The sequence below is a fragment of the Felis catus genome, chromosome A2, assembly GCF_018350175.1.
Source record: "Felis catus isolate Fca126 chromosome A2, F.catus_Fca126_mat1.0, whole genome shotgun sequence".
NCBI lineage: Eukaryota > Metazoa > Chordata > Mammalia > Carnivora > Felidae > Felis > Felis catus.
In genome coordinates, this window is record NC_058369.1 from 87,808,813 (window position 1) to 88,097,170 (window position 288,358).

At 36.3% G+C, this 288,358-nt stretch overlaps 1 protein-coding gene across 3 annotated transcripts; it reads right to left on the reverse strand.

Moving 5' to 3' along the window:
- Positions 1-2,669: 2,669 nt before the first annotated feature.
- SEMA3E (semaphorin 3E) lies at positions 2,670-241,757 on the reverse strand. 3 transcript variants are annotated; one of them, XM_045052316.1, is made up of 18 exons: positions 241,037-241,757; positions 112,351-112,511; positions 91,105-91,164; positions 88,319-88,438; positions 56,918-57,011; positions 50,876-50,923; positions 46,530-46,649; positions 45,276-45,418; positions 43,938-44,052; positions 43,460-43,529; positions 40,363-40,507; positions 37,976-38,198; positions 35,383-35,474; positions 33,111-33,152; positions 31,061-31,227; positions 25,977-26,044; positions 24,279-24,418; positions 2,670-6,927 (listed from the first exon to the last, which is right to left on the reverse strand). In XM_045052316.1, exons 1-18 carry the CDS (start codon positions 241,149-241,151, stop codon positions 6,475-6,477), a joined length of 2,376 nt encoding a protein of 791 aa, XP_044908251.1. In that variant the 5' UTR covers positions 241,152-241,757; the 3' UTR covers positions 2,670-6,474. The 3 variants fall into 3 exon arrangements, with proteins under 3 accessions (XP_044908251.1, XP_044908252.1, XP_011278656.2); XM_045052317.1 differs by lacking the exon at positions 241,037-241,757 and adding an exon at positions 152,500-152,797; XM_011280354.4 differs by lacking the exon at positions 50,876-50,923 and having other exon boundaries at positions 241,037-241,756.
- Positions 241,758-288,358: the final 46,601 nt, after the last annotated feature.

The window sequence follows — 288,358 nt, forward strand, 5'->3', positions numbered from 1 at the left end:
GTCATAGCATATTCCTAGGCCTTGAAACCTAATATGGAGATTTCAAACCTAATCCTGCTGAATTATTAAACTACTTTGGATGGTGACTCCATTTTACCTACTCGTTTTCCCTGTTCGAACCAGAATATCTAGAAACTATTAACCTATGTCTGTCCCATCATTGTATGTTGGAATCAGATAACAAATTCCTTTAGTTTCAGAGAGCCACACAGAGAAAAAAATTGTGCCCTAGTGGGTATTTGATAGATTATACCAAGAGCCTCATCTGCACCTGATGTAGAAGACAGATGATGAGATTTGGGATTTTTCAGCTGATGCCATAACAGAATGAGAACTTTGGGGACCTCAAGATGGGATAAACATAATTTGCATTTGCGAAGAATGTAAATTTTGGGAGGCCAGGGTATGGATTGCGATGCTCCAAATATGGCCACATCCTAATCCCCAGAACCTGAAAATATGTTGTGTTGCATGGCAAAAGGGACTTTGCTGTTGTATTTAAGGTAATAAATCTTTAAAGAGAGAGATTAGTCTGGATTATCTGGGTGGGTCCAGTCTCATCACACAAACATGAAAAGCAGAGAAGTTTCTCCAGTTGGAGGCACAGAAATGTGGAGAAAGTCAGAGATGCCAAGCCTGAGAAGGACTCGACTGTCCATTGTTGATATTCAATATGGAGGGCAGGGCGCAGGGATCTCAGTCCTAGAACCACAAGAACCAGAATTTTCCCAATTACCTGGATTCTCTCCCAAGGCCCAGGCAGCTGGTGCATTGACATTGGTCTGCTGAGATCTTAAGCAGAGAATCCAGCTAAGACATGTGCCTTGACTTTGGACTTACAAAATTCACAACATGATAAACTTGAGTTGTTTTGTGCTGCTTAAAACAAACAAATGTGTAAAATAAGAAACTCTTTAACGATTCTTTCAAATTAGATCGAATTCATGGAATAATCTCCAAGAGATCATTTCACTTGTCACTAATTTTTTTTTTTTGGTTGATAATTGAGTTCATAATATTGTATTCTCCTTCCCCAGAAACCTAATTCTGATCCACAGAGAAGAAATCAGCTACAGTTTGGAAACACCTACAATTTGCAAACTGATATAAGCCAGCAGTCATCTTTGCTGAGAGGCCACCTTTCCCACATATCACTGTTTATTTAACTTGAGGTATTTTCAGATGTTTTGGAAATGTATCTATCGGCTTATTTTGCATGTTTCTGTGTATGCTTAACCTCTGCACCTTTCTTTCCTTTCCTTCAAGTATTAGTCTGCTAAGGCTGCTATAAGAATATACCATAGGGACGCCTGGGTGGCTCAGTCAGTTGAGCGTCTGACTTTGGCTCAGGTCATGGTTCCAAAGTTGGAGCCCTGCACTGGGCTCTGAGCTGACAGCTCAGAGCCTGGAGCCTGCTTTGGATTCTGTGACTCCCCCTCTCTCTGTGTGTCTCTCCCCTCATCTCTCTCTCAAAAATAAACATTAAAAAAAAATATTTATTTATTTTGAAAGAGACAGAGTGTGGGCGGAGGAAGAGCAGAGATAGAGGGAGACAGAGAATCCCAAGCAGGCTCTGTGAGATCCGGGCACAGAGCCCCGACACAGGGCTCCAACTCATAAAACCCTGAGATCATGACCTGAGCCGAAATCAAGAGGTGGAAGCTTAAGCAACTGAGCCACTCCGGCACCCCGAATGCATTTGAAAAGCTAAGCTCTTATAAGGTTTCAAGCTGCATCAAGTGAAAAATAGGATTTGGAATTTTTTTCAATAAAAGCTGTAGACACATTCTAAGAACAAATACAACTCAATTTTTCTTTATTGATCTAACTTAATGGCATTATTAACACTTCTACGCTTTAGGAAACACCTGGTCCAGTGCCTGGCATATAGTTTTTGAATAAAAAAAATGGGTGGATGTTCTGGTTCCCTTGAATAACAGGCAAGAAAGTACTATGACCATAACCGTTTCTCTACTTTCCCTGGACCGATGACTGTTTATCGAAACAGCAGTTTCCTTGGGTTCCTCAAATACTACAGAAGTAGGCCCTGTATTATAAATGAGTGCGAGCTTGAAACAAGTATAAACCGTTACCATTAATGGCGTCCTATCATAAAGCTGCCAGAAACACTGTCTGGAAGCTGCCGCCAGATTCTTGCTTTAAAGCTTTGTAACTAATTACTGACCAAAACAACAATTTTCCTTAAAAAGAGAACTCCCAAAGAGAGTTTCATTTAACACCAAATCTCATTTAAATGACCTCTCCAAGGTCTAATAAAAATAGCAGAGAAAATGGCAATTTACATACATTAAGGTAAATGTTGCAGCCTGCAAAAATTGTCAATATGCTACTTGTTACCATTTCAAAAGCATTCATTCCCCATATCTCTTATCTGGATGATGCAGCTTCGAAAGGAATTTCAGGCTGCTGGTTCTAGAAACAAGATGTGGCAGAAAGAGACCCACACACTTCAACGTAATGAGACCAATGGACTTTTTCCTTCTTAAGAAAGTTGACTGACATTTTCAAGGAAAGAGAAGTGAATTCTTTTCTAACTTCTTAAAGAAAACAAACACTAGTCTAGCACTGAATGTTTACATTTAGGCTTGACACGTTAGGAAACTTGAGTTTAACGGGCAAAAACTTAGGAAACATTCCTCAGACAGCACTTAAGGGTTCAGTAAATATTTATTTCTTTAGCATCTAAGTTGAGCTAAATACAAATTGTACATAATAGTACAGGCAAATGATGCAGTGCAGAGCGGCAAATCCATAGGATAGTCAAAGGGACACACTGTCCATGGTCTTTGCACCTTACCACTAGATGATAATAAGTCTCATGGCTTATAATCAGTGAAAGAAATAAGAAAGCACATGCTGTTACGGGCCCAGGCAAATAAAAGGAAGCCATATAGGCCAGAACACCCCAATACAGCACTCTAGCTATAAGCCACTTAAACACAAACAGAACACATTCAATTATAATGAGAGCCAAAATATAACGCTACCTTCCCGAGAAAAAATAAACATACCAGCTTAAATAACACACTCCAATCAAAACAGTGTTCGTGGAAAATCTACTATTTATACCTGATTCAAATGCAACAGGTGTTGGCCTGAAAAATGAGCACTGCTTTCGAAAAAGCAACTTGATGTGATGATACTCTGCTGTAAGAGCGAGAACACGGACTCCTTATTGTCATCATAACTGCAAGCACTTTCTCCCGGGATCTCAAGTTTCCACACGAGGCTAAGCAGTTCTCTTAATGTCCCTGTCAGGCTAAAGACAACTCACTTTTAAGGTCAACAGCTGTTGTGTTTGTTTCATGCTTAACACCAACAGGCAGAACTATGTATCATAGTTTACAAATTGTACAAATGCTCATAATCGCTACGAAGATTTACAAAGCCCTACACTTGCAAATATTAAACACTCAATAAAAACATCCTAACTGTTCAGCTAATTTGGGGAAACACAAAAACTCCAAAATATATACAGAATTGCCGCTTACTAAACAGGCAAAGACTTTCTGCTCCCTTTTATGTAGATTTCTTATTCGCTTTTATTTCTAGTTTAATCCCTGTTTCTCCAAGTTAATAGCTTTGCATTGAAATATTCAGTGATAAACACATAGGAAAAAAATTAGCAATGTAGAATGTTAGACATGGGAGAGACCTCACAGATCTTGGAGTTGTAATCCTACTTGCTAACAAATCTTCATCTCTGTATAGCTGACATACAACTGAACGAGGAGGTGTGCACGGCTTGACCTCAAGGCTCATCCTATACACCGGGCCTCTCTGCTTACAGAGAATGTCCTAGCATTGGTCTGAAAAAGCAGGAGACCGATCCTGCATGGAGGTGCCTCTTTGAACCTAGGATGGGCAGTTACGATTCTTTCTCAGCTTAATGTTTGTTCCTAGAGGGCATGATTTCTCTTCACCAGGTCTCTGGGGAAAATACGGTGAGTCAGGGCCGACTCTTAATTCCCCCAAGTCTTGTAGGTAGCTAAGTACATGCCCTTCCTGAGTTCAAGAAAAAGAGGATAAAGCTGATCAACACATTAGTGATTTTCTAAACCTGGACATTTCTCAAAGGAGACCCTGAATTTGAATTCTGACGCCAGACCGAATAAAAGACTGGGAAGGCGTTCTGTGGTAGGTTTCAGATTCTCAAGGACAGCCACATAGGTTGTTGGTTTGTCTTTTGAGAGGGCAATACAGCTTTATCTTAAAGTACATCGTGATGTGTTCCTGTGGTGCAATGCATCTGCACACGTTTGGGGGAAGAAATGGGGAGACAGTAAGAAAAGGGAAAAAAGTATGTATGTATGGAAATTTAGTGCTCTTACTCAATTGTGGACTTGAGTCGTCAACATTTTCTTATCAAGATGTTCTTAAATTAGCATTTTAAAATGCTCCCTCTCCTTAATGGTCATCTCATATTCCTTGAACAGCTTCAAAGTATATTTAATTCTTAAGACTTATTATCAAAGTTATTTTCCTCAGTCTTATCTCTTCAGTTATGAAATATTTTAGCTCATAAAGGACATTACTGTTATCCTTGTTAACAACTGCTTATATGCGCTATTGGGATTAAAATGTCAACTACGTAGGTGCTATATGCCTTACTTAAAAAAAAAAAAAAAAAACCTGAAGAGAAAATCCTGCTTTCCTTTTTCCTGTATTAATGGAAGAATATTTTCAATAAATCGTGCTTTACTGACTTATCTGTTCACTTCGAGTATTTCAGACATAAACTTTGCTAAGGACCCCTGTGATCTGTGGTTACGGTTCTACTTCTCCACACTGGGTGGGATTTTATTGAAATACACGCTGTTTCCAGTTAATACTGGTGGGCGGCAATGACCTCCGGTGGATTCTTGAGGAAACAGCAACTGGGTTTTTCAGAGAACGTTCTTTTTCAAAATATTTCTATCCTTCAGAACTTTTGGAGCTTCATGGCTTAACAAACGAACTTCTTAGACTTTCTTAAAACACTTTTGTATTTGTTAATTTTCAAATGAAAGTATAAGCTATTCCAAGTTCTCCACACCTTAACTTTCTTAATTATATACTCTGTAAGCTAGCTTTGAAAGTTGAAATGAATATCTAAATATTTAAATAAACATTCGTAATTGTTTTCACGTGTAATTCACTTGTTTTTAATTTTTATTTAAATGAAAAATCTCAACAAAACTTCCTATATTAGAAAGGTAATCACTACATTAAAAGGGGAAGGATGGACTTCAAGAAATAAGCATTCTCAAAAACTTTGGGTACTATTTATAAAAGTAAACGTGCTCTGGCTATCTCGGTAGTTAAGTGACCCCGTGAAACAATTTTGTTATTTGTTAACATCAAATAGCGAGGAAAATTAGATATCTGAGCACAAATTGCTTTAATATTTTAAAGACAATAAACATGTTTCTGGAATGTCCTTTATATTTGAGGGAAGATTATTTAGAAGGCATAAAATTTAAGTTTTAATAGAGCTTCAGGGCTATAATATCTTCATTTTTGGCCTGTGAGGTAATAAATTATTCATAAACACATTATTTCCATCTTAAAGCATGACATAAGCAGTGAGACATTTTTAAGTTTTTTTTTTTCTTCTGAAAATGGACAGGATGTATTAACAGAAACTGCTTTCAAATCTTTACTAGACAATCTTTAAAAAGAGAAAAAAGAGAATACACTTTTTCTACCACAAGAGGGTAGCAAAAACTTTTTCAGTTAGATTTCTAACTGTAACTTCATCTGTTTTTGGCATATTTTGCTATCTTTCTGAGAAGTTATCTTAATGTCATTCTTTCTGCACTGGAGTGAAATTCAAAGGATGTGTTTTCATCATGAAATGTAACTGTAGAGAATGTGGCTTATTGAATGTTTTATGAAGGGCACGAGCCTCAAGGTGACCATAATTTTTCTTTCATGGTTTACAATAATTTCAACACACCTGGCTTCATAAAACTCATGGTTTAGATACTAATACAAGTTTTGTTTTGTTTTGTTTTCCCACTAATACAATTCTTAAAAAGTACAGACAGTTCATGTGAGAATGATAAAGTATTTGGTATTCTTTACCTTTTACATCATAGTGGAAAGGTAGAATTCAGAAAGATTAAAATATATATTTAATTTTCACATGATTATTAACATCTCTAATTTTTCAATATTCCAATAACCGTAAGTCTTCCAAGAGAAAATAATAATTGCCATGGAAAAGCAGCCAGGTACTCAAAACTACAGACAAGGTCACTTTTTGATAAATATTGTTTAGAAAAGTTAGTTAACTTTATGTGATTTTTAACCAGTCAAATGAGTACGTATAATAATTTATCATAATACCTTCACAGTCATTTCTGTATTACAGAAATCTGTTAAGCGATACGAAGCTGGATGGTTTCTCATTTTGTTCGTTTTCGGTTCCAAACATAAACTCTTCAGAAGCCAGGAGACGGTGTCACGGCGTCAGGAATCCAGCGTGTGCCTGGGCAGGCGATAGTGCTCAGCTTTGGGACGAAGCTTCTTCTCCTGTGGGTTGGCGTACTTCCACTTGGAAGGTGACATTTTAAGCTTTTTCCTCTTCTTATCTGTGCACCAGACCTTTTCACAGTATTCTTCCACTCTCTGGAAGTTGCTATAACCAATCAGCTGTAAGAATTCCTTGTACCATGGTTTTGCCCCCTGTGGGATGATACTCTGGGCAGGACAAGGCATCTTTGGAGGCCCATCCTCTTCCAAGTCTTTGTGAAACATCTCCTCTACTCTCTCCTCTTCTACTACCTCCAGGGTAATTTTGCGGACGGTATGGACAAAACCATGCTCTACTGTCTGGCAAAAATAGGTCCCAGCATCCATTTTTCGTACCCTAAGGAAGAGTAAGCCGAGGTCCATCTTGACTACTCTGTCATCTGTCTTCACCTGCAAGAACAAGAAAATCAATGGCACTGGAGTATTATCTAGGAGAGAACACCAGCCTATAACCCTTTTACTATCATCAGATTTTTAATTTTTGTTATTACATGATGAAATCCTGAGAGTCATACATACATATGAGAGAGAGCAAGAGAATGAGAGTGACTGAGAGAGGCGGAATGACTAATTAAATCAGGTGTGTGTGTTGAACTTACTTGAGATCACTTCATATAATGATTTTTGACGTCATTTCACATCAATATTATTAAGAGGCGAATGAAAGAGCTTTCTCCCTAATGATTTCAATTAATCATTAGAAAAAAATATCTACTTCAGTACAGCACTCAAAGTTAGACTAAAATGAAGATCTATCAAATTTATTTTTTTTCTTAGTAGACAGCACAAATGCCATTTCTCCCATCAGTAGATCAAGGGTTCTTCCCTGATCATAAAGACCTGGGTCTTCCCCAGATCATAAAGACCAACATTTCCATAAGGATCTCTCTTAAGAGAGGTGAGAAACCTTCACTCTCTTTCTTTACCAAAAAAAAAAAAAAAAAAAAAAAAAATCATCCATTAAGTGAACATGCTTATATTTCTACAAGGCTTTCTACTTAACAGAGACTTAAAATCAAGCTAGAAACATCCATATTCTTCTCGGAAGAATTTCACACTCTAATAATTTTAAGTTTGCATATAACTTCAGGACTCAAATACCTTATGTTTGTGAAATAATAAGTTATGCACATTATTTCTATAAATTATTACAATTCAAGGTAAGAAGAGCCCAATAAAGCTTTTGATAAACAGCTCATATCTTATTACCGATAGTTGTACTAGTGAGTATATGATTTCACATTAGACAAATCTAAATTGAAATTTTGGCACTAACTGTGTGATCTGGGGCATTTATGTATATTCTCTTAGTTTTCTTTGTAAAAATGCAGATAATCCAAATGTCACTTGAATGTTGTGACGTTTCCATAAAATAATGTATAAGTGAGAACACTTTGTACAGGGCTATCAACACCGACCTCTACCTTTCCTGTATACATTCTTCTAGCTTAAAAACAAACTGGTTTTTGTTTTCAGATGACCCCAGATCATGCCATGATGGTATAAAGGTGACTCACACCTTACTGGCTGACTTCTCCCTTGAGAATACAAAACAAAAGCGATATTCTCCTTTGCCAGGATAAAAGGGGCATACGGACAACCAGAACCACTTTGGCAGCAAAGACCATTAAGACAAGCACACTTTTGCCCCAGTGACAGGTATTGGCAAGACCTGCTGGGCTCACCTTTCCTGAACCTTAATCAGTTCCGGCACGTCCAAAGTTGCAATGTAACTACTCATGTGGACTCATTTATATAATCTGTGAATAATGTGACAAAATGGCATTAGCAGTGTAGTAAGAGATGCATCTCAAATAGGAATGTTAAAGACAAATTATGAGACACTCAGAGGGTTTTTTTTTCTTCAGCCACGTAGGTAAATAAATTACTCAGCAGCTTTAGAGTGACACAGTTGGGTGAAGGGGCTCCATATATCCTTGATATAGGCTTCATTTAACTTGATAGGACTATGTCCAAGTAGGCAAAACGTTAGCTCCACTAACTCAGGAAGTTCTCCCGTGAGGGATCAGGAAGAGCTGTCATGCCATAAAACACACTACATACGTCACTACATAAAACAGTTGCTTACTTGGTGACAGGTTTTGCTGAGAAAGTATCCTTGGCAACTGCCACAGCCAATACCTCTCAAATGACTTGGAGTCACTGCTCACATTTACCCCTACTTAATCCATAAATTCACCACCATGCCTTGGATGCTTCTGACTCTGAAACACAACCTCCATTGTTTTTAAACTTATGGCTGCATTTGACATAGAGGGACCCGCCTTCTTAAACTTTTTTCTGTGTGGTACCTGCCATTTTACTATCTTGGCTCTCCTCTTGGTTCTTTCTTGGTCTCTTGGTGTGGATTTCTCATTCTCTCTGAGGCACAATCCTCTACCCTTCCCTGATCTCATGTTTTATTTGCATTCATTTGGTAAGTCTTCTGTTTCCTCATTTCAACCAGCTTCCCTAAGACAGATCTCACACACAGATTATCCACTGTTTTGTATTTCCTGTTAATTACAAAACACTGACCGAAACTTACACCATCCTTCATTATTTACAATCCAGTGTCTCTCCACACAAACTGCACCTCCCCATTTACTAACTTCCCTATTCCTGACAATTACATTATTCTTCTTCTAGTTCCTCTGTCCTCATGTGTTGTCATACTTCTTACTCATTATTATGCCTTCATAGCCAACACATCACAAATTCCTATCAACATCTCTTCTGTGGTGATGGTGGGAAACATTCATTCCATTTCACCATTTTCCCACGTTAGACTTTCCCATGTTAGGCTCTTCTATTTTGTGACTGATTCTTTGACTTTATCTCACGGTAGATTCCTCCCAAATCTTCCTGCTTTCTGTGTCTGCTGCTATGCCCAGCTTGATTCTGTTTCGGGACCTAGGCTGTTGTACCTGCCTGTAGGGACTTCCCCACTGCTGGTTCCTTATTGGAAAAGACTGAATGAAAATGTCATCTCTTCAAACAGACCTCCCTCACAGCACTGTAAGAGTGTACTCCTCCCCTTATTACCACCATGTCATCTGTCAACCTTTCTACAAGTGGGCATGCAAAATTACCTGCAAAAAAGAACAAGTCCTTCAAGTAAGTTTCTTTTGACTAATACCTTTCCCCTTTATTTCAACAAATGTGTATTATTTTACTCTGTTTCAAATTTCATTTCCTTTTATCATGCTCCTTATTCAGATTCTATTGCTTGCCCAAGCAAGTGAAAATTGTTCAGTTAACCAGATCTTGCCTTTTCTTTTTTTAGAGAGAGAGAGAGCAAGCAAGAGAAAGAGAAAGCAGGGCAGAGGTGCACAGGGAGAGAGAATCTTAAACAGGCTCCATGCTTAGCGTGGAACCTGACACGGGGCTCGATCCCATGACCCTGGGATCATGACATGAGCCGAAATCATGCGTTTGACACTCAACTGACTGAGCCACCAGGTGCTCCCAAATCCTGCCTTTCTAAATCCGTATTCCAAAACAGCTTACTGCCGTGTTTCTCATAGGTTTGGTGGAATAGGTACGTTTCTGGTGATCAATCAGTTTTATACAAAGACTTCAACTATTGTGTTTAGTTTTCATGATAATGTAAATTAATAAACTGTATTTGGGATCGTGGGGAAGATCAACTTCATTGTTAGTATTGGTGTTTGTCATAGATTCTGAACTATTTTCAAATCTTTAACAGTTTCCAGCTGCTGAGAACAAAGATGAATGTAGTATGTTAATGATACGTTCCAGCCAGATGAAAACCAAACAACATCCCGATGTAGTAACGTACATAAAAAGTTTTGAAGTCACTTGTATCAAGTGTTAGGGGGATTGAGTCATCACACAGCAAAAAGTGCTCCAGGCAGATGTTTTATACACTCATGGACACACACACACACACATATAGTTGTCTATGCCCCATGTTATGTTCATGGAGATGCCTTATTTCAGTGAAAAAAAAAAAAATAACACATTAGATAAAGATTAAAAAATGCAAGTATTTATATCTTATTTGTGAATTTGTTTCTACATTTGAATAAAAGTTACAAGCAAAAATATGCACTCGTTTTATTCTTGTGCATATTTAATAAACATTTTAATATAAATTCTGCCAGCAGCACAGGACGTTTTCATTCAATGGCACAAGGTGGGAACAACCTGTAGATACACCAGAGTCAAATCTTCCTCTTTGTAACTCCTGTACTCATTTCCTTGTAGTGCCCCTTTATCGCTTCCATGTCTTATTCTAGTCTTACCCTTGCTGTCTGATAGCGAACTCCCTTATACTGTCTACCAATCCACTTTTTAAAATTTCTTTCCAAGTTTACATTTTCATTTCTTAATGAATATTTTCTTTTCAGCCAGATAGGTCTCATTTCTTTTTGTAATTCACTAAGCATTCACATTTGTAGCACATAAGCTGGTATTTGCTCCTCTTCAAATAATTTTGTGATGCAAGTTTTTTCCCTTTAACCATATGACAAGTTTCATAAGAACAAAGGTCTATCTCTTAATTATTCTAAATAGTCCATAATGAGTAGTGTGCTCAGAATACAGAGCAATGACAACATACTGATTAGTCCAGAGTGTGCAAGAATGCAAGACAATGGGATACCCCAGTAACGATATATCCAGAAGTTATTCACTTGTGGATTTACTCCAGAAGTAAATCCAATAAGGATTTAGACAGGAAGGAAGCAAAGATGATTTGAGGAGCAGTTAGTAACTATTGAAAGGGCTATGCTTTGCAGATATAAATAGGAAAACCACTTGTAGGACACTGTTTTCACCTGAAAGGAATCTGCATACCAACACCCTCACTGAATACAATCCTTTATCTTCTCCCTACTCTATAATCCTGTGCGAATGCAAATATGAAAACAGGAAAGTCATCTATCCTAGTTTCTGGCATATACCAACCAGTTTATGAAAGTGTTCTAAAATAAAACAAAAAGCAGAAATGAAGATAAGTACAAATCCTTGACCACTGGATTAGGAGTGCTTATGTTTTCCAAGCATGTATTTCTTTCAAAATCAGAAACCCAACTTGAGAAACACCGCACTGTGTATATATAAAGTCCACACTGGTTCAAAGATGTGGAGGCATGACAATTACAATGGGAGCTGTCCTACATCATTTATTTGCACATTGGAGATAGTTCCTGTCTCAGAATGTAGGTCTCCCCTCTTGGTTATGGTGTTAGAAATTGAGAAATAAAAGACATTTCAATTCTGAAATCTGGACGGCTGTATGCTATATGGACGTTAAATCGCCTTGAAAGTTAAATGTATCTTCCATAGCCTATGGATACCCAAAAATAAAAAAATGAATTAGAAATTTGTATTTGAAGTCCTTCCATGATTTAATCTTTCCACTTGAGTCCACATGGGCACCTTCGACAGCAAATCTTGATTACACAATCGTTTTCATCAGCTGTGCTTTCTCTATGTCTGAAGACCTGATTTCCTTGTTCAAGAAGATGATACATAATACATCCCTTTATCAAATACTCCTATAGGCAATCTACAAAAATAAAGCATTTCTTACTCAAAGTGGTTTTAATATTCTGAGTTATAAAGATTGATTCAGTATGTTTCGTAATGTCTAACAAAAAAAAAGGTAATTGAACAAAGAACTCTGCACATCTGGTAGCTGGTCAGGAAGAAGGAGTGATTTCCATGTGTATCAACCATATGGTTCTACACTTTTCATAGGAAAAGAACATACACAGGCCTTGAATTGGTTTCTTTCGGAATATATTTAACAATGAAATTAGTTTTAGTCAAGAAATAAAGGCCAACAATTTATATAATTGTTTGCTTATCCGGCCTACCTTCAACACAAAAAAAATATTGGTTGACTTACAAAAAATGTCATAATACAGCATAAAAATTAAGCAAAACTTCTTTTATAAAAACACTTTCTAAATCTGCTTTATGATAGAGAGTATTACCCAACAGAAACAGAGTGAATTACTTGATGGCACATTTAGGGAAACCTATCACACCATATAAAGAAATAAAGTTGTAGGTATATACTTCAGATTAAAGACCCAAATGTGGAAAACCTATTTCTTTTAAGTTTATTCATTTATTTATTTAAAGAAAGAGCTTGAGTGAGAGAGAGAGAGAGAGAGAGAGAGAGAGAGAACGCATGCATATGTGTGAGTGGGGAAGGGGCAGAGAGAGGAGGCGAGAGAATCCCCATCAGGCTCCGTGCGGTCATGAACCATGAGATCATGACCTGAGCCAAAATCAAGAGCCAGACTCTTAACCACCCAGATGCCTCAATTAAAACGTATTTCTAATACAAAAAGATGCTGAGAGGTCATAAATATGAACTCAAAACCATACTGTAAAAACAATGTTACACTGAAAAACATCAACTATATCAGAGAAAAGCTTGAACATTTATATTCAAGAACTAATTAATGTACAGAAGATTCAAAGGACTCTAACGAGAAAAATAGGGAAAAAATATATAAACAGGCAAATCAGAGAAAAAACAACCCAAATGTTTAATAAGTATGCAAGTTAATGTTCAATCTTACTACTAATTTTAGAAATATGAATTTAAATAACACAGCACCTTATCCCAATAAGAGAGGCACAAACTAGAAAATACCAAAATTGGTGAGAGTGTGGGAAAATGAGAATCCACATAAACTGATTTGATGGTACAGATGATGCCAAAATTCTGGAAAGCAAGCTGACAAAACTGTAGAAATGAAGGCTGTCAGAAGGCAAGAATGCAGAGATTTGCACTCACATCTGTAGGAGGTTATGTGAAGAGATGATCCTTAAAGATGTCATAGTGGGAATTAATTGGTCCACTCTTAGGGGTGTTGATCAACTAAGAGCAATGAATGAATGCTATGGGATATGGGATATTGAGTTGCAGTCAGAAACAATGAAATAAAGACACACACGGCAACAGTGATAAACTATAAAAACACAGTGTTGAGTTATAAAGAGAAACAGAGTAAGATCTCTAACTCAATAGCTTTATTTTTATAGTTCATGAATACTCAAAATGCTATATTCTTGTTCAATATAGTACAAATGATGTAGTATTGGACTTAATCCAATCATTACAATGCATGCATATGGCAAAGCAAAGATGAAAGTGGAGAAGGGTGGTCCAGGAAAAATTAAGTCAAACAAGAAAGGAGATCTGTGTGAACCCATTACGACAATGTGCTATGAACTAAATAATATGACTATAGTGATTATCTTGGTTTGGCAACCAATAAACCAGGTCTATAAGATCTGTTCAAGCTACGGTATACTGTTCAAGCTATAGAAATCATATGATTTCAGAAATAATGCTAAAAAAATAAACAGCAGTGTAAGGGTAATGTTTTATTAAAAATTTCCAAAGATAAGAATAATCAGGACAATCAAGATGAAGGGAAAATAGGAGAGGATCAAAGAAAGATAATGTTTGGACACATAAATGCTTATCATAAGGCACTAAACAACTACCATATTTGGAGTAGAAAGTCAACACTAAATTACCTAGTGACCAAAGCAAAGGGGAGAGTATGATAAATTCTAAGACCTGAATGTCTATAAAGTATATTTTTGAAGTTATTCGTTATCATAGGGAATATAGTCAATGATATTGTAATAGCCTTGTATAGGGACAGATGGCAGCAAGCATAGCACAGCATATACAGAAGTTGAATCACTATGCTGTACATCTGAAGATAATGCGACATTGTGTGTCAACTATACTCAAATAAGAAAAATTATTATTAAAAAATAAAGGTACTCCTTACGTCAAGTACACCTTTCTCTGGCAATGAGGTCTGAGAAAAAAATCTCTTCTGTGTTTTCATAAAATGAGATATAGGTGTCCAAACAGGAGCACGACAGTAAACACAGTAAATGCAAGTACAGTTCAGTATAAGCTATTCTTTGGGACTAACACGATGTGGTATGGATACACAGTTCTATGCTCTTGTATCTTCATGCAGATGTACCCTTTTTATTATCTAGAAGACTATGTGAACTATAACTTTCACTAGAACAAAAGAAATTAAAAAGAGAATTCCTATGTTTGCTCTTTTTGAAGGTCTACCATGTGCTTGACACCGGCCTTGCTGCATTACCATGTTAGTGTAATCAGAAGCCTCGAGTCAGAGTAATCTTAGTGGGATAAAACATAGATCTGCATTTGATTCCAAAGATATGGGAATTTTAATTTTCAAAGATGTTAAGTATTCCCTTGGAAAATTAACCAGAGAGGGTTCTATCTAAACCACTAGATCAACTTCCATCCTTAAGACCACAAACTTGCTCTATGTTTTCCTTTTACAGGAACTGTGTCTTTACCACTGTGAAGGAAAAAATGAAACTAATGGGCTCTACTAATTATTTCAGAACTAAAATATGGAGCAAATGACATAAAAATATGCTTGTCAAGGCTGAAAATGTAAATTATGAATATCTACTTGTAAAGAATTGTTAGTTTAGAAAAGATGAACTGAGTTTTTTTTAAAAACTGAAATGGAAACACCAAAAAGGCTAAGCAGATGTTTCAAATGAGGCAGAGTTCATGCACTTTATGTTATGAAAACAAGAAAAACAAATAATATTCATGTATAACAAACCTCATGCTTTCAGTACATGTATATAAAGACAAAATCGCAAACTTATGGCTGTCATTGATCCCCTAGGCTTCCTGTCATGGGTTACCATTGGGAAGGTCAAGAAAATATGGGTCATCTAGCAAACAAGATAGAATAAGGATGAAATTTCACATCATATCTCTCTCAGTTTTGATGACATAATAAATGTGCAACATCAAGAGATGTAACTTGTATACTCCATTTTTCTTTGTTCTGTTTTTACAAGAGAAGCTGTCTCCACAATGCGCTGAATCATCAATAAAATTATGTTTTACTTAAAGCTGTACAAATTCTGTGTGGATGCAGTGAACTCTGGAAGGGACTGCTGGCGGATAAGGTAACCATGCCTCTTAGATTTCTCAGCAGTAATTAAATGACTCTGATGAATTTATCCTACTCAGTAGGTGGTCTGAAAGCAGAGTTCAAAGTGACAACTTGTGCCATCCAGTTAACAAACAGAATTGAGAGAGTGGGGTGAAACTGAAGTCTTGGGGTTTTGATGTCAACTTACATTCTCTCTTGGATTTTTTATAATAAACATGAACATGCGCATCTGTGCATTATTTAAGCAATCTGCACAATACATATAATCAGCTATTTTAAAGTGAGAGACTTTATTTTTAAGACACATAAGCACACACAAAAAATATTTTCCCTTAAATAAAGAATCTACAATGGAAAGATCAATGAGGATTAAGGGGAAAATGAAACTTCCATGCTTACCAAAGAATAGATTGTGATGCTGATCTTATGGGCCAGCAACTTTCTCGCGTGCCTTTTATCACTTTGGAGAATATTTTATATGTTTTGGGATTGCCCTCCCCCCCCCCCCCCCCCCAGTTTCTTCACTTGGAATTTACATACATTTATTCAATTTCTTCGTGGAACTCTACCTTGTTTACAGTGTCTTTGGGACACATTGGTTTTATCAGTAAAGGTCTAATGAACAAAGTCTGAAACAACACACTCCAAGAAACTATTCATATTGTTTGGTTTTAATGAAAACTCATTCCAATGACAATATAGTGCTCAGCACAAAATGGTGGCTTAGTTATTCGTGAAAATATTTTTTTTCTCCAAAATACAGAGATATTTTTCAGAATAATACTTATTTAATAAAGCTTCACTCTACCTCAAATCAGAGGCCAAAAAACTTCCTGTAAACAGCTATATAGTAAAGGTTTTTGGGCTTTGCAGGTCATATGGTCTCTGTTATAAGTACTCAACTTTGTGGTTATAGGATGGAAACATCCAAAGATTCTAGGTAAACACATGGGTGTGGCAGTTTTCAAATAAAATTTTATTTACAGAAGAGGTGGGAGACCAGATCTGGTCTCCAGACTGTAGTTTGCCAAACTTCTGCTTTAAATCGTCGTCAGGTTCAAAGACATACTCTATCTTCAGGTTAAGATCATACACTCCAAACTTACAACATTCAAAGTGAGTAATGTATTAAGGTAAAAAGTTATTTACTTATGTTACGAATAGCTTGAACAAACTAAGGTTTTCTTTATCATGATTACTGAGAAGTACACATACCGAATAAACATTTAAAACTAAGCAATAAATACATAAGTAAATTTTCCCTCATTTACTTAGTTTTAAAATGTAGTGTTTGTGCATTCTAGAGAAAGAGAAATGTACAGAGAAATACTTCAATTGTCCAACCAGTGTCGTAACAAGTATGAATTCCTTTCCTTTGGAATGTTACTCATGATGAATTTTTGCATTTTGGGAGCTTATAAATTCAAGTATATGGAACTGAGAATTCATAAACTAGCGTGTATTATTTCCAGTGCTTTAGTTATGTTTATAACAGTTTTGTCCTCTGAAATTACAAAAATATAATTTATATATCCTTATACATATAAAGAAGATTTGAACTGATATTCCAAACTTAAATAATTATGTAATGAATTTGGAACAGCTAAACTTGGATTTTGTGGACGAAATTATCTTCCTTATCCACATACATAAAATCTTTATTTTCTTTTTTCCCCCTTCAGAAAATGAGTGGTTTTTCTCTTCCTTCTTGAAACTCACTCCTTAACTTTTGTCTATATTGTCTCCCACAAACTCTTTATCTTGCTTCATCAATTAGCTTCACATTTTCTTCTTTATGGCTTCTTCCCTTCAACCTATAAACATGACTAAGTCACATTTTTTCTTAAGTCAAAAAAACCTGGAAGTTCTCTCTACTCTTGTCTCTCTCTGTTGACCTCTTTCTCACTCAAACCTTTAGGTAAAATACATGGCACTAGCTGCTTCTAATTCCCCACAGCCTCATTCATCAGCTAACCTATTGTTAGATGGCTCCTAGCTTAACCATTCCACTGAGCACATTCTCACTGGACACTAGGTACTTATGTTCTGAAAACTTCAAAGTTTTCACTTTGTCTTATAGAGTTTGTCTTCTAATTTTTCCTGGGATGTGGGTTTTTGCCTTGCTTCTAGGCTTTGCTCAAAATCACTTCTTATTTAGTCATTCTCCAAGGTAACCTACACAGTTGGAGGTACCATGACATTGTGACTAAGGGTCTAGAACTGAAAATAGAGTATCTGGTCTGAAACTCAAACTCATTTCACAGGCTATGTAATACTGTGAAAGTAACTCAATCTCTTTGTGCTTCAGTTTCTTCATCTATTAATTGGGGACAACAATACCAGGTATTTCATAAGACTCTTGCGAGGATTAAAAGTATTAAAATATGTAAAATTCACAGAACAGTCCCAGGAACACCGTAAGTGATACTGAAGAATGACTGCTGCTATATTATTCTTACTTTTATTACCTCCATGAATTTAATTACTACCTCTTTGCTGATGTCTCTCACATATCTCTTACCATTCCAAATCTTTTCTTTGAATTCTCTATTCCTGAACATACATACACCACAGGAAAGCTCTACCTAAATGCTTTACCGAAGACCTCGGTTCAACATGGCCAAAAATGAATTCAACATCTTCTAAACTTTCTATTCCTCCCTGTGTTCTTTAAATCATTGTTATTGCACCATCTACTACCAAAACATCCAAAGAACATGTCAATCATTATGACTGCTTCTCTTGTATCTCACAAATTAAATGCACAGCGTGTTCTCTTATAAAAATGAAAACCTTTTTTTTTTTTTTTTCCCATTCCTACTACCATTGTTCAGTTCTGGTCAAAAGTCTTCCATGTGACTACTGAAATACCTTCTTAAACAGTCTTCGTGACACCCACTTATCCTCAAAGCTTACAAACAAGATTCAAGAGTAATGTGTCTAAAAGGTTGTCTAAGGTGTTCTCATTGGCTTATAAATAAAGTGAAATGGTTCCTTGATCTGTGTACTCATTTGTGTATCCTCATTTCCAGCCACAGATCTACACATACCACATTGTTTCTCATCCCCATCACATATGCTCATCTTATTCTCTCTGGTAGTTAACTTCTACTCATCCATTAAGACCTAGCTCACATGTCACCTCTGCCTTGAATATTTTCCTGATTGTCTATCATGCAACCTCCATAGCCAACCTGTTGGTTGACAGTTTTTCTTTTCTCGTAGTTTCTTTTTTTTTAATGTTTATTTTATGATTTTGAGAGAGAGCGAGTGAGCAAGCAAGCAGGGGAGGGGCAGAGAGCAAGAGGGAGACACAGACTCTGAAACAGGCTCCAGGCTCTGGGCTATCAGCACAGAGCCCGATGTGGGTCTTGAAGTCACAAACTGTGAGATCATGACCTGAGCCAAAGTCAGACACTTAACCGACAGCCACCCAGGTACCCCATCTTTTCTCATATTCCAACATAACTTTTATTATATTTATTATAAATACAATATATTCAACAATATAATTATCAGTTTACATTCTTGTATTCACTTTAAGACTATAGGCTTCTAAAGGGCTAAGGCCTTTATTCATTACCAATAAGGTATCCTCTGTGTATTTTTTATTTAAAGTTGTTTTTCAATGTTTTATTTTATTCAATTTTTTTTAACATCTATTTATTTTTGAGAGCCAGAGAGAGACAAAGCATGACTGGGGAGGGGCAGAGAGAGAGGGAGACACAGAATCTGAAGCAGGCTCCAGGCTCTGAGCTGTCAGCACAGAGCCTGATGTTGGGCTCGAACCCACAAACTGTGAGATCACAACCTGAGCTGAAGTTGGACACTCAACCAACTAAGCCACCCAGGCACCCTTTCTCTGAGTATTTATTGAGCTCAAAACACTAATTGCAGACACTTTAAACAGCGAGGAGACCAGAAAGTTGAAAAAGTATTCATTCCACCTGAGAAGTTACATAGCCTTCAGGATTCTGAATAATAAGAGAGGGCATGTGAAAATCCCATTGCTATTATGTGTATGAGGCAGCCACATGTACATTATTTGACCTTGAATATAAAGGCACACTGAGAGTTAATGCTGCATCACATAATATGAAGGTTTATGTCCCTAACACCTCAATGATTACCAGCTCTGTCTTTCTCCCCACCTCCACATACTATATTCTCAATACAATAACTAAAACAATCATTTTAAAACCAAATTTTGATCATTTCATGGCTCCACTGAAAATGACCCAATGGCTATCTACTTAATTCAGAGCAAACACCACAGCCTTTAATAAGAGCCTAAAAGCCCTGCATGAGCGGGCCCTTTACCTTACTTTTTGACTCATAGTGTCTTATTCTCCCTACTGCTCATTTCTCTCTGGCCACACTGCCCTTCAGTCTGGTGTTCCTTGAATGTATCAGGTGCACCGCATCTCAAGGGCCTTTACACTTACTGTTCCTACTGTCTAGAAAGTTCTTCTCCAACACTGCCATATGGCCTACTACCTCAGTTCTTTCAAGTCCTTTTTCAAATGTCACTTAGTGAACTTCTTAGTAAGACTTTCTATGAACACCCTTTTAAAATTGCAACCTCCCCTTGCAGGTAATCTCTCTTGTATTTGTCTTCTTATCATCATCTGATACATTAAATATGGTTCTTATTTAGTTGTATTACTATTATTTTTATGATTCTCATTATCTTCCTCTGTTCTTCAGAATACCCATTCTATGAAAACAAGACATATTGGGTGCTCTTTAGATAAATTGCAAAATAATTAATGAGGCATTATTTTAGTCAAAAACCTAAGAAAATGAAGTAGAATGCTCTAGGTTTTCTATCTACATTGCTCAAATGATTGAGGACTCTTATTTTGATATAGTCCTTCTTCTACCAACAGGCATAGAGTAGAAGCCTTGAAGGGCAATTGACAATGAAAATACACTGATGCATATATTGTATAATAAGGATTCTCGGTATCCTTAATATATATATATATATATATATATATATATATATATATATATATATAAAACATATATTATAAAAATATATTTATATTTAATATATTTTTATATTTATATATTTTGTTATATATTTTTATAAAATAAAACTTTTATAAATTTTTTACATATTTTATATATTATGAGTATATTTTATATATTTTATATTTACATTTTATATTTATATTTAACATGTTATATTTATAATATATATCATAAAAATATATATTTACATATATATGTGTGTGTGTGTCTATATGTGTGTATATATATATATATATATATATATATCTCAAGCAGTATCAAGCGATATAAGGGTCGTTTTTCAGGTGTCATATTCTAGAATCTCTGCTATACAAGGGTTTCCATGTGCTCCATGTCCCAGGGCATCTGAAACTGTATTTAGCGTTCCAATTTCAGAAGGCTGTGTGGTTTAGTAGAAAGAACATAGACAGCTGGATTTGAGATGACTTTACTAGCAGTCAGTAACCAGAAAAGTTATTAAACATTCTGTGTTTCAATTATGTCACATGTAAATCATGTCAAATAAAATGGTACAATCTATAAAATGCACATAGCATATCGCTCGGTACTTAGACAAGGATTAAATGTGAAGCATCTCAGCTATGGAGTCAGGAATATCTGAGTCCAAACCTTGGGTCTGTCACAGATTTTGTTTATGGCCTATACCTCTCTCACATTCCACATTTTTAAGATCAGGTTGATTACTTCTAATGTGCATTTGTGAGATATAAAAACAAAAGGTAAGTCACCTACCCACTATTGTAGCTCCTGTGTTCAGTAGATGCACACAGAAGGGACTTACCTATAAAGCCTCTTCTATTAAATCTTTTCCCTCAGGATATTATAGTAACTGATGCACATCTTAACTGACTAGGTCATTGAGTCTAGGGAAAATACTTCCTTATGAAGTACCTACACAACAGGCTTTCAATAAACATTTATGGAATTCATAAAATGTACAGAGATTGTGTTTCTTGTGTGGAATTTAAGAAAGCAGGAGACCATAAAGTGCATCTTTGAGAAAACAGCAGTAATCCAGTCTGGAGCTAGGTAACTGAATTTCTAGATGCGTTCTAGAAATTTAGCTATGTAGCATTTCAAAAACTTCATCTGAGCAAAATTTTTATCTACTTCAATATGTGGTTTCCAGATAACTTGAGAGGGCTGAGTCTGAATTTGCAGACAGAAGTTCCAGACTCAAAAATTTTGGTTCCAGAAAAGGAATACACACACACACACACACACACACACACACACACACAGTTTTTTACAACCCAAATTTTTTACAAAGCTTATGGTCTGACTGCAAAGCAATGACTTATGGATTGTAGTGTCTGTGATGGATCTTGATGGCTACTGTCAGGTGTAGTCTAAAAGCACTTCCATATGAGGAAAGAAATGGAGTGGATAAACTTAAATATATTATACAATGGTCAAGATTTGATAATAAAATAACTACCTGTCCATAGTAACTACCATCTATACATAAATGGTCTTTAAAAAAATTCTAAAAGCTTCAAAAATAGACTCTAAAATTTAGGACTTTTAAAAAACCCTCAGAGGACACACAAAGTTATTCTGCTTTGTGTATTAAGCATACACATCCATCTTTTTAAGAAGGTAGCAATTTTGTGCTTTGTTCTAGATTGTGAATAAATCAATATATATTGCTATGTATACAGAAACCAAGTATTATATTATTATTACATCTAATGCAGAGTAAATTCAAAATTTCAAATATCACTAAATACATCAGTCATAGAAATTTGAAAAACAGGGACTAAAATTTGAGGAAAGGAGAAGCAGATTATATTAACAGTATGAGAAAGAAGCTTATAATTGAACATTGATGGATGCAGCATGTCAAAATGATTTGGAAAGGATTTCCAAATGAGGCAGATTATGGTGAGTTCCAAATTAGAAACAGAACATACTAAGGGAAGAAAACCACTGATGAAAGAATTACTTCTCTGTCTCCTGAAGCCATTCAACCAGAGGAGCTATAGAATATTCCCAGGTCCTCTCCTGCCAAGTGAGTTATGATGGAATTTAAAAATCAAGTTCACATCAGATTTGTGGAATGGAAAATATTTTAGTACCAAATCAACAGTGTATTTTAGAGCAAAAGGCTGTAACATTTTTGGACAGATGTTTATTCTTATGACGTCATGAAAATTTAGGGGAATTTTCCTGTCTCTGAATGCCTTACTATATTATCTCTAAAAGCCTTTGTTGAGTGTCTTCCTCTGTAATAACTATCCCAGGAAACTGGGATTTATAAATTTAATCATCTTCCAGGATGTATTATATAATTTTGGACCAAAAACATGTAATACTTTTAGTTTCACAGTAGACTAGAAAAAAAAAAGGCATCAAAAGTCAATGTGCTGTACATTTGGAATCTATAGTTGATGACTTCATTGATTCACTTTCTATCTACTATGCACGTATTAACTTCTCCCTGGGTCCAAAGACAGGTGTCTAACATTTATTTCCCTAATTCAATTTGCAACCTTCTTTTCACTATGGAACATTTTGCTAGAATTCACCAATATCTATTTCCTTTTAACCAAATTTCATTCTATTTTCATAGTTCCACTTTTGTGAAAATTGAGTTCAAAGCCCACATTAGCATCAACAATGCTTTATCTGCCTTCACTAATTGCTTCATGCCCTTGACTGTGCCAATATACAAGCAGATTTCTAGACTTGCATAAAAAGATTAGCCAGTAACTGCCCTTACAGTATTCCTTATGTGTAATTTAAATGCTAGGGTGCTGAGGTGGCTCAGTTGATTGGGCATCTGACTCTTGATTTCGGGTCAAGATCTCATGGTTCATGAGTTCGAGCCCCATATCAGGCTCTGTGCTGACAGTGAGGGGCCTGCTTGGAATTCTCTCTCTTCCTCTCTCTCTGCCCCTCCCCCATTCATGAGCATGCATGTTCTCTCAAAATAAACAAACTTAAAAAAAAAACAGATTTTAAATGCTTCCTATTCTTACATCTACAAAAGCAGCCCAACTGATTCCTCTCTCATTTAGATCATAATAAAAATATAATCTCTATCAGTCAATCCACCTAAAAGGACAAACAGATGCATTTCTTTTATTTCCAGTGGGCAATAATGGGACCCCTATGTTGAATTTTCATATGTGATTCAATTGCTTTATCAAACAAATGTTGCTGGTGTTGTTTTAATTCTATTATCCATATGTCTAAGATATACATGTTAACGGTGTTTGAATTTGTTATTTTTCTAGAACATTACCTTGGGTGATACAATTTAAGACTATCATTTTGACATGATACTAAAACCATGAAACTATGAGTACCTCCTGAATAAAAATCCAATTTTCAGAATCCAAGTTTATTTTATACACACACACACACACACACACACACACATATACACACATATATACATATATGTAATTTATTTACATGTGTAGGCACTTTATATTTGATATATATACATATGTATATATATTTACATGCTATTTATATACATATGAAAATTTTAAATATACACATAGGTTTTTATAGCATTTATAAATTGTATATACATAGAAATCAATGTTTGTATTTAAAAATTTTTATATGTATATAAATCACACATAATAAACAAATCCACTCTTTAAATAACACATGTATAGCATAATAGACTAATTCATTTTTAAATACCAATAAATCATCATCTATTTACTATCACACACCATATGCAAGACAGCATGGTGTGAATATGCAGCTATGAATTACCTCCTCTTTTCTTGTGTCACGTCCTTTCTGCACAAACCAGATAACTTTGGCTTGCAACGATCGTGGGGTACATTCCAGCAAAGTACTGTTGTTCTCTATGCCATAGGCCAGTCGCTCTTCAGTCTTATCCAAAGCATCCCCTACAATATAAATGTTAATATTAACCTTAAGACTTAAATTTTACCAGTAATATGTTTAAAAGATTATTTATATTTCTGCAGCAAAGTAAGTATCTTTCATTACTTACTGCTAATTTCTATGCACAGTCACTTAAAGTAGTTATTTAGAGACAATGGCATACCAAAATCTAGGCTTTAAAAAGGTAGTGCAGGCTATGGAGAGGACCAGAAGGAAGTAACTGGGAGTGTGGGTTCAAGGGACAGGCAGTCAGTCAGAAAGTACGTCAGTGTTAAATGCATGGAGAATCAGTGACAATATCCACTGATAAAGCAGGCAAGAGAAGGGGAGCACCAAACATTCATGTAAGACATAGGATAAACAAAATTCATGGTAACAAACAAAAATAGAAGGCAGAAATCGAGGTGATACAGCATTACATAATCACAAGCTTGAGTGAGATTTTGTCAAGGGATTGCACTTTATCTAGATATTGGGTTCCTGCATTAAGAAAACAGTACAAAACTGAACTACAGACTTCATGACCCACAGCTTCTTGATTATAATCTGTATCTTGGCCCAGAGAGGCTCTCACTGGACTTGAACTCTAATGTGCATATGGGCAAGTACACTTAACTGCAGTGGGGAATAAAACCAAGTGGATGTATTCACTGGTGTTTTAACCAGTATCAAATTTATTAACCACAACCTGGGATTTTTTTCCCTTATGCCTGAGTCCTCCTCACTTTCAAAACTGACCCCTAAGTCTTCCTAGATGAAGATCCTACCTTCCTCCAGCCAATGTTCTCAGAGGCTTACATTCTGAACCAAACCCTCAGTCAGCCTTGGGTCTAGCGAACTGAGGCTGTGTAACCCCTGCACTGTGCATAAGCACCGCTGGTCTCCCAGTCATGATTCTTCAACTCTCTGTCACCTCCTGGTAAAACTGGTGATGCAAATCGCAGCCTGTTCCAACCACCAACACGGTGTGAGGAGTCAAGAGCGTAGTTTTCTGTGTTGTCTGACTTCCTTACATTTGCTGGAGTTGCAATTTCTTCTCATCCTTTACTCATCAGACCACCTATTACCTTTCCTCAGAAACTCACATTTGCACCATCAGCCTGAGCTCTAGGCTCCCTTACTCTAGTGGAAGAGTTAAAGCTTTTCATTTTGTTTTATCCCAAAGCTTAGTGGTGACTTGATATAAGTTGGATCACTCTTGAAAAGATTATTGTAGGTTATGTAACATGGTAAAGATATTCCCAGGGTTGAGATGGAGACAGAGGTCCCACAAATCACTGTGGCAGAATCTTTTCTAAGATTCCCCTGTGGTGAGGTCCAACAGCAAGTGTTCGTGGTGGTATACAGAACTTACTTTCCTAACTAAAAGTTCTATGGCCACATATAGTTAAAAATTTTGTTTTAAAATTCCACTATGTGGAAGAAAAAAAGAATACTTGCAGTAACATTGTTCTAGTACATATAAATCACAAAGAAAGTAAAGACCCTTTAAAAGAGTTCCCAGTGTCTCTTCACTGTACACCCTGAGTAACCCATAGCAATTGATTTTCTATGGATTACCGACAAACTGCTGTCCAAAGCATTGCTGAGCTGCGTTGCCATGCCGAACATCTTGTCTGCGGAACCGCCTGGAAGAAAGTAAATGTGCTGAGGAGATGTTCAGATTTCAATTTTCCAGACTTGAAAATACAGCCAACCACATAAAAGATTCAAGTAGTATTCTGCTACTGAAAAAAATTGATCAGTCATACAAAACAAGGGTAAAATTCAAGTTTCATAGTTTCCCATATTTTCATTGAATGTTATTCAATGGATAAGATCTACATTCAACTTCTCTTTAAGTGTCCATGTAAGTTTGAATTCTGGATCCTGAAACAATTATTATTATTTTTTTTAAAGTTCGTTTCTTTTTTCAGAAAGAGAGAGCAGGGGAGAGGCAGAGAGAGAGAAAGGGAAAGAGAGAATCCCAAGCAGGCTCCATTGCTGTCAGCACAGAACCTGATGCAGGGTTCAAACTCATGAACCGTGAGATCATGACCTGAGCTGGAAACAAGAGTCAGATGCTTAACCAATTGAGCCACCCAGGAACCCCCTCCAACAATAATTAAAGAAAGCTCTCTTTACGTTTTATTAAAAATCTAGTGCAACAAGAATTCTTCGGTTTCAAATGGGTGTTTTGGGTGGTAGGGAAGGTATGCCAAAAAGACAATGGGATTTGAGGCAGACTATTTGAATAAAAAATCATAAAACTCCTTCATATAATGGAAATGCATACAAAAAAGGTAAGGGTATTTGAACCCAAATATTTTGTTCTATTCTCATCATAATCACATAGCAAAAATATACTTAATAAAAAGAGATACACTAATAATATATTCAACTTACTCTTTTATTCAGATATTGTGTGTAGAGATTATCTGCCTCTATTCAATGTGATTGTGTGTTATACATATTTAATAGGCTGTCTTTCAAAACTGCCTATTAGATTTAGGATCACTTCTGGTGTATTGTCATATTTTATAGATTGCTTATATATATAATAAAAAAATAACAACATTCTTTATCCCTAGGGAAAAAGTTTATAATACAGATCTTGTTTTAAATTTGCAAGCACCTTTCTGAGGGATTAAACAATAGAAATTATTATTAGTACTGAAATTCTAAACTCAAAATTCTCAGTATATTAATTTAGATTAGAGATAAAAATAGAAGTATTACATAAAGGCAGAAAATACCACTTGCTTTTCTAAATCATGGCATTTCTTCAAGATTGAGGGAAAAACAGAAGGCAAAGCAGAAGTTTCACCACAGAGGGAGATGGTGAGGCTTCCAAAGTGACAATGAGATGCTTTAACCATATGCAATGATGAAATTTGAAAAAGGAACCAGATTCAAATCCCAATGCCATCACTCACGTGTTGTTTGATCTTATACATATCTTGTCTGTTTCTTGGTTCTTTCTGTCCCCTTTGTAAAATGAAATTTATCTAAATGACATCTAAAATCTAGTCCAGTCTCATTTTTTTTTTTTTTTCATTCTAGGCTCTCCTCACTGCTCCAAATGATGATAATGGAACATCATTTCAAGAGATGGAGTGCTTTCTCACATATAAGTTCAGATCTTAGTTAACTTAAATAATAATAATACTTAAAAAATGGTTTAGGGGCACCTGAGTAGCTCAGTTGGTTAAGCGTCCAACTTTTGATTTTGGCTCAGGTCATGATCTCACAGTTTGTGGGATCTAGGTTTGAACCCTGTTGGGCTCTGCGCTAACAACGGGAAGCCTGCTTGGGATTCTTTCTCCCTCCTCCTCCTGCTCCTCCCCTATGAGCACGTGCATGTGCTCTCTCTTTCTCTCAAAATAAATAAACATTTAGAAAACAAAACAGAAAAACAATGGTTTAAGTATTTCCTTATATTATAAGCTAAAACAGATGAATATTTTCAATCAATTTTTAGAATTATGACCTGTGTGCAAAAGCATGCTGTTTCAAAATCGAGATTGTAGATTAGAAGAATTTATCTTAAAAACATTGTATTTTATAAAGATTAAAACTGCTGTATGAATCATTCTATTGATTTAAATTGAAAAAACAACTTGACAAAAAAGGAGCTAAAATTAAAAGTTTTACGCTTCTTTATCGTGTTACACTAGCATGTACACAGCTATGTATAACTGAGAGCAGATCTGGGTAAGAATTATACCACTGTTGTTGATCTCTCACTCCATTAAGTATTGTTTTGGTCCTGGGAATGTAAAGTCTACTGAGCATTAAAGAATAATGGAGCAGGGGTAAATCTGTGAAATGGGAAATAGTTTCTACTTTGAAGAAATGTTGTATCAGGTTTATTACACAAATGATGTGAGAGTGAGGGGAGATGGAATCGGATAGTTCTAGATAAGAGATGTGGATAAGAAGCATGCAAAAGTTTTGTTTAAATTCACTGAAAAAGAATGCATTTTAAAAAAAGGTATCACATCCCCCAACAAGGTTTCAGTTCATTTTATGCTATCTTAATATAACTGTCTTTTATTTCAGGGTTTTAAAAAGACTGTAAGTGTTCAGGACTTTTAGAAAGGTTAATCAAAGTGGCCTTTTATTCTCAAAGTCGCATATTTTTCTTATATCTCTTGCCACTTAGAAACTTTTTAAGAGAACACCGGAAATAGACAAAATGCAAGAGCAAGGGGAAGTAAAAGATTTAGCTCTATAACTTATAGTGTATTTTGGAAGACTATTTTAAACAAGTGGTTTGGATTGTGAATTAATGTTTTTTCTCTGTTGACTCATTTTCACTCTGTGAACAGAAAAGTATTTATTTTAATGACTAGTTTTCGATTTCTGCTGCTCGTCAGGTCTGAAGCAAAAACGACCTGCTATAAAAGCAAACTATTTTCCCTTAGTGTGCTGGAGCCTATCCAAAATGTTCTCCTCCAGGGGTGGATGATGGTTCAAAAGAATCTGACACCATGGAAAGATCTCCATTACATGTCACTGAACTGAACTAATTCATTTATGAGCACAGCTCCTGACTCAAACATTGTGCTCCTTCCTAAGATTTTGCCCCTTCATTTAACTTGTACTAAATAACTTTTTGTCCACCCTTTATAAATATATCATCAAGCTTGTGGATATCTACTCTAATAAGATGCACCATGTATCAAGAAATATTTAGCTTTGGAAACTGCTCAGTTAGAATTCATCACCCCTACTGCATGTTATTACAATAACAAAATACAATACTTGTAATTCATAAGTATTTGATTCAAGTCTTGCAAACATTGTTATTGTTGATAATAACAATAAAATAATTAATTGTATTATTTTTGGTGAAATGACCTTTCCACCCTTCAAACCAGCTACTTTACTCCTAACCTATGGAAATACATGGTTTTCCCTGACCATTCTATGCCTTTTATATAAATTCCCTTTAACTAGACTCATATTTCTAACTACAAGACTGAGCTCAAAGGTTGAGTTATTTTGAAAATCAAATACTATATAATGGATATTGCACTTAGTTCAGTACCTTATACGTGGTAAGTGCTCAGTAGTGACCTGCTATCATTCTTATTTCCAATTCCATTCTCCACTTTAGGTTCTGATCCTGCAGCCAAGGAGTACTGACCTCTTCTTCATACTCCTCGCACATGGTACAGTAGTTAGCATAATGGGTGAACAAATCATTGAACAGTATTTTTACATAGTAACATGGCTATATTCCTTAACAAGAGTTTTTAAATATTAATAAGCATTTGTACAAGATCAATTAATTTGCTCACTGTTTTTTTTTTAACTTTTACCTATTTTTGAGAGACAGAGAGCATGAATGAGGGAGGAACAGAGAGAGGGGAGACACAGAATCTGAAACAGGCTCCAGACTCTGAGCTGTCAGCACAGAGCCTGACACGGGGCTCGAACCCACGACCATGAGATCATGACCTGAGCTGAAGTCAGACGCTTAACCAACTAAGCCACCCAGGTGCTCCTTGCTCAGTTCTTTAAAATGGTTGGTAAGTTTAGTTTACAAATGTCCCCTCAAAGTTTCTTTTCACTATCTGTTTATTACGTACTTTCATTAAGTATATAATGATTTCATTAAGTATATAATATATAACATTGGAGTGAATGTTAATGTAACCAATGTCAAGTTAACAAAACTTCTGAATTAGTGGCTACATTTATTAAAAATGAGATTCTACTATATATGTGAACTTATAAAAATAACAACTATATTAAGGTGGGTTAGATTTTTAAAAAGGTTTGAAGTAACCCACAGTGGAAGAATCAAAATTACTGAAATTAATAAAAATTAATTTTCAGTAAGGAAACTATACACAGTCCTATGTTTTTGCTTTATACTGTCTTCTGTCACTTGACTAGGAGAAAAAAAATTGCTTATTCTATAATAAATAAAAATATCTTCCTTTATGTTGTCCCCCAAAGAATGAACAATTTCATACGGCTCAAGTGAGGGAAGATCTCCAACCTTCAAAATACTTTCTGGACTTCAAGATTTCCTGTTCAAAGTATACCAGGATTTACCTTCTCTTACAAGCGGCAATGACCTCGCTGAATTGTAGACATTAGAGTTTGGAAGTCTTTAAGTACCTTTCATTTGTGTTGACTTAAATCACACATTTCATTAATTATACAGGTCATGCATTTGCCTAGGAGTTAAAATATTCACTTTCAAAATGAAATAAATGAAGACCAGCTGGTTGAGAGGACACGGGGCGAATGCAGGATGTATTTTAGAATTTATTTATTTATTTTTCTTTTAAGTCTTTGAATCCCTCATGTGTGGTGCCTTGCCATTTCCACATTTTAAGTTTATCCAAACTGGTTTCATGTCTTGCAGGAAAACCGTCAGGAGGGAGAAGAGTAGATTCAAACATGAGTAAAGAAAAAGGACTCAGCAGCATGCTCCACTCCAATCTCCATACAGTAATTGACAGGAGTTATTTTCAGGGAAAACTCAACTTTCAAAGCTTGTATTATGAACAAAACATTACTATGACGGATTTTTTAAACAAAAATAATATGGGTATTTTCATGGAACGTGTGCAGAAAGAAAAATATTTTAAGAAATATTATGGGTTTTCTAAACAAGGTAAATATCCCCTCGAGGACTCTCTCACCTTTTTGCATGAGTGCCCGTTGGGTAATACCGGGAACAGGATATGCCATCCCAGGCACAGTATGGGTCTCGAGCCAGGCAGCAATCAGCACAAGCACTTCCATACATGTCGCACTGATGGAATCTCACTTGGGCCACGGCAGAAGCAGATCCGATATACAGCTGTTGCTAGAGACATCAAAGAACAGAGAGACCACTAGTAGAAACGGACAGAACTCTCAGTGATCTTCACCTCTGTGAATATTCATTTAAATTACTGCAGTTACTGAGGATGGATAATGGAACACCGATACTTCCATTTTTTCTAAGATGGGAAATACTCCTATAGACCTGGAAGCTCGAGCAACAAAACTGCTTAACTGAGCTTGACAAAATCTTAGGAAGCTGACTCTTCTTTTGTTATCTAAATAGAAAGACTCATCAATTAACGCTGTAGGTCTTTTTAAAAGACCTGGGGGAACGTCCAATAACAGACTGGATAAGTAAATGCTCTTTTGTTGTTGCATCTTTTTTTAAAAAATTTTTCTTAATGTTTTTTTAAATTTATTTTTGAGAGAGAGACAGAGAGAGAGAGAGAGAGAGAGAGAGAGAGAGAGAGAGAGAGAATGAGTGTGGGAGGGGCAGAGAGAGACAGTGCGACACAGAATCTGAACCAGGCTCCAGTCTCTGAGCTGTCAGCAGAGAGCCCGATGTGGGGCTTGAACTCACAAACTGCGAGATCATGACCTGAGCCGAAGGCAGATGCTCAACCGACTGAGCCACCAGGCACCCCTGTTGTTTCATATTTTAAACTGAGATGTAATTAACAAATAACATTATATTAGTTTCAGTGTATACATAATGATTCCATATTTGCATATTGGGAAATGATCAACATAATAAGTCTGGTTAACACTCTTCAACACGCAGGGAGAGTTGTTCTTGTGTGGTGAAAACTTTTCAAATAAGTATTAGGGTATTATTTAGTATAATCACCATGGCATACATTACATCCCCAGGTCTTCCTTTGTAACTGGAAGTCTGTACCTTAGGATCACCTGCACATTTTGCCCACTTCCCATCCCCTGCCTCTGGGAGCTGCCAAACTGTCCTATTCATGAATTCGTTTTCTGTTGTTGCTTTGTGTGTTTTAATTCCACATATCAGTAAGTTTGTATGGTTTTTGTATTTCTTCGACTTATTTCACTTAGCATAATGCCCTCAAGGTCCATTCACATTGTCACAAATGGAAGGATTTCCTTCTTTTTTGTGGCTGAATAATGTTCCAATATTCCACATATATACATCATTTTCTCTATCCATTCATCCATTGATGGCACTTAAGGTTGTTTCCATGTCTTGGCCATGGTAAATAATACTGCAATAAACATGGGTGCAGATGGCTTCCAGAGTGAGTACTTTGTTTCCTTTGGATAAATACCCAGAAATGACACTGCTTAATCATATGCTGGTTCTATTTTTAATAAATTGAGGAAACTGCACTGTTTTCCATATTGGCTGTAGCAATCTACACTCCAACCAATAGTGCACATTAACACTAAACATTTAAAAGAGTAACGAAGATACATACAGAGAGAATGACATGGAATCAACTGTAAGGTCTGTTGTGAAGTAAATACAAGTAGCAGAGCAATGAACGTTGCATGTTCTTGTTCGCCTAAACATAAATGGTTATTTATAGATAAATTTGAGGGAATATATGTACCAACTACTTCTGGAAAAAGTTTCACCAGTAACTGGTTCTAGTAAAGCGGAGAGGCGTTTGTGTTTCACTGCACATTCTTTTGTGTTACCATCATTACCGTTATTTTTGCCCTTAAAAATGTTAACAAAAAAATTACAGAATAACATCCTATCATGATTACAGAGGTAAATCTACTCTCATGTACTTTCCTCCAATAAGAGAAAATAAAGAAACCTATTACATGTAAACCACTATGTATTTTTACTAGAACACAACTGTAACTTGTTTATGTATAAACACATGTACTTACGCTCTTCATTCTTGCCTTTACTCACATATAAAACACAAACACATACACACAACTTACTCTCTTTGAAGAAATCTCCATAGAAATAATAGGAACTGGATCCTGCAAGACATTTTTTAAAGTTGTTATTAAAGAAACATAGGAATATACCTTAATATGGTTGCAATCATCTGAACTCCTATTAGGTATGTGAGTGGTTCTATGCTAGTCCATAGCTTTCATTTTAGCAAATCAAAAGGAAAACATAATTACATTAAAATATACCTTTCTTTAAAAAAAATCTTTTTAATGGAGTAGAACAGATATGTAAGATGAAAAAAGTAGTGGCTAATCTAAGTAGCTTACCATTTGTTTCTGAAATGTAATTTTTGTATTTGGGTTTGAATATTACTCTTGTTTGGGAAACCCAAATATCTCTAAATAAAATAATAAAGGCACAGCATTCTTTCTTACAATTTGAACCAGTAGAAGTGAAACAGTTATGTCTTTCAATTGGTGTTATTATTAGGAAACCATGTGATCTTTAATTGTTTTAATCCAAGTCTAATCAGAATACTTTTCTGTTGGGAGTTATTGTGGTCAAACACTATGAACCCAGGATGCTCTGAGAAAGATGAAGAACTTCACTGCCTTAGAAGTGCACCAGAGGAAAGAAAATCTATCACAACGTTTTGAGAGCCTGTGTGTTATTTTAGGGTTGGTGATTAAAACTAGAGGGTCTCTAATGAGTACCACAACTCAGAAGGATTCTGCAAGCAGACAAGCAAGAGGCAGGTGAGATCTACACGATGGCTGATTATCCTTCAAAAAATTATTTTTTGAAAGAGAAAATTTGATCCCGTGTCAATATTTTTTTCAATATTTTAAACTATAGAACACTTTATTCATGCATACATGTACTTATTTATTCATTCATTCAAGTGATAATGTTTTTTTAGTGTTGATATAAACAAGATACTGTGGGGGAAGGCTCCTAATATAGTAGCTATGGTCACTATTGTGAAATGAAATCTTACATAGAAATCCAATATGCAAGATAGACAAAAACATAGCTGCTCTGGTTGAGATAGGAACATGGTCAGCTTTGGGTGCAGCTATGGGGAATCTAATCTCCAGACAGCTAAGGTGAAATGAACTGTTTTTTATCAATAAAAATATTTTCATACATATTCATTACATACACATACAGTCAATCTTAATAATTTACAGACTGTTTTTTTTTTTTTTGCAAATTTTCTGAATTGCTTAAATTTATTTGTAATCCCTTCATTAATGCTTATGGTGTCCTGTGGTCATTCATGGACATGTGCAAGCACACAGAACCAATACATTTTAGTTGCCTTATAAGTATGACCCCAACAGAGGTCAATCATTGCAACACTCTGCCTTCTTGTTTCAGCTTTTGTATTGTAAACAAGTGTCCTTTCGATGGTCTATTTCGTGCTTTGTGTTGGCAATTTTGATGTTTAAAACAGCCTTTAAGCAAAGTGTTGAAGCACTGTACAGTGTTTCTAAGCTTCAAAAGGCTGTGATGTGCATTGTGGGAAAATACATGTGTTAAATAAGATTTGTTCAGGCATGAGTTATAGTGCTGTGGAACAAAGTTCAATGTTAGTTAATAAACTATATGTGAAATAAGGTGTCTTTAAATAAAAACACAAAAAGAACAACGCTGTATGTTGATCAGTTGACAAAACTGCTGTGACTAGAGGCCCACAGGAATGTAACCTTCTATTTCCCATAGGAGCATCAGTCAGTATTCACTAATTTAGTGTTCATGGTGATTCTAAAGACCATAACTGCCTTAAATATTGAGACTTGAGTCTGTGTGTGTGTGTGTGTGTGTGTGTGTGTATGCATGCATACAATTGCTTTTGTCATGTCTAATCCTTCCATTATCATTTTGCAGTTTTCTCTTTTTTAGTAAATTCTTTGTGTAATTGCTATGTTATAATAAAAGGCGATATGCTTATCATATCCCAACGTGCACTATATGAAACCTACTGCTTTGTCTGTGTTGACAGTACATTTGTAAAATGAGACTCTGCGATAATGATTCTGGAATTCGTATGTGGTATGTGTTATTTCTTTAAGTCACAGTTCATGCTAGCTAGGTTAATATTAGCATTTTCATTTGAATAGTCTACAATAATCAAACAGATGCATCAGGATTTTAAACCATTTCTCACTTCAGATTCACTCTGAATTCACAACATACCTGTTAGAAGAAAAAAAAAGTGAGCCAGCATCTTTAATATTTGCAACTCATTGGCAATTGTTAATACATAAATGTTGGCTATTTCATTTCATTTTATTTTTTTACTAAAAATACCTTGAATATCTGAAGTTCTTCTAGAATTACTTCTTCCATTGATTCTGTTTCTTGGTTATAAATCGTGATTACTTTCAGTACAATTCCATTATCTGTAAGAAAGCAAAAGAAGAGATAAACCAGAAGCTTATCACAATCTGGTTTTCAAACAATTAAAAACCATGCAGCACCTATGAATTTGAATAAGATTTGAGATCTAGATGTATGAAAATTTTACTCATTGTTAGTTAAAACAATATGACCACTCATACATTCATATTTTAAAATGGCAAAAAAATAAAAATAAAAAGGGCAAAAAATAACTGTATGTCTGGCTAAGAAATAAGACCAAATAATATGTAATTATTTTTCAAATAATGTGAATCAGAAACTCAATTAAAGACTGAGAAATCAAAATATATTAATATATATACAATTATATCTGGTACTATAATTACATATATATACACTTTTAATAAGAAAAATGTCAGTATATACTACTGAGAGAACAGCATAAGTCCTCCCGTACTAATCATTTAACTTCTGTAATTATCAATAATTTTATAAATTTAAATTCATAATTTAAAATTTCACCTAATTTTTATTATACTTGATATTCTGAGCTTGTTCTTTCCAATAAAAATTTTAATAAGACACTAATTTGCTTGTAAGAATAATGTGGTGTAGTGCTAAAAATAGCTCAGGAAAAATAAGCACTTTGAAGGTGCTGGTCTAAGAATTTCTATGGTATGTAAGCAGTTTGTTTAAAAATTACCAAATCATGAGGGTGGGTTAATAAAATTTGATTAAAATAAAATGAGTAAAAATTACCTATATAATACATGAAAAGGAATCCAAACTATAATTTTTAAGCCAAGAATACATAGCACCTTAAAATTATTATATCAAGCAAAACACAAAGATGAAACTCAAATTATTAATTTGCAACTAGTGACTTGCAATAAAGACCCTTCCTATATACAGTATTTTATACACACCCACACAATATTAAAGCACAGGGAAAAATCATTATCATTTGTGAGATTTTCCAATGTACTCACCACACATTCATCAAATATCTTCTTTTGTGTTGAAAAGCTGTGGCTCAATATGATGGTATCTTTGAGTTAAAAATCATTTACATGATAGCATAAATATTTATCTGATATTTCTGGAATTCTTTCAAATAGCTTTGGTCAATCTAACAAGAAACTATTTCTAAAAACAGTCTTGGACTGAAATACTGTTTATGACCGGTACTTTTCCAGGTCATAAATATGTTAAAAATAACATACCTTTTCCCATGGTTAATTTTTATCAAATATTTTTCTTACTTATGACTCTTGAAAAGAAAAAGCTCTATTAATGTCACTATGAGTGAATTCCTGGCCAAGTAATTTGAAGTCTGTTAAAGAAACGTGACACTTTGTTAATCTTGAATCTGCAGTGCAGAGAATATCATGAACATTAACCTCCTAAAATAAGGATAAAATACAGCCTACACCAGAGATAAATTTCTGCAAATGAGATGAAGGTTTCCTTACTGAAATCTTTGCTTTTTAAAAAAGTGTGAGTGGAGAAGCCCAAGCACCAATATTAGTATCATATTCTGGTTCCTGATCTAAGTATATGCAATGTCTCTGTAGAATTATGTCTGTGATTAAAGTTACGTATGGTAGGATGCTTACTCTTCTAAATACCAACTGCTATAGCAATGATTATAATGTATATAAAAAAAAATGAAACGATAATTTAAAAGATTTTTTTAAATGTCTATAGATTTTTAAAGTACTTGACAGAATTTTTATCTATTATCCAGATGCCAAAAGGTCCAAAAATTTCAAATTCTCTTCCACAAGCTATATGTATGGAATTGAAGTTATATATTTATTTGAAAATGTCCCTTTTCAGCATATTTCTTTGTTTTATTAATGCAGGATACTATAGCTTTGCTCTAAAAGTTTGCCTCCATTATGGGTAACAAAGGGCCCATTTTTGTACAAATGGATGATTCTGATGGGGCCTGATAAGCAGTGTTGTGATTATAGACTCAGGTGAAGTTACTGTCCCAAGCTGTTTAACAAATCTTGAGACCTTACTTAACAGCCAAAGGAGGGAAGGGATCTGGGGACTGAGTGCAGAACCATCCTTGCTATGGCAGCCTACTTCCTCTAGGAGAAGTTCTGTCTGGAACCAATGCTGTTTATGAAAATCAATTAATCCTAATCCATTTATTCAAGGATATTGACTGTGTATCAGGAATTATGGGCTGTAACCGCCTCAAATCCTCTCTTCCACTGCAGAGAAAAAGCAGTGTGCAGGGGCACTTGGGTGGCTCAGTTGGTTAAGTGTCTGACCTCCGCTGAGGTCATGATCTTGTGGTTTGTGAGTCTGAGCCCCATGTTGGGCTCTGTGCTGACAGCTCAGAGCCTGGAGCCTGCTTTAGATTCTGTGTCTTTCTCTCTCTCTCAAAAATAAATAAAAACATTTAAAAAAAGCAGTGTACAAATGGGCTAATGGATTAATAGATTTGTTGATAGGTTTTAAAAATATTAATAATGTTAATTATTTTAAGATTCAGTACATGCGTCTCAGTACTTTGTAATCTCTTTACCTGTCCCAATAAACAAGACATCATATTGGCCATCCTCAGCTTCCACTCGATCCACTGCTATTTGTTTCAGGTTATATCTTCCATCTGTTTTTACCAGGATTGGTTTTTTATGGGCAGGTTTTATGGGCTGGTACATAAGTGGATGGCTTCTTGCAAATCGGATGGCTTCATCAGGATAGTCTTTGGTGGTTCCGTACCTCCCACCATTAACTTTGCTGGCACACTGCAATACAAGTGGATAATATTTTTGTCTTACACATAAAGAGCAAATTTGCAATCAATTATGAAAACAATCAGAAAACTGGATGTGTTCAATGAATCAACTGCAGTTAGAAATACTTAGTAACCACATATCCTTCATTAGAGAAATAAAATCTGCATTAACAATTGCAAATAAAGACTGAATCATCCCAAACATGCAGCACTAGAAAAATACAGAAAGCAGTGATATCTTGGGAAAGTGAAGTATATTTAATACTGTACAATTTGAAGGTGGTAAAAATGAATATCATCATAAATACTGTTATTATTTCCCATTTTCTGAAATTTTTTAATTTTTTCACATTGTAATTTAAGTTTTGAAGATAAACCATGTATTGTTTATAACAGAGCAAAAGCCTCTTTGTTGTGCTAAATCCTCCTCCCGAATTAAGGATCACAACTGCACAAAATAGTTTTCCCATTATTGGGACTAAGATAATATGATTGGTGATGGTTTCAGCAGACTCACTGACTATACAATCTTGGTGCTGTAACAAAGAAAACTATTTAAATTCTGTCAGTGTTAATTAAGAAAAAAAAAACCCTCTCCATTCTACTGTAATCTGCATGAATTTATATTATTTCTGTATGGATTCAACACAATAAATTGAGAAAGTGAGAAATATTTGCAAAAACATGCTTAAATTCTTAATTTATTGACTCTAAAAATAAATGTTCAACAGCACCTAAGTAACTTCTTGGAATACCTTTAAGTGTGTTGATTCATGCTTGTTATTAAGCACTCCCTTATTTCGTATATTTCCCTCCAGAATCAGCAGCAATTGCAATGATTATGTTGATAAAGAATTTTCCACTTTAGAGTATAAATACAGTAGTGTAGTAATCAGATTCTGCAAAGAGGGCATTTTTAATGGTCTGTTTTAAAATTCAGGTCATATTTCTTAATTTGGCCTGAATTTTTCACTGGAGTGTACTTACATGATACATAATTGGAAACATTCTGGACCAGCCTGGAAGCAGTTCAGTAACCAGTCACTTCCTCCAAATCTCCTTTAATACCATGTGGTTTCAAGAAGCATTTCCAGCAAAGCCACAGGAGTGGGTTTTCTCCATTTAAATTGTAATTTCAATCAATAGAGTGAAATAAAGTATACTTTATGTCTTACTGGAAGTAATAATTTTAAGCTAGTGAGAATGATTGAAATGGTAAAGCTTTACACTTGTTAATGGAGGTAAGGTTTGTTTCCACTTTGAATTTTGGCTCTGCAAAAATGGTTTCTACTTGACTTGCAAGTACTTGTGGAATGAGCACAGCGATGGGTTTTCACCAGCTGCTCAAGAAAAAGTGTAGACTTTTGACTTGTATGACAAGTTAAATGTTTGTTCTCCGTGGTCTGTGAGCACATACAATGAGCTGACATTTTTCCAACATAGTTTTGCACAGGACACATGACACAAATTCATCATCATTGTCATCGGCATCATCGTTTTTAGATACACATGTAAGTAAAAGCACAAAAGCTTGGCTAATCAGGGAGAATGTCAGCAGCATGAGTTCACAGGTGAGTGGTGAAACTTCTGGAACTCTAGGAGCACTTTTGTATTGGCATTTTCCTTCTAAGAGCCAGGAAGGATGCTGAATGAGATGCTAAGTATACTGGTAAGGTAGAGAAAAAGCTTAATTCAGTGATGCTAAAGTGAGAAGAAAGGAGAAAGTGTGGCTGGGGGAACTTGGAGGCTGACTCAAATATTAGGATGTGAATACATGGTAACTTTCTCACGCTTGGAAATTCTATGTGGCACCAGTTCTTCTCAAGAAATGGAGGAATAGGATACTCTCTTTACTGGATGTTTCTGTGTTCACCAGTTATCTCAAAAATAAATTTTCTTTTGGGGCTACTTAGCCAAAATATCAATCACAATCTACAATTTATCAGGCTGCTTAGATGTTCTCAACTGTAGATTTTTTTTCCATTAAATAAAAAGCGTACAACCAGATACAAGAAGTGGTATTTCTTTACCATGCAAGTAATGAAGCACATTTTTAGATGTAGAATTTCTTAATTGTTTAATGCAAGTTTTGTAAAGCATCTGAAACACTGAATAAAATATTACTAAAAGAGCCTTTAAAACCTAAGAATACTTTGTTCAATGTCTAAACTTACAGAACCAGGTCTTGGGTAAGGGACTTTTCCTTCATAGACTGACCAGTGGTATTCAGGTCCTTCCTTATGTGCATATGGTCCATTAAAGGCTGCCCGGATGCTAGACATATGATAGACACATATTGCATGCCCCCTAAATATGTTACTGGAAAAAAAAAAGATAATTACTATACTGGAGCTGACTAGCAGTCATCTAATCAAATCCTTCAGACTACAGAAATAAGGATAAAGTCTTTTGGATAAAACAGTTGCAACATCTTAAGTATAGGATATTCTACAAATATGAACTACTGCAATATTTCAAGTACTGGAACTCTAAAACTTACCGTTTCTTTACCTTATTACAAGAAACTGAAAATGGCACTGTTAGACTAAAAAAAGTGACACTTGTCACCTCACTTTATTTCTAAATCTTACATTGTGTCTTTATATTTTTTATTAAGGAAAATATCGCCTGAATATTTAAAAAGATTCATTCCCAAGTTGAATTACTCATTTTTTTAAAGTTTATTTATTTTGAGACAGGGAGAGAGCATGAGCAGGGGAGGGGCAGAGGGAGAGGGAGAGAGAGAATCCCAAGCAGGCTCCGTGCTGTCAGCACAGAGCCCCATGCAGGGCTCCATCTCAGGAACCGTGAGATCATGACCTGAGCCAAAATCAAAAGTCAGATGCTTACGTGACTGAACCACCCAGGTGCCCCTGAATTATTCATTTTAAGCTTTATCTCCTTGTATGCTGTTTCATATTCTGAGTAGACAGTGCTCACCTAATCACTACGCTGTTAGTATTGCTAATTCCGTTCAAATTTTATTTGATTTCTCAATGTATATGATTAAATAACAAGTTAAAGTCTCATGAAACTTTGGGACTTTGTTCCATTCTTTATGTTAGGTCATACAGGCATTAATAAGCTTGCTGTATGTTCCCTTCTCCAGTGACTTCCAGGTCACTGAAACTGCACTAGAGTGGAAAGATGACTGGATTACACTAGATTAATTTTGGGAAAATGACTTAAATTGTATAAAACTCAGAATCTTTACCTCCAGAACTATCAGCAATTAGAATCATTTTTTTTTAATAAAAAGTTCTACTTATAAAGGATAAAGACACCAGTTGACTACAATGAGTTTTACTGGGGACATTTGTGATAAATTTCTGCAAAAAGGACATTTTTAAATAATTTGTTTTAAAAATCTGGCCATATTTCTTAATTTGGTATTATCTGATCAAATTCAAACATTTCCCCAGCCTCCTCACTGTGAGAAGCTAATAATTAATGTTTGTGAAAGTGCTTTCAACACATAGTTTCAACAACACATAGTTCTTTATAAACGTAAAAGTTCCTATACTCTGAGACACCTGTAGAGCAGCAGTTATGTTACTGTCTTAGGACATCAATTCACACATTTTATAACACACCTTGAAGCAATTGGAAATGCCTCCAATAGTGAGAAAACCAGAGATAGTCTCCCAACTAAAGTGGCAATAAACCTTTGATCACTATGCTACAAATATCAACCTTTAAGTCAGGTAACAGCTGGGACACCTTTTCCTCAGATTTATGTAAAAAATGAACAGTCAAAATTGAAATTATGGGAAAAAATAATGTGTTGTCTTTGAAATCTAGACAGTTCCATTATGCTATCATTTAGGAAAGTACCGTACAAAGTGATCATACTAACCTGTGGAAAAACTATTCTGGTTATCCCATAGCTTTTATTTATTATAAAACCATGGGATTAGAATGCAACGTCTAAATTCCTTACAGGCATGAAAGCGAAGATGAAGTTAAAAAAAAAAAGTGAGGACTGTGGACTGTGACAACTTCCAATCTACATTCACTAATTTTCTTTGCATCAAGGAAGAACTGATAGCAAAATTGTTTCCATATTTCTCTGCTGAAGAGAAGGTCTCCTTACAATTGCACAATATTTATCAAAAGAACTTTATTATTTTTTTTCAAAGTGACCATAAGAAATCACCTGCTGAAAAAAACAAACAACTTTGTGGAGAGATCGAGAACAAACAAGGTAACAATTACAACATAGCTGAAGACCAGTGCAGTGCAAAAGAGGAAGTGAGTTCTGGCATTCTATCTTTGTCTAGAGAATTGAGGGATATTCTTTACTTCTCATTTAGAATTGAGGGATATTCTTTACTTCTCATTCCAGTCATTTCGGCTCCAGTCTCTCCTATCTGGAAAGACACACTCAAGAAATTGTATGTGTAAACTTTCAACCAAAACTGATGCTAGTAATATTTTTTCATTCATGTACTGCCACACATGAAGTAGTATTTCATTTTTACCAACACTCCTCAATGGACATAAAATAAAACATGTTAAAGAGAAAAGTAATAGATTCTAGGCCCTAAACTTGAACATCTTATTTAAATTTAAAACATGGAAAGCAAATCATAAATACATGTTCTCTGTGAATCCACACAGGACTGGGACAGCCTGAGTAAGAGAGTGAGCATAAGAGAGAGTGCTCTATTTAAGAGCTCTTGATTAAGGAATCAAGGAGTATTTCTTATAGATGGCAACTGACAAGTACTGGTGAACTGATATAAACCAGTGTTGGAAGACAGTCATTTAAAGCAAGAGAGGTGGGTAAATAAAATCATAGTGATGGGACCCATGGATTCTGTCAAGGTATAATCTAAAAAGCGTAACATCAGAGAGCCAGAGGAAAAACTTCCAAAACTGAGTAACAGTTGACAAAGACATTTGAAAACCTGACTCGGAAAACTATATGACAATTAAAGTAATTATTCTACCCTCTATAACCCAAAACTCGGATCTTATAAACTATATGAGAAGAAAATCATTCTATTGTAGGTCAGAGAGGGAGGAAATTAGGATACTGAGCACAGAAGGATGCTGGGGTGCTTCAACAGACACGCAGATCTGAATTGAGATCATGGCTTTAAAAATGAAAGAAAACTTGCAAACATGAGAACAAAGAGAAACTGGTGACATAAAAAAGAGACAATGACAATGACAATGGGTCAAGAGTATTTCCAACTTACAGACAGCATGAAAGGGTAAGGCATATTTTGTTTCATAATGTTTTTATTGACCATATGCATTTCTCACCTGGTAGTGTTAAAGAGTCCAAATATCACTGGGTTCTTAGGATCTCTGGTATGTAGCAAGAAAATATCCTCTGAAAATTAAAGTCCATTACATTAGTATTTGTAGTCCTCTTTGCATGTAAAGAAAATATATTGACATAAAGTAGCTAAGAATCCATTACAGATATAAGATATCAATGTCTTTCCATACACGGTCATACGACCCTGACCAAATCACAAAAAAGCGAAATACTTGGCTATTCAGGATAACTCTGAGCTGGGCCTTACGGAAGAAACGAGGTGCTGACTGTAAGCTACACAGAGGGATCTCCTGTTCCTGCAACTCCTTTGACCCCACCATGTGGACCTGGCCAAAATGAGAAGAACGGAAACTTGCACACTGCAGGAAGCAAGTCTCCGTAAGTGAGATAGTGAGGGTTTATCGAGGGGAACAAACATCAAAGGGTAACATTTAATTCTTTCAATTCAGTAAGATTTACCTAATTCATCAAAATATGTGTCAATTCCATTCATTCCTGGTACTGAGCAAACGAGTCTTGCTTTGAGGAATGTGCTCCACTTATTGACCAGTATTCTCTGTCCTCCTACATCATTCTGTGACAAACAAAATCATGCAAATGAGTACCAAAAGAACTTTTTAACAACAAATTTTGCAATATTAAACAGGCAGATGGCAAGAGTTGTAGCTTTTTTATTTAATCTGGAAATTGGAGCCTAATACTCAAATAATACCACAGACGCATTTCCCCATAAACATTCTTTGAGATTTCCACCTTCCGCTTGGTTAGTATACTTTTACTCTGTCCATTAAATATACTTTCCAGGTGTTAAAGAATGCTAATAGACTGGTGTTTCCTATATAAAGCACTGGTAACGGTAACCTTCAATATTATTTTATTGATAAATACGGTATCATAATACAGTAACCTTCAATATTATTTTATTGATAAATAATCTGCTTATCTCAGAAAAAGCACCATTATTTTTTTCTTTTAGAAAAATCTTGAATTACATACACATACATATGCACACACCATACCTATATGTTTTCACACATATATACACACAAATGTACATCCATGGCTATACATATGTATTTATAACTTTCTTCTTCAATTTATTCTGAAATATCAAAGTAACTTAACAGCTGTAATATTATTAGCAATCTGTCAATATATATTGCTCCTTCAGTTGATTTTGAATGTCTCCCAACAGCCTATCTGTTGGTTAAGCGTCCAACTCTTGATTTCAGCTCAGGTCATGATCTCATGGTTTATGGGACTGAGCCCCACATCAGGCTCTGTGATGACAGTGCAGAACTTGCTTGGGATTCTCTCTCTCTCTCTCTCTCACCCCCCTCCCCTCAAAAATAAATGAATGTAAAAAAAAAAAAAACAATATCAAACCTTCAGGAGATGTGAAGTATAATTATTAGACAGCAAATACTGATTTTAGGCAGCCTACAGAATACTAGAAAGTATTTTATAGTAGAAAGCCTACTGGGACACCTAGGTGGCTCAGTCCATTAAACGTCTATCTCTGGATTTTGGCTCAAGTCATTATCTCGCAGTTCGTAAGTTCAAGTCCCGTGTCAAGCTCTGTGCTAACAGCGCAGAGCCTGCTTGGAATTCTCTCTCTCCCTCTCTCTGTGGCCCTCCCCTGCTCACACTCTCTCTCTCTTGCTCTATCAAGTAAATCAACTTACAAAACTTAAAAAGAAACTTAAAAAATAAAGAAAAAAAAAACAAACAAATGACCAAGGCCTGACCATAAATTGTGAGCTAAGCACACGGATGAGAGAGAAAGGCGGTCCTCACCACACAGAGTCTCCCCACTCTGGTGTAAATTGCATGGGCACTGTTTTCTGCCTCTAGGGCCTTCTCGGTAAAAAAGAAATACACTTTGTTGTCATCTCGGTCTTCATTGTCAGGAATCATATATGAACCTACAAATTTTGGTTCTACAGGTATAAAAAGGTAGAAGAAAAGTAAAACAGATATTACAAGAAAATGACAAGGTTATTCTAATATATTACATATCACACAAACACTTCAGCGTAACTTTCAACATTTCATGAATAAACTTATTTCCTTTAAATGTTGTATGCACACTAAAATCATGTAGATATCTCCATTCTCTTTGCAAACTAACATTTTGTTTGGAACTATTAGAGGCAATTTTAATAGGAAAATAAGAGTCACGAAAGGAAAAATCAGTTTGAAACAGCATACCTTAAAATTCATTCAAAGAACAGATTAGGGGCATGAGGGTGATCATCTGCATAAATTTCCTCCCAAATATATAAAAAGTCAACATAAATACCCAATAGAGAAGTTTTAATAGAGAAGTTTATCAGTTTTTTAAGTTCATAGATTATCTATCAGGGTAGCTCACAGAAGACCATTTTAAGGTAGCAAATGTATTTTAAGTCTTTCTGTTTGTAGTCTAAGGGATCTGAGTGAACCCCCTTGACTGATACGGTATGTCAAATATTTTAATGGTAACATGCTGCCAGTAATGACTAAAGGTTAATAAAAAGGCTAAAGATAACAAAAACACTCACTATTAAATGATACTTTAATCTCTGGATAGGTCAGGGTGCCCAAATATAAACATTATTCCTTATAAAGAATTCTATCAATGAATGGCTACTGATTTTCCTAGGGTTTAATTTGTCTCTAAACACAATGTGATCCTATTAAAACAAGTAAAACAATGGAATCAATTCATCCAAAATTATACCAACTGACAAGAGAAAACAAAGCTACTTACTAGATGAAAGGATTTTTTTGCTTTTCATGTATTTAGTTGGTTTTCTCCATTTAAATTCTGATTTCTACGTATTGTTATGGGGGTAACATGGTTTTATAATAATGTCAATCCATTTTGATATAAAATGTTATATGTATATTGCAGATTTTCAAGAACACTACTAATAAAAAATGCTGAAATTTGTAAAACACTATCAATGGCATTTGTATTATTACTATTATCAAAACATGGCAAGTTTCTCATGAGTTCTAGACTTGTTTTCAGTTCTGATTTACATACTCTTTTCTCCTCAACCCCACCTTTTAACAGGCGCTCGTCGTCATGCTCGGTGCGAATATGAGCCAATCGACCCATGCTCCGGAAGATCGCGGCATCTCTACCCCAGTAGTCACTGTAGAGGCCAGCAAACAATTCACTACCTACAGGGAAACGTCAGTTAAAAAGAAGTCAGTGTTTGTTTCTGGATCTGACGGCCATATATAAGCCACAATTACAGTAAACATATCCAGGTTTACTGCACATACAACCTATGGAATTAATATAAAAGCATGGATGGTATATTCATATTGCCAGGCTTGGAATCCTGATTCGACCACTTACTAGCTGTGTGAAATTGGGCTAGGTGCTTAACCTACCTGTGTCTCAGTTTCCTCACATACAAATAGGAATAGCACTCAAAAGTATTATAAAGAGTAAAGCACTTCAAAGAATAGCTGACATATACTAAGACCTATATGAGTATTTGATAAGTAATGTGATTCATCTTATTTTATTAAACTTCTTTTAGCCTTCATATGAAGGTATTATTATTATTATTGGTACTATATGCAAGTCAGCTCACTCGAATCCTTGGAACAAGAAATTGCTTCCATTAACATAATTTTATTTTTCAAATTTTTTTTTAATGTTTACTTATTTGTGAGAGACAGAGTGTGAGCAGGAGAGGGACAGAGATGGGGGAGACGCAGAATCCAAAGCAGGCTCCAGGTTCAGAGCTGTCAGCACAGAGTCTACCTGGGGCTCGAACTCCTGAACTGTGAGATCATGACCTGAGCTGAAGTTGGACACCTAATTGACTGAGCCACCCAGGTGCCCCTCTGTTAACATGATTTTAGTGTAGGAACCACAAAGTCTGACAAAGTCACGTACAATATGATTAGTTATCATTTAATTTTAAGTTTGTGGCTTAGATAGGAATGGCATAAAGAATTTATAACTTAATCAGTCAGAATGAATGAAGTTGGCTCTAACATGCGATGGAGGTCCCAGACTAAAATCAGACCAAGGAACCACAAATGTATGGTTCCTTGAAATGACAACGTGTCCTTGGTTTCAAGAAATGACAATGTGTCCTTGCAGACAGCCAGAAAGAAAGACATTAAAATAGCTTATGAGAAGGGAATAAAAATAACAAACAGAAAAATAACATAAAGATACAGGGAACTGAGAAAGACCAGCACGTATCAGGGACTTGGAGTTCTCTTTTGTCAAAGGGACAACAAAAGATAATCAGTGTGCCCATGAGTGATGCCAGAAGGATTGTCCCGGGCCTATGCCTGGCAAATAGCTCTGAAAAGAAGCAAATGAGAGTAGCAGAGAGAAGCAGTAACCTCAATTTAGGGTGGTAAAATTCTTATAAAGAATATCATATAACTCTGGTAAGGTTTAAAAATATATAACTGATGACTATACTGAACTCAACATACTAATGTTTTTCTGTTAAATAAGGAATGTGTACAGATATGTGTACACATGGTATTTAAAGTGCTTTACATGTAAGAGAATTGAAATGAATTGTATTTTTACTTAATGAATTTAATTGAATATTTAATTTTAGAATTAGAATTATTAAACTTACAGGTATAAAGATTTAACCAAGTATATAAACAGAATTTAAGAGAACTTGATATCATGTTTATACATTTTATTAATTCAATTTAAAAAATTATTTCAGCATTTATAAAGGGCTTTTTCTAAGTTAAGGCCTTTAAAAGTCTGAAAAATCTTGAGTAGACTATCTTTGTATGGTTGAAAATTTGAAAGAGCAATCAAATATGTTGTAAATAGGACACTTTACAAAGGAGTTTATTTTCAACTTGAGTTAACTGAATTTTTAAAAAGTGAAAATAATTTCTTTTGTTTTACCAGATTTAAAAAATAGAATAAGGAGATACAAATTGAATTTGAAGGCTTGAGAAAAATAAGTTTTCAGGTATGTTATAATTATAAATTAATTTTCATTTATACAGAGGCAAGGACATAGTTTTTTGTTGTTTTTGTTGTTGTTGGTTCACAAAATCCACTATGAATACTTAAATATAGGAAATACATAAATAAAATCCAGGTTTCCCACAAAGGAATTCACCTTTAAACTATACATAAATATAAAAAGAAAGAAGAGAGACAGAGGCAAATGCGGGAGAATATTAATAATTAATGAATCAAGGTAAATGGTATAAAGGTGTAAATTTTATTCCTCTTTCAATTCTTCTTTGTATTTGAAAATTTTCAAGATAACAAGTTTAAAGAAAGCTGTATTTACTGAGTTCATCTCATATACTCAAATGTATACTAAGTGAGAGGTGTGATAGAGAAAATAATAGAAACTGAAAAAACAAAGATGCTTTATATCTGGACTTAAAATATAATTGGATAGAGGAAAGTATTATCAGAACTCTTATTTAAACATAGTCTTTGGTAACAGGGAAAAAAACCCGACACAATTTATATCAAAGTCAGTTAGTGTTATATTCAGCCAAAAGTTATATCTGTATGTAGAGAAGGCATATTTTGAGATAAAATGGTATCAATAGTTAGGAATAGGAACCACAGGTGGGATGCATTCTGCACTACTTGAGCATGGACAAAATGTTAAATTCATTAAAAGGCCTTGGGGAACATTATGGCCTAAATGAATGAGTTGATCCATAAAAGGGTTAACTGATTACTGAACCACCAGAGTGAGGATTTTTCTGAAATATTTTTGTTGTTAATTATTAAACTTCATGATATTCCCCATATAAAATATAAAGTCCATTTTATATAGTTATTCTAAGCAAAACTTATTTTCCTAATATGGGCTTGGCTGAATGCTTTACGCGTAATGGGTACAAAAAATAGAATTCTTAAAAATCATGATCGTTTTCTATTCCTTAAGCTTTTAATATTTGATTTAACTTAGTTTCTCAAGCTATTTCTAGAACTCTGATATTTGAAAACGCTATTATATGAATATAATCTTATTATTTCACATCAATTTCATTGCACTCACCCAGTCTGAAACACTGTGTCAAAGTTTTACTTGTTTTAATCAGTTTTACCAACTTAACAAACACGTACCCCTTGGAGCCACTAGATGGCAACCTTAGGATAGCAAATACTACTATATCCAAGGCAGGTTATCTGCACAACGGAAAAGATGATAGATTACCAATTTTACCCAATTTCCCTTTTTGTATTCAGATAAAAGAAAACAGTTTGTGAGCAATTCAAATAACACAATATGAACTGTATGACCTGAACTTCAAAGAAACCAGACAGGTGCTAAAAAACTGTGCTGTGTAAAACTGAACCAAATGTGTTTCTGTTGGAAATGTTAGGTTTTCCTCAGAAGGGAAAGATTCTCCTTTCATAGCTTATTATCATTGTAAAGAACAAAATAAATCCAGAGCAATAGATAGTAATTATGCTTGATAAAATACTTTCCAAAGGAAAACACTTTAATGAAAAACCATAAAGTAGAATAAGGCTTTAGGCACAAATATTACCTAATAGTAGTTAAATGAGCCAAAATATTCAGCATCATTATAATTGATACTGTTTACAACAAATATGTCAACTACATATCACAATATTTTAATCGACAAGTTTACTTTAAAATTATAACCATTTTACATAATTAAGATAAATTTGTGAATCAATAGTTTGGTATTTTACAGAGTGCAAAAAATTTCTGGATAAATCATATTTTCATGGATTAAAAAGAAACATGTCTATAGAGACATGATATTCAATAAACACATTAACTTAGCCAGAAATTTAACTAGTATCTTATCTCTTGTGATATACTGAATATAAATAACCAACTTGATTTTTATGCCATACATTACTTTTCATTTGTTATAGCACTGACTTATATTGGAAACTGATGTTATGTTAATTTTAGATGGTCATGGGTGGTTATAATTAGACAATAGAACATCTGCAGGATATTTTGACAGGTGAATGAAACTTATTATTGTCATGCTCAATGTACTCTCTTTGTACAGATACAATAGTTCTGTCTGCACTGGAAATCTGTCATACTAAGTCTCCAGCTCGAAATCTGCTGTTTGGCTGTGGCCAAACTGTTCAATAGCTCATGGTCTTGGTTACCTGTAAAATCAGAGACCAACATGTAATTTCTTGAGCCTGCCAAGCTTTTATGTTCTCTTTGCCTGGGAATGTTTTGCCTGGAACTCTGCATCTCCTTTCCTGTTTTACCTCCCATACCCAGCGACTGCCCATTCCCTCCATGAAGCCTTCCTTGGCTAAACTTTTGTTAGTTGAGTGATTTCTAGTACCACCACAGCCCTGGTGCCTATTTCTATCATACTGCTCATCCTACTATATTTTAACTGCTTATATGTTTGGCATTATGTCTCACTAGAATGTAGGCTTCTTGATATGTCTTGTATATTCTCTTGCACAGCATCTTAAATACAGGAAATGCTCAATCAGCATTTGTTGAATCAGTGAAGAGCATAATGAATAAGTGAGCATATTTAAAAATTATTTTAGGTGTTTAAATTAAGCTATGAAAATACAATAAGAACACTGAGGACAAGATCCTGATTTCTCACAAATCTTCAGGAAAAAAAAATGATTAGGCATTTATATGAAAAACAGAGTTCCTTGAATTTCTGTTCCTTAAAAAGCTATATTTAATCATTTTAATTCATGAACACAGGACTCTATTTTCTTCCAGTATTTGTCCCTTATAGTTTCAGTCCCCAAAACTGTGTCTACACTAAATTGCTTATATGAAAGAAAATAAGACAATCATTTGACTCTTCGCAGGATACAAAGTAAATCCAGTGTAAATAATTCCAAGTTACAATGCATCATTCAAATAGTTTTCTACCTAATTCCTTTTTTTACAATACAAACTCTAATTGAAGTTTCAGTTAAACATATTGCATTGCCTTAGTATTTTATGAAAGTTATCAACAGCTTTGCTCATGGGCTGTATACTTACTAATTGATTCAAGATTTTATTCACCATGTTTGAAATACAGATTTTAATTATTCGGTAAGAAAAAATACACAGTTTATCTTCTTAAAATTTACTCAAGCATTTCTCCTATTTATGCTGGAAATGTCTACACATCTAAATAATGTAAAGTATATTTTATATTTGCCTTATGGATAGCACATGGCTGAAGACTGATTTAACTGCCTCATTTTATAACTGAATTCTATAATTCTTTTAGGAAATCATTCTGATATCAGATGCATCATTTTGCAGAATGACTAAAACAGGCATCACGGCAAACAGAAAACAAATGCACTTGAGGGGAGAGGAAGGATACGAATGATCCGTATGTTCCAACATCCACAACCCAGGTCCCACTCACTCTCTGCTTAGGATGCTAAAAGAAATCAGGCAGAAAGTATCCCCCTATTAGTTACAGTTGTTTGGACTTTTTTTTTTTCTTCTATCCTTATGATTTTTTTGTTTGTTTGTTTTGAGGAATCCATAAACAAAATATTCAAAGAGCCCCTTAGAAACTCGTAGTTACAGCCAGAAGCAACAGTAAGCAAGTGGATAATTGGCATTTTGCCAAATGTGAGAGAGCAACAGACTTGGATAAGAAATTATAGAAATTCTTGAGGTGCCTGGGTGGCTCAGTTGGTTGAGCGTCCAGCTTCGGCTTAGGTCACAACCTCATGGTTTGTGAGTTTGAGCCTCGCATTGGGCTCTGTGCTGACAGCTCAGAGCCTGGAGCCTGGTTCAGATTCTGTGTCTCCCTCTCTCTCTGCTCCTCTCCTGCTCATGCTCTGTCTCTGTCTCTCTCTCTCAAAAAAATAAACATTTTAAAAAATTAAAAAAAATTATATTCTTTAGGGACAGATGCTATATAAATGGAATGCCTTCAAGAAATAAGCCGATACACTTCACTTGCTATGTTTATAAAGGATGCAATTTTAAAGACATACATTTTACCTTCATTTAGATGGTTTCATTTATTTTTCTAATATTTATGAAGTCATATTTTGTGCCAGAACCATTCATTCATACCTCTGTCCTGAATACAATTAATTTAAAAGGAACATTTATTTAAAAAATTTTTTCATGCTATTAAGAGCTTGAAATAATCACTTAAATTTCCCCATGCATATATTCCAACCTCCTTTCATTCAGTCAGCACTGACCTCCAATTCACAGAATATACAATGAGGAAATATATTCACAAAGATCTCATTATTATGAATGAAAGTGCAGGAAGAAAATTTCAGTGGCTATAAACTTTTTAAATTTATTTGCTGAAAAAGGTAATATAGGACCAAAAAAAAAAGCATAGAAAGAAAATTTCAGTGAGTAAAATATCTTATTCATGGTTATTTGTTGAAATAAAATTTAGTCAGTCTTTAATTTCAGAAATATTCTAAAAATATCCTAACAACAAAGCGAACACTTTGAAAGCAAAGAAAAAGTACATGACAAATTAGAATGATACCCTCCAAATGCTAGTAACATGCATGCTAGCATACTTTAGTCGCATCAGGTATGGTAAATATTAAATGGCACCTGGGACTAGTGATACAAATCTGAATCAGAATGAAATGTTAAAAAAAATGGCAACAGAACTGAGAGGGCAAAATATAAGGAAAATCCTGCAGTTGCTGAAGGTGTTATCAATTTATTAAGAGTACTGCAATATTACACCCAACACAGATTATGAAAAAGAGTCAGCCAATATTTTCCTTCTGGGCCAAAATGATATATGACATAAAGAAAAGATTTCTTGCATTTTTTGGGTTATTTATTTTGAGAGAGAGACAAAGAGAGCAGGGGAGGGGCAGAGAGAGAGGGAGAGAGAGAGATTCCCAAGCAGGCTCCACACTGTGAGAGCAGAGCTTGATGTGGGGATTGAACCCGCGAAACGTGAGATCATTACCTGAGCTGAAGTCAAAAGTCGGACGCTTAACCGAATGAGCCACCCAGGTACCCCAAGAACCTTGACCTTTTATTTGGTAGCAAGGTAAGTACTAAGTATCTTTGGATGAAAGGTAGAGGCAAGTAATGTAGCAATTTATTTTACTAAACAATTCATTGTTTCAATAAAGTGTTTTTAAAATCAGGGTGTGATGTCTTATATTCTTCACACAGTTACTTAAGACCATTTAAAATACAATATTACTAATCACAGTGGGGGGGGGCTGGAAATGTGGCTAAACATGTAGAAATTTTGCACCTGCAATATGAATTTATATGCTACCAAGATAACATATTAATACCAAGTGGCATTTGAAGAGCAACCTAATTAATATAAGATTTGATATCAAATGATTTCTAAACATAGAGAACATAGCTTGCTTTACTCCTAAAAACCTGTTTCACATGGAATCACTGCACGATACAGCATTTCATTTCTACATCAGATTACAAAACATGGTCATCCTTTTACCTAGCAAATACTCTTTCTTTAGTTTTTCCATAAGATTTTACTTTATGTGATCTTCAGCTAACTGAATTTAAGTGACTGAAATGAAAACTGTATATAAAGTTGAGAAATTAAAGACGTTCTTTGATTTGCCAGCACATTAATTTTTTTTCCCTTTGGGGGCCTTGTTAGTTTTATGAGTATTGTTACAAATTTGAATTCCTTATCATGACAGCACATCTTAAGGTGAGCAGGCCCTAAACAGGTAGCGCGACCTATAATTAACAAGGAAACGAAGAAGTATCATGGCCTAAAGATGGTCATCATTTTGCTGAAGTCTTGTCCTAACCCATCAACAGAGAACACGTGTGGCCATAAAATACCACATTAACGCATTCTTTCCCTGTCAGTAAGTTACATCAAGCTTGCCAAACTCCAACTCAGGTAGCTCCATTTTTCCAGCCCAAATTCTTGCTGTGTTTTCAATTGGGTGAATTACTTCTACTTCCTCTCTTTTAGAGTTGCTGGCTCACACAGGTTATCAGGTTTCTATCTCAGTGGCTGCTTCATATCTACAGTGAGTGAGTGATCTTTCAGAGGTACTTGGGGATGAAAGCTAGTGGATAAATGTCAAGAATTATATTTTTATTTCTTCTCTTTGGAGGGATTATTCCTCTAACTTTTGTGTTTGGTTTGGAGGGCTCTTAGGATTTGATTTCTCTTCTGAATAAGCGAAACAGCCACCCAGATGGCAAGCACTTCACATTTCGGCACAGTGTAATTTGATTTGGAAGTTCAATGAAACTCACTTGGAAATGTCCCTCCAGTAATATTTCCCCTCTTAAAAAATTCAGTTTTAAGTTCCTGGTTTTATGCATAAATAAGCTCCAGGGAGGCTTAGTGGTGAGTGGCAGGGTGACTGAATAAAGTATTTCAACCTTTTAAATGAAATGTTAAAAATAAATGGAGTTCTAACCTTCTTGGGATTTCTCTACAGATGTAGTGTTCACTCTGTAATTTTCAACTTTCAATATCATTTATAACATTCTTATGAATATTCCAAAATTTGTTTTTGGTTTGTTTGTTGAAGGATATTGACTCTATTCAGTGAATATTTATAGAAGTCTCATTCTGTGCAAGATGTACAGAAAAAGGAGTAAGAAAATCTATTCCAAACATATTCCAATTTTCAATCTATGAACTTGCCCCCCACAAAGCACTGAAAGCATTAGAAACAAAAACTGTTTAACAAATACATGTATTTTAATTCATATGCTGCCATTTCTAACATTTATGGATCTGGCATTCATCAAAAGTATCACCCCCCCAAATTTTGATTCTTACTAAAGTTTAAACTTACTTAGCAATCTTATTTTCATATTTAAATTCTCCTTTCCTCATATCTTGTTCACACACACACACACAAAATACTACCTTAAAATACTATTTTTCTTTAAAATTTTATATTAAGAATATTACATATCTTTATTCAACCTTCTGAAGAACTTCACTACTATGTGAAATATCATCTCAGAACTGCACTGTATTTATTTTTAAAAAATCTGCATACACCTGGACCTGTTAAGTTCAAACCTATGTTGTTCAAGGGTCAACTGTATGTATCAACAAAGCTCTGCATGCTTGGACTTAAGTACCGTGACTGGGCTGGGGAAGCACAGAGAGGGGGATTGGGATCCAAGGCCCATCAAAATCAACTGTCTGGAATAAGTTCAGGGACTATAAAGTTCTTAGAATACACAGGAATATCTTTATTAACACAAAATCAGTGATATGGTATTTTGATTATTTCTCAGTGGGGAGTTTTAAGTGTTAACCCTTTAGTTTGAGTCTGATGTCCCTACATGTTATTTTACACTTTCCCATTTTCTGCAAACAGGATGACCTAATAACAGCATACAACTCTAAGCAGCGCACGTGTAATAATAGAAATTTGTATGTCTGTGCCATACCTATAACAGAACCTCACAACACTGTGGGGGAAAAAAAACAGATTTCTAATGGCACCCAGTTAAATGTCAGGGATAGCTCTCTTCAATTTTACACTCGGAAACTCCTCCACTGTATCTTCACAGTGCTGGAGTACTTTGACAAGTGGGCTATTTAAAATTTTTTTTTAATGTTTATTTTTGAGACAGAGAGAGAGAGACAGCATGAGTGGGGGAGGGCAGAGAGAGAGGGAGACAAAGAATCTGACACAGGCTCCAGGCTTTGAACTGTCAGCACAGAGCCCAACACGGGGCTCTAACCCACAAACCATGAGATCATGACCTGAGCTGAAGCCGGACGCTTAACTGACTCAGCCACCCAGGCACCCAACAAGCGTGCCATTTTTAAACCCCAAGAATATAAGAGAAAAAGAAAAAGAAGAAAGAGACAAAGATAAAAAGAAAGAAAAAAAAATTTCACTGTCTCTTAAGGGAGGTATCCAGGTACCTCATCTAATTAAATGGAATCAAATGGAAATCTAGATCAGACATGCCAGCTTTTTCTATTATTTCAATATGGACATTTAGTACAAGTTTAAACTGGTCAACCTCTGTAGTTTATATTCTAGATTAACAGGAGTTTAGATAAATAACATGAATTCTCAATTGAGATGACTTTCTACTGATACAGAGAAAGACACCAAGAAGAGAATCTAAGCTCCCCGGAAACCAGAGAGTAAAATATAAGTAACTAACCTATGTTAAAACAGTTCAGTTTCTCTAGCTGGCGATGTTTTTATAAAGTGTTACTATAACTGCATTTTTTGCACGATAAATGGCACACTGCAAGGTGTTTTATATCAGGTATTAAGTAGAAATTTGTGTTTTCAGAATGAGACACGCATACTTTATAGCAGCTGCACTTATTTTAGAGTTAAATTGGCTCACTTTAGCATGGTTTGAAATTTAACATTCTCGTTCTTAGAACCAATAAATAAATATGACAAGGCAGCACATATTAAGAAATGCCAAAAGAATCGGACTGACGTTTCAAAATCAATACGATGACCAACCGACTGTGGCGACAATAATTACCGATTAAGGTAGAGATGAAGGATGAGCTGGGATCAAAAGGGCACCTGCCCCTTCCTCTTTCTGACCTGTGTGGTTCCAGATGAAACAGGGGATCCTGGAAAGAAAACCAGACAAGCCGTTATGTATTTGCCAACTTTAATAAGAATCTAACTGCTCAGAGAAAACATAAACATCTTGACCTTGTACAGAACTGCTATCGGAAACAGGGCAACAGAGAGTAACATCAAGTTATTTAGGAGCAAACTCGGTTTTGTAAATAAATAGATGGGTTTTCAGGCCCACATGGATTCTCTCCCTCCTTCCTAGTAGGTATACAGGTGATGAAATGAAAGAAGTTATTAGCAGTTTTTATCACTTGAGCGGAGAGTATTAATTACTTTGAGATGTGTCAGTTAAATACTCCAAAGAAATGAAAACTTGCAGAAGAAAGGTTACTAAAAGGGAGGTTCAGCGATAAATACAGAAATGGTCTTTTATTCCAGAAAGGCCACTACTGATTTTTTTTGAAGCGTCCGTAAAAGAAAAAGATGAAATTTTCTATCAATTTTGATTATTTATTTCCATTTTAATTCTTCATCACATATTCTTCGTATAGACACTTAACTTTAATAATTTAGAGAATGATGGCTGCATAAATAATTACTGGAATATAGACGCATAAATAAATGTCACATTACGAGCAATATGTCAGACTCATGTCACATAAATGAAACTGGAAAATAAGTATTTCTGTGAAGAACCACTACTACATTGGTTCCTACTGCAAACCCATAACCACAGAATATTCTCTGAATATTCTCAGAATTCAAAACTCTCAGCACATTTTTGTAATTATTATTAAGTGTGCTATAAATGTTTTGGGTAAAAAAAAACGTACTTTGGAAAAGTGACAATAGGAATCAATATTGAAAATTTTGTAGGAAAAAAAAGCCCACTACTTTGCAATAGAATATTGTTGATACTGCCCATCGGTATCTATGAATAGCCCTGCGCATCTGTAAACTATGAACCTAAAAACAATCCTAATGTCCTGAATAACCTTTGAGAATTGCCAGCACTTTTTTCAAGCTTGATTTTGACTTTCTTAGCCACACTTCTTACTCCATGTTACCTGTTCTGTCCTTCTCTTGCATTGTTATTTGACACATTTTTCTTACTGTCTCTGATTTTCTAATATCACCATTCTGATCCTGTTGTTCTAAAACCTTTCCAGTAAACGCAGAGTTCACCTGACTTCTATAACCTTCCAGTCTTGTCCTTGGAATTGACCTGTGGGAATTGACAGCCTATAGAGCAAATGTACGCTCCTGACCCAGAGGTGGCTAAAAGCCATAAAAATTTTTCTAAGTCCAATTTTTTTCCCTACTCCTACATTTTACACAAATTAGCAGAGAGCAAGAATACCAATAAATAATTGGAGACATTTTTGTTTTTGCTCCTCAGAGGTGAGCAATTTGCAATGACATGAGAAAAAAAAAAAGTTTGTTAAAATGAGACCAAATTCTTGGTCCTCCCACCTAACAGCTGTGCTGAACAGTTTTCATCTATTTGCAAAACTGACCCACAGCACTATATGAAGGAGAAAGAGATCAAGTGTGTGAATGTAATACTCGTCTGACCTTTAGTCACACTGCCACTTTGTGGATTATTTGAGAAAAGTAGGCAGGACATACATTTTACATTTTTTCTAACACAGTCAAAAGTCCCAATATTTGGTTATAGAAAACCAGTAAAGAGACTGAAGTGCTTTCTTAAATCAAGTCTTTCTATAACTTCAAAATTCTGAAACTCAACTTTTTATCACTAATGACAGGTAAAGGTGATTTACCTAATGGATAAAATTAGATACCTTCAGCACTAAAATTGAAGAGAAAAACAAATATGTTGCTTATTTATTCAAGTCAGCACAATATATTAAGTTTAAACTGTCAAGTAGATGAAACATAGAAAATGCAAACGAAGAATTCTAAGATTGAGAGAATCTCAAACTTCAAAGAAGGGTAGTCAGGTGATGGGGATGAAGTCACAGTTTCTTAGAGATCACAGGTTTCTTAAGTATAAATCATGACTAGGTTCCTGAGGCTGTTGCTGACTGCTGAATTTCAGCACATGTCTGAGGTATCAATTACCTGGCATATCAGTGTTTCCAGCTTTGAAGAGAAGTAGACTGAATTGACAGAAACCTACATTCAAAAAGATGCCTACCACCCTAACATTTGGCAAACAACTAAGTGGAACCCAGGCTCATGTGGAATTTTTCATTCGATGTGAGTCTGTAAAAGGACATACTCTTTTACGAAACCTCAAATTTAAACCTGAGAACAAATGAGTGCCGGACACTCAAATATTTGTATGCCTTATGTCCAAACTTGGATGTACCTTGACAGATCGCTTCCTCTTTTATGCAGAAGATTCCAAATATGTATCTCATTTTATGATTAATGGCTAAGACTATCTCAACGTATAGTCATTGTAAAATAAGTTAAATTAAAACTTTTTTGCCTGCTTTTACATCACTATTAAAAATGCATATTTTTGAATAGTTTAAGGGACAGACGTATCATTTTAATTTAAAAAATGCATGTACTCTTTAGTTTCTAATTGTTTAGCCCACTAGTGAATAAAAAGAAAAAAAAAACGATATACTCCTGGAAGACCTTTGCTTTAGACAAACACCATTATCTTTATGTACAGAGAGAAGGAAGGTCCAAATCTTTAGAGGACATAGTCATTTCTTCCATACATAGCACTTGGTTAACAATACTCCAGGAGTCAAATAATGTAAAACTAAAAGACAATGACAAATTGGATTGTAGAGCACGATACTTCTTAAATTTTAAAACTACTGAAATGTGCATTTTGAAGACTATAATATTTGTAACAAGCGAATGAAGAGTTGTTTTGAACACTTGAAGGTTCTGTAACTGCTCTCACAGTGTGGGTACCTGCCATTCTGAACTACTGGCAGGTTTCTGAATATCTCTTTCCCAGGTTCCTCAATGTGTTCTGGGTAATAATGCCCATATAATATTAAAAATTCAGCAGAGACTTTATGACCCCTGGGAATCCTGATCTGATCTCTTTGCTGTCAAATCTCTTCCTTTTCCTTTTTGTGTCCTGGCAAGCATCATATGAATCCCTCTTTTATACCATGTATTTTTCTGTATTATAATTGTCTATGTGTTTAACTCTCCTTCCTACTGGTTTGCAGGGTTTTCTTGAGGAAATTGCTCATGTGATGTTAATCTCCAATCCTCTGTATCAAATAAATGAAAAACTGTTCATGATGTTTGAAAAAATACCACTTTTCTGGAAACATTTTTTTGCCCATGCTTATTTTCTTTTATATCTAAAAGAACTCACAGAACTGCTGTATATAGGTATATTGATTCAAAACTAGATAATATGTACAAGTTATTATGCTGTCCTATATTGTATATGGTTTCTGAGGGCTACTCATATAGAAACATCATGGTCCTATTTTTTTCACCGTATTTTGATTGCTATTGGTTTAGTAAAACTATTACATTGTTCAAAAAACTAAAGAAAAGATATATTCTTTATTTCCCCAGCTACTATTTAATGAAGATAATACACTTACATATATACCTTTATGATTTATGATGAATTCTTGCCAGTACTAATGTATTAAGGGTTAGGATAAATATAACATAATTGAATATTCCATTGCGTTTATTAAAAGTAAAATCAAATACTTAAGAATAATGGTATTTGTTTTATTCCCAATGACCCTATTATTATTTTTTATAATGTTGGTTTATTTTTGAGAAAGAGAGAGAGAACGAGCATGAGTAGAGCAGGGACAGGGTGGAGGGGAGACAGAGGATCAAAAGCGGGCTCTGTGCTGACAGCAGAGAGCCCGATGTGGGCTTTGAATTCAAGAAATGTGAGATCGTAACCTGAGCTGAACTGAGACCCTTAACCTACTGAGCCACTCAGGCACCCTCTCCACCATGACCTTATTAATGACAATATGTAATTTGAAGTAATAGGGAGGTGTGACATGAAGGTATAATCATTTTTTAGTTAAGGCTTCCCTGTCCCACATGACTGATTTATTTTTATTTTTATTTTTTACTGAATATCTTTTGATACTGCGGTGTGTGGTCATGAAACTGCAACACTGAGCTGGGAGTAAAGCCTGAGTTCTGAATTCTTTTCAAATAACTGACTTGACAGTAGTTTTTAATAATTTACCTGATATTTTGTTTCATGCTTTTAGAGCGGAGGCTTTCTTTACCTTGTTAAGCCACATATGACAGAACGATACATTGGTTCAATTCATCTTAGTTCCTCGGGACTCAATATATTATTTTTGCAATTTCATACAACAGAGATGTTGAAATTGTTGAGAAGAGTTAAAAAGAAAAAAATTATCCTAGACTGGATAATGCTGATGTTGTAACACAATGCAGGCAAATCCCAAACTTCTATAGCTTTGTTCTGCACAGATCAAGCTGACTTCAAATTAAGTAGTTCCTCCCATTATCTTGAGAGTTCACTATAATCTTAAATGCAGTGTTTAATTTAGTGCACAATCCAATAAAATACTAAAAAGTGAGTAATATCATTTTCTTCCATGAAGTGGAATTCAGCAACCAAATCAACCAGAAAACTTGAGGCACGGTGACACTGTCAATGACCCCAAAGCAACTGCGCTTATGGTTCAAGGAATACGTAACGTTGGTGTTTAACCTTATTGAGAATGTTGGCCAGTGCTTCCACTGGCTTTCCATTATCTGTGTTTTAACAGCTGGAATTTCTACATGAGTAATGTGGCTTAAATTTACAAGACATCACTAGCATTAGAAGTGTGAGCTACACGTTTTGTTTCAGTGTGGCAGGAAGTTTTTCAATGGGTTCTCTTGTGCTCGAGAGAAAGCAGGGCCTATAGTTTGCAAATGCGTGAGCAGATGCACATGCTATTCAAAAAACATTTGAAGAATAAACGGTTAAGTCTTTCCAGGACAGTTTTTCCCTTTAGGCCTTGAGGGGAGCGCTCAGGATCCAGCAAGCCTGCTGTACACTATTTTCAATATGTGAGTTACTGCACATATCACGTGTTAAATGTCATGCCCATTAAATGAAATGATTTTCCCATTAATAAGTCAGCTTGATGAACTATTTGTGCCCTTAGTGTCAATAGTATATTCTGAAAGATGTCAGAGAAAAAAAGAACATTATAAATACTCTAAAACAAATCAAATAATTCCCTATTTTATTAATTATTTCTAATGGTTAGAGAAAAAGTAGTAAAATACACAAGGCATACATACATGTACTCATCAACAATGAAAAATAAAAGATGCAGTTTGGATATGTAAATGTCTAGAATAACCATATCATGTAGTTTAATTCTTTACATAATAGTTATCTAATAATCTGCATCAAATTAACTTTAAATATGACTATATAATTTTTTCCTTTCTTCTGCCAATCAATAAAAACATGTATTAAAGTATATTGGAAACATTTCCCAAAGGCTCAATAAACTAGCAGAAAAAATATGAAAAGGGACTGAAATTTTAAGTAAATGTTTTGACACCAAGGCTAAAAGCTTTGCATTTTAATTTTTTTTTTTTTACATTTTTATATCTAAAAAAATAATGTCATATTTGTATAGTGCTTTAAAATTTAGGAACCATTTTTGCCTACATTATTTTGTTTCACCCTCAAAATAAGTCTATGAAGTATAAAAGCATCAATAATATTGTTCACAAATATTATTTTCCTTTTATAGATGAGAAATAAGAGGCAGGGTGGTGCTTTGCAAATCTAGAAGAGTATCTTCTAACTTCTAGTGCCATATTCATTCTACAATATTATCTACCCTACCTACCACTGGAGATGGAGAAGGCATTACAGATGTGCTGCGGGCATGGCTGAGTGTCTGTTACGAGGTAATTCATGCATAATCAAGGTTTGAATATGTATATGAAGAATTATTTAAAGAAAAAAATACCGTAATGTAGTTATTAAATTACATATTTAAATGTTTTGTTTCCTTTAACATTATTGGAATAGCTTGCAAACGTGACCAAACATTTTTAAAAGGCATATAATACATCTAAGGTAAAATTCTAACTCACTTTTCTTATGCTGAATTTGTAAATAAACATTTGTTTAACCTGTATTTTTAAGAAAAATAATCTTTCCCCCCCTTCTGTGTTTCCTTTAATTGTTACTTCATGATTCCATTCTCCTCACCCTCATCTTATTCCAACAGTCTCTTAAATTCCACACTATTAGGACAGTCTACCAGAAATGTATGCCTGGTGGAGTAAGAGTACTAGAAATAAATACTCTTCCAACTTTGATTATGTTGTCCTGAAGCCTACTTTTATTAGAAAACAGCGTCAACCTCTTCTTTATCACCCTCTCCAATACAGCCATGTTTCTCTCTTAGGTACCTCCTCACTGTTATAAAGTCTCATCTCCAGAATGGCAGTTCAGGATCTTCACGGGTTGATTTTAGTTTTTTTTCTCCCTCCAGAAACCCACCCTCCAATCAAAACTCTAGCATCACAAGCTGACTGACTTTCTTTAAAGTTGTAGGTATGATAATATCCACAGCTCTTCTATTACATTTTCCCTTGGGGAAAAAAGGAATTCAATTCTTCCTTTTCTCTACAACACAAAAACCCTGTGTAATGAGGAAATACTGTTGAAAGATGCCTTCTTGCTGATATTCTCCAAGACTTCTCTAAGCAAACCTTCTTCCACAGACTGTGCTACATATCTCTTGTAACATTATTTCCAATGTATTGTGATTATGCATACAAATGGGTAATTCAACCAACATTTAAGAAGCCTATGACAGCTCAAGCATTCAGTCAATATTCAATTTAGGAAACAGGATGCATGCTACTCCTTTAAACCCTATAAAATTAAGCAAAGCATCCTCTCTAATTGTAAATTTAACAAACAGAAATGCTAAAATGAACAGGTGACTACCACTAACATATTAATTTTTTATTAATATGTTAAATATAGTTCAATAACTAATAACTATATTTTAATACTTGAATCATATTAGGCAAATATACCACTTCAATGGCAGAAATAAAGTCTCTAATGTTATCTTATAAACTACTAGGAAAAAGAAGAAGGAAGAGAATGAAAATAGGAATAGGAATAAGAAGTCAAATAAGAGTCAAAAAATGTTTTTCCAAAGAGAGCTAATCTAACATGGAGATAAAAAAGCCTCTGATTTGATCTATGGCTCAAGTCCCATAACCCCATTCAACCTCAATTTCAACACTTGTGAAAAAGAAGAAATAATATTTCCATGCTGCTGTCTCCTATGACTGTTGTGAGAATCAGAGGAAGGAATTTAATATAAAAGAAACTAAAAAAATCAGAAAATCTGAACGTGAAATAACTATATATGGGAAGAAAACTGAGCCCTTACTATATCCAAGGGTTTGCAACCAGATTTCATATAAAACCTGATGGTGCATAATGCTGATTTCATTCAGTATTATTTTATTTTTGTTTTCTGATATTTTGCAGTTAACTTTAAAACCTTATTCTATCTTATGAGAAGCCGTAAGTGTAAGAATGCACATTAATATGGATAGTATTTCAAAGCACTGTGGATAAATGATGGATTATTCAATAAATGGTGTTTGGACAACTGGAGTGCCATATGGAAAAAAATAAAGTTTGATTACTACCTCATGTCCTATAGCCCTATAGCCAAATTCCAGATTGATCAACAATTTAAACATAGGAAATAGGATTATACAAAGGAATAGAAAAAGACATAAAAATTTGGTATGTATCCTTCAGTGTGGTGTGGGAAAGGCCTTTTAAAACAAGACACAAAATCCAGGAGGCATAAAAGAAAGATGGATAAATAATGTAACTTAATGATTTTGGGGAAAAAATCTTAAAATGGGAAAACCATAAACATTATTTCACTCAAATAAAAAAAGGGTTTCTTCTTTCCTTATTATATAATGAACTCATACATATCAATAAAGACCACAAAATAAATTTTAAAAAAATAGTCTGGTGCCATAAATGTACAAAGTGACCTTAGAATATCTTTTTATTCTACAAAGTGAAGAAGCTAAGAAAACTATTAGAGTTATATCACAAGGCTTAGAAGAGGGATGTCGACTTGAAGAGGTATCTACTGGACAAAGATGAAACAATTTATTTATCAATAAGGAGAATAACAGCAATAGACTGAAATAAACCTAAGAAAATAAAGATCTGGATGCTGACTATTTGCTGGACATATAAGGCCACATTAGGAAATGTCATATTACAATTAAATATCTAGTTCTGAGCTTAAGAAATTTGGTATTTTAATTACGTGAAAAATAAGCAGAGCCAGTCTTGTAATAAGGACATTACTGGTTGTAATTTGTTTCATTTATCTCAAGATCATCTGTGTTTGCTTTTGGAAAAAGTCAAATTTAATGTGATAGAAAATCTATCACAGTATGTCTAGCCAATCCTTGCCTGGACCACCCAGTCAATCTGCTCCTAAATTTACCACTCATACTGAAACTGAAGCACCATTCTGTAATAAACTACTAAGTCACTCACTTGGAATCTCTTTACATCAACAAATTATACAATGTTCAAAGCAGGTCTACATATAAAAAGGCTGAAGGAAATAGAGTTTTGCGGTAATGGGCATCATGACCTACTAGATTTCTTAATCTCAGCTGCTTAATAAAATGCCAAGAATTCTAGGGAATGTGAGTACAATCAGCTATCTTTTAAGCAAGTAGGGACTTCTATCCTGTGTAGATATTTTAGGGCAAATTTAGTAGGAAAAAAATCGTGGTAGTAAATATTTGTTCAGCATAAACAGGGTTTAACTTCTGATACTCTCTATACACTGTATAAAATAATTGCTATACCAGAAATGAGCAATTATAGTCTGTTTCTTAGAATACATGGTACATATATGATAATTTTTATATATGTTTATATAATAATCTACATATTTGACAATATAAGCAAGAATTTATATATTTTAATATGTAAAATATTAAGAGATATTAGTATTAAAATACTCCTTATTATAAACAACATTATTAATATCAACATGCAACAGAGAATGCTAGAAAAAAACCATGAAGAAAACTTCATGTATACTTTAAAAAATTTAACTGAAGGATGGAGGTAATTATTTAGACATTTACACATAAAAAGAAAAGATCCATCTTAACTCCAGTTAGCTTTAAGATCTGGATTTCTTTTCGACACTATTTTTCCTGTCCACCTCTGGATTTGACTACTCTCACTGTTATTCTGACCACACACAATGAAGCAAAAAGCAAGATTCTTTTTTGAGGACAAAGATGCTTTTTATAAAACTATGAATATCTACTTTTCATGGGAAGGAAGTCATAGTCCCTTTTTAGCATACAGACAGCCTTTGGAGCAAGTCCTGATTTCTGAATCCCTGTTCCCTTTCCCTTGGACACATTTGAAAACTCCTCAATCTTATGAGTTGTTCCTACTGCTGACTGAGTCATACATGATCACAAAGGATCACAGTCCTGTGTGGAGAAGAAAGAAAAGAATTGCTGGTAAAAGAAAAAAATAAATTCACCATCTGCACAGTAAGAGCAGGACAGCTGCAAGGGAAGGGACACTTTCTTTAACAGCTGATTTGTCACTCAGTCCTGGCTGGACCCATACAGCTCTTGGAGTTAATGGTGTCATCAAAGGCAATTCTGGAAAATAGAGTGAATGGGTAAAGTCTTCCATGGTTAGGAGAGTCTAGGTTAAGGGATTCCTGGCTTTCTCTTGGGGAAAGAGGAAATCTACATATGAGGAATTGATTCTCTACTGTAGAAATCTTATACAGTTAGAGAAGAGTATTCCAAAATCATTTTCAAAGGTGATAATATTAAAACCCTTTCTGATTTGATGATTCCCGGGCCACGGCCTACTTTGCCATATACTTGAAGTGGGAAGGCCTGTTCCATGACCTTGAGAGTGAGGGTGTATGTTCCACCCTTCTTCTGGCATCTCATCCCTCCCTTTATCAAACCACAAACATCAGCTTATTACACAAACATAAAAGGGATGTGAGCATATTCTTAACATATTTCTTGTTTTGAATGATTACTTTGGAGGTCCATGCTTGTAGATATAGAGGAGACAGAGATGTAATACAATTAAAAGAGACAACAAGCATGTTTCACTAAGATCACATCATCAGTGATAACGGAATGGAGAATAAACACGGTACCTAACATACGCTAAGATATCTTTTCAATGTATATTTCATTCAATGTGCACTTCACAACTCTGCAAAGCACTGTGCAAGGTGCTACAAAAGTAATAAAAGTTCACTTCTGCAGAGCACTTAAAATACAAACCACTTTCACCTAACTATTCTCCTGTATTGCTTATTACAAATCTCTAAGATAGGTATTTAAATGTATAGTGATTCTCCAAAAAACATCACAGGACAGGAGCTACATCTTTCAGGCTGTATAGAGGGGGAATATAATTACTATAATGAGTGCTTCAGTGTGAAAAGTCCTAGAACAAGGTACTAACTATGATGAGAACAAGAACTTGGAACCTAATTTTAGTACTGGAGGTAGAGTGGTCTAGGCTGAGGGAAGGAGGGGTGATACCCTGAAATGTTTTTCTCAGCGAAACAAAAAACAAAACAAAAAAACTAAAGTTAGTGAAGATTTCTATTAGGAACTCTCTACATGTCAGTTATTGTTTTAAGAACATAGCTTATTTGTGTATTTCATTGTTACTGCAACCTAATGAGACATATATATTAAGTTTTATTTTCATTATTTATTTTGAGAGAGAGAGAGAGAGAGAGCGAGCGCATGCGTGAGCTCAGGTACATGAGTTGGGGAGGGTTAGGGAGAGAGAAGGAGAGGGAGAATCCCATGCAAGAATCCATGAACTCTCACTATGGACCTTGATATGGGGCTTGATCTCATGAACGCTGAGATTATGGCCTGAGCCAAAATCAAGAGTCAGACACTTAACAGACTGAGCCATCCAAATGCCCATAATAACACTGCTTATTTGTTTATTCCACAGTTACTACAACCTGATAAGATAGATATCTGTATCCTATTTTATAAATAAAGTTCCTGAGGCTCAGAGATATAAAGAAACTTACCCAGATTTATATAGCTATTAACAGGAAGATCTAATTCCCAACCTTCCTAATCATTCTTCTAAAGGAAGATATTCTGGAAAGAGAAACAAAACAAAACAAAACAAAAAACATTTCATGATGAAGGGATGGGTAAGAAAGGAGTAAGGAGTCCTGATTGATGGTAACCAAACTTGTACAGGGAAAGTTTAATGAGCAAAAGAGAGAAGATAGAGTGTAGGTGAGAGACACAATGAAGAACACGGGCTGTCTGAGATAAGGCACTCAGACCTCCTTCACTCGATGTGCAATGGTAAATCATGAATGTTCTGAAAAGACTTATTGTTTAGGGAAGTTAATTTGACAGCAGAGATAAAGCCAGAGTGAAGAGCCAGTGAGACTGTAAGGAAACTCGTGGGAGCGGTTAGGGATAATAATAGTTCTGGCAGAAGGAACAGAAAGAGGAATGAATTGGAAAGGTACTTTAAAGATACAGCTATAAAAAAGCATTGCTCCTAATTCAACTTGGGGGAAAGCTAGGCTGACAACAAAACACTGAGGTTTTAAGCTTGAGTGAAAAAGAAAAGAGTAATATCTTACTCTTTTCAATTACTCTTTTCATAGTAGAAGAGAATGAAATAATTGATTTTTAAGGAAACATGGTAAATTTCATACTAGGAATGTGTCTGATTTACTGATTTTGATACTTTAAAAAATGTTTATTTATTTTGAGATTTTGAGAGAGAGAGAACATGAGCAAGGGAGGAGCAGAGAGAGAGAGGGAGAGGGAGAGAGAAACTTAAGCAGGTTCCACGTTTAGTGCAGAGCCTGGCACGGGGCTCTATTTCATGACCCTGGGATCATGACCTAGCTGAAATCAAGAGTCGGACGCCCAACTGACTGAGCCACACAGGTGCCCCAGATTTGGAAACTTTAAATGACAGGAAGTCATTTATAAGATATCAGATATAAAATATCAAAAGCTATGTGAGAGCTGGGAATTCAAATTTGTGAACGAACATGTGATGGCAATGACTGACACCAACCATTGAAGAGCGTAAAGGAATGAGATGCTCTGGCTGGTGGTGACCATGAGAGTTGGTGATCCCTGGCATTCACTATTTGTCCAGCACTATTCTAGGTGCTTTACTTACATTACTCCAATCCTCACAATGACTCTATACATGGAATACTATTATAAGCTCATTTTATGGAGGAGGACACTAAAGGACACTGACATTGCCTCGAGTTAGCCAAAAGGAGACTGGGATTTTAAGCCTACAGGCCTAGAATATAAACACATACACACACATTGAACCAGTATTATCAGTTTGGGTTGAGCACTTCCATAGAGAACATAAGAGGTGAGAGAGCCACAACCCAAATCAGGGGTGGTGGTTTCCTCTGGAGAAGGGAATGAGACTGAAGAGATGTTGAAAAACTGCTCTCAATTTGACTCAGTTCTTTAATTTCCTTAAAAGGAGTGGGCAGTGACTTGTAGGACTATAAAGGACTGAAACAATATCATTAATATTAAATCAATTTATAATTATGGAGGAAAATATAGAATATTAATAAACAAAGGCTGAAAATAATGATTCTTCATAATCCTAACTAGAGAACCAATGCTGAAGCTGTGTTCTACTTGTGTCCAGTCTTTATAGCATCTTTGATATCTTATTTCCTAGAGCTCACGTTTGGCTGAGTTTACCTGGAGGTCAGACAAAAACTACATTCTATCTCCATTCCTTTAATAAATACTTTTCGATCTCCAGTTCTACAATATTTTAGGTTCATAACTTTTCTTTAAGCCCCGCGGTTCATGGATTCTTATGCACACATCACTGGAGTGAAAAGGTGTCTACCAGCCTGGTAGGGCTTGAAACGAGGTGAGCGATTTCTCCATTTAACTATCTCAGGGTCCTCTTGACTCCTGTTACTTCTGTCCTCTCACATATTTAACTGGAGTATAAGTGTTGTATTATCTGATCAGTGATTCGGCCACCTGAGAGGAAGGGAATGCGAGTCCTGCGGGAAGTCCGGAAAGGGAGACAACCTGGGTGCAAGGTTCAATGACTTGTGTTTCTCCCTTCCTGCGTTTCCTACGGCTGTTAGCCTGTAGGCCAGTTGTGTGTGTTTGTGTTTTTGTTCTGTGTTATAGGCTTTCTGTATACAGCTTTATGTTTAGGCCAGTCTCTACTTCATGTAAGCAATGTGTTTCACCTAGCCCCTCTCCAGATGTTCCTAGCAAGGTCTGGAGAGTTTGCCCGAAAATCTCTCTGCTTCCCATAAGGAAGCACTGCTCTGTCAAGTAGTACTACTTGACCCTTAGTGCCTTCCTCCAATCTGGTTCTGCATCATAGCTAATAAAATGTCCTTGGACTTTCTAGCATATGGTAGCACTCACTCCTCCTTAGGAGCATAGGCTGATGCACGTTTTCTCCTTTGGTAAAGTCCTTTCAGTAATTTCAATAGAAAATCAGCAAATATGTGGTTCCTAAGTGGTAGAAAAAGTAGGCCATTTTTTGTATCAGTCTGGATCCAATCAAGGACAAAAAAAAAAAAGATACAGTGAGTTAAACAGGAGATGTTTAATGTAAACAATGATTAAGTGATGACAAGAGAGCAAGTATGATGAAAGGAAGGCTAAGGAAGGAAAAAAAACCTGGGAGGAGGCTCTCACACCTCACTAAAGAAGGTGTGGTTTCATGCCACTGGAGGGTGGAGTAGCTTGCACTATTTCCAGGGCTGACTGTCTTTGTCCCCAGGCAAGAGCAACAACTCCCAGGCACATAGAGGAAGTCCTGCGTGCAAAGGCCATTAGGGGAACCTGCAGTTGGAGAGGCCTCCCTCTGCAGAACCTAGCATGCTGGTGTGGTGTGAACTGGGTGGCTCCCCAGATGGCCATCCCCATGGGCCCACTGTGTGTAAATGGTGAGGAAAGGGAGCAGGAGAAGCAGCAATCTGCATGTGCTCTTGGGCTCCCATGCTGCCTCTGCTGGAATTGAGAACTGAAGCCAGGTACTGTAAGAGATGTGTACCCAGTGGACAGTTCACACTTAGAAAATCACCTGGTCTGGGGAGGGGAATAAAAAGAGCACTCTCTAGAAACCTGGTGAAGGAGCCATACCAGAACAAAGAGGACAGCCTCCGCCTTCTGGAATGTCTCTCAGTGCCATCTACTGACAATGTTTAGTAACTGCCAGCTTAAAGAAAATTAATTAGGGACTAATTACACCAGCATACTCCCTTCTCCTTTTTAATACAATACACCCTGATCATGGGTGTGATATCACATCACCTTTGCTATATTCGATTGGGTAGAAGCAAGTTACAAGTCCCCCTCACTCAAGAGGAGGGAATTAGACAAGGCATGACTCCCTAGGCTTATCTTAGAATTTGACCTACCATAAGCTGCATCATTCATAATCACCCAAAACTGGAAATGACCTCATTGCCGCTCACTATGTAAATGGATAAACAAACCATGATACATCCATGCTATGGAATATGCCTCAGTAATGTAAAGGAACAAATTACTGATATACACACTACTGGATACAATCTCAAATGCTTTACGCTAAGTGACAGAAGCCAATCTCAATGTCTGACTACTGTATGATTCCACTTAAATCACATTCTCAAAATTACCAAACTATTGGGGCAGATTACAGGTCAGTGGCTGCCAAGGGCTCAAGAGGGGCCAAAGAGTTCACCTCCAATCCTGTCAGTGGGGGTGATTTCTAGAAACAAACAAAAAAAGCACGTATATTTTGTTGTTTGCACCAGAAAGAAGACTTCCTGTTCCATGTTTTTAGTGAACGGTTTCAATGACTACTGCCAGGATTACGTTGGACCCTAAAGGAATAGAGATAGAAATGACAGTCTCTTCCCTAGACACACTCTAGCATTCATAGAGAAATCATAATTTATAATTAGGTTTGTCTTAAGTACAATGGAAATCCAAAGGAAAAGTAATTAACTTCACCAGGTGGAGGTCGAGATAAATATCACGGAGAAGGTGATGTATAAACTTAGACTTGAAAGAGGATTTAGGATTTTCAAAGGAGAGAAAAAAGATAAAAGTTGTTCAAGTAAAGAGATCAGCATGAACAAAGCCAGGAGCCAAGGGACTGAATGCACATGATGTTGTGATTGCCTCGTTGGTCTTTTAGGATAAGGTGAGTCTTAAAGGTGGTGTAGGATCCACCTCCTCCCTCATCAGGGAGATTCTCCATCCTTTTCAAACTGAATTTTCAGAGTTTTAGTATTAAAACAACTCTTTCCTTGCAATGTCTCTAGGACATTATTTCATGGGCATCTAGCAGGCATAGGAAATGCAGATTTAGAGTTCTGGACAGAGGTCAAGCTTGGGAGGTAATAATGAGAGCCAACAATAGATAATATAGCCATGTGAATTCATCAGGATGTCAAGGAAAGCCTGAAATACAGAAAAACATATACCAAGGACAGAGCTCCTACAGTCACCCGCATTTAAAGGACTAGGAAGCTAGAATATTCAGAATTTCACAACTATGAAAAAAAATTATGGTCCTCAAAACTACAAGAGGAAAGCTTTTATACAAAAATTATAAATGTTCTAGAATACAATAGAGAAGAAGCATAAAACAAGGTATTAAAGAGATACTTAGTTGACATCCAGAAGGTCATAAGTAACTAACAGAATCAGTTTTTAAAAAGTGATAAATGTAGCCTGGATTGAAGAACCAATGGAATTTGAGAAAGTAGAGATGGTAAATCCAGACTATAGGCAGTTTTTTTCCCCACATATGATCTCAGAAAATCCATACAATCTGTCAAGCAAGGTATTACAAGAGAGACTTATATTTACAGGTAAAGAAACCAAAGTTCAAACATGTTAAGTAGTGACCCAAAGTCATACAGGTAGTGAGGTGCAGAACCTAGATTTGAAATTTCATCTGTCTAGTCCAAAGTCAATATTCTTCTCGTGCTATCATTTTACCTCCATCTCACCTCCAGAACTGTAGAGACTGCACAACGCCAAGACAGTTAATTAAGGACTAATAATGACTGACTAGATGTACATGGGCTCATTTAAATAACAATGGTGATAACCAACATCCTCCAATTGTCTCTAATGATATTCAGAAGTTTCGGAGTCCCAGTGGAAAAAACAAAAGGTTCAAAAGAACCAGGATTAATAAAGAACAAAGAAACAAAGAACAAAGTCATCTGTGGTCGTGTTTTGTCACTTCAGTGAGGTCTACAGTGTTATCAAGAAGGTAGTAAAACCTGGAGATAAAGGATGAGAGAAAATGGAAAATGTCTACAGAAAGCAGATGATACAAGTCAAGAGTGTGGGAGAGCAGTGAGGAGCACAAATTCACACAGACGATGCCTGCTCACATACAATCATTACTACCATCACTGAACTCTTTATATGACACTTCATAGTTCACAAAATGCCTTCATGCAGTATGTCATGAAGGGAAGCAGCACAGCATAATGGCAAAAACTTGATCTTAGACCATGAAACCCAAGTTTGGCCACTTAACTGGGTCGTGTTAAGAAGCAACTTTACCCTCTTTTTACTTTCCTCATTTGTTATTTGAGAGCAATAACTCCACCCTTGTGAGAAGTTATGAGTATCAAAGCAAATGAACTAAAACATCTGTCACAAGCATGTAATCAATACATGATGATTACATTTATTAAGATTCTTAGTGGGATAATTTGATTCTCACAATAAGACTGTGAGCTGCACAGTGTTATTTCACTGATATGCAAATTTTAGATAACAAGATACCTTCTTATCTCATCTTACAAATGAGAAAATGAGGAATTAGAGAAGAAAGCAAACTTTCTTGAGGATGTGGTATTAGGATGAAACTGTACCTTGTCAGTGTTGCTCCAGAATTTAATTCAGGAAATAAAACTGAATCTACGTGTTGATCAATCAATCTACAGAGATGACCATAATCTGACAAATGTTTCAGGCATGAGAATATTGATGGACACATAAAAGCATATTTAACATTTTAATATTGGTTGAGTCTGTTACTTTTTTCTTCATTCTCTTGTTGGAAAACGATGGTGGTAAGCAACACGTCAAGAATCCTGTATTCCTATTGAACTCCACTTTTTCTTACCTTTCTCTGCCTACCTGTTTCATCTATACCAACAAGTCTTCAAGAAAATATATCCACGACATTAAAGAATTTTGAAAGTTAACACAATAAAGGGGTGCCTGGGTAGCTCTCGGTTAAATGTCTGACTCTTGATTTCATCTCAGGTCATGATCTCACAGTTTGTGGGATTGAGCCCTGCATTGGACTCTGTGCTGACAGTGCAGAACCTGCTCAGGATTCTCTCTCTCCCTCTTTCTCTGCCCCTCCTCTGCTCATGCATGTGCATTTTCACTCCCTCTCTTCCTCTCTCTCTCTCTCTCTCTCCCTCCCTCCCTCCCTCTCTCTCAAAAATAAAGATGAAAAAAAGTTAACACAATAAATGAGTAAAATTACTTACTTTAAATGTATCTCCCTTTGAGAAGTAAAACCTGACAAAATTCAGTTTGCCAGAATGGAATAAGCAAGTCATTTTAATTAAGCCAATATTTTAATGAGACTACCAAATTTAACTCTATGTACATCTGTTCTATATCATGTTCATGAATTAGCAATATAGAAAGTGATTGAATTTGTAACTAATTTAACTTGACTACACTAATAAAATTCAAGTTGGTTGTAAGGAGCCAACGTATCACTTAATCACCTAATGTTACTCAAACGTCTTAGTGAAAACATTCTTGAAAACAAGAAAAACCCACCACGTTAGCATGTTTTCCTCCTTACAGTTACTAAATTTTGATGAATATCAAATGTATCTTTAGAGTGAGATTATTTTATTAATATCCTAAGGTATACATTTTCAAAATTTCTTCAGATACTTTTAGGAGAATATTTAAAAACTGAATCCATTTCACATCACTGCCAACCGAGAGCTACTACAAAACATCTACCATTATTCAGTAGTCCACACAGAAGCATGGAAAGAGATCATCCGTCACGGTATGAGAAATGTGAAAAGGGATAAACTACGATAACATTAAGTTTTTGGCATGAGGTACAAAAGTCCACATCTAGAAAGTCTCTTTTTCTGTGTAAAAGACTTAGATTGTGGACATGGTTCATTATGTTGTTAATGTCCCCTATATAAATAATTATGTCATAATTATATCTCAAAGCTCAAATATGGAAAATGTGATATAAAGTAGCTACTTTCTGTTGAGTACTTACTTCACTATTGGCTGTATTTTTTATTTATATGTGACTTTTATTATAATTTTATACTTAAAATGTTTTTATGTTTAATTTTTAATGTATCTATTTAATTCTCACTACTGATGCTGAAGACAGTATAATTGATAAGCCTGTAAAATATCTAGTTAAGTTACAGGGAAAAAATGAGAACTCAGGTATTCTTGATTCCAAAGCTCATGCCATTAATCTCTCGACTGTTCCTTGTCATGAGAACTATGTAACTCTTTTTTCAAAGACTTGTCTTGATTGAAAAAAAAGTCAGTATCATAATAAGGAAACAGAAGTTTTACCTCCCTCTCTGTTCCTTCTTTCTCATCTCTTTATATATAATCTAACTGTTATCTTTCACCAATTCCCCCCAATTTTGTTTCTAACCCTTATTTTAAACTTTCTATCAGTTTTGAAAAGCAAAGGAGTTATACTAGAAATCATCATCAACAGTAGATAATTATTTTCCCCAAAACTGACCGGGATGCTTGATATTTGCTCCCTCACAAAATCCCCCAACAAACCTATGTGGCAAATGTCAAACACATCTTCAATGGACAATCAGAAACTTCAAGAGTGACTCAAAAATTCTAAGCCTCAATAAAAAGAAAAATGCTCAACTTTATTAGTCATCAGGAAAACAAAAACTGAAACCACTATGTGATACCACTACATACCCACCAAAATGGCTACAAAAGAGACATACAAAGCTAAGTACTGTCCGTGGAGTGTGGAGTAATTGAAACACTCTCATCGCTGGAGGGCATTCCAGTACAATGACTGGAAACCAGTTTGGTAGTATTTCCTCAAGTGAGGCAAATGCATCCTCCACAATACATGAATTCCACTCTCAGAAAATACTAAGCAAAAACATATGCATATGTTTACCAAAAGGCATGCACAAGACTGATCAGAGTAGCACAATAACAGCACAAAGCTATAAACAACTCAAACAGTCATTAAAAGGAGAATGGGTAAATAAATGGAGGTAAATGGAGGTATATCTATACAAAGCAATACTACCCAGCCATGAGAACACATGAACTACAACTACACGTGACACAGATTATCTTACAGCTTTTTAAGCGAAAAAAAAAAAAAATCTGGACACAACAAATACATGGCTATGTGATTCTATCTACATAAAATTCTAAAATCGCCAACACTAATCTCTGGTGACAGAAGTCAGAATAGTGGTTATTTGCAGGGAATATATATTCACTGGAAAAGTACACAGCAGAGATTTTGGGGAGCTGGTGATGTTTTATTTCTTGACCTGGATACTGGTTAGGCAGATGGGTTCAATTTGTAAAAACAAATCATGGGTACATTTTGTTTTTCAATCTATACACTTTTCTGTATGCATTTTATAAGTTAACAAAAAAAAGTATACCTAAAGAATGTCTCTGCTGTGTATATCACGCTGGCTAATTTATATTCTTAGGACCAGAAAAGTAAAAACATATACCTGTTATTATCATTTCATCATCAAACCTTTTCAAGAATGGACAAAATCTACATAATTAAAAGAAAAACAATGTGTCGGGGAGGGTACTCAAAAATTCTAACTTATAAAAAACTTCCACTAATTTCTCAAATTGGACTTCATAGTGCCTTAAACAAAGTTTTACATCAAAGTAGAAATGTAACAAAACCCATTCATTCATTAATTCACACGCATTCATTCACTCCAAAGTTATTTCAGTGACTACTAGATTCGAGCACTTGAGGATCTGGGGGAAATTCATAATTATTCTGGTGCTTGGGGAACAAAGGCAAATGCCTGTCAGCACCAGGTGGAGATGACAAACCAGAAAAGAGCCTGGTGTAAGTGAGAGGGATGGGGACCGTGCAACACTGTTAATAACATGCCCCTATGTAAAGGGTCCAGCAGCAACTACTCAGCACCAACAGATTCTTTTCATGTCACTTCAATGGCAATCACAATGTACAATGTGAAACCAACCAGTTTTCAAATGTAGGCTCTTGAAAAGAGAACAAACAAGAAACACTGTGACAAACAAAGCACATCTGTGAGCCCAATCCAGCATATGGCTGCCAGTTTGTAACATCTGATTAAACTCCAGAGACATGAATGCTTAACTGGTCGACAGCCATGAGGGGCTCATTTGCACGTTAGGTGCCCAACCCCTCAAGCATCATGCTCATTCTCTGCTTCACTGTAGGCTTAGGATTGACAGTTTAAAAATAAAATGCTTCATTACATACATTATGATTCGTTCTCACAATGAAATACTATGCAGCCATTTAAATGAATGAGACAGAATTACTGTGTCCTAACATATAATGCATTTCCATGAAATATTTTTGAGTTAAAACCAATGAAATCAGGACTTCAAGTGGAGTTTCACATTTTTTATTTTTATACAGACACGCATCCATGTTTAGAAAACTAAACATCAAACTCTAATCAGAGGAGTGCCACGGAAGAGGTGGGCAGAAGTTTGGGTGGCAACAATTTCACTTTTTATTTTATTTTCATTTCACTTTTATTTCATATTATCTTTTGACTTCTTCCATGTATTCATATGTTTTAGGTGAACAAAAGCCCTAGAGCAGAACTCCCAGTTCCCCGTGGATATGGCCTGCTACTTCTTTCATTAGTTCCAGTTCAGAACCAGTATCAGCCCCGCCTGATTCGGCCTCCAGGGGAAGTTGCTCTGCAACATGGCATCACCCAGTTTTTCTCGGTACCTTCCTCCTGCTCACAATACACAGAGCTGGAGAGAGGGGCTTCTTGTTAACTGCCTCACACTCAGCACGCAAAAGGGAGTCGTTAAGTCAAGTGTGTCAAACGGTTTCTATACGAAACCAAGAGGTTTCATACAGTCATTCTCAGACAAAGAATCCTGTTTTCCTGCTCACCAGATCACGTAACCTGCTTTCACTGTTAAAAGTGACAGGAGAGAGGACCTGAAGGAACAGTTCCTCTGTGGAGACATTTTAAAATAACCTTAGGGGTTTTAAAAACCACAAAAATAACAGACTGTGAGCTCCTGATTGAAAGCACCATACTCCCTTTTGATTTCCAGCAAAGAAGGCAGAAGAAACAATGCAGACAATGACTAAGGACCCAGTTGACAAACCATATAATTTCTTTTAAAATATTGGTTCTATTTAAATCTTCTAATGCTAATTTCTAAATCATAAGTCTTGATACAATGTAATATAAAATGTAAAAGAGCCTTGTTTTCCTTTTCACAACATTTTTGTCTTCTTTTTTAAAAGAACTATCAACATATTCTCTTTGGTTGCTACTGTGTTAGTATAAATAACTTCTCCTTCCACATTTAATTTTCAATATCCATTTTAATACATATTTCCATTCTCCTTGCTTAAAAATAATAAAAAAAAAAGTATTATTGTAAGGTAATGTCTATTTTCATTGCCCATAATTTCAATGACATTTTCAGTCAAAAATACATAAACAACACCTGGTCTACAGAATGAAAAATATATAGAGTGAGGCCAAAATGAAACCTAAACCTGATTTCATAGGGTGATACGTATTGCCTTTTAATCACTTGTTTTAAGGAGGATATAAAAAATTGCCATGATTTTTAAATCAGTAAGACATTTCTATACCCTTTCACATAAATGGATCAGGAAATTACAACCAGGGTTGCCCTATAAAACATGTGACCAATAAGATGGACATTTGTATTAACTAAAGGCTAGTTTAATTTATTAAAATTATCTGAAAGTATGCATGTTCCCAAATACTTGATGCAACCCTTCATATATCTATTCAATTCAACTGGGTAATGCACACCCTTGACTGTTACAAAATTATTTTAAAATTATCACCCTTACATTTTTTCACCTGTTATGATCATTGCAGTTAAACAAGTGGAAATAAACAGAGGCCTAACAGAAGCCCAGTGAAAGAACAAATTTAAAAATCTTTGTAATATTGTGGGTTTAGAAGCTGGGTGTGGCAAGAATGGGTATTAAACAAAATAATTTGTGAAATAAAAATATACAGATCTCTTTGTGAAAAGCACAAGGAATATTAAATGCATGGGTATACTGATCACAGCTGTGTAAAATAAAACACTAATATCAGTTACACAACTCTAATGGGTAACATTTTTAAGCCACAAGAAGCTGTTACTGGTTTTGTTGGCTATCCGATGGAATTTTACTCTGTACTTTAAACAGGAAAATTTAACTGACCAAGAAACCAATATTAATTAAGTACCTGTTAAAAACCATACTTCATTAAAAAATCCACATATTCATAACATGTATTTTGATCTCTTTTGAATATTTAAAAATTATTGCTTGAAATGATATTTTTAGTATTTACTGAAAATACAGAGTTCAAACTCTAAAGGGCCAATATGTAAAACATATGGCTCCAAAAGGCAAGAGTCCTGTTGTGTCTAAATTGTAACCTCTTACCGGCATATTATAAAATGTTTAACTACAGAATTAAAAATTTCCAGTCTATGAAATATAAACATGGGCTAATTGTTAGGATCATTACTTGAATACAGTTTCTGATGAAAGGGCAGGCCTACGCCAGCCGACTCCATCTTGTTCTGTGTCCACCACCTAGACCACGCCTCCTCCCTTTGAGTGACCTCCCGCTCACCCATTCAAGCTTCCTGATCAAAACACGCCACTTCCCCAGCCAATCGGCTGCCCCTAGACCCCTATAAAACCTTTGTGCTTTTGAAACTCGCTCTCTTTCCCTGGTATCTCACCGCTGCGTCGGTGCAGGTAGGGGATTGAGCTCGAGCTAGCTCGAATAAAGGCTCTTTGCTTTTGCATCGGACTCGGCTCCCTAGTGGTCTTTGGGGATCACGAATTCTGGGCATAACACTGACACACTTTCAAAGAGATTTATACTAGATCGAAGGATATGTATAACTCTTATGATTTTGAAGCTGATAATATCCCAACTTAAATAGCTGAGCTGCATTAGAGGAAATGTGTCAAAACCATACACTGAAAATCAAAAAGTGCATTATTGATTGTATTTGGAGCCAAGCATAGTTGCGTGACTAATTTAGTCTGCATACTTAAAAAGTGATATAAATAGGCTTAAAATAAAAATACACTGAGAAAATATACCTTACATTGATGAAATATGACAGCAATGTATATTCAAATGTTCATGCCTGCAAGAATAAACCTATTTTCCCATGTTTGGGAAGACAAATTTTGGAGATGGCCCACATATTCATCCCTTAATCCTATGGTTCTTGCAAAAAGGAATGCAGACTTCTTTTAAGAGGAGAGCCACAAAGTTTAGAAACAAATGACTCATTTCTCACCCTTTATCCTATGCCTTTGCTTTGTTTCCCCCCAGAAAGAGCCTGTGAAAAATCTGTGCTAATACAACCTTTCTTTCATATGTAAGACATGGTAGGCAGAGTGTTCAGGGCACCCAAGATTTCGAGCCCCGCACAAAGATGTCCTGGCTAATCCCGCCCCTTCAGTGTGGCCAGAAAGCACAAATATGGTGGCAACCACTCTCTACTCTATAGCACTTTCTATGTTTATGGATGGTACAGCAATTCTCATGACTAGATTATATTGTATCACCCCCTCTTCGTAAACTAAACAGGAATATTCTCCTGCTGGCCTTGAAGAAGTATGCTGCCAGGTTGTGATAGGGCCGCGTGGCAAGGAACTGCAGGTAGAATTCTGTGAGTTGAGAGCTGCCCCTGGGGGACAGACACCAAGAAAATGGACACTTGAGTCCCACAGCTCAGCAAGAACTAAATTCTGTCAACAATCACAAGAACCTAGAATATGACCTTGCACTCCAGAAAGATACGTGAAGTCTTGAAGACACCTCCAGCAGTGAGGCCAGCTGAGTAGCACCCTGGACTCCTATCCCACAGAAAATGTGAGATAATAAATGTATGTTATTTTAAGCTGCCCAATTTTTGATTTTTTTTTTTTTTGCATTATAGAAAACTAATACAAATAGTAACATGCTAATATGAATTGCTAAAGTCTTTGTGTTCTAAGAGAAACTTAGGTTGTGCAGTAACAAAAACACTTTTAATTTTGCGGCAGTTCAAGGCCTTTTCCAGTTCTCTAGAAACACATGTTTTATACCTGAACTGCTGGGTTTCTTTTTATCTGAACCTCTACATTTCAACACCTAACTTCCATTTTCTTTGGAAGGTGTGTAAAATTAGAAGTAAACACAAATACATAGTATTTCATGTAGTACTCTATATTTGTAGAGCAGTGTGCTATTTAAAAGGTCCTGTGAGTTTCTGCAACGATACCAGCAGAGGCATACATTCTACCCTCTATAAATTCTCCCAGAAAAAACAGATGGATCAACTAGGGATGCAAAACCAAAAGCTCACTGACAACACTTAGAGCAAAACTGGCTGTTGAGACATCTCCATAAGTAACCAAGTACAAGCTGGTGTGGATGAAACACCATGAGCTATAAACCTCACAGGGTATTCGTATATTTCAGGAAGAAGCAGACAGAAGCAACCAGGTTTTGATACACCACAGAAAAAAAGAACTCTCCAATTTCCAAGGGCTCACAGGGAGTGTAGCATTGCTTTAGAACATCAGTTGAACCTGGTGGGAATTTTTGTGGATTTGATCTCTGAGTGACTGCAAGAAGTCTGTGGGAAAAATGAAGCTCTGTGAACCCTCAGAATTCACCAGTGCACCCCCCCTTCCAAGAAGAAACTGCTGAAAGTAGAATATCATTTGTCCAAGAAAAAGAAGGCCAAAGAAAAAGCAATATCCTGATAAAAGATGAAAAGATGATAGTCCCGAGAAGATGTGTATACATAGCTCTCCATACTTCTTTTAACACTTCAATGAACAAAACAGAATGGTGAGTTCTAGAACGTGAAGGTACTAGACATCTATTCTGACCCACACTTCCCTTTTAAAAGCTTAGAAAGACTAATTCTATATAAAAATGGGCAACAGAGAAAGATCCAGCTAAATCTAGTACAATGTTCTTATAAGAAACAAGAATAAGGAACAGAGTAATATTTACCACAAACCATTAAGGTCTGTCAAAAAAAAAATGCACAAAACAGATAAGAACCCAACCATAACTTAGTATTTCAATGGAATTTAGAATTAAGAAGAAGAAATAAACATAAATCATCAATAAAAATTAGAAAAACTAAAAAATGAGGTGACAGTATTAAGGGTTTTGAAATTAAAAAAAAAAAAAACAATTTTAAGAATGAATACTACACTAGAAGGAGCATACGAGCAAAAAATATCCCCAAAGTTTATGATATATGAGGGGGGAAAAAGGTGAAAATAAAAACAAAAAAATAAATCACTGAATCTAGGAAAATGATCTAGCCATTCATTTATATCCTGTATACTCCTTGCATTTATATTACACTTCAGTAAAAAAAAAAAAAAAAAAAAAAAAAAAAAAAAAAAAAAAAAAAAAAAAGAAAACAGAAAAAAAAAAAAAGAAAATAGAGCACTGTGAAAAAGATAAAAGTGCTTCAAGAGAAAGTTGGCCTTAATCTTTAACGCCAGAAGACTATGATCTGCATCCACATTTTAATGAAACTCCTCTCATAAAAGCCTCCAAAGACTTTCTAGGTCCAATGACAGTTTGACTCTTCAAAACTTTTAACCTCGACGATCACTCCTTTATTTCTGCGCTGTCTCACTCTCTGATTTCCCTTCTAAACTTCCTGGTCACTCACTTTTAATCTCTTTGTGGGTTTTTCTTCCTCCACAAGCCTTTCAAGAATTGGTATTTCCAGGCTCCATACTTGGCTATTTTCCCCTCTTACTCAAATTCTCTTCCTAGGCAATGATATCATGCCTAAAGATCTCAGCTTTCACACACACACACACACACGCACACATCCACACACATGCTACTGATTCTCAAATCCGTATTTCTACTTTAGGTCCCTCTCTCCTGATATCAGCTTAAATCAAACTGCTGATGAGATCTATTAAATAGCTCACTGTTCCCCTCAGAAAACTTACTTCCCACCTGGCTCACCTTATCTGCAAGAAGTGGCCATTTCCTCTTACTGGATAACTGCTTTTTCTCTATCTGCTATCCTAAGAAAAAACTTCTTTCAACACTCCTATACTTCTTGTAGCTTTCCTTTATTTTTTTTTCATTAAGGAAATATAAGGAATCTACTTCTGGATTAAATAGGCAATATTACTATCTTTACTTTGTCACTATTCAGTCACTTCTTAATCTCCTACATTCTAATTATTCATCCCTTTAGCAAACTGCCCTCTCTGTAGAATTGATGATGCTATCATTTTATAATAATTTTTATTGTATTTATAATATACATAAATATATATTATTTTACGTATAATTTTATTATATTACGTATAATATAATTTTATTATATTACGTATAATTTATTATATTACGTATAATTTAATTTTATTATATTACGTATAATATAATTTAATTTTATTATGTATAATATAATTTAATTTTATCATATTATAAATAAATTATTTACAATAATTTTCCCTTTCAAGTGTGATTATAAATTCTTTACTACCTGATGTGCCTTGTACTACTCTGTCTGCTCAGTCTCTGTTTACACTCATACTCCCTAGACATTCACTGTCACCTATATCATAGAATTTTCCAAGTACTTGGATAAAGTGAGAGGGAGAGAAGGCGTAAGATGGAGGGGTGGATGGAGGGAGGGAGGAAGAGAAGGAGAAAGAGAGAGGAGACACATTATGGAACAATTAACTACCTAGGCTTCAATAATTCAACTTATTCTGGTAACACCCTCTCCTAGTACACAGATCAATGTTTCAAATATCTATACACAGAAATGAAAAAGTTACAACTGAGAAATACTGAGCATTTTTAAATGTTTTCACAAAACCTACTCTGCTTTCTTAGCTCCCTCTTGTTTTTCTTCTGAATCATCAAGAAATAAATTTGGAATGGTTTCTAATTCCCTTTAATCAGCAACCTCCAATAAAATGTTGTTATATAACCTCTCGACCACTAAACAGCTTCTCACATTGATTCCACACTTCCTTTCCTTTGCTATTGTGACCATACTGTTAAATATCTTCATGATTTTACAGACTCTTGTAATAGCCTTCTTTAATTTCTGTCTTTCATCTCTCTCTGCTTGAATCAATTCTAAATATTACTAATGTCATGTCATTCAATCTGCTCAATTCCTTTATGTTCTCTATGGTGTCTTTAGAAGTAACAACAAAATGCCACTGCCTGGCATTAAAATCCTGTGCCAATTTGCTCCCAGTGTTATCTCCTGACATTCCACAACCTATTCTACTAATGTCTGCAAATCTCATATGTGTGGGCCTCTGTGTTTTTTAAACAAAGTATTTTCCAGAGTGCCTGGGTGGCTCAGTCAGCTGGCCAGCCGACTTTGGCTCAGGCCATGATCTCACGGTCCATTACTCTGTGAGTTTGAGCCCTGCGTCGGGCTCTGTGCTGACAGCTCAGAGCCAGGAGCCTGCCTTGAATTCTGTGTCTCCCTCTCTCTCTGCACCTCCTCCACTTGCACTCTGTCTCTCTCTCTCTCTCAAAAATAAATAAACATTAAAAAAAATAAAGTATTTTCCTTGCCTATAATAATTTGTAATTTCTCATTCTCTCATATAAAATGTTATCAAGCCTCCAAATGGAGTTTGGGGAATCAATTTCTCACTATTCTTATTATCATATCCCACAAGCTCCTCTTATGCAACGTACAGAATTTTTCAAAATGTGTTTTCAATCATATTGTTACTTAGAAAATTACACAAGAAAAAATGTTCACTACCATGTCTATGTAGGTGACTTATAATAGAGATCTATCTCTGCTAATGACAATCAGCTAGTCTGGACTCTCACACAGATAATAATGACAAACTAGTCATTTTTTTTTTTTAATGATCTTAAGAAAACAGAGATAGTTAAGAGCAAAGACAAGAAAGTTTTTCATTCAAGGAAATCCCCTAATCTATGTGGTGAGGAATGGCTAGAACTCAAGCAGAAAGCTCCAGACTTAATAGCCTGGAGAGTTAAAAAAAAAAAAAAAAAAGAAATTGAAAGTACCAGGTCAGCTGAAATGCAAGAGGAGATATCCAAAAACTGAGGGAGGAGGCGCCCTGAAATCCATGTCTACATTCTTTCCCAAATTCTTGGTGGACACCTGACTACACGTGCAAGCAGAGCATAAAAAGCACCGTCCGGAAAGTTGAAAGAGATTTTTGGCTGCCATCCATCACAAGAGATTTGTGAGTTTGAGTCCAGACAAGTAAGCTGCCTACTAGAATAAAAATCAACTCTCTTTAAAAGATAATCAAACCCACAATCTTGAAAACATATGATGTATAATGTCTGGTACACAATAAAAATTACTAGACATGCAGAGAAACAAGAAAATATGACCTACAGGTAAGAGAAAAAAATCAATCAATGCAAACTTACCTTAAGTTGACCCAGATGTTAAAATTAGCACAGAGGGATTTTAAAACAGCTGTTAAAAATATGTTCAAGAGCTTAAAGAAAAAGATAGTCATGATGAATAAAAATATGGGGAAATGCTCATTAAAGAAATGAAATATAAACAAAATGAAAGTTTTAGAACTGCAAAGTACAATATCTGTATTGACCATTAACGGGGTTAGCTTAACAGCCCACTGGAGATGTCAGGAGAAAGGATTAGTAAACTTGAAAATAAATCAAGAGAATGTATCCAATTTGCAAAGCAGAGAAAACAGAAACAATAAAAATGGGCAGAATCTCAGTCATTTGTGGCACAATGCCCCCCCGCCCCCCAAGAAACCCTGAAGAAGAGGAGGGCATAAAGCAGTAATATTATTTGGAATTATAAGGGCCAAAAATGTGTGAAATTAGATGCTTTTGTGTTAAAAAAATGTCAGTATTTCAAGAAATGTAAACACCAATCTCCCACCACCACCACACACAAATAGGCACACTATGGAGAAACCGGTGAAAACCAAACAGGAAGAGAAAATCCTCAAATACAAAGCAACTGCAAACAGGGTAGTATCAGTATGAATGAAACCGGAATTTACATCAGAAAAAGATCAGAAGACATTTGAAGCATTTTGAAATGCTAAAAAAACAAACAAAACAAAACAAAACAAACCAACCCTGTGAACCCAAAATTCTATATCCAGGGAAAATTTCCTTCATAAATAAAAATGAAATCAAGGCATTTTCAGATAATGAAAACTGAGAGGATCTGTTGCCAATAGATCTGCACAAAATGTATATATTCTGGCTTTATATATATGCATACATGCTTGTCAGTATACTTTTTTTAATGTTTATTTATTTTTGAGGGAGGGAGAGAGAGAGAGAGACAGAGACAGAGAGATAGAGCGAGAGAGCGAGAGAGAGAGAATGAGCAGGGGAGGGGCAGAGAGAGAAGGAGATAAAAGATCCAAAGCAAGCTCTACTCTGAAAGTCAGCGCTTAACATTGAGCCACCCAGGTGCCTCTGTCTGTATACTTTGTATACATGTAAATATTCTGACTCTGCACAGGGCAGATTTGCCTTATACATCTCCGTTTAAAGTTCTTCCAATAGATCAGCTGTCTTTTCTCTTTAAAATAATTCAGTGAATACACTTGATGTGTTTGTGTATGCTACTTAGCTTTAATCTACAAGGAGAGGTGGTTACCATTTAAAAGACTAATCAAAAATCCCGCTTATAAGGACACTTACCAGCTGAAGTATCTCAAATCAGAGGCTCTCTCAAAAGGCAGCTAAAGTAAGCACTTCAGATATTGCTAATTATACGTGCACCTGAGTGTTAACTAGTATAAGGAATATCAGAAATAATTTTTCACTAGTGAAATGAATGTTATTCTTTATATATGGTGACTGAAAATATTTTAGGGTCACTGCAGCCCTTTCATAAATACAGTATGAGAATCAAGAGACTATAGACTATCTACATGTATGTTTTATCTGCATCCTGTCGTCATGTAGGATCTGCCTTCTGACCTAAAAAAAGGGAGCAGATTCTGACGTCAGAATAGCGTTTAATATATTTCAGAGTGAAAGTGTGACGTAAGGTGCTTGAAAATGTGCCTTATAAAATAAGTGAGAGTTGAGAGTTCATCTGACTTGTCAAAACAGGTTATATGACTGATCTTCAAGCCAACTTGTTGGTCAGTATTATATACGTGACAGAACTCACCTAAGATTTGTTTTCTTTCACCTAGTAGTGGGTCTGGGGCATAGAGCTTTCACTCTTTAATACTTAGCTTCAGTTTGTAATCTCCCTTATCGCTCCCAACTCTACCTCCCTCACTTCACCTGCCTAAAAATAAGAGTAATTACAAAATCAACGTCTTTGCATACCCTTTATAAAATACTATATGTAGTAACATTGTTTATATAAATTTATTTTTACATATATTCATGGTTGCATTCTAGTTTGGCAGTTTACATTAATAAAATTTACATAAGAACACAACAGAGAACACAGTTTGATATGAAGTAATATTTTTAAGTGTACAATTAAGTAAATGAATTTGTTCAGGGAATGAATACATAAAGAATTTATTGATTCACTGATTTTATAGCTGATGAGGATTTTAAAGGTCCAGAGAGATCCTTTCTCTGACTTAGGAAAATTTTACCAGTACATCACAAATGTTTTTGTTTTTCACCAAAGAAAATACCACAAACTTTTTTTTCTTTTATTTTTCATTCATTCATTCATTCATTCATTCATTCATCCATTCATTCAATCATTTATTTTTTAGAACATGAGCAGGGAAGAGGAAGAGAGAGAGGGAGAGAGACAATCCCAAGCAGGGTTCTATGCTCTCAGCGTGGAGCCTGACGCAGGGCTTTCTCAGGAACCATTAGATCATGACCTGAGCCAAACCCACTCGGGTGCTTGGCTGACTAAGCCACCCAGACACCCCACCCACTACTTTTCTTTTAAAATAAAGTTCTTTTAAGCATGACTTTTATTGATATGAGTGAACTTATCTTACCTCCAAATGGTATCCAACCCTGATGAAGGCACAAAGTGGGTCAAAAGCTCCAGTACCACAGGTCAGAAGATGTGTCCTATTATAGTGATGCAAAACTCGAACATAATTTGCACATTCACTCTATAGCAGGGAAAAAAAAAAAAAAGGAAGATACTGGTTAATATAAAAAAAAAAAGTTTAGCCCTTTTTAATTTTTGTATTTCCTAACATACAAATCTCATGTTTAAGCCTCCCATGGCTAGTGGGGGCATGTGGGACAGATGACAGAGGGCAAGGAACAGTGGAAGAACAGACTGAGGTGGCCAAAGCACACTGCAGTTAGCCACGCTGTGTGAATTACACTTATAATGGGATTCTGTCACTTTTCAGGTATTCTAGAAATGTATTCAATATAAAGATTTGCATGGCAATATGTTCCACTAGGTAATTAAGTTATTCCCAATGCTGTTATTTTTTTAAAGTACATGTAAACAGTGAGTAAGTACAAAGTCAGAAAACCAACAATTAGAGAAAGCTTCATTACTGTCAAGGAAACATATACAGACTTTAAGGCATTACTGAGTTTTTTAATGGTTAGGGAAAATAAGTCATATATTCATATTCATACATTCACATACAGCACTTTTATAGAGAACTTACAAAGAAATATACAGAAAGCTAACCAAGAGAAATACTTATTTTATACCTATAAGACTGCTGTCCAGGAATCAGCAAAAAATTTCTTATAATGGACCAGGGAATAAATATATTTAGTTGAATGGTCTCTGTTCCAACTACTTACTGGTCTCTGTTCCAAATACTTACCTCTGTAGATAAGGCATGAAAGCATCCAGAGATAATATAAAAATGATTGTGGACAACTGGCTTCCAATGAAACGTTATTTACAAAAATAGAAACTTTATTTACAAAAATAGAAACTTTATTTACAAAAAAATTTACAAAAATAAAAAACTTTAAAACTTTATTTACAAGTATATTTGGCCAAGAAGCTCTAGTTTGCCTATACTTGGATCCAAATCTAAGTTTTTTGAGGACATAGTATTTATTTTACACACCTTTTATTCCCTGCTTAATCAAACACAGTACCAAATATATTGTATATGCTTATGAAATTTTACTACATAAATCACTAGGTGAGTTTTATGACCAATAGGCTGAATGAAAAGAAGTCTAAAACTGCTCAAACCAACTTGTCTAAGTTAATTACAGCAAACACCTTCTTGGTAAATTAGGTACTGCTATTTCATTCAAAATTTTTTTTAATGTTAATTTGTGTTTGAGAGAGAGAGAGAGCAAGCGAGCAGGGGAGGGACAGAGAGAGAGGGGGGGAGACACAGAATCGGAAGCAGTCTCCAGGCTCTGAGCTGGCAGCACAGAGTCCAACATGGGGCTCGAACCCATGAACCATGAGATCATGACCTGAGCCGAAGTTGGACGCTCAACCAACTGAGCCACCCAGGCACCCCGGATACTGTTATTTCATTTAAAATAAGTTACAAAATACTATTTTAATGCTAAATATTACTCTAATATCAATACATGCAATAGTCAGGAAATATAACGTTTTATAAGGACGGTTTGTCCTTATAAAGTCTCTCATATAACAATATCGAATGAAAAAGTCACCAGAACTATCTTACCATAAATGATTCATATTATGGCATTCCCTTGGTAAGAATGAGGAACGTACTACTTCCCTGATTATCCACAGCATGTAGACATATTTTCTTCAATTTCCAACTCATAGCATTTTATTATGAGAGTGACCCATATCACTGGAAAAATCTAATCATTCAGACATGGAGAAAATATTCTATCACTAGAAGCACCTGCTTTTCATGTCATCAGACGTTGTCACACCTTGAATGAAACGAACAACATTTGGCTCTGCTGGGCTGACAATGACATAGCCTAAGAGTGTGTTCAATTAGTCTGCATCATGCTACGAACTAAGGCAGCAAGAATGTCTTGACTCACTCCTTGGCTGTGACCCAGTTGCTACAGAGACTCAGGAGTTGGTGTAACGTGTGTTAGCCTTTTACATGTTTTTGTTTTTTGTTTTTCTCTCACTATAAAAAGAGGAAAAAAAAGGATAAGTTAACTTTCAAAAGGAGATGTGCATGCCTTCTTCCAAACACGTGTACTGTGTCATCAGCAGCTACTCCAGGCACAGGGAAGTCCCTTCGTACATGTTTTAGTGTGCTCAGAACTGGGTCGGGGCCACTGCTCCTGCACAAGCTCACACGCTGCAGGGAAGTTATGGAGAGATGGAATGTTAATTCTTCCAGTAAGAGAGACCCTAAGCACATCGTGGAAGAGGTAAAGCATGCATACTGGCTTTGTCTTCTCCTTTCTTTTCATTTTCTCTCCTTTTGTTTCTTTAGTAGGTTCTAATGGACTCATCAAAGCAAAATGAAATCTCACAAAGAATGTACTTCGCTTTCCCTTGAATTAAAATTTGACCCGAAATTATTTTTTCCACAAATATGTAGGAAATAAGCATTAGTATAAGAAATTCATAAATCTGACTGGATAAAAATATAATAAAACAAAAACCAAGACCCTCTTGACTCGCTTTACTCTAACCCTTCATTGAAATTAACTTGTAAATAACTATGTCTAAATGTATATGTATATATGGATACATGTACATATATTTTTTTTCTTCCTGAATCAACTGCATATATGCCTTTTGGGAGCAAATAAAAGGTTAGGGAGTCAGTCCCTTGTGACTGACCAGGGATATAATTGACGATGTGTTTAATTTACAATGAGTAATACTTACTGCGTCTTTTCCTTTCATTATGCATTCTTCTATTTTTAGTGCTGTGCTAGGCCAGTGTATCTGAAATAAAAGACAATGCACTATTATGCAAATGCATACAAAAATAAACCATACTGAAAAACCATTTCATTTTTTCTGGAATTCCAATATGTGTTCATTTTTTTCTATTTCCTCAGAAGATAAATTAAGACTTTATCTTCTTTACATCATTATTCGTATAATGAAGGCACTTTCATTTGAGCTTTTATTACAGGCTAAAACTTAGTTAAAAAAAAAAAGTCTTTCTTAAGGCTCCTTCAAGTATCAGCCTTTCAGAAGCCACCCACAATTCAAGCAGCCCTGCTCTGTACTTAACCTGCCCTGAATTCTGCAGTCCAGTCTCTCCCCTGAACCTGACTGTCTGCTCCTCCTGGTCAGGCACCACCTTGAGTTCCCTTTGCATTTTTACCACTGAGCCCAGAGCTTGGCATATGGGGACTTGGTAGTGTTTGCTAAGTGATGGGATGAAAGGATGCATGACTCTTACATCCTGGATGGACACCCAGACTGCCTCCAAACCTCTAGCACAACAAACATGGCACATCTTTGTACATGTCCCTCTGAGATCTATAAAAGTGCATCATTGCTATCATATGGTACCAATGGAGCGGGATTGGTGTACATGACTCACAAGTAGAAATACTGGGTCTTAGGCAAACACAAATTTAATCTGTTAACATAGTGCCACACTGTTCTCTAGAATGGCAACATGTTCATACTCCACCAGAAATATCCCCGTATCCTCACTGACACCTGCATTACCAGCTTTCTAATTTTTGTACTAAACACCTCAAATTCAGTATTTAATTTAATCCTTACTACAACTTTATCAAAGATATGGTATTACTTCAGGACCTCCTTTTTTAAAACAATTTTTTTTTTATGTTTACCTTTTGAGAGAGAGAGAGAGAGAGACACACACACACACACACACACACACACACACACACACACACACACTGGGCGCAAGTCAAGGGGAGACAAAGAGGAAGGAGACACAGAATCCAAAGCAGGCTCCAGGCTCTGAGCTGTCAGCACTGAGGCCTGATGATGGGCTCAAACATAGGGACTGCGAGATCATGACCTGAGCCAAAGTCAGAGGCTCAACTGACTGAACCACCAGGTGCCCGAGGGGCCTCCTTTTAAAAACAAAAAAATGTGTGTTTCTCTGTCTAGCTCCACAACACATTAGATCTATGGTTTGGAACTCAAATGTGATCCATATAAGTGTAACAAGTGGTAAGTTTATCCCCACATCTGCTCGATCAATCACCCACCCCCTCCCAGACTGAAAAAGCTCAACTGAGCCCTTTTCTTGTGTCTCTCAGAATTCTGGGGAGCATCATCTCATGCTAATGTGTCATCTTCATGGTTTCTGCTGACCAAGTGATAGTAAATTCTGTTTTGGGAGATGCTGGCTCTCATGAGAATACTCTAATTTTTTCTTGATTGCCTTCAAAGGTTTTCTCCTTAGATCCACAAGTACTGGGGTACAGGACTGCTAAGAAGTTCTACTTTTTCTACTTCCATGGCACTTTGAGCTAGGCTACATCAGTATTTCTTTGGTTCTCTTCTGTTTTAGGCAATCACTTTCTGTTCCCAAGTTAACATTCTGGTGAAGGAATGGAAAGTTTCCAGTAGAGTAGCCTGGGGCTCTTAAGGTATTAATATTTCTACACATAACTTTCTCCTCCTCAGGGTGCTCATAAGTCCCCAGAGGAAGGGTTCAGGGATATCTGTCTACAACTCAGGGTCAATGTTTCCTGTCATTAGAGTATAGTTTAGGCCTGGGCCAGTCAGCCAGACTCTTTTCCTATCTATGGCAATTTGTCCCTGTAAGGTCCCTATTATCTCTCCCTGATTTCTCCCCTCTCTCCACCTACCACCTACCACCATCCCATTCTGTGCTCTGCTAGCCTAACAAAAAACTCTGGTTATCAAACTCAATATTCGATGTTGCTGATTGGAGGTATTTTTTTATTTAGTGAGCACACTGTTTAATTATTTTTTAATTAGTCGCCAACGTTTACAAATGAGAACTTTTGCATAAAAATCAAAACTTTCTGATTTGCTTCAGATTTTTCTTTTACCTAATTGACCCCTGCAGTCATTTGAGTTTTTGAAAACTGATTTTCTATATACATATATATGTGTGTGTGTATATAACTGATTACATGTAACTGATTATAAAACATATATATATATTTGAATCCCACATATGGTCAAGATTTAATTTTTTTTAAAGCTATGTCCCATAAAAGTAATAGGTTAGGCATGTAGAAGAGGCTTATCACATACTATGTAGCCAAATCCAATCTGATACATGAATAATATCAGGAATTTATAAAAGTAGGGTCAATGGCATTTTATTCTGATGCTTTTTACATAGCTCTATGTATTATCATAGAAACAAGCATTCTATGGCTTGCATTACAGGTGTAACATCTTACTTTGATATTCTTATTAGTGTAACAGGTCCGACCAGGTTTCTTACTAACAGTACTCAACATCAGGTGTTCTTTTGCTTTCCTAATGCAGTATATAAACTTTAAAAAAAATCATGTGTGTATATTTGTTTTGCAACAGAGCAAAATGACAAAGGAAAAAAGTAGGAGTGTGAAACAAAACCAACTAAAAAGCCAAAGGCACAACACATAAAACCCTAGAATCGATGTGTATGATGGAAGCGGTGGATCCCTCAGTGAATCACACATGAATCAGGAAGACATCACATAAACACATCAGTGTTAGGTTCAGATGCACGCTTGCATCAGCTTCAACAGAGTCACTAATACCATTACAGGGTAAACCTCCTAGAAGTGAAGTTGAATAAAAATTTTAGTGATCCATTATTTTGCAAAACATTTTTGCACCTGGGGTGAGATTTTTTTCATATGATTTCTAAGACCCATTTTCCCTTGAGATTCAATTTAGTTTTGGAATTAAGACTTTACTGTAGATGTGTAAACTAGTCAAAAGGATATGCTAGAACATGTGCATATATATATACACAAATATGTGGAATGTATACATAGCATATATTATATATACTGTATATTATATATACACAAGTATAAATACAAATTTATTTTAGGATCATCTATCATTGGAAATATTTTCATGACTAATTCAGTTATCAGCATCAATAAATCAGAAAATACATTTATAATGCTTTATATTCTTAACACACTTAGGAGAAGCAGGACGATTCTTAAAATATTAGCATCACTTCGTATCGCTTTTTCATTATGTAAAATGACTTCTTTGCACTGTATTTACACAATTTCAAAGTATGAGATAACCAATTCTTTAGAAAAATATACCAAATTCAGCTTTTCAGTGTTGAAATAGTATCCAGAACAGTAAAACAACCTCAATGTATTACATCCTATATTCCCCTAAATGACTGCTTCATAATGATTATTTATTTCTAGGACTACTTAAATACACTGTTTAGGAAGCAATTTCCTACAAAATTTCTACTCACCTTTTGACACCTTTTGTTCTACATTATCTGCTCAAACAGGCTTAAAGATTGGGATACAACCTCCCTCCAGGGCAAATGAAAGACTAGTTTCCTAGTCTTCCTAAGATAATAAAGATAATGTCTCCCTCTGGACAAAGGCTGAATACATTTGCTAACAGACACCTTAAGAGAGTTCATATTTCCTAAGCTTGAGGTTCATCGGGCATAACACATACTCCCTGTGTGTAGCATCTACCCAGGATGCTATGCACTACCCGCTGTGGGACTTAATGGGGACAAAGAAAATTACTGGAAACATGACGGCCATGCTGTATGCTATGCTGTGGCTAACAGAGTTCTTTGTCTCTGACCCATGAATCTCATAACTTCTGGCAGCATCTAGGAAACAGTGACAGGTTAACTTGTCTCACAAGTAAGGTAAAATCTCAGACCCTTTACAGTTTTGACACCAACAAAAGATACTGTATTTTGTGATAGTAAATACAACAAATGGCTTGTCTAAGGATGGTCAGAATATGTACTGTTTTTAGCAACAAATGTAATAATGTCAATTGCTCTAAGAACGAAACCTTTCCTGCTATCTTTTTATATGGTATCTCTCCCTCCTTTGATCCTCTATAGTTTTCTTCTTACTTTCTCTACCTAAGATTATAATTGATTTATGTACGTAACTTTAGCTCCCATATTAAACTGTAAGTTATAGAGAACAAGGCATTATCTTATTTCAGTATTCTTACCAACGCACAATCCCAACTAGGCACAATGCCGTCAATGCAGTCACTGCTTATTCAAGGTCTACTGATGGACTTGTATCAATTTATCACATTCTTTGTAAAATCCATTCACTAAAAGAGTTAGTTTACAGTAAAATTTGAGAGATAAGCTTGAATAACATAAAACTGCTGTAACCAGTGGCAAAGGAATGAGACAATTTTCACTTTAATCAGGAAGAAATTCTATAGGATGTTAACAAAATCTAGGCTTTGAAAGACTTGTAGGATTTCTGAGGGAAATCACTGCGAGAGGATGGAAGGGAGAGATGCAGAAGACTGAATTATGAACACTTCCTAAAATAAAGTGAAATACGGAGAACTCTCCAAAGGAACAATGTAATTATAGATTTACTCAAGTTTGTTGTTCTTTTGGTTTGTTTGTTTTTTTTAATTTAATAGGCTTAGGATGGCACTCGAATGTTCATTCATGTGACAAAAGATGACAGATCAAGACCTCACTGAAAATGGAGTTATTTTAAAGCCATCATGTACAAATATCCTATCAGGATAGTAAGGGAAATGACTGTCTTCATTTACTGTAGAAGTCTGGATGGCCTTTGGTTCTGCTCCAGAATTTAGCATCAACAAAAACCCATACAATTAATCTGTTTTCCTGCAGAAAACATTTTTTAAAGGCAGTTAAACTACAGGGTATAATGCTATTTCCAACTTTTCTGTTCCAAAAAGAGGCATAAAAAGCAAAAGGTTAAATATACATCATTTCATCACAATACTCCTATAATACAATTTAATTGTTCCAATACACATTAATGGACTATTTACTATTCTTGCATATCTCAAAGGAGAAAATAATAAAGTAAAAATTAAATTACAAGGCTATTTTTTCTGGACTCCCTATTGAGTCTCGTAATTATGCTACGATTAAGGATTTAACAGCTTACTGTTACAAGACGTTATGGCACTCAGAGATTTAGGAAAGCAAAAACAAATGCACAAAGAGGGAATAATTTAACTGTCTAAAAAAGACTTCCATTTTTATTTAAATAAATAAATAAGAAATAAAGTGATCCAGTAAATCTCTCTTCATGGGATATATTTAAATGGCTAAGTCACTATTATGATTTCATCTAATATTATTTTTCTAAATTTTATTATTCTAAAAAAATTTTTATTTATATTTTGTCTTTCTACATTTTACATCTATGCACAGTACCAGTGTCCATCGATGTATATTTTAACTATTTGTCCTAATAAATAGCATGAAAAGAAAATAGATATAACACATTAAAAAAGTCCTAATGGTTTATAATGATACTCTTTAACCTATCACCGTTCTCAGTGTTTATGCTTCTATACTTAATTATAACGACTGTCATTATTCAAGTAGTTTATATGCCAGAATTATAATCTTTTGAACTATAAACAAGATTTGTATTTGAAATGTTTATACTCCAAAGCATTTGAACTAGAACAATATTATTACTACAGGAACATTATTGGCCTGCTTCACGCCCTTTTTAATGGATGAAATTTACTCAAATGCTATCATTAATGTGAAATACCATCTGCCATTTATATGCAAATTATTTTTAATGTCTGTTCCACCCAGTAAAAAAATTAAATTCTAAAATACAAGAAATTACTTTTGATGCGGTAAAGTTGAATAAATGGGAAAAGTATAATTACTTTGAAAAACCAAGTGTCTAAAAGAGTTCTCTGTACAGATATTCCAATTAACTAGTGTAATGTTAGCTAAGAATAATAGTGGTGAGAATAATTTTAGAAAAAAACCCTTAAATTTAGAAACTGAGAGAAAAACTCCTGATGAATGTTTGTTAAATTTAAATACTAATATGGGATAGTCTATGAAGTCCCATAAAATATAGCTTACATAAATGTATCTACTTTTGATTTCTTTGGGAAATGGAAAAAAAGAAAAGAAAATGTTGTACCTCAAACCAGTATTGCAATCTTCCAGAGAAAAGTTTTTCTTTGTTTTTCAGGAAATTTCAGTAATCCTCAAATGAGCAGATTGCATGGGTCTATAAAGACTAAATACAGTCAAGCTAATCACTTACCATGGCTGAATACTGGAGTTGGCTTGGCTCTCAATCTCCGCCATAAGTAAACAGGTGGAGTAGAGTTCTTTCTTACACTTATCAGTGTTTTTTTCTCCACTCCACTCCTGTCACCAACAACTAACTATTCCACTAGTTCTTCACCATTTCGAAGGTAAAATACAGTCATGCTAAGGAAGAACCAAGGGAAAACAAACACCACGTAACGAAAGGCAGGGCTCATGGTATACTGAAGACTGGTTTGGGGGACATGAAGTTCACACCAAAGCAGTAATTTGCTTCTCAGTGGTGTGTAACAGTGGGAAGAGCATAGGCTTCTCGGACAGACACATTTGGTTTTAAATTCTAACTACGACTTACTGGCTTCATGGCTTTATTTTCCTCTTCCTTCCATTCATCCAATATATTAATGCTCAAGTGATCACACATACTATAATAGCAGTTATGTTATGCACATCTTTAGAGCATCTCTCACTGGCTCATACATTGAGTAGATTAGGTTTCAACAGCACAGTGGTCAATATTCTCCATGATCTTATCTCAACCACATTTCCATCTTTTTTTTTTAATTTTTTTTTTTCAACGTTTTTCTTTATTTTTGGGACAGAAAGAGACACAGCATGAACGGGGGGGGGGGGGGGGGGCAGAGAGAGAGGGAGACACAGAATCAGAAACAGGCTCCAGGCTCTGAGCCATCAACCCAGAGCCTGACGCGGGGCTCGAACTCAGGGACCGCGAGATCGTGACCTGGCTGAAGTCGGACGTTTAACCGACTGCGCCACCCAGGCGCCCCATCCACATTTCCATCTTTAACTCTCACTCCATACCCTGTTCCCACCCACATCCCCCCACTTCACCTGTGTTAGCCATGGTTATTAGTTATTATTTTAAACTACTCTAAAATTTCTGTTCTTTCCTCACTCTGTTCCCACTACCAATCTGTACAAATTAAAATTCCAAGTATCATTAAAAGTCCAATTTAAATTATATCCACTCCAGGAACCCCTACCTCCCAGATTTCGTATACTTTCTTAGCATTTTATTTAGACACTTATTATAGTTTCATTTAAACTGTGCTATATATGACAAATGTATGTGTATGTATCTTCTCCATTATATCACAAATATCTTATGGTAGGGATTGTTCTATTCATTTCTTCATTTTTCATATCCCTATGTGTCTTTCTAAAATGTAGTTGAGGGGTGTCTGGGTGGCTTAGTTGCTTGGGTGTTCAACTCTTGATTTTGGTGCAGGTCATAATCTTGTGGTTCATGGTATCAAGCTCTGCATTAGTCTCTACACTGACAGCACAGAGCCTGCTTGGGATTCTCTCTCCCTCTCTCTCTGCCCCTCCCCCACTCGTGCTCTCACTCTCTTTCAACATAAATACATAGACATTAAAAAAAATTAGAATATAGTTGAATGGCCCTAAAATTATGTAGGACTCTTTCACCTTACTTAGAAATGGTAGCACATTAGAATCATGTTCTGATTCTATATCTAGTTTACAAAATAAATTTTTCTCATGGAACATAGAAAACAGTATAAAAGTATTTTATTTTTATTATTTTTTAAATGTATATTTATTTTTGAGAGAGAGACACACACAGAGTGCAAGGGGGTAGGGGCAGAGAAAGAGGGAAACACAGTAGCAAATATTTAGATGGCACTTAGTATGTTCTAGGCACTGATTAGGCATTTAATAACTCAATGAATTGTCTCAGAAAAGCTGTGAGATAAGTATTATGATTACCTCTCTGTCACGGATGTGGAATAAGTTGCTCTAACTCACTCATCTTATAAGTGGCAGACTGGATATGGGAGCCCACAGCAGTTGTATGTACTCTGTGTTCTTGCTACCACATTCTAGTATTTTTCAAAAAGTGTAGTAATATCTGTGAGGGGCCCCTGGCTGGCATCCGACTTCAGCTCAGGTCATGATCTCACGGTTTGTGGGTTTGAGCCCCACACTGGGCTCCATGCTGACAGCTCAGAGTCTGGAGCTTGGAGCCTGGTTGGGATTTGCATTCTCCCCTCGCACTCTGCCCCTCCCCCGCTCACACTCTGTCTCTCAAAAATAAACGTTAAAAAAAATCTTTTAAAAAAATCTGTGAGTTAAAACAGTTAAAATGAAATAAAATGGAAAATTAATATGTTGGCTATTTTTGCTAACTTTCAAAAAAATATTAACTGTTGGTTAGCTAAACCTTATTCTAGAAATAAAATACTGATCAGAAAAAATGAGGACAAACTTTCAACCAGTAAAGAAACACAAGAAAATATACCAGACCTAACACTTCTTTAATGGTAAATTTAAATAAATGTGATAAACACAAATAAGGAAATAAATTTTTCTCATGGAACATAGAAAATATTATAAAAGTATTTTATTTTTATTATTTTTTTAAATGTATATTTATTTTTGAGAGACAGACACATACAGAGTGCAAGCAGGTAGGGGCAGAGAAAGAGGGAAACACAGAATCCAAAGTAGGCTCCAGGCTCTGAGCTGTCAGCACAGAGCCCGATGCGGGGCTTGAACCCACAAACTGCATGATCATGACCTGAGCAGAATCGGATGCTTAACTGACTGAGTCACCCAGGCACCGCCAAAATATTTTCAATAATTCTTAGATGCTATATGAAAAAATTTACCTTGTGTAATATCAAGATGGATTTTTATTTTGATTATTACTAGTTTTAGGTTACTAATGAATTTTATCATCACTCATCATTTTGAAATGATATACATTATTAAAATGTTTTAAAGTCACATGAAAAGTTTTTTTTAAACCTATTTTAAAGGATTGAATTACTACATAATTGTGTAAATACAGGGTTGATTCTTAAATGCTAAAAAGATACCAGCATAATTGTAGCTATTTCTTTTTTTTTCCTTTCTTGAGCATATTTTTGATATATCTAACATATTGAGAGGTTTTTTTTTTCAAATTGTTTAACTCTAAAAAAACCTTAACTCATTAATCTTGCGTGTATCTATATAAATCTTCTTAGATTTAAGTCCAATTATATTATATCACTGATTAAAGTTCAAAAAACTATGCGTTATGGAAAAGTAAAATTTAATTCTTCTGAGTGTCAAGTTGCTCACCAGAGAATTTAATAGTAACACAATAAACTATAATTCTCCCTGGTGGCCACATCTCGACTTCTCAAGAGGTACAAATTGAAGGTGGAACATGTGAGAAGAATCATACACATTTCTTTCCAAATGATCTACATTGGAAGTGCTTCCTCAATACAAAACTATAATTTTAAAACTAAGTACTAAATAAAAGACAGTTTAATGACGAATGTTTTAACAGATGAAAAACAAAAGCCAATTTAAACATGAATAGCCCTGGATTCCCATGGTTAGAATCCTATATCCCAAGTTAGACACTGTGGTATTCATCATAAATTGTTTTTAAAAGATCCAGGTTGCATCTACAGGAAATCACGTGAAAAGCATCTGCCAGGATGTTATGTCTTCCCCCTTCCACATTTTCTACTCATACTAATGTCCTGGTATTGTCACAATGTAATCAGAACATCTCAAGATGCTTTAATTTTTCACTCATATAATGGTTTCCTCTAATTCATTCAAAACTTTTTATACCAAAGGATTTCAGAAAAAGATAAAAGGAAAAAAAATTAATTTCATGGGAAGTTCTTGATGAAATCAGTTTCACCTAAGAAGTCTCACATTATCTGTAGATTTTATAGACCTTTGAGGAGAGCAATTGGCAGAAGCCACCCTTTTATGGCAGGTGTGAGGTTCCCACTAAATAAAATACAACATGAGATAAAACAAATGGAATTATAAAATTGAAATTTTCACAGGGAAGAGTATGATTTAACACGAGGAGTGACTTTTTTCAGTGTGAGTCGTAGGGCTTTTATGAATGTAATACAAATACAATAGAGCAGAATTTCATTGCAAAAGACTATTATTACAAAGTCTGGGAAATGCTATGAATGAAAGAAATCATAAAGCAAAACCAGTAACTAAAAAGACTATTAAAAACAGTAGGTCTATTAAATAGTAAGTTCTTATCCATTTCAAAACTGCATAGAAAAAATCAGTCTTACGTGCATATATACCCATATAAATTCTGATTATTATATATAAAAAAATTATTTATTTGCATCACATATCGGACTACTATTTCCTAGTGCTTACAGGAGCACATAATCCTTCCGCATTTCACAATCCTGGATGCACATACAATCACCTGAGAGAATTTTTAAAATCCTCACTTCAGCCAACGGGGAGATGCATCACAGCATATATATTATTTACAAAGTCCTCAGGCATTATTAATGTGCAGCTGAAGTAAAAACTACTGTCACACTGTAAACAGGATGCAACTTTGTTTGCCAGTGGGGAAGTGGGTAGGTGGTTGGTGGGGTTGGGGGTGGAGGCAGAAGGCAGACAAAATTAACCTTAAAGAAAGTAGACAATAATTAGTTTTTTTATGTGGTTCTGGCAACAAGTACAGTGGGATTTACAAGAAGGCAGACAATGAAGAAAACGTATTTACTGGGTGAATTCAGGATTAACAAGAGATACATTTTTCATTCTTTTACTGTCTATATTCTTTGAGTTCCTGTAACTTCAAACCAGAATATAACATAATACTCACTCTAAAGAAGCTATCTTATAAAGTACACTGGCAAGTAAACAGTCAATTTTAATCAAATGTAAGAATCAAAATCAGACCAAGGTTTAAGAAAGGGTTGGGAGAATCTTCAAATCTAGTTTAGAAATGAAAGGAAATAGTTTTTTAAAAAGTGGGTGTGTTGAAGGTTAGTCTGGGGAAGGAGACTGTGTAAGGACAAGGAGTTATTAAAGGACAAATAGAGGTGCTCAACATCAATAGTCATCATCAAACCGCAATAAGGTATCACTTCGCAACCATTAAAATGGCTATTAAAAAATAAAAAATAATGTGTTGGTGAAGATATGGAGTAAAGGAAACTCTTATGCAATGTTGGTTGAAATATCAACTGGTATAGCTACTGTGGAAAACAGCAGGGAAATTCCTCAAAAATTAAAACTAGAACGACCAAATGATCCAGCAATTCCACTTTTAGGTATATATCCAAAGGAAATAAAAAGAGAATCTCAAAGAGATATCTGCATTCCCATGTGGCCTTATTCACAGTAGCCAAGAAATGAAACCAAGTTAAGTGTCTGTCAAAGGACGAATGGATTAAGAAGATGTGGTGTCCATATACACAATGGAATATTATTCAGTCATGAGATAAAAGGAAATCCTGTCATTTACAACAACATGGATAGACCATAAGAGCGTTATGCTAAGTGAGATAAGTCAAAGACAAAATACTATGTGGTATCACTTAAATGTAGCATCTCCAACAGTCAGACTCATAGTAACAGAGAGTAGACCAGTGGCTGCCAGAAACGGGGAGTGGGGGGGTGGTGGTGGGCAGGGATGGACATGGGAAGATGTTAATCCAATTTCCAGTTATAAGATGAATATAAGATGAGTAAGTTCTGAGGACCTAATGTACATGGTGTTGATAGTGATGAATACTGTATTATACACTTAAAAGTTGCTAACAGAGTAAATCATAAATGTTCTCACTACAAAACAGAAATGGTAACCATGTGACATGATGGAGGTGTTACCTAACGCTGTGGTGGTAAATCATTTTGCAACATATAAATTTATCACATCAACATGTTATTTAAACTTACATAATGTTATATGCCATTATAACTCAATAAAATTGGAAAAAGTGAAAACAGAAGTGATGAGTTAGCAATGTGTTGGTGTGGACAAGTGGAGATTACACTAAAAAGGTAGGTAAGAGTAGATCATAAGAACCTATAACTGCTAAACTGAGAACTTGATGTTTATTTTTACTTAAAATTTTTAATGTTTTATAAGATAAAAGTTACGGAGCAAGAGCTGTTAACTATGGCCTGAGAAATCAGGAAATGCATAGCCTTCAATGAGAAAAAAAACACATCATTATGTATTTGCATAACCTCCAGTGGAAATTTGACATTTCTATCATATAAGTGCAAGAAATAAATCAAAGGAGTATTAATATGGAGCTTAATAACCAAGAGAAATAACAGATATTTAATATTACTTTAGAATTGTTATAAGTAGCTCATATTATTAATATTCATCAGTAATTTGGAATTACAGTACTGAAAAGACCAGCTGCTAGGTATTATTATTGTTGTTGTTATTATGTTTTAAAGTTAATATTTACTTTTATTTATTTTTATTTTTTATTTTTTATTTTTTTTAAATTTTTTTTAATGTTTATTTATTTTGGGGACAGAGAGAGACAGAGCATGAACGGGGGAGGGGCAGAGAGAGAGGGAGACACAGAATCGGAAGCAGGCTCCAGGCTCTGAGCCATCAGCCCAGAGCCCGACGCACGGCTCGAACTCACAGACCGTGAGATCATGACCTAAGCTGAAGTCGGACGCTTAACCGACTGAGCCACCCAGGCGCCCCTATTTATTTTTATTTTTTATTTTTTATTTTTTAGAGAGAGACAGAGCGAGAGCAGGAGAGGGGAGGGGGGCAGAGGGAGAAGGAGGAGAATCCTAAGCAGTCTCCAAGTTCAGTGCAGAACCCAATGTGGGGCTTGAACTCACGACCCTGGGATCATGACCTGAGCCAAAATTGAGAGGTGGATGCTCAACCAACTGAGCCACCCAGGAGCCCCTCTAGGTCTTTTTTTTTTTTTTTTTTAACGTTTATTTATTTTTGAGACAGAGAGAGACAGAGCATGAATGGGGGGGGAGGGCAGAGAGAGAGGGAGACAGAGAATCTGAAACGGGCTCCAGGCTCTGAGCTGTCAGCACAGAGCCCGACACGGGGCTCGAACTCACAGACCGTGAGATCATGACCTGAGCCGAAGTCGGACGCTTAACCGACTGAGCCACCCAGGTGCCCCTAGGTCTTTTTATTTAATATACAATTATGAAACTACATGTTTTCGTACTATAAAATGTTATTATTTTTTTAAATTTTCTTTTTTAAAGTTTATTTATTTTTGACAGAGAGAGAAAGTGTGAGCTAGGGAGTGGCAGACAGAGAGGGAGACACAGAATTCAAAGCGGGCTTCAGGCTCCGAGCCATCAGCACAGAGACTGACGTGGGGCTCGAACTCACAGACCATGAGATCATGACCTGGGCCGAAGTTGGATGCTTAACAGAATGAGCCACCCAGGTGCCCCCAAAATGTTATTCTTGTAGTGTGGTAGCTGTATTTCAATATATTCATGATTTGATAACTCTTTTCAATATTTTATTTTGTAATCCTACATAATGATTTAATGCATTTAAGGGTCCACAGACTTCCCCAGACTGCCAAATGGATCAATGACACAAAAAAGGTTGAGAACCCCTATACAAAACTATTATTTGTTGCTGATGTTATAGAAAGAGAGGAAATGATATTGTAGAAAAGACAGAAAATAACCAATTCTTAAGAAAAGTCAACAGGGTGCACTACAGAGCGCAGGAAGAAAGAATGGCACTTCATGAAAGGAAAAAGAGCACCTACCCCCCCCCCCCCCCCGTAACAAGGAGGGAGGTATAAAAGTCACAGAGAAGCAGCAGACTTGGTGATGGGACAGAGAGGATCCACCTGTTTGATGGTTAGTAAAAATGAAGGTTAGTAATCTTCCTGAAGAGATCATCAGGGCTAATCCATTGGAACATAACCCTAGATAGTGGCTGCAGGCCCCATGGGAAGTACTGACAACCCCCCAACCCAAACCCCACCCCAAGAGATCAACAATCAAGAGCTGGACTCATATCCCCACAAAATGCTCTGTGCAGCTCCCAATCTGACTCCACCCTTCCAAACCTTTCAAACACTTCAATTAAATCATCTCAAATGCCTGGTGTGTCTAGCAAAATCCACTGTAACTTCCACCTCTTTTTCCAGTGTCCTTTTACCTCCTTGCTTTAATTACACCCAGCATGTCCCTTGAAACTACTGTTTCTCAACCAGCCCTTTCTATTGGTAATGGCTTTTTCATTGTAAACCCACATGTTAAGGAAGATGATTTAATTGACCTTTCTTGTCTGTTAACTAATTAATCTTCACTCTCTCTAAATCTACCCAACAGAAATTTAAAACTAAAGAGTAGGGGCACTTGAGTGGCTCAGTCAGTTAAGCATCTGACTCTGGCTCGGGTCATATTTCATAGATCGTGAGTTCGAGCCCCGCAATGGGCTCTGTACTGACAATGTGGAGCCTGCTTGGGATTCCCTATCTCTCTGCTCCTCCCCTGCTCGCTCTCTCTCTCTCTCCTCAAAATAAATTAATTAATTAAGAAAATAAAACAAAATAATAAATGTAAAACCCTTGCTATTTTGAAGCTCATGTGATCACAACAATACTTGCTATCTTTCCTTGTAGTCATCCACCATCATTTTTTGTCACATGCTCATTAGTTGAAAGATTTTTTTTCACCTAGATTACTGTTTTTCTCTCCATAAGGATAAATCATTAGCTATTACCCATGCCAACTGGTGCCCTATCCTCTGATCATTCAATGATCTGGCCCTGGGAATCAACCTCAGCCATACACTCTGATGTTACTTCTCTAGCCCTCCATAGCCCAATATGAGAGCCATTAGTCACAACTGGCTATTGAGCCTTGGAATATGGCTACAAGCCAGGTGGCTTATCAAGTATCACTTCCCTGGAAAATCTTTCCCTGACCACCCTATCTAATGTAGCAACCTTGTAACTCTTGTCTCCCTAACTCTCTTTATTTTTCTTCACAGCACTTATCCCTATCTGATACTACAGTATGGTATTTTCTTTTTCTGTATTTTCTTTTTCCTTTTTTTTTAATGTTTATTTATTTTTGAGAGAGAGAGAGAGAGAGAGAGAGAGAGAGAGAGAGAGAGAGAGAAAAGCAGGAAGGGGCAGACAGACAGGGAGATACAGAATCCCAAGCAGGCTCCAGGCTCTGAGCTGTCAGCACACAGTCACATGTGGGGCTCCAACTCATGAACTGCGAGATAATGACCTGAGCCAAAGTCGGATGCCCAACCAACTGAGCCACCCAGGCATCCCATTCTTTATTTTCTTCAATATAATCTTTTATAATATATACATCCTGCTTCTGAAATAAAAATTGGGTTATGAAAATTATCATGAAAAAATAAAATCAAAAATAAATAAAAATGCTACTGTAGTTGCAAAGACAGTGAGGTATAAGGTGGGGGTAAACAAATGAATCAAGGGAAGACTAATGAAAAATACGTGGATGAAACAGACCAGTGGAAGGTCTGCAGAGTTTGTGGATCACTAGGAACTCAGACACTGCTAGAGGGAAGAGGCCTTTGTAAAACCACTTTCTACTTTGGAAAAATATTAGGCATTATCTTGTGCAGGTGAACATCAACAGTAATTAACCTATAACCAGCCATTTCACTCCAGAATATACGCCCTGGGGATATTCCTGCAGGAATGTATACTAGGAGATGTTTACCACAGTGATCACAGAAACATCGGTAAAACAAAATACTGGGTACCACCCAACTATCCTTTGACAGGTAATGAGTAAATTGTGCTATATTCATATGATGTAATACATTACATACAAGTCCAAGTGAATAACAAGAGCTTGTAACATTGTATCTAATGTGTGCCAAACATAGCTCTTGGTCCTTTACTTCCATTAACTCATTTTCATCCGCAGAGAAGACTAACACTTTTCCTTTCCAAATGAGGAAACAGAGGCATAACAGGGTAAAAGAATTTACCAAATGTTATAAATGCAGAGCCAGGATATGAACCTAGAAATTTAATTTGTGTTCCTAATTCACTATTCTATTTCTACAACAAATGGACTACATCAACAAATATGATAACTGAATCTAAGAAATAATACTGAATAAAACAAAAACAAAATAATCCCACAAGACTGTAATATACTATTGTGTATCATTTTTACATAGCTCAAAATAAGTAACTCTAAACAGTATACTATACAGGAAAAAATTATGATAAAATGTTTTAAAATAAAAATAAAAACAAAAACAGCCATAAAATACAGGGTAGTAATTGCCTCTATGTAGCAGAGGCATACGCAGGGAAAGATGGAGGAAGGTAAAGTAGCCTCTACAATGGGACTGGAGATAACTCTCATTCTTGACTTGGGTGGTGGGTTTACAGGTGTTAGCTTCAATATTATGCTTTATAACATGTTTATATTATTCATATGTTTTAAGTATAAAATATTGCATTTCAAAAGACATTAAAAGCTAAGAAATAAATACAAAGTGACAAAATAGAGAAAATGGGCTTTGGATATCCTCAAGGTGCTTGATCTCATGGGAAGAAGGAGGGATTTCATACTACATGGATACATATTTAAGGGTAGTTTTGTTTTTGTTTTTGTTTTTTTTTTCATGGTGGAGTCTGGATCCTGCTTATAGAATGATGGGCTAGACTTAGTGGTTTGACCCTCAGCAATTCTGCCTCTGAAGGGGGATCTGGTAATGTCTGGAGACTTTTAGATTGTCATGACTATGGGGAGAGTTCTATTGGCATCTTGGAGGGAGGCCAGGGAGAGCTAAATAGTCTACAATCCACAGGATGCCCTCTTCCCCAACTTAAACTTGTTTATAGTATCAATAGTACTGAGGTTGAGAAACCCACAGATGTATAAAGCAAAACAGAAAAGATTAAAAATATAGTACCAGGTAAATAATCGAGGGAGCAAGGTCCAGAAAAGATGAGAGGAAAGCTTGGCCCAGAGACTGACACACTACACCTTCAGAGCCTGGAAAGTACTGAAGCACCTTCATTCTCAAGTCCACTTCATTCAACAGAGGGTGCATGACATAGACCTAGCTCTAATTCTGCTGTTACTGAAAACAAACACTCAAGTCCTAACTGAAGTTTCACTGCTAATCATTCTGTGGAAACAGGCGGGGAAGGTACAATATAACAAATGCAGCAGGGGTGAAGTTACCTCAGAGCTAATGAAGCTTAAGCCTCAGGACTCCTTGCTGGTACCTGGCCCTTATGGGACCCAGGGAAGGACCTTAGCAACTTTGAAACTTATGTTTGAACAAGTCTATTTTCTGAAGAGGTCTGCTAAACCATATACACTTCAGGCCCCACAAAATGAGGCTTTACCCTTGAATGTAAGAAAGTTATTGAATTTAATAATTTGTGTAGCTACTTTTCTTGACATCCTTGTGAGATGGCACCCTGAAGCTTCAATAGCCACGTACTAGTCTGTTTAGTTCCCTAAGACACAGTTTATAAAATCCTACCACTCTCCTGCCGAAGGGTACAGTTAGGCCAAAACAATAAAGGAGAATAAGTACATGATTCAATTTCCTCTGCTCTAAAAGGGGGATCACATTAATGTGGCAAGCTGATACCTCTTGATCTTAGTTCTAAGTAGGAAACAACAGCTGAGGAAAATCATTAGGAGATTCTATGTACATAGCAATCATTTAGAAAGCCTGCTTAAATATGGATTCCAGGGACCATCTCCATGAGGGTTACATGATCCTGACCCAAGGATAACAATTTAAGAACCAGTTCCATAATGCAAAGATTCTTAATCTTCTGGGGTTAAGATCCCTTGAAGGATCTTTCCATATTTACATACTTAAAATGTTAATACAGGGGTTGTATTAGTTTATGATGGCTGTGGTATAACAAAACACCATGGATTGGGTGGCTGAAACAACAGAAATTTGTTTTATCTTAGTTCTAGAGGCTGGAAGTCCAAGATCAAGATGTTGGCAAGACTGGTTCCTTCAGAGGCCACTCTTCTTGGCCTATAGACGCCTGCCTTCATGCCGTGACTCACATGGTATTTCCTTTCTAGGCATGCACCCCTAATGTTTCTTTGTGTGACCAAATTTCCTCATTTTATAAGGATAAAAATCATATTGCATCAGGGTCCATCCTAATGGCCTCATGTTAATTTAACCACATCTTTAAGACCTTATTTCCAAATACAGTCATATTTGAGGTACTGGGGGTTAGAGCTTAAATATATGAATTTTAGGGGACATTCAATCCACAACAGAGATTGTTCTATGGATCCCATACTTAGGATCCCTAGCTTAGATATTCCTTCACAGGAAATCAGAGCACGTAGATGATCTGAGAGAAAAAGAAGAGGGCCATATGGTGAACACCACAGTTAGTGGGGGAAAGACATCCAAGCAGAGAGAGAGAGAAAAACCACTGAATTTGACTGGAAAGAGGAGGTCATAGATAGTCTTAGAAACATTTGCGTGTGTGTGTGTGTGTGTGTGTGTGTGTGCGTGTGTGTGTGTGTGTGTGTAATATAAATACTATACATATGTTACATATATAAAGAGATAGCATTTCTTTTAAGAACTACTGAGAAAATAAAATTAAAGATAGTAAAAAGCAAAGAGTATGTGCTTCCACTCCCTCGTACAACTACTAAAATGACAGTAAAGGACACAGTCCAAAAAGGACAAACAGAACTTGAGTAGAGAAGCCAAAGAAATGTCAGCAACATTTTGGAAGTTCTACGACATATGGAAAAGTGTTGACTGGCTTTGCACACTAGAAAAGCTGAAATCTAAATGCTTGCAAGGTGAAGGGAGCCAATAACCAAGCTGATTCATGAAAAAGAACTTTAGAAATGCTCAGGAATTCAAAGTCTACGGTCTCTCTGAGAATAGGAATGGTGGGTGTGGGTGAAATCAGGAGAAATGGTCCAAAGTTTGTACAATAAATAGGCCAGAAAACCGAGGGAAAGAGAATCAAGAGGAAAATAAAAAGAAGGAAAAACATTTAACAAATAATGAACATTTTCCAGAGCTGAAGGCCATGAGGCCTCCTGTAGAAGGCCCAATGTGGATGAAAAAGATCAACTCTAAGAGAAATTTGAGAAAAATCTGAAACACAGAGGTGCTTGGAGTCAAAATTCAGGGTTAGGTTTCAGGAAACAGGTTACATACAAAACTTAGAAATTAAAAAGGCATCAACTTCTCAGAAGCTATACTGAACATCTGAAAACAATGGAACGATATCCTCAAACTTCTAAAGCCAATGATTTTCATTGGAGAATTTTATACTCACCTATCAATTGTATGTGAAGTTTGAATAATATTATTTTGAAACATAAAAAACTCAACATTTTACTTTGACTCCTTATTCAACAAGTTACCAGAAGGCACACTTCCCCAAAAGGTCGTAATAAACTCAGAAAGAAGACTCTACAAATGAGAGGGAGAGTGGATGCTCCAGAATAATGGTGAAGTTAAACCCTGGGATGCTAAAAGAACCAGAAAGGATATGTCTAATTTAAAAACTGGTGGGGGGTGGGGCGCCTGGGTGGCTCATTCGGTTAAGTGCCCAACTTTGGCTCAGGTCATGATCTCACAGTTGGTGGGTTTGAGCCCCGCATTGGGCTCTGTGCTGACAGCTCAGAGCCTGGAGCCTGTTTCAGATTCTGTGTTTCCCTCTCACTCTGCCCGTCCCCTGCTCATGCTCTACCTCTCTGTCTCAAAACTAAATAAACATTGAAATAAAAAAAAACTGGTGGGGGGATGGGCTAAACAGGTGATGGGCATTAAGGAGGGCACTTGCTTCAATGAGCACTGGGTGTTATATATAAGCGATGAATCGCTAAATTCTACTCCTGAAATTTAAAAAAAATCTTGAAACTAATGAAAACTGAGAGACGGAGAACAAGTCTGGTAGAGAGTTTGGTGTTTGGTGAAAAATTAGTGAAAGTAATATAAAAATCTAAGCGAATAGAAAAGAAAGGGTGGGGATAATATTTAATCTCGGGATAAAAAAGAAGTGGGATCGATTTTCCTAATTATACTAATCTAAATGGTTATTACTTACTGAAAATTGTGCTATAGCTAAATGAGGGGACAGATAACTGGGGGATGTTGGTATAGTGCAGAGACATTTTAGCTATAGTACTGGAAGAAAAGAACACTAAAGTCTTCATCTTTCTTAAGAGAAAGTGAACAGATACTGTCTAAAATCAATGGTGTCAAGTAAGAACAGTATTAGAAATGTTATTTAGAAAACGGAGGTTAAGAATGAGAAGAAACAACAAAAGAGTTTGAAATAATTTTCTCTAGGGTTTAGGAACTGGCAGAGATGAAGGGATGCTGTTTTTCATCATAAATTCTTTTAAGTGACTTTAAAAACTACGGACATTGATCATTTTGACAAACATAAAAGTAAATGTGTATTATAAAGAAAATGTATTATGTAATATTTTTATGCCAAAAAATACTATTGTCTAAATATTTCTGCATGTTTTAAGATTGATTTGGGTCAGAAAAAAAAATTCAGCTCAACTCAACTCTGTATAAACACAGACTCAAAGTGCTGTCTTTCTCATCACAGTTAACCTTTGCTTGAAAATGCTGGGCACTTGCCTATTTTAATACACTTCAATCCATCGAGTTTAAGGAGCATCCACCTGAATCAATGATATTACCAACAGAACATCAAGGGCTAGCTATATCAAGTTCACACAGCCATTCGTTAGGCTAGGGTTTTTGTAGTATAAATCCTAGATGGATTGCTGGTAAAAGCACGTTCGAACCAAATTCAGATCTCAGGACAGTGGGTGTGGTGACAAGGGCCATTATGCAAAGACTAATGTCAAACACACTAATCCAAAGTCTTCTGGGAATACAGAGATCAGTGATGTGCTAGAAAAGTTCATTCTTGATAATTTATAAATTTCTCTCAAAATGATTTCATTTTCAACGAATACTTTATTTCTTTCAAAAAGTAATCACTCAGAATATTAAAATGGCTGACAATCAAAAAACTAATTCAAGTAACACCATGCAGTAAGTTATCTCCCTCACCCCTTTCTCTCCCTCCTGATACAGTCTGATGTTTCCATACCTCTCGATAGCCATTGCTGATTTGTTCCAAACTGAGAGAATATACAAGATCCTTGCCTCCCACAAAGAGTCTCTCTTGATATTCATCCAGAAGCATTGCGTGGAGATCAAGAAACCCAAAAGGACTATGAAAGATTGATGTTCGATTTAGATCCAAGAGTTCTGAAAGGCAAAAGAAAATGTTCACTCAACAAGTCACAATACCAATACCTTTGTAACACTTTTATCACAGCTCTATTGTCATGCCTATTGGAACTATATAGTTAACATTCATTTTATGACAAATGTAAAGCCTTTCCAATTTATTAATCAAAGGATTAAAAATATGCAGTGCTTCACAATACCATATTGAACACTTGAAAGTTGCTAAGAGAATAGATCTTGAAAGTTCTTATCACAAGAAAAAAATTTGACGTGATGTTATGGATATTAACTAAACTTGCTGCAGTAGTGTATCCATAATATGTACGTATATCAAATCATGTTGTGCACTTCAAATTTATACAATGCTACATATTAATATTTTCTTGATAAAACTAGAAAAACTAAAAAAAAAATTGTTCAACCAGTAAAAAAAAAAAAAAAGTGTAACTGGGAATAAATTTTAATGTGCACAAAGTAAAATCTTTTATAATTTTGTGACTCTAAAATAAGGTAAATAGTTTATGTTTGTACATAAAGAATTATCTTTCACAATCTTTATGTAAAGTGCTATGTGGAAGAATCATTCTATTGTGACTTTTATACTTACTTTTCTATGTGTAACAAACATTCTAAATATACAAAAAATATTCTATTTTTTTCACAAAAAAATCTTCTAAAAGTGTGTCCATTTAATTCCAGATGAACACCAACTCACAAAAAAAATGTATCTATTGAAACTAGTTTTAAAAGTCACATCCATAATCAATTAATTACTACTGACCTTTATTTTACTGATAGAGAAACTTAGGTGCCCAGAAATTAAATGACTACCCTATACCCCTATACATACATTATTACAACAAGAGATCACTCAAATTATACATATACACATGCCATGAGGATTAAAGTACAACCGATGTGTATGTCATCACAGAAAGTCCTGTAGACTGAGAATCTGAAGAGCCACATTCAAGTCTTTGCTTTGCCATTAACTGCCTGAGTCACCTTAAACAATCACTTAGCCTCTTTATTGACTGATGGTGAGCCTGGCTTCTTCACATGTTAATCGCCCTTCTATATTCAAAATTATTAATTCTTTGACTAAACTGCATTTCTAGAGTGGAGGTCATAAAAATACTGTAAAAAAAAAAAAAAAAACAACACCCAGATATTTTAGAGAGTCTTTGAAAGTGCAGTATAAAACCTGTATTTTTGGAAGTTTAACAGATTGAAGGAGTATAATTAATAAGTGTAAATATCACATGTGCCATATTTAAGCTTACTTAAAGGGAAGTAGTTAAAACATTCATTTATGACTTTTCATATATTTTAATTATTATAGGGTCTAAGAATACTTTTTTTTAAGTTGTAAGGAATTTTGGATCTTATTTTGATTTATTTATATTGCCTCAGAGAAATTGCTGCCAAGATACATTTGGATACATTAAATTGAGTATCACACACATGATTTAGGCAAAAAGTCAAGAAATTTCATCACTTATGAAGACACTTCTAGAATAATTCCTCAAGTCACATTAAGTTTTTGAATTTAGAAGACCCAAATAATAGACTATCATTTTCTTTAAACATTTTCACAAAATGAGAGAAGTGTCCTGAGTTGCTTCTTCAATTCTCCACCTTGACCATCACCATACAACAGAATAGTGCCAAGGACTGATTCCTAGGATGTTCAAGCATGTCAGTAGATACATTATTTCAGAATCATGATACTGACCAAAACGTATCAATGCGACAATTTATATTTTTCTTATCAATTTCCACAGGCATAAATCCTTACTGTGATCCTCAATTTTTGCTAAGACACAAACTGCCCTTCTTAGCTGTCTGTGATTCTCTGACAATCTTGACTTTAAGTCAGAAAAGGTCACAAGTATCCATTATGAGTAAATATTTGTGTTTTAAACGTGTATCTACATATATCTGGAATAATGGACACAGAGGCATTCTACAATAGAAACATTTTTTTTTAAGGCTATAGATATTTTATGCTCTAAGATTAACTCTACTTTTCTACTCGTTTGATTATTTAACATTCCTCTTCCCAAAAGGATCTGAGATGACTTATACATTCAACTGAACCAACAAATTTAATGCTAGAGGTATCAAGATGAAGGGGGAAAATAAAGAAAATAAGACTGGAATTAATTTTATTAACTGAAAGTTTTTATTTAATATCCCTATACATTGTTAAAGAAAATAACAAAATGGAACCCAGACTTCCTAAACTTCAAAGTAAAAGTCACCATAAAACAATAGAAAAACTGTATCAGGTGCTTAGGAATGTTGCTTGGTGTGATGGTTAATCTTATGTATCAACTTGAGTGGATCAGGACTGCCCAAATACTTGGCTAAATGTTACTTCTGGGTGTATCTGTTAAGGTGTTTCTGGATGAGATTAGCATTAATTGATGGACTAACTAAAGCAATATGGGAGGACATCATCCAATGTGTTGAGGGTATCAGAAGAACAAAAGGTAGAGGAAGGAAGAACCCACTCTTTGTTTGTTTGTTTTGTTTTTCTACCTGTCTGATTGAGCCAGAATATCAGTTCTCTCCTGCCTCAGACTGAGACTTACATCATCAACTCCCCTGGTGCTTAGGTCTTTAGACTCCAACTAAACCATCATCTTTCCTGTCTCTCTACCTTGTTGACAGAAGCCTGTATGACTTCTCAGCTTCTGTAATTGCATAAGCCAGTTTCTCATTACATATAAATCAATCAACCTCTCTCTCTCTCTCTCTGTCTCTCTCTCTGTCTCTCTCTCTCTCTCTCTCTCTCTCATTGGTTCTGTTTCTTTGGGGGAACCCTGGCTAATATACCTGGTACTAAGGACTAAGAGAAACTTCTCCTGAGGTCCTCTAAATGAATGTGGTGGGAAACACTATGATGAACACCCAACATCACTGAAGAAAATAAGGTATCAAGAGCCATACCTGTGTTTATAATTACATGCTTCAATGCAAGTCAACTGAATTCATATCAAAGTGCAATCTACCAAAAGTGACTTTATGGCCATGATAGCCATGTTAGTAAGGATGTCAATGATTTCAATTAACAGAGATTAATTAAATCAGGCCAACACAGATTCAAGGACAGAAAGTTAAGCCTCATAGTACTGGAAAACCAACAGTAGCACAAGGAATTTGCTTCTTGAGAAATGGTATATCTTTGCTTCTTGCTTTTCTTAATGCCACTTCTTCACTGAACTGATTCTAAAGGGTTTATTCATTAGTTTGTTCATGCTAAATAGGTATGCATTAGCCCCCAAATGTATAACCATCCAGCACTCACCCCACTCCAGCATGACAATAATTTTTGCATCTTTCAATTCAAGTTCCCAAGGAAAAGAATGTAATTGGCTTAGCCAGTGTTCACAATTCATAAATTTTTGGCTTCCTATAGACTGGCTGCTTTGGTATGATCAATTAACCATCCATGGTTAAATGTAGAAGACATGTGCGAAATAGTGTGTTCCCTATAATTATGGGGGGTCAGGACCATCACCATAGCTAAGCCTATCTAGTCTGCCTTTATTCATGAATTTGTATAGTAACAAATTCATTACAAGCTATATTTCCTGTAGACTGAGTAAGTTGAGCCGCAGTTTATATATGTTTGATATAATCTTACTAAATTTTGAAGAACATCTTCAAATATGAACATCTGGGTCTTCATTATCCAATCTGAATCCATCCTTCATAATAATAACTGAATTGTTAAAATTCTTCACGCAATTGGAGAATAAACCTCACGGTCTGCACAGAAAATACTACCTCCATTTTTGTTCTCTTTTGGGATAGGGAAACATTCATCTATCTAACCCAAATGAAATTTTTAGGAATTAAAGTATGATTTATAAAAAGAGCACTGTAAAAATTTTAAAAAATTAATAAAAGCAAAGCAGTACACTTGGATAAATTATGCAATTCAAAAATTAAAAAAAAAACAGAAAAATATTTATTAAGGAAAAAGTTAGGGAAATATATTTATCAGAGCATAGATATAAAAAACTTATTGGGGCGCCTGGGTGGGTTAGTTGGTTAAGCGTCCGACTCTTGGTTTTGGCTCAGGTCATTATCTCACAGTTCATGAGTTCATGCCCCGCATCAGGCTCCATACTGTCAGTGAGGAGCCTGCTTGAAATTCTCTCTCTCTCTCTCTCTCTCTCTCTCTCTCTCTCTCTCTTTCTCTCTCTGTGTCCCTCTGCCACTCTCTCTCTCAAAATAAATAAACTTTAAAAATTTTTAAAAACAAATTACTGACCTTTCAGCATGTTGCAAAAAATTTTAAATAAAGGAAAACATCTATTGTCAACTCTTTTTGTAAACAGACATGTCATAATGACTGACAAAAACAAATTCATACAAAAAAGAATTTACCTTCATTAAATACGCAAAGAAATAAATGTGAAAATATCATTTTAAATGGTATTCTAAAAAATTACAATAAGCAGTAAAAATGAGGCTCACAGTATTACTATTAGGACTCTCTTGGAGGCCAGTGTAACATTTCTATGATTTCCAAACTTTTCCCAGTGAACATGTATCACTTTATTAAAAACACAACTACATCCTTAAAAAAAGGGAAACAAAAGGGAAAGGGATTTTCTCTTGTGTTCTGATAGTGTTCCTTTCAGCCCCGACTCTCAAGGTAGTAATGACAGTTAATATTCATTGAGTAGTTATATGTCACATATTGTCTAGGGGCTTGGCATTTACTGTCTCATTTAATCATGTGGCACTTCCATAAAGGAGGACCTACAACTACTCCCATTTTCTAGATGTTGACAGAGGTCTGAAGAGATCTGGTGCACAGCTAGGGTTATATGGTCATTGTTAGTACCAAAATTTGTACAAGAGAAGTTGAATGAAGACCTTTGCCTTGAAAAATACATGTGAACTAGTGTGTCTATCACCACTATGAACTCACACAGCTTAGTCATCTCCCGTCCTGGTCCCCGAAGACAAAGGTAAAAAAGACTGACTTATTAAAAGCTCATTCCTTACTAACACCAATTCCAGAACCCATGATATATAAAACTCTTCAAGAAACAACTGAGAAAAATCTAGTCATTAAGGAATTATAATATGTCTGAAATATAATGCATTTTTACAGAGCCTGATATAAATAGATAAAATGGAAGGTTTTCCCAACACTGAAGAGTTGGTATTAATACAAAATAATTCAACAGTGGCAACATCAACATGAAAATTCATATCAATTTTAGTTTTAATTTCCTTTAATATATGTTTTATAAACTCAAATAACTACAGAATTTTCCATGTTGCCTTGACTTGTAAATTTGTGACATTTTTGGCATCAGTCATCTTTTTTGAAAAAAGGAGAATGTTTTTAATTTACCACAGAGTTTCAAAATGTATTGAAGTTTTAAGGTATGTATTAGCGAAAGAAATTCAGGCAAGAAGCTTCCCTCCCTCAGAACTTTTTCCTCTTTTTAGTTTTCAAGCCAGCACTTTGTCATATTAATGATTTTAGCTCCAAATTATAGTCTGTGGACTTGTCATATTTACCAAGCAATGGCTAACTTCTTTATCCATCTGCACTGTTTCAAGCTGCCTAGATGAAAGAATTAGAAAACATACAGGAAGAGGGGGGACAAAAGAAACTCTAATCTCAGGTAATCTCCAGACAACACAGTGCAAATAATGGACAGTGCTGACTCGGTTAAAAGGAGAGAGCTCATCTTGAGTTCTTCCTACTCTAAAAATAACATGAATTACTTGGGGGAGGGACTGGACAAAGAAACAAGACTAAACTGAGATGCACCAACTCAGAGTTCATCCGGAAATTTTCTCAAGAGGCAACTAATTATTACTGCTAAGCTGCATGCTAATTATCAGCTGTCAATGAAGATATACACAACGGATTTAGTCACTTCCTCTCACGGTCTTTCTTTTTTAACCTGTAAGGGAAATAGTTTTAAAAATCATTGACATCAGTATGTTACAGAAACGGTTCTCTACACTCTGTCAAAATATATTTAAATTCCACACACCCATGTGTAGTAAGAAGGGGGGAGGAGGGAGGACACATTTTTCAGTTCTCAAACAAAAACAGATTCCCAAGAGAGGAGTGTTTTCTTCCTTTACTGTCACCTGCAAAGTAGCAACTTCCTGAGACCCAGAAATTTAAACTTGTCATTATTGTCTGAATCAATTATTTTATTCATTGCATGTCTTAAAGTTAATTTAACAATACTGAATTCCATACATAGTAAGCACTGCTAACGAAAATGAAATATAGAAATGAAATAACTATTAGAAATTTTCTTAAACTTCTTAATGGTCCCAAAAGGAAAAGGTTTCTTACAAAATGATGATTTTGACAGTTCCAATCAGTGATAGCTAATGGCTGGTAAGAATGTTGAAACAAAGTGGTAAAGAAATAAGCAATTAACTTTTTTAAAAACTTTTTTGAAGTTTATTTATTTTTGAGAGAGACAGGCAGAGAGAGAAACCCAAGCAGACTCCACACTGTCAATGAAGAGCCCAATGGGGAGTTTGAGATCACAAACCATGAAATCATGACCTGAGCCTAAATCAAGAGTCAGACACTTAACCAACTAAGCCACCTAGGTGCCCCTAGCTGGTTTTTGTTGTTGTTGTTGTTGTTGTTTTTTAAGTGTAAACAGGGGATAGCTCAGTGGTTTGCTAATTCCTCTTTCTAGCAATGGAGTGGCTGGCCTTCATGCATTCTCTGAACTTTTAGATTCTATCTTACAAGGCAAAGGTTCACTACAGGCACTGTGGTGTCCCACGTTTTTAACTATTAACCACTTCCAACAAAAGCAGAAAGAGCTCAAATGCACATATAAATAGCCAGACATTAAAGAGATTTTTATTTCCTTGGTGAAGGAAAACAAAATAGTGTCAGAATTATAAGATTCCTTGTCTTCCTATCTTTTGTAAATTATTTAGTATTAAACATGCTGTTCTAGATTATTGGTGTCAGAACTCTACAAACACAAGGTCACAAAAGGGCAAGGTTACAAAGAATCATTGTCCATGAGCTATACATGTATTTGTATGCATGTATTTACTTATTTTCACTGAAGTTTATTTATTTATTTTGAGAGAGGGAGAGAGAAAGAGAGAGAGAATGCAAGCAGGGCAGGGGCAGAAAGGAGAGACAGAATCTCAAGTAGGCTTAGCACTGATAATGCAGAGCCCCATGTGGGGCTCGAACCCACTAACCATGAGATTGTGACCTGAGCCGAAACCAGGAGTTAGACACTTAACCCAGTGAGCCACCAGGCGCCCCTCCATGTATTTAAATTATTGAACAAAATCATAAAATACAAAGTGCTACTCTCTAAAAGTGAGTAACTAAACAATTTATTTTTGATTCCCTCCTGAATGTTTAATTATGATTACATTTCATGGGAGGCCAAAAGAGCAAGTTCTTGGTGAATTAATTTCCTAAACTGAACCTGTGTGCCAGGGGTACTCTGGACTAGGACCCTAGTAGGTCATTCATTCCACATTCTTTTAAGGATGTTGTAAACTAGGGCATGCTATTCTAAGTGTAACAGGAGGACCATCAAAGGTTTGAAGAGCAGTTATATGATCAGATTTACTTAAAAAATACAAATGGCTTTTAATGTGCATAATGAGCAGAAGGGCGCACAAGTTAGATGAAAGGAGTTTTTTGTTTGTTTGTTTGTTTGTTTGTATCAGCAAGTGAGGAAATGGTAGTAGGAAAGCAAATTACCTTGTAAATGCAGAGACCTGAACAACTATGTGGAAGAAAGCTGGGCATCAAATTTTATACAACAAGGTAAAGTATTTTTCAAATGTGTATTTATTTTGAGAGAGAGAGAGAGAAAGCGTGAACAGGGAAGGGGCAGAGAAGGAGAGAGAATCATAAGGAGACTCCACACTGTGAGCGCAGAGCCCAATACGGGGCTTGGTCTCACAAAGTGTGAGATCACGACCTGAGGCGAAATCAAGAGTTGCACAGTCAACCAACTGAGCCATCCAGGCACCCCAAAAAGAATTTTTTTTAATATTTAAGTTATTTAGGACTAGGATAACACTGTCACTCAATTTGTTGAAAAATTCACTGCATCTGGACCTCTAGACACTATCTGGGGGATTTCAGAGAGATATTAAAGATCAACCTAATTCTGTAAAAATAACACAAGTCAGATTTTGGTATCCCTCATTCTATTTCTCTAAAATAATTTTAGATGTGAGGTTTTCCAAGGTTACGTACTTGATATAATTGGGCCCTTTTATTTTATTTTATTCTATTCTATTTTATTTTTAAGGAAATGCACTTTATAGTTCAAAACCAGAAAGAATGCACAAGGTTATGATGATAAACTCCCTCCTATCTGGACTTCCTCTTCCTCTGCAGTTCTCAGTCCTTTAACCTCAATGGCTTAACCATGTCTAGTTTCTTGGATATTCTTCCAGAGTTTCTAATACATATACAACAAATAAGGTAGACAGGTCTTTAATACCTTCCCAACTTTGTGCACAAAAAAATCATAATATAAACTCTGTTCTTTACTTTTTGTTCACTTAATACATCTTGGAAATTTTTCTGTTAAAAACTCAGAGAGGTTATAGTTGCATGGTATTCTATTTTAGGAATCACCTATTGGCATACATTTGAACTCTTTCAAATTTTTGCTATTAAGAACAGCACAATAATGTATATGCATATGTCAACCAGCATATGTTAAAATGTATTTGTAAGATACATTTTTACAAGTGGAATTACCAGGTCAAAAAAAACCTCCATGAACTTGTAATTTTTTTTTTCCTTTTTCAACGTTTTTATTTACTTTTGGGACAGAGAGAGACAGAGCATGAACGGGGGAGGGGCAGAGAGAGAGGGAGACACAGAATCGGAAACAGGCTCCAGGCTCCGAGCCATCAGCCCAGAGCCTGACGCGGGGCTCGAACTCACGGACCGTGAGATCGTGACCTGGCTGAAGTCGGACGCTTAACCGACTGTGCCACCCAGGCACCCCTAATTTTTTTTGCAGATACTGCCAATTTGTCTCAGTGACGATTTTATCAGTTTAAGATTCTACTGCTATATGTACACGTGACTGTTTCCTTGCAGCCTAGACAATATTGCATTATTAAAGTTCAGGATTTTTGCTGATCTGATTGGGGAATTATTATGGGCAAAATAAGGCATCTTTTCACATAGAATACTGTGTCTTTATTTTTATCATTTTTCTCTTTAAGTCCATCCATAGCCTATTCTTCCACAAGATTAAAGGTGCTTTGTCAACATCTGAATTTAAGAACTTTTCAAACTTAAAGTTTTATGTGACATGAAGTTATGGTTAGGAGATGGAGGTTAAACCCTTAAACACACGTGTGCTTCAGCCACATTAGAAATATATTTTTAATGTGTTATATTTTTGCTTTAGTAAATAGAGTTAATTTTTGACTGGGGTAATTAACCAGTTTGCCAATAACAGTACACACACACACACAATGTTATGAATCAGAAGTGGCCAGAGAAAATGCTCAGTCTCCCAGAGGCTGAATTTGCATGTGAACAAACTCCTACACACAAATGTTCAGCTGGGGAGTTATGTACAAACAGGCAATGAGTGGCCTTGCCCACAGTGGAAGTGCTTTAGTCACCATGGTGACAATGGTTTTACAACCAGAGGCCTTGGTGAGATGCCTCCTTTCCTAGGACACTGCTAATGATCCAGACTTTTGGGTCCTTTCATTCATCCTCCCTGCCTTCAGGGCCATGTTTTCCATCTGGCCTCTTCAGATTCCAATTCCCTTAGACTTCTCTGGACTTTTCCTACAGCTCCATTTCTGAAGCTCCCTACTGAATCCATTTTGATTCTCTGGGTTTTAACAATTATTTTTAATCATCCATGATTTTCCAAATCTACTACCCTTCCTTAGACAGATTAACTAGGAGTTCTATTAAGAGCAACAATCTAGTATTTTCTTAGTAACTTAATCACTCCAATGAAATACAGGAAATCTGCTCAATATATAATTTCCCAAGGCCAATGCTGTGAAGGTCAATTTTTATTTATGGCCAAGCTTTTACTGAACAGTAACCAATGAGAAAGGCTCTTTCATATGGAGGAAAAAATGATTCACCCAAAACTGACCTTTAAGCCCTACTCTTAACTCTATAGAGATTTTGGGACACTTGTTTATAAGAAATTCAGAATTCCAAGTAACAAATATTTTAGAAAATATGTGAAATATTCAGCCAAAGCAGAAGCTAAGAAAGCCAAGAATATATGTGAAATACTGTAATGTTTTCTGTATGGTTAGTCACTGAAAATTTATGTTTGGGGTGGGATACATTTCTACAAGTCCTACAAAATGCTCTTGGTTTTCTAAGTGTACTACAGGTCTGATCACCATGAGAACATTTTCTTCGAAAATATTTTCATACAGTCTATGATACTGTCTCCAGCAACAAAGCTTTGATTTCATTCATTCATTCATGTGTTACCTATTTTTTAATGTTAGACATATATAAATGCATTCATTCACAGTAATATTTTAAAAGACAGTTTTTCTGGATTATACCATTTCACTATGGCTCGGCTCTTGTTTAATATTTAAAACTTACAGCATAATAAAATACAATTGCTCTATAAATTTACATCACATTCTGTCAGAATTAGATTTAAAATAAATGAACGATAGCACTGTGTAATTCATTCCCTCTAACATATATTTAACAATCTTGACTTCTGAGGCTCAGTCTATATCTGCACCAAAAAAATACATTTTGTAAGATGTTTTCTGAATTTTGGAAGTTGGCTAATACATACACAGTTGTAATTAGCTTAACTAGCTATTAAACTATGAATATATTTCAATATTAACTCAGAAATGTTTTATGCTATAAAATTAATGTGTTTTCTATAATCTCTATGTTTAATTGAATTTAAGTCCTGCTAAGAAGGTAAAAAGGTCTATTTTTTCATGTTGTATTTGATCATTTTAGTGTTAGAGTAATATAACTGGTTAATACATAGTATAATTTTTTTCTTTTTTCAGTTTTACTGGGATATAGCATTATATTACTTTAAGGTATATAACATAATGATTTGGTGTACATGTATATTAAGAAGTGATTACCACAGTAAATTAATAGCAATCACTTCACATAATTACAATTTTTTTGTGGTAAGAACTTTTATAATCTACTCTTTTAGCAATTTTCAAATACACAATACATTATTGTTAACTACAGTCACCATGCTGTACATTACATCCTTAGGGTTTATTTATTTTATAACTGGAAGACTGTGCCTTTTGAACATCTTCATCCATTTCCATTACCAAACATTTTAATATTTTTTTGAAATTATGTATCTTCCTCCAACAACAATTTTTATTGACCTTTGGCCTATCACATAAAATATTTTATCTAATAAATAACCATCACATAACAAAAAAACAAACAAATTAAAATCTGAATTGTGTTTTTACTTGATCATATACTGGTTCAAATATTTGATATCTCAAGTTCTTGAAAGAAACATGACTCTATTTTTAGGTCCTATATTGACCCCCAAATCCATACTTGTTTAGCTGGTGTCCACTTGCTATTTTCTCTTAGAGTCTAACAGTCTTCTCTGACTTAGCAAATGAAGAATAAACTCTTGATTTCCACCTATAAACAAACTCCTCTTCCAGTCTTCCACTCTCAGTAAATGGCACTTTGAGTCTTGTGAAGTACTTGTGATTTGTCCTGATTCTTGTGTCTCTGAATACCACATCACGTATCCTCAATATTTCTACTTCCACTCCATGGCTAGACCAGTGAAAGAACCTCCTATTTTCTACCCTCCTATGCTTCTACCTTCCCTTAGGTCCCCTCCTACTGTTTACCTTGAAGTAGCCAGTGACTCTCCCAAAATATTAACTTGAATCATGAAGTTCCTTCCTCTGAATGAAACCTGGCAACTGTTTCCCAATATCCTTAGATTAAAATCTTAGTTCAAAGTCTGTCACAACCTTATCCGTCAGGCATACAACTCAGGCCAGATGTGGCTCCCACTTCTCCTTTGCTCAGGGAGCTCCAGGACACAGGCTTTAGAGTTTTTCCCTGACTCTCCCCTCTGCCTGATGTGTGCCTCCTGTCTTCTGTGTAGTTAGCTGGTTCCTCACTCTGTGAAGTCTCCCCCATCTGAGGAGTTTCAAGTTCCCATCCAGGCACTTGGTGTGGCATCACTGTCTTGCAACAAAATCCTACACTGTGTAAATGTTACTTGGTTTTGTTTTCTGTTTGTATTTTTCCTTACTTGTGTATCTTTTTCCTTCTCTGACAAGAAACAAGTTGCACCAGAGGAGAGACTTTTTCCATCATGGTCACTATGATGACCCCAGAGCCTAGTCCAGGGCTAGCCACTTGTTTAGTAGGCATTGGATAAAGATGTGTGAGACAAACAGAATCTCTCTGAATCTCAACTTTTCATGTATGAAATGGTGATAACGATAACTAATTAGTAGGGTTGCTGTAAGAATCATATAATTCATAACGGATGGTCAATATATACGGATTTCTTTCTCCTTTCTTTGATGTTGATAAATTATTGGGCACTGAATGAAAATTTCCCCTGAAGAAATAGGCCTTTCTTAATTATATTCTGTCAAGTGGACATAGGTGCTCTCTAGGCTTCTTGTATAGGCTTAGAGTGAAATAGGAAATTTTGCAAGTACATGATTACTATGATCAGTGTAAACAGCTAGTCTGTATTTTAAGTTAAAACCTTGCTTTGCTCCCAATAGTACTTTGGAATAATTTTCTATTCCTCCTTTTAGTCTACATTTACCTCAGCTGGCAAGAGAAAATTTATGTTTTTTTTTTTTTAAATCTGCTTCCTTTCTTCATCATTTATATGCTCAATCCATATTATACAAAACTATCTCTACCCTTGAAATTTAAAGTTTAAGTACCAAAAGAGCAGGTAAATAAATATTCTTTCATCACTTTTGCTATTACTATCAAAACTTGAATTTCTAGGAGTTTTCCAGCATTTAATTAGGTAGTTGTTTTTATTAAGAAGAGAGCTGTCAATTTCTAGACAGGTGCATGTTTGACTTCGTGTTAAAACATCACAGCGAAACAGCCTGCGCATTCTCATTTCTTGACCTCTAATAAAGAGCTTCAGTCTCATCTTTAGAAATAACAGAACTTTCTCTAAAGCCATATAATTTAATACTATAAAACATTCTTTCTAAAAAAATGACTTCCAGACATACCATCTGACCATCTAACACACGGAACACTCGCACCTTTAAAAATATGTGGTTTGCAGACTCGTATCACCATAAAGTAATGACTACTGTGTATCTCTATTAACATCACATTTCCTCATGGCTTCAATTCTTACAGAATAATAACTGAATTTCAAATCCAAGCAGAATAAAAAGCAATTATATCATCTTTTGGTATCCCATTAATTAAATGGAAATTGAATCTACTCATTCACATTATAAGACAAAGAAAATAACACCAATAATACCGTTGGTAGATATACATCTGGATACAGAAATGAGGCTATGTGTTATCTGCCATCATTTGATAGGTTTGGGAAAGCTACACAACCACTAAAAGCTCATTTGCTCTTAAATTACATGCCTCAATTACTGTAGCTGCTGCCATGTGAACCGGATGCCTCTTAATAGGTAATAGGCCCCCTGGGTAGATGAGTTCTCTTCAGATGTGGCCGAGGAACGTGAAGAGAGGAGACAAACCACTGCTATGTGTACAATTCACTGATGACTTTCTTTCACAAAAACCTGCCTTAGTGGCTAAGCTGCTAACAAATTCTTCTTCTGTTTTCCTTTTCTGGCAATCCTCAACAAGCATTGATTCAGTTCCCATAAACCCCTGTTGTTTATAACCTGTCACAAGGCAAACAGTACCTTAAAAGACCACCTGTGTTTTCTCTGAAAACTAGGAAGGGAAGAGAACACACATTCACAGAAAGGCTCTTGTGTGGCAGGTCCTGCATGAAATATCCAATGTATATAACTTCATTTGCCCTTCATAGCACTCCAACAATGGATGCATAATGTTCCTCCTTTTACAGATCAAGAAACAGAAGCTGACAGAAAAACTTAAAACCTCCTAGGGTCATACACCAGTTGAATGTCAATACCTCTGGATTGCTTAGTTTGTTATTTGACCATAACAGAAGAATTTGCATAATTACATAGTTTCTTCACAAACAGATTAGTCACAGGTTTTCAGTATGGTAAATCCCTCAGGAATATGTTACAGGTTTTTTCCATATGTCATGTGTGTATCAAGTAATATTTACCCATAGTAAATGGCCATGGACACCTTTGGAGCGGCATTTCTTTTCAACCTGTACCTCAGCCTTTTCTCATAACGTGCCTCATGCATCCTAAAAGCTACTGCACGGCAGTCCTGTTTACCCTGCATGATCCAATCAAAACAGAAGAAAATGGGATGCAGAGGACCAGACAATGCAGAGATCAGAAATAAATGAAATAAAAACCTATAACCTACTGACTTCAAATAAGAGGAGAAAGTGTTCTTAAAAGCAAAAATCTAAAAAAATAAGCACAGATATCTGTGATTGGTTCTCAACTCTGCCACTGAATATACCACTTACAGGAGATTTAAATTCCCCATCTGCAGGATGAGTAGATGAAATCATCATTGAAGTTTGTTCACAAATCCTATCACATCACGAACTAGATCATCTCCAGTTAGGGAAAATATAGATCAGAAGCGTCCAAAAGATCCTCTCTAGAATTTTTAGATTTGTTAGTTTTTACCAACTATGAGAACTGCAGAATTAATTCTAGTTATGTTAATTAGTATTAACGTAAAGATAAGATAAGAATTAGTGCTAAAGGTGCCATTTTATATCAGCCGAGTTATTGTGTCATAAAGTATACCACTATCAGTATAAAAAGCAACAGTTTTATTGCTAGTGATCAGCCTTCCTGTAACTTTTGATAGGCTTTACATATTAAGGGGAGAATATAAATAAAATATTCTCTAACCTCATCATGGTATAACATATGTATTTAAAAAATGAGAAAATGTGTATAGGTCATGGTACATTAGAACTAGAGACCTGACAATACTTTTATAAATTATAAGACAATCCCCTAAACCAAAACCTTAGTACTCAGGAAACAACTTGGCAAATGTGAATACCCTTCCACATGCCAAGAACAAGAGAATGGATGATAAGTAAGAAAAACCATGGAAAACCTGGAAGACATTTTTATAGGCAAATTAAAATGTCTTTTGTAGAACTCACTAGAGAAACTTCAAAGTATAAAATTAGCTATAGACAAGCAATTTATTAGTAGAGCAAGTTGAAAGATTGAAACCTAAATTTTGCCATGAAATTCAAGATCAGGTCCTTATTCCATAGTTTATGATGGGACTGTCAATCATCTCCTTTGAGATTCAACTGAATTTATGAAAATATCATTCCTACCAGCTGGAGGCAAGAGTAAAATGCAGCTAAAAAGAGTAACATGTAGCTACCCTGTCCCCAGCCCCCGACTTTATCAGAACAGATGACTGTACCCAGGTAACTGGCCATCCATCATCAAGTCAAATATGATTTTACATGTACTTGGATCCTTCTGGCAAGGTCACTGCCCCTATCAGAGAAAAAAATCCCATATAAAATTGGGAACAGGAGGTCAATTTTCTTTTCCTGCTATGACCAAGAAGAGATAGCCTCTGTCACTGGAAAGGGGCAAATGCATTAACCTTCATGACTAGCAGACACCTTTCATAGTGATAATGCAATTTTTAGAATGCTTGTGGTTGGTAACTGCTAGGATTTATCACCTTCAGAGCTGTGTGTGTGTTTGAGAGAGAGAGAGAGAGAAAGAGAGACAAAGAGAGAGAGAAGACATTTAAAGAATGTTAATGTACTGGGGGTGGCAAGCAGGTAGCATAAAAGTTTTCACTTCAACATTTCCACTCACTTTGCAGCAGGTGAAAAAAAAAAAGAAAAATGGTACCTAAAACTGATATAATAATATCAAGAAACAATCATTTGGGCTATAGTCCATATTGCTAAATATAATGCAAATTAACAGACATGATTCTGAGGTGTTTAAAGCTATCAAGTCCCAGCCTGCTTTTGTAGAACTTCTCAATGCCAGACCCCTTACAGCCTCCTGATGTCCTATATGAGGAATAAAAACATATATTACTGTACCTAACTTATTACACACTTTCAAATTTGCTAAAATGTTTAGAGGAACAACATTCAAGAACATGGAAAAATGAACGAAATGACTGGTGACATAATTTTCTTTGGCAAAGGCAAGATTACTAACAGAGGCTATTAATTCCTACAAAGTCAATTACTTTATTAAAAATTCTATAGTCACCTCATTCATGTCTTTAATGGTCACTGATAAAGCACAGTATATATGACATCTTATATTTATGATAAATTATCTAGAATAAATTAAAATTTTGGAAGGCAAGTAATTTGGGTAAATAAAGTTTTTTTTAGTGTATCAGTGGCAAATTACTGTGGTCAAAATAAGTGACTTTTAACGTAACTGACTACCCTACTTCTGTGACCAGTAAGACACCATATTTGAGGGGGAAAAAAGACACCATATTGGGAACCAAAAAGACAAAAATTATTATTTTTTTTGATTAGGTAATGGTGAGTCCTCTGAACTTACTATGAACAGAAGCTTAATGTTTTCCAGAGGGACTAACCTAATGAGCAAGACTGCCTCTGTGGTATAATTTAAAGACAGGTAATGTAGAGAGGCCTCTGAGTCCAATTATTTAATCCCCCTCCTGGTTTCTCCAGTTATTAAAATTTTACAACTTTGATATTTCTGGCTTTCAAAAGACCCTATTAAAATTTTGGGACCTCTGGGAGGGATTATACCTTAAACCTTTATCAACTAATAAATTGGCCTTGTCTGAATACTTGAACTGGGTCTCCTGTAAATATAGCATTTGATGAGCCTACAGGAGGGGTGTTTGTCAAGGGGAAAAAAAGGATAATATTAGGTTAGGAGTGTGTGGGGGCTTTGGGGGCACGTGGAGGTTGACACCAATACAGTGTTCATGATGTTGCCCGAACAGGCCAGGTTTCAGGTCCTGGCACACAGCTTTGCTATGTTGCCAAAATAGGGAGTCTAGAGCCAACTAAATTGTTCACTTTTGGCCTTGTTTTCTGGAGGCAATCAGACACTCCCATGACACATGAGGGTATGTCTGAACGATGTCACAGAAGTTGATGTAATCTGGCCAAGAATTTACTTTGGCACCCATCAACCTGACAGAAAAAAAAAAAACATTATTTTCATGGTAAATTCAGGGCTCAGTAAGGGAGATTTTCTTCATGCCGATTTGAATCTGTTTTTTCCTAGAACTTTGGTTGCATGTTGAAATCTCCTGGAAGCTCTAAAAAAGGCTGAAACCTGTTTCCCTCGCCAAGACATGTGGGGATATTTGGTCTGCAACTAGTATTTGTTTTTAAATGTCCACAGGTAATTTTAATATGACAGAAAAACAGAGAACCTCTGCTGTAGAATGATTCTGGTGAAGCTCAGCTATTAGACAAGATTCAACAACTATATGCACACGATCACAGGCGTGCAACTTATGGATCAGTTACAAAGAATTGCCAGAATACCAAATTTACCAAAATGTTCCAGTCATCATCCAATCCTGAGTGAACAAAAGCAGGAACATCAACTGATCACTGCTTGACATTACAGACAGACCAAGAAGAGATGAGAAAAAAAATCTTAGTTGACAATTCTATAGACATGATGTGGCTGCTCCAAGGTGTTTATGAACGTATTCCACGATGTGATTAATCAACACTTAATGGAACGTCCTTCATCTGCCCCAGAAGACACCTCTGAGGTGATGAATCTGTTTGGTACAATGTTCAAGAAGCTAATTATATTTAAGATATCACACATCTTGTATGATGGCTAACTCTTGAATATTTGAACTGTTAATAAAGTTTATTTTTAAAAGATGGCGCTTCAGCATTCTGATTAATGGCAAAAGAATAAACTCAAAACGAAATGTCTGTGTTGAGTTCTGAGAGTTTGATTTTGAGCAGCTTTCAACACTCCAGATTTCTTAATAAATTCTGTTTCCTGTCATCTGCAGGTTTTTAAGGAATTGAGGTAAAAAAAAAAAAAGCTGGTTAGTCTAAAAAATGTTAGGCCACATCTAACTCATACACTGCAAAACAGTGGTGGAACAATGTACACAGTGCTTACCGATATTGGAAGTGAATCGTTTCTTTGGGTCAGGCTTAAATGTGTTTATTAAATAGTGAGAAATAAAACAGACATTTTAGGACACCAACAAACAGAGACTTGTCAAAGGGTTCTAATGTCAAGAATACGAAAACAACGTTCATGATTATTCCGAATGATTGCACTCCTTTGCTCGATAAATGAGCATCCTGTAAAGGTCTGAGCAGATCTAGTCCCTACCTACCAGCAGCTGGAATGCTTCTAAGCAGGGAAGAATTTGGACAAATGAGATCTCCATTCATCCAATGAGGTTAGAGTCAAGGGGAACGTCCCTCTCTCTTCTCTAATAGCAACAATTAAAATAGCAAGAGATCATTGTATGTTCTAGTTGCTGCAGTATATGAAAAGTATTTTCTGAGAAAAGAGCATACAATGTCATTGTTGCCTCTGTACAGGAGAGAAAGATCACAATTTGCTGATGTTATTTGTTTATCCCCTCAAAAATAGAAAAAAAAAATTGATTAGAAGGTGAACAGTACAAACTGTTTATGCCCATAAAGGTAAACTCCAGAAATATCCTAGGGCTGACATTTTCATTCATTTGATTCCCATGGTTAATTTAACTGAAGCGGTCATCCAAGTGGCTGCTCTCCCAAGTCTGTCCTGGTACTTACTGTTCCTTTAAAATTGTGTGCTTGAGGAAAGCAAACACCCTTGCCAGACAAAAAAGAAAAAAAAAAAAAAGAAAGAAAAAGAAAAAGAAGAAGAGTCTTTGCAGAGGGAGATACAATTAGCAGATAGGCTGGCAAGTCCAAAGAAACTGTGTGTACACTGTTAAATTACTTATGGCAGAAACTTTTGTTCTGTTTTCATTTCTAGGGCCTCCCAAATCACAGAACTCTTGAAATACAAGCTGTGGATCAGCTGTATTCATTTTATTGTGTCCATAGACATTGGATAAAACAAGGTAGAGGGATGGGCATTACATGTTATTCTGATGTTCTGTGACTTCCAAAAGAAGGAAACGGGGGGGGGGGGGGAATTAATTAATTGTATTTTAGAGATAGTTGTAGTTAATATTAATTTTGAGCTTAACAAATAGAAACACAATATATGCCAGATTTCCTTATAAGTGCAAACTATTTTGCAATTACAAAAACTAGTCTTAAGAAATAGTATCTGAAATTAGTAATTTATCATCTGAGGTCTGAAACTACAAGGGAGTGTGCTGAAAAGGAACCGGAGCCATAACAAAAGCAATTATGTGAAATTAGGTAAATAAGTGTGTTATAAATATCTTAGCATGTGCTGCCTCTGTACTTTGAATATGACAACATAAATTGTACCTGCTTTTTAATTTTGGCTTAACACAGAAATAAAAATAGTAGGATATATTAATACTAAAATTTTAAAAACTTTATTTAATAATCTATAAAACCAAAAATGCTCTGAAAATCAAAGCTTCGCCACGAATGCAACGCATTTTTCTCAGTGCCTCACTAAAGCCAGAATAGAGGCTGAACTTACTTGTATTCTTCAAAATGCATTTATACTTTTAAAATATCAAAGGAAGGGTACACATCAATTATAAAAGTCTCTGTCTGCGTATTTGTTTTAATGAACTGCCATTCATATTTGGTTGTTCTGGTTCTTTGTTTTTGGAGTTGTTAAGCCCCATGCTCACTCATTTCCAATTAGCTTGGTGTGTCCTCCCCGGTAATAGGTGGCTACTACATCACAGCTTTCTAGTTTTCAGACTCAATTAAAAAAGTGATAGTGAGTCTTGGCTCAAAATCAAGGCTGTGACCCCTGCACCCATCACATCTCCTTTAATCTCCAACAGTGCTGTTCCCTGACAAATTCCCTGGACAGCATAATTACCCCTTCCCATAACACTTCCAAATGCTCAGCTCAAAGTTCCCAGGGGAATGAGCACAGAGGTGCCATGAAACCTTTTAGATTAGAAGCAAAAAGTACACATTTTTCTCAAAACAAATTAATACAATGATTGTCTAGTGTTGATCGCATAAATGTTAAAATTTTATAAATCTAATTACACCATTGATAGTTAAGGTTAACTTGCTACAAAGTGGAAAATCTATGAGACCATATTTAGGTTATCTTTTACCATTAAAAGAAAGGTACTTGTGGGTCTCCTTTAAAAAATGCACCTATATACATATATATCTTCATATTATAAGAGAAACCATTTGGCTGGGTGACTTCAGCACGTACATTTAGGAAAACAGTAACAACACTGTGTTCTTAGAACTCAGAAAACTAGGTTTTCAAGTGTCATTAACCAATTATATATGTTTCAAATAAATGCCACACTATTTGATCAAGCTGTCAAAATCTCTTTAACGTTTTTGGTATAAATGTACCAAAGGTACAAATTCACGATCTAACAAGCTTCCAGTAGATCTCTGTAATTTGTTTTTCCTAAAGACGTTTTTGTTTTCTTAAAAATGACAGAAAATAAAAACTTTATTTATTCTCCAATATGACTGCATGCTAAACTTGACATTAAATATACATTTTATAAACTTTACTGGCTGATGGAATACCATGGTTAATGCGCAATCTAGGGTCTATTTCTCTCTTTAATTGGAAACTACTCAGCAGCATAGTGTAACATTCCTATTCTTAATCTAAGGAGGAAGAGAGACTAATGAAGTCAAGTTAGATTTTCACTGTCATTATTAACTAGACATTCGGTAACAAATTCTGAATAAATAGAAATAGGCTGCTTTCACCTGCATTTGTCAAGATAGTTTTTAAAAGAACCAGGAGACTTAGTAAGAGGGACAGGGAATAGGGGAATACCTGCATCCTAATTAGGTAATTATTAGTATCATATTTACTTAGATGCTTCACCTGCCTACAGGCATACTCTTCTTTCCTATAGGTGTACATACGTGGTAAGTAAAAAAATGAAAAAATTATTTTTCCCACGCATGATTCTCTCCTCCCCCTTGAAACAGCAACCACCTTCAGCAGCAGAAGCTTGACTAATTGAAGTGTGCTTTGTCCTTGCCAGGGCAAATAAGAGATTAAATTTAAACAAAGCAGGGGCCTTGGTCAGATGGGAGATGGGGAAACAATCAGTCCACCGGGGGCGTCCCCCACCCAAGGCCTCATCTCCTTTTCCTTCTAGCCACTCCAGGCAGGGGGCAGAGGCCTCCTGGCAACCTCCTGCCCTGCAGGTGTTTTACTTTGTGCAGAGCTTTTGAAACTCAAGAAAGGACTTTCTTATGAAAAGTAGAAATGTCTTCAATTCCTATTAAATGTTGTTACAAAGTACTTGGAGTCTTAAGCATGAATTGTTCTTTTATATTAAAGGTGATCTGATTTCTTAGCACAAATTATCAAGAAAACTAGCAGAAAATGACACTGATTTCTTTAACGTACTGTTTCCTTGTCAAGAAAGCACTGCTTGGAAGAGGGGAGAGTGTGAGATATTCCTCATGTGCATCACCTTCCCATCACAAAATACTGAAAAAGTCCAAGATGTACCTGTACTATGACTGTTTGTCCATCTCCTTAATCCTCAGAGTGTACTATGGAAATAATTATTACCAGCGATCTTTGATGAGAGACTGCTCACCTAGAAATGGTAGGACTTACAGAATGTAAGTAAAAATTGGATTTTATCTTTTTCACAAATACTGAGGTTTTTTTTTTTTTTTTTTAACATTTATTTATTTTTGAGACAGAGAGAGCATGAACCGGGGAGGGTCAGAGAAAGAGGGAGACACAGAATCTGAAACAGGCTCCAGGCTCTGAGCTGTCAGCACAGAGCCCGACGCGGGGCTCGAACCCACGGACCGTGAGATCATGACTTGAGTCGAAGTCGGACGCTTAACCGACTGAGCCACCCAGACGTCCCCACAAATACTGAATTTTTACATGAAACAACGAGCTGTCATTATGTTGATGTTTTTATATAACATATCACAATCAACTATCAATTAATTTTCTTCCCTGGAAAGTTAGTTTTACTCACTAATTAAGTATTCTTAGGCACAATACTGATTGCCATGTATAGTAAAGTATAAAATAGTCATGAAGTCATGGCTTCACAGGTACCCTCTTCTAAATGAAATGTTTTTTCTATTCTTTTTTTAATTTAAATATTTGAGAGGGAGAGAGAGAAAGAGAGAGAGAGAGAGAGAGAGAGAGAGAGAGAGAGAGAGAGAGGCAGAAAGAGCGGGAGAGAGAGAATCCCAACCAGACTCAGTGCTGTGAGCACAGAGCCCTACATGGGACTTGATCCCATGAACCACAAGATCATGACCTCAGCCTAAGTCAAGAGTTGGAACCAACTGAGCCTCCCAGACACCCCTATTTTCTATTTTAAAGAGGAAATGTTTTCTTTCCAAATAGCCATTTAGACAGTTACATTAATTTTTAAGCATTGTTTGACAGATATACAAAAATCATGTAAAGATATTTTGGTCTACTGTTTTCAACACTGATTTTACTTAGAAAAAAAATTCATGGTAAGGCTTATTTAAGGAAAAAATATACAGTAAAACTGTGATTTGCAAGCATAATTCATTATGGAAACATGCTTGTAATCCAAAGCACTTGTATAACAAAGCGAATTTCAAGAACCATTAGCTCAGTTGTGATCTGTGACTTTCGGCATCACACATTACTCATGTTGCAAGACATTGCTTCTTTATCAAGTTAAAATTTATTAGAAATGTTTGCTCATCTTGAGGAGCACTCGCAGAACAAGTTATTCACAATCCAAGATTTTACCATAATTCCACTATAAATAAAGATAATGTAAATCTGAAATCTTTTAGAATGCAAACAATACTCAGAAAATCTTAACATGAAAAGGCACCTGGGTGGCTCAGTCAGCTAAGTGTCTGACTTCAGCTCGGGTCATGATCTTGCAGTTTGTGTGTTTGAGCCCTGCGCTGGACTCTTTACTGACAGCTCAGAGCCTGGAGATTGCTTTGGAGTCTGTGTCTGCCTCTCTCTCTGTCCCTCCCCTACTTGTGCTTTGTCTCTCTCTGTCCCTCAAAAATAAATAAAATCATCAAAAAAATTTTTTAATATATAAAAAATAAAATCTTAACATGAAAATTATTTTCTATTACTTGATTCTGACACTGCTAAGAGATAATACTTGCTGGGATACCTAAATAGAATAAGTCAGCATTATGTCAACTCAATAATTACAAATAAATGTATATAAATGCTTATAACAGAATACATTTATAATCATCATTAAAGCCAATGTATTCTGATGTTTTCACAGCACCTAATTTTAATAGTTAGCATGAGTGGACACAACATGGTGTGTTTTAGTAGTAGGGAATTAAGAGTTTCTTCACCTGCTACGTTGTTTTGAACTGTACCAGACATGCTTCAGAGAGTTTGGTTCTTAACAGTGCCTTCCAGTGAAACTACAGTAATAAATTTTAGTGAAAGTAGGATGAACAATCAATCAAAGACATCATATATGCCTGTCAGGAGTATATATAGCATATAGTATATATAAAGAGAAGTTGCTACTATGAGAATCCTATATCCATTCAATACAATGTTTTGCTTCTTGAAATACAATTTTAAACTCAATGTACTCTTGTGACCACCAAAATGAAAGAACCACCACACATCTTTAGAGTTCCTGTGGCACATCGACCCTATTCCTTTCAGGGTCTACAAGCACATGCATTGAAGTTACACATCTGCCTTGACAAGGAAAGACTTCAGCCATGGCCTTGATGCTCCAAATCATGTGTTTTTGCAGCTGCCTTATGCTAGACAGAGCATGAAAGACTGCTCCATGGCCTTTCCACACTCTATTCTGTAAATAACAAGCTGGCTTTGTAGAGGCAGAGGAAGAGTAAGCGATGAAGCACTGACACTTGCAGAGCTCATTCTAAATACATGGACAACTTCGCAAGTTTTATTTATCCAAAAGTTTAGGGAAAGAAAAACTATTCCTATTTTGGAATTTAATTGCATTTATATTACTGGAAATGCTGCTTTTGCTAAACTCCAAGCTCACATAGGGAAAAACATATTAAATAATCATTAAGAATTTGCAATGCACTGTCTACTGGCTTCCTCATTATCACCCACTCTGTTCTAAGGAGAGAGATTATTTTTCCTGAATAATTCCATTACCATATCATGAAGAATGTCATGAGGATTAGGGAGAAAAACAGCAGAAGCCTGAAGAAGCAAAATTACCATTAAACACATGAGAGGAAAAAGGAAAGTAGGGGATGAGGAAAAGAGAACATGTAAGCAAAAATACCTTTTGTTCAGGTGCTAGCAAGATACTCCATATACTTACCATGTAACGGAAAATGAGATTTTTTAGCTTCCAACCACTATTGGGATCTGAAGCAAGAGCCATTTGAAAGAGAAGGGACAAAGGTAAAATTTTAGGGGTATCTGAGGTAAATAAGGACGTGTTTATACAGGCATAGTAAATGAGGACCATGATGAAGAAGAGTGGTTTGGGGATCCTGAGTGAGAAAAGTAATTAGTAGAGTTAATTCCATTGGGAGCTTGAAAATCCCAAAGCCACTGTTTGCCTTAGAAGCACATAAATGTGTGAGGGGTGTAAGAAGTGGACAGAAAGAATCTACAGAAGGAATAGAAATGTGAGCAAGTGTGCGAAATGGCCTTGGTTTTTCTCATAAAAGGAAAAAAAAATAGGACATCTTTTGAGGTGGAGATGGAGTTGTAATTGGTACATAAGAATTATAGTCTCAATTTGAAGGTATTTATGGGAACACGCACAGAATGGACCAGATACATGAGGAAAATTGTCTGGAGAACACTACAAGGATTCGGCTGAAGTTGAACGTGCATTAACAAGTTTGTGTTTTGCCAAATATGTTCATTTGTCCAGAAATAAGAGACAGCAGATGAGTGAACACTTAATAAACCATAGGTAAAGAAAGGAAAAGGTACAAGAAAATCTACAATGATGGTAATGCCAGTGGGTGAAACTGGAGTCTGGATAAAGGTAAGAGAACATATAACTAGGAAAGAGGCTCACAGACTGGAAAAGCTGTGTAAAAATCAACTCTGGTTTCACCCTGAGTTTAAGCCTAAGCTTCTCTCAAGTATATCATTCTCACTCCCACATGTGCCAGACACAATCTGCACATCCACCTCACAGAGATATTTCTTCATTGCCATTTTATCGAAGAAAAAAACAAGGCACAGAGAGGTTAAATAACTTGCTTAAGATCACAAATCTTGAGGTTCAGAACTAAGACATGAGGTAGGTTGCTTGGTCTGTCCAATCCTCCTAGGCACCGCATTTGCCTCTCTCTCCCCAAACTTGCCACATAGTAGGTGCTCAATAAACATGTGAAGGATGAACAAACATATAAGGTATAGTTGAAGAAGGCTTATAATAAAAGCAATCCTGGTATTCATTTGTCATTGGCACTGCTAAGATATGACCTTTCTTCAGGCAATTTTCTGATCTCTCATGGTAGAATAAGACCCAAACTGTTCTGATCTGGACAGCCTGCATTCATTTAAATATTTACTGAGTGCCATTCACAATTCTCCTTTCAAGTTCTGCCTAGGAGGGTAGAGTTAGTGAATTACACTCATTAGGGGACTGGGGAATCTCAGGAACGGGCTAGCCAGACAGCTGCTGCCGTCTCAGTTACCCAGCCCCTTCGACAACAAAAGGACCTTGGAGAGAAGGGTTTGGCAACAGAATCAATGTTAGCTTTCTCCCTTATCCTCTTTTTTATCAACACCTCCCACCCCTACCATCCCTACAGCTCTACCAGTGGGGAATGGGGCTAACAGCGAATGTGGGCTCAGTGGAAGGAAGGCTGGTGAGGAGCAATGAGAACATGCTCAACACCAGCCATGCCGCAGTAAGGGGGCCAAAGCCTCCTAAGGAATGAAATCCACCTCTCTCATCAGCACCAGAATGTTAACCTCTCTTTCATTTAAGAAAAACATGCAAATACAGCATTTCCAATTCAAATACTGTTTGGAGGACAGACAGGATGGAAGTTACCATTTAAAGACATAGCCACTCTGAGAGAATTTTTAGCCAAACTCAGCCTTGCTGATCACAGCAAATTGGCAAGTTCAAATTCTTTGTAACTGGCCTGTTATAAACACCCGCCCCAGAGAATAAGGTGGAACACTGCCAGGTCTTGCTGGCTGACTCCCAAGAGCAACCTGCCTTTGCTCTGTTTGGGGCTCTTTGAGTACGGGACATTAGGTTGTAGGGTGAGTAAGATGTCAGCCACATGGCTAACTCCCACTTCTGCAGTCTGCCTGTAAATAGAATATTTTCATTGCAGTTAATAGATGCTTTGGTCCTGTTCTGGGAAGCACCTGGACTTTTTAAGATTTTTTTAAGATCCTGCATAGAGATGCACAAAATGCCAGTGGACATTTTATAGGGACTTATGTAGCAGTTCATGCCAAGGCACATTTTGTTTTCAAATCACAGTCCCTCCCCGTAGTGTCTTAGAGACCAGCCTCTGCCAGGATGTGGGTTCTGACTTTCTCAACAGGAAAAAAAAAAAAAAAACAAAAAACCTTTACCAAGACAAATAGGCAACATTTAGGTCTAGCTGGAGAGGTCTGAGAGCAAATTTAGGCACCATTGTATTCCAATCTTGTACAATCTGTAACAATGAATATATGAAAATTACTTAGTCACTAAGCAACTGAATTATTTCTCATCAGTTAGGAAAAAGATGGTGCTAAAAGTAAAACGATTCTTTCTGGAATTTTGCTTTAAGTTGTATCTTTCCCTTAAGAAAATAAAACATGTCTAAAATGAGTACAGATATGCAGCATTGTATTAGTCTAGCTGTTACAACAAAATACCAGAGACTGGGTAGCTTACACAACAGAAACTTCTTTCTCACAGTTCTGGAGGATGGGAGTACAAAATCAAAGTGTTAGAGAATTCGGTTCCTGACGATGACAGCTCTCTTTCTGGCTTGCAGACGGCTACCTTCCTGATCCATATTCAAGTGATAGAGAACAGAATAAAGGAGCCCTTGGGTATGTCTTGTAAGGACACCAATGACCTTTATGACTTCATTTAACCTTAATTACTTTCTTACTCCACATACAATGACATTAAGGGTTAGGGTTTCAACATACAAATTTTGGGGGGACAGAATTCGGTCTATGGCAGTTATCTTAACAAAAACTTAATCATTTGTTATGTAATTAATGCCACGAAGTCACTCAGAGAAGAGACAAGAATTCGCCAGATGCATTCTATGAAGGTGTTCTAAAGATGTTTATACAGGAGCACTACACAGAAATGTCATACAAATGTATCAGACAGGAGCATTATGGTTAATTTGTGAGAAATTAGAAATCAGCTTTCTCGGGGCGCCTGGGTGGCGCAGTCGGTTAAGCGTCCGACTTCAGCCAGGTCACGATATCGCGGTCCCTGAGTTCGAGCCCCGCGTCAGGCTCTGGGCTGATGGCTCGGAGCCTGGAGCCTGTTTCCGATTCTGTGTCTCCCTCTCTCTCTGCCCCTCCCCTGTTCATGCTCTGTCTCTCTCTGTCCCAAAAATAAATAAAAAAAACGTTGAAAAAAAAATTTTTTTAAATAAAAAAAAAAAAAGAAATCAGCTTTCTCTTAAATTCTACCTTAAACAAAAACTTCAGCCAAAGATAATTTTTGGTGCCTCATCTAGAACCCCTCAAATAATTTTGTTTTCCATTTTTTGTTTCTTTTTGTGTGCTTAAGTCGGTGGGTTTTTATTTCTAACATCCTGTATTCACAGCTGCTTTTAGATCACTGCCCTCAGCTACTGGAACTCTCCTGCCAAGAAGTGCCTGGCAATTTATTTATTCAGCCATCCACTGACCAATTATGTGACAGTTGCAACAATATAAAAACCTTTGTTTCAGTCAGGGCACCTCAAGGGGTTAATTTGCAACCTAAAGTCCCCCTATGAGATCAAGTTCAAGCTATTCTTGTCTTTCCCCTAATTCTTTGTCTTGAGCCCCACTCCAGGACCCTTACAAACGTCCCCTGGGAGCACTACTTAAATAAATCATTTGCACACCAATACTTTTTTTTTTTTTTTTTTAATATTTTTGAGAGAGAGAGCATACCCACTTAAGAGCTGCGGAGGGGCAGAGAGAGAGAGAGGGAGACAAAGGATCTGAAGCAGGCTCTGCACTGAGAGCTGAGGGCCTGATGCAGGGCTCAAACCCACCAGCTGTGAGATCATGACCAGAGCCAAAGTCAGACACTTAACTGAGTAAGCCAGCCAGGCGCCCCTCACACCAATACACATCTTAGGATCTTCCATGGAATGCAATGTAAGACAGCACTTGAGATAACATCTATGACATTATCAAGAGATACGATGGCATAGACGAGATATGTTAAGCATTACTGTCTTTTAATATAACATCCTTCTAGTGGTCTTTCTGTTACTAATTCAAATTTAATCTGTCATTCGTTGGTTCACTGTCTCATCTAGAACTTTTATCCCCTTACGCCGTGTTCAACTTCCTTGAGACACTTAGCTTCACCTGATTTCTCACCTTTTTCCTAACACTCCTGTTATCCTTAATGAACCACAGAGACAAGTTTCAAGATTGACGGAAATACAGTCAGGAAGGCAAAGAAAAACAAAAGTCATGTTCAGTCAACAACTCAAGCGACTTGAATGGCACAGAGTAACAAAAAAACACTAGCATAGAGAGTGGGCGAATCCAAGGCAACACACAGGAGGTTGGCAGACGGCAGTGGCAAAAGAGCTAGTGGGATGTGCCAGAGGAAATGAGCCTCAACGATACCTGTTCAGTGCTGCACACACTATGCACTCAGTTAGTGGTGGTTCTGTCTTTTCTTTATAATTCATGGTATTAGGTACTAAGAAGGTTAACTGCCATCTAATTAACCTCAACTTTTCGTGAGTTAGAAACTGAACAGTTTCGGCTTGTGATTTTCACAGAGAAGAGTGAGTCCAAGAGAAAAAGAGCTTTTGGTTAAGTCAAGAAGGAGAGAGATTATTCAGGAAAGATGCTAGAAAGTGGAGGTGGGATGGAATCAGAGGGTAGTGTTTAATCCATATCAACAGACAAATTTTACTCCAAGTGCTTCCACCTCACCAATCCATGTAAGTTTCATTTAAGAAAATAATCAAACATCTCTGCCCCGTCAAATTTACTAACTTTGCTGTTATTATCTTTTTTCTCTCTCAGTGGCAGTTTCCCTCGTAGCCATTCTGCCATCTTGAACTCCATCTGTCCCTGGTTTTCCCGATACTTCCTGTTTTTTCCTCACTCTGGACCGTCACTCTGTCTCCTTAATCTTAAGGATTCCTCAGCTTTTCTTAACCATGGATATTATTCAGACATTTGCCAGTGTATAAATTTTCTTCTGGTGTTCCTACATTACATCTCTGATTTCATATGAATTTTACCAAATTATAAGGAATATTGATGTGTTTTTCTTTTTTAAGACTAAATACGCCATCATTAGGGCAAGATCATGCCTTGTCTTTGCAATTCCATCACCTGAGACCTAGATGATAACTAGTAACTGACTTTTAAATGAATAAAAAACAGACAATAAAAAAATTTTACACTCTTCTTTGGGAAAACACTTTAAAATCTCATTTAAAAATTCCATAAAAGAGGAAACTTCTATTTGCCTAATCTTGAGTGAACTCTGAAACCATTTATTTCTGTATTAACTAAAACTAAGACTTCATAAACTATAACTGTCTAAGCAGAAATTACATTTTTTACTTGTACTTGGTCAAGTGTGCGTTATAAAACTTGCAAGGTTAGCTCTCCCTTCCCCTCAACAGAGAAGTCATATCGGTAGAGAAATTTACAACATCCTGAATGCATTAGTATTCTATGCATCTACCTGAAGTACCTTAGTGGACACGAGGTTCTCAACTCTTCTGCATCAGAATAAAATAAAAGGGCCAAACTATCTCTAGGAAACCTGGACCCAATGTTCTCAAGCAAAGACACTTCTGATATCTCTTTGAGTACTTCATCAAAAGAAAAAGAAATTCCAAGTTGTTTCATTACTCACTAAGTTAGCACTTCCGGGAATGCAGAGAACACAATCTGGGCAGGGGCCAGGCCACATTCCTAGAAGCAGGTGGTGTGTTTTATCAATTTATTCAGTCACTGTACATAGCACAGAACTGTGGGTTCTTGAGCTAATACTGTCACTTTTTAAAAGCTTGTCTTTGCACAAAGTGATACATAATAGGAATATGCTTTCTCTCTTCCTGGTCTTCTTCTTAATCATCAGATTTAATATTCTATGGGGTTTTTTTTCCCCCTTAGTTTTCTATATGTGTATCACAAATTCAACCCCAAGCTCTGCAGCAGTTGTCTAAATACCTTCTCAAAACTCCAGACGCATTTGGCAGTCCGTCAGCGTCACTGCCCTGGGGAACTCTCTCGGAGCCTTGGCCCAGCAGCAGAGTGGACTGGCTGCACTGTTGGGGCACACTCTCATTATAAAATGATCCATCACTTTTATCCTGGTGATTCATTTTGCTCTTTCCTCTCCTGAATCCCTTCGTCCTGGATCTCTCTTTTGTTTTACTCCCTTGTTTTGGCAGACACACCCTCCAACAGTTTCCTAATACTGCATCAAGGTTAACTGAGGACTTGCATGTCTGAAATGTATTCATTCAGCCCCCTAGGTTAATTGATATTTTGGCCAGAGAATTCTACATTGGAAATCATTTCTCTTTGAAATATGTAAGCATTTTTCTGTTGCCTCCTGGCTTTTAGAACTCAACCTATGAACAAAGCATTCTAATCCCTGTAAAGTGCATAACTTACTTATCTTCTCTGGAACTTCACAGAGCCTCCTACTATTCTCCATGTTCTAAAATGTTATAACCTGCTTTGGTATGAATTTGTTTTCATCCATTGTAATGGACTCTCTCAATCTGGAAATAAATTTAAGTACGAAGAAATTTTCTTCAATGACTTTATTGATGACTTCTCTCACACATTCCCTATTTTCTCTATATTCAACGCTTTATTTTTTGAACTTGAGTTGGTCCCAAATTTTCTTATTTTCTCTTTTTTATATTCTTTTTTTTCTCTACTTCTGGGATATTAGCACAAATTTAACTTCCAAAACTTCTCTTGTGATTTTTATTCCTCTTAAATTCATGCAGTTGTTTTATTTTCTGCTTTTTTAAAAACAGCACCTAGTTGGAGGTGCCTGGTTAGCTTAGTCAGTAGAGCATAAAACTCTTGATCTTGGAGTCGTGGGTTCAAGTTCCACATTGGGTGCAGAGCTTACTTAAAAAAAATGCACCCGATCTTTTTTCATGGATGTAAAAATTATGAAGATCTTTTCTTTCTTCAACCATAGTTTTTGCTCTCTTCAAATTCTTTTATTTTACTGGTCTCTACTTTTTATTTTATAGCTTTCCTCAGCTTCCCAGTGCTGTCGCATTGAATGCTCATATTTAAGACAGAGTTTAAGAATGGAAGCTCTAAGACATGAGTAGGCTTTGCCACTTGAGACCTTTGCTCTAGAGAGGGTTGGAAGACTCTTTGAGGAAGTCAGGCATCAGTTGTTTCTTAGATTGGTCATATTCCTCTATGAATATTTTAACTGTGTCCCCAGAGGGAAGCCAGCATTTTAAGGCCATAAGAGAAAAGGACAGGCAGTTTTCAATCAGTAATGTGATGGAGCTGATATGAACCCGATCATAAGAAATGAGTGTGTACATATTTTTCCAATTTTCAATTCAGGGACATCAAGTGAAAAGCTTGAAAATGGGGTTAGTGGTGCTATCTACACCAGGGAAATCAGCTACAAAACGAGGTAGAGAACTAGCTGTTAAACATACATGTGCACACTGCTGGTGTCAATATTTTTTATGTACGTATGTATTTATCCTTCTGCAGTTTCAAGTTTTTATTTAAATTCCAGTGGTTCAACATTCAGTGTATTTTACGTTTCAGGCGTAGACTTTAGTGATTCATCACTTTATATACAACACCCAGTGCTCATCACAAGTGCCCTCAATACCCATCACCCATTCAACCTATCTCCACGCCCCCTCACTAAAAGCAACGCTCAGATTGTTTTCTACGGTTAAAAGTCTGTTTTATCATTTGTCTCTTTTTTCCCCTCTATGTTCATTTGTTTTGTTTGTTCAATTCTGCAAGAGTGAAATCCTATGTTATTTGTCTTTCTCTGACTTATTTCGCTTAGCATAAAAGGCTCTAGACTTTGTGGGTATACATGTGTATACAGATACATGTGTATACATACACACACACACACACACACACACACACACCTCACAACTTCTTTATCACACATATATATCACAACTTTTTTTACCCACTCATCAATTGATAGACATTTGGGCTCTTTCCCATAATTTGGCTGTTGTCGATAGTGCTGCTATAAATATTGGGGTGCATGTAGCCCTTCAAATCAGTTGTTTTTTATCCTTTGGGTAAATACCTACTAGTGCAATTGCTGGGTCATAGGGTAGTTCTATTTTTAACTTTTTGAAGCACCTCCATACTGTTTTCCAGAATGGCTACAGGAGTTTGCATTCCCACCAACAGTGTTAGAGGGTTCCCCTTTCTCTGCATCCTCACCAACACCTGTTGTTTCTTGTGTTGTTGATTTTAGTCATTCTGATGGATGTGAGGTGGTACGTCATTGTAGTTTTGATTTGGATTTCCCTGACGATGAGTGACGCTGACCATCTTTTCATGTGTTGTTAGCCATCCAGATGTCTTCTCTGGAGAAATGTCTGTTCATGTCTTCTGCCCATGTTTTAAACTGGATTGTTTCTGGGCTGTGGAACTTGGTAAGTTCTTTATAAATTTTGGATACTAACCCTCTGTCAGAATGAGAGTCAATATTTGTCATTTAGTCTTTCACCTGGTTCCACTATTTGCAGTCTAGTTCTTCCAGTGCAGAGATGATCTGTTTTACCAGTCCAAAGGAAAAACCTCCCATCTTTGCAGAGATGTGCGAGAAGTAGTAGCATAGTCTTGCTGGATGAGGTAGATGGTCTAGGGGTTATGAATGGTCTATTATTAAACGGATTTTCAATCAGAGTTCTGAATCCAACCTTCACCCTCACTTCCACAGGTATGCGATGTTTCTAATTCCTGAGGCTTTGGGGGGATTCTAAGGAACAGTCACGTTGTTTCTTGATTTGTGACCCTTTGGGCTTAGGATTTGGCTCTCTTGGTTTTGCTAAGTCAATTACACTCACTCATGTGCTATCCATTTCCCCAAAATAAGTTGCTATTTTCGGTCCCTTTCTGTGTAGTGATTTGTACATTTAAAGTCCCTTTACCGTCATTTTTAGAAGGACTGGGGAGAAAATGATTATGTAAATAAATGTACATATATGAAGCATTATCTTCATCCAACTTTTTAATTAATTATTCACATTGAAAGTATGGTAGGGGTGCCTGGATAGCTCAGTCGGTTAAGCATCCGACTTTGGCTTAGAACATGATCTCATGGTTCATCAGTTTGAGCCCTGTATCAGGCTCCGTGCCGACAGCTCAGAGCCTGGAGCCTGCTTCAGATTCTGTAACTCCCTCTCTCTGCCCTCTGCCCACTCACACTCTGTCTTGCTCTCTCAAAAATAAATAAGCATTAATTTTTTTTTTTAATATGGCAGAATCCTGTGTTACCTCATGATATGGCTTCCAGGGGATCAGCTCTGGCCACTTCCATACCCACATTGTGACTCCCGAAAAGATGTGCCTAAGTCTCAACCATCAGTACCTGTGAATGTGACCTTGTGAGAAACTGAGGTTTTGTAAATGTAATCAAGGTAAGGTGAGGTCGTACTGGTAGGCTCTCATCCAATGACTAGTGTCCTTCTAGGGGATACATTTCTGTTGTTTAAAGCCACTCCATGTGTGGTACTTTGTTAAGGCAGCTCTAGAGAATTAATATAACCCCCAACAATCCACTTCCAAGGTCTGGGTTTTGCGCTTTCTTTGGAGTCGGGTGGGCCAAGAGGGAAAAAGGAAGGCTAAGCAGTCAGCATTCACGTAACTCTTTCATCACTAAGCCCTGATCCTGTGGAATACGTGATGTTTAGGTTCTTGCTCTGCCTACATATTCCCAACTCCCTTTGGTATTCAAGCAGCAATGTTGTAATGGCATTATGGTACAAAGGCCTCAGATATATAGGTTCAGATGTATTTGTACTTCAACACTGAAAAGCAACAAGTGACAGAGACAGAATAGCAACATTTTGGTTTAAATATTTCACTTCCCCAATTTAGAAAGTTCAATTTTAGTTGGTAGCAAGACCAGTAATTTCAATGATTTCCTGAACTAAGACAGTATTTTCATTGTAAGTTTCTCTGAAAATCAGATATATTATGAATTACAGAGCCCTTTTAATGAGTTCTTATTTTTTCTTACTTTTGGTCATTAGTGAAGGATGCAAAGCATATCATTTGCAGCAATTATTATAAAAACATCTGCACAGTGAGTACATCTAGAACCTAGTGTTTCCACTACAGAAATTGAGTGAAAAAAGATACGAGTGGTTAAAAATAGAATATAAATGAAAGAAAGTTGGCAGACACAATTCATAACCCCTGCTTATGCATATTATGATAATGAATCTCTAATTTATATTTATTACTGCGCTTATATAATTACATGCTTACAGTTTTGGTTATAATTTTTGCATAATGCCCTTTCTGGTGAAACATAAGTAATTGTCATCTCGGTTAGCATAAGGAAGGTTTGGAGTATAAACCAAGTATAAATAGTCTCCAAATAGTATTAGTGGTAAAAAATTAATCTTTAACAAGGGACCTATTAAGCATTTTTAACTTGGGGAATTAAAAAATTAAAATCTTGAAGAAATAATAGAAAGCTAACTATTAAAAATCCCAATTACAATATCCAATATTGTCATCTCTCTCTTTTGAAGTTAGAAGAGCAACGAAATATGACCAAGAACTGAATAGCAGCTTTGTTGGAACTGACAAGATGGTTTGTTTAAAACTAGCTGAAATGCACGACAGATTGCCAGGAGGATGGCTGAAGTAATAAAGTGCTAACTAAAAACTTAGAAGATATTCTCATTAAGAGTACAAAGTGTGGCACAAATAAAAACAATACGGTCAAACTTCCTTCACAATCACTTCAACTCACTATTCATTTTTATATTAAATACTCCATTAGCCATAGAGGCAAAAAAAGACTGAATGAATAAAATCCAAGATCTCATTCAAGAAGCTACTATCTAACCTTTATTCATTTTAACACTTTCACTTACTAACTCTGTTTGCGAAGTATGACCTGTAAAATAAAGTATCAACTTAACATGGCTACATTCTCAAGTTCTTCAAAAAAATCTTTAGAACAAATACATTTTCACAAAATATTACAAGAATAAAAAGAATAAAATTTACATGACACTGTAGTGATTTGTTTTTCTATCTTCAGAAAGTCTTCGAGAATTTTTTTTAATGAAATATACTGTAAAAGGCTTAAATATGTGAAAAATATGCTTAAGTGGACAAGTAAATACTTTTTAGATGATGAGAGTGCTGTATCTTTAGAAAAATCTTCCAGACAAGGTCTGAGATTAGAAGACCATTCAAGTTGCCTGCTCTACCCTCTAAGGATTATCTTTCAGGTAGAGTATTTTAAATCGTTCATGTAGTGATCCTTGGAATGTAACATAAGTGTTTTAAATAGTAACTAAAGAATTTTATGACTGCTTACAGAAGCAGCTCTTGAAATAACTAGAAAAATTATATTCTTGCTCAAAGAGGAAAAAGGCCATTTCTCTTCTTCCACATGGCATTGTAACTTGGCATATTCTTTACAGACAGCACCATGCCCTGAAACTACACCAGTAATTGCATCCATGTATTTGCCTTTGTTTTCCTGTGATTTTACTTTCTTGCTAAGGGGGATGGATTCAGAAAGACATTAACCAAGGTATAGAACAGTTAATAGCTATCTTTGTATACTCCAGATAATTGGTGGAAAACTGAGCTATCTCCATCAAAAGCCAGCAAATATGTCTTATAAAAACATGAGTAGATGGTAAAGAGATTCAATTTCTCATGAAGAAACTAGACCTTGCCTTCAAAAAAAAAAAAAAATTCACAAACATTTTGTAAATGCAGGCAGTCTCTGCATACAAACGTTTTTTAATCCTTGAATAGCTATGGTTAGGTAGGTGGTTGCTCAGGTGATCAGATCATCCACTAGTGACTCTAGCTAGGAGAGCTAGGATTTCCTATTACTTGAAAGGGTGTTGGTAAAAGGCTAAGCAGCAACACAGAAACCCCACCAACATGTGCGGAATCCATGGAACAGAAACCTAGGCAGAAATACTTAAGCAGAAATCAAATATTAATATTTTCTCAGTGACAGAGACCCAACTCTCATCATACCAAGCATTTTTTAAGGATTCATGTGACTGATACGTATACGAACATATTTCACAGAGTCAAAGAATTTGAGCTTCAGGGATTGAAATCAGGGTCTTGACACTAGTAATCTCTCCTCCCTTCACCACTTACTTACTCACTTTATTTATTTGTTTGTTTGTTTGGATTATATTTTCCTCCCTCCATCTGTACTCAGGTTCACTCAGTAGGTAAATAACCGCTTCCAGCAGGCCCAGGGCTTCAGTGTATCTGGACAGACCTCTTGCAACCCAGGGAAAACTACCCTTCTAGCACTACTTCAGAGAATTAAGGGTTGTTATTTTGATTATCCTGACATGCATCTCATGCCCAACCTTTGAACCTAATTTTGTATTCAGGGATATAGAATAGTGTCAACGACCACTATGCCAAGAATAGGTGAGTGATTTCTGATATTTTGATTGCCGGCCTCCCTAAAGCTACATGGATTCAGGAGTAGATCCCTAAAGAAAAGGAATTACTCTTAGCCAAAAAGGGAAATGAGACAAAAACTACCACAGGCCAGCACGCTCAGACTATGCAATTAGACAAAGAGGATGGGCAAAGTGGACAGTCAGTTTGAGATTATCTAGGCTCTCTTTGGATTATTAGCAACCAGCAATATGACAAAGGTAAATTTCACCTCTGGTTGGTGTAATAAATATCTTCAAATATCTTTTTCTCTCATGTTTGTATGACATTTATTTACTCATCTAAAATTTACTTTTCAATTTAGAACAGATACTAAGTATGAAAATGCATTCTTTTAAGGTGCCAAGATATTTTACTTAATATTTGACTCCATCTTTGATTGTAAAAATTATGGGGGAAATACTTGTTTATTTTCTCTTTGATCAATTCGAACCATCTTAAGACATAAGACAGACACCTATGAAAATAATTTCAATATAAATATTTGCATTCCATTGTTGCATGTGGCTACCCTCAGGAGATGGGACATTTGGCTTTTGGCCCTGAAACCAACACACGGTAAGTGTGACTTTTTAAAAATTAGCATGTGTTGCTGATTGTTATTTCTCCTGGGTAAAAACATGTACAAATTAAGGAAATATACAGTTTCAATGCAATTTCCGCAATTTCAATGCAAATTTTAAGACATTTAAAAAAACAAACCAGGGATTTGTTTTAGAATTCGAGGTTTCTGTATATCATCACACGTTTATTTTTCTTACTATATTCTTTGCCTTTTTTTTTTTTAATTTAAAGACATAAACTGAAGCTAGGAAGCTGTATTCACATTCCTAAGAATAGGATTTAAAGAAGAGTGACAGACGGGCAAATGCAGGAAACCCATATTCAAGTATCTTTTCTCTCCAGAACTGAGTATTTTCAAAGTATCTCTCTCATTTTCAAGGAGTCTGACACACCGTATGGCTCAATGTCATCAGGCATGAGCTTCAAGGAGGCAGAGACACCAAGTCGGCCTCATTCTACTTTTAGAGACAGGCACTGAGTAGAGTGGCACATAACAAGAATTCAGTAAACAGCTTCTCCAAGTGTGAAATGCATGAATGGACTGCATAATAACCTATAGCAAGATGTAACCTTTTCTTTATGAACAGAAAGAAGTTTGCTATGATGGAAACTATCTAACCAGGAATCTAGATACCTGGGATCTACGCTGTCTACACTTATAATCTCTGACTTATTCTCAATACTATTCTCAATAGTAATAAAAAGGGGATGGATGACTGTGCATGATTCTGAACTCCTTTACAGTTTTTACATATAATCTAAGTGAGATTATTACCCATTTCAAAAAAAAAGAAAAGAAATGTAAATACAGTCTTGCTTTGCCTGTTTGTGTTAACTCATTAATAAGCACCACACGACCTGTAAGGTAAGGGATGCTCACCAGCGCTTCTGTTCTGTATTTTTAATATAGATGAATTAATTTTCACATGGTTTTCTCCTTCACTCCCTGCAAACCTCTAGGATTTCCCAATCCCCAAAAGAAGTATCTTAACTACACTATTCTAGAGTAACTTCCTTCTGTACCTTTCCCTCTTTTTCCTCCTCCCCCTTGACAGGACATTACCTGAATTTCCTTAGGTAACATATGGACTCCTAGAGTTTACAATCTAAAAGAAAACCTTTTAGAAAACCTTTTTCCTAAAAACCTAAAAGAAAACCTGAAAGAACACCTTTTTCACCTCCCTTTATGTGTGAGTCACACGTGGAAAGAAAAAAACAAGCAAGATCCTTTATCTGAGACAAAACAGGGTGGTGAGGGGTTTCAAGACCCTCTTTTGCCTAATCAGGATTTTTCCACCCTAGAACAAGCTACCTTCATCCCAAACTCCCTTCCCTTTTCATATTCTGCTTAACTGAGATTTGAATAACTAGAAAGGAAGAGGAAGAGTAGTGTGCTACTGGAAGTGTGGTCAGTAAGATGGCCTGGGCACCGCGGATGGGGAAGGTCCTCTGCTGCCTGCCTCCCCAGCTGTGTTGCAGGCCACTGTCCCAAAGAAGAGCTCACTCTCCTTGCTAATATCCACCACTGCATTTCTGCAAGGGCTTCTTGCCGCTGGAGTTCTCGTCTTCACCCCAAGTGCTTTCAACAATCCAAGTATCATTCCATGTAACCTATTTCAAAGGAAGTCAGCGGAGCTCTCATGTTAAGCCTATGCAGATTCTAGGTCATTTACCGCAGCTTTCCAAGTTTTTACACCATGCCCGCAGGTAGCGAATAGCTTTCACTTCACAGCCAGTACACGCATCGATGTAAAATATGCCATCTGAAAACAAAGTGTCACAAAGCTGTACGTACTCGGGGCACCTGGGTGGCTCCGTCGGCTGAACATGGGACTTTGGCTCAGGTCATGATCTCACCGTTCGTGAGTTCGAGCTCCACATCGGGCTCGCTGTTGTTAGCACAGAACTTGCTTGGGATCCTCTGCCAAGCCCCCCCCCACCCCCCCCCATTGCTCACTCTCTAACAATAATAAATCGACTTTTGTAAAAATAAATAAATAAAATAAATAAATAAAATAAAAATGAAAAACATAACAGTACATACTTTTACTACATGCATACATGTAATATATACACACTGATATTTTTCTGATTTTTTTTTTTAATCCCCGATCTAAAAATAAAGAAATGAAACACTGGCTGGCCCAATTAAATCACCATCTTTTTAGGGTGAGGAGCAGGCGTCAAGTTTTTTTTATGGCGTTCGCCAGGTGATTCCCATGTGTAACTTTGGGACTCTTTTCAGATGGTTCTTTTCCATTTTGGAGCAATTCTGTCTTATCACTTGTAAATAAGTTTTTACGTTTTCACTTACAGTTATATTTCTTCTTCTTCTTCTTCTTTTTTTTTTTAATGGTACTTCCCCAAAGTTTTAAAACTTCCTGGATTAGTAACCGAAGCAAGCATGAAAAGAAAACCAAACGAAAACTGGCCTTTTCCAGCTGCGGAGCCTCAGGGAGAAGAGGTGTTGTCTGTGCCGGCAGCCACACGTCCCGAGGGCCTTGTGTCCTCTGCGCAGGTCATCAGACACCTCGCAGCCGCCGCCGCCCAACGCAAAAGCCACAAGGGCCTCCTCAAAACAAATGCGTGACCCCTGACCTAGCCGCACTCGCTCCAGTAGAACCTACTGCTTCTGCGCGAGGAGCTGCACATGCGTGGAACGCCACATCTGCGTGAAGGGGGGGTCACGTGACCCGGATCTCCTCAATTGCCGGAGCGTCTCAGAAGCCCTAGTCGCCCATTATTAGAAACACGTGGGTGAGGCTTCTGAGAAAGATTATCAAAGACCTGCTCATTCAGCATGACCAGACCCGCTGGTAGCTGATGCCTGTTGCCGCTAATCCAGAAAGTTCGGAGGCCCTGGTGCCCTTGCTTGCTACCAGAAATCATACAAATAAATCCATCATGAGGATCAGAGTTCACCTTTATAATAAACAGGGGATCAGAGTTCACCTTTATAATAAACAGGGGTTGTGGAACTTAAGGTTATGCAAATAAATAAAAGATTAGCTGTGGCCTATAAATTGATTGCATATTCTATTAAACAGTTACAACTCCCAGTTTGTAAATCCATTGATTTAGAACTGGAGTCATCAAACTATGGCCCATGGGCCAAATGCACTCTGCCACCTGTTTTTGTAAATGAAATGGTACTGGCACACAACCACGCCGCTTTTTTGTGCATCATCTATGACTGCTTTCCTACCAGTGGGGTGGCAGAGTTGAGTAGCTGTGACAGAGATTATATGGCCCACAGCGTCTAACCTGTTTCTTATCTGGCCTTAGAGAAAGTTGGCCTATCCCCCTTGTTCAAGTATTTTGTCTTAGGAGGATAGAATTAGGGTAAAATCAAAGAGGTTAGAAAATGAATTAGAATCCAAAATTTGAAAGGTCTTGTACACAAAGCTAGGGATTGGATTTTATCTCAGGGGCAATAATGAACCATCCCCAGGTAGGAGTAAAACTCTTTTCTGATCAACAGTCTCCAGCTGGGTTCTAGACCATGAATATAAAGCACAATAGGTAGGGATGAAATTATTATCTGGTTCCTTGGGTATATCTTCTGCCATAGAAAATGTTGCCTATGAATCCCCTATGCACAGCTATGTGCCTTGCTTTGAATGTGAAACTCTTGAATTTATAACTCCCTTCCTATTTTTAGATAAAGGTTTCTATCTGGGTCTCATAACTGAGTTTCATAACTTTAGACTATATTTAGTGAGCATTAAAGGTAGATTTCCCTTATTCTCTCAGGAGCAGTGGTGTTGGGGATCAACTATGCATCCTGCCTGAAGCTATTGTGGTTTTAATAGGACATAAAATAAGCAGCAAGTCCATTAAATTAAAGGTGGTCAAAAGAACAATAAAAAAAAAAAGCTCCTTTTTTTTTTTTTCAAGCAGGTAATGCTTAATTAATTCATTAAGCTGACATGGTAAACATTTACACTATTCATCTATCTATGAAATATATTTGCTTTTCAGTTATCACAGCAACCATAGAGCTCTTAAAAGCAACTTAGATTCTAGTCACACTTGGTTCAAAGATAGGATTAAAGACCTGTCATTGAACTTGAGAATCACTACTGAAGCCACATTGTTCTGGTGTTATAATCTAAAGCTGCCTTTATGTATCTTTTCATATTCTAAAAGGTATGGTAAGAAAATATGTAGGAGGCAAAAGGTCTCAATTAATTACTGTGTGTTTTCTCTGCCAGGTGGGTTTTATTAACAAAGGTTAGAAAAATAGATCTTCACAACATGCAATAGAGTAGATAAATATATTTAACTTACAAATAAAGGTCCTACAAATGGTTTATGAAAAGATTTCTAAAAGAAAACAAAATTCCAAACCTAAATTATGATTAAATCCGCATTATACATAAAGAAAATGACGGTGGTTTCCAAAGAGAATGGTTATGTGTCAAAGAGAGATGTGAAGAATGCAGAAAGATTAATAAAACCAAGCAGGATCTCATTAATCAAACATCCTCAAGTGGAACGAATGATTTGATTTGAATTTGCTTCTATATACACCAACGATAGAATCTGCTTTTTTTGTGAAGCAGCCAAAATGTCAGCTTGATAAATGGGGTAACTTTTTCAAAAGTACCTACACTGTAGTTTCTTAATATGTTGATGAATGTAATAGTAAAACTAAGATAAATTGTTTGCTAAAAAAAAAAATCTAAATAAAGCTTTGATCACTGACTAAAAAGATTTGATTTTTTTTTTAATGACTAGACCAAATAAAACCTTTAAATTGCTGTTTAAAGGATTGAACATACCAGGAAACAACCACATCAAATGATTTCAGTTGGCCTGGAGAACATCGTAGATCAACTAAGACAAATATCTGTTACTAATATCATAGTTAGGGTTTTGAATAATTGATAACAATTTATAAAAATGGAGTAATTGCCTATATATTTCTAGTGTGATATGTACATGCTTGAGGATATTAGTTGTTTCTTTTCTTTTCTCCTGAATCACATGAAAAATGCGGTAAAAATGTATGTCCAAGTCTACCTAAAATAAAACAAGGAAGCAAAGAAGCAAAACAATCTTGCCTATAAAACAGCCCACTTGTTTTTTTTTTCAATAGACCGATATATTTTGATAGTTTTGAAAAACACTGCAAACTTTACAATAACAATTTGACACTATTGCTAAGTGAATATAACTATCCAAAACAAAATAACAACAGTAAGACACTATTCCTTGTCTTGTTAATAACATCCCCAGTGACAGTGACCTCACTGATAATCTAGGAAAGGAACAACTTTTGTGACTAATTTTATTCTAGATTTTCTGTGAAAATATTCAGTATTTAGTTTCTATTTTATTCAATGGACATTGCTATGGGCCAAATTTTGTACCCCCAAATTCATATGTTGAACCCCTAACCCCCAATGTGTATTTGGAGATAGGGCTCTTGGGTGGTTATTAAGCTTAAATGAGCTCATAGGGGTGGGACCTAATCCAATAGGATTGGTGGCCTTGTAAGAGGAAGAGAGCAAGATCTTCCTTCCCATCCTCTTGCCATCTAAAGACTCAGCAGGAAAGCAGCCAACTAAAAGCCAGGAAGATAATGCTCCCTAGAAACTAAATCTTGATCTTGGACTCCCCAGCCTCCAGAACTGTGAAAAATAAACAAATTTCTGTTGCTTAATCACTTCTGTCTGTGGTATCTTGTTATAGTAGCCCAGGAGTAAACACACAAGTTCACACTTTATTCTTTTTTTTTTCTTTTTTTTTTTAGTTTTTTAAATGTTTTTTTTTTTTTTTTTTTTTTTTTTTTTTTTTTTTTTTTTTTTTTTTTTTTTTTATTCTTGGGACAGAGAGAGACAGAGCATGAGCAGGAGAGGGGCAGAGAGAGAAGGACACAGAATCCGAAAGTAGGCTGGAGGCTCTGAGCTGACATCAGAGTCCAATGCGGGGCTTGAACTCAGGTACCATGAGACCATGACCTGAGCCAAAGTTGGATGCTTAACCGACTGAGCCACCCAGGCGCCCCACACACTCACACTTTAAATAGTCAAGTACTTCTTCAATGTTTCTTATGAAAAATAGCCATGCCTCCACATTGCAGCTCTCCCCATGCTCCAATTCCCAATCACCAGAGCAGTGGTTCTTGACTAGGGAAAACCAACCTTCCCTCCACTGTCAACCCCCACACTGGGCCATTTGGCAATGTTCTGAGACATTTTGGTTATCACTAATGGAAGAAAGGAGAGAGAGTTGCTATTGACATCTGGTGGGTAGAAACCATGATGCTCTTTTTTTTTTTTTTTAATGTTTATTTAGTTTTGAGAGAGAGAGATACGAAGTGCAAATGGGGAGGGGCAAAGAGAGAGGGAGACACAGAAGCTGAAACAGGCTGCAGGCTCTGAGCTGTCAGCACAGAGCCTGACGTGGGGCTCCAACCCACGGACCAAGATCATAACCTGAGCGAAGTCGGACACTGAACGGAATCACCCAGATGCCGCAAGGCCATGACACACTTCTGCAATGTGCTCTGCACAACAGTGATCTGACCCCAAATGTCAGTAATGCCCAATTTGAGGAACATTGACTTATAGGCACTTTTTTTTTTAAGATTTTATTTTTAAGTAATCTCTACACACAACATAAGGTTCAAACTCAATCTCGAGATCTAGAGTCTCATGCTTCGCTGACTGAGCCTGCTAAGCGTCCCAATCTAGGCAATCTCTTTTAAGCTATAACTTTTTAATGTTTGTCTTCAAATCTGTAAATAAGATGGTTGTTTTCCTGTTTCCTAATTTTCCTTTTAAAAGTAGCGTAATCATTAAGGGACAATTCACATACACAACTGTATATGTATATACATATGTATACTAAGGTATAATTAAATGGTTTTTAGTATATTCACAGAAAAGTACAACTATCACCATGGTCAATTTTCGAACATATTCATCACCTCAGAAAGAAACCCCTTACACTTTAGCTATCACTCTCTACCACTGCCCCTTCCTTTGTTGCCCCTCTGTCCAAGCCCTAAGCAACTACAAATCTACTATCTGGCTCTATCAATTTCCCAATTCTTATTTTTAAGTTTATTTATTTTAAGAGAGAGAGAGAGAGAGAGAGAGAGAGAGAGAGAGAGAATACTATGCAGGCTCTGCACTGTCAGCACAGAGCCCAATGCAGGGCTCAAACTCATGAACCCCAAGATCACGACCTGAGCCAAAGTCAGACGCTTAACGGAGGAAGCTCAATTTCCCAGTTCTCACGAATGGAATCATGAAATATGAGGACTCCTGTGACTGGCTTTTTTGACCTAGCATGTTTTCAAGGTTTATCCAGGCAGCAACATGTTTCAATACTTCATTCCATTGTACAAATACGCCACATTTTGTTTATCCAATTCTTCCAGTGATGGACATTTGGGATGTTTTCATTTTTTGGCTATTATGGACAACGCTGCTACAAACATTTGTGTACAAGTTTCTGTGCGGACATATGCCTCCATTTCTCTTGGTTATATACCTAGAAGTACTGGGTCATATGGTAATTCTATGTTGAATCATTTGAGGAAGTGTCAGCTGTTTTCCAGAGAACCTGCACCATTTTGCATTCCCACCAGTGTAGGTGACAGTTCTGATTTCTCCACATCTTGGCCAGCACTTATCTTTTTGATCCTGGCCATCCGAGTGGGAGTGAAGTATTATCTTATTGTACTTTTAATTTGCATTTCCCTGATGATTAATGATGTTGAGCATCTATTCAAGTTCTTACTGGCCATTTGTGTATCTTTCTCGGAGAAATGCCTATTAAGATTTCTGTCTCTCGTCCTACCACAGCAATCCCCTTCAAGAACCTGCACACATAATGGAAGAGAATACAAACTGTACTCTTGTTAAATCAATGTTTTGTTGATACATTATTAGATTATAACTATGTAAACATTTATGACAGCTGAATCATCTAGTATATTATAATGTCATAACTGACCCCATCCCCCAGAATCATTAGCTTCTTGTTTTCTTCTCTGTACTTCTCAATACCACATCTCAGAACTCTTACTAAGTTGTTACTAATCTCAGGTCAATACATTAAAATCAACTTTGTCTTCTTGAATAAATCTCTCCTGGAGCCATCTGAAATACTATCTGGGAAACTCTGTTCATAATCACCTAGGATTTCCCTTCACTCTCTTATGTTGAAAACTGGTTTCTTGGGTCTCCTGACTTTGACTTCCTTGGCTTTCTCTCTTGCACTGGAAGAATGCATCTTCAGGACCTTCCTGAGCAAGTGTACATGGGAAACAAAACTGTTGAGAATTTACTTCATTCTACCCTTCTATTTATTTGATAATTTGGCTGGGAAGAGACTTCAGGGTTGGAAATTATTTTGCCTCGGAGCTTGGAAGAAATGGGTTACTGCCTTCTGGTTTAGTACTGTTATTGCATAGTTCTGTGCCATTCTGACACTTGTCCTTTGTATGAAACTATTCTTTTTTTCCAAAAGTGTTTGGGATCTTCTCTTGGTCCTGGTACTATAAAATTTAATAATTTAGTTTGAAACTTTTCATCCTTTTCCCTAGTCTTTCAATTCTAGAAAATATTATTTATTTTATTAATTTTTTCCTCTTCTTTGTTTTTTGTCTCCATCTGTTTGTCTTTTTGTTCTTTCACTGGAATTTACTTCATCCTATGTCCAACTCATCTAGTGATTTTTTTTTCTACATCACGTGTTTAACATAGACAACTCTTTTTCCTCTGATTTTTTTTTTAAAGTTGTTTCATGACTGCCGTGAATCCTCTTATCTCTGAGGATATCAGCGAGTTTGTTGGTTTATTTATTTATCTTCAAGTTTTAAAATTCTAGTTAGTTAACATATGTGGTAAAATTGGGTTCAGGTGTAGAATTCAGTGATTAATCGCTTACATATAACACCCAGTGCTAAATATTTATTTATTTATCCATCCATTTGTTGGTTTGGTGTCCTTGCTTCCATATAACCTCTGTTTTCTCTAAATTGCTTTTAATATGAAAATCTGGATTCTTCAATTTGAAATTTTTAAGTTTATTTATTTATTTTGAGAGAGAGAGAGAGAGAGCGTGCACACCTGTCTATGAGTGAGGGGACCAATACGAGAGGGAGAGAGAGAATTCCAAGCAGGCTCCACACTGTCAGCACAGAGCTGGACTCAGGGCTGGAACCCATGAAGTGAGAACATGACCTGAGCCAAATTCAAGAGTCGTATGCTTAACCGGCTGAGCCACCCAGGCACCCCTGAATTCTTTATTAAAGTCTTTCCTCAAATACTTGGTGAGACTTACAACTGTCTTTTCATATGTGAGACTGGGACACTAAAAGTTGACTAGAAACTCTAACTGGGAGTGGCTTCTCTACGATGGCCCTGCAGGGTGGTTTTGTTTGGCAGCTTTCTAAGAAAGTATAGCATCTTTCCTTTGGGCTGCTCTCACTCATTGCAGGACTTCTAATCTTTTTGTTAGGTCTAGCCTAGTGCCAGCCTCTGCAAGTGCAGAGTGAAAGTGAGCTGGAATTTCAACCTGCTCTGGTAACATTTCTGTTCATCTCCAGATTTTTTAGAAGTTACCCTTCCTTTCAACTGTGCCTGATATGCCACAGTCAGAAAGCCTGTGTGTTATCCTCTACAAATAATACACTTTAACTGTTCTTATGATATAGAAAGTGGCAGACATCTAGTTGTAAAGAAGGGCAGGGAGTCTGCCATTTACTTCTTAAACAGTCTTTCGACAAATCTTCCTGTATTAAATATATGTATTTGTGTTTTTGTATAATAGACAATTTGATAGAATTTTGTAGTGTTTCAATAGTTGAATGGGCAAAATAAAATCCACAGAGAAAAATCTGACCTTTTGAAAGCATCACTTGAAATAACATATAATAACTCACCCTAGAAAGGAGACAGAAGATACAGGATTTTTGTTCCTGTCACAGATTGTGTCCATAACTTTTCATTATAGTTATTTGATCTTATAATCAACTTAAATGCCTGTCTCTCTCACTTGACTGTAAATTCCTAAAGAGCAAGGTTTAGATGGTAATTTATGTTTTCATATGTATTTCTGTCTCTAAGCCACTATAACTGATCTATGGTGGATGTTCAAAAACTTTTGACCAAGTTACTAAATTATAAATTCATATTATAACCAGATAAATAATGGAGAAATTTAAACAATAGCCTTTTTGTGCTTTATAAGTCCAAAAATGAGCGATGCTTTATGTATGTACAAACAATAAAAAAGTTAACCAGTCCTGAGGCTTTGGGAAGGTTATTTCCCATGTTAATATGGGTCACAGTGTTTCCCAATTGTATCTACTTGTAGGACTGGTAGAAGAGACTATATATAAATTATTTTTGCATAGTCTGTGCATAATAAGCAGTAGTTATTATTATTGATGGTCTCGCACTGATAAAACACATGGATGGAGTGACACTGGGTGTGCGGAAACTGAGACAAATAGATGTAAAGTGATTTGGACAAGTCAACGAAAAAGAAAAAAAAAATTCGTCTTATATGCCATAGTTAATTCCCATGGATACTCCAAAATACTGACCTTATTATTCCAAAAGCAATGATAAGATAAAGTTAAATAGGTTTTTCTTTGTGTCTTAGGAAAGATAAAAAGTCAAATCCATTAGTAGCTACAAGTACTAAAATACTTTGTGATTCTAAGGAGGCTGTGTATGTGTCTGGACTAATGTAAACTCAAGTTTGTATTTTGGGTCACTCAGTTTGATAGAGTTCCAACTCCTATCAACCTCTTAACAAGCTCCTTTGTAAAGAGAAGTTTGTGATTTAATGGCTCTAGAAATTTAAGGTGATAGATATGTAAAAATGCTTGTGGGGAATCAACAAGCCAAGACCTTCTATTGTAACTTAATAGTAAAATGAATTCCAGGGCACCTGGGTGGCTTAGTCGGTTGGGCGTCAGACTTCGGCTCAGGTCATGATCTTGGTGGTTTTTGAGTTTGAATCCCGCATCGGCCTCTGTGCTGACAGCTCGGAGCCTGGAGCCTGCTTTGGATTCTGTCTCTCTCTCTCTCTCTCTGCCCCTCCCCTGCTTGTGCTCTGTCTCTCAAAAATGAATAAATGTAAAAAAAAAAAAAAATTAAAAAAAAATAGTAAAATGAACTCCTTTTGGCAAAAGACGACAGAAATGGGAAGAGGTGGGGGAAATTGGTTAAGTAAGGCTCTTTCCCTAAGCATGTGAATAACTTTTCTTCCCTGGACTTGTCCTTTACACCTATAAAATGGTGCACTAAACAATGTTGACTTCAGAATTGTAAATAACACCCCCATTTTTGCTAGGCTATCATAGAAGTAAAAACACAAGCTGAAACTTCAAGATCAGGATATTTATACCACTCTTGTTTCAAACTTTTTGATCAGTTTCAACTTTCAACTTTAATAAGGTCAATAATTCTTTAGTCATTATATTTTCCATTTAGCCTTCCTTCTTAAAAATCTTTAAATTGTTGCTTTCTCTTTCCTCTTTCATTGAGTAGGTTCCTTTCAGAATAAAGACATTAATAAAAACAATCCTATAAAGTACCAATTAAATTATTTCTTAAGGCTTCATAAGACATTTTGGAAATAGGCACTGCATAATTGGCTTATAGAAGACACTAACACTTTAAGGGCCTTTAATGGCAGGCAGCTGGTTAAAGTATGTTTAAATGGACTCTACAAATACCTTATAATGTTTCCTTCCTTACCTCACCATTTATTTAAAACCCTAATTACAGATAACTGAGAACTATAGTGCTTAAACAAATCCAGTGTGTGTCCTATCAAATAATATTGTTCAGAAATGGTGTTACTTCTTCATTCGAGCACTGACATATATAAATAATAATCAGTTTTAAACCCCACGGTGATGACTATTTACTGGTATGATGTCTAAGATACTACAGAGGTGCATTTGGGAGGCATGAGAGCTTCCTCGATGAGAGAAAGCATTCTGCTGTACTGAGTTCACAATTCACAGTTAACGTAATAAGTGCCAGATACCAAGCTCCTACATGTGTACTTTGTGCTAAGTGCTTTATGTGCATTACCTTATTTAACCATGACAACAATTCAATATGGTATATACTAATTATTTTTCTCCATTTTACTCATGGGAACACTGAGACTTAAGGTTTACTGCCTATACGCAGGTAGAGCTGATGTTCTAAGATGAGGGCCTCTGAATCTAAGCCCTGAAGATGGTTTTCTTCAACTAAGCCAGTAGGGTCTCATGCTGTGGTTTCATACATGTACCACATGGCTACCAAGGGGTTTCATGGCTCCTTAGAGTAGTTATGTGTTTTTCAATCCATGATTCAATAGTTTCCTTGACTTGGACCAAAGATGTTAACTGATCAAATCAAAAGCTTTACTTGTTTTCCAATTACGTGCAAAATTAGTCTACTAGATAAAATCATTTTCAAACTTAAATTGGTGCTAGCTAATAATACTACCAGTTGAAAAAATTTAATGAGCTTGTATCATAAATACACTAATAGGAAACTCACGATCCACTGACTTTGCTAAATCCAACAACTTACTATGACTTGCTGCTCCAGAAATGAATATTTGAAGATGTGCTTTTATTACACATCATTTACCCAATTTAATGTTTGGAAATGGGATCCCCGACTGAGTAAAGTCTACAGGGGGCATGATCCAAATAGAATTACATTCATTTGCTAAAATGGCAAATGTTCATTTTTCTTAAAACTTTTGAAGTCAGGATAACCCCCTTGGGGCTATGGCTTCACCCAGTTTCCAGTCCTATCCAATTTGGGTCCATCCCCCCAGGCTGCAGAGATGTGTATCAGGCCCTCCATAATGACAGAAGTCTCCCTCCAACCTCCAAATGCCCATTGATTTTTCTTGAAAGCTTTTCAAGCCTCTATTAAACCTGTAGTTTTATTTCCAGTATGATACCCCTTCTTAGGCAAAAATTTTTGTTCAACCCTTCTGGGTCAAAACAGTTCAAGAAAAGCGGAAGCAAAAAATGGTAGAAAGAGGGACCATAGTGGAGAAAATAAACACATGGGCCAACAAGAGTCAAAGTGGGGCCAGTATAGAACAGTGCTGACTTCTAGGTATTAAGGACTTATGACACAGTTCCCTTCCTTCCCTTTAGTGCAGATAGGCTAGGAGAAAACTATGTTAAAAAACCATTTTCTAGTAATACACCAGATATATACATATAAGTATTTCTAAGATGGCCAGTGTTATATGTATCAACTTTGGACATTGGATGATACAGAACTACATGCTTATATTTTATGTTTTATGTTTTCATTTTAGAAAAAAAAGTTCCAATGTCAGCCAATGGAATTAACTGTATTAGTATTTTATACTATTCCACAAAAGCACCAATATTTATGGGTGTCTGTCACCTGAACAATACAGGCTTACTGGATAATTTGATAACTTAGGTATATGAATACTAGGTATTTGATGGAATATGTTAAAGATGCATTGCTGTATGTGCGTGTTGGGAGGGTGGAAGGAAGGAGAATGTAGTGAGAGCAGAACTAGTGTAGGGTTAGTAGCAGAGTAGGGTGTGGGAAGAGGCAGGGAGGATGTCTCGCAAAGAGACGTGTCGGTTTCTTGGAGGGAAGAGAGTAAGAACTGGCAAGATGAAGACCAAAACAAAAAAGACCAACATTTCCTGAGACAATTTTACTTACAAGTCTCAAACATGCATTTCTGTTTTCTCCATTTGCTCATTTAGATTTCACTTTAGTGTCAATATCCAATATGTTACTTTGTATCCATATCGTTGTGTACTTTGAAATCACTCTTCATCAGTATCCCTCAAGCTTTTCAATGCTGCTCTCTGAGGCAAGAGAAAGATCTCATTATCCTGTATAGTGTCACATTCCAATGAAGAATAAACCAGTGATAAATTAATACAGTGCACATTCAAGTTATATGGGAAGTATCTCCTTAGCAACAAAGATATGGCAGGTATGTGTTCAAAAAACAAAACACATTAGTTAAGGTAAATGTTACTGAATCCTAAGTCAAAATTCTATTAATGGAGATGTTTATATCACTCAAAGTTGTTTGAACAAAAAGTGCATGACAAAATAAATTGAAAATGAAATTAGGGAAGCAACTGATTATGTCTGATTATGAAACAACAATGGCAGCAATTGAAAACTATAAGCAACCCAAAATGAGGCTGAGAGCTGTCCTACCTAAAATTTTAACCACCTGCCCATGTGAGTATACCCTAAGAGTTTGTAAAAAAAGTATCAAATGTTAATTGGAGCCAAATGTTCTTCTTAGAATACTGAATTAGAGTCCTGAGTATATTCTAATAGATATTATAATTTTATTCATGAATAAATAATGTATACAAATATAGTTTTATTGTGAATAAATTTGTAATATTTATGACTTTTATTTATTTTATTCATGAATAATTTATATAGTTTACTTTTTTGTAAACTTCAACGAGTCATATTTTATTTTTTAATGTTTATTTATTTATTTTGAGAGAGAGAGAGAGGGAGAGAGACCATGTGTGTATGAGTGGGGGAGGGGCAGAGAGAAAGAGCGAGAGAGAGAATTCCAAGCAGGCTCAGCCCTGTCAGCACAGGGCCTAACGTGGGGCTCCATTTCATGAAATGTGACATCATGACCTGAGCTGGAATCAAGAGTTGGACCCTGAAACGACTGAGTCACCCAGGTACCCCATATTTGAGGTTTTTTATTTGATTTATCTTTTAAATATTTCTTTCTTTTTGAGAGAGAGAGACAGAGAGAGCACAAGCAGAGGAGGGGAGGAGAGAGAGGGAGACACAGAATCCGAAGCAGGCTCCAGGCTCTGAGCTGTCAGCACAGTTGGATGCTTAACTGACTGAGCTACCCAGGTGCCCCAGAGGTTATTTTTAATTAACATTTAAACAAAGTCAAAAATCACAGTACATTATGTACCCACAGGTACCACATAAGGTTTGAGATGCTAAGACCAGTTCATCATCAATGATCTATAACCTTCCCTGGTTTTCTTCATTTGCAAAATTGTTGCTAAAATTTTAGCAAAAAGCCTAGACTTCATGCAAAAATATCATCAATCCAATTTTTGTATGAATGTGACTTCTCATCAAAATAGAATCACCTATTCTGTTATTTTCACAGCCTAACTAAGGAAGGTGACTCATGGTAGTTTGGTTTGACTGGTCTACTGTGGTCAGACACACTTTGCTACAACCACCCCCAAAATGAAGAATGTATGGTATTATTATACTCTTATCAAATTATGTTTAAAGATTTATGTTTAACCTTAGAAAACTGGCTACTTGCCAAAATCTCTTGGTTGTTGCTAGAGGTGGTTATTAGGTTTGTCTAACACAGACGCAGGCCAAGGCAAATTTTCTTCCACCCACAAAGTTTCAGAGGGGTATATCCTGCCTTTTAGTTGCCAGGTGAGGCAAACTGCCAGACTCCAGTAGGCTTACTCAGGCAGACGTATGAAAAACTTCGCCCACTCTGATGCTAGAGTAATCATCAATCTTTCAACAGAAAATAAAACACGTAAGAAGGAGGAATTGGTAGCATTTCCCAGTCTGGATGAGGCTGCCAGATCCACATGGGTGAACTCTCCTCCCCTCAGTAGAATATCTTCTTCCATTTCTGGCTCCAGTGAGTCCAAGATGGGCTCACAAACCAGAACTTCAGTTTCCTTTACTTCCTGTCTTTGTTCCAGGATTAATCTTTCTGTACTCCTCCTTTAACATATCATGTCTATTCCCCAGGCTTTTCCTTCCTCCATTTTCTTACCTATGTTTAAGAGCTTTTGGAGGAATGGAGAACTAGGATGGACTTGATACGTTCTCACACCCACACTGATGCTGTAAATCTGCAGGTAATTACAGACATTTAATTAATTTAAGTTTGCTATACCTTAGAGCCCTACTTTAAGTTCTTCACTGCTTGCTAGAAACAAGTCAATGTATAAAGGTTTGTGATTTACTCCTTTCCAAGATTTTGTTTTTATTTTTATTTTTTAGAAATTATGAGTATTACAGTACTCTATTTAGGCACACAAAATCTCATTATTTATCTAACTAAAATTATATATGACTACACTTTCACTAAAAAGGAAGAAGGAGCTTCAGTTTAATGCACTACTGAGACTCCTTTCCTCTCTACAGAGTCTTGAGAGGATCCTTTCGGTCTTTCATATCCAGACATATTATTTAGTGGGCATATTCTCTGGTCTTTGATCCACACTTATCGCTTCTAAAATAATTGTGGTTCCAAGCTGCAGAGTTCCTTAATAGGCTGTCCTTCCTTCTGGTGTTTCTAAAACTTGGGCATTAAAAATTCTTACTGAGGCTGAGAATCCTACTGCCTAGAACACTAAACACTCTCTCTCTAAGTTAACCACACAGCCTATTTCTCTTACAACTGATCACCTCCCCAGAGACAGAAAAATGAGGCAAGTATGTGTCCCCGTTATTCCTAGGATGCCCTAATTCCCTGGACCTTCTAAGCTAAGGACTCTTCTCACTCATAAATTCAACCCCTACCTCTCCCAGTCTAGACATTAACCCTCAGTATTTTAGGTTTGGGAAAACACAAGCCAGGAAGAGGGCTGACCTTTGTCTGGTAACTTCTTTAATTCCTAAGACAAAGGAATATAAAAGTGTGGCTACCTTCTGGGAATTTAGAAATATAAAAATAGAACAAAACAGAAACTGTATCTCATTTTAAGCTGTACTTATTTTCTCACCAAATAATGGAAATTGTCAATAATGGAATTTACATTCTACCACATAAAGAATCAATTTTCCAGGCATGTGGAAGCATTGTAATCAATATCCACACCCCACCAACTTGTCTTTGTAAACTTCTTTCATTTATGATGTATTTTATCATGCTATCTTATTTAATCACTCAACGAACCAGTACTACCCTCATTATCTCTAAATATTCAGGTATTGAGGTTACATAGTCTACAGGATACAGCTAAGTATAAGACTATCAGATGTACCTGAGTTAGAACCCTGATTCTACCACTTATTAGTCTGATAATCAAATCAAATTATTCTTTTCCAATTTTTGACATTTGTCACTATTTACTTTCCTTGACACACAGTCTAATACAACCTCTTTAATGATGTATTTTTACATTTTTACCTGATTTTTATCCCATTTCTATCAGTAAAAATTAATGCACATTGTGCTTTAACTATTTCATCAATTCCCACTGAATCATAATTTCCCTGTTTGTATATCTAATCTATCTTATCCATCTTATCTTTCTTTAATCCCGTATCCATAGAACATTTCCACCAATATCACTATCAAACATAAAACAATATTTAAAAATGAGTTAATCCACTTTTTCCCCCACCTTCTGCTAGATCCCAGACAAACGTCTTATAAGTTCTAAGTTTCCCTTTAGTGTCAACAAAGTGAATGTTTTCTCATTTTCCTAGAATATGATCTTCATGAGGTCAAATTCAATTCTCTTCCCCCGTTTTGTTCTCTGCATTCCTTGCTTTACCAATTTCACGTCAGCAATGAATGGTAAATAATCAGATTTAGTAGGAGTTTGCATATTCAAAATCAATAAGTCTTTTTAGTTTAATCCAAACGAACTCAATCATCCACACTATTAATATTGACATGTCTGGACACCCTCCCCCTATTCTGCAGAGATTTACTCTAGCCCCTTATCTTTGTAAAGCAAAGACCACAGTTTTATTTACACTATTTTAGGTTACACTTGAGTCAACCCATAGAAAATATGTTAAAGAAATATCCAGAGCCAAGAAAATCAACTGTCTGCATTTATCGAATCCCCCTTCAAAGTTAAACAAATATGGTATTGAATATGAAGGTCACCGATCGCTTAGAGAAGGGGCAACACCCACATTCACAGTTGTATAAGATAGATGATACTTTGTTTGATCACTGCTTTGAAGGACTGATCAAATTGTTAATATCTTCAAATGGTAATTTTATTCAATTCCCATAGGCTAACTTCTGAATCCCTGTGCATATGTGATATATATAATGTACACAAGCACGATCAGGCAACACTTCACTTTAGCATTTTATATTTATCCTTTCAAAATAGGGGGAAGTAGAGCGCTTTCTTCTCCTTTTGTTGATTCTTTATAAGTTGGGGCGAATCTTTTCCAAAAAGTAAATATAATAACATAATCTAAGGGTGAACAAGAAGTTACTATTGGACATTCCATTCATTCCATTCATTTATTCAGGAAACATATGATCTTTTAAGTGATTTTTTTGGTTTGTTTTGTATTATAGAATAGCCACCAGCTTCAGTACCTCACACTCTCTATTATTACATTCTGAGAGATTCTAATGAGAAAATACTTAAAAGGGCAAAAATAAAATATCTCAAAATATAATTCCTTTACTTAACATTCCTTTATCATCTACCATCAGAGATTCATTTTCTAATCAGGTAGTTTGGAGGAGTTGACTAGGAGAAACTCCAACTATTTCTTAGGATCAATAATCCTCAACATTCCACAAAAGAACTGGAAAATATATACAAAGACAAACCGACAACAACAAAAAAATGTAAACAGCCCAACAGAAAACCAGCATAAAAGATGATTGGACTTTCACCAAAGAGTAAATAAAAGCATCAATACATAAGAAAAGTTTTCAGCCTTATTACTGACAAAATTATAACAATTCAGAGGTTCAATGAGTCTTCATTTTAGACTCACCATATCAGAAAAAATAAAGCTATAAGATGATGCTACTGTTGATGAATATGTGAATCAAAAGGAATGCTCTGGAACCAGCAAAGACCCTGAATAGCCAAAGTAATGTTTTGAAAAGCAAAGCAAAGTGAGACGCATCACAATTTCGTCTGCATTACGAAGCTGTAATCATCAAGATAATGTGGTACTGGCACAAAAACAGACACAAAAACAATGGTACAGAATAGAGAACTCAGAAATGGACCCACACCTGTATGGTCAACTAATCTTCAACAAAGTTGGAAAGAATATCCAATAGAAAAAAAAAACAGTCTCTTCAAATGGTGTTGGGAAAACTGGACACTGACATGCAGAAAAATGAAACTGGACAGCTTTCTTACACCATGCACAAAAATAAATGCAAAATGGATGAAAGATCTAAATGTGAGATGTAAAACCCATCAAAATCCTAGAGGAGAACCCAGGTGGCAACCTCTTTGACCTTGATTGTAGCAACTTCTTACTAGACACAGCTCTAGAGGCAAGGGAAACAAAAGCGAAAATGAACTCTTGGGACTTTTTTTGTTTTTGTTTTTGTTTTTATCAAGATAAAAAGCTTCTGCACAGCAAAGGAAACAATCAACAAAACTAAAAGGCAACTGACAGAATGGGAGAAGATGTTTGCAAATGACATATTGGATAAAGGGCTGGTATCAGAAATCTCTAAAGAACTTATCAAACTCAACACCCAAAACACAAAAATCCAATGAAGAAATGAGCAGAAGACATGAACAGACATTTCTCCAAAGAAGACATACAAATGGCTAACAGACACATGAAAAAATGTTCACCCTCACTCATCATCAGGGAAATACAAATCAAAACCACAATGAGATACCACTTCACACCTGTCAGAAGGGCTAAAATTTAACAACTCAGGAAACAACAGATGTCAAGGATGTGGAGAAAGGGGAACTCTCTTACACTGTTTGTGGGAATACAAACTGGTGCAGCCACTCTGGAAAACAGTATGGAGGTTCCTCAAAAAGTTAAAAATAGAACTAACCTATGAACCAGCAATTACACTACTTGGTATTTATCCAAAGGATACAAAAATACTGATTCAAAGGGGCACATGTACCCCAATGTTTACAGCAGCATCTTCAACAATAGCCAAGTTATAGAAAGAGCTGAAATGTCTATCAACTGATGGATGGATAAAGAAGATGTGGTAAATATTTATACAATGGAATATTATTCAACCATCAAAAAAGAATGAAATTTTACCATTAGCAATGATGCGGATAGAACTAGAGTATATTACACTAGATGAAATAAGTCAGTTAGAGAAAGAAAAATACCATATGATTTCACTCATATGTGGAATTTAAGAAACAAAACAGATGAACTTAGGGGAAAGGAAGGAAAAATAAAATAAGATAAAACAAAGTGGGAGGCATAAGAGACTCTTAACCATGGAGAACAAACTGAGGGTTGCTGGAGTGGAGGCAGGTGGAGGGATGGGCTAAATGGGTGATGGGAATTAAGAAGGGCACTTGTTGTGATGAACACAGGGTATTCTATGTAAGTGATTAATCACTAAATTCTATTCCTGCAACCAAAACTACACTATATGTAAACTAACTTGAATTTAAATAAAAATTTGGAAGAAATTAAAAAAAAAAAAAGTTTGTGGCTAAGTGTGTTCCTTTTTCCTTTTTTCCCCCCCAGTCACTTAAATGGGTTTGAAAGAACAAACTACCTGATAAAAGTCACAGCATCTTTTCCCCACTATAGAGATAAATGTATGTGTTTTATCAGCTAAAATGATCTATAACTGAATTATATCTATCTTCTTTGCTATTTACTACCCATTTCTCTCACCAGAGGCAGATAGGTCCCCCATATAAGAAGCTGAGGTTCTCCATATAAGAATACTGAGCTCACAACAGTACAGTCATGAGTTGCCCAGGTCGCAGTGCAAATCCATGAAAGAATCCGCTCATATGACTTTTACAGATGCAAAGACCCCTAGAGATATCTAGGCTTACCCGTTTTACACATGAGGAGACTGGATCTCCTTCTTGCATCCTTATGATGCGTTCTCATTTTTTTTTTTTTTCTGGGATATACTAACTTCTCCTACCATGTGTTAGCAAATTCTATTTGATTTTCATTACTAAGTTTATGCAACAATTATATTTATGATTCTTCAATTATACGTATTTGAATTCAAATGAATCTTACCTAATTTTCACTGGGCAAGTAAAGTAATTTTTGTTAATCTATAATTAAGACATAAAATCAAAACAATCACTACTATACATTTTAATAGAAGTATTAATAGTTTATATTAATATAGTTCAATCAATTAGCAAAGCACACTAAAATAGGATTGTATTATAATAAACGTTCTTATTTGGGAAAACAATTTAATTTAATTTATTATTATTATTTTTTAATGTTAGGGGAACCTGGATGCCTCAGTCAGTTAAAGGTCCAACTTCAGCTCAGGTCATGAAGTCTCGGTTCATGAGTTCGAGCCCCACATTGGGCACTGTACTGACAGCTCAGAGCCTGGAGCCTGCTTTGGATTCTGTGTCTCTCTCTCTGCCCCTCCCCCATTCACACTCTGTCTTTCTTGCCAGGCAGGGAGGGTCAGAGAGAGAGGTAGACAGAATCCGACGCAGGATCCAGGCTCTGAGCTGTCAGCACACAGCCAGACATGGGGTTCGAACTCGCGAACCATGAGATTATGACCTGAGCCAAAGTCGGATGCTAAACAGATTGAGCCACCCAGACGCCCCTGGGAAAATGATTTAAAATAAATACTAATTCACTATATAATTTCAATGCTCATTATTACTTCCAATTCAAAAATATTGAAGTGTTCAATAATTATCATGAATGTCAATTATTAAAGAACTCCCAAGGGATACAATTATTTTAAACAAACATTAGCTAATATTTGACAGATTATTCAAGAAAGTTATTTCACAAGTTTCTATAAATTAAAATAAGTTAAGTTCTATACTTTATGTCAGTAAGATGCTAACAGTTGTACAATGGGAAAAATATATTCCTATTTCCTCCTATTCTTCTGAAAAATAAATTACTATGGCTGGTCACTGGCTGTCTCTTTAGAATAAAGTTTAGCTGATTAAATGTACACTCTTCTATTCTCTGTCTTCCTCAATTAAAAACTATTCTGGAAGAAAGCTGTGAAGCAAACTCTAGCTTAATTCTAAGGAACAAAGCATTATCACTTCATTCAAAATGTATAAAGTAATATCCAAAAATAATTAGTTTATTTTTACATCTACATAAAGTTGTTAAACTCAGTAAGATGGCTTTTCTATATCAACATCATTTAGAGGGATAACCTTTTTTTTTTCTGTGAACCCAAGTTATAGGAAAAATTGAGGTTCTTGTCCAAATAAGCCCTCCATTTAAGTAGTTAAGTAAGATATATTTCTATTAACTTTCATAATATTTGTAATTTAACAATCTAGGAAGGTAGACGTATTGTAAACAATGTTAATAAATGGGGGGGGGAGCCTTGAGGTAAATTAAGCCATTGAAAAAGAAAAAGACAAACATTTGAAGATATTATCAGTGATGGTTAATTCTGTGTGTCAGCTTGACTGGGCCATGGGATGGGCAGACATTTGGTCAAACATTATCCTGCCTCTGTCTATGAGGGTATTTCTGGATGAGATTAACATTTGAATCGGTAGACCTAGTAAAGCAGATTGTTCTCCTTAATGAGAGTGGGCCTCATCTAATCAATTAAAAACCAGAATAGAACAAAGATGCTGAGTAAGAGAGACTCCACCGATCTCACGAGTTGAGCTGAGATATGATCTGACTCTACGTATGTTTTTTTGCCTTTGGACTTGAACTGAAAAATTGGCGCTTCTTGAGTCTCAAGCCTACTGATTTTCAGACTGAAATTATATCATCCTCTCCTGGGTCTCCAGCTTGCCAACTGCAGATCTTGAGACTTCTCAGCCTCCATAATTACATGAGCCAATTCCTTATAATAACTCTCTGTCTCTCCCTCTATCCATCCAATTGGATCTGTTTCTCTGGAGAACCCTAACCAATATATCACCAAAGGTGCCCTCTTATACCATAAGTAATAACTCAGGTAGTAAAGTTGAAAAAATACCAGCCTTGATTTTTCAAAACAACATATTTTCCACATTGTTTTAATTTATAGGACTAGCACCAAGATTTTACTGAATAACTTTTTTTTGTGGTCTTCTGTGCTACTGGTATATGGTTTCAAAAGACACATATAGGACTATTTAAAGAGCATTTCTTTAGCAGTTTCCCTTTAAAATATAAAATGTGGCATTTGGGGAGGGAAAGATAGTTATAAAAATATACATTTATCCACTTTTCAAAAATTGCAGTTGTCAAATTATAAAGCAGGAAAACAATAATAGAACCACACTAATATTAGAAGAGATGTATTCCAGATGGGTTTCTTAAATTATGACTATATTTCAGAACTGAACTCACAATTTTAATACATTTTAAATAAAATTATAGTTGAGAATCAATGCTATCATGATAAGCCACAATAAAATGAAGTAATAATCCTTCTATTTTAGCATTCTACAAATGGAAGATTAAAACTCTTACCTTCAGTATTATTGCTAATGACTAATAATGTGTCATGTCTACCTTATTTTGGCTTACAGGTTTCAAATAAAGTGTAAATTTAGCCAGCTACATGGTTAGTTGATGATTGAAGCCCGTTTTGGTTTAATAATCACAAGTAAGCACCAATAATTATTGCTGTTCTTTGTATCAATTTTGATGTAGCAAAACAGTATTAGACTTGGAACCAGAGAACCTTGGAACAAGAGAACCAAATCTTCACTGGAACAGTTGATGGCTATGATACTACAGAAAGGTCATACTTTTGAGTCTTAGTTTCCTCTTCTATATGATGATTCTTCTCTCTGATGGTATTTGATAGAATTATAAGACAAACTGTATATATTTTACATATTTATACATATACATTTATAATATATATAAATACATATACATATATTCAATTTACATATACACCTATATGCACACATATATTTGGATATAAAAGACTCTAGTATTGTGCCAAGATAAAAAGCAATCATTAATGGAAACTCAGTCTTAATGCTTTAGTTAATCCATATTTGCTTTAACATTATAAAAATTATTACTTTTAGAAAATAGCATTTTCAAAGTAGGAAAAACTGTGGTGTCCTGCTTAGCTCACCTAATTGTCTTTCATGTAAAAAAACTGATAATAATAAAAATGAATCTTGTCTGTAGAAATGCAATTTAATTGTGAGAGTTGGTATGCAATTGATTATTGCCTTAAGGAGAGATGCTTTGCATATAATCCTAAATTCATGTCAAAGTTCCTTATTGTCCATACATGTATGGTTCTTGGAATTTCCTTTTGAACTAGTAAGATAATATCTAATTAGATCTCTCTTAAAAAATGAGTTGAATTAATCTTTGATACATATTGATTTAATACATGAGAGAGACTATAAGTTAAAAAAATGTTCTTTAAAACTGCTCTGCATTTTAAAGAAATTATATTATCTATATACCAATGAAATTTGCACTGTAGAAAATAATTTTTCAGAAGTCTATTTTGAGCATAAAATTTTGTTCCTATTATATCTTTTTAACTCTCACATTTGATCTTTTCTGAAGTGTGTAATAGAGTGTCAAACATATGGACTGGGGTAAACTAATATTGTCAATTGCATAATACTGCTTCCAAAGCATAGTTTTCTAAAAATGATGTAAAGACACATGATAAACTATGATTTAATTTACTAGAAATTACTAATCTAAAAATCCTAAAGAAAGTATTATATATTATATATGATATGGAAATTTTCATGTCCTTTAATTGTATCCATTAATTGTTCTAAGGAAGTAGAAATATTCTCATAGAAGTAACAAAACCAACAATGAATGTGTATTTGCCAAACTGTACAAAAGGGACAGTGTGAAAATACAGGATAAATTGAGAGTTAACCATACTTTTTCAACATGACAGGTGTGAGAACTCACCTTGATCTTCAAAATAACAATCCATTTTAAATGGGTTTTAATATTCCACAAATTAAACGAGAAGGTTTACTCACAGGAAACATCATTCATTCCTTTATTGTTCCTTTATGGTAACAACATTGTTTTCTGATTCCCTTGGGATTTTGACTGCCTACCTCTCTGTTGAGCTTCTAAAATAATTTCACAGTAGAATTTTCAGGTTTTTGCAAACGCTTCAATTTTCTCTTTCCTGTTTTTCAACCTTGCCTGCCTCCTAATCCCTGATCATATTCTTCCCTCTGGCAGGCAACTTCCTTCTTAACACCCTGTCCCTCAAGGAATCAATTGACGCTTTGAATTAAGCTGCTTTTTTTAAGCATATGCCCTTTGCGAGAGCACCCTATTACAATCTCATGAGCTCTCACAATAACGAGATGATAGCGTTTTCAATTCACTCTGGAAATTGTGTGTCAATCTTACCTGCAGCTGCATAATGACAAACTGATTTTAAAAGTTCAGCTATTCGTTTGGGGAAAGTATTCCATCAGCACACTAACAAATGATATTTTGAGATACCCTACTGCTTGTGTGCTTAGCATCACTGATTTTATAGTAAAAAAAATTTAAAAATGGATATTTTAGCTTAGGTAAGTGGAGAAGCATACTAATTAGAATCTAAGGATTGAATTTTCCACCAGGTTTCAGCCAAAAAACCCCTCTTGGGAGAAAACTATAGACAAAGTCCCCACTAAGGTCACTATTAACATGGAGTCCTGGTGGGGAGGAGGCATGTGGTCCATGGCTTCTATCAGACTCCTACGTACACATTAGGAAAATGCAGTGCCACGGGATAACCAAGCATATGATGCATAATTCATCAGTCTGATATTCAGCATTTTAGTTAGAATTGAATATGCACATTTGAAATGAAAGCCTTTCAGAGGAAATAGTTGAAAAAGAACATTTTCAAAAGAATAATCTAAAACCACAGAGTTTTCTTAACCTTAAAGTTGAAAACAATCTCGGAGGATGATTTCTGGTTACATTTGGTATCATTTTTGGTGATTTTTTTTTTGGTTGAACATTTTAAATTGAAAAGGGCCTGATTTTTCCAAACATGGACTCTAAACTGCATTTCTACAATGTGTGAGATGATTGTGTAAACATATTTGCCCACAGGGCTCTGGCTTCTGCCCAGAACCATTCTGAATCCCAGGTACGCAGCCAGGGCGGCAGGTAGTAGTAGGCAGAGTGGACTTTCTAAAATCTCCTTTTCCAGTCAAATGTATAAAATGACCACTACAGCAGGAGCAGTATCTTAGAAAGGCATATTCTATCCAAACTATTCCTTGAGACTGGCAGACATTGACTGTTAAAACGGGATACCTTATTCCAGAGGACCCTTCTTACAGAACACAGCTTGTCTGTAGCAAAGGGCATTTGGTTTCAGGTGACAAAAGGGCCTTCTTCAACTTTTAGGAAAGCCTATTATTTGCAACTGACTGCATGGAAATATGTCCTTAGGTTCTAGTGTGGGTTTTTGGTAGCATGAAGCAAAGACATAACCCATCTCTCTCCAAAAAATAGAGGGGAAAGTTATTCGATAGATCCTGGAAAATCTTAGAATAATCCCAGCAGAGGAAGTAATGTAGAGCTAATTTCACGGACACAGGAAAGTCATCTGAAACAGAGGAGCTGCTCTCAAGGATGGTATTACACATCTTCTGAGCTCTCCTCTCTACCTACTGACTTGCTTGTTTACTCATGGTTTCCACTTCCTTGTGATTTTGGTGGAATCAGTTCCCTTCAGAGCTCCAGTGTTCACTGCAGACAGGCATCCTTCTATGCCTCAGTTCAGATTCCTGAGAATCAGAATCTGGTCCTTAGACAGCTTGTGAATTGAGTAAACTTGCAATCAGGGACAGTGTTACAGATACAGTGATGAACAAGACAAAGTCCTTCATGTGAACCGCATGGAGCTTACAGTGTTATGATTATCACTTGTAATGGGACATAGTCTTTTAAAGGTCATAGGACTGTGGAAAGGACAACTTTTCCGTGAATGGGCTATAGACAAACAAGCAATGAAATAAATCCCTAGTAGATTTTGCCCGCAGCTATTTCTCTTGCCATTGGTTTACCTCTGCCACTACTGTTTTTGCTTGTATTGTTGTGTTGACTTTTTTACTCAAAACCTCTTACTCATAACCAGGTACACTCAATGCCAGTGTGGTTTCCAGACCAGCAGCTGCAGTAGCAGCTAGGAATTTATTAAAAATGCAAATTTTAGGGTCCTAGCCCAGACCCACCTAATTAAAAAACTCAAGAGTGGGGCCCAGCACTCTGGGTTTTAACAATGTTCTGATGTGTGCCAAAATTGAGAACCAGTGCTTTATGCTTTCAATCCAAATATGTCAACCTACTCTTATTTTACCTATTTCTCCTCAATACTGGAGCCAGGTGAAAACACGCATACATAACTGTATGATTCTCCTATCCCCATTTAGCCTTCCTTTCTCTAAGTTAAACAAAACCTTTTCACATTATTCTTCCTCTTCCCCACAGGAGTCAAAGCTGTTAATCAACTCCTATTTGGTAGCTGTCTGGAATACTGCCTAAAATTCAACTCACCAAAAAAGAAATATAATCAATCAATTTTAAATTTAAGATGACAACAATTCAACCACACTGACTAGGTCTCCATTCATTTTTCAACCAGTTCAACCTATCATGTATGAAAACACTGGCAAATAGGAGCTGTCAAACTTCCTAAAATTCTATACGGAAGCCAATTTTAGAAATATAATAAAATACAGAATTAAAATATTATCTCTTAGTGGGTAGTAAGCTCACTTTCTCTAAAAAGTCACTGCATTATATAGCCTTTCAAAACATATTTTGCAAATAAAGCCATTTAAAAAAAATGAACCATAATTTGGGAAAGCTATATTGCAAGGAATTAAAGAAAAAGAGCTTTAAGTATTACACACACACACACACACACACACACACACACACAATTAAATTACATTCCTGGAATACCAAGTCCTGGTCTTTCAGGGTCAATGTTCTCCACACACATTCTTACTAATATGTTTTAAAGAGTTTTCAATCAATATATCACTTTCATCTTTGCTAAAATATTCTTACTAAATTATATTGTTCTTCAGGCACTATTATTGTTTAACAATTATTAATCATGTTTCCATAATCTTTCCTCCAATGAACTGTCAGTTCTATGAGGGGAGAAAATTGTCTTTGTAATGGCTAGAACTTCAGCACTTGACTCAGTCCCTGGTTCATTTTTGCTGTTCAATATATGTTTGCAGGGATGATGTAATAGAAAGATGGCAGTTATGTGGTTGGCAAAAAAGAATAAAAATATTTTAAAAAGAGAAAATAATGATTAGCTTAGAAATTCTTATGAGCTGAAAATGTTTCCTGGGAATAGACAACAAATGCAATGAAGATTTCATGTGTTCTGTGATTTATCAATTTTTATATGGGTATCCAGGATATATATTTGATGTCTAAATTTTAATATTATAAGAGCTTTTCTGCTCCACTTTAAAGAAACTAGGACTACAGACTATCTAAACAGAAAAAAAAGGCTGTCCATGTTTTTCTCTCTTTACAGAGGTGGAAATTTTATGACCTTTAGAATTCTTGCATTTTATCATACTGACAATAAAAAAGGATACCCTCTGCCGCCATAAGACAGCTTCTTTATACCAATTGCCTCTTCTGAAGAGTCCTTCTCAGAGGTTTTTAAATCTTACCATTGTTCAGTTTTTTAAATACATTTTAAAGTGATTTATATACTTCCTTTAATGTTTTCACTCTTTTGTGCTAAAAACACCTAACTCATTTAGCTTCTCTCATAGGCTATATTTGCAACCTTACTCAACGATCGAATCTTCTTTGAACTTCTCTTGTATTCCTCAAATTCTATTTCACGTGTGTGATTACAATTTCAGCGTACTCCATACACATTAACTCTTGGCTTCATCCTCTTACACAAGTTCTAATATGACCTAATGTGGTATCAGCTTTTTCTTACTTCAAGAGCAGCCTGTAGGTCCAAGGCAATCTTACCCCACTATACCTTAATGGCTGTCCCCCAGTCTAGGCCAGTAGTGTTGACTATTTGTCCCAACATACTTATCTTTTCTAAATTCTAACATGTGTTGAAGAACTACTTCTTTCCCTTGCCTATTCTGTCTACACCATTTTATACATTATCTTTGTTATCTGGAATATTGACACCTATATACATGTAATCATTGCCTACAAATTTTCTTACAGAAATCTTATTTCTCCATCCAAGAAATAATTAGAGAAAAAATGTGGCACAGTAACTTTGAACTCTTCTAATTTTGGACTTAGTAGCTATTTGATATTGGACAAGTTAATTTCTCCCTATCAACCTCATTGTAAAGGAATGTGGGCAATATTGTCACAACTATGGAGGACATATCCTGAGCACATAAATAGTCAATATATACTAGTTATTTTATTTGTAGAATTGTTTAAAAATTATAGAGACTTCAAAATTGGTTTTCTAAAGGACACTCATATTGAAGAAAGTCATCAATTTTTATTCAGTCTTTGAGCATCTTTTTTTTAAATTTTTTTTAACATTTATTTATTTTTAAGACAGAGAGAGACAGAGCATGAACAGGGGAGGGTCAAAGAGAGGGAGACACAGAATCTGAAACAGGCTCCAGGCTCTGAGCTGTCAGCACAGAGCCTGACACGGGGCTCGAACTCACGGACCGTGAGATCATGACCTGAGCCGAAGTCGGCCGCTTAACCGACTGAGCCACCCAGGCGCCCCTGAGCATCGTTTTTTAAACTAACCTAAAAGTAATCAAATTTACACTATCATATTTAATAAAAATAAAATTCATACCACGTGTGTCAGTGTAGGGACATATACACAAATGTTTAGTTTGTCTTAAGATAAAATTTTTCATAGGAAAAACTGATATTTTCTGGCAAAAGTTGACATTCTGGGAATGGAAGGGAATATCTAGTTTGTTATGATCACTATTCTGAAACTGGTCAGTTTTAAAAATAACAGGAGGATAGAGACATTTTGATTTACACATAAATAATGACCATATGCTTATAATTTTCTATGATCATTGCAATTAAAGATAACCTTCAAAATTAGCGAGTTAAGTTACTTAATATCAATTATTTTAGCTTCCTTACCTTACCTTTTTAAGGTAAGTAATTCATCATAGAGAAATGTATATTTTCATTTTAACCTTTTTAATTTTGGAGATAAAAAAGCTGTTTTACTGTATATCAGATACTCCACTCTTAGGTTCTTATATATCTTATATAATACTGTTTTCTTTATCATTTTATAGAATGTAATAATTTTAAAAGTAACTATAAGCAGTCTTGTTACTATCTCCTGGAAGCCTGTTTAAAACAAACAAACAAAAAAGGAATTTTAAAGTTTTGAGTAAGGCTTTAAATGGATTAAGACTGTAAATTTTAGAGTTATAAGCTCTCTTTCCCTTGATCAATGCTCAATGTTTTATATGTAAATACTAGGACTGCAGCTTAATCTTCAAATATTAACCTTGACTTCTCCTCCCAGTTCTTTACTAAATAGAAACGCAAACCAAATCCTCAGGGACTTTGTGCAGAATTTTTATTGCTCAGGTCTCCCTCTGCCTGAAGGACATCTCAAGTTTGTTCCCATGACTATTTACAGTTTAAAAACAAATGGAAATAGTTCTGTTTTTTCTAGTAAAAAACCTTGAGTAGAAGTGGGAAATAAAATTAATTTTTAATTTGATGCTTATTTATGTTTGAGAGAGAGAGAGGGACAGAGTGTGAGCGGGGGAGGGACAGAGAGGAGACACAGAATCTGAAGCAGGCTCCAGTCTTTGAGCTGTTCACACAGAGCCCAACGTGGGGCTCGAACTCACAGACTGGCAGATCATGACCAGAGCCGAAGTCGGATGCTCAACCGACAGAGCCACCCAGGCACCCCTAATATTAATTTTTAAAGAGCAAAAAGAAAATGGAAAGGCATGGAGTCATGGAAGAGAAGACTTTGTCATGGAAAAGTGATTCCAAAACCTTAGCACGTACATTGACAAAGAGGCCATATTCTTAGTATGAGAGAAGAAAAAGAAAGAACCAGAAGGTTTTTTTTTTTCTTTTTAAAGAGAGAGAGATGAGAGTGAATCAGATTGCTAGCAATAATAACTCCCTTCCCTGTGTCAGCATCTTTGGGTAATCCTCACCCACATAATCTATGTTAAACTATGTGATTCTCTGGCCAATGAGATGAGAGCAAACGTTATACAAGTGGGACTTTAACAGTGTTCACCTACTGAGCTTTTTTCTCTCTTGCTATACTTGTAACCTGTAGACCACTAAGTGAGCAAGCCTGTACTAACCTGCTGGAGAATGACGGCTCATGTGAGAAGTGAAGAGCCTTAGCCAATATCCACTAGCTGACCCTCTGCCAACAGCCAGACATTCTGGAGACCATTCTAGACCATTCAGTAGGCAGCCAACCTGGCAGCTGACCAGACAACACACCAGCGAGCCTAGCGGAGACCAGCCAACCGATCACAGACCAGAAGCACTGCCCATTCCAACCACAGAATCATGAACTAAAGAAACTGGTGTGTTTCAAACCAGTTTGGGGGTTGTTTGATACACAGCAAAAGCTAACAGATATAAGGAACAATAAATAGAAGTGGGAGCAGTAGATTTTCCTGAGGAGTAAAATAAACTCTCCATGGGGTGGTTCATTTTAGTTGTGGGCTTTGAAACAGGTTATTATGTCACTTTCCTTTGAAATGTGCATTTGTTTGATAAGTCTGATTCATCATAATATGGGGTGCCTGAGTGGCTCAGTCCGTTAAGTGTCCAACTCTTGGTTTCAGCTCGGGTCATGAGCTCATAGTCTGTGACTTCGAGCTCCACGTCGAGCTCTGCACTGACAGGGTGAGCCTGCTTGGGATTCTCTGTCTGCCTCTCTCTCTCTCAAAATAAATAATAAACATTTAAAAATAAGTCTGATTCATCATAATTTAAGGGTTTTTTTTTGCTGAAAAAGTGAAAAATAACAGCATACTACTATTTCCCTATTTCTAGATGGAGAAGAGTGGCAGGAGACATGGAATATATTAAAATTGTTCTTTGGATAGACAGAGGCAGATCACAGTATTATCACCTGATTCCAAGACAGAATCAAACCAAAGATCGGATCTGGGTTATATTCCAAGGACTATGATATCTTTAACACAATATCATTTAGAGACAAGTAAAAAGCGCTAATTTGTTAATAGTAAGACTTGATAATACAAATATTATTGATTAATTTCATTAACACATACTATTGGATGCGAGTTTTATTTGGTTCCACCATAAATTCAACCGGTATTTATGAAAAGTTACTTTCAATGTGTCTGACATTCTACTCATATTTATGCTTTCTACTCTTTTTGAGATTTAAGAAAGCAAACTTTCATGCAAAAGGGTTTGGTTTCTTTTATTTTTTATGCCAGCCCTTGGGCTTATAATTATCTGGAACAGCTGCAACGCAGTCTGCTCTCGGTGATAATTAAATGTTATTGTAAGCTGTGGGTCATTTTTTTCTGAACATCAAAGATCTACCAAAGATACACCATCTCCTTTCTTTGATTTTTCTAATCTTTGAATAATTGAAAGAGGAAAAATTGTTTAACATTTTTTCCTTGCATTTGGGGGGAAAAGTGCCAATTTACAAATCTTTAATAGGACAAGACTACATGTTATGACCTTCACAGTATAATTTCATCAAATCCACAAACAACTAGATAGATTCATCTATTTACAACACCGTGAAGAAAGTTTTATTCGCATAGTTAAGCATGTGGGTGGTTAAATATTTATTTAGTTGTATAGCTTCAAGCCTTGAACAGTGCACTCATTTATATTAGTTTACAAAGAAAGGAAAAGTTCAAGTGAATGGTGTCACATTACTATCAAAGAATATGTACTGGAATATATATTGGAATATAAATCTATTGGAGAGATATGTATAAAAGTAAATTTCATTGTAAGAATATTATATAAATTTTAATGAACTAAAAGTATGTTTCTCATAACAATCATCTTATTAAAATAATTTAAATTTTCATTTGCATATGCTAATGTATTGGTCATTCATTTTTCAATTTACCTGAGTACTCTTTAGAAGCTTATCTATCTACTGAATTATGATGGTTAATATTTTCCAACTTTTACTGGAAAATTTCGGATATATGCAAATGTTAGGTAAATACTATATAAACTGTAAGGAATGATGGGAAATGTAAAGTTTAAAATTCAAGCCCAGCTGAAAATTGGTGTTCTGTTTCGAAAGAGGGAAAGGAAAATGCCACAGCTTAGACAACCATAAAATGGCTAATGCTTACCAAGGAGTTTCTAATGAATGCTCTTTTTCTGTAAGTAAATTTGCTATACAAATGTGTGTTTTTTAGTATCCCACATGAATGTGTAAAATGTCTTATAACTGAAAGAACATGACAAAACTGTAGTTCGTGATCTTCAGTGTAGCTAAAATTTCAAACAATTTTCATGATAGTTATGTTTGTTTTATATGGTTTCAAAATCTATAAGCTGGATTTAACATTCTCTCACTTATGTGATACATTTTATACTCACTTCAATTAAATGTATTATCCATTTAATAACTATTCAAAGCACCAAAGAGTTAGGCCTAAACTTAAAAATAGTTACATTAAAATTTATGTATAAATGGGTAGATATCACATAATGATGGATATATATGGATAGGAGTTTAGATAGGTAGAGAGAGAGAGAGAAAGAGAGAGAAATACATTGATTGGATAGCACTACTTAGTCTCTAACAAGAGAGTTGGGACATATTTTATGTAAAACTCAAGAAATCCAAAAGCGAAAGAATAAATTAGTGGACACAGGAAGAATATACAGCTTCTTTTGTCCCATGGGACCAAAACTTGGCACAAAGTGTTAAAAAGTAAATTGCATCCTAGCCCTTTGTTGCATAGTTTGTATTTTCCATACTCATTACTATTTTACCTTAAGTTAGAATTTGAACAATAGGATGTTAGTAACTTTCCAAGATTCAAAATGTTACTCTAATAATTTAGGGGATAATGCAGTATCTAAGACACACTCTAGTAGTTAAAGAAATCACAGAAGTTTTGCAAGCAGCCACTTGATTAGTACTGTTATTTATTTTACAGATAGTACTGCATTTATTTTACACTTTAAGGTAATATATGGATATGTAATGCTTTGCCTAAATAAGTCTCTAAGAATGCAAACTAGACAAAACTGAAACACATTTTGAAAAGTGTTTTAAGATATCCACTCATTTTAATTCTAGATGAAACATGATAGATGGCAGAGGGTTTAGAGCAAAGAATAGAGGAGTATTGGCTCTACAAGAGAGAATGTAGGATAATTTGTTTAGATTATAAAAAGGTCAAAATAAATATATCTCAATTCAGAGGCTTGGAAATAATGTAATGTTTTGTTATTCCATCATCTTTGTTATAAGTGGAATAATCTTTCAGCATTTATATTTTAACAAATCGTAAGGGAAGAGTAAAAATGTCGTCCTATAAAATTTTATCTCAATTTTGACACTGTTCTTTTTTATTTTGAAATAAACTAACCTGAAATACATTAATTTGAGGAATCTGTGTAATCTAAGTGCTGCCAGATTTTGAAAAATATCTAAGTATTAACTTGTAATATTGGCACATGTAAGATAAGGGATGTCTCATCATTTCTACATTTCTAAGGTTTTTGTGAAAGAACAGTTTGCATCCAGTTATGATTGTGACAACTTTCTCATAAGAAAATACTGCAATAAAACAACAACAAGCGTTTCACATATTCCCGAAGAACATTTCTTTGGTTTCACATATTCCCCAAGAAACATAATTTGGTTTCGTGGCTATATGGTTTAACATTGCTCTGTCAATTACCTTTTCTACTGTTGTAGCCATTAAAAGATAGAACCCAGAACTTGGACTATTAAAAGGCATCATCCACTACAGAAAAATGTTTTAAGCATTCCTTGCAATTCATAAAACAAATGAAAGATTAATTATTAAAATGAAGATAGAGAATATTTCTTTTCTTCCACGACTATTCCAAAGCAAATTCCCTCTTACAGTAGAATCACTTGTAACTAAGAAGAGAACACCTAGAAATGTAGGACTCACTATAATAAAAAGCAGATGACTTCAGAATAAAAATGCATTATGCCTAAATTTGATTAAATGTAGACATAACAAAAGACAGCTTATTCAAATATCGGCCCTTTAGACCTGTAGAGCTTTGTTAAGTCCTTGAATAATAAAAGACACAGAAGTTATGGAATCAGTTAGTACCAATATTTGAATTAATCAGAATGTGTAGAAATTCAATTAATGACAACTCATATTGTAGTATTGAAGAGTTAAGTTTGGTCACATTTTATTGAGACAGATAGATTCTAAAAGATATAATACAACTTTTCCCATTATAAAATTTAAGTATTACGGATATACACTGAATTTAAGTTTTGTTAGACTTTTCATAGTTGAACGGCATATTTAATTATCCTTAACTTTACTAGGACAGAGATTAAAAAAACAACTAATAGGGGAGCCTGGGTAGCTCAGATGGTTGAGAGTCCAACTTTGGCTCAGGTCACTATCTAATGGTTCATGAGTTTGAGCCCCGCGTCGGGCTCTGTGCTGACAGCTCGGAGCCTGGACCCTGCTTCAGATTCTGTGTCTCCCTCTCTCTCTGCTCCTTCCCTGCTCACACGCTGTCTCTCTCTCAAAAATAAAGATTAAAAAAAAAAACAACTAATAGCTATTGGTTATTTATTATGCATAAACTGTATATTGTGTAACAAATTATATAAATGCAATCTACTTGTATGGTTTCATTGCTTTAGTGTGGTAACCTCGGTTTGAATAAGCAAAACAATACTGAATATTCTTTTTAACTATTACAACCAATTTTTAAATTCAAATTTAAAAATTGAAATTAAAAAATCTTTAAAAAAACTTTTTTAAATCAATTTATCATTTGTAACATACACAAAGAAATCGAATTTAGAGTTGTGTAGCTGTCTAATATATTTTGAGTTGTATTAGAGTAAATCAAATTATGACTAAAACTGGCCCACTACATTGGCAGATATTTCTACATAACACTCTAACAATACAACCATTAGTATACGCTAAGAAAAATGGTAAAAAGAAAACATGGTTAATAGGAATACTGGTTCAATGCAAAATGTTTTGTATAATTTTCTAGTCAATAAATACAATGTAGATTTGAATAAAAACTCTAGGAACAAGTTTGTCAACTTCCACAATTAATTATTTTCCTTTCTTAAATTCGTATTTACCATAGTCAATTTAAGATTGTCTAGTTAGAAAAGGAGCTGACATTAGTCCATAAACCTATCTTGTTAAATTTGATTTTGAAAGATTAGCAGGGAATGAACTCACTGAAGAGTAAGTCATTCTTAGAAATATGATGAAGATTCTTGCTTTTACCAAGTTTAGTTAAATAAAGCACACTCCACTCTGTGCCTAAACAACCAGTCAATTCAGTTTTATGAATCAATTGCATTAAAAAAAAATACATGCATTGGGTGCCTGGGTGACTCAGTCAGTTAAGGATCTGACTCTTGATTTTGGCTCAGCTCATGATCTCATGGTTCCTGGGAACCATGTTGGGCTTTGTGCTGACAGCATGGAGCCTGCTAGGAATTTTCTCTCCCTTTCTCTCTCTGTCCCTCCCCCACTCACATGTGTCTGAGCTCTCTCTCTCTCTCTCTCTCTCTCTCTCTCTCTCTCTCTCTCTCTGATATAACTTTAAAAAAATGCACAACAATCTAGACTTTAGTAAGAGGATGAACTTCATATCTTAAATGTCTACAACATTCTTGCTAAAACTCACAGGAATAATCACAAATAGACAAAATATACTAATCTATTTCTTATTTTAAAATAGGAAATTTCTTGACTGCTCAAGAAATTCTACAATTTATTGATGATTTACTCATCATTTCTACTACAAACTAAGTAATGTGGTCAAAAGTAAATTCAGCCTTACCACTATCTTCATTTGAGTTAAAATCACTGACTCAAGTGATTTCCTTTCATGCTTCCTTTCAATTAACTCCTGCATTTTCATTTTCTCATGAAATCCTATATATTCTCTCCATCTACTATCATGTGTATCCCTTTCTCTTTACCTTCACTGGCCCTTACTCCATTTAGACTTTGATCATTTCTTTATTGTAGCTTACTAATTGAATCATTTTCCACTTATCTGGAGTGCACTTCCCCACCTCTCCATATACCTAATTCCCACTCTTCCATCAAACATACTTCATGAATTATCCCTAGGAGGCCTTCTTTAACTTGGCAATCTGATAAATTTCATTTCTGTGCTTCCTTAATCCTCTCTATTTTAGTAATTTTGCCAGTGAACTATAATTGTCAATTTATATAACCCTCTACTCTTTGCTTTGATGGCAAAGCCTGTATTATTTTAATTTTTAAACTCCTATTCCAAGCAAATATCAGGTGCTAAATGCTGTGAATATTTGTTCATTGAATATAGGTGCCAAAACTATTAACACATTGAATTCCATGTCAAAATGGTAATATCAAATCTTCATTATTGTATAGTTTATTATATTCCCTATGCTGGGGCGCCTGGGTGGCTCAGTTGGTTAAGCGTCTGACTTTGGCTCAGGTCACATCTCATGGTTCACGAGTTCAAGCCCCACATTAGGCTCTGTGCTAATGGCTCAGAGCCTGGAGCCTGCTTCAGATTCTGTGTCTCCCTCTCTCTGCCCCTCCCCCACTCCCACTGTCTCTCTCTCAAAAATAAATAAACATTAAAAGAATTATATTCCCTAGGTGATGAATTTGGGTTTTAAGAACAAAATTAAATTAATTTTAACTAGTTTAAATGTTTCATAAATTAAGACTTGTACATGTCTACTCTGAAAATTTATTATCCTAGTCTTTCAAAAGTAGTATCAGAATGCTAAAGTCATTCTATACGGTAACTGGAGTTAAGACTTAAAATTTCATAAGATTCAGCATTGTTCAAGAATCCATATCATGGCTGAAGTTCTTAACTTCTCACATATCTTTAAAAATACAATTCAACACATATTTTCTTTTTTTTTAAATTTTTTTTAACGTTTATTTATTTTTGAGACAGAGAGAGACAAAGCATGAACAGGGGAGGGGCAGAGAGAGAGGGAGACACATAATCTGAAGCAGGCTCCAGGTTCTGAGCTGTCAGCACAGAGCCCGACGCGGGACTCAAACTCACGGACCGTGAGATCATGACCTGAGCCGAAGTCGGACGCTCAACCGACCAAGCCACCCAGGCGCCCCACAACACATATTTTCTAAGTCCTTACCATTGTGTATTATTTTACCATTAAAGATTCAAAACTGTTTTTTAAAATGTTCCATATATAGTCTATGCAATATATTGCTGCACTGCTAATAGTAATATTTACAGGCTGGACCTGAAATTATTTTTCCTGTAACTTAAACTCCCATGTTGCAACAAAAGGAAAAAAAAAGTGAATTCTATCAATTTTCCTATCTGGAAGACCTGTCCTAATGAATAATAATACCACTGGGTTTTAAACTGCAAATACTGTTTTATTTATTTATTTTTTTTTAGGGTATGTTTATTTGTTCAAACTATATAGAATTTTAAAAACTAAAATTTCAAACTATTCTTTTTAATGTTTTCAACTTAATAAATTAAAATTTTCACTATGAAAAAGAAATTTTGCACACGTTAGAGTAAATCTAAAGACAAATGTGGCATAAAATGACATATAACTTCATCAGTACAAGTGATAATTAAATTTGGAATTTGATGAAAGCTATTAACTAAACAGTTAATCATTAAACTGCAACCAAAGTCAGAGTATTAGAAAATTGACTCAAACTCCATGTGAAACACTCTGTCAGAGTATGTAGGTGGCGATGTATTGGAAATGTTTTTATTTCATTCACAAGAAGTTTTGCCCACATTGCCAATCAAGAGTAGTGGTTCGGGGACTTTTCTTAACAATAGGAAATCCTGTCACTGTTTTTACTATTGGAAAGTAATTAAATTAACTGCAAAATACCAACATTATTCCTCTCCACATAATGTGAGAAGAAATAGAATTATACATCTTAAAAATTCTAAAGTTGTTTAAAGCAAGCCTAATAAGGGGCCATGACTACACTCCCCCTTTACTTCCGAGTCATGGAGAGAAATCTGGTTTCTACTGCAGTCAAAAATGGAAGTATTTTTCCCATGTATACAAGGAAGAAAGAATATAATCTCAGTTTTAAAACATAATGATTAGCTGTTCGGACTCCTAATTAAAAACATAATTGGAAACTAACTGCAATAGAGTTTTCCTGAGACATATATTACAATTCCATTTTTAGACTGGTTCAGGTCCAAATACATGAAAGTGTAGACAATATACAATATACTTCCATTTTCCATCGGTTGAATGAAGTTCAAAAGTGAAATCTCTGGGAGCAATCACTGGTGAGAATAAAGTTGTACAGAAGCACAGACCAGGTAAATAATGATCACGATTTATCAATAATAGACCAATTTCTATTTGGGCAGCCAGATGCTGGCGAGATGGGATTGCCATCTCATCACTTGCTTGAGAGAAATTATTTTGAGATCAATATTCTCCTTTACGTTAACAATGAAATAAATATGTCTACCCTACAATACATATAATAATATAGATAATAGGGGCACCTGGGTGGTTCAGTCAGTTAAGCATCCGACTTTAGCTCAGGTCATGATCTCATGGTCAGTGAGTTTGTGCCCTGCATCAGGCTCTGTGCTGACAGCTCAGAGCCTGGAGCCTGCTTCAGATCCTGTGTCTCCCTCTCTCTCTGCCCCTCTCCTGTTTGTGCTCTCACTCTCTCTCTCTCTCTCTCTCTCTCTCTCTCAAAAATAAATGAATTAAAAAATATATAGATAATATATTCCACATTTATGGAGTACAAGAATTGGTACTAGGTAATTTATATATATATATATATATATATATATATATATATATATATATATGCCAAGTGTTGACTGTATATATAAACTATTTTTTAAAAGTAGAGTGTATTCTTCTTATACTCCAGACCCAGACCATCTTTTAAGTAAACTCTGAATAGTGACAGATAATTTTTAAGTTCTCAAAGTCCCTTCACTGGTCCCTCTTCCTACACTCTTGCCACACTCCAATCCATGCTCCATGGAACAACAAAAGCAATCTTCCCAAAAGGAACTCAGTTACATCATTTCCCTACTTAAGCCCAGAGGTGTTTTCCCAGGACACCCAGGAAATATCTTCACTCCTTGCCTTGCCTTGGGCAAGAGTCTTCATCCTCTGGCCCCTGCCTGTTTCACCGTGTGTGATATTCCCACACTAATCATTGTTTCCAGTTCTCTGAAGATGCTAAGCATTCTCTGGTCTCTGGTGCTTTGCACCAGCTGTTCCCTGAGTCTGCAATGCTCTTCCACTGCTATTCTCATGGGTAAATCTTTCTCTATGCTTACACTTCAACAGCAATGCCCCATTCACAGAGAGGCCTCCCCTGACCACCTCACCTAAACTAGGATCCCTTCCATTGTTCTCTAATAGAGCCTCTCACTGCTTTCATAGCACTCACTAAAGATAGCGATCAGTTTATGTATTTGCCTTCTCTTTTCTTTTCTGTTTATCTCTTTCACTAGCATATACATGGTGACAGGGAGACTTATCCTTTTTTTTTTTTTAAACCATTATATCTTGAATATTTAACACAATTCTCTGGCAATCCATAAATGCTGAAGAAGTGAATGACTGAATGCCAATTAAGACAGTGTTGATTTGGAATATAAGTATTAAAGTAATGAGATAGAATGTCACAGAAGCCATTTATAATCAGCCTTATTGTATTAGGGTACTAAGACAGCATAAATTGATAAACGGCTGGGTAAATCCGCTCCTTCCGAACACGCTTAACAATTTATACCTATTTCTCTTCACTATATGTGTCTTCTATTCTGTATCTCAGCTTATTTGTGTTCATACAGTTTCTATTTTATTAAATAACAAATTCCAAGAGGACTTTAAAAACTTTGTTTTTTTCACTTTGGGCAACTCATTGAGCTATCCTTATTAAGCCATGAGCAGTGAGGATATAAGCCAATCAAGAACTCCACCCCTGACTAAACTATGTGAAGTCTGGAAAGATATTTAACTTCTGTAGGTCCTAAGTTCCTCATCTGTGCCACCTACTTTGTAGAATTTTGGTACTATCAAAAGAAATAGCATATTCAATGCCATATACCTAACAAATGATTAATAATGGTAACTATAATGGGTTGAATGGTAGCCTGTCGACATCCCAGAACATGTGGATATAATCTTATTAGGAAATAAGGCTTCCTTATTTGGAAAAGAGTCTTTTGTAAATATAATTAAGGATCTCAAAATGAAATCATCTTGGTGGACATTGAATCCAATGACAAGTATCCTCATATAAGTAACACAAGGACGGAAGAGAAGGAAGCCATGTTAAAATGGAGGTAAAGATTGGGGTCACTTAAGTTCAACTTACGTATATTACAAAAAGCTAAAATATCACTGTACGTGTATATGCAAGTAGAGATACATACATATCCCCATGTACCATCTTCATCTTATCAAGTCATTTTTATTTTCTATGAAACAATGGCATTGGGCCAGAGTAGAAGTTGTGAATCTGATATTAGGGGATCTTGTGGGGTACCTCAGGAGTCATGAACCCCTGCCAATCAAGCAAATGTTGCAGTTACAGTCAAACATATCTTTGTCCTAAGTAGAACATGAATAGTTTTCATCAGAACTCAGATGGGTTTGGGACCATCAAAAGAGTAATAATCTCAAATTTGGAGAATCTTGAAGATCCTTTCTAGCTGTTACATCGATATAATGTTTCAGTTTTATATCACTTTAAAGCAGCCAAAGAGGTTTGGCAGGCTATTTTAATCAGTAAGAACCTATCTTTGAAGACCAAGAACAAGCCAAAGAAGAGACTATAATAGAGGCTGTTTTAAGTAAACTTATCTTCTTCCAAACATTATAATAAAACTCTACAGGTTTCCGTTTCCTCATGTGCAGTCTGTCATTACCCACCATTCTCCAGCAAGGAAATAATCTCTTATAGTCAACAATATAAATACAGACTCCAAGTTTCCTTGAGCTCTGAAATTGCTATATTCAAGTTAAAGGGTCATAGTACCCTTTAAAAGACAGAGAAGAGAAAGTAAATGAAACATACAGAGTTTCCTTATTTCTTCCTGTGCAGGAAACTTCAAGGTCATTCTGACTGGACAGGCATATTTCTGCATTTTGTACATGGAAGGTTATGAAATGAAGGTTAGCGTGAACAAGTATCTTAGAAGAAGTGGATACTATGAAGTTCTTAAAATACACTGTTTTTCTTTTATTCCTCTCTGAAGTTTACCAAACAGAAACTGAAGAATTTTCTACAGAATATCATCACATAAAAAAATTTCAGAAGTATAAACATAAAAAATCTTATGTCAAGCAATTTCTTGTAAAGAAATTACGTGTCGCACTTCTTTCAAGTTAACAGAATTCCAAATCAGTTGAAGCTTGCAAGGAATATATTATGGATTATGAGACAATGTCTGTTGATAATTAAAGCAAACTTAGTTTTCAATTCACTCACTATGTATTTATATAAAGAATATGGGGAATACAAATGAAATATTAGATTATAACAAGGTGTTGTAGATCTGGCATAACAGCTCCTTTTATATGGCATAGGCAGAGTAAGTGTCCCTTTATTATTTGAAAAGCACAGAAGTAATTAGGTGGGTAAAAGTCTTCCAGGTAAAAGTCATCAAATTGGTTTTAAAAGTTATGCTTTTGAAGAGTGATCGATTTCCCCTAAAACTGAACTTTTATGTGGCTTTGAAAAATAGCCTGGATGAACCGCTGGGTGAGACAATGGTAAACATTGGTTAAGAGTGCAAGCTCTTTCACCAGATTTCCTGCATTCTAGGTTGTTTCCACCACTTAAGAGTTGGGTGACCTTGGCAATTGTTTAACTTATGCACATCTCAGTTTTCTTTTCTCTAAAATGCAGGTAATCATAGTAATTAACTTAGAGTTGTTTGAGAATCAAATGAGTTAATACTATAAATTCACGGAATAAGTAAGTGTCCAGTGTTAGCTATAATTTTATTTAAAGTTTTATTTAAAAAAAGCTTTTTTTTAAATTAATGAATACTTTCATGAGTTTAAGGCTTATAGGTTATTCTATATATCAATATCACAGTACTGTAGTTGTTAATAGGCATGTTGATCATTCATTCTTGTATTTAACTTTCATATATTTGGAGTATGCAATTAAAAAATACACAGCATATACTACTAATTCCATTTTGCATTTAATAATTCTTAAAGGAGTTAATCGGAGTGAGACCAGAAATACAATCATGTGTCTGTTATCTATTGGGTTAAAATGTTAGTATTTAATTGTGTCTGTAGAAAACAGTTAATGCTTTATCATTTAATGACACCTGTTTCCCATTAGTACATTCCAATACAGTTTTTATCTCTCTTCAGTTGCATCTATCTTGCACCTTAAGATCTAAAAGACCTAAAAGATTCACCTTTTGGGGGCCCTTGGGTGGCTCAGTCCGTTAAGCATCCAACTCTTGGTTTTGGTTCTGGTCATGATCTCACGGTCTTGTGACATGGTAAGTGAGTTCAAGACCCATGTCAGGCTCCGTGTCAGAGCTGACAGTGTGGAGCCTGCTAGGGATTCTCTCTCTCTCCCTCTCTCTTTGCCTGTCCCTTGCTTGCATTCCCTCTCTCAAAATAAATAAATAAAATTTAAAAGACTCACCTTTTTTTGCAATTCAATTTTCATCATATGTCCTATTTCTTTCATGTTGAAATATTTTGAGAAATCATTACTCTCAACTGACATTCCTCAGCCTCGTATTTATTTTAGGTCTTCTTGAACAACTATGTAATGTATTTGTATTTCTCTTTCCAATACTTCTTTTTTTAAGATTTTATTTTTTAAGTAAGCTTTACACCCAACACAGGACTCAAACCCACAACCCCTGAGATCAAGAGTCAACCTGCTCTGTGGACTGAGCCAGCCCCACTTCCAATACTTTGTATCTCTATCCTTACTATTTCGTTCATTCCAGTTGTTTCCTTCAACTTTCTACACATAACAGTACCCTTTATATGGCTTGCTAAATGTTTTTTGTCACACTAAATCTATTATTTTAAATGTTTATTTATTTTTCAGAGAGACAGAGAGAGAAAGCAGGGAAGGGTCAGAGAAAGAGGAAGACAGAGGATCTGAAGCAGGCTCCACAGTGATAGTAGAAAGCCCGATGTGGGGGTTGAACCCACAAACCATGAGATCATGACCTGAGCCAAAGTCAGACAGCCAAACAACTGAATGCATGTATACTAAATCTATGTTTTCAAATTATTCTTTAATCATTTTAATTTTATAATTGAAAATCATAACAAGTTTACTACAATATTTACTAAGGTGTTTTTCTTTTTTGTAATGGCAAAAGGAGATGCCATTCATAATGTAAGCAAAAACCCCTCCTTGTTATTTCATTCTCACAGAAACTGCCCACAAAAATCTGTTTTTTCTCCCAATGTCCAAAAACTTTTCTCCTTTCCTTCCTTTACAAATATATTACTTTTCTCTTCCAGAAATAAAGCTATCCTTTCCAATTCAATCTATCATTTCTGGCATCTACTTTTTTCCCACCCATTACCCTGATTAAGCTTAGCAAAGGACCAGGAGCCAAGCCGGCAGACTCAGAATTTTTTTTAGCAGGCAAGAAGGTAAAGAACTGTGGATATACATATGCTACTTCTTTTGGGGGGGGGGGGCGGGCGCTGCAGAGTTCTAAAATGTGTTTTCAGATATTAATCATAGGGAATTAAAAAGAGTTCATTATAATTCTCAGTAGATTTGTTGAGTTCAGTCCTCTGCAAAAGGAATACAGAGCACTTAAATAAATTTTATATATATAAATAATATAAGATTATTTTGCCACTAAAATGCTTCTAAAATTTGCCACTAAAATGCTAATTCATCCAAGCAAAGTATCTGCACATATGTCCAGTATTTGCTGTCATTCTGCCATAGTCACTTAGAGTTTCAGGATGCAATTTTATTTTAATACCGATCACAACCTACAGTCCATAATATCTATTGGGTGTTTGTTGTGTTTTCCCCCCTCAATCAGAAATACTGCTTTATCACAACTATATATTCAGTTCAGAAATCCCCTTTTATACAATCCTTAATTCAGTAAAATTTATCCTCACATCACTAACATAAATGGGAAGCTGTCAACTGTTCACCACACAACGTATTGTTTGACCTTTGGGTATGTTTCTTATGTTTTCTAGATATGTTTTCTTCACATGTAAATGAACATGGTGATTCTAAGTCAACCTCTCACAGATATACTGCTTTTTTTTTTTTTTTAATAACCTCTGTGCCCAATGTGGGGCTTGAGCTCACGACACTGAAATCAAGAGTCCCATACCCTACCAACTAAGCCAGCCAGACACCCCAAGAATCTCAGATATACTGTTGATTGAAAATCAAATTCCCCAATGTTCTATTTTTATATGGTATGAGTTCATTTATGTAGAAGCTAAAAACCATACATACATGTATAAAAACATGCCTATATGGTCATGTAAATATACATTATGTACACAAATATATATGTACACAAAAAATAAATAGCACATTTATAAATACATGAGCTTATACAGAAAAATGTTTAAAAGTATACTGCAAAGCTTTTAAAGATAACGATTATATAAAAGGAGTGGAAATAAATATGGGTTGTAAAATTTGCATCTGTGTTACATTTTTTTAACTCAAACACTTATTTGAGAATTTCTTATGTAATAAAAATATTTAATGCTGCTGTAAGCAGTACCTTCTCTATTTCTATAACCTTTTATACTTCAGCTATCAGATTAATTTGATTTTCATCTATATGATTTAATTAGATTTGATTGGTATAAAACTGATAATATACTAATAGATCTTTCGTAGCTTTTTTTTAATGTTAAAAGTCTCTCAGTTATAATGCTGTGCACAATGTATTCTCATATGTTCAAAGAAGCTGAAGAGTTGTTTATTTAAAGAATAAAAAGAATCAGGGCGCCTGGGTGGCGCAGTCGGTTAAGCGTCCGACTTCAGCCAGGTCACGATCTCGCGGTCCGTGAGTTCGAGCCCCGCGTCAGGCTCTGGGCTGATGGCTCAGAGCCTGGAGCCTGTTTCCGATTCTGTGTCTCCCCCTCTCTCTGCCCCTCCCCCGTTCATGCTCTGTCTCTCTCTGTCCCAAAAATAAATAAATGTTGAAAAAAAAATTAAAAAAAAAAAGAATAAAAAGAATCATGAAAACCTCTGTCGATGAATGCAGGCGCAGATGCACATTTAAAAGCGGTGAGGTATTTCTCTGGGTAAGGAGAGAAAGGGTATGCCCAGCTAATGTGAAGAGTCTCCAGTAATTAAGTTGAATATTAAATCAATGTCACCTATTTGTACTACCAGCCAGTGAAGCAGATGACAAAAGTCACACATTATTATAGACGCATTTGCTAATAGCTCTAAGCTTAAAAGTGTTAGACCTTTTTTCCTCTATCTTAATGGTCTTTAAATGTCCTAATCTTGTTTCTGAATGTTCTAAATTGTAGTCCGCATTTGCCGTAGAGCACATTAGCATTTAAAGTAAACAAAGGTCATAATAATAATAATAATAATAATAACAAAAACAGTGAAATATGCCATTTTAGCCACAGCTCCACTAGTGTAATCTCTGGAAATCTTGTCCACAAATCCCTATGGCTACTTTCTAAAGCTCCTGGGGGATTTTTCAGTTTCAGCATCTTGCACCTCACTTACTTCCCAGCAGACACTGACAAGCCCATGTCTCTGTGGTGACATCCTCTGGACTTCCAAAGGTCACTTCCCATCTTTAATGGTTCACTTCCTGTTCGCTATCATGTTCAATTCCATTATCAAGTTAGAATCAAGTATATTCTCAGCTCTCAGTGAGTTGAGTTATGGTTTCAAAGTGCCATAACATACTTCATTGACTCAGTCAACTATCATTTTCTTAAATTGATTGTAATTTTACTCAGTCTTTATTTTGACGAGTCCAGAAGGTAACCTGATTAACAAGATTTTCTATTACTCTCAACACTATTCTTATCCTCTGACTTTTAAAAAATAATCATTCCTTATTAGGTTGATACTCTTCTCTTGTTTCTTCAGAGCAAGCTTCTTTCTCGTCCAAGATCACTATTTATCTAGATTTGCCTATTACATAAATCTAGATTTTTTCTTTGAGAGAGAGACAAAGAAAGAGAGACAGAATCTTAGGCAGGCTCCATGCCCGGTGTGGAGCTCAACTTAGGGCTTGATTCCACGACCCTGGGATCATGACCTGAACTGAAATCAAGAGTCCGATGCTCAACCAACTGAGCCACCCAGGTGCCTCTATACATCTAGATTATAACTTATGATGAGATTCAACAGTGCTCTTGTTCCTGAAAGATTTAAAGATTTGAGTTGCGTAAGTCTAAAGGTTGAGTTTCATAAAGTGGCTGGGCTTTCATGGAGGCTGCTTAGCTCTTGCACAACTGAAATCTAACTAGCCCTCCTCAAAAGACATCTAGACAGAGCTGTGCAATAGAAGTACAATACAAGCCACAAATGTGAGTCACATAGGTATCTTTTAGGAGATAACGGTTTTAGAAATATAACTAAGAATACGATGAAAATAAGTTTAATGGTTTTATTAGCCTACTATATTCAAAATGTGATTTGAATATATAATCAATATAAAACGTATTGAGATATTTTATACTTATTGAAACTGAGTATGTATTTTACACTTAGAGCACATCTCATTTTGGACTAGCAATGCTTCAAGTGCTCAATAACTACATGTGGTTAGTGGCTATTTCATTGGAAGCTAGAGATCTGGATAGTTCTGATATGCCAGGTTTCAAAGTGCCATAACAGTTTAAACTTGGTCTAACAACATGTTTCACATTAATACCTTCCTTAAGTACCAAACTTTGGTATACGTCCAATGATGGGCTCCTCACAGCTTGAAAAATGGTTTCCGCAGATCAATACGTAATAGTATGCTACCTGGAGGCATATACTCCATTCTGCCTTTTCAAAATTACAGAAAAAAATATTTCCTTTAATACAATCATTTTTGTAATTTACTGCCTAAGCTAGGAAGCCCTATTTTCTGGTTTTCAATTAAAGGATTGTGCTCACTTCAGCAGCACATATACTAAGGGATTAACAATATATCCTCACTATAAAAAATCTAACACCATAGAAACATAAATTAAAAAGTAAGTGGTCTCTTCTCATATTCCCTATTTCATTCCATAGAGTTACTTGAGGTTTACTGTGTATCATTCTAGACATCTTTCTGTATCAAAGGGAATTTTAAAACGAGGTATTAAATACCCAAATTTGTTTCCAACATTTTATATAGATTTTCTTCCCCTAAAGGAGGACGAATCATTCATTAGCAAGGTCTAGTGCACAAACATGTTTGGTGACTACTGGAAGTGTTATGTTGCCTAACAACAACGAAGAAAAGCATTGCACCGTTTCTTGCTGTCTGAGCCCCTATTTTGTCTGAGGGCTCACTGTCACCTTTACCATGTGTTCAGAGAAGCGCTAAAAAGTGGGATATTGATCAGTGTTAAGTCCATTAGGTAATTCCCTTCTCCTAGCCAATGACTGACTTTGCCAGAGGTGTGTGATGTAATTTGGTCCAAGGAACAAGGAAGGGAATTTCTTGTTCATGAAAACATGAAGGTGCATGAAAAGGAACAGTCGTCTTTTTTCTACTGGACCTTACTGCCTACCTGTCATGCCTGTGATGACGGGAACCATGCAGGGGCTCTGAAGGGAATCACCTTAAGGGCAGAAGTCAAAATATCAAGAAGCAGCAGATGAAATGATAAACAAGATCCTTGATATCAATGCAGAACCGGTGTCTTCCTGGGATGGGACAGAATAACCTTCTTAATGCCAACCAGTGTCAGTTGTGTTTTCCGTTACATGCAACTTAAAGCATCTGAATTTATGCAAACATCAAAAACATGTTTATAGACTTTAGTCAAAATGAGATAGAATCTGTTTTCGTTAGTGAAATGAGAATTTAAGCCACCAGCTCTTGATGAGGAAGTTATTCACTTTGTTAATTTATTTCCATATGGCATCCACACATTATAACTTTATCTTAGATTTACTTGCAAAGAGTAATCCTCCAAAGAATAGATAAATAAATGTTTAGTTTTACTGCCAGGAGAAATAAAATTGACACAATTTAGATAAGCAAGATGTAAACACACCATCAGAGCTGCTTATTTTAGAAATTTTTTATATGTGTGAAAATCTTTATTGGATTATAAGATATCATGGGACATACTGTCAGTAGCAAGCTATAATTGTTATTTTACAGTGTGGTGGTTTTCTTCCTACAGAGGAAGAGGTAATTACTACAGTCTGCAGATCATTTAAGGAGTGTGTCTCGTGTTCCATACATCTTGAAGGAGGGGCTAAATATAAAAGTATGCATTATATTTGTGAATCCATACACATTTATCACATATAACATTAACAAAAATAGTTTTAGCGACCATTTGGTAAAGCTGAAGTCAAATATCCCTTCAACATTTCTATTTAATGTACAGATTTTAAACACAGAAATAAAGCAAATAGTTCGGGTAGATTTTTAAAAATATTTATTAATTTTGAGAAAAAGGGTGAGTGGAAGTGGAGCGGGGGAGGGGCAGAGAGAGAGGGAGGGAGAGAATCCCAAGCAGGCTCGGCACTGTCTTGAACTCACAAACCATGAGATCATGACCTGAGCCAAAATCAAGAGTCAGACACTTAACCGACTGAGCCACCCAGGCTCCCCAATTTGGGTAGATTCAATGGGATGGGATCAAACCATACAAGGAATCAAACAGTGGCAATTTAACATCGTTTGAACTAAAATAAACAGCTAAAACTTTTTCAGAAAATACAAAAAAACTGGTATTGTTTTGTATTTCAAAGTTTTCTTTTTATAATGAGCGCCTAAGTGCAAAATGCTTAACTCAATTAAAGAATCCAGAACTAGAGTTCTCCTTGATGTAACAACTATAATATTGCAAATGGGACAAGGATCAAATGAAGATTTTATTTTTGTTGATGTACATCAATTCACCCTATGTAATTCTAAATCTAACATTTTTGAACCACTTATAACGTTAAATCCATCTTGCAAATTCAGTCATACAAAAAAAAAATGCAACCACAACACTGCTTTGTAAGTGTAATGCTCTGTTCTAATAGTGAGAATAAAACTATTTATAAGTACTTGTATGTTAACATACCCTGGTACTCATATGTTAGTGAGTATTTTTAACAGTTTATAGAAAACATAATGAAAAAAATCTTTGCCATAAACCTTAAAAATACTGTATATGGTAATACTTCTATTTTTAAAATATTGTATACATGTAAAAGGATGAAATAGGAACTTACAAATTTTTCTACAGCTCTGAGGATCACTATTCGATATCAGACTTATGCTTTGTGCTAAGTGTAGAGCGAAGCTAAATAAAATGAATAAATATATACTTAGGGTTAGGCTAATGGATATGTTGGGGGTAATATTTTGCTTGCTATATTTACAAAGCATTAATTATTTCTAGGATTTAAAGTTCAATTGAATCTATCTTGTATTTTTTTATTTTTTTTAATTTTTAATGTTTATTTATTTTTGAGAGACAGAAAGAGACAGAGCATGAGTGGGGGAGGGGCAGAGAGATGGGGAAACACAGAATCCAAAGTAGGCTCCAGGCTCTGAGCAGAGAACCTGATGCAGGGTTCGAACTCACGAGCCATGAGATCATGACACGAGCCGAGTCAGACGCTTAACCGACTGAGCCACCCAGGCACCCCAGGGGCTATCTTGTATTTTTAGCATTTTCTCTGGTTCATATAGTTTTAAAATAACAGATCCAGATTTACATCTTTTTTCTATCTACCCCACCCTCCCACCACCAATGGCCATTATCCAGATTAAGCCCAAAGGCTTGGAGCTTTCCTAACATCACAGTAATATTTAGAAGTAAAATTATCAATACCTAACGATTGAATATACAGGGACATAGTGAAAGTGGAGAGGAAAGTAATAGGTTCAATTTGTTCTCCAGGAGGATATATAAAGTAGTAGGCAATTGATATGCAGTTTTCAGAGTCAGGAAAGCATCTCAACAGAAGGTGCTAAACTTGGGTGTTACTGCCATAGAGGTGCTAGTTAAAATAAAGGGAGTGGGTCAAACAACTGAAGAAAACCCGGTCAGAGATTGCAATGAACTGAATGTTATGTCTCTTCCAAATTTATATGTTGGAAACCTAATACCCCAGGTAATGGTCCTGGGAGGGGGGGTGGTCTTTGGGAAGTACTTAGGTCATAACGGTGGAGTCCTTGTGAAAAGGATTCACACTCTTATAATTGTGACTCCAGAGAACTTTCTTGCCCTCTCTAAGCCATGTAAAGATACAACAAGAATTCAGCGGTCTGCAACACCAAAGAGGGTCCTCACCAGAATCTGGTCAAACTGGTACCATGATCTCAGACTTCCAGCCTCCAGAACTGTGGGAAATAAATTTCTATTGTTTATAAGCACCCCGTCTATGGTACTTTGATACAGTAGCCCAAACTAAGACAAGGAGGGAAGAGAAACAGGAGAGAAAGGTGTCTTGAAGGATGAGAGAAGCAAGGATATTTTAAAAGGAGGACATGAATAAAGCCAATTAGGTTGACACCCAAGAAGGGTTCAATGAAGTAGACTGCTAAGGTAGTGTGTGGCCAAATTACGGACAGCCTTGTTTAAAAAACCTTAATTACCGGAGAGCCACCAAATATTTTGAAGCAGGGAGTGACAAGATCATGAAATCAAATCCATGTGGTAATATTTATCTCTGAAAGCTGTGTGAGAATATGTCTATTTGTGTGTCTTGGGGGAGGGGAAGCTGATGGGACAGGGAGAGAATTTGGGGCCAGGTAGAAAATAGATCCTCTGTTGTAACAAGATGGTCATTGTGGGAATAGAAAGGAAAGCAAAGATCTAAAAAACACTTAGGTATAAAATCAAGAGCACTTAGAAACTCCACGTGGAGGCTAAAAAGCAGCTAGGAGGAACTGGAGAGGGCAATGGGAGTTGAACACGAAGCTCACCAGGGAGCTCTCAGCTCCCAAGGGCTCTCGACTCTAAGCAGACATGCATGGAGGAGGACAGGTTCAGGATGTCGTCGAATGGATTCCCTCTTGAACAGACTGAGCAGTCAAGGTTTATCAACATTGAGAGAGCCATCAAGCAATGAGATACCTGGGTCTAGAGATAAAAAAGAGCTCAGATCTACAGATGTGGATCCAATTGATCCTCAGTGTAAGGGCATTTTATCCCCATATTTTTTAATGTATTTAAATACATTAAAGAAATATGTAAGAAAATGTGCACTGCATACACTCGTTTCCACTGATGGCATTTGCAAAAGTATAGTTATGTGTAAATAGGTAATAATTTGTAAAACTGTAACTGAAAGCTAAAAAGTGGAAAATACTTGATTTCACATTTGTTAGAAGTTACGCGTATGTTTGGAGGTACACAAACCCGTTGTGTCCTGTCTTTACAGTACACTCACTACTGTCACTGTGGCTGAGGTTTTTCCATAGAGCGAACAGGGCCAACACAGAGAACTTTGCCAGCTTACTCCAATTAAAGATTGTTTCTCTCTGGAGAGCAGGGAATATTTTTACCTTCTCCGTCAGAAGACACTCTTTTGTTTTGCTTCTCACATAACATTTTGTGTGTAAGAAGGTGAGGAGCTTCTGTGAGAACAATTTAAATTTGTTCAGCCAGCAGGAAGCTTACGTAATGCTTTGTTCCTTAATGAGGGCACCTGAATCTTCAAATAAAATTACCCATTTTTCCAGGTGCAGGTGATCAAATTAGGGATGGGAAATTCGCCAAACGTACGTAAACAAAGGAACCATTTCCAAGATGCTGACTGAAACAAGTGGAAACGGATCAGACTAAGCAGTGATGGAATGTAAAGGACTAATAAGTGAACCTACTGGCTCTCACCAGATTGCTGAAATAATTATAGCACGGCTATAGAGAGGACGGGTGCAGACTTTCCCAGTTTTTCTAGAAGGGTGTAAATTGCACATATTCTTTCTATTGTTTCCATATTAGAATATTGACGTATTAGTACCAAATCATGCATACAACTTTTACTTTGAAAAATTCATTATATCAGACAGTTTCTTTCCTTCCTAATAATCATTTCTCCTTCCTAAGAACTTGAGTTTTGTTCACCTACTTAAACAGCTCCAAGCAGCTCAACACCCCATCCTCAGCTCCAGGGCAGGCAGAGTAGGTGAAATCCCCCGGCCAGTGACTGCATTTAGAAACCAGGCCCACGACAAATGGTCTGAATGATTTCCTTTGCACCTGCCGTTGGATTAGTAATGAGCATCCAATCCAATTTATTCCAGTTAGGTCTTTGGAGGATGAAGTTTCCTGGGAACTTCTAGGAAAGCAGTCCCTTAGTTACTTTTTTAAGAAAGTCACTGCAATTGGCAGACCTCTTGCTCTGGACACCAGCTCTCAGCCTTGAACTGCTGCAGCTCTCTCGTTACCAGGGTAAGGATAAAGTGGCTTGTGAAGGAAAACTAAAGAGAATCTAAATTAAAAGCCACAGTCCTGATTGAACATCTTGATCCAGCACCCTTTTATTCCATGATTTGTCCAGTTAAATAAGCAACTGTTTAAGACAATTAACTTGGTTTCTCTGTTACTTGCAACCAAAAGCTTTCAAATAGCAGTGTGCTTAAATAACAGTGCTTTCACAATTCCAAGACATATAAAATGGTTGCTGTTTTTCTTATGAGTCTTAGATTTCCTTTTGCTTGATTTTGAGACGATTGTGCATTCACAGAAGAGTTGTGAAAACAGCACAGAGTTTTTATTCATCACACTTTTCACTCGTTTTCCCTAATGTTAAAAACGGACTGTGGTACAATGATCAAAACTAAGAAATTAACATCGGTACAATGCTATTAACTAAATTATAGACTTCCTTCAGATTTCACCAGTTTTCCCACTAATGCTATTTTTTTTTGTCTCAGGATCCAATTCAGGATCCCAGATTGCAAGTACTTGTCACTTCCTCTTGGTCTCTCTTTTCTATTCTGTGGTATTTGTTCATTCATTTCTGGTCTTTGGTGACCCTGACACATTTAAAATTACTAGTCAGTTGTTTTGCACGATGTCATTAGATTTGGGTTTGTCTGATGTTTTCCCCCAAAAAGATTGAAGTTATGTGTTATTAGGAAGGACACCACAGAGGCGTATCACATCTACATGCATCACACAGAGGGTCATGATCCAGTAAGTCTGGCGCTGTTTATCCTGATCCCTTGGTTAAGATGGTTGCCACGTTTCTACACTGTGAAGTTACTATGTTTTTTTTTCTTTGTAATTAATGCACTTTAGGAAGGGATATTTTGTGACTATGCAAATATCCTGTTTCTCCTTAAACTTCTGTCCACTAATCTCAGCATCTATCATTGTGTCTTGTCCACAGCAGTTATCACTATAGTGTTCTAATGATTTTCTATTTCCTTCCTTTCTTCTGCATTTTTAAATTAGAATCCTCTATAAGGGACAGTTGTCCCTTCTCCCATTTACTTACTTAACAAGTTATTTATGTTAGTATGGACTCGTAGACATGTCTGTTGTTTTTTGGTTACAATACACTACGTCATAATTCATTTGTTATTCAAACTGTTCCAGCATTGACCATTGTGAGCTCTTTCAGGTTGGCTTCTGTGTCCTTTTAATATTCAACCGTTCTTTTCTTTTCCTTCTATCCTTCCTTCCTTCTCTCTCTCCTCTCCTCTCCTCTCCTCTCCTCTCCTCTTCCTTTTCTTTATAACTCACGCATGATCCTGGTTCACCTTGTATTTCCCTGCTCTGCTCTAACCACTTCTCCAAGGAACCCTGGTTCCTTTTAATGGAGAATGCCATGTGCTGGATATGCTCATTGATGCCTGAGTGTCACCGGTTCCAGGTTCTCTCGGTGGATAAAGACAAGAGATATATGTGTGTATATTAACAGATGCATGTGCACTATTGTAGTTTAACTGTATAATAAATATATAACTAAATAAACTTGGAAGAGTTTACTTCCATATCTATTTGTATATATATCTTAACAACCCATGAGAATAGTCTGTTAATCTTTCCTTTCCAGACTGCTACCTTCATCTGCTTTTCTACTCCCTGGGAAGAAGATGTTGTTCACCAGCTCTAGGTACCATTTCCCATTCTTATTTGCTGTTCTACCTGACATGGGATCTTGTGCCACGGGTGTCCCCATATCCTTCCCATGCCTTTCCTGTGCCCTCTGATCTCTTGATGGCATCTGGGGCATTTCTATATTTATAGGAACTTGTGTGAATCTTTTGGCTGCTCCCTAAAATTTTCCTAGGTACAGAGAAACAATATTAATAATATTAATATTAACTATTAATTGTTGGGATCAAATAATCTAATTGAAAATGAGAACTTCTTAAGTCAGGGATTTAGAAAGCTCTCTTACCTGACAGTTCCATTGAAGGTCCTTTGATTTACATCAATTACTGCTTGCCCATTTAAACCTTAAAACGATGACCATGCTAGTCTCAATAAATCTGCAGAATGATGGCTAGACCAACAGGACAGGTGATTGCCTAACACTTCTAGAAAGAACACTGATACTCAGCCTATAGAACCACCAGTGCAATCACCTATGGATAGCACCTACATACTTTATACTCCTGGCAAGGCACAGACCTATAGAAGTATCTCTTCTGACACAAACACTGTGATTCACGAAGTCTCGGCAGACTAGACAAGCACCAGAAAAACAAACCAAAACACTTGAAATCATGATCTAGGCCTACCAAAACTTTGGTCATAGAAGTATCTGGTCACTGTAAGCCTCGGGCCTTATTAAAAAACAAAAAACAAAAAAACAAAAACCCTTGATATTATTATTTTTTTAATATGAAATTTAGTGTCAAATTGGTTTCCATACAACCCCCAGTGCTCATCCCAACAGGTGCCCTCCTCAATACCCATCACCCACCCTTCCCTCCCTCCCACCCCCCATCAACCCTTGATATTATTTCATGGTAGGTATTTTTGCTAACTGAAATGTGTCACTGCCAAAAAGAGTCTTTAGTGATTTTCATTGTCTTAGCACTCAGTTCTTTGTGTTTATCCATTTTACTATCTTGTCTGCTTGCTCTACACATGTTCCTGTATGGTAGCTTTCACTCATTAGCTATGGTTTCTGTGAGCTGTCCTACCTATTAGAAAGTGTCCTATGAACATGTTCATTACATCGTCATGATTTAGCAAGCTCTCTAATTCTCTTGCCCATTCCCAATCAGTAAGTGATGCTACATTTCACTATACCATGTTCAACAATTTTGTCTAAACATAGCTTAAATGTATATAAGACAATAACACACATCTGTACCTTTTCTTGGTGATTATTGCGGCAAATAGTATGAATTCATGAAATATTCACTCTGTACATAATATAGGGTCAAGTTGCTGCCAACTCAATTCTAATGCCTCACCTCTCTGGTGTTCTGATAGAATGAATAGACCATACTTTGATATAACAAAAGAACTTAATTATCCTAATGGAAAAAATATTTATGTGTGTGTGTATATGTACATGTACATATAGTTACAGAGGAATACAAGAGACAAGGAATTAGATATTATAAAGATTTTAAAAATGGTCAGGTACATTTTGGTATTGCATTCCTGGAAATTGAGAGGAAGATAAATTTTTGGAAGGCATTGAAACCAACTTTGTACTGTTATTATACTCATATTAATGTATCACTTGTGGTTCCAAAAGGCTCTCACATATACTATATTATCTCACAAATATGGAGATTAATGGCAGTTGGCTCCAAAGAAACTGCGAACGCCAGAGCAGAGGTGAGTTAGACCCACCTGTGGCAGCAGGATGGATCACCCAGGTCCCAGGTGGTACAAGGACTGTGACAGAACTTAAATGCAGTAAGATCTTGGATCCAGCCATTTTTTTCAGTATCTTTCTGTGTACTTCAAGTTTTCACAATATCAAATGTAATTGTTTTAGAAAGCCTTTAAAAGGCTATAAGAATGACCCCCATGATAAATGCGGTCATTATATTCTATTGGTCAACTTTAGTAAATGAGTTAGTGAGGCAACACGCTGAAATAATTAAATAATATATATTGAATACTAGTGGCTTTTATAAATTGATCTTGGGTTTTATTTATCCATTCTTTGTTTGCCCTTATAGATAACCAAGTCAGTGTTTATATATAAAAATCAATGGTGAGTCGATGCTATTATACAGGCCAGAGTCTCCCTTTGGGAATACACTGCATTGATAATGCTTGCAGTTTGCTGTTGTGTGCATTTGCAGAGCTCAAGCTGGGAGAATTCCAATCTTCTCTTAAAGGGACCGAATCCTCATAATCAACAAGGCTCCTAAGACTTAGCCATAATACAAATTACCTCCAGAAAACCTGTTGTGACACTCTTGGTGCTCCTGGAGCATCTCTACATGTCTTTATCAGCATTTATCCCATTACATGCTACACACTTAACTCCGTATCTGTTTTCTCCTTGGAACAAAATCTATCTGGTATGCATTTTTATATCTCTAAGACTCCCTATGTCTAAAAGACTATATATCTAAATATATGGCACTTGGTATAATTAAGCGAATAAGGAGTAAACATTAGGACATTTTTCTTTATAGACACAGACACTAGGACATTTTTTTGTAGGAAAAGCAGTTCTAAGTGAAATCGACTTAAATATTTGTATTTATCATTTATCATTTATTTGTATTTATCACCCCTTAGAAAATTAATGTCAAATATGAAAGTTATAAGAACTCTAGTTTTTAAAAGGAAAAAATAAAATTAGATAAAGCTCTATGGTTTTGAAAGCCTTAGTGAAGCATTAAGGACACATTTTAATTAAATACAGAATGATGTCATTGTAAGCCACAAGTGTCTAATATTTTCCAGTTCTAGCCCTTTCGAAAATAGTAAATCTAGAGGAAACATTAAGTTACACATAACACAATGTCCCTTTCATTAAAAAGCTATGGGATTATTTTTTTTCCCTTCTAGAGGGTAAAGTATTTTGTGGTTAAGCAAAAGTACAAAACTTCCTATGTGAATATGAGACACAGGAGAGAAGCAATTTAATCATTTTAATCTAATGGGTGCCAAAATCGTTCATTTATACTGCGAGCTTACATTCAATAACCCACTTTTCCTCCAGGGCTGATTTATAGCTATTAAATACTTTCATAGTTGGTCCTTAATGACTGTAAAATTAAGTTGGCTTTTGTTAACATAAACATGAACAGTTTTACCCAAGATGAACACAATAGAAATAAGTGTTATATATATATGTGTGTATATATCTATCTATCTATCTATATATACACACATATATACATAATAAGTATATATATATATATATATGTGTGTGTGTGTGTGTGTGTGTAAGTATCAATCTGTATATCTACCTATCTATAAATCTATCTATCTATCTATCTATCTAGGTACTTACTACTTAATGGCTATATATTAGACCAATTCCCACATTCAGGAAACCATTCAATACCATTAAAAACCATTAGAACTGCAGAATGAGATAAGTAGAATAAACAAAAGTAGATGTCTATAGTGTCCCAGTCCTGTTGTACAGCCAGCATTGCATGAGGTCTTGCTACAGTGTTGGTGTATTTATGCATGGGGTGTGTGTGTGTGTGTGTGTGTGTGTGTACCTGTTTCTAAATAATAAATAATATAATTGTTCTTGAAAGACCTTTTTGGAATTTTAAATGTAGACCCCATGTATATGTAAAGAATGGAAAGCTTTTTAAAATATGGACATTCTCCACACAATAAACACATTTTAAAATTAATGGATTTGTAAAAAAATTAATTTTGAGGTAACAATCGTTTGTCCATCAATCATATTACATAATATATTAATTTAAAAACTTCCAAAATACAGCTCCCAATCCACGTTCCCTGTCTCAACCTTCCATCAAACATTCCCTACAAACTAAACAGACTATTTCTTGTGGCTATACCATGTATATCTTCATCTAAGCCTTTGTTCATTAAAATCCTTCCCTTTGCTCCCATCTCTGGGAAATGCCCTTCCTTCATTTTCATCTCTGTCAACATTAAAATTTTGCATCACATTCCACCCCATAAATGGATGGATTACATTAGAAATTAAGGATCTAGAAATTACCAAGACCAAGAAATATTCACTATTGCAAGCATGGAAGAATCTCAAGCAATATAAAGATGAAACAAATAAAAAGAGTACTTTTTACGTCAAACAGAGTCAGAACCTTAGAGAAATATAAAAACTAGAAATGCTTGGAAAATGAAATTGTAACAAGATTAAAGGATAGATTCCAATGGCAGCACTACATAGGAATGGACTAGATTCTAGAAAGTTGTGGTAGGCTCTAGATAGTTGTGGTAGGTGGAATAATGGACTCCCCAAAGATGTTCACACCCTAATTCCTGGAACTTGTGAATATGGTACCTTACATGGCAAAAGAGGATACAGCAAAGCAAAGAAGTTCAGGATTATGAGATGAAGAGATGATCCTGGATTATCTGGGTGGATCCAATGCAATCACAAGGATCCTCCTAAGAAGGAGGTAGGAGGGTCAGAGTGAGAGAAAAAAAACAAGATGAGGAGAGCAGGGGTTGGGAGGGGGAAAGGGAGGGGCCCCTCCAAATTATAAAAGGTAAGGAAATGGATTCCTCCTAAGGTATCTAGAAGGAAGAAGTCACCCTCCAACATATTTAAGTCATCTGCCCTCTTGAAATGTTAAGATAATAAATTTGTGTAGTTTAAAGAAACTATGTGTATAATCATTTATTATAGTATCAGTAGGAAACCGATACAAAAGTCAACACAATTCAATGAAAGCTATTTGGGCTTTAAATTCACAATCTGTTCTGAAATCCCATTTTGCCATTTATTTCCTATGTGAACCTGGGTAAACTACTTACCCTCTTTGATTTATCCTCACACTAGGGAATGCACACAAGATCCCTTTTTCTTCTCCTGTCTATATTCCAAGTAAACCTGACTCTCCAGCTAAAGGTTTTTGGATCAGTTTGGGATAGTTAGGAAAGTCTTTTTTTTTTTTCCCCTGAGAATTTGGACTTGGTCTTGAGAGATAGTTGTTAATGTCAGCTGGTCTCCTGAAATTGTTGCATGACCACCTTTGTCTTGTCCTGTGTACCCATAGAGAAAATCAAGCTAGAGATATAGATAAAAACCAAACGTAAAAAACTGAGATCTTCCTTCCTTCACTCCTAATATATTTTTAGATCTTGATTTTTCTTTCTTGAAGCCTGTTTACATACGGTGCTCTGGTTCATGAACTGTCCCTTATCTTCTAAAGAAATCTGCTCTGTTTGTTTAATCTCATACATGTTATTTTCTTTTACTAGAAAAAAAAATCTGACATAAAATATACCTTGAAGTGGAGATGTAAGGACAAATGATAATGTAACTAATGTTTTAGCATAATTTTTGACATACACTAAGAGTTCAGAAGACGGTGACTAGGCTTATTTCTATACTACCATTACTGCTGGCACCACTACGAGAAGGAAGGGGAGGTGGAAGAGGGCGAGAAGGAGAGAGAAGAGGGAGAAAGAAGGAGGATTTTTTTTATGAACTCTCTACTATTGAGTAGAGAGGATTCCAGTACGCTCCTGGTTACATTGGGAATGGGGTGGGTGGGAATTTTGTCTCTTTAATTCTGTTTCAGGGTAGGAGCAATGCAGGGTTTGTTTCCATCCCTGCCTAATCATGAGGCGACACAATGAAGCCAATAACACCAATAAGGTAAAGTAGAGAACATGAAAAAACAACAATATTATGTGAAGTTTTGAGGTAGTCACACATCACGAGTCACTGTTACCATATTAACTACCACTGCCTTCAAACAACCTTTCTTGATATTTTATCAAAAGATCCTTTTTCAGGATACCTGGGTGGCTCAGAGTCAGTTAAGTCTCCCACTGTTGGTTTGGGCTCAGGTCCTGATCTGTGGTTTTGTGGGCTTGCGCCCTTTGTTGGGCTCTGCGCTGGCAATGCAAAGCCTGCTTGGGATTCTCTCTCTTCCTCTCTCTCTGCCCCTCCCTGACTTGTGCTATCCCTGTGTCTCTCAAAATAAATAAATCAAAATTTTAAAATGATAAAAAATAAAATAAATAAAAATGTTTTTCACATAGGCAATGTTCAATTAATTCCGATAAGCATGTCCCTCTCCATAGCTCCTCCCCCTCCCAAAAATGATGTGCCCTCATGTTCCTTTCAGAGGTCGAAGGCACCTGACACCTAGGAGTATGCTTTTTTTTTTCTAGATGAGTCCTTAAGTTTGACAGATTCTAATCTTATGACATAATTGAAAGGGTGCCAGGACTAATATCTTTTTGTGTGTGCATCCAGGAGCCAACTAAAGCATCTGAAGCAAAGAAAAATGCTTTTAACTCTATCAACTTTAACCCTCAAATGTAAAACTATTAAAATTGTCCCAACTTACCATACACTTTAAGCGCTCTTAAAAATTGGTTTCATTTTTCCTGCTCTGATTCCTCCCACCTTTTGTATGTAATGTCTGTCTGCTGCTCTATTTTGCCCATGCTATTCATATTTGTTTAACACGTATGACTATTCCTGTTGTATTATAATTCCCTCAATAGCTGAAAGTACACTTGATCCCTTAGAGCACAAACCTTGTATATAGTAGGTCTTCAATAGATATTTGCTAAGTGAAATTGAAATGTAGCCCACCAAAATTGTGTAATTTTATATTGCTTTATGCGTAGGCCCAAGAAAAGTAGTTATATAACACTTCTTCAATAAGCTTTTAACCCAACGCTGTATTTCTCCAAGAAATACTATTAACCCACTGCTCAAAGCCCTCTACTTCTGGGAATAATAAAGAATTTAGAAGTGGTAGGAATGTGTACATCATTAGCTCCTACCCCCCAAAACATCCCCAACATTCATGTGTTAATATGAGGGCTATTTCAGTTCTTGCTGACTGTGTTAAGGAGGTGAAACATAAAAGAGAAAAGGGAGTAAAAACATGAAATATTGTGGCTGATCCTCTCTTGCTTTAAGTGCGAACAGGGATATCTCTAAGTTACTACCGGAGAGAAGGAGTGGAGTTTTATACTCTTATGACTTACATTCTAACACTATTTCAGTAACTTAGAACTACTCAATATAGAAAAATGGAGTATCATTTCAGAATAAAACTAAATGCGGCTGAGGCATTTTATTAAGGAGATCAGAAGCTACTCTACCACTAACATTGGTTTAAAGGTAGTGGTTTAACAAATTAATTCTAATGCCAGCAGTGAGGTGGGTACAATTCTATTTAAAGTGTCAAGAAAAAGACCAAAAGCTTAAAGATTTTCTCACAAAGCAAATGTCTTCTCATCTTTTAAGCCACATTCTTCTTCTATTTTTTTTTTTTCTGCCTGCTATAGACCTTTGCATTCTTTTAAAAAGATATGTATAAAATCCTATTCATTTAATCTTTGGAGCTGCCTATGCGACACAACAATACTTATAACAAGTATTTATATAAACACTTGCATATGCCTTTATTTAGATTTGGCCACTCCTTTTGCACATGAAAGTATTTTTTAAAGGCTGTAAGAAGGAAATTAAGGCACTAAGAAACTGAATAGGAAGTTAAATACGCATAGAGTTTATCTCTTCTTTTAATGTTTATTTATTTATTTTTAGGAGAGACAAAGTGTGAGCCGGGGAGGGGCAGAGAGAGGGAGACACAAAATCCGAAGCAGGCTACCCAGGCTCCCAGCTGTCAGCACAGAGCCCGACATTGGGCTTGAACCCACAAACCATGAGATCATGACCTGAGCCAAAGTCGGACACTTAACCAACTGAGCCGCCCAGGTGCCTGGTGTGTAGAGTTTATCTTGCCAGATCATCCTCTGTCAGAAATGTCTTCAGATCAGAGAGTTGAGATTCATATCCCTAATTGAATGGTTCACATAATGGGCCTGAGGATAACCACATTTCTGGAAAGCAAAACCTGTTCCAACAACTCATAAAGAGCTTCTTCGCTGGAATGAAGTGTATTAGTGCATTTGCAAAGCAAACAGATTAAAAGAGGACAGAGGAATTTCATCCTTCCCCCCAAAAAAGTGAAGCGGAATTAGTTTAATAAGGAATAGTGTATATAAAGGCAACTCCTCTCTTCGGATACTTTGTTCCATTTAAGTCCTATGTGTATACTCTGAATCAAGCTGTCTACAGTTTATGAAAAACTGCCTGGCTGTTAGGGCTTTTAGACCAAATTCGAGCAGAAGTGATACAATTTTTTGGATTTGGTTTTAAACCTAAGTGGTTTTCTCTTTAGATATGCATAGAAATCTGTTATTATATGAACCCTTAAATTTGTAAGGAGATACAATTTTGAAATGAAAAACATCTGAAACAAATAATAAAATTTTGACATCTGAAGTATTCTATCAAACATTTTGAGACCCAGGGTTCTAATTGCCCTTTGGAGAACAGGAATCATTACGTATCTGGTTGGCATTCAGCAGCCTCAGGTAACTATTCGTGATGCGAAAATTGAAAACTTGCAAAATTGCTGCCTTTTTGCATCTCAAGCTGAAGAATCTTTGAAAGGCTTGATTTACCGAACGAGGAGACAAAATGGTCAGTGGTTTTTCCTGTCAGTGTGATCTACAAAAGACCAGCAGCTTGATGATTTGGTAGCCTTAATATATTAGCAGTTCATCCATTTGCTGGGCAATCTCGTGAGATTTTTTTAAAAAATCAGGTTAGATATTACTGTTTTAAGCAAATACACACATTTTTTCTATTTGCATATTATATTGTGACCAATATTAGATTACAGAATAAGATCTAGTGAAGTGAAACTTCCAAGAAATATTTGAAGTTAAAGCTAAAAATAGTATAATTTCACAATGTTTGTGTTGCATTTAGGCTACTTACTCAGGATATGATATAGACTCCCATTCCTAAAATGTTACATCCACAGGAATATTATGTCAAGCTGTACCAACAACACTTTCTGATTAGTGCAACTAGAAATAGTTCAGAAAGACTAAACTAAATGAGCACTCAAAAGTGTTATTCCAACCACTGAGATGATGCTGAGATTAGCTCCCACTGAGCTAATTTGCCTTTCCTTTTGAAACCACCAGGATGAAATGCCCTAAGGCAGTAGTCACATAACTTTAGAAGAGGACAGATTCCAACAGTCAGCTTTTGAATCCACGTGACAACAAATAACATGTTCAACTCTTTTTTTCAACTTAACTGACTTCTCTCTGAATGTATGAAAATCACTGGCTATTTTGCGATTGGGTTATCAGCCTGATTCTCAAGAAATAAACTATAAATGTTGTCAATATCTTCTGTACACAAGAAATACATTCTTTCCCCTTATAATTTCACTACTGTGGTATCTTGGAGAGAACTTGCCTTACATATATATTAACCTTAAGGGAAACAGGCTGCCATATTGATTAGTCAGACAATTACAGGGTTTCACCCTCAGTTTTATCTATCTTGAAAAAACTCCCATTTTCAAATATTTTTAATATTTCATAAAAATATGAACTGGTTTGTGAGTTTAATTTTCACTTATTCTATTTTTAAAAAGCTGCAGAATAAAAAATCAGAACGTCGTTAAGTGTGACTGATGCAGTACTCCACTCCAGTTGGAGAATCAATAGGACCTTTCCTGAAGAAGTGATATTGGAGCTGAAATCCAAAGGATGAGTAAGGTTTGGGAGAGGGGAAGCAGAAGGACAAGGGAGTGAATGTGTAAAGTCATGTGTAGAGGCAGAGAGGCAAAGAGGGTGGGCTAGTCCTGGGAAAGGCTGGCGTACTGGGAAAAATGGTTGGAAGATGGGCACAGACCGCTTCATGAAAAGGAGCCTTAGAAACCATTTTCATTATTTATACCCTAAGAACAATTAGAAGCCATTGAGGAGTTTTAATTAGAGTGTGGTATCACCACATTGGAATTTTTAAAAGATTATTTTAGCTTTACCCAAGAGAATAAAAAGGAAAGAAGAATGGATATTCAGTGAACGCTTAAGGGATGATTGCATTTGTTCAGGTCCTGCTATTTGTTTTCAAGGTGCCTCATATTACTATATTATGTTTAATACAAACCAATGTAGCATTAAAAGGAATATTTAAAAAGAAGGAAATACTGATCTGTAATCTCATTACCCTTACAAAACTACTTTCATTTTACATGAGTTTCAAAAATTTTTGTCCAGAGCATGCACATTTTCTCCCATTGTAATCATAGTACATACATAAGTTTGTGTTTTGCTTTTTTCATACTTTTTCATAAACACTCCCTCTGTTCTCTGAATATATTATATTCCATCAACATGGTAAGTCACAGTTGGTACAACCAGGCTTTCACTGTGAGTCTGAAAGCATTGTAATATGAAGCCCGTGGAAACCATGGGTTTGTCTTATGGGAACCCATGAGCTATTTGACATACATATTTAAAAATTTTTTTTTAATTTTCATTTATTTTTGTGAGAGACAGAGAGACAGAGTATTGGCCGGGGAGGGACGGAGATAGAGGGAGACACAGAATTTGAAGCAGACTCCAGGCTCTGAGCTGTCAATACAGAATCTGATGCAGGGTGTGAACTCACGGACTGTGTGAAATCATGACCTGAGCCGAAGTCGATCAATTAACTGACTGCTCCCCTCCATGAGTTGTTTCAATTTCTATACAACATTCAGAATGCACATGCAAAGTTTTGTATTTTTCCAGAGAATCCACAGTATTCTTCAGGTTTCAAATGGCATGTAATCCAAAATGAGCACATTTAAGCTGTCATAGTTGGTAAAATCCCAACTCTCATTGTTTGAGAGAGCTAAGTGAAAGAAAAGCAGACTGTGGTAAATTTGTAGCATAAAGTTTCATTCATTTTAAGGATTCAAAGGTTGACTATCAAGAATTAAAAGAAAAGTCATTTGACAAAGTACTAAGTATTGAGAAAGAGAGAGAAATATCTGGCAAATAACTATGTGTTGAGAAGGGTAATTTAAACATTATGCTCTACATCATTTATTGTTACACATACATTGTATCTCTCTTTAAAATTTCTTTGAATAATACTTTAACCACTGCTGTATATTTGATCACATAGCATAACCATGCAAGTTCAAAAAGGCTCCATCAATAATACAAAAAAAAATATATATGTTGAGATCATGTTAGTCTCCTACTTAAATAATGTGCTATATTTTTTTCTAATTTTCCATTGTATTTTAAATATTGCAATAATAAAATTAAATACTGCACATTGATTATGGACAGTACATTTTTAAAAATTCAAAGAGACTCCCCTTTAACTGGATAGAAAATATAACTATATGCTACAATGAACTATAGAAAGAAATCAAAATAGTTATAGAACATAGTAAAACTTGAGGGGCTCCTGGATGGCTCAGTTGGTTAAGCATCTGACTCTTCATTTCAGCTCACGTCATGATCTCACAGTTCCTGAGTTCAGGCCCTGTGTCAGGCTCTACTCTGATAGTGCATAGCCTGCTTGGGATCCTCTCTCTCCCTCTCTCTGCCTCTCCCCAGCACAGACCCACACCTGCACTCTCTCATAGATAGATAGCTAGATAGATAAGTAAATAATCTAAGAAACTAGAAATTATCAAGAGAGAAATTCCAAGGTCTCCCACCCACTATCAGTTTTGTTGACTACCTGTGTCAGTCCTCCTATACTCGGTTGTCCCTCTGCATTTCTGTGGCAGCCCGGCCTCTGCTCTGCTTCAGTCAATCCTAGAGGACTTCAGTCCCACTTTTGCATCATCAATTGTCTCTTCTCGCCAGATCATTCCATCACCAGGCAATCATAGTGTGGATCATCCACTGATAACCATCATTCTCCTTGACCTCGGCCTCCATCCAGCGGTCCACATAATTTCTCTGCATTGCCGCAGTTGCCTCTCCTGCAACCTTCCCCGTGAAAGTGGTTACTACACTGTTCCAGTTGTTTAGGACAAACCCCTTGGAATCATCCTTGGCTTCTCTGTACCCTTATAACCTGATACCATCTATCAGCAAATTATATAGCTCTACCTTTAATATTCATAATATCTTTCCTTTCTGCCTCCATCAACACCACGCTCACCCATGCTACCAAATTCTCTTACCTGAACTATCAAAATAGCCTCTGAATTGTTTTTTCTGTTTCAAACCTAAAATCTATCATTGCTTAACCAGTAGTTGGTGTGACCTCTTCAACGTGAAAGTCAGACCAAACCACTTTTAATTCATAACTCCCCAATGGTTTCCCATTCATACAGCCTAAATCCACTCTTTAGTATAGCAGACAATGCCAACAGATCAGTTCTCCATGGTACCTCACTGATTTCATCTCTCACTATTTCTCTTGCTCCCTTCACTGTTAGAATGGACAGATGATGCTTCAGCTTCAATGCTTCTGTATTTGTCAATATCTCTGTCCATAATGTTTCCTCCCAGGTTCCCATATTCCTTTAGGTCTCTAATATCACCTGATCAGAGACACTCTCTCTGGCCACCCTCTGTAAAAAGGAACCCCTACTACATTCTATCCTTAACCTGTTTCATCTGCTTTATTTAGTTATATTCAGATTATTACTCACTGCTAACGGATACACACACACACACACACACACACACACACACACACACATTTTCCCCAGAGCTAAAGCACAGTGATGACACAATTCCTTTCTTCATGTGTTTTCTCATGTTTTCAGTAAATACTTATAATTTCAAGGTCTTACTATGACAGGCACTGTGATCTAAAGTTTAAATATAATATTCAAATGAATGCAGAAAGTAATCCTCAGCAGGAGATGGGTATATTTTACAAACGGAGAAGTGAATCTTAGCCAGCAAAATACCCAAGGTCACGCAGCCCAAATATGACTGTGTTTTCAACTGATGAGAAAAATAAGCAACCAAGGTAACTGCCCAGTCCCCAGTGCCTTCCTAATGCTGAGAGTATATTTTGATAATTGTATGTGTGCAGTGTAAGCCTACCTTGCCTAATTTTACCTCTGGACTCAGAGTGTTCCACTGTCACTAGGGATGAGGAAAAACACATAAATGTCTATTTCTGGGAAGAACAAGCCCTTTGGAAGCCATGTTATTAGAGTTTATATAGTAAAGCTTCAACAAGATAGGTCCAACTTACAACATAAGTATTATAAAAGTTAATATTTCGTGTAGAAAAATACAATGAAGACTAATCTACGTACCATTGGGAAAGACAGTTTGATATCCTAAGCGGAAAGAGTCTTTCAAAACTATACCCATAACTCAGCCTGTTCTATCAGAAAGAACAGACAGACACTGGTTTGAATCCAGTTTTGTCACTTAACAGCTACCTGGATTTATGTGGACAAGGCATTTAAATAATTGAGCCTCTTTTAGCTTATTCATGAAATATGAATAATAATATAAAAATAATTGAAAGATGGTGCATCTACATCATCAAGCACATAGTAGATACTTAAAAACAGTAACTTGGGGCACCTGGGTGGCTCAGGCGGTTGAGCGCCCAACTTTGACTCATGATCTCAAGGCTCGTGAGTTCGAGCCCTGCGTTGGGCTCTGTGCTAACAGCTCAGATCCTGGAGCCTGTTTCAGATTCTGTGTCTCCCTCTCTCTCTGACCCTCCCCTGTTCATGCTCTGTCTCTCTCTGTCTCAAAAATAAACGTTAAAAAAAAAATTTTAAAAAAAACAGTAACTTTTATTCACATTGGAAGAAACACCCTAACATCATAACTATCCTACAACCTGAAAGTAAAGGAAACTGCCTTTTAGTGTCTCAATAAATCCATTTAACCTATCCTGCTCCTCTCACCATCCTCCCATCAATAGGTAAATAACAAACAGAATTAAATCTAAGAGACACAGAAATAAAAACATGGGAAGGAATTATCAATTCTCCTTTGTGAATCAGGCTGTATGACTGTTTAAAGTAAGCCTCACAATATCATGCTGTTTTTAACAGAGAGCTATAAACCACAAAACAATATGAAATGACTACTGTTTTCAGAAAATACTCTGTCTTTACTCATTTCATCTAAAATTGAACTAACAAGGAGCTCTATTTATCATTTACATAGAAAAACAGGCTTACTCTGAGCACAAGAAGTCAGGCCTAAGAATATCTCATGTTAATATAATTAACAAAGCTGTTGAATTAAGATTATTGGGTTTTTTTTTCTGCATTTGATATTCTTTTGTATTTTACAATCCACATTTCCATTTTTGTCATAATTTTAAAAATTTTTAAATACGAAGATGGTAAACTAATGTGAAAAATTAAGGATAAACTCAAGAATGGTAATCTCAAGGGTGGTACAAACAAAATTTAAAAGGCAGTTCTTTCCAAACAACATTTTTTTCACATATCTCTTAGTTCCCACTATAACTACACATTTCATCTTAATCTCTTACTCCTTCCCACTAGAGAATAAGCAATGTAATTTTCTTCATAATCATTTACTGAAAAAAGTACACCCAAAATGACTTCTAAAGATGAAATATCTTTTAAAGCATTTACCATAAAAAATAAAATCCACATATAAAAGCAGACAGAGAAGAATTCCAGAAATCTTGTTGAATCTCTCAGTGAAGAACCAAATATGTGGGGTAGGAGAATGGAAAGGAGGATTACTTTCTTCACCTTTGCGTCTTTCTTGTTATTACTAAGAGTTGCTCTGTTGGCACGGATAATCCCAAATGATTATTCAAAAGCTGTACCTGTCACAAGTCAATGCATTCTATACTTTGCCTTGTAAACATGGGAGGCTAAAGAGGGTCAGATACAATGACACAGGTAAGCCGAGCTCCTCACATTGCGCCAAGGAGCTAAAAATTTGGGAGATAAACAGCCACCAGATCTTACTTCCAATTCAGCACTGTGGACAGCCAGCCAGAAGCAGTTTTCCCGTTCAACTACAACAGCTGCTGTGTTTCTTCCTTGTAAGGAAAGAATTTCACCACATTTAGTGTCGAGAAAGTTGGCCTGGCACAATCAGTTATGCGGAGTGACACCTGAAGGTAATTTATGTGCGTGTGGAGAAAATAGTTTGCTTAGTCATGTCTAGGAGCAAAAATGTTTTCTTCACAAATAAATGTGTTGCCAATTGTCAGTCAAGAAAGGGCAGGCTGTTCCCCAATAAAAAAAAAATTAAAAAAAAAAAAAAACAATGCTGGAAATCTCAAACTCAGTTTACACATCCAAGGCAAGTTTTCAAGTGGCACCCGGCTTAGCAAATAAGTCTGAGACCCAGGTAACAGAGGCCCCATCTTGGCAAGTGCATTTGTGACTGCTGAGGCAAGCAAAGGAAATGTGATAAATCACACTCTTGGTCTCACAGATTGCAGTTTCTGCACAGCACTGGCAATTGTCAATTCTGACCTCATTTAATTGGCCAGAGCGAGTCACAAAGCCATGCTAATTTCCAAGGGGAGGGAGGGATGGATGTGCAATTCTATCTTGTACCTGAGGAAGAATTAAAAGATTAATAAACAGTTCAAATAGGACTTCACAATAATTTAAAGGCTTAAATAGCTTCCTACCTATTGTTCTTCAAGAATAGAACTAATTGAGTATATGTAGGCATATATGTATTGAACCGATCAGTGAACAGAACAAAGCACTATATTCCCTGAAGAGAAAAGCGAATAAGGTATAGATCCTGCTGTGACGTATTTAGACACTACCATCACTGCCACTTTCACCCTAGCTAATAATAGCAGCTAATTTTAATTGAGCACTTTCTCTGTGCCCAGCACTTTTGGAAGAGTTTCTGTGGCACCTGCCTACTTTTTATCTACTGAAATTACCATCACTGTTATCCTTAGTTTGAGATGTGATTCCTCTAAACTGTTCTAAAATGTTTGTACACTTTATGTTGTACATAGCATTCAATTCGCATCAGATTGTTTTTATACACCCTACTTAACAGATAGTGTGGCACTGAGGGACCTGGAGACAGAATAAAATAACGATGATAAGAAAAATGTAGCAAAAATTTAAGAGCTTGGATTATGGTCCAGAGGTTAGAAAAAAAAAAAAAAAAAAGGGCTCAGATGGGTTGTACCACAGTGTAGGCAACCATGGATGAATGGAGCAGCTTCTAGAAGCTGGCAGGGTGAGAGTATTTGTATCTTTAAGAAAAGGCAATTTATAGGTTAAAACTACATAACACTTCTAAGGTCATAAGAAGACTAACACTAATAATACCATACTTTATACATCTCCATCATTGTTTTTACCACTAGAAGAGAGAGGTTTACACACATACACCCACACCTTCCCACCAGAAGGCAGACTATAGTAACTATAAAGCAATTTTACTGTTTTAAGTGAACCATACAACACCAGAGAGAATGGTCTTAAATGGAAGATGCATGGGTGAGCTACCTTAGATATAATAAAGAATTTGTTTTCAGTAAGCTTTCTGAGCACTAAGCTTTGCTAAATACTAAGAGCTGTTGTGCAATCTCTCCCCTGAAAGCTTTGTTTATTAAATGGAATTTTTTCATCAGGAAAGGTTTTAAACAATCCTGCCTAGCTAGAGTAAAATGGCTTAGGTTGATTAAGAAAAGAAAAGAAAAACACGTCTTAAGTAAGTACTTGTGTCGTGGCAGGTTCCATCTATGCCCTTGAAGAGATTAGACCATGAGTGAATGAGATAACCTATCAGGGTCCCTCCCAAATCTGTTTTTGTGATTTCAATAATGACATTCAGTTGGGGGTAAATAGCTGCTGTGAATTACATGTGAGTCTATTGTCTTAATCTTTTGACAAGTGTAGTATACAGACTGCAAATAAAGAAAATAGTATTTTGAACAATGGCATCATGATAAGCAAAAGAGAAATGTCTGGATTATTAGAAAGCATGATCTAGGTAGTTAGGGAAATTATCGGTCATGTTATGATGACTTTTACAAAAAACAGATCTTTTCTTTTGCATTTTTCTACTTTTTTGGTCCAAGTACATTCTAGAGCAAATAGAATTTCATTGTCTCTCTCATTTTGGAGATAACTAGTTCTGAGATGGGCTATTTTGCAGAATAGGAAAAGGAATTACATTTGAATGTTTACTTTTACAAAAATCATAATTTGCCATACTTTAGTAACTTTTAATAAAAAGAACATACCTAGCAAACTGGCCCCGATATACTTACTCAATGTCATTTCCTGCTCTTTTGTTGAAAGTTTGGCTTTCTCCTAAATTTCACTACAACCTCCATCAGTCTTGCCTTTTTGCATCAGCCTGCAATGCCCGTGTTTTTGTTCTCCCTTTAATGAACTCCTACCCATCCTTCAAGTCCCACATAAGATCCCACAACTGCCAGGAAACATTCTTCAAATATTCCAATTCATACTCTTTCTTCATTTAACAATTAAGTGGGTTAAAATTCTAAAATATATGTTAAGAATTATTATTTTATTTTGTTAATTTTAGTTAGTTAACATATAGCATAATATTGGTTTCAGGAGTAGGATTTAGTAATTCATCACTTACATATAAGGAATTCTTTAAATAGCATAGACAAAGTCTAAAAAAATCTTAGCGTCATTTTTAGTAGTTTTGTGGGCAACTATTTCCTTTCCAGCATTAACTTTTATTTTTAATGTTTTATGTTCCTATACAATCCTCATTTTGCAGTAGTATTTTTATATAATCCTCCTTTGAGAATGACCAATTTCCATTTTCACATATGAGGGCTAATAAATGCCTTACAAAGGTTAAGTATAAAGGAATGAAAGTAACCCCACCAAATATTTTTCCATAACTGTGTCACAGAGTATAAAGAAATTCCACTTCCTTTACTAGAATTTATAATTTGGATACATTGGTAACTAAGTGATTTTATGAAGGAGGAAATTGTAAATCACTGTTTGATGGGCTTTTTAAAAGGCTGTTTCATATACTAGATGTTACCAAAGATGCTGATCTGGGATTTATACAAAGCGGGGTAGTGCTTAAAAAGTATTCTTTCACAACACTGAAGAAATAATATCAACCTAAAAATGATGAATTTTATGGGTAACATATTTACGAATAATTTTGGAATTATCTGTGAACAGGCTATTTATGGCTCTCCTAAGTTAAAGAAAGATTCTTTTGTGCCACTGAAATGTAGCTTTTCCCATGTGTTTCTTGTACAGAATGAACACCCAGAAAAGACCAGTTGGCCATAGCACAACACATTCATCCATATATTTACTGATTTCCTACTCTTTGCTAGGTATGAAGATATATAGTTGTGATACAGTATTCAGTAAAATACGATCTCTATTCCCAACTAGTTTATCCTATAGAGCTTAATATACAAATAGACAATGTAAATCACTTATGAACTATGTATGGAGTGCTCCGGAGGCTAATGGAAGACTGGCAAAGGCATATCATGCCTAAATCGAGTCCTAAAAATGAGCAGTCGTTAAGAGTAAGCAGACGAGGAAGGGACGTTGGAGACAAAGGAGAAAGCCATTCGTGGAAGCAGAAGCAATGTACAAAGACTTGGAGGCAAGTAAAGGCTTGACAGGTGTCCAGAATGACATGGAGTTCAGAATCACTGGAGATCGAAACTCAAAAAAGATCTATCACAGGAAAGAAAAGTAAACAGGGCTCAATCACGAAAAGCTTAGTGTACCACGTCAAGAAGGGTGCATTCTCTCTTAAAAGCCATGTATATTTTTCCATTAAAGATTTATCTGGGGGAATGAATGAGTAAGATTTGCATTTTTAATGATCACTCTGCTTATAGTATGACAAGTAGATTGGATTGACAGTAACATATTAGGAGGCTATTGTAATAAAGCAGATGGACCATAAATACATTAGTGGGACCAGAAAGATATAAATTGATTTAAGAAACAATGAATATGTAGTGTTCTTTGGACTTGGTGACCACCTGACTCAATACTATTCTCAGACTCATTCTTCCTCTACATTCAAAATTCCACAAACATGTGAGTAGCTCATAAACTAGTAATATAGGAAAAGGACATGCGATGAAGTTAATCCTGTAACAAGAACAGAACAGACACCAAAAATAAGTTTGATTAAAAAAATGGGTTTTTAAAAATTTCATTTTAATGACACATACTTTTTAACATATAAAATCTCCAGTGAAATAATTTTTCTAGAGCTTACTATTGACTTACAAGGAGTTAATGAAAAAATTATTCTGAAAAATCATATGCCTCTTTTTTTTTTTTAATTGCAGTACTTTCTACAAATACCCAGAGAGACTGGCAAATCTACAAAATGACAGCAAATTAAAGTTACAAAATTAAGCAATCACAGCTATGGTGGTATTTTAATTCTGCCATTCTGCCGTGGTGACCATTCCAGATTCTTTTTAAATAAAAATTGTTAAGACATTTAAAAAGTCTCCTATTTTAGCTGTGAAGAAAGGTTGTACTTTATTTCTCCATATTAAAGAATTTCAAGTTAACCTTTCCCTTACTATAGTTATATAAATTATCTTGACAATGTTTATGAAGAAAACCAGCAATAACATCTATTAGTCGGCATCTTCCCTGAAAGCCAAAAGCATATCAGTTTATATATGCTATAATTTAAAAATTGTCTTAAATGTGGGGTACCTGGATGGCTCAGTCGCTTGAGCTTCTGACTTTGGCTGAGGTCATGATCTCACAGTTCATGGGTTCGGGCCCCGCGTCGGGCTCTGTGCTGACAGCTCAGAGCCTGGACCCTGCTTCGGATTCTGTGTCTCCTTTCTCTGCCCCTCCCCTGCTCACACTCTGTCTCTGTCCCTCAAAAGTGAATGAACGTTAAAAAAAAAATTGTCTTAAATGTGTGTTAAACTTCTTCCAAACACTGACATTGTAGAGAAATCCACACAATGTGTATTTTAAATTTTTAAAAATACTTTAAAAGAAATTTCTATACTGAATATAAGTGTTATCATTTCTAACTAGCTAAATTTCCTATAGATAATAAATGTGGAAACTGAGGTTAAGAAAAATTAAACACAAGTGAAAACGGTCTTTGAATGTGGGCACGTCTCACTCCAGAGCTCATGTCCTTCTCCAGGACACCACATGCTGTTATTGCGCTTATGATTCACATTCGACATTAGAGAGAGTGGGAGAGAGTTTTCCTTAACGTCGACAAACAAACCACGCGTGCAAAATTAAGGAAAGCATTGGCTTAGAGCCTATGTGAAAAACCTGACAGCAATCTCACCGTAAACCCACAGGTTGGCCTATGTGCCAAATGAGCTACTGTCACTCAGGTGGCTTTAATAAATAAAAGTCGCCAGTTAGCATAACCACTATTCTGTGAACAAGGGAGGCGTCTCTTGAGTATTGATTGTGGTGCTCCGTTTTGAGGGGGACATTAACAAAGAGGAGGATGGTCGGAACCCTGACAGTACAGTCAGGATAACCATGGCATGAGAAACGTTCACCCCACACCACAAAAGTACATGATAACTCTCTTTAAACATTTGGAGGTCGGCCAGGACCTAGAATCTTACGGCAGGAGAGGAAAGAACTACAACAAAAAGTGAAAAATACAGGGGTTCCTGGGTGGCTCAGTTGGTTAAGCGTCTGACTCCTGATTTCGGCCCAGGTCATGATCTCATAGTTGTGAGTTCCAGCCCTGAATCAGGCTCCTGGTGACACCTGCTTGGGATTCTCTCTCTCCGCCCCTCCCCTGCTTATGCACTCTCTAACTTAAAAAAAAAGTGGAAAACGCAGTAATATAGATTTGGATTGGGTATGCAAATGCTTTCTCCTCATTAGAATATTCAAAAGTGGAATGGACTTGTGCCTGGCTGGCTCAGTTGGATCTCGTGAGTTTGAGCCCCATGTTGGATGTAGAGATTATTTAAAATAAAAATAAAAATTAAAAAAAAAATGGAATGGACTTCCTTACCAGGTAGCGAATTCCCTTTCCATGAAAATGTACAAATTCAAAATAACGAACTCATCTGACTACCTGTCTGAATGTCACGGCAGAGAAAATACTCTGATGTGGGTAAAATTTCACAAGTATTTTTAAACTCCAGTCTTCTTCTAATCATTGATTTTTATTTTGGTTGGAATAGGTATATGAAATTCTATGCATGTCACATGGGTCTTAACTGCATAAGCGTAATTATTGATTTTTCATATTCCACCAGTAAATTCTCCCTCCTCTCCTCCCTTTCTCCTCATCTTCTCTCCATTTTCTCTCTCCTCTCTCTTGCTCCACTCTTGCTTTCCAGGGCTCTCTACTGTTCTTTCCCTCTGCCTCTCTCCCTCTACTTTCCATCAAACACTTAGCATTGACTATGCATCGGGCACTATTCTAAATGAATTCCAATGGTCCTTCATTTAATCCTTATTGCAATCAGTGACATAGGTGCTATTTATTTTCCATCGATTTGAGTCAGAGAAGGGCTATGTGGCCGGTATCACATTAATAAATTTGTTTCTGTTACATTTGTTTTCCAAACGGTGTTTCAGGGTGGAAAAAATAACAGTGTGCATTTCAACCAATCTGTCTGGAGCAGCCGGGTCTCAGAGTCACAGCCAGATGAAGGCAACGTTTTGGAAAAACATCGTTTACCTATTTTTTTTTAATTGCCGCAGCAGGAAAGATTATAAAATTAAATGAAATAATAAAGTTAGGAATGGACCCACCCCAAATTATTTAGATGCCAAAGTAAGCCAATCCCAGCTGTTATTCCTTACCCTGGCTGCCATCCTCAGCAAGAGCAGTATGGGGGAGTGTGGGCAACCGGCTGCAGCAGCAGCTGGGTCTATTTGTTAGGAGGAAAAAAATAGTCAGTGAAGACAAAGGGAAATTTCAGGGGCTAGCAGTGAATGGAAACTTGGAGCCTGGCTGGGGGAACCTTAGAAGTGAAACGCCATGCTGGAGGCAACAACATTGCAATATTCCACAAGCATTTACAGGCACAGCACTGCCTCCAGCAAGCGCCTTGGCTGGCAAGAGTTTTATTCCACAACAGCAAAACTTCCCAATGATACATTGTGGGTAAATGTCCTCCTATTACAGCATTTTGGACACTGGAAAACAAAGCAACATCAAGATCTGTTCCAACGAGGCAGTGGGTATTTATGAGCAGACTAATAGGACAAATGGCATTCTAATCTAAACAAAATCTATTCCTAATTATTATATGTTCATTTATATAGGCATGCAAATGCCTAGTGAGTGTAAGTATATATTCCAAAACACAACTGCCTACAACAAAATCCTAGTATTCTATTTATTTGACCTCCCTTGAGACCAATATGCTAAAAGGCATCTAATGTGTTTCTGAGTGATTACTGCCTTATTTGTGTGTAGACTTTCTCATTGTTATTAATTTCCTAATCTTTCATTTCTATTCTTGTCTAATTTTATTGATTTTAAGCCTTAGAGACTTCTCTTTTTTTTTCCCCCTCCAGATATGAAAATTTTTTTCTACAATCTTAAAATACATCAGACTTCAGTTTGGGCATACATATTTTGGAGCAAGTAAAAAACATTTGGCAAAAAAATCTGTCAAAAGCAGTGCCCAGTACATAACTTTTATCTTATTTCTGAGAAATATAATGACAAAGATATAATTATATTCTTTTAATTATAAGCATAATTAACTTAACTGTAATATTTTTCTTCTTGCTACGGTTATCTAAATATTACAAGGGAATTCTGCTTTGGGAAATTACTAGAAAATCAAAGCATATTAATGTGTTGAAGTTTAAACATTAACTTCTCATAATTGTAACAATGTAGTAACAAAATTGATTTTTTGGGTGGCTTGTAATACCATTCCAGTATTTTATAGTCCTAGCTTCTTTCTTCTTTCTTCATTCTAGACAGATTAAAAAGAACTATTAACTTGTCCCTTATGAACAAGAAGATGCAATTATATGGATAATTGAGTACACCAACTAAAATGATAACATTTGACTTTGGAAAAAAGGTTTTTTTTTCTGTTTAATTTAAATTTTAAACATGGGTGGGATGGCTATTCTAAGAATACACCATATGGTTAACTCAAGTTTAAGCAGACCCTTAAATTGTCAGCAAGCTCAATATTCTAGTACTCATTCCAAGCAATTGTAAAGTTATCTGTCACATAATCACTCATCTGACCGGAAATATGTGTAGCATTTATGCATCATGATAATGTTGAACTTGAAGTTTTTTTCCCTTCCTTTTTTTTGCTTTCTGTTTTTGCTTTTGATAAGGAAAAATAGCTATATCAGTTTCATCAATAATGACAGAGCTATTTCAAAAGGAATCACTTTTATTTTCTGTACTTTACACATTTTACTTTAAAAGTATATTATTTTTACCTTGCTCAAAGTGATCAAAATGATCCTACCTTCTATATATTTATTTGACAACTTGACTTTGGTTTCTAAAAATAAGATAATCAGGTGCTTCCTGTTTCCATATTTATTTACTCCTTATAGTAGAAAGGGACAATGACAAAATGTGTGCTTTCTCCTGAATTAACTTCACTTTTAACCTTTCTGTTTATGTCCATTAATTTCTGCTTTCACATTAGATGTATTATATTGGAGTAATTAGTATGGTGTTAAAAAAAACAACTCAAGTATACAATGATTTCAAAACATATTGTCAATTTTTGTAAGATAAAATCTTAAGGCAAATTTTTCATTGGTTCTTTCTCAATTAACTTGGGCTGGGAAATAAATTGAAAATAACTTGCATAAGCTAATTTAATTATAAAACTTGTACAGAGTGCTTATTCTTCTCACTACATTATTGCCTATAGCCATGCTTTTAGAGCAATAAATGCATGAAACAAAAGCAACATAGTCAAAATATTCATAAATCTTCCTTTCCACAGAGATGAACTGATAAAAACAAAAAACTATTCTTGCTTTTGTTCATTTAGAATATTCTTTGGAAACAAAGGTGTTGAATAAGTTACTACCCTTTTATAGCCTTGCCTTTTTCTGCTTTGTGGCTGATTTCATGCCTTAGTTCTTTGTCTCTCTTCATAGTTCATCATTCTAGAAATGAATCCGCTGCTACACTGGACACTGGAGATCATGACTGAAGCAAACGGAAAGGTGCTTGAAATGTGACATCTATCATGTAACGGCCCAGATGAATTCAAACCACCTCTGCCAAAGCCTTAAACTGTACCTTCCAATAATATACAGATATTTCCTGAATAATTTAAAAGCAGTTCTGGATTTCTCTTCAAAGCTTTCGTAACAGAAGACCTGAAGCCAAAGTGGGACCTAACATTTTGGAGCAGGGATAGAAGAGAATTATTCTCATCGTTTTTCCTGACTTCTCGAATGCTCCTCCTGCGAGGCCTATCATCTCATTTTGTGCCACCTGTATTAGGAACCTATTTAGATGTGGCATCCAGCTGAAGAATTCAGATTGGTAACATTAAAGTGAATAAATCTAACACTTACATTCATACATTAAATGCAACAGATGTAATAAATTTATCAAGTACATAAACCACATTAGCTTCTAAGGATTCAAACAATAAAACAATAAACCTGCCTTCAAAAATTTCAAAATTTACCTGTGAATTTGTATTAATCATATTACTCAAACAAGAAAAGTGAGAATGACTTAAAGTCATATTGAAATGGGGGCGATTTGATTGACCATGAACACAGAGCATTTGTCATACTATTGTGTGTAGGAAAGCTATGAACACAGTGGGATTCAGTTACTTAGCTATCCAAGGGCAGCCGTGTTTGTAGGAGGACACAGGGCATTACATGCAGTAGGATGGCAGTCGGAGGGAGGCAGGGATGGTGGCAAGATGGGATTGGACCTGGATGATTTGCTCCATGCTTCTTGCCTAGACTTCTCATCCCCAAGACTGTGCTCTGGTTCTTTCCAACTCCATGCTTCCACAAGCTCTTTGTGTTAACTTCAAGTATAGAAAAAAATCCTGCTTTATCACGACTTGTCTCTTCTTACAACTAGACCTTACGGCTTCACAGGAATACTGTTTGAGTAGAGGTGCTGTGTGTGTGTGTGTGTGTGTGTGTGTGTGTGTGCGTTTAATAAACTTCTTACTTTAGAATAGTTTTAGATTTACAGGAAAGTTGTAAAGATAGTGAAGGGAGTCCTCATAAAGCTACACCCAATTTCCCTATTATTAACACCTTACATTAGTATGGTACTTGGTCACAGTTAATAAGCCAATATGGATCCATTATTATTAACTAAAATAAGTTTTACTTTTAATGTTTCCAGGATCCCATCCAGGAAATGCATCGCACTTACAAAGCTGTGTTTTTTTAATTATTCTTTTTATTTTTAATTATTTTAATGTTATTTTTGAGAGAGAGAGAGACAGACAGACAGATAGAGCACAAGCCAGGGAAGGGCAGAGAGAGAAGGAGATGCACAATCCAAAGCAGACTTCAGGCTGTGAGCTGTCAGCACAGAGCCCGACACAGGGCTCGAACTCCTGGGATTATGACCTGAGCCGAAGTCGGACACTTAACTGAGCCACCCAGGCGCCCTGTGTGTTTTTTATTCTTAAATCCCTAGCATGATGATCAGTCTCTAAAGATGGAAGAAGCTCACCAACTAGTCATGGAATAAGTGAATGACTGAATAAACAAATATTTCTTAAGAAGATACAGAAGCTTCTGAGTCCCTGAAGGAAAAGATCAGGATGTATAACAACAACAACAACAACAACAACAAAAAAAAAAAAAATAAATAAAAGAAGTGGACCTAATTTCATTAGTCCGAGAAAATATTTCACTGAGAGACGGAGGAGTTCTGGAATCTTATAAACTGCTTTTCCATAATCCACCAATATTCAAGGTTTTCTCATCTGAACTCAGTGATAGCATGACGTGTCCTAATTTACACCATCAATAATCATTAAAAACAGATTTCATTTACATGTTAAATTATTACCCATATGTCATCTAGTAAAAAAAAAATAATAGGTAGAAAATGGTATAGTATATAATAGACACTCAGGAATTTAAGTATATTTATTAGGATCAAGGGTGTGGTTTGGAAATTTGAATAAACAACACCCCGAACGAAGGCAATGGACCTAAAGGGGAAAAAATGAAAAAGGTAACATAAAAGTGAGGCTCCCCTGGAGCCTCATCCCAAACACTTAGCCCAGCGTTTCTCATGCTCCAGTGTGCATGAAGTCACCTGCAGGACTTAAAACACAGCTTCCTAAGCGCCAGAATCACTGATGAAGAAGCTCCCAGGAGAGCTGGTGCTGCCAGTCTCTGACACTTTTCATAGCACCCCAGTGTCTATCTCCTCCGGATCCTAGCTTGGAAGAGGAACAGAAGAAAATCCCAAGCAGCTTCATCTCCTCTGCAATGAAATTCAACTAAGCCTTCTGTCACGCAAATTTTTTAGCAGTAGCTCTATCTCTTCAAAAAAATTAAAGAAGCCTTTATGATTTTGTCATTTTGACCGTAACATGGAAGCCAACGACAATAATAAAAAGTTTTGTTTTGTTTTTATCCCCTAGATGGTCAACACCCAGCCTGTAATTACTGGCTTTAGGAATGATCTGGTAAGTCATTTTATTCTATTCACAAGAGTCCTATCAAAAATATTTTTAAAAATTAAAAAAATTAAATGTTCCTTGCCCTCAAAAATCATAAAATGTTTAAAGACAATTCAATAGACAATATTTTAAGGCACAACAACAAAATGTACGTTTCCATGATACATGTACGTATTCTACAATATTGTATGAGATAGTGTTCATCAGTCCCTTTATACTTGTGAGGAAGCTAACCCTTCGAAGTTCAATGATTTAGCAAGAATAACACAGCGTCAAATAGGATATACGTACTAAACATTCAGACTCAGGATTTTCAAATCGTGAGTCCTTACTTATTCTTTCCACCAGAACATAGTGTTTCCTAATAGGAATTTTTAAAGTATTTTGGAGAAGTTCTACACACTGGGAGGTCTAGTAAGGGAAGGAAAAGAGTCCTAGAATTTTAGAATTGGAAAGGATCTCAGGAATCACATGATGCATAACAAACTTTTGGAGTCGGGCTTAGGAAAAAAGCCATCAGGAGGCATGAATAGCTATGTGCAATGCTGTCAGCACATTTCCTCTTTGATTTTAGTTCTATAGCGCATCTTGAGCTTTGAATTTAAAGCCCTCTTCGTTTCCCATCATTTCCGGGAAGGGAATTGGTCAGAGGGGAAAAGGTCAGCGTCCCTAGCTGCCCTCTACTTTCTGCCTCTTTTATTCCCATTTTCTTTGCTGCTTTGCTGCTTTGCTTCTGGTTCTGGAATTAGTTTGGCTACCTAAACCCACCACTGAGACTTATTCTTAGGGACGCTGCTCCCCTTGCTCTATCTTGTGAATAAAACCCTCTTTTTATTCTGGTTCCAATGAATTAAAACTTAAAACTCAGAGAAAATGAACTGAAATGGCCTAGAAATAGATGGGCTTAACATGAAGAATATCCTAACTTACACTTAACCCAAGCCTAGCCAAGGTGTAGAGCCGGGGCATGGTCCCTCCTTCCAGGTACCCTAATTCCTTCCTGCTCCAGTCCCCACAGCCTTTACATGACTGGCAGCATGAGCTGTCCATTAGAAACACAGGTGAGACTCAGGGAGCCTGGGTCGCTCTGTCGGCTAAGCGTCCGACTTCGGCTCAGGTCATGATATCAAGGTCTGTGAGTTCGAGCCCCGCGTCCAGCTCTGTGCCGACAGCTCAGAGCCTGGAGCCTGCTTCAGATTCTGTGACTTCCTCTCTCTCTGCCCCTCCCCCACTCACACTCTGTCTCTGTCTCTCTAAAGAATAAATAAAAAACGTTAAGAAGAAAAAAAAAAAAGAAACACAGGCGAGACAAAGAGGGTGAGTCGTCCAGGTGGCTAGTAAGTAACTTATTTCCTAAGTCATGAATTTCACCAACTTTTGAATGCCTAATGAGTATAATTAACCTTTGTTGTTTAATTCAAAGGTCTTCTGTTGATTAAATTAGAGAATACAAATGAAACAAATATTGAAGATAAACTGAGGACCAATAAATATACACCATTCACCAGAAATATGTTTTCATTCTACTTTTGGGCTAAGATGAGGGTGAAATAAAAATATCTACCTGGAACAAAAGCAGAGGAGGAGGAAAAAAGGGAGAGAGGGGTGGTGATAGCAACACAGGGGGTAATCAAAGAATGAAGTGGTAAGAGAAAAAAAGGGAGGTGTCTGGTGATCACCCAGGAAAGACAAATGCAGCAAAAAGTAGAGTAAAGAAGAAGACGTGGGAGAAGTGGGAGGAAGAAGAGGTGGAGGAAGAAGAGGAGGAAAAGGAGAAGGAGAAGCAGAAGCAGAAACAGAAGCAGGAGCTGCTGCTTGGTTATAAATGAGCAAATATGGCTAACATGTCTGGAGGCCCTGGTTGCTTCACTACAATGCAGCCCCGAGAGGCCTGAGGGTGACTGGGGAGAGAAAGCCCTAGCCTTGCTCCTAATGCATGCCTCACCGAAGGAGCCATAAACAGTTCTTCAGGATTCCTTTGTCTCCTTGGTGTTCCTCATGCCAACCTCCATCAGACTCTCCTTTACAAAACACGACTCTAAATCGTTTTGTTTCATTTATATACCCACTCAATGCTCACTATTGAACACCTACTAAGAGGTCAGGAGCGGTGCCCCAGCCCAGTTATCGTACCTGTTTGTCCAAGGGAAGATAGAATGGAAAGCTTTCTTTCACTTTCAAAGCAAACAATACATGCTAGGCTGTATTGTTTAACTTTTTTGTTAACCTGTTTTGTTTAACTTTTGACTGTGTGGTTCGGTCCTGGTAATATTAGTTCTATGTGCTTTACAAAGCTGGGTCTACAATAACCTTTGTTAGTAACTTTTGTTTATGCTGTGGCTTTGGTCTGCTATCTCCAAGGTACCAATCAGAAAAGTTGCAACTTTCCTTTTCCTTGAAGTTCCAACTTCCTAATTAAGGATAAGTTAATTCCTTATACTATCAAAAAATAAATACATCTACAGTGACTTACAAACACGAGAGACCCCAAAATCCCTTGTTCCTTCTAGTCATCTACTCCTATAAGAGCTGGATTTCATGAAATAAAATCTTGGCTTGCAAGTAAAAAACTCTAGTGATTAAGGATCCTCCCTTATTTTAAGTTATAAGTTAATAATTAACTCATGATTGCTTTTAGAATTTAAAAAAAAAAAAAAAGGAACCAGGGTAGGCTAATTCTCACTGAACCTCTGATTCATTGAATAACCTCTGAAAAGAAGTATTTGCTGCGCTAATTTGCATGATCTCATGTAATTCTTTCAGGATATTGCAAGTTACACATTACCCCATTTTACAGATGAGGAAATTCATAGTCAGAAAAGAAAGTAACTTGGGATCATACAGCCAGAAGCAAGATTCATATTAGGTATGCCTCCTTCAAAGTCTACAGAGATTTTAGGCCACTGAAGACACAATGTGAGACAGTTTTGCAATACCTGGGCCTAAACCACTCTTCTGTGTGTACTGTGCCAAGGCCATAAGCTGAGTCCTCAAACAGAGAGCAACAATGGCTGAGAGTTTACTTACCAGGAACAGATATCAAGCAAATCATGGATTTCTCCTTTTCATTTCCACACTAGCTGTGGAGGCAAGATTACCAGGGCAATGGGGCCATTTGGTGGGCATGCCATGAACCAGGTATTAGAACTAAAGAAGGCTGAAAATTTCCTGAGTAATCAGTTGCCTTGGCCAACCCTAGGGCCATATGAAGTCAAGTTATTAGTTCTTCAGACTTTCTGTTCTTGAAATCAGCACATTCTTTGACAGAAAGTGTTCTCTCAATATCAGAGACTAAAACACTCTGCTCAAATGTGGTATTCACATATCTTTTCATTCATAGTCTAGAAAATCCAACCTATAAAATACCCAGTCTTGTCACTGTCATCCATATCATGAGTACAAAGAATAATGCTTGCTTAAGTCCAAGAAATAACTCATGACATTGATAGTTTCTCTTATGCTTCAAATGTTATTTAAAACCATGCTGTGAAAAAATCATTATTAAAATAACCATAATCCTTTGTATAATTTATATAATATTCTTCAGTGTCAGATGTTGGGCTGAAGACTATTACCAACATTTAGCCCTGTGTATTGAAACTAAGAAAATAATCTAAATCTTCACTGTGCACTTTTTGGAAAGTGTTTTAATGGTATAATTTTACTTTTGTTTTGTTTTAAATTCTCCGCGACTGAACTTAGAAGACCACTTTAACACTGCAGTGGCTATGTATAAAGGGGCATGCATGCATGCAAAGTGCCATTTCTGGATTCCTGCAGACTAAATTCCTCTACTAAGCCACAGAAGAGTTTTACACACAAAGATAAAGGAGTAAATCTTTGCGCGCTCTCCCACTAAGAACTCCCAATGATGATTCCAGTAGATATCTTTGATGAAATAAAACTGACTCTGCAGATTGCTAACAATAATAATTTTCACCAGCAATGACCAACTTGATGTTCGGTTCTTTATTATGTTGTCATAATAGAACTGAGGCCATCAAGTTGATCTCATCCCAGAGAGACCCTCTCTATGAAATAGTCTGAGGCTACAGGACAACTCTGACATAGACAGCAAAGTGACAATATGGCAACAGATTTTTGAAAGAATATTCCATTGGGACCACATGCCCACTGCATATATTTAAGAGTCAAGAACAAGTATCAGTTCTATATCACGTATAGGACACTCTCTTTATAAAGACTTGAGAAACAATTTTACTCAACTATGTTATTTTTCAGTCCAAAATTGGCCCAGTTCATTTACAAATTCCATTTACTTCTCATGCTAACTCTGACCTCCCTTCGCCCTATCTCTATATTAAAGCACAACGGCTTTACCAATGTAACACCCAATATCCAGGTAAGAAGTAAATAATTCATATTCATTCAGGGACTTCAATATATCCATATGCATTTCTGTGATATGTGAGCAGTATCTGTCTATCACAAATATCAAAACTACAAAGGATAGCACCATCTAAAATCCTTACACAGACTTCACCTACAGAAAATATATTCTGGGTAAACCAAACTCAACAAAACATACTGTCATTCCTTTCATCTTACCCAGTACTTTTAATTTCACACAAACTATTTCTTAATAAATCTACCACTTAATTCTCACCGACTCTCCCTGCGGGAGAACTGGCACGAGGTTTGTATTTACTCCTGGGTCCTATTTAGCAACTTTCTTCATGAATCATGCCTTATGACCACTTTTTATTTATTAACCACACAGGGATATGTGACTAATGTCACTATTGATAATACTTTGTTACTGGCTGAAAAACCAAAGCTATGAGCTGGGTCAGGAAAAACTGGCTCAGCCACTGCCTCTTTTTTGTATTTGCTCTGGATATGAAATGAATACAGCCTCCAGGATGATCATTTAAAACATTTCATTTTTGTTATGCTCTTCTACAATTCTATCTCAATTTTCTTTCACATAAGCTAGAAAAAGAATCAGAAAGGTGTGGTGTGAGGTGAATATGTGTAATAAATAGATATACTACGTACACGCCAATAGCAAAACTATTGGCCATGAATCTTGTAAAAATGCACAGATGCGACCATCTTCTAAATTATTATAACTAGAGATCAAAGGTATGGAAGACGGGATTTGGAGTGAATGCAACCTATCATGATAAACCGTATATTTTATGCTAATTAAGACCAACTTCTTCTTTCTTCTGTGTTAACATCATCCTAGCATTTATTGATATCCAAACTCATGCCATTCCCCAAGATTTTTCTCCTTAGGACATGTTTCCATCTAACCTTCATTTATATCAGCCTTCACAAAACATTGATAAAATAATTTTTAGGTTATAAGGTACTTTCACAGTTTCGTCGTTCCATTTGATTCTCTCAAAAACCCAGTAAGATATACAGCGAAAGCACCATTACCATCCCTATTTTCAAATTAAGGAGACTGAGGCACAGAAAGTTACCATTAGTATAAGTGGAAGGAGAGACCTCTGACTCTACATCTGAAGCTATGACAACTCTGTATTTAATTGGTTATAATATCAAAATACAGATAGACTAACACTCTTTATCCCACTTTTTTATATGGATAGATATATATTCAATGCTCAAATCTACATTTATAACATCAACATCTGCTAGGAACGATCTTCGGCCATATTTATGCCTTCACTTCTGTATCTCCTCACCAAACATCCTCTGATTACACAGCCATTCTCCTTGGCTTCTGTGACTGTGTCACTCTTTATTGGGTCTTTGAATACCTACCCCATCTGCCAAGCTCCCTTGACTGAATTTCTGGGGTTTTCCATGTACGTTGGGATTTCTTCTTCGACATGGGGCTTTGCTCATTTGTTTTTTCTTCTTTGACCTCCATAAGCAAGAAGGTTATTTTTGCCTTCCCTGTAACCCCATTAATGCAGGATGGTGAGAGATAAGGAGAGAACAGACATCGACAGAGGGCAGAGGCTGCATCTAGCAGGACTCTTCTCCCTTTATTCTCTTTCCTTCACTTCTGTCATGAGAATCAGAGCTATTTTTCAAGGAAATCCTTGGGTAGAATATTATAAACGTGCAATAATCACACCAATATTATCCTCTTTAGAGTACTGGCTATAAAGTTGGCCTGGTACCGTTAATCTCAACTCAAATCTTGACTGAAAAGTCTTACAAAGCAGAACAGCAACTTGCTATAATTTTATTTGTTAACACAATTTATCTTACACCTGTAGAACACATTAAAGATACAGGCATTGCCTCAACAAGAGTAAATGTGTCATCACTTAATCCACTAAGCTTGCTTCTCAGGGAGAAATTCAATATTTTCCCACTGCAGGTGGAGCGCAGTGGGAAATCAGCAAGAAGATGCTCTATATCTGATACCAATTTTCTACCTTGTCTCACTCCCTCTCTGCCTTTTCCCCCTTTTAGCTCTAATGATCTCTCCTCCTCTTAAACACTGTTTAAGGACATGCCACATCCAAAGATAGAGGATAGGGGAAAAGGGAAAGTCATTGGCATTTTATGTAATTCAGCTCAAACTTTTTATATGATGCTGCAACTTCTACCTCTTTTTGGGGAAGAGACATTAGACTTGTGGTCTCAGGTGCCATCTTGATAACGAAGGAGGTAAGAAAAATATTTGTCTTTCTCCCATAGGACATAAACCACCACTATGAAATGAATCCCTGGAATAATCCAGTAGGTCACCTCTAGAGAGCCCTCGAGATTTATCTGCTGGGGGTCAGGCGGCAGTTCAGAGGTGTTACAGTATTTATATACAGCACTGTTTATATTTTGAAGGACCATGTACTCACAGTATCAATCAACTAATTGATCCATTAGTAAAATTGTAGCATTTCTGGTATCATTTAAGGTAGCAAAAGATTATACTCTGAAATACCCCACCCTTAGTTTTTGGATACCTCTAAAACGTCCACTGAATTTCAGAGTGTAAAGAGTGTAAAGGCTGTTTAGAGTGTGAAGAGTAGATGGGGCTAAATATTCCTGCTCCAGCAGTCCTTCCCTTGCACTGAGTCACCTGCAGTGCCTACATTTGCTGCTTCTGGTTGGATCTCCGTGGTGACCTCTCAGCTGATTTTGCTGGCTAACATGCAAAAGTGAGAACAGTCTATTTTCAGGTGACTGTATATCGTCTTTGTAGAAAAGCACAACATTGTGCATTTCAGCTAGTGCCATCACATCAAAAGGTTAAGAAAAACCAAAGGGAAATTTTGTGGTACTTTTCAGTCTAGAGTCCACATAGATAGAAGTTCTACTCCCCACATCATCTAACACAACCCAAAAAATCCATTCCAGATTCCTCTGATTAAGAGAGGTAGTGGGGGGGAAAAAAGATGTAGTCAAGGTGAGTCTGAAAACAATAATATGCATAGCATTTAGTTGCATTGGAGAGTTTGGGTATGCTTTGACCAGATTACAAACTCTCTAATGAAATGTTAATATGATATAGCTTCAAAAATATACTGATAGTGAACTACTGAAAACAAGTACCTAATAATGAGGTATAAAGGGTTGATACCAGGTGTAGTTAGAAGAGTGGCTCACCAAAACTGGCAGCTTATCCACTTGGCTACACAAGAAAAACCACCCATTTATTACATTCTTCTCCTGACATCCTTCTTTGTCCATAATTCATCACATCAAATTTTTTACATTTTGATACATTCGATCAAGCTTCTTAGAAATATGCATTTTGATACACACCATGATACGTCATCCCAATTCAAATAATTTGTGCTAATGTTAGGTACTGTATTTTAAATCCTTTACAGATACACTGTCCATGTGTCTCTTAAACTCATGTTATCTACCGGGGAGTACAGTAGGAAAACTATTTAAACGAAGAAAGTATTCATAGCTTGTTAACTAGTCTAAAAATGAGAAATTTCTATGGTCCAAATCAGCGGATGACTGTCCAATAAAAATAAACAAACAAAAAAAAAAGGTCAATCATGACATCTAAATTTGAGGCTTCCCTTTGTGTTTCTCCCTCTGGTAAAGATTACACCTATACTTTAAAAATACAGGTTTCTGTAACCGGGACAATTTAAAATCTTACACAATGGAAAAGTGGTTCTTATGTAATTGTTGTTACTACAACTGTTATCTGTCTTAGTGACTAATGACAGATAATAAATACTTCGTTGTAGAAAATTTATTCCAAATTACATTTGGGTCAGCAGTCACTTTCTCAATGTGTGGGTTTTGTTTGCTGTTTGTTTGTTTGTTTACAGAAGAATCACCAAATCTATTCATGACTGGCTTTTACTGGTCCTGATGCAAAAGCTATCTTTTGATCATTTATTTATGACCAAATGCTGCTTTACAAGACATAGCTCAGAATAAAATATTTAAGCACTTTCTCCTAGATCTTCAGTTAAGCAATATGAATTTACACAAAAAGAATCAATGCTAGTGAATAGTATCCTGATACTTGAATCGATATAAATCAGCTTACAAGGATTGTTAATAAACGCTGAACATTTTTTTTGCCAGACATAAAAGAAATTCTAATAATCAGTTCAACTAAAAAGCTAATTTATATCAGTCGTTAGTCATTTTAATTACACGGTGATGACTTTGTCATCATGGGCAAGAAATCATTTTGCTTCTCAGGAATTTCATTTTCCCCTCCTCCTCTCATCCCCATTGTGGACAACACCAAACCTATACTGCACCTCTCTCTGAAGCCCTTCTCCAACATCCGTGTTTCCCATCATGCATAAATTGGTATTCAAATACCTACTGCTAACTTGGATTCAGCCCCTCCAGGCTATTTACAACCTGCTTCCTGTCCTCTTCTGTTGTGTCTGCTAGTGAGTGAACTTCTCATTAATAAAACCTAATATTTACAAGACAAAAATAACATCTCCAAGTTGGCATGCAATTTTGCACTATTCTCAGATGCGGTGAGTATGACATGCTAATCAGAGGCACTTAGAGTCTTAGGTCAGTTTGGCAATAATGTTTTTCAGCTGCATTTTAAGGGTCTGTGAAGAGCAAAGATCTAGGTTAAAGGACTTTAATTTTTTTCTCTCTCTTTTTAACAAAAGGATCTAAAAAGGTGACCTACCTTTATGTGACAGACGTAGGCGGGGGTGAGGGGTATCTGCCGTGTGCCCTCCCGTCCAAAGCTCCAGTAAGTAACCCCACAGGAGCCAGGTGACCAGGTTCGCGGCCGATGCCATGCTGCCTGCTCACCGGGCAAGCCCTCCGATCCGCACTTGAAGGCGGGTCTGAGTTTTACTTAGGACTCCCCTCCAGGGGCAGCGCGTGAGAGGCTTTGTCACAAATCGAACGCGTTGTCATCAGAAAGCACGGTCCCAAAGTGCCATTTGCCAGGCTGTATTTGGCTATGTAAGACCTTTCTTCCCGAGGACAGTTGTTTATAAGCCGGGAGCAGGAGGACATTCCAAGGAGTGAGTCTTTCGAGCCATGTCCTGTCCAGAGCTCTCTTCAGTAACTGTGCGGGTAGACTCGGGAGGAAACTGTGGGGTTTTTTTTTTTAGTCACTTCTGCAAGCGGTTCATTGAGGAAAAAAAAAAAAAAAAAAAAAAAGCCCTGAGCACACGCACTGCCTTCCCCCCGTGGAGCTCTTCTCTTCTGGCTCCTTGAAGCCTCTCCGAAGTCAGCCTCTTGCACTGACTTGCCAAACAGCTAGTTTTAATTCACCTTTCACCTTGCTAATTAAAAACAAGAAGTGCCATTCCCTCCAGGAGTTGCAGGATCCACCCAGCAGGGATGCGTTCTGTCAGCGAGCTGTGTTTACAGGGAAAGTTCAGGCAGGGTTGAGCTGTTTCTAGGAAGTGTTTCTGGTCCACGTGCCCTGCTCCCACCCGCCCTCCCAGTATTACTGGCCCCACGTCACTCAGCGCAGGAGACAAGTCCGCGCTTTGATGGGGAGCGGGGATCAGGGGGGAGAACGGGATATAATAGGCTGATTATTGAAGTACATACAACAGAAGAGGATGGAGCCTCAGGAAGGGCTTTTAAATGCTCGCTCACCAAGATTAACCCTTGAACACACGCAGATTCAGTTTAAATAATGGATGTGTCACCATCCAGCACCCACATTGATTTTTCTTCAGTTTCTGCTGAAATTGTATTTTTTTTCACATTTATGGCTTTTTTTAATTGATTACATCTTACTAATGTATTTTCAACTCTCGTATGTTTCTTGTATGTTTCAAGAGCCGGAAAAACATGTCATCTGTGATTGTTTCATCTGTTAATGTGTTACTACTAACAAATTATTTTACCTAGGCGAATTCTTCAAACCTATTAAAAGCAAAACCTTTTTTTTTTTTAAAGCAAACCATAAATTTCAGCCCAAGTTTAAGAATACATTTTGAAGTAATTTTCTCCTAGATATGGTAACTATGGAAAAGTTGAGGTTTTCTATAGGACACATCCCAGTAAAGCAGGTATTAGAAAGCACAGGATGTGAAACACGTTAGGATTCCACTGCTATGCACTTTCTGAGTTTATTTTCCAAGAACTATGTTTGTGTAAATAAGCTTAACACAATAGGTCAACTTTACAATCTACTTTCAATCAATCTCAAAAACTAAACCAAACACTCTGCAGCGGTTGGCATGGAAATGAATGTTCCTATTTGAAGATACCAATAAACTTGAATAGGTATTTCATTTGATACTTGAGAGTTAAATGGTAAACAAACGATTTCAGCTATGATAACTTTTCTTAATTCTGTTTTTAAATGGTACTGTTAAGGGCACTTCTTGAGAATTATGTTCTTAAAATCATGTAATTATAACAAATAGATAACGCAGGTTACCCTGATACTTTGCGATACAGGCAAATGTAGAACCAGGCGTTATCTACCCATTTTCCTAAACTTGACATGTACTATTACAAGCAGAGTATATTTAGTAAAATGTAAATGTCACTGGATATTATAAATAATTAGATTTCCAAGGGCTACAAAAGATAACAAACTCTAAACATTATTTAACAGTAGAGCAACATGAAGTATTTAGAGACTTTTAACCTGGGGTGGTCTCTGTAGGCACATGCATATTTTAAAAGCCAGTCTGATGAGCCACAGACCTAAAGGTAACTCTAAGGGTGATATAATGTACCTCTGGAATCCTCTTTTACTCTCTTCCAGAATTGAAGTAACTAGGAAGTAAATAGCAGCTTTTATATGTGTTATCTAATGGTGGGATTCCAGGAAAAGTAAAAGTAGTGTGTATAACTTTTATCATAAATACATGGTTAGTCTTATACAACTGATTTTCCACACAAGATTGTGCAGTGCCTGTTCTAACTCTATGATGGAGCTGAGGCAAGGTAAGGCATTATAACAATTTCATTAGGGTATGAAATTCGTATCATTAATGTCCTTGAGACAATAAATGTTATGAATGTAAATTACATAAGTACCAGCTACATGCAAAGACTCATCTTCAGTGTTACCATCCTTCAGATTACGTTAGGGTATTTTGAAGTACGTCCCAGAATAACGAACTCCTGTGGATTTCTCAAAATGTGCTCTGGTTTATCCTTCGGTTATCAGTGAATGCCATTGCTCATTCCCTTTAACTCCTCTGTGTGTCCTTCTACGTTTCTTTCTAGTCTATAATCTAAAGATGATGCCAAAATTAAAAAAAAGACTATTAAAAATACTAAAAATCCAGAACTAACCATTGCCTCGGCTGCTCTCATGTGGTTTTATCAATGGAATGAAGAGTCTTTGAGAACAAATCCATCATTTGCCTCATAAAATAAAACAGGAAGAACCCTCCGGGGCAGAGTAACCTTATTATTTATCGTCCAAATGAGAAATGTTTTAAGGGTAAAAGAGTCTTCTGTTAATAATCACATATGGGGGCGCCTGGGTGGCTTGGTCGGTTGGGCGTCCGACTTCGGCTCAGGTCACGATTTCACGGTCCGTGAGTTCGAGCCCCGCGTCGGGCTCTGTGCTGACAGCTCAGAGCCTGGAGCCTGTTTCAGATTCTGTATCTCCCTCTCTCTCTGCTCCTCCCCTGTTCATGCTCTGTCTCTGTCTCAAAAATAAATAAACGTTAAAAATAATCACATATGAGCCCAGACCATTATATTCAAATCAGGACACCATGGTAAGTCAGCCTTCATGGGAGAGATTTCTAGGTACCTTGGGAAACACAGAAATAGAAAAAAAAATTAAAATACAAAACTGATTTGCCACCAATGGTGAGTGAATAGCTTCAGTGAGCCGAAGAGCTCTGGGACTAGCAACAGTATCTGCTGGTATTATTGTATTCGATGAGAAGAGCTAGGCTGCCGGTTTGAAGAGCCTTAGACAACATGGAAGACCAGGTAAGAAGGGAAATGGCAATTCTGCAGGTATTGCCTGCCAGGCCAAATGTCTCATTCCAAAACCTTAACCCTTTGTTGCTAGGGTCACACAATGAGATAGTGAGGGAGAAAGGGGGTGGGGGGGGGGGTTGAGTACTCACCAGGAGTTCCATAGTGGATTCTCTCACTGGTTCTGCACTTAATAGTCAAAGACCAACTGGCCTCTGAAATAAGCTTTCCCAGTCTGTGGTCCCAGACAATCTGTGGCTGAATCACACAGGGTATGTGAGAAAAGGACACATTCCTACATCCCACCTGATATTCCCAGTTTGTCTAAAGTTGTACCTACTAAAATTTGAGTTTTACAGTGATTCCTCTTAGGTCAGTGCTATTAAAACATTAGACATCTGTTTGCTACTTTCACCATTTTTATCCTAAGAGCATAGTATTTGCAGATCTTATATGAACATGAACTAAACACAGGTTATGTTACTCTACTTGGTTTGTTACCGTTGCATAACACAGCCTCTCCTAACTAAATGCACACTTTACCTACTGTGCTTTGGGAAACATCCTCTTGGGTGAACACAGAGCATCAATAAGTCACTGATACTGCATTCTTTCCTATCTGCCACTAAGACTTACTTCAGAACTTACTTATGTATAGCCAGTAAGAGATGTGCATACTGAGGACTAAGATACAAAGTGAGTCCCATGTCACTTTTAGAATAAAGTGGGATATGCCCTGAGCTTCTCCCATTGAACTCTGTACACATAAATGATGCCATAAACAGTATTTACAGGCGAACAAATAGCACATCTCAAGAACATTATGATTAAAATCATTAATACATCAACATATCACAATAGAGAGGATGATGAGTCTTTTAGGAACTAAAGATAAACTTTCCTGATGGTGGTCAGGGCACTTGAGGTTTCCTAATCCTCCTACTCTGGCTAACGCTGCTATCTGGAACGTCTCAAATGTCCCACCAATGTGACCTGCTGCTGCTGAAGCTGCCACCATCACAATTACTGGGTTTTACAGACCAAGATCCCTGATACATTCACTGGTTAGTCAGTCAAGATACCCTATATCACACACTCTGTGAGAGTTCCAGAAGTCTGGATTGACTGTTTCCCACATTCAGTGATTCAAGAAGATTGGAAAAAATTGACAAGTACATTATCTTGTACGTCGTCAAGAGTAGTCCAAAGAATGACATCCCATCAATGAGTCCCATCCAGGATCCATTCCAGTCGCTTGCCTGCAAGAGGTTTGGTTGATGCCATTTCGTTTTTTTTTTTTTTTTTCAACTTTTTTTTTTTTGGGGGGACAGAGAGAGACAGAGCATGAACGGGGGAGGGGCAGAGAGAGAGGGAGACACAGAATCAGAAACAGGCTCCAGGCTCCGAGCCATCAGCCCAGAGCCTGACACGGGGCTCGAACTCACGGACCGCGAGATCATGACCTGGCTGAAGTCGGAGGCTTAACCGACTGCGCCACCCAGGCGCCCCTGGTTGATGCCATTTCTTACATCGTCATTTAGATAGCTAACAATTCAATACACTGGCTTTTTATCTTTCTATGTTGATCAGCTATTCAAAAAAAAACCCTCAAAATTTGAACAAAAATTATATTTTATAAAATTTTGAATTCTTTGTTTCTGACTTACACTAGGTTTATTCTAATTTTGTTTTAGGTCTTTGATAGTGAAGAAAAGCAGGATAAGCATTGTGAGTTGAGTATCAGCTTTTAAGTGATTTTAATCAAAGAGTAGCAATGTTCCTCGTGCCCTCTTTATGACAAAATAAAATTGTGTTTGCCATTAACTCTGAAATCCTTTATTTTTTTTTATTTTAATTTTTATTTATTTTGAGAAAGAGAGAGAGCATGAGTGGGGGAGGGACAAAGAGAGAGGAAGAGAGGGAGAATCCCAAGCAAGCTCTGCGATCAGTCAGTGAGCAGACCCCGACTCGGGGCTCAAACTCACGAACCCTGAGACCATGACCTGCACAAAACCAAGAGTTATATGCTTAACTAACTGAGCCACCCAGGTGCCCTGAAAATCCTTTAATGTGTTGGTCCTGAGAGGTTTTCGTATATTCTTCCTTACAAGTTACAGAGAATTCTTTAAAAAGGTCGAGCTCCAATCAGGTGCTTTAAAACAATGTAACAGAAACTTCTCGAATATATCATAATTTATTGGTTTATGTCTGTTGTAACATACCTTGGTGAGTAACTGGTGGCACCAATGAGGAATTGTTAGTAATATGTGAATGGTATCTGCACCATCTAGCACAGTACTTCAAACTGATTCCATTAATGGAATAAAATTAGCAATATAATTTAATAATGTTAATTTGTTGTTCTATGTATGCTAGGCACCTTGTAAGGCACATTCATATATAATCCAATTTAATCCAGACAACAGCCCCATGCCATAGAAACCATCTTTACTGTTGTTTATGCATAAGGATCTGGGATACAGATGTCAAGTAATTTGCCTGAAGTGAAAGATGGTAAGTGACAGACCCACCACTTCAAACCCAGACTCTAGGACCTGTGCTCCAACCATTATATTTGTCTTCTTGGAAAATATTATTTAGATAAGACTGCATAGTGACTCTTCCAAATCATTACACTAAAAGGAACTTACCTTTAATAAGTTGATAATGACCTAGGTAGACTATTAGAGTATAAAGTCAAGGCAGTTGGTGCTTCAGTTGACACAAGCCTCTGTGACCAAACTCACCGGATGAAACTCTCCCCCTGAGGTTGTCGCAGATGGCACAGCGCACTCTGTTCCTTCTGCTTCCAGTGTCCAGCTGCACAAATGTACTCAGTTTTTAGTTGTCTAGATCTAACTCTTGTAGGCTGTTAGCTTTGTCTTCTTACCTTGGTAATTAGGCACACCCTGGAGCTAAATAATATAGCGGGCAGAATTATTGAAGACTAAATCTGCAAGGGAACTAAGCAAATAGCTTTTATTCCTAATAATATTTTTTATTCTATATTGAAAAGTATAATAATTGTGTAATAAATAGGTATTTTAAAAAAATTGTCAGGTAATAATAGTTATTCTTATTTCTGGAAATATGTATGCATATATGTGCACACACACATATTTTTAGTTACAATTCCAGGAGAACGACATTTCCAACAAAGTATTTAAGGGTAATAAATCACTTACAAATAGTTACTGATGTTTATATGATTTCGTCCAAAAGAGTCCAACATTTTCAAATGACATTACCACTAATGTACCTAAAACAAAGGCAACACTTTATACTCAGTCCTGTTAAGAAATGGACTCAGCATGAAACCAATAATAAGTGTCATAAACTACAGTAAAGAAGTTAACCCTCCACTGGCATCTGTAATCTCATTCTAGAATTTAAGACCATTTTATATTTTTAAGACCATTTATTTGTCTTCCAGGCAAGAAGTGATCTAATTTTTTCAAGGTCAGTTCCTGGAATATTTAGTTTTTTTTTAAAAAAGGAGGGAAGGAAAGAAAGAAGGGAAGAAAGTGATAATAACAGTAATTCAATGGAATTGAATTGATAATTCGGTATAATTTTAAAACATATTTTCTTAGTTTCAATTCTTAAGTCCTCTTTCATTTTCTCTGTGCTCTGCATTGTTTTTTAACTACCACTGCTAAAGCCAGATCCAAACCAGTTGGCATGAAGTAATTTACTCAATAAATATTTAAATGGGTGAAATAAATGATAAAAGGCATGTTATATGGCTTAATATGGAGACCCCAAATCAGTTTCTTTCTGTTAATTATTTGAATAATTTCTTTAATTGTCCACTTTCTCTTGACTGAATGACCGATATGTAAGCCCGAGTGAAGAAAACAGTTGGGTCCCATTATGAAAGAAGAAGAGGAAGGAATTAGATAAAGCCAGTGCAATTATGCCTTAGTCAGCTGGCAAGAACCTGAACAAAAAGGCCAAATGTTTTATAATATTTTATAGTATCTTCAATTGTCATACAGTTGGCAAATGGATAAAAAACTTTATGCCATCAACTCAATGTATATACCTGTTTCACATTAAAATAAATGGAAACAAAACACTAACTTTAAAGTTGTGAAGAATCTGACAGAAAATCAAAATATTCAAAATAAATCAGATTTTGGCTATGAAAGTGACTTTTAGAGTTCAAAGGAATCACAATGACGAAAGAGAAAAAACCTGGCAGAAATCCTACAAAATCTCTTTTCCAAGGATCTCCTTTCCTTAACACCATTCCAAGTAGCCATCTACGGAAGAGAGAAAACAATACATAGATAAAAAGAAAAAGTGATGTTGAGCCCATTCGTGAGATCCCCGAAGATGAAACAAGAATCTCTAAACTCATCATTTCATGTCGTTTTTATTTAGCTTCACTATAATTTCCACAAGTGACTTGGCAAAATTATTATTGTGCACAAGCCAGCTTTTACATAAGGCAAAAATTTCAGGTATAGCGCCTTTTTATTTGAATCAGTTGTTTCATTACTGTGATTAGTTTTGATGGGCAGTAGGAGTGGTTATTTTGCATTACCAGGTAGTTTGGGCCGAGATCTCCCAGGACATAACACCAGCACCATGTGGAGGCCAAGACTGGTACTACATGTTTTCATTTGTAAATGAAACTACTTTACAAACCTGCTCCTGCTCCCAATTGGTTCCCTCTTACAAAATAAAAGAATGTGCTTTATCCAGTGATAATGTGACACTTTATATTCTGAGCATAGCCACTTTTCATGACTGATAAAAATGGGTCTTGCCAGTTAAGGGAAAATAATCTAAGTTTTCTTGGAGAACATTTAAGAAACATTAAGACTTCTGTTCAGAAAATATTTACGAAAAGGCTTTGAATTTTGAAGAGATGACCATAAATGTGTCAGAAAAAAAGTAATAAATAGGAAAATATGTCTTGTGAAGACATATTGGTTAGAATTTAGCAAACTCAGTGGAAAATTTCATAGTTTGTAGAACTTTAAATTTAATCATTCCTATTTTACGACTATGGTGCCTCATACCTAAAGCATCTCTAACATTACAATTACTATGGGATAATATTATAATTGCATATAACTATCTTTTCTTTATATACTCTCATGTGTGTAATAGGTAATAAATTATGCAAAAATATGAACAGAAAATATCAACGGCTCTACACTCCAACCTCACTCTGCTTGCTGACCAAAACAAGCAAACCCACCTTCCCCCAGAGATCTAAATAGAAAGAATATTTCAAGCTAGGATTTCACTTTGTATTAGATAAGACTAAGAAATTAGCATTTTTCCAAGGATAAATTAGTGTATGTGCATAGAGCTATGCCTAAAATCAATTACAGGGGAATTTTAATAAGTTGCCTAATGATGACGATGGATCACTTACCATTGTAAGGAAAAGTATAAAAGTGGAATTTTAATAAAAACTGTACACTTTGAATGAAATTTTATTTATTTTACTTTCTTAATGTTTATTTTTGAGAGAAAGAGGGGCAGAGAGAGAGGGGGACAGAAGATCCAAAGCGGGCACTCCGCTGACAGCAGCAAGCCCAACAAGGGGCTCAAACTCACGAACTGCGAGATGACGACCTGAGCCGAAGTCAGATGCTTAACCAATTGAGCCACCCAGGCATCCTTGAATGAAATTTCAATAGCTAAACATTAAAGCTAATTGGTGCAACGTATTCTTACAGTAAGTCTGATAAACTGTATCTTGGACTAAAATAAAAGAAACAACAATGTGTGTTAAAAATAAAGGTGAAAATTGAATTAGAGATTCACTGAGTGATGTAAGTTTTCAAATCAAAAGTCTGCCTTACCAATTATTTTCAATGAAGTAATTTTTACAGCATTAAGAACATGACATACCAAACTATTTCTTTCTGATTACCTGATTAGGGTGACTGGGTGGCTCAGTTGGGTAAGTGTCCAACTTCGGCTCAGGTCATGATCTCGTGGTTCATGAGTTGTGAGCCCCGCATTGGGCTCTGTGCTGACAGCTCAGAGCCTGAAACCTGCTTTGGATTCTGTGTCTCCTTCTCTCTCTGCCCCTCCCTCGCTCGTGCTCAGTCTCTCTTTCTCTCTCTCTCAAAAATAAAAACATTAAAAAAATTTTTAAAATTATGTGAATTTGCTTCAATTCCCGGAATATTGTTTTTAACTACAGCAATATTAGTATCTGTATGAGAATAATGCAAATATAATTTCCCTAGTCTTGATAAGCAATCAAGTAAACTAAATGTTTTTCCTAGAATTTTCTGTTATTTCTATTATTCAGTTCATAATTCGTTGCATCAATTTAATTATTTTCTATAGGATCAAATAATTTCTCTCTATTGCATAATCCCCAACCTCATAAAAAATGTAGTAACATTTCCCACCATAAAAATAAATCTGCCCCTACTCTTACATACCCTCCAGCTGGAGATCCATTGCTGAGTTTGAAGTTATAGTTAAATTCTGTCAAAATATTATCTATACTTTGTCTTTATTTGTTCACCTCTCATTTTCTCTTGAATGTATCCTATGAGTTTGAATTAGGTTTTGTTGCAGGCAGCAGAAAAAAACCCAAATGACAGTGGTTTAAATATGACAAATCTGACTTCTCTTTTAAACACGGTCCAGGGGTATGTCTAGGGCTGGTGTTTCAGAACAATGAACATGATCTTATTATCCATCCTCAATAGGTGGTCTCCATCTCAGAGTCTAAGATCTGGAACTCACACCTCTTTGCAGCCAAAACTAAGTAGGAATTAATGAAGGACATGCCCTTTGCATTTAAAGGTACTTCCTGGAAACTCTCATATTCCTGACCTCTAAATTTTTAAGTCCTATAGGATTTAGACCTACCACCTCATCTCTTCTGTACCTATATTCACCTTGTGTGGTGCATTTGCCACATGTGGATTTGGCTAAGCTGAACTACCTCTCCCAGAATTCCCTTTTTGTCTATTTCCAGTTAGGCTGGGCCATGCAGGAAACTCTTAGGAAATTTGCAGGGTGGAAAAAACAAACAAAAAAAAACCCAAAACAACAACAAAAAACAACCAACCAACCAAACAAAAAAACCCGCAATCATTTTGTAACACACATATTGTCTTTTATTTGCAACTACTCCACCTTCCCAAGAAACTCCTTCAGGTTTTCTGTCTCCAAGGTCAAGGGTGTATCTTTATCACCGTAACTAAGAGGCTTGGCTTCTTCCAGACACCCACATCATGAAGGTCAGAAGCAACAAGTGTGGACACTGAGTTCAGCCCATCTTCGCTGGATTCAAGTTCTTATTTGGTTCCAGCTTGTTATTTGCCTCTACTTCTCTTCTGCCTGCCCACTGTACTTCAAATTCTAGTCTCAGCTATGAAGACACCAGCCTTACAAAGACCTATTAACAAGCTTCGGCAAACATGTAGGGTTAAATCCCTGTAACAAATCCATACATACCTCCTAAAAGGTCCTACTTCTTCCACTGAACACTTACTGGTACATCCTCTAGTAATCTCATCCAAGACCATGGCTTTTCACAAAATCTGTTCACTGAGGATGCTAAATTCACATAAAAACAGAAACAAAAACAAAACAAAAACCCTGAACCTCTTCAGTACACTCAAATAGATTTGTATATCTAATTACCTTCTAGATATTTCCACTTGGATGTTTAATAAACATGCTCAAAGCAGAATTTTTGGTTTCTGACTTGCTCTTTGCCCCTTCAGTCTGCAAACCTACTACCCCCATCTCAGTAATTGGAAAGGTCTAGGTATCTTCCCACCAACGTTTTTCCAATCCATATCAACAAGAGTAAGGAACCTCTGTGAGGTTCTTCCGGGTCTGGCCCCTGCTACGTCTTCTACCTTATCTATCATTCCTCTCTCTCACCCCCCTGCAATCACACTGACTTTTTATTTGACAGTTCTCAGCCTGGCTAAGCACACTCCATCTCATAGCCTTTGTACTTGCAATTTCCTCTGTGTATAAAGCTTTTCCCTCAAAAATCCAAGTCATTTACCATACTAACTCTACATTTGTATTACAAGCCAAAAAGTTAAAAAGTTGTAATTACTAAGAAATAAATGCTAAGCATAATTATGATTTATAATGTTAAACAACTAATTTCTTATATTTCAACCGTCTATAAATATCTAGCGTGATATGACAGAAGAATTTTTTTCAGACCAGTATTTAGGGTAAAAAGGCATATTTTGAACCCTGCTTTAATCCTGTGTGGCTGGCTGCCCTTATTACCTTTTACTGAGCATTATTTTCTAGGATCTGTAATAGAGACAAACAAAATGAATAAGTGTTTTGAAACCGATATAATTATATTTAAAGCTTTAACACAAAAAAATGCTATAATTTTCGATATTGTTTTTGTATTAACATTAGCACCTTAAAATATTTAAATAAGTTCCATTTCAATTTTGGGGGTATGAAAAGATCTGCATAAAGGTCTATAATTTTTTTTTTAATTATTGCTAGCATTTGAACAATGGGTTAAAATATTTTTTTTTATTAAGAACTATCTCTTATTAGGTACTTCTGGAAATAACATTACAAAAAGGATGATTGATTTTTCAAGATTTAAATAACTTGGCTCTTGTGTCATTTCTAATGTTCTATATATTCAGAGGCACTACTGTAGATATGGAATGCCTCCTGTGTATTGTTGAAGAGATGTAGGTATGAGGCAACCCAATACCTCTCCATTCCCATTAATGAAATGAATGACCTTTGCAGAAAGACAATCTAGTCTCTCAGAATAAAAAGGAGCTCAAATCCTACAATCAATATTGGAATAGTCGTCTTTAACACATTTTCAACAAGGTCAGAATCTAAAGGAGTATAAAATGCTTTTGAAAACTATGCTGAATAATTAAATCTTCAGAGCAAAATATTGTATAAAATCTGCACCATAGAGTAATTTCATTTATTTGAGGGATTTGTTTCTTTATAAAAAATACACTAATCAGGAGATTTTTTTATTTAAAATTTTTTTTAAAAAATGTTTATTTAATTTTGAAAGAGATAGGGGCAGAGGGTAAGCAGGGGAGGGGCAGAGAGAGGGAGACACAGATCCAAAGTAGGCTCCAGGCTCTGAGTTGTCAGCACACAGCCCGACGTGGGTCTGGAACTCACAAACCATGAGATCATGACCTGAGTCAAAGTCAGACACTTAACTGACTGAGCCACCCAGGCACCCATGGAGATTTTTAAAAAAATATATATTACTTACACTTTGGGAAAATGGAATATTTGTTTTTGATAATATGTATATTCTTAGATTATCTGGCATTATATAAGCCATTATGTATACACCATATTATATATACCATTAGAAGCCTGGGCATAAAAACTCATCTCAATGTATTCATGTCAATTTACTCATTACTGAAGAGTGAAAGAACAAATGAATGAAATATACCATATACTTTAAAATTGGGTAAAGTGGTTTTTTTAAATTTTTTTAACATTTATTTATTTTTGAAGGGGAGGGCAGAGAGAGGAATACAGAGGATTGGGAACAAGCTCCTCACTGTGAGCACAGAACCCCATGCGGGGCTCGAACTCACAAACAAACCGTGAGATCATGACCTGAGCTGAAATCAAGAGTCGGCCACTTAACCAACTGAGCCACCCAGGCCCAGGCACATCATAGGGAAAGTTTTATTATTCGCAGAAATAGATGATTAGACACAAAGACTTTTGGGGGCAATGGATATATTCACTATCTTGATTTATAGTGATGGTTTCATGACTATATGTGTCCATGTGTCAAAACTTATCAAACTGGACATATTAAATATGTGTATTTTATTGCCTGTCAATTATACCTTAATATAACAGTTTAACCATTGATAATTAAAACATTTGTATAAATTTTTGACTTATAAATTTTTTAGAATATACTCATTGAAGATAACCCTAATAATACAGAAGAAATTTTGAAAAGACAAACATCTTAAATCATCATGCTGTATTCTGGATATAAAGTGAAACGGTCATTTAAAACTATTTTTGCCACGAACATGCACTCCTCATATAAAGAATATTTTGTCTAAAAATAAACTTTGGTACCTTTCAGCACTGAGTGACCAAGACCTTGCTTTGTTGAGAACAGGGCTTTAAAGTTCACCTCTGCCTCCCTACAACAGGACAATGAGGGTTTCCCACCGCTCTGGTCTAGAGTCTCAGAGTACATCATGTTCAATACCCATCCTTCTCAAAGGCAAGTACTCACTCACCTTTGAAAGAACTCTGTAATTTTGGAGCTTATTCTTTTTTTGAACTAACCACTCTCTGCCTGCCACCTCCTAATACCTCCAATCTTTCAACAATGACTATGACACCTAGCTCATGCATCCTAAATGATTTCAGTATTTAAATAATAGACTTGTCCAAAAACACTTTAAATCCCTTGACCTTCTAATCACCAATGATTAGCCTCTCTCTAGGTTTCAATCTCATGGTTACAATCTGGACATTTGTACTATAAAATTGCTCTGTTTCCAAAAGCATTAATTCTATAACCAACCCCTGGACAAAACTCTGCCACAATTTTAGTTTCTCAGTCCTTTGATTTCTAATCCTTCTAATCCTGCATTTTCTATCTCAGGAACCAGACAGCAAGTATTTCAGGTTTTGTATTCACAGGCTCTTTGTCACAACCACTCAACCCTGCCATTGTAAGTGCAAAATCAGCCACAGACAATATGTAAACAAATGGGTAATGGCAGTGTTCACAACAAAAAGCCTTTTTTTATAGACACTGCAGCTTGAGTTTCTTACAATTTTTACATGTCTTAAAATATTACACACCTTTGATATCTTTTCAACTATTTAAAAATGGAAACATTTTTTGGCTGCAGGCTGTACAAAGACAGGAGGTCTACATCCCCTGCTATCTATCTCAAGAGGACTTTTAGATTACACCACTTTTTTATTCTTCAGCCATTTGGCAAAACCCCAACTTTAGGTTAACCCGATTACCTGTTTTCTCCATGACTAAACTCAAAGTAGCTAGGTACTACTACAGAAAGTTATGGCAGGGAGGAAAGATGTTACATTGAAGATGCAAACACTGGGGACCTGGGTGACTCAGTTAAGCGTCCAACTCTTGATATCAGCGCAGGTCATGATCTCATGGTTTGTGAGTTCGAGCGTCCTGTAGGGCTCTGCACTGATCACGTGGGGTCTGCTTGGGATTCTCTGTATCCTCTCTCTCTGTCCCTCCCCTGCTCTCTCTCTCTCTCTCTTTCAAAAGTATATAAATAAACAAAAAAAGATGCAAACACTAACTCAGCTGGACTTTTCATACTCCCTGGCGATCTCAGCAAGTTTTACTAGTAAACTCATGGTTCCACTCTTCTCAGCACTTTTTTGCAAAGAATTTCTTCTCAAATGTGTAATCCATCCCACCCTCCTCCAATCTCCCTCAGTCATAGCAGATATCTGGATGACTATTTCATAGAAAAAACTAGAAACTTGCCTCATATACTTTATCTTTCTTCTGTCTGGTTAAATTACATGTGTTGTCCTTCACCTGCCATTAACATCTCCAACTGTACATTGGACTCTCTTTCCTTCAGCCTTTTATGAGCTTTACCTGTCCATCGTTTCTCTTTCTCTTTCAATTGCTCTGAAAGTAAATGTTTAAATATCCTCAATTCTCTCCATCTTAAAACAGCACCACCAACAACAACAACCATCTTCCTTCTAAAACCACATCCCCAGTACTATCTCCACATTATCCTCTTTCCTATGGTAACACTTTTCTTTAATCCCCTTTAATCTTTTTTATTCTTCATCTTTCTTTTCAATTTGCCTATAGTCAGGCCACCCCTCCTACCATATCACCAAAATAGGTGAGTAATGTTCTCCATGTCACTAAATCCCTACTCCTTTTGCAGTTCTCATTTAATAAATAAATAAATAAATAAATAAATAAATAAATAAATAAGTAAATAAATAAATAAATAAGAAAGAACAAAAATGAAGAAACCAAGAACATATAACTCTTACATCAAGATTCAACATGTTCTATAACCATTTCCTTCTGTCCATTTAAAGACCTACTTTTTGGGGGTGCCTGGGTGGCTCAGTTGGTTAAGCCTTTGACTCTTGCTTTCAGCTCAGGCCATGATCTCATGGTTTGTGGGGTTGAGTCCCGCATAGGGCTCAGAGCCAACAGCACAGAGTCTGCTTGGGGTTCTCTCTCTCCCACTCTCTCTCTTTGCCCCTCCCCATCTCAAAATAAATACATAAATTTAAAAAAGAGACTTACTTCTTTTCAACTGCCTAATTTACAAACATTTAATTCTCAATAAAAGAATGCTTTGAGCATATATTTAAAAAAATCATTATTGGGGCGCCTGGGTGGCGCAGTCGGTTAAGCGTCCGACTTCAGCAAGGTCACGATCTCGCGGTCCGGGAGTTCGAGCCCCGCGTCAGGCTCTGGGCTGATGGCTCAGAGCCTGGAGCCTGTTTCCGATTCTGTGTCTCCCTCTCTCTCTGCCCCTCCCCCATTCATGCTCTGTCTCTCTCTGTCCCAAAAATAAATAAACGTTGAAAAAAAAATTAAAAAAAAATCATTATCAATATTCTTTTCACAACAACCTTAGAAATAATGATACATTAACCATTTTTTTTTCCAGATAAGTATATTATCTATTGCTGAGGAATAATATCACAAACTCAAGGTTCGAGAACACATTTGTTATCTCATAGTTTCTGTGGGAGGAGTCAGGCATGGCTTACCTGTTTTCTCCACTTAAATTCTCCCAAGGTTGCCATCCTAGTTTCTGTCAGAGCTGAGGTCTCATCCTAGACTAAGGGAAGGATTGACTTCCAAATTAACTCAGGTTGTTGGTAGAATTCAGCTTCTTTTGACATTGGAAGAAGGGCTTCAGTCTCTTACAGGTTGTCCCTGAAGGCTGTCCTCAAGTCCTATAAATTGTCATCATGTGGGATTCTTCAACATCATCACTAGCATCCTCAAAGTGAGTGAAGGAGAAAGACACTCCAACAAAATGGCCAGTACAATCTCATATAAGATAGTCACACAATCAATACATATAGACATGTACGTCCCTTCACCTTTGCCACACTCTATTGCCATATTCCACAGTAACATCACATATAAGATAGAAATGCACCCTGAGTCAAGAGAGGCACATTGTACTTAAAGGGAAATTATAAATGTCCATTTCAAATTATGTGAGTTATCTCTTATTTGACATTCATCCTATTCTTCAAGCAGCTGTTTTGCAATAATTTATCATTTGAGAGGCACTTTCCATTTTAAAGGGCTTCTAATCAGTTATCAGTAATCTTTTGGAAAAAAGAGGTATAATAAAAAGGTAATTGTAAGATCTATACATGCAAAAAAAATAGTTTGGTCATATTCACTTTGGCTATTTTTATAATTTTTTTGAGACTGCCTCTATTCAAGACTGTCTGTATTTCAGGGAGGGTGGTTTGCTGTTGTCTTCTGTTAGCAGACTCCAATCAAGTTGTGACCAAAGTTACATCTGACATAACAATGTACTGTTTTCATAAATACAATGACACTTTGAGGCCACTTTTTTATAAAAGTATTCATAATTGTACCTTAAGCATGATTGTAGAGTGTCAACTTACCCAGTGTTTACATAAGGCAATTCTCACAGAATACCAAGAATAGCTTTACGTTAAGTAGCAAATGATATTACACATATGTATGCACACAAACACGCTCTCTCAATAAATTTGGGAAATTTAAAACAAGCTTTGGAGAAATGCTTATGCCTAGTTAGATGAAAACAAATGTTTACAATTTGTTAATCCTATAAAACATTACATTTTTGGAATTTAAAATTTAAAATTTAAAATGGAATTTAAAATTACATTTTAACTAAGATTCTATTCTGGTCTTTTTCATCTCTATATTGGAAGACAACAAGTTACTTTTCTAATAATAAGAAATGTTGGTATGATATGTTTTTACTCCTAACAATAAGTAGGGGACAGTCGCAATTGTAGATGGTACTATTTTCCTGCAAGAGGCCAATACAACTACAGAATTCATTTCAATGTTTTTGTATTTGACATATGATCTTTGTTATCACATGGCTATAAAGTTTTTTGTTATTTTCAAGCAGGAGGAACCATCATATTCACTTTATCTATCTATCTATCTATCTATCTATCTATCTATCTATCTATCATCTATCCATCCATCCATCCATCCATCCATGTAGGCAATGTACAACAAGTATATTAACCACAGTTCAGGAACTCCTCATCATCTTAAATTATAATTACAGCAGTTTTGAACATGCTCTCTTTTGTCTAGGTATGTAGAACCTCCATTTCTTTTTCAGGAGTGTATCCAGAAGAATTAACACTTTTCAAACACCTTATGGCTATTTTTTAAAAAATACTTTTCTAAATAATCATTAAGTTTACGATGCAAAATACACCCAGGTGTCTCCCCTTCGTATGTAAAAGTACCCGCCCACTCCCTTGAGGTGCTTCTTCGGATGATGCCCTTAGTCATCTTCTGAAATCTATAATTAGGTATGCCTGCAGCCACTCTTTTTTTAGGTTTAACGTGTTAAACTGAGTAATCATTACTCATTCTCTGAACTTTCACTTATCCTTTCTTTTTTTTCCCCACTGCTCTGTCAAGGTAACGAGGTCTAATAAAATGTGACACAGCTTTATGTTAGAATTTTACGTAGATGTTTAAAATCCTGTTTTTGGAAGCCCGTTTAATAACACGTACCAAAAAATAACACAAAGGAAAGTTTATGAAATAACACTGGGTGAGAAAATTAGAATGTAACATTGTATATAAAGTAATATTTGTACATGTGCAAAAATATCTTGCTAAATAGAGTTTAACAGCCTCTCTCTCTGAAAGAAATCATCTCCATAATTTTAAATTTCTCCTTTTCAATTTTCAATATATTCTACTAGTATGTCTTACATCATAATAAAGGACATTTCCTTCTCTTTTCATGATGGTCTTATTTTATTGTCTTCTATTATTGTCTTCACTGTGATTTCCAGGTGTTTGAGACCAGATCCATTCTGTTAGCAATTCTACATTTCACTTCTGAAATCTTCTATTACTCCTGCATTAAAACACACACAGACACACATACACACACACACACACACACACACACACACCTTATAGAAGATTACTGTGCTGTAGAATAGAGGTCATGAAATTATAGCCCACAGGCTAAAGCAGCCTGTGATTTTTAAAATAGTTTAAAATAGCTCTAGAGAATTATTGTAAGTATCGGCCATACACCATAGGAGTAGCTCTAAGCCTCTCTTTCTCAGTATTGATAGAGGGACAAAGTGGACCATTGTGCTGGAAGAGCATTTCCAGGGAAGAACTAAGGGGTTACAAGCTCTGTGGTGTGGAGTGCTCTCTGTTTGGATTCTCCTCTCTTTCTAAATTGCTTCCTTTTCCCTTAGGCTGGTATGGGGAGGATGAGTTTGCGATTACTTCTTCTTGGGAGGTCCCTTTGTCCTTTTAGGTTTAACAAAACCAGAGAAAGGTTGCCTGGGGTGGCCGCTTTACAGCAGCTCTTCTATAAACCTTAGGGAGAAAAATTCTTTAACTCAGCTCAATATTCCTCACCTCCTAACAGGGAAGGAGGCTCTAAGGAACAAAATTAGGAAGAAGGCCACTAGGACTAATTCCAGTCTAGACCTTGACTAAAAAGATGGTGAAATTCCCAGCGTATTTTGGTATTACAGCCCTGGTAATAAATGCAAATAAATAAACAAACAAACTGAAACTTCCATTTACACTGCAGTTGTATTCCTAGAAAATCTAGTATATTTAAAAACATGCCCCCAATACTTTTGTCTTTACTTATAAACAACAGTGGGATTCTAGGTTCCGATAATTATAAATAGGCATTTCAATTCTATGAATGTGAAGTAGCTATTTCAAAGTTATGAGAAATTCGTCTTTGTGCCAAATGGTTCTTGTATTGCAGTATGGCTATCACCCTTGGCTCTCAGCTGCCAAATGCTGGTAGTGTCCCTCAATCACTGTGAAAATCACTGTCCGTGTCCCCTGGTGGTACAAAATTTAAGAACCTACGCTATAGAGCAAAGAAACAGTAATAGTAATAGTAGCAACAAAACAGGTTTCCAGGGTGCATCACCTTAATTCTTCTAGCAATGAGTTCATCTCTATGTATCTTTTACAGAAAACTTCAAAGCACAAGAACGTAAATTCCTGTACATCCAAGCGCCTCCAGATGGCTTTTGGCGCAATGGTGGCAGACAGCGACCCCGCACGCCCTCAGACTATTCTGGAAATATCCGAAGCCGCAGAGCCGACAAGGAGATGTCACGGGAGCCGAAAAGCCCTGCGCGAACCCCACCTTCAGAGGAAACACTGGGCCCAGGCCGAACGCCTCGAAACCGAAGGAAGAAATGAGCAGATGAAAACAGAAAACTTGAAGCTGCTGGCACCTCTGTGAGCGCGGCGCTGTGCTCTGCAGACAAGCACAACGCGGCCCCTGCTTACTGCAAGAGGGCCCGTGAGCTGGATCCTGACATCAGTCGTGCAAGAAAGTCGAAGACAGCGAAGGAGGCTGAGACAGGTGCCGTACCCCCGGGGGGGTGTCGGCAGCTTGGATTTCGCAGCGTGCTACGCAACCCGAGCTCAATGAGCAAGGCGTCAAACCTCATGAGCAATCTCCACGTTCAACAGTTGGTGTCCGAGATGGCTTCCAGTGGCCCTAACCTGGCCAGTCTCATCCAGACCAGCCAGCAGTTACTTCCCTCACTGGATGAAGCAGCAGGATCCGGAGCTGAAAGAATAGCGCCAAAGACGGGTACACAGTGGTGCCCTATGCCTGTCACGACTGGCAGGAATGACTGCCACCTATTCCAGCTCCGTTGCGCCCTACCCCAGCTGGAGGCCTTCTTGCCTCTTGTGGTTTTCTCCCATTGGACTCCCAAAGAGAAAAAAAGGAAAATAAATTGAACCTGGATGTCAAGAAAGAAAGAAAGGAAAAGAAAGGTAGGGGCGCCTGGGTGGCGCAGTCGGTTAAGCGTCCAACTTCAGCCAGGTCACGATCTCGCGGTCCGTGAGTTCGAGCCCCGCCTCGGGCTGTGGGCTGATGGCTCAGAGCCTGGAGCCTGTTTCCGATTCTGTGTCTCCCTCTCTCTCTGCCCCTCCCCCGCTCATGCTCTCTCTCTGTCCCAAAAATAAATAAAAAAACGTTGAAAAAAAAAATTTAAGAAAAGGAAGGAAGAAAAAACTTTTAAATGTATAAATCATTTGACTATCCTTAACATGGGCCTAACTGCACGTTCGATTCATTTCAGGCATTTTTCTTAGTTCTCAATATTCTCTGCCTACCTCATTATCAGCTTGGTTTACAGCCGATGTTCTTCATTCATTCCTTTAACATCTACCAAGCACAAGTCAGCGCCTAGCACAGTGATTAGCATTTTCTTAATCTGGTGTAGCCTTTAAATCAGAACAGGATTATCTAATTATGTTATCTATGAGAGCGAAATTGAAACCTTTTTTCCTTTAATAAGTATGTACTAATTTTGTAAATTTATCAATATTGTGTTACTGTATACAATATTTCTACTAATTCTTTGCAAGTTATAAATTTCATGCATCTAAAGTTCTTATACATACAGAGAAAAACCATTCACCTACTATTGGTATCTGGTCTTATTCCTTTACATTTTAAGTAGGTTTCTCTTTGAAGATCTGGTTTAAATTTCAGTTCAACGGGAGACACCTGAATGAGTAGCATAAGAAACTGATTATGACGCTTTCCTTTATAGAATATTGTATTTTCTGGGAAATAAGCCAGAATCTGATCTAACTCATCTCTAGCACTTTTAACTTTAAATACTTTACCACATACTACCTTGCAAAGTCTTCTGCAAACAGTAATAAAATGTCTTTCCAAAATAAATTTATTTCCATGTATTTACTAACAATCTTAAACAACTTGTTAGACGAGTTTTAGCTCCTTTTCCCCCTAAAGTCGTAAATTGTAACCAATGACTATTTTCAAGTTGCCATTCTTATAATGTTTAATGTTTTTCCTCTTTTCTTTTTCCTCCATGTTAAAATGTGCTGTTAAATCAAAAGAGTCCCATTGCAAGAGTGGTTTCTAAATGAAGAGTTGGAGTAACTTTTTCCTTTTTATAATTTAGGATTGGGCTCCCAGGTTGGTGCAGTCTAACAATAGGGCGGAATTTATTTTTTGCCTTCTAAAGCAGAAGTCACTTCTATAGTTTTAAAAGCACTACAAATGACTGCCTTTGACAACCTGGAGGCCAAGGAAGGTCTCTTAGCTCTGAAAATGGAAACAGCTGGACTCGTTATGTGGTAGTGATTCAGCCTGAGCCACAGGCCCACACCCAGGTGGAAAGGGCAAACCCCAGGGGCTTTAGGGATCCCTAGAGCCTGGAACGTCCTATAGGACTTGTCCTTGTATCTGGATTGACGGGAGTTTCAGAGACTATTTCTTGTTCTTTTTCATTTTTCTTATGGTTCCCCCTATCTTTTCATCATTACGTATAGGATTCTTTATTTACATTTCTGATAAGTACTGGTGAGTATGAGTCATTGCAGAATTAAGGTATGCCTAGTATATATACACCTGACATGAGGCAACTCCAGAGAAAACACTAACAACCCCATAGCTTCCTTTAGTCTGAAGTCTGGAGGAGTCCAGATATTTCTGGAATTCCCAGTGGCAATCGCGCTTCAAGTCTAACACAATAGCAAACAGATTTAATGAGATACAGCATCCAGGATATAGAGTAGTACTTAACCTGCCCACCTAACCCATTTTAATAAAAGCATGGGATAACAGTGACCAGTATTTATTCCGGGCAGGAACTCTGCAAAAACACTGATCTCCATTAACATATTCCAACTACTCTGTGAAGTGGATATTGTTATTATCTCTGTGGTCATGCAGCTGGTAATAAGTGAAGCCAAAAAGGAGACACAAGATTCCAGAGCCTAAACCCTTTACTAAATTATGATGGTTAAAAACTATTTTTTCTGAATAAATAACTTAAATTTTAAGAAGAAGCATAATCACTATAGAAGAGTAATCATCTACGTTACAGGCGTATGTTAAGCAAAACCTACATTTAAGCACTGTTCTAGTTACCAAAAAAATCAACAGTGAATAAAATGGACAAATGACCTAAAGGAGCTTTCCTAGAGGAAAAAGATAATAAATAGAATAAATAAATAAACAGATTGCATTGTGGTAGACAGTAAATGCAATAGAGGGAAAAAAATTTAAAAAGGACAGTAGGTTATGGAGATGTTAAAATGTAAATCCTGTGGTCACTAGTGATCTCCAGAGAAGGTGATAATTAAAGATAATTAAAGACCTGAAGGAGGCGAAGAAACAAGCCCTTCTCCATCCTCAGTTCAATCCAATCTCCACGGCAAATAGCATTCTAGCCCAAAAGGACGGAGTTCAAAGGCCCTGAGGCACTGGGGAACATTGCTAGGACGATCTGGGAACAGCAAGGAAGGAGACCAGGACCAGGAGGAGGTTGGCTCTGGTGGAGCATGGGAGCACACAGAAGGGGAGATGGGACCTGAGAGATAATGAGGCAAGGAAGGGAAAGCTACTCCAAGAATAAGAAGAGAAGCTATAGTGTGTGAAGCAGGAGAGGGACATAATCCACATCATGTTTTTAAAAGGATTACTCTGGCTTTTGTATAGAGAATTGACTGGGGGCATGAGATGGAGGAGTGATCAACTTGAAATTGCTGTTAGGAGATCCCAGGAATAAGACGAAATTGTCTTGGCCCAGAGAAACAGTATTGAAGGTGTGGGGAAATGATTTGCATTCTGGACATATTTTGTAGGTGGAACTGACAGGATTTGCTTATTAACTGAATATGGTATTGTAAGTAAATAAGCTGCGTCAGACTTGAACATCTGGAAGAGTTGAGATTTATCAGCCAAGATATAGAAAGTGGTGGATATTGCAGGGTTAGGTGTATTTCTAAGCAAATATGATGAAGAAAGACAATCAAGTTGAAAGAACAGGCAGAATGGCCAGGATGATTGACCACAGGATATGATTAGGCTAAGGAAGATAAAACAAAGGTGGGCTGGGAGGGACAGTGTGGAGATGACAGGGTCAAGGACTGGAGACCCTTCCGAGGCTGTAGGGTGCGGCATCCATATTGGAGACTAATGTATTCATTCAACATAAACTATGACTCGCTCGAGTCGAAAATTGGTTAGAACATGCCCTAGCCACAGTCCCAACTGGAGGCCAGTTCCTCGGACTCCCATATATTCTATTCCCATATTAGCCTAAATTCCTTGGAATGATTTAGGACTGAATAGTTTTCCAGATATCTAAAAATTAAAGTTTCTAACAATTTACACTTGACTGCTTGTAAGATAAGATTTGGCTAGTTGAGGTATACTTGAGAATTCCTGGACTAAAATAGATTGTCCCACATTAGCAGTCAAAGCACGTATTACAGAACAGAAGTTAATGCCTGATAAAAGAATTAAAAATGAAATACAATGTGTTAGTATAGAGACTTAAAGTCTCATTATTAATTCCTCTCATTACTTTTGAAATGGATGGAACACACCTTCAAATTTTAAAATCTTAATGTTAATCTAATTATTGGCAAACTCTTATGAAACCATTTTACAAATTCCTAAACCATAGATTATGATAAAAGTTACATTTTCTTAATGAATTTTATTAAAATAGAAGGATATCATTGGTTACATTTTTGGTCATACAAATAATTATATTATGTTTAAGAAAATGGGGCATTGCTAATGCACAGAAAAACTCTGTATGATAGATTACCCACATTTTGAGATTTTCCATGATTGCTTGGAAAGTTGAGAAAATACATGGTCCTGCCATCCTCCAGGAAAATGACTTCATTTTCTGTAAACATCTGCTTGTTCCATTCCCAAGCTCTTTAAAAAATACAAGTAGGCTTTCATTACAAAAAGTGTGGGTGACCCCAAAAACATTTTTTTTTACAATGTTAATCATAAAACAATTTGTATGACCAGGAGGCATTTTTTTAAATCTTCATTTATTTTTGAGAGAGAGACAAAGAGAGAGAGAGAGAGAGAGAGAGAGAGAGCAGAGGAGGGGCAGAGAGAGAGACACACACACACACAGATTTCGAAGCAGACTCCAGGCTCCAAGCTGTCAGCACAGAGCCCGAAGCGAGGCTCAAACTCAACAAACGGTGAGATCTTGACCTGATCAGAAGTCAGACGCTTAACCGACTGAGTCACCCAGGCGCCCGACCAGGAGGCATTTAAAGACAATCACTGATATTTATTATTGGCTAATATTTTACTCCTTTATTATTCTTTTACTGTCCAAATTATTTCATTTCTCATTACCCTACCACATTAACAATGATGGAAGCGTGCTTGGATAATAGTATGTATTCTCTATGTTGTGGCCATCTATCTGATTACATAGTTTCTAGAAATATTTCTCTATAAAATTAGAGGTTACTCATAAATTAGTTGTAGTACTTTAAATTTTTTTTAGTAAGATGTGGAAGAATTTAAATCTTTTTTTTTATTATTATAAAGAAAAACACAGCATTTTGTGTTAACAGAAGTAATGTCATATTGGGGGAATGAGGGAGTTGGATTGCCACCTCTAGATATATTCACATTTGAAATGCCTTTCCAAATATGACCTTCCAACCCATTGGAATATTTGCCATTATGTCGTTTCTGTGTTCAAAAACCTGCACCTTAAAACCTATATGTTACTTTTGAGGTTTAATATACTGATTCAGAAGTTATTTGACATTGTCATCATCTAATCAAAATGAGAAAAGTCATGGAGAGAATAAGCATTGATCAAGTATGCATGCTGAACAATATGGGAAGGAAAAGATCTTGAGGAAAGGGATTGGCAAAGGGAGACAGGTCCAGGTTAGGTGACAAAGGGACAAAGGGACAACGTCCTGGCACTTTGTCTCTATTAGTTGAAATACTCATTTAGAGAAAGAAAAGCAAGACACTTTTTCCACTTTAACAATTATCCATGCACTGACACTTGGTAGTATGCTTTTGATGAAAATGCAGCAGATATCCTTTTCATTATGTAATTAAGATTTTGTTTTTGATTTTTGATTTTTTGAGAAAAGCTGAATAATTATATAAAAGCTACAACTGGAAAAATGTAAGTAGAGATCCAATGATTTGTATTTCTGGGACAACATAAATGCTTTTTATTCTTTAAGGAAAAAAAAAACTTTTCTTAGCAGGAAGAACAACATACAGGTTTAATTTTATGAATCAGGAATGCAGTGTAAAGGCCAAGAAACTTGATATTAAGTATCAAAATGTTATTTCAGAGTTGTTATTATATTATCTTCAAAAACAAAGTGATTTAAGATGGGCAAGAAAATACATATTTTAAATGGGAGGATTTCCTTGTGCCTAAATAAGATATTGGGAACATATAATATATTTATCTGTATTATTGTATTATTTTCCAAAACTATTATACTGCCATTCTTTAGAAGACATCCTAACTTAATAAGTGAAAAATTTATATCTGGATTTCAAACAAATGCACTATATCTCCGTTAGGGTCAACTGTTCAGGCAAAGACTTATTTATTGCATACAGGCAAACTTGCATAGTTACACAGACACATTTACTATGTACATCAACTCTTAATAACAACAGTAATAACGATGACAGACTACCAAATGTTCTAAGCAGTTTCCACGTGTTTACACATTACACAAACGTTGAGATAGATTACATTATTATACTCACTTTACAGATAAGAAATATAAGACAGAGAGATCCCAAATAACTTGCTGAAGATTGCATCATGAGTGAGAAACTAAACTGGTGTTCACGTGCAACATGGATACACTGGGAAGGTGACAACACGGTCAGAGCCTCAGAGAGTCCATTTTCAAAAAGTCTCAAAATTACTGACTGTCTTTTCCTACTAGCTTCAGAGGAATGGAGTAGTCACAGTGAGATCTCGGTAGGCATGAACTGAGAGTGAAGGCATTTATTTTAATGAGGAAGTAGTAAATGGTCAATTTTATTGATTGCTAAGCCTATCAATCCCTGCTGGGAAAGAAGTGGGCAATGCATCAAAAGATGCCAAAAGGAAGTATGACCTTTCTTGAACTTAAAAGACAAGTAGGAGCTTTCTAAAAGATGAAAGGCTGGGGGCAGGGACGAGGAAATGGGATGAGCAAAGAAGGCAGGCAAGGGGTTCAGAGTCAAAGGGGATGTGGGGAGGGATGGGTCCAGGGATCTAGGAAAAGGTAAGATTAGGGAAGCCTCGGACGAACTGCCAAAAAGCTTTAACTTTATCCATTATGTAATAGGAGGCTTTTCATGAGTTGAAGTAGAGATACAACATGTTTGTATTTACGTTTTATATCAATTTTTTAAAATTTTTTTAATGTTTATTTATTTTTGAGACAGAGAGAGCATGAACTGGGGAGAGGCAGAGAGAGAGGGAGACACAGAATCTGAAGCAGGCTCCAAGCTCTGAGCTATCGGCACAGAACCAGACGCGGGGCTCGAACTCAGACTATGAGATCATGACCTGAGCTGAGTCGTACGCTCAACCGACTGAGCCACCCGGGCGCCCCTAAATTTTTTTAATCTTTATTTATTTCTGAGAGAGAGAAATAGAGCAGTAGGGGCAGAGGGAGAGGGAGACACAGAATCCGAAGCAGGCTCCAGGTTCTGAGCTGTCAGCACAGAGCCCGAAGCAAGCTGGGCTCAAACTCACAAAGGGTGAGATCATGACCTGAGCCAAAGTCGGATGCTTAACTGACTGAGCCACTCAACCACCCCTATTTACGTTTTACATAAATCACTTTGACAGCTTTGAGGAGGATGTACTTGCGAGGGGAAATTTAGTACTAGAAATGTTGCTGCAATGATCCAGGGAAAAGAATATACGATTTTAAGGAGAGTGGCTAGAGTGATTGGGAAAAGGAAGCGTGTGTATAAACACGTAAGAGGTAAAATGAGCAGGCATTGTCATTATTTGGAGATTACTAAACAAGGAGGAGTCATCTCCTGGTTTTCTTGCCTTGATGGCGGGCTGCTTGTTGTAGCCAAAACCTAAGATAGAAAACACAACAGTAAATACAAAATGTTGCATTAAATTCTGGACAAGTTGAATATGAAGTTCCTATAGAAGATACCATGGGGACATAAGGCAGAAAATGGGAAGAAAGGTCAGGAAGTTATGGTCTAACAGGTGTCATTTGGCAGTAACCAGACTATGGATTCCAGTGAAAACCTCAGATTGGAGCTGTGAGAATGGATGTGAATATTCGGCAAGAGAAAATTCAAGAACAGAAGTTGGCTGAGGAAAAAACTCAAGAGAACAGTAACATTTAACTGTCTGACGGTGGGAAAAAGCAACCAGAAGGAATCAAGAAACTATAAACTAAAGGTAAAGCATGCAAGATCCAAGGGAGGAGAGAGAATTTCAAGAAGGGAGTCCTGTCTCCCTTTAAATACAAACTGTAAGTACAACTAGACCCTTTGGTTTGGCAATCAGGGGAGTCATTGGTTTGCTTCCTGGTGCAGTCACTCTCAGTGGACACAGAAGCCAGATCATGGCTGCTGTGAGGAGGGAGTAAAGAGCTGAGCCTCCCATGAACTCCACATTTCCCCTAATGAGTCTCACCTTGATCTTGCTCTGTTGTAGAGGGCTCTCTGGTTTCTGCGCTGGGAGGCTCATGACCCCTCTCCTCTCACTGTTCTTCTTCTTCTTTTTAATGTTTATTTATTTTTGAGAGAGAGGCACTGTGTGAGCAGGGGAGGGGCAGAGACAGAGAATCTGAAGTGGGATCTGCATTGACATCAGAGAGCCCCGATGTGGGGCTCGAACTTACAAACTGTGAGATCATATTCTCAACAGTTTCACAGCCAAAGCTCTTGAACTTAATATGCAAACTAATTTCTTTCCCTTTCTTTCTTCCTTCCTTTCTTTCTTTCTTTCTTTCTTTCTTTCTTTCTTTCTTTCTTTCTTTCTTTCTTTCTTTCTTTCTCCTTCTCTCTCCCTCTCTCCTTCTGTCCCTCCCTTCTTCCTCCCTTCCTCCTCTCCTCCCTTACTCTCTTTCTCTTTCTTTCTAGAGAGGACATGAGAGAGAGAGCCTGCTGAGAGTCTGCTGAGCACAGAGCCTGATGTAAGGCTTGATCCCATGACCCTGGAATCATGACCTGAGCCAAACTCCAGAGTCAGACCCTCAACCAACTGAGCCACCCAGGGGCATTTGTAAACTAACTTTAGGTTGTATATGTAATATGGTGATTCCTTATCACTTTGAGGTAAACTACAACATTCTCAGGAGTAGCATTTAATAGAACGTTATGGGGGCACCCGGGTGGCTCACTCAGTTAAGCACCAGACTTCGGCTCAGGTCATGATCTCATGGTTAGGGGGTTCGGGCCCCATGACGGGCTCAGTGCTGACAGCTCAGAGCCTGGAGCCTGCTTTGGATTCTGTGTCTCCCTCTCTCTCTGCCCCTTCTTCACTCACCCTCTCTCTCTCTCTCTCTCTGAAAAATAAACATTAAAAAAAAATTTAAAAAAAGAAAGTTATGTATAGGACCACCCTCTGTAATTTCCACCACTAGGAGAGAAAAATATTAGTGTATGTTCTTGTTAGTTTGGTTGTTAACATGCCATATATATATATATATATATATATATATATATATATATATTACAAAATAATCTCCACATTTATTTATGACAGGCAGGCTTATGACTTTGTTTCTACTCCTTTAAAATTATGATTATGTCAGGTTCTACAATTTTTATTATCTTAGAAATATCAAGTCTGTGCAGTTCCCATTACTTCACTCAATAATTGTACAACTTTACTTTATAATCTGAGGATGTGATTATTATTAACACACTAACTAACACCTAAAACACAGAAACCAAAACCTTTCAAACATGATTAATCTTTATGGTTCCTATTAGGAAAACATCCATCTTGAAATTCAGCCTTCTTGGGTCCTTAAACCAGCAGTGGAGACTGAGAGAAGGCCCAAGAGTATGCAAGTCTTGGAACTTGTTACTTAGTAAGAGCTATGCATTATGTATCATTAATTTCCTCTTTAAGGCTCTCAAGAACATACAGCTCCTATCATCATTTTTAATAATTTGCAAACCCAAGACAAGTACATATATCTTCAAGGAAAAGGGAAAAATATAACACCAAGGTAGTTATTTTAGCCCAGATTTCTTTAAAAACATTTTTTTTTTTTTAATGTTTATTCATTTTGAGAGGGGAAAGTGCAGAGAGAGAAGAAGACAGAATCTGAAGCAGGCTCTAGGTTCTGAGCTATCAGCACAGAGCCCAATGCTGGGCTTGAACCCACAAACCGGGAGATCATGACCTGAGCCAAAGTCAGACACCTAACCAAATGAGCCGCCCAGGTGCCCCTAACCCAGATTTCATCATAGTGGGTAGAAGGTTTAGAAACTATACATAATTATTTCACAGCTATTTTATACTTTTACAAACATCTTTGGGTCATCGTTAAGAACAGTGGCCTACTTACTTACACTATCCATCTCTGTGTGCCCAAACCCTATTCTGTTAATGTAAAATTATTTAATATTACAATAACATAAGTCATTGAACTAAAGAAACATATTTCTTCAAAAAATTTTTTTCATAGAAAGTGGAATGTTGTGATGTACTCATCTGTGCTTTTTTTTTTTTAATTTTTTTCAACGTTTTTATTTATTTTTGGGACAGAGAGAGACAGAGCATGAACGGGGGAGGGGCAGAGAGAGAGAGGGAGACACAGAATCGGAAACAGGCTCCAGGCTCCGAGCCATCAGCCCAGAGCCCGACGTGGGGCTCGAACTCACGGACCGCGAGATCATGACCTGGCCGAAGTCGGACGCTTAACCGACTGCGCCACCCAGGCGCCCCTCATCTGTGCATTTTAAATAGATTTGGTGGGAATATTTCCGTGTTTGTATACCTTCTCAAGGAAAAATTAAATTGACCTTAGCTACCAGGTTATTTACAATTCTATCTGTTTCCATCATAGTGTGTGTCAGGGGCTGTATTTATCAAATCTCAAGGAATTCTTTAAGAGTTACAGGAAATCACATTTTTTTTTTTTTTTGGCACAATACTGACTCTTTTGCTATTTGCTGGATTTCAAGTTTCTGGAAGTTGGACACAACTGAAATAATGAGAAATGGGGTGGAGAGTAATGGTTTGCTTAAGTAACTGTGAGAGATAAGGTCACAAAGTACCCAGAGTTTCCATCTGATTCACAGAAGGGAAGGAAGCTGGGAGGAGCAGGTGTGGAGGTGGGATCCTGGGGTGGAATCCTGGTGGAGGTTTCTGGACTGATAAGGTCCAGGACTGTGGGAACCTTCTCCCTGGTTTCAGCAGCTGTGCTCTGTAAAGAAGGCTTGACAAGTTCCCTCCTTGGGAGGAATGGATGGAATGTGGATGCTCCACTTTACCTTGGGCTCTGAAACCACAGGGAGCTCTAGACCATTCTGAAGCCACGGCCAGCAGAAGGCATTCAGGCTCCGGAGTGAGGGTCCAGGGTTTCCCCATAAATCAAAGACTGCACTATTGCAACCTCAGTGATCACATGATCTTGGCATTATTTCAACGTAGTTTTAAAAATAAAACCAAATAAACGACAAATTAAGGAGTAGGGGAGGAGGTAAACGAACGCACTATCTAAAAGCCTATTACAGTTTTGGCCAGATCTTTGACTCAGAACATGGTGTTGCACAAAATTGTGGTGTAATCTTAAATGCCATAAACAGTTAAGCATGTGTAACGTCTACCTAATTGTTTGGAATGAAGAAAACAAACAAAAGCATTACAGAAACACAGGATTGGCACACACAGGGTACTTGACAATAATATGCTGCGTAACTTGGGAGGTAATTTTACCTCCCTGGGTTTCAGTTTCTTTAGCTAAAAAATAAAGAATTTGGACTAGGTATTTAAAATCCTATTATCTCAAGTTTTTGATTTTTTTAAAATTATAACTGTTGGTCTCTTTTAAATATTATAAGCATCGTATGATTTACAAGTAGTCATTTTATTTTGGCTTTTATTTACCAAGTATAAAGTCATGTATGCTCAATGCAAAAAACAAAAACAAAAACAAAACAAAACAAAAAACAGAGAACTATTGAAAACTTAAGAAAGCCTATAAACTCATTATCCTGAGAAATCTACAATAAACTTGTTTGTGTTAGTAAGTACAAACTTCATATATATAAATGGTATAGATATATAGCAAGTTAGGATTATACTACTTATGCTGTTTCATTATCCACTTTTTATCTTAAAATACAGTGTGTATATTTTTAATGGCTGTATTTATTAGCTTTCCTTATTTTTAACGGCTGTGAATTTTACTGCAGGTATACTGGGTGTATTTGTATCGTCATTTAAGAAATCATCTTGATGCTGATCAGCTTTATATATTAACAATTTCAACAACATATTCTGTTGAACATTTAAATTGCTTCTTTCCACTATTGTTTACAATGTTTCAGTAGACATATCTGTACACTTCTCTGAATATTCCCCAAAGATAAATTCCAGGAAGTAGAATTGTTAGATCAGAGGCAATGTGAGTGAATGTTTTAATCTGACAGATATTTTTTTAATGAAAAATACTGTAAACATTTTGTTAAATGTATAAAAATCATGATTCATCCTAATTTCAGCAAACATTTTATTGAACTTTCAATGAGTGATATTTGTTCTATGAATATTGCCTTTAACAGTGCTGAGATTAAATACATTTGCAAGAATATATTCTGAAAGTAACAATGTTTCCCACTCTGTAGATGGGTTTTGAGAATGAAGTAAGTGCTAAAACCTGAATGGTAATTCCTGGGCCCTGGGCTTGCTTCTCACAGGACAATTAGCCTGGAGGCAGGCACTGAGCAGGCCCCATACTCTGGAAACAGGCAGGGTGACAGTGAAAGGTCATGGGTTACTGTCCTTCTGAGCCCATATGAATTTGGTTCTCCCTCTTTTTCACATGGTGTGAGTGAATGACCCTGGAGAATTTTAATACTCTAAAGCTGTATGGGGCGCTTGGGTGGCTCAGTCTGTTAAGCATCTGACTCTTGGTTTTGGCTCAGGTCATGATCTCACGGTTTGTGAGTTCAAAACCACACTGGGCTCTGAGCTGGCAGCACAGAGCCTGCTTGGGATCCTCTCTCTCCCTCTCTCTCTCTGCCCCTTCCCTGCTCATTCACTCTCTGTCTCTCTCAAAATAGATATATAAACTTAAAAAAAAAATAAAGCTATAGAATCAATCTAATTATTTTACAATTTTAACTGGCATCAACTTGAAAATGTCTACTTAGCTACAAATGAGTACAAACTACTACAGTTGATCCTTGACACACAGTGAGTCAGGGTGCCTACCCACCTCGCAGTCGAAAATCTGCGTGTAACTTTTGACTACTAGAAACTTAACTACTAAGAGCCTACTGTTGACTGTTACTGATCACGTAAACAGTCATTTAACACATATTTTGTATATGTATCGTATGATGGATTATATACTATATTCTTTACCATATACTCTATTGACTGGAAAAAATCCATATGGAAGTGGGCCCACACAGTTCAAACCGATGTTGTTCAAGAGTCAACCACATTTTAAAGTGACCTCATATGAGACACCATGCTTTGTGCCTTAAATGCATTTCCATTCATCCACAAGAAGAAAGAAAACGCGAGATAGCAACTTAGGTTCTATGATGCCTATGTAAAGATGAAGAAAATGAAGGGTACGATGAAGGCACCCACGGTAAAAAAGCTAGCAAATCGAAGACAAAAATCAGGTCTGAGGGAGTTCTGTTCATTTGTACACTAGTTCTCTTAAATCACTGTGCGTTAGCAAGTTTACAGAGCATGGTAAATTCATCACAATACAAAGATCAGGGAAGCTCCCCACTGCATAGAGCATGAGTGAAGATGGTTACATTCTCATACTTCTCCTAATACTTGTCCATCCTAAAAACAGAAGGTTTGGGGTAAATTCTGTTCCTTACCTTTTCTCCTACAAAACCTGGGATGGGGGAGTTGCTCTAACTTGCTACTTTTTTCTCCCATTCCAGCTCACTGGTTTCTTAAATAAAGTAACACTTCGTATCCCACTTGTTTGTTCTCATAAGTGGGAGGGTTGGTTTGTTTGTTTGTGTTAATAATTGTTTAACAGATGAGCCGTTTCCCCTAAGAGCCCATATATCAGGATTACGGACGATCGGTAAGATACAGTTTTGTTTTTTGCTTTTTCTTAAATTTCATGGGAGATTTAAGGGATTGCTAAATAAGTATCCTGTGCTTTTTGAAAGTCTGCATTACACCATTTTGTTTTCAGGAAAGACCTACATTAGTACCTGTTTTCATTAGCTGAAAGAAATGTGAAGAGGATTTGCAGTTTTACGAAAAAAGAAGAAAAGCAAAAAATAGTGTTGTGTTTGTTTTGCGGCCACATTGGAGAGGTAGCTCGCTCCCCAAACAGTGAGAGTGGCGCCGCCAAGCGCCTTTCTCGGGAACTACATTCAGCATCTCAGCGTCAAGCTACTATGGCTGTGAACAGGGTTTGTGAGCGTTTGAACTTTAGTTCTATATATTCTGTGCTTCCATTAGCAAGATGTGTCCTGAGGTATCAGAAAAGCCTAAGAGAGGTTATTTTTGGGGTCTAGGAATACTAAAAGAAATCCTATTTAAATTAAAGGTAATAGCTTCTTTGCTCTATGCCATTTCAGCTTACAAAAGATTTCATAGAAGCCCTCTACTTTTGGATAGCGAGGGAAACCTGTACTTTTGTTTTATAAAAGATGCACATATATTAAATTTCTTCTATCATGTAAATCTTAACATTTTATAGAGCCAGTATATTCTCTCTGAGACACATAGGTTATTTTTCCCTCTTTAAATAGTTGAAAGAAATGGAATCACAGAAGTATATTATGTGACCTCCCCAAGGTTACTTAGCAGACCAACTGCAGAAATGCAGAGTTTAGTTAAAACCAGCTAAAAGTAAAACAAGGGAGTACTTTTCAAATATAAAACTATAGAGGCTTTAGGATAATCAGCAGAGTAGACTAAAACTACTTGGTATATGCTAAACAATCAAAGAGGTTGTTTTATTTTTAATCAAAGGCAGATATTCTAAAAGCATGTAGAGTTTTTAATCAGAAAATATCCTCAGATAAATAAGATTCACACAGGGATTAAATCTATTCAGTCCGGTTCAAAGTTATAGAGCAAGCATAATAGAGAAAGGCTTTTAGAAATCTACTTGAGTAAGCCATTTTGATCTTTTTATCTTGATTGCTCTTTATCTCCTGATAGTTTACTTCTCAGCTTTAGTGTTGGGTTAAAGAAAAAAAAAAAAAAGTTGGTCAGCCTTTACTTTGTGCTTGCCTGCTTATTGTATTAAGGATTCTAGGTCTATAATATTCATTCCAAAGTGGATTGTGCATACTCTTTGTTTAAATGGTTAGTTCAGAAATATTTAAGAAGCTTTCTCTACCTAAAATAAACATTTTGAAGAACCATTCAGGAGTGTGAGAGATGATGAGTGGAATGTTTTATGTTACGCGTAACTGTGGCTCAAAGGATGAAATCTTTGCTATGTTGTAAAAATAGTCTCAATTCCTCTTCATTAAAGCAAATAATTTGGTTGCCTGAAAGTCTAAGTTACCCATATCATCCAAACAGAAATCCAAGGGCTGAAGTATGTGTGGCATTTGTTATTTGAATTCCTCCACCTTTCTATGCTACAGTGCTAACTAGATGGTAAATTGTGAAATGCAATCAAATGCAAAGCTTACAATAAAATCAGGTCATCAGCTGAAATATTTACAAGTTCATATGATATTAACAAAATCTTACTGAAATTTTTATGACATTTATTTAGTGTAGAAGAAAAATCAATCTTACTATGAATACCTAACTCATGGAATGGATTCTTCCGTAAGAACCTGATCCCTTAATATGATACCTTAATATTGGAAGTATTTGAGAAAAGAAAAAAAGAAATAAATAGAAATATGCTTTATATTAAAATACTTGAGGTCAAGAATGAATTAATCTCAATCATGCTTAAAAAAAGAAAACACCTCTCTCTCTCTCTCTCAGTTGATATAATTGTCTTAAATAAGTACTAATTCATTTCAGAGCAATCTAGCCTAAAACTCAAATTCTCTTTACTCTTACTCTGTGGCATTTTTACTATGGAATTTTGGAAACATAAATAACTTATTGAAAGCCTGTAAATGGACTTTCTCAAGAAAACTGGTAAATTCTATGACTCTAGAGATATCCAAATTTATATAATATATATTTACATGTGTGTATATAGTGTGTTCTAAAGAGAACTCAGTTGTACATTTAGTTTATTTATGAATACTTCCAGAGTTCATGATTGGATTTGGTAACTTTAGGGTCCATTTAATCTAAAAGAAAATCTGCTTAGAAAAAAAAAAAAAAGAAAAAGTCCATAGTATGTAGAATGGATATGGCACTGACATTAAATAAAATTGTAAATATGGAGGAGCCTAGGTGGCTTAGTTGGTTAATACCCGACTTCAGCTCAGGTCATGATCTCAGGATTCGTGGGTTCAAGCCCCACAACAGGCTTTCTGCTCTCAGAGCCCTCTGCAGTCAGCACGGAGCCTGCTTTGGATTCTCTGTCTCCCTCTCTCTCTGCCCCTCCCCTCTTGTGCATGCTCTTTCTCTCAAATAAGTAAGCATTAAAAACTTTTTAAAGTTGGGGCGCCTGGGTGGCTCAGTCGGTTGAGCGGCCGACTTCGCTCAGGTCATGATCTCGCGGTCCGTGAGTTCGAGCCCCGTGTTGGGCTCTGTGCTGACAGCTCAGAGCCTGGAGCCTGTTTCAGATTCTGTGTCTCCCTCTCTCTGACCCTCCCCCGTTCATGCTCTGTCTCTCTCTGTCTCAAAAATAAATAAACATTAAAAAAAAGTGTTTTAAAAAAACTTTTTAAAATTATAAATATGTAGTTAGGATCATAACACATTAAATTGAAAATCAATGTTATGCTTTATTAAAGTCAGGTAAAAGGAGGTTGTGCTTTACATTACTATTATTTACTAAAGCAACAACCTTTAACATATTCTTTTCCAAAGGAAATAAAGACAAATATCTGATTACTATGAAAAAGTAACTGTAGGTAGTATAAAAAGAATAATTCTATTATTCTACAAAAATTCCTAAACTCATTAACTGTAAGCTAAGATTACATATGGCAAAAAATCACATAGCTGGCAATAACAGCATAATTTCCAACTACCGCATAAAATTACCAATTTCCAGGGAGCTGCAAAATTTCACACCATCACAGGTTATAGACATATATTTTTTTCAAGTGAGCATAATGATTTGGGTACTTATTGTCACACTTCTGACAGCATTAAGGTAGAAATGTATACGGAATTCTTAAAGCCCAGATTCTTGACTCAGAAAATAAATGTAAATAAAAATTACTCCTCAAATTATCTTCATGTCAAAGAAAGATAAATTATGTATCAAGTCTGATTTTTTTTCTTAGGAGATCAAATCGTTTCTTGAAAATTTATATTATCCTGATTATAGAAAGAAAGTCAATTTAATTCTCTCATGAGTTTAGTAATATAGTCATCAAACATTTTTAGACATCTATTAATTGTAATCCTCTACAGAAATGAATGCTACTAAGCATCACAAGGTATGGGACTCAGTCTCAGTTCTGCCACTAAGTTACTGTGCTGTTTTTTTTCCTACTTCACTGACCTCATTTGTGAAAACCATGGTTCAGAGTAAATAATCTCTGAAGTCCCTACCATCTTTAAACCTCTCAATGTATAACTGAGATGTGGTTCCTGCTCTCAGAGAGTTTACAGTGTTTTAGGAGAGAATAGTAGAGAATGTTACAAGAGTTGTAATTGTAAGGGAGGAAAAATAATTTTTCTGCTACCCTTCCTGGTTCTTGGCTGAGACACCCCCGCCCTGGAGTAAAAAGACAGATTAACCAGAGAAAAATAAACAAGTTAAATAGCATGTATCCCTCCTGCATATGGAGACACCCAGGAAAATTGAGTAACTCCCTGAGATGGCCCAAGTCACCACTTTGAAGACCTTTTCCACCTAAAGACAAAAGAGAAATGTTGGGGGTCAGGGGAGGCCAGTTATAGGACACTGCTAGAAAAAGCACAGTAAACAAACGTAAGGTTGTTGTGCAGATTTAAGACTGTACCTTCTCCACTGATAAGAGTTTCTACAGATTTAGTCATTTTCCTCTTCCTGGTACAGAGAGGAAGACAAGGGCACAAATGATGTTTCTTTTATAAATGTAAGTGTCTGTTACAAAAGGGTAACCTACTTAGTTTTCAGAGCTTCTCCTGTGTCCTGTTTCCTAAAATAGGCAGCCTAAAATAATTTTATGTCAAAGAGGAACATTCTGGGGTGGCACATTCTGCTCCCCTTCAAAATAGACCAAAAACGTTCAGACGATGGTGGCAGGGAGGTCAGTAGGTATAAAGGAAGTCCTCCTAGAGGAGGTAGCCTTTGAAATTGAATATGAAAATTAATAGAGAATAATTTTTCAAATAAAAGTGGGGGGATAAATTATTTTAGATGAAATGAAAGCAGTGAGAGAAGGTGTGGAATTTGGAAAGCTTATAGAACTTTCCAGTTCATGACACTTAGTATCTCAGTATTTTTTTCACATTGACAAAAACAAAAACACAAAAGCAAAAACAAAAAACTTGACAGCGTGAAAATAAAGGAAACCTCATTTAAAATGGAGTTGGGGGGGCTCCTGGGTGGCTCAGTTGGTTAAGCATCCGACTTTGGCTCAAGTTGTGATCTCACAGTTTGTGAATTCCAGCCCTGTGTTGGGCTCTGTGCTGATGGCTCGGAGCCTGGAGCCTGCTTCGGATTCTGTGTCTCCTTCTCTCTCTGCCCCTCCCCCACTTGTGCTCTGTCTCTCTCTGTCTCTCAAAAATAAATAAATGTAAATAAATAAATAAAATAAAATAAAATAAAATAAAATAAAATAAAATAAAATAAAATGGAGTCAGAAATCCCTGAAGGGCAAGGTCTCATGAACCACTCAATGCAGCCTGCACAACCAGCAGAAAGAAAGAAGGTAAGAATTACCTTGAAAATGGAAGACATTTTTCACACAGGAATTTCATTCCCTGCTTTTAAGAAAAAGAAGGAAGATCCTTCCCTGGCCCAGCAACAGCACACCAAGCACCGCTCACAGTCAATGAGAAACCATCACAACCTCAAACCCTTGTTCCTCTCCAATAAACTTTTGTTCAAAACGACCCTCCCGAATTTCCTCCTTTCCGGTATAAACGAAGACCCTCTCCTTTGTTATTCATGTTTGCCTAGTGTTCACTCAGAGTTTGCTTGCCCCAAATTGCAATTCCTCTGCCATTTGGTAGTAAAATAACTGGCTATTTTGTTTTTAATACTGACAACAGAGATACATTTATTAAGTAGTTTAAATCCAAACAAATTATAGTAGTAGTTCATATATATGGTATGCAACAAATACCAATGTATTTTCCTTGCATATTTAAAAGACCTGACAGTGCCTCTAAGTGTTTATTGCCGTGCCTCATGGTTCAAAGTTTGGGAACCAAGATTATAGTATATTTGGTTATAGTGTATTCCAGAAATGGCAAAGAAGTTTTCTTACATTGTGAGCTACATGCAAGACTAAAATTTTAATAAAAGCAGAGCTTACATCGTCCAGCCTGTCTATAGGCTAGCGTGGGAATGTGGGAATAAATCCAGAAATAAGAGGAAATAAAAAATTTTTGGATATCTAATTCAAAATCCTAAACAAAGATGAAGAGATTCAGTTCATTACATAGAGCTTCTGTACTCCCCATCCCCTCTTTTTTCTCTTAATCTTTCATGGTAAATCTTCCCCACTGTCTCTGAACTCCAGTCTGCCTCCAACACTCTCCACATTCTGAACTGCAGAAAATCCTGGAATTGGTTGGCAAAGCCATAGAAGAGAGAAGAGGTATAGCAGAATAATTATAAATAAAAATTATAGTCTTTTACTGCAGAAGTGGATAAAATAGGATTATTGTGTACATGTTAATAAATTTTGTCTCAGTCACACAGCCCCCATCTCATGAGTTCCATTTTTAATGACCCCATCTGGACATTCTATATATGGTCTAATCCCATCCCTTTTTTCCATACTTAATGGGGTGCTTCTGGAGGTTCTTACTTGCTCTAAAATATTTCCTTATTACAAATCTAATTGCAGAGGAATGTGGGAGGAAGGGGAGCAGAATTTAACACCCCAAAATATGACTCTTTGGTATAAGGATTATTTTAGGTTCACTGTTTCTTTCTTAAATTAAAAATATATATATATATATTTGAGAGAGAGAGAGAGCATGCATGTAAGTGGGGGGAGGGGGCACAGGGACGAAGAGAGAGAGAGGGGGCAGGGAGAGAAAGAGAGAATCCAAAACAAGCTCCACAGTCAGTGTGGAGCCTGAGATGGGGCTCAATTCCATGGCTGTGAGATCATGACCTGAGCAAAAATCAAGAGTCAGAGGATCAACCAACTGAGCCATCCAGGTGCACCTTAGGCTTGTTATTATTATTTTTTAAAGTTTATTTATTTATTTTGAGGGAGGGTGGGGGGGCATGGAGGAGGAGAAGAGAGAGATGAAGAGAGACTTCCAAGGAGACTCTGTCCTATGAGTGGCGAGCCTGACTTGGGCCTCAAACTCATGACCCATGAGAACAACCTGAGCTGAAACCAAGACTCAGCCACTTAACCAACTGGGGCTGCCCTAGAACCCCTAGGCTCATTATTTTTACAAAACCATAGACAGGAGAAGCTCTGAAAATCCTGAAATACCAATTAAGAAGAGTAAAAGTTACCCTTTTGCTAAAGACATTTACATTTATAAGGGAAATTTCCATTTCTAAGAGTGTCTCCCACACTGTATACGGAAGAGAAGGATGATCAAATCTGTAGAAACTTTTATCAATGCAGAAGGCACAGTCTTAAATCTACATAAGAACCATACCCGTATTTATTGTGCTTTTCCTAGTAATCTCCTTTAACTGGCCTCTGCCTACTCCCAATGCCTTTCTTCTATCTTTAGCTAGAGATGGTATTTAAGATCATGGCTTGGACCACTTTAGGGAGTTACTTAATTGTGTATACAGGAATATACATGTTATTAAACTTGTTTGTTTTTCTCTGGTTAATCTGTCTTTTACTATGGCTGGTGGGGGGGGGGTGGATCTCAGCCAAGAACCTAGAAGGGTAGAGGTAAATTATTCTTCTTCCCTCTAGGGGCATTCTGAAAGACATATTCCTCAATGTTAGAGTTCAAAAGCATTTTCTCTACTGTCTATCTTCTTAGCTGAGTGAGAAGAATTGTGTATATTCTGAGTTCTTTTCCTCATAAGGGCAGATTTCCATAAGATACTCCTTGAGGTCACAAGTAAGGAAATGCTAAGTCCTCTTAAAGTTTTCAGCTATCTAGGGAAACACATTGGATTTGGCCAACACTAGCAATTGTTTTTTAAGGACCAGAACACAAGAGCACAATGGTTAAGAGGAGCCCATTACCCCTCTTTGTCACACTGGAACCAAATGAGTGAGAAAAGGCTCTTACTTTAGCTCTTGATTTGCTTGGGAAGGGTGGGAAAAGGGAGGAGGGGAGTTCTCTTGAACGGTAAGGGAAAATATACTTAATCCTAGTCACCAGGACTTTTCTTGTTGGACTATAAGTGAAACATATATTGTCACTTTCAACTACCCAAACTATCAGTGAGGTGAACCTCAGCTCCAATATTTACCTTGTTCGTGGAACAGCATCATGATAGTCATTCTCTATTCTTTTGTCCTTTTTACCTTCAACAATGGCAGGAATTCAGAGTTCACTGAGGGTATATAGTAATGCCAAGGCTGACACTAAGTCACTCATGAACTAGTCTGGTTCAGTTATTTTTATTAGCTAAACCATGCTTCTTTATCTCTGGGAGGGAAATATACTGCTGTAGAGGTCATTTTTCATTTTTTATCACAGATATGTCAATTACATGGTTATTATTTAAACATAATAACTTCATCTCCTGACCAATTGTCATATGCTTTTGGTAGGGCAGTGAAACACTCCTCCAAAGAAAGAATTATCTTACTGGAGTCAAAGCAGATTTTCTCACATACCTAGTCTCTGTAACTCTCTTACAAAAACCTATTCGTTGTCTCCTCACCCTATAAAAGCGACCTCTGGCCCACCAGTGGTAAGAATCTCCCACTATTTTTCTAGTACAATTCTTCAAAATTTGAATCACGAAAGATCCCAAAAGCCAATGGCAAAGACGAACCCCCCAGAAGGCAATGGGAAGTTGAAAAACAGGGAGTTCAAATTCTTTTTAGGTGTGAAGGTGAGGAAGGAGAATGGGAATGTTCTGTAACTCACAATGGGAAGTAAAGCTCATATGCTACTCAGGCTGGTGGCTGGAAGGAAGACCTTGGATACTAGGCCCAAGAGCTTTCTGCAAATAATAACACATTAATTATCATTACTCTTTTTGAGTTTGAGAAAACAAATGAATCAGACGGAGATTTGCTTCAGGATGAAATGTCGAAGATGGAACAAAACATTTGTCAGGCTTGAGTTAAAGTCAACAACTAGGGTAATAACACACGGCCAGGCCTAGAGTGATAAAGGCTTGAACTTGGCTGGTGGCAGTGTGAATTAAAACAAAGGGGGAAAATCAAAATAATAAAAGTCTGTACAGAGATAAACTCAAGAGAACATGGTGACTTGGATATAGCAACTGGAAAGTCGGAGAAAGGAGTTGATTCAGTTTTAAGATTTTATGTATCCGTGGCCAACAATATATATCTTACTAAAATATAGAGGGGCATCTGGAAGATAGACTAGTTCTCGCCTGAAGACATTGCTTCCCCTAATGCTCACAAGTACTACTCATATTGCTGGGCCCTTATTGATTGATCCTAATTGATCTTTATTGTCACTTCCAGACCATATCACCTCCCTCCTTCCTACAGTCCTCAGCTTTGAATCTCAGGTCAGCACACCGTGTCACCTACGTCTTCTCCTTGTTACGGAGAAGAAATTTATGAAGATGTTATCTTTTGGTTTACCAGGGCTCTCTCTAACATTCCTCATGCCGTAATTCCAGATGACTTTCATAGATTTAATGGCACTTAACACTGATACAAAGTTTATTACTACATGCCAGGCAATGTTTTATGTGCTCTACGTATATTAACTCATTTAAATTTTAACAACAACCCCATAAGGTAGATAACTACAATCATCACCTCGATTATACAGACAGGAAAACTGAGGCACAGGAAAATTAAGTAAATTATACAGGTAGAAGTCTAGTTGATTTGAGTTCTGGCATTAAAGCTCTGAAGTTCATGCTCTTTTTTACTCTGATGTATTAGCGGGTAGATGATTTGTCAGATCTTGACCTTCTCTCCTCCAACAATCTACTTTTGACCCAACTACAGCTGTTCACTACTCTGGTCACAACTTAGACACTCTCCATAATTTTAAATATCCTTAATTTCATTTTCAAATATTTCACTCCAATTGTCACCTCCCAACATGCTAGCTCCAAATTAGAACCAAATAAAACAATTCTTTGACCCTGCTCTGACATAGCGTTCATTAATCCTACCAGCTTTTTATTATTCCTTACTCCATCATGTCTTACTTTTCTCATTTTACAACTTAAGATTTAGACTTAATCCTTAATCCCTCTTTCACACGCATACTCAATTCTTTTGACCCTTATATTTGTTCAGCCAAACTATAGTTCTGGTTTAATGCAACCCTCAATCTAAACATCTAAGTTTATTTTATTTATTTTAAGGGACAGAGAGAGCACAGACAGGGGAGAAGCAGAGAGAGAGGGAAGGAGACAGAATCCCAAGCAGGCTCTGCACTGTCAGCACAGAGCCCAATGCAGGGCTCGAACATGCAAACCGTGAGATCGTGACCTGAGCTGAAACAGAGAGTAGTATGCTTAACCTACTGAGCCACTCAGGTGCTCCAACCATTAATCTAATCCTAGCCAACATCCACATGGTTGGAACAAGGCTAAGAAAAGAACATACAACCAGACTCCCAGTTTTCATGTTAAACTCATGCCAAGAACCTGAATGTTACTTGACGGCCATGTTATATCTTCCCAGAACATTTGCTCCGCTAGCCTCCCAAACCAGTGGCTTGCAAAGTTTGGTCCACAGTCTCCTATAAATCCCCATGATCCTTTCAGGGGGCGTCTGTGAAATCAAAGCGATTTTCATAATAGCACTTACATGTCATTTGCCTATTTCACTGTGTTGTCATTAGCTCCAAAGTTACAAAAGCAACAGAGAGTAAAATTTGTTGGTGTCTTAGCACAGTCAAGGTACTGGCACAGACCTACAGTAGAAGCCACAAACTAGCACTTGAGGTTAAAAAAAATGTCAGTTTCATTTAAGAATGTCCTAGAGGAAGCAGTAAAAATATTAATATCAAATTTCAACCCCTCCATGTATGTCTTTTTAATGACACATAAGGAATTTCTGCTGCCTACTAATGTACAAAAGTTGTTTCTAGAAAAACTACTTGTGCTTTTTTTCTTGAAATACCATTTTTATTTGAAAGAAAAACTGACAGACAGATTATTGCAGTGCCTAACTGGGTATCTGGCAGACAGTTTCCTACAAATAAAGAAAGTGAGTCATTTCAAGGAAAACAACTAACCCAATTTGTTGCCAGTGATCAAATGAGCTTTCAAATGAAAATTTTGATTATGGACACTTTGTGTTTGCCACTTTGTGCTTTCTAATACTTAAGTATTATTGTTGTTTTTTAATTAAACGAGCATGGTATAAATGAAAATATTTAAAAATATTGTATAATAAAATATGTGAACATGTGGAATATTCACATAACTCAGTGAGCCAATATTTTCCAAATGACCAAAACATGATGCTATAAAATCATGCATGAATAAAAAACCCAAACAAAGCTCAAGACAGACCAATGAATTTCACTGCAACAGTGCAGAATGTTTATTGATACGGCTTATTGCAGCTAACCTTTAAAAGACTGCAGTTCATTGAGCTATATAGTGACAAAGCTATATACAGTTTGTTGTGGTAGAGTGACAAAGAAGATCTATTATCACCTAAAAAGTGATTTCTCCCTTTCCCAATCACATATCTGTGGGAGGCCAAACAAATACAACTGCTTATGACCCCTTCATCTCTGTGACATACTGAGACTTCAGCAAATCGTACTCTACCATTGTTTTTTGCAGGGAGTTCTCTCCCCCCTCCCCAATCTATTTTATGTTCGCACTGGGTTGTTTGTTTGTTTGTTTGTTTTTTAAAGTTTGTACTTGCTGGTGCAGATGTCTCTTCTCCCTTTACATAGCCATAGTCTCCCTGCTTTCTCTTCCTAGTCTCAACAGAGGGACTAGAGTGATCTTGTAAAATACACAAATCAGATTATGTCATGCTTCCACTTTAATCTTTCAGTGTTTCCCAACTCATTTGTTCTAAAAGTTCTAGTCTTTTTTTTTTTTTTTAATATTTTTTTTTCAACGTTTTTTAAATTTATTTTTGGGACAGAGAGAGACAGAGCATGGATGGGGGAGGGGCAGAGAGAGAGGGAGACACAGAATCGGAAACAGGCTCCAGGCTCTGAGCCATCAGCCCAGAGCCCGACGCGGGGCTCGAACTCACGGACCGCGAGATCGTGACCTGGCTGAAGTCGGACGCTTAACCGACTGCGCCACCCAGGCGCCCCTAAAAGTTCTAGTCTTTAGCATGACTTAGATGTCACAAACACAGAGTCTGATTCCCTGTTAACTTTCTGACTTCTGATTTCCCCTTTGTTCGCCAGACAGCCGGCGCACTGACGTCCTTATTTATTTATTTATTTATTTATTTATTTATTTATTTATTAACACATTAGGCAGGCTTCAGGATTTTGCATTTGCTCGACCCTCTGCCTTCAGTGCTCCTCCTCCATATTTCCACATGGCTGCTTATCTCACACTTTCAGGACTTTACTCAGATACAACCTCAGCAAGGAAGGACATGACTACCCCTTCTGAAATTGTAACTCCATCTATCCTATTGCTTACTATTCTCGTTCACAGATCTATTTCTTTTCTATAACATTTGCTAACATCTAGTGTAGTATAGAGCCTCTATTTTTACTTTCTATTATAACTTTCACTATTCTAGAATGCAAACCCTGTGAAGGTAGAGATTTTTCATTATTTTGTACACTGCTCTCACCCATTACCTAGAACAGAGCCTGGCAATGAATGGGACTCAATAACTTTGTATTAATTGGATGAACTGAATAAATGAGTCTCTATAGTATAAAGGCACTGTGCCAGATTCTAGAGACCAAAGGATGAACAAGACATAAGTTCTAACTAAAGAGTTTAAACAGAGTGAGGAAAGAGAGCGTATGGAGCATGTAGTAGGGAAATAATCAGATAATGTTGGTTTCCTCCATGTAACTTTATTTGTTGGTGTTTCCCTTTAACACTTCAAATGTTAACGCCCTCCTAAATAAAATCCAGTTCAACATAATGTTGGGTTTTTTTTTGTTTTGTTTTCATTTTTGTTTTTTGTTTTGTTTTAGGGGGCAGTGAATTTTTTTTTAATTTTTTTTTCAACGTTTATTTATTTTTGGGACAGAGAGAGAGCATGAACGGGGGAGGGGGCAGAGAGAGAGGGAGACACAGAATCGGAAACAGGCTCCAGGCTCTGAGCCATCAGCCCAGAGCCCGACGCGGGGCTCGAACTCACGGACCGCAAGATCGTGACCTGGCTGAAGTCGGCCGCTTAGCTGACTGCGCCACCCAGGCGCCCCTAGGGGGCAGTGAATTTTAAGCAGGCTGCATGCTCAGTGTGGAGCCCAGTATGGGTTCAATCCCATGACCCTAGGATCATGACCTGAGCCGAAATCAAGAACTGGACACTCAACCATCTAAGCCACCCAAGTGTTCCTCAGCATAACGCTTTTATGGTAAAGAACTCCATAACTATATTACCAAGAACACTTTAATCATGTCTGATATATAGAATCATGTTGCTATAGAGAATATAGAAATTATTTTCAGTAGAGTTATTTAAAGGGGAGTGAACTGACATTAGCATTATTTCAAGTAGACCTATAATGATATAAAGCATCTATTTGAGGCAGAAAATGAAGAACAAAACCTTCAGTATCCGCCAGCCTGGCCCAAATCAATGAAATGTTCCTATTTGGAAACATAACTTGGTTGACACATTTAATCTTTCTAACACATTACTCAAAATTATGTGTGAATTATAAATGTAAAGCATGAATGATTTGGCTTAAGAATTTAAAATGCCATCCTCCTTTTTTTTAATGCAAAATGCTAACTGTGGGAACTAAACTAGTTATAATGGCATAGTACATGCTAAAGTGAGGCTGCCTTATATTAATAAGGGTCTGGGGGAACTATGTCTGCATGTGATAGTGAAAAAAAATCATGTATTTTACTAAACTCTTCTGTACGATAATAAAAGAGATTGCTAAATACCGAAATGCATACGGATCAATCCAAGGAAATAGATGCTAGAGAAAGTGTCAGAGGAACAAAATAAACTGGCATATTTTCATTCTTGGCTAAATGTCTGCAGAGAATGATAAACAAGTTGTAAGAAAGTTATTAGTGATTTAGGGGCACCTGGGTGGCTCAGTTGTTTGAGCATCTCACTGTTGATTTCTGCCAAGGTCATGATCCCAGGGTCATGGGATTGAGCCCCACATAGGGAGCCACGCTGAGCATGGAGCCTGCTTAAGATTCTCTCTCTCTCTCTCTCTCTCTCTCTCTCTCTCTCTCTCTTTCACTCTGTCCCTCCCCGACTCTCACACGCGCTCTCTCTCAAATAAAAAAATAATAATAATAAAAAGAAAGCTATTAGTGACTTTTTATTTC

Coding starts and splice junctions, on each gene's coding strand:
- SEMA3E (XM_045052316.1), bottom strand. CDS start 241,151: ATGGCATCGGCCGCGAACCTGGTCACCTGGCTCCTGTGGGGTTACTTA. Junction 40,508..43,459: donor GGACTCTTTAACACTACCAG/GTGAGAAATGCA, acceptor TTTTTTTTCCAG/TAACATATTTAGGGGGCATG. Junction 24,419..25,976: donor CTTTGGACAGCAGTTTGTCG/GTAATCCATAGA, acceptor TTTATATTGTAG/GGGATGCTTTGGATAAGACT.